The sequence below is a fragment of the Anomaloglossus baeobatrachus genome, chromosome 6 (assembly GCF_048569485.1).
Source record: "Anomaloglossus baeobatrachus isolate aAnoBae1 chromosome 6, aAnoBae1.hap1, whole genome shotgun sequence".
NCBI lineage: Eukaryota > Metazoa > Chordata > Amphibia > Anura > Aromobatidae > Anomaloglossus > Anomaloglossus baeobatrachus.
In genome coordinates, this window is record NC_134358.1 from 548,816,939 (window position 1) to 549,075,751 (window position 258,813).

At 46.6% G+C, this 258,813-nt stretch overlaps 1 protein-coding gene across 1 annotated transcript; it reads left to right on the forward strand.

Moving 5' to 3' along the window:
- The first annotated feature begins 11,171 nt into the window (after positions 1–11,171).
- VPS50 (VPS50 subunit of EARP/GARPII complex) lies at positions 11,172–215,075 on the forward strand. The gene is made up of 28 exons (XM_075315659.1): positions 11,172–11,314; positions 17,487–17,555; positions 31,785–31,907; positions 35,116–35,187; positions 42,511–42,564; positions 58,654–58,724; positions 68,003–68,120; positions 68,199–68,234; positions 70,486–70,568; positions 85,057–85,099; positions 95,745–95,843; positions 117,724–117,864; positions 126,347–126,479; positions 132,018–132,109; positions 132,675–132,769; positions 134,521–134,619; positions 140,891–140,981; positions 148,829–149,005; positions 151,384–151,502; positions 155,370–155,476; positions 162,520–162,641; positions 163,103–163,183; positions 168,047–168,195; positions 181,324–181,420; positions 190,035–190,193; positions 197,922–198,043; positions 209,402–209,591; positions 212,088–215,075. Exons 1-28 carry the CDS (start codon positions 11,282–11,284, stop codon positions 212,205–212,207), a joined length of 2,895 nt encoding a protein of 964 aa, XP_075171774.1. The 5' UTR covers positions 11,172–11,281; the 3' UTR covers positions 212,208–215,075.
- The last annotated feature ends 43,738 nt before the right edge of the window (positions 215,076–258,813 follow it).

A 258,813-nucleotide genomic window follows, 5' to 3' on the forward strand; every position in this document is an offset into this window, starting at 1 on the left:
CACAGACGTGTGTCCGTGTGGAGCACATGTGTCGCGGGCGGAGGAGGGGACACTGTGCTCTCCCACTGCTCGGGTCCGGCTGCTGATGGTGCCGCTGCTTGGTGGTGGCTTGAGCGGTGGGCCGGATCCCGGGGACTCGAGCGGCGTTCCTCGCCCGTGAGTGAAAAGGGGATTTTGATTGTGGGGGTTTTGGTTATTGTCTGTGACGCCACCCACGGTTGTGGTGATATTGGTGACACCACCGCTGTTCTAGACGGGGATCCCGGGAGCGGTGACAGGGAGCAGCCTTGTTGTTAGTTCTCCCCTCCGTGGGTAGGGGGTTAGTTGTCCCGGGGCCCGGTGATGGGGGTAGGGGTGGATGGCTGGCGGGTTACGGGGCCTGGCGAGGTGCAGGGTCGCAGGGGCAGTGCTGTGCCGCACGGCACGGTGGTACTCACTCAGCCCAATGATGAAGACACAGTTCTCAGTAAAACACTCGGCTGGATGGACGGGTCCCACAGACGGTGTTGTTTCTCCCGGCAGGTTGATGGTGACTGCCTTTCCCTGCACCTAAGTACGGTTGATGGTTCCGATGGGTTCCCACCGGTAACCCGCTCCCCAGCTTGGATATGGGCCGGAGGAGCCCCTCTTTGCCCGCAGGCGCTGGCCCTGAGAGACGGTTGCCTTGGCGGTGGCGGTGTCTCCCTCTGTTGGTTGGACTGTTACCTTCTGTCGGGACTTGACTGTTTGGAAACCCAGGAGGTCCCCTTCACTAACGGATTCGGCAAATTCACGGCGACTCCTAGCCTTGCCGGGGTCCGAAAAGCCCCTGCCAGATGGTGCTGGCTTCTCTTTGTGTACCGGTCCGGTACGGCCGGGCCACCGCCCGTCCACGGTCCTTACGGTAACTCGGATAGACCACTCCTGCAGACAGTCACCACCGTCTGCCAACCTTGCTGATCTGTCCGGGCCACACACTCGGACCAACTTCAGGCTGCTCAACTACTTTCCTCCTTCCACTTCAAACTCCACAACTAATCTTCCTGGTTTTCCCGCCTCCAGGACTGTGAACTCCTCGGTGGGCGGGACCAACCGCCTGACCCACCCCCTGGTGTGGACATCAGCCCCTGGAGGAAGGCAACAAGGGTTTTGTGTCTGACTTCGGTGTGCCTGCTGGGAGTGTGGGGTGTGCTGGTGTTGTGCTCTGTGGCCCCTGGCTTGTCCAGGGCGCTACACATGCATGTCTGTGTGCTCCACACGGTGACATTTCCGATGTTCTCCGGTAGTGTCCGTGTGACATGTAGCGGAGAAAACACTTGTCTTTGAATAAAAAGATTTTCTATACTCACTTGTCTCCAGTGCTGCTGTATTCGGCTCTGCTGTCACTTGCTTCTTGCCCCCGTTCATTATGCTCATGAATATTCACTGCACCATGGACCCAGAAGCAGCAGCAGTGCCGGAAACAGCAGCGCCAGAAACAGGTGAATATAGATGTCGCGGGCGGAGGAGGGGACGCTGCGCTCTCCCACTGCTCGGGTCCGGCTGCCGCTGCTGCTGCGGCCTCTGCTGCTCGGTGGCTCGAGCGATGGGCCGGATCCCGGGGACTCGAGCGGCGCTCCTCGCCCGTGAGTGAAAAGGGGATTGGTTTTGGGGATTTATTGTCCGTGACGCCACCCACGGTTGTGGTGATTGTGTGCACACCACCGCTGCTCTGTATGGGGATCCCGGGAGCGGTGACAGGGAGCAGCTTTGTTGTTAGTTCTCCCCTCCTTGGGTAGGGGGGTTGGTTGTCCCGGGGCCCGGTGATGGGGTAGGGATGGATGGCAGGCCGGGTGCGGGGCCTGGTGAGGTGCAGGGTCGCGGGGGCAGCGCTGTGCCTCACGGCACTGTGGTACTCACTCAGCCTGAGACGATGACACAGTTCTCGGTAAAACACACGGCTGGAAAGACGGTCCCCACGGACGGCTGCTGTTGCTTTTCCCCGGTAGTTAACGGTGACTGTCTCTTTCCCTGCACCTTGTGTATTGTTGGTAGCGATGGGTTCCCACCGGTAACCCGCTCCCCGACTTGGATATGGGCCGGGGGAGCCCCTCTTTGCCCGCAGGCGCTGGCCCTGAGAAACTGGTGCCTTGGTGGTGGCGGTGTCTCTCCTACGGTTGGACGGTTGCCTTCAATCGGGACTTAGTTGTTTGGAAACCCGGAGGTCCCCTTCACTGACAGATTTGGCAAATTCACGGCGACTCCTAGCCTTGCCGGGATCCGAAAGGCCCCTGCCAATGGTGCTGGCTTCTCCTTGTGTACCGGTCCGGCGGGCCACCACCCGTCCACGGTCCTTATGGCACCTCCGATAGGCCACTCCTGCAGATGGTCACCGCCGTCTGCTAAGCTTGCTGTCTCAGTCCGGGGCACACACCCGGACTAACTTCAGGCTCCTGTTTAACTACTTTTCCTCCTACTACTTCAACCTCCACAACTAATCTGCCAGTTTTCCCGCCTCCAGGACTGTGAACTCCTCGGTGGGCGGGACCAACCGCCTGGCCCATTCCCTGGTGTGAACATCAGCCCCTGGAGGAAGGCAACAAGGATTTCTGGTCTAGCTTAGATGTGACTAACCGGGGTGTAGGGTGTGGTGATGTCATTACCTGTGACCCCTGGCTTGCCCAGGGCGTCACATAGACGTTCCTGCTGTCCATGTGCTATCACAGATAGCGCATGGAGAACAAACTGACAACACACACTAAACACACACGGGCACACGCACACATTGATTTAGAATTGCAACAAATCAAGTGTATGAAAAGACGTTTCGGTCATATAATTGACCCTCATCAGTTCATGTGCTGCTGAAGGGAAACTGCCAAGACTATGTGGTGTGCAGGGCCGGACAAGTGGTGGTATCCATCACTATTGTGATGTACGCCTTAGGAATAATTTTCTTGGGAAATAATTCATGTTCTGGAACAATTTCAAGGGTGCCAACACTTTTAGTCATGACGATATCTATCTATCTATCTATCTATCTATCCCTCTATCTATCTATCTATCTATCTATCTATCTATGTATCCCTCTATCTATCTATCCCTCTATCTATCTATCTATCTATCTATCTATCTATCTATCTACCTATCTATCCCTCTATCCCTCTATCTATCTATCTATCTATCTATCTATATATCCCTCTATCTATATATCCCTCTATCTATCCCTCTATCTATCCCTCTATCTATATATCCCTCTATCTATCTATCTATCTATCTATCTATCTATCTATCCCTCTATCTATCTATCTATCTATCTATCTATATATCCCTCTATCTATATATCCCTCTATCTATCTATCTATCTATCCCTCTATCTATCTATCTATCTATATATCCCTCTATCTATATATCCCTCTATCTATCCCTCTATCTATCTATCCCTCTATCTATCTATCCCTCTATCTATCCCTCTATCTATCTATCTATCTATCCATCCATCCCTCTATCTATCTATCTATCTATCCCTCTATCCCTCTATCTATCCCTCTATCTATATATATCCCTCTATCTATCTATCCCTCTATCTATCTATCTATCTATATATCCCTCTATCTATCTATCCCTCTATATATCTATCCCTCTATCTATCCCTCTATCTATCTATCCCTCTATCTATCTATCCCTCTATCTATCCCTCTATCCATCTATCTATCTATCTATCTATCTATCTATCTATCTATCTATCTATCTATCTATCTATCTATCTATCCCTCTATCTATCTATCTATCTATCCCTCTATCTATCTATCTATCTATCTATCCCTCTATCTATCTATCTATCCCTCTATCTATCTATCTATCCCTCTATCTATCTATCTATCTATCCCTCTATCTATCTATCTATCTATCTTTCCTCTATCAATCTATCTATTATCTATCTATCTATCTATCCCTCTATCTATCCCTCTGTCTATCTATCTTTCCTCTATCAATCTATCTATCTATCTATCCCTCTATCTATCTATAGATCTATCTATCTATCTATCTATCCCTCTATCTATCTATCTATCTATCCCTCTATCTATCCCTCTATCTATCTATCCCTCTATCTATCTATCTATCCCTCTATCTATCTATAGATCTATCTATCTATCTATCCCTCTATCTATCTATCTATCTATCTATCTATCCCTCTATCTATCTATCTATCTATCTAATATATAAAGCTGAATGTGTGTGTGTGTGTGTGTGTGTGTGTATGTGTGTCCGGGATTGGCATCTGCACCGTCGCAGCTACAGCCACAAAATTTTGCACACTCACACTTCTGGACCCCGAGAGCGTCATAGGCTATGTTTCGAGGGGAAATTTGAACCCCGCTCTTTACAGTTATTCGCCAAAAAACCTGCCTCCATTAAAGCGAATGGAGCTGGGAGCCACAGTGCAGCCAGAACTTCAGAAGAATGCGCAGCCACGCCCTTATATGGAATGTTGGCGTGTCACAACGCAGCCAGGGAAAGAGGCAGACACAGACAGGGAAAGAGACAGACACAGACAGGGTAAGAGACAGACACAAAGAGACAGACACAGACAAAGAGACAGACTGACAGGGAAATAGACAGACAAAGAGACAGAGACAGACACAGGGAAACAGACAGACAGGGAAAGAAAGGGAAAGAGACAGACAGGGTAAGAGCCAGACAAAGACAGGTAAAGAGGACAGACACAGAAAGAGGGAAAAAGACAGACAGGGAAAGAGAGGGTAAGAGACAGACAGGGAAAGAGAGGGAAAGAGACAGACAGGGAAAGTGACAGAGATAGATAGACAGACAGGGAAAGAGATTGAGACAGTCAGAGAAAGAGACAGAGACAGTCAGAGACAGACAGGGAAAGAGACAGACAGACAAAGAGAGAGAGACAGAGAGATATATATAGAGGGGGAGACAGACAGAGAATGGGAGAGAAACAGAGAGACAGTTACTATCCCGGGCGTTAATACATTCGACTTATACATTATATCCCGGGAATGTTAATACATTCTATTTTGTTAACAGCAGTTATTAACCCGGGGGAAGCCGGGTAGCACAGCTAATATATATATATATATATATATATATATATATATATATATATATATTTATTTTATTTAATAATAATATTATCTAGTAGGTGTCCTCTGAGGTAATTTTTTCTTGCCAGGGTGACTCAAGGCCAAAAAAAGGAGGGAAAACACTGGTATAAAGGGAATATCTGTCTTTGTTGCCCGTAGCAACCAATCACAGTTCAGCTTTCATTTCATATTTTGCTCTTGAAAAATAAAAGCCGTGCTACGGTTTGCTGCTACTGGCAACGAATAGATATTGCTGCCACAATTATACATTAATTAAAAATATAGGGGATGTTTTATGAGATAAAATAAAATACAATTCATAATTATATGTCTTTAAAGGGAATCTGTCTTTGGTTGTTTGTCACCTAATCTGAGAACAGCATTACGTAGGAGCAGAGATCCTGATTCCAGCGATGTGTCACTTACTGGGCTGCTTAGTGCAGTTTTAGATAAAATCACCGTTTAATCAGCAGGAGATTATCATTACAGGACTACTTGGCGTGCTTGTCAGGTAGTCCAGTATATTCATAAGCTCTACAGCAGAGAAAACATTGATTTTATCAAAATGACAACAAACAGCTCAGTAAGTGACACATCGCTGGAATCAGGGTCTCTGTCTTTACATTGTGTTGCTCTCAGATGGGGGAGCAAAAACCTTTTGACAGATTCCCTTTAAGTGGCAACTAAATACAAAGATAAATGTTATAAATATGTAATAAGATGATTGTGTCCTCTCTCGTTATGAGATAAATGACTTCGGTGACTGATAATACCATAAACACGGGGATAATGGAGCAATGACGTCCTGTCCTTGTCGTCTATTCACTGACTCGATAAACAAGCTCAGGGCCTGAGGACAACACTGTGAATAATGAATGATGGCTGACGCAGGCAGCAGGGATATCTCTAGCGTGTGGGCGGCCATATTGCTTTCCAGAGGGAGTTAATGACTTCTGAAAGCTTCATATAATCCTTTTCTTTTTAAATATGCGACATTATCGGGTGCAATTTTTCCTTTCGGTGTTTAAAATTTTTGCTCCGTATCGATGTACCCGTATGAGGGCTTGAGTTGTCGTTTTGGACTGATATAATGCATATAGTGTTCTGAGAAACAAGCAAAAAAGGGCAAAAAAATAAATAAAAACTATTTTACCTTTTTTTTTGGTTATGTTTTTACGCCATTTCATTTATTTAGTTTTATTATTATTCAGAACTTTGAAAAACAAAGACATTTGGTTTGTGTAGCCATATTCTGAGGCTCATAGGTATTGTTGATGACACTGTGAAAGGGTTTTTTCTTGTCTTGCCAAGCTTTAGTAGTCAATGGTAGCATATTTGGGGGGGGGGGGAGAGTGGACTGGCCCTCAGGCCTTAGTTATCCCTACGGGGCCTTAATTATCCCCTTGTCAGAGTTACCTCTGAAGGTGAGGATGTCTGAGCCGCCTACCTGACCCTGCTCCTGACCAGCTCTGATCTTATACCCCCTCCCCCTATCCCAGTGGAGGGTCGGGACAGGAGTGTGATAAAACCAATAGAGATAAACAAACAGGGGAAACCAAAACTCTATCTCACAGCACATTCACACAAAGGTATAAGACAATAAGAGGTTAGGAGGAAAATAAGAGCAGGGAAGAAACAGCAAGACAATGGGAGAGCTCCACAACAACTCCAAGTACCATGCAATATAATCACCAGCAGGACTGAGACACAACAGCACACAGACTAACACAGCAATAACCTGTAGTCGGCATGGGAAGACAGATTCCACCATCTTAAATAGGCGGGGAGTACATGTGATAGGTTTCCAGCAACATGTGATCCCAGGGGTAACCAGAGATTAACTCTTGCTAGCCGGACCATGAATGAGCCTGCCTGTGTAACTTAAAAACACCACATTGTGGAGTGTCTGAATCTGTAGTGTGAACAGCGTCTGATACGGCGAGTTTTGAGCAAAACTCCGTGTGACAATAATTTTTGTCCATGTTTTCGCTATGTAATCTGAAAGCTGCATGATGTAGAGTCAAGAACCTTATTCCAGATATGCATCACTTACTGGGCTGCTTGCTGCAGTTTTTATAGAATCCCTGTTTTCTCTTGTGTAGATGTAGCAGTGTTCACAATGCTCACCTGTGTATAACTCCGCCCACACCGCTGATTGGCAGCTTTCGGTGTACACTGTCACTAAGTTGCCAATCAGTTGTGGAGGAGGGGTTGCACAGATTAGCCTGCAGGTGAGACCAAGTCTTGTAGTGATAATCTCCTGCTGATAAAACACTGATATATTGAAAGTAGAGCACCCAATCTGATATGTGACACATTGCTGGAATCAGGGTCTCTGTTCCTATATTATGCTAATTTCAGATTAAAGAGCAAAAATCTGCTGACAGATTCCCTTTAGGGGGTGAAAAATCATCTCACCTATAGTAGAATATAGAAAAGATCAAATGAAAAAATAAAATAAACAAGTTATTTTATGGTTAACCATTTTTATGGCTAAAAAGAGAAAAACACTGCGCATACACTACTCACAAACTGTTAGGCATATTTCTCTTTCAGGTGAAATTTATGTAAACCATAAGAAGTTACGCTACAGTGATATTTTATCATGACAGTCAGGCATTTATGTAGAAGCAGCAATGGGGATTCCTCATCTCAAACTATTTATTGAAACAAAAGCCAACACCAAAATGTCAGTGTCTCAATAACTTGTCAAGTGGCCTTCATCATCAATTATAGCTGACAACGCCTCCTGCTGGTCACAAATGGAGCTAATGTCTGCAGAGGTGGCATCCCACTCTTCTTAAAGGACTGCCCTCAGGTCATTGAGGTTCTGGGGTACAGAGTTACGGCCTCTATAGGGCGACTCAGCTGATTCCAGAGGTTTTCTATGGGGTTCAGGTCTGGAGACAGTGCAGCCGCTCCATCTGAGGTCCCTCAGTCCCCAGCAGCCATTCCCTAATGATGCAACCTCGATGAGCTGCAGCATTGTTCTCCATGAAGATGGCATTAGGCTGGTGTTGTTCATGCAGAGGCACAATGGCTGGATTAATGATGTTATTCCAGTAGTAGGGGCTGTCACTGTACCATCACACAGTGTAGGGCCGCTCTGTACTGACCAGACACACCGGCTCACACTGTAACACCACCACCAAAGGCTCGTCTGGTGACAGCAGTGGCTGATGATAGCGCTCTCCATGACGCCTTCAACATCGTTGGCGGACCTCATTTCCGCTCAGCGTGAATAGACTTTCATCAGTATTCAGCACTGGGGCCACTGGTCCCTCGTCCAGTGAAGCTGCCACCTGTGCCTGGTGGTGTGGTCAGGTACGTAGATGACGCCTGTGCCTAGTGATGAGGTCAGGTACCTTGCAGGTCATCTAGCACGCAGACCACGCTGATGTAAATGGTTTAGAATGGTCTGATGTGACATTTGGTGCCTCTCACCTCCCTTAAATGTGCCTGGATTTGTGTGACATTCATCATCCATGTCACAATTCCTATGTGCAGAACATTCTGTATTGTTCTGCTATCCTCTCCCACAGAGCTGGTATATATTTGCTTATGGTGCAGAGCGTTTTGCAGGATGAATGCTCTGCTGGTTGTTTCACAGCACTGGGTTTCACGCTGGTCCTGGGAGATGCTCTCGCAGATGCTTCTCGTTCCTGGTTTTTGCTATGCTTCATTAGGGAGCGTGTTCTCTCAGGACGCCGCCAGTCATACTTCCTGTTTACAGTTGTGCTGTTGGCTCCTGTGGTGCTCAGTGTTCAGATCTTGGTCTCTCAGACTATTGTTTACCCATCTCTGCCTATCCTCCCTTGTTTCTTTTGTTACTTTCCGGCTTCTGACCTCAGACTTTCTCCTGACCACATCCCTGCCTGCTCCCTGTATCTTGTACGTACTCTCCTGGAACCCTGACCTTCGGCTTGTATCCTGACCTCATCTCTGTCTGCCCCGTGTACTGTTGTGATCTCCTGGTTTATGATCTCGGCCTGCCTGATTACCTCTCCATCTACTGCATACAAGTAGTGTCTAGCGCCACCTAGTGGCAGTCATTATAATCCAGTTCTGAAAGGCATTGTTCACAATGAAGCGGTCATCAGTGTGGGATGTAGCCAAAGGACGTCCACTTCTCTGCCTTTCTGTGTGTCGCGGGCGGAGGAGGGGATGCTGCGCTCACCCACTGCTCGGGTCCGGCTGCTGCTACTGCTGCTCGGTGGTGGCTCAAGCGGTGGGCCGGATCCCGGGGACTCGAGTGGCATTCCTCGCCCGTGAGTGAAAGGGGGTGGTTTGGTTTAGGGATATTGTCCGTGATGCTAGCCACGGTTGTGGTGAGATTGGTGACACCACCGCTGCTCTGGACGGGGATCCCGGGAGCGATGACAGGGAGCAGCTTGGATGTTGTTTCTCCCCTCCGTGGATAGGGGGGTTGGTTGTCCCGGGGCCCGGTGAGGGAGGGATGGCAGGCGGGTTACGGGGCCTGGTGAGGTGCAGGGTCGCGGGGGCAGCGCTGTGCCGCATGGCACGGTGGTACTCACTCAGCCAGTAATTCACACGGAGTCTCTGGTCAAACAAACGGCTGGATGGACGGGTCCCACACACGGCTGCGGTGTTTCCCTTCCCGGCAGGTTGATGGTGACTGCCTTTCCCTGCACCTATGTTGTGTTTATAGTTCCAATGGCTTCCCACCGGTAACCCGCTCCCCAGCTTGGATGGATGCTGAGGGAGCCCCTTTTTGCCTACAGGCTCTGGCCCTGGGAACTGTAGCCTTGGTGGTGACTGTGTTTCCCTCTACGGTTTGAGCAGTTGCCTTCAATCGGGTCTTGACTGCTGGGAAACCCCGGAGGTTCCCTTCGCTAACGAATTTGACAAATTTCACGGCGACTCCTAGCCTTGTCGGGGTCCGTAAGCCCTGCCGGATGGTGCTGGCTTCTCTTTACTCTCCGATCCGGTACCGCCGGGCCACCGCCCGTCCACGGTCCATACGGTTCGCTCCAATCAGCCTCTCCTGCAGACGGTCACCACCGTCTGCCAACTTTGCTGTATCATCCGGGCCACACACCCGGACCTCTCTCAGTCTGCTCCTCTACCACTTCACTTCCTTCCACTTCAAACTCTAAAACTCAACTCCAACTAAAAACTGATCTGCTTTTCCCGCCTCCAGGACTGTGAACTCCTCGGTGGGCGGGACCAACCGCCTGGCTCCACCCCCTGGTGTGGACATCAGCCCCTGGAGGAAGGCAACAAGGATTTGTGTTTGGCTTCGGTGTGCCTAACCGGGGTGTGGGGTGTGTTGGTGTAGTACCTGTGATGACCTGGCTTGTCCAGGGCGCCACATGTGACTCTTCCAGTCTCTCTGTATCTCTGTACAACCAGCTGGTGACACTCTGTGACACCCTAAGCTCAGTGGCAACTTCCGTCTGAGAAAATCCTGCTTGAAGCATCACAATGGCGGTACTGCTGATCAATTGTTAGGGGTCGTCCTGGTTTCATGATGAGGAGGACGGTTTAATACCAATTCTAACTGAACCCCGAAAGGCAAATATCCCAAATGTTTTGAGTAGTGCATTTAGCATCGCCATGTTCATAGTATTCTAAACTTCATCACTATATTGTTATTTATCCTACAGGGATAGAAAAACAATGCGAGAATGTTTATATATATATATATATATATATATATATATATATATATATATATATATATAAAAAATTCATTATGTTTATTGCGAAGTTGGTTTTCTAATGCAATTTGGAAAAAAATAGAAATATTGCTGCGGCTTTAAGGGGTTAACTAAGATCTTCACATGCAGTGTGCAGTGTAATACATGACGCACAGAATCACACAATGGAGGAGTATACAATGTGTCACTCTTTCTTATCACTAATAACATCCTTCTCCAGCCCTTTTATTGATGTGATAAAAAATAAGTTTGTCCCCTGTCGCGACCCGTGTTACAAATTCGCAGCTGCCAAGTCGTGTGGACTGTTGGGAAATGTAGTTTTGTCGGTCTCACTGTACATAGCTTAATTTGAATGAATAGATGGTTTTGGACTACAATTCCCACAATGCAACGTTGCTGCTGTCAAACCGGCCGGACAGCTGTCACATGACCGACGGAAAACGGCTGCTCAGAAGGGACAATTTTAGACTGAATATTGGGGACCAGACAGGGTTGTGCGACCTAGAGAAGGGGGCGCGCCCGGCCTGAGACATGCAGAAGATTAAGAACCTCATGGCCCGTCAGGTGAGCGCAGACTCCGGGGTGTGCCGTGGAGGAGTATGGGGCTTCACCCTTCAGAGGCCTGTGTGTGGCTGCTGTATACTGTGGAGTGTTGTCACTTCTGCTGCCTACAGCCATGTGATAACGAATCATAGGAATCATACCCTGTCTTGTAAGAGGAGATGCAGTGTAAAGCAAGGAGGATGGCCAGAGCATCAGCCTTTAGTGCAGTGGCTCTGGATAACAATGTATCACGTCCCTGCCAGCATCATACACACCTCTGATCTGAGGTCTTCACATGGCTAGTGTTATGAGGGAAGGAGGGTGCTGGGAGGAACTGTTATGGGGCAGGTTTGTGTGATTGACACTATAATGGGGGACCTGTGTATGTGGTACTATAATGGGGGTGACGCTGTATCTGGCACTGTTACGGGGTGAAGCAGAGTACCAGGCCTCCTCTTTTTTGCTCTGCGCAGTCCTTCCACCCGGCCTGCTCTCTATTTGCTCTTCGCATTCCCCCCCGGCCCCCTCTCTTTTTGCTCTGCACAGTCCCCCCGGCCTCCTCTCTGTTTTTGCTCTGCGCGGTCCCCCCGGCCTCCTCTTTTTTTGCTTTGCGCGGTCCCCCCGGCCTCCTCTCTTTTTTGCTTTGCGCGGTCCCCCCGGCCTCCTCTCTTTTTTGGTCTGCGCGGTCCCCCCGGCCTCCTCTCTTTTTTGCTCTGCGCGGTCCCCCCGGCCTCCTCTTTTTTGCTCTGCGCGGTCCCCCCGGCCTCCTGTCTTTTGCTCTGCGCAGTCCCCCCGGCCTCCTGTCTTTTGCTCTGCGCAGTCCCCCCGGCCTCCTCTCTTTTTGCTCTGCGCAGTCCCCCCGGCCTCTTCTCTCTTTGCTCTGCGCAGTCCCCCCGGCCTCTTCTCTTTTTGCTCTGCGCAGTCCCCCCCGGCCTCCTCTCTATTTGCTCTGCGCAGTCCCCCCCGGCCTCCTCTCTATTTGCTCTGCGCAGTCCCCCCCGGCCTCCTCTCTATTTGCTCTGCGCAGTCCCCCCGGCCTCCTCTTTTTGCTCTGTGCAGTCCCCCCCGGCCTCCTCTCTTTTTGCTCTGCGCAGTCCCCCCCCCCCCCCGGCCTCCTCTCTTTTTGCTCTGTGCAGTCCCCCCCGGCCTGCTCTCTATTTGCTCTGCGCAGTCCCCCCCGGCCCCCTTTCTTTTTCGTTGATTTTCTTCCCTTCCCTCTTCATGGCTTGCATACTTTTCCAGGGCACAGAACTCCTTGGTCTTTGCTGCTGTGGACAATTTTCGACCAAGGATCGGTCTCCTGTGATTGTTCTCCTGGGGACGGCTCCTGAGTCTTAGGGGTACTTTGCACGTTGCGACATCGCTACTGTGATATCGTTAGGGTCAAATCGAAAGTGATGCACATCTGGCGCCGGTAACGACGTCGCAACGTGTAAAGCCTAGATGCGCCGATAAACGATCGCAAAAGCGTCGTAAATCGGTGATCTGTGTAGTGTCGGACATTTCCATAATGTCGCACCAATAGGAGATACGATGTTGTTCCTCGTTCCTGCGGCAGCACACATCGCTGTGTATGAAGCTGCAGGAGCGAGGAACATCTCCTTACCTGCGTCCACCGGCTATGCGGAAGGAAGGAGGTGAGCGGGATGTTTATATCCCGCTCATCTCCGCCCCTCTGCTTCTATTGGCCGCCTGCCGTGTGACGTCGCTGTGACGCCGCACGACACGCCCCCTTAGGAAAGAGGCGGGTGGCCGGCCAGAGCGACGTCGCAGGGCAGGTAAGTGCGTGTGAAGCTGCCGTAGCGATAATGTTCGCTACGGCAGCTATCACAAGATATCGCAGCTGCGACGCGGGCGGGGACTATCGCGCTCGGCATCGCTACAATCAGCTAGCAATGTCGCAGCTTGCAAAGTACCCCTTAGTTTTGGCACACAGATCATTAGAGAATCAGCGGTGGAGTATAAAGCGTTATGTCCGGGCTCCGCTCCATGTCCTGGACTAGATGGTCATCCTTCTGTTTGAGACACCTCAGCCATTTCCAGATAATTTCCGATCCTGGGTGTTGTGCACATTATGCAGATGCGGCTCCTGCAGACGAAAATTTGTCATTTCAGGCCGAGCTTCAGTTGCTGATATCAAACCTTTGGCATTCATGGAAAAATACATTTAAAGTGTCTGAATATGAATATTTCTATGGCCTCCGGACGTGTCAGAGGTGCGGATTGCCCTTGGTGTGCTGTGTGCATGGCCTACGTGTGTTCCCTGTGTGTTATCCGTGATAACACACGGAGAACGGGAACTTTCTGCTCACCTGTCCCTGGCGTCGCTGTCCATGGTGCTGATCTTCGGTCTGCAGTGAAGTGAATATGCAATGAGCATAATGAGCGGTGGTCGGCAGCAAGTGACAGCAGAGGCAGGAGAAGGGGAGTAATGTTTTGTTTTTTTTCTCGCAGACACATGTCTTTTCTCCGGTGCGTGTCACACGGAACACATCCGTGTGTGTTACCTGTGACACCCGTGATGCTGGAGAAAAACGGACATGTCGGCGTGAGAAACTCACGGGCACACTTAAGTACGGAACGGACACACGTTCCGTTTGAAAATACTTACGTGTGTCCAAAACATTAGGAATACATAGGTCTACGTGTGCCCGTGTCTCCGGTACGTGAGGAAACGGACCATACACGTACCGGAGGCACGTACGTGTGAAAAAGGCCTATGTTTTTACGTCCGCTCGGCGAGGACTCATTTGCGCAGGTTTCACTTATTACGGCCACGTGAGCCCTGTCCATAAAGAACAGAATAGAGAATCGGCTCCTACCATTAGTATGCAGAATGGAAAATGCTAAATTTAATTGCTAAAAAATGGTGCAAAAGTTGTCAAAGAGAAGTGATGGGACCGACATATCGTACACTGGAGCCTGGGAACACAAAGACTGAACTGCAGGAACGGGGAGAGGCGGCTCTGAGGCTTTTATTAATTTAGAGGTCTGGCTTGGGGTCTTTATTTGTTTAGAAGGTCTGATATGGTAACTGTAGTTACTTAGGGGGTCTGGGGTCTGTATTTGTTTAAGGGCTCTGGTCTGGAAGCTGTATTTGATTTAAGGGGATCATGTTCTGGCAGCTGTATTTGGTTTTAAGGGGGTCTGGTCAGGGGGCTGTATTTGGTTTAAAGAGGTCTGTACTTGGTTTAAAGGGGTCTGGTTTGGGGTCTGTATTTGGTTTAAGGGGGTCTGGTTTGGGGTCTGTATTTGGTTTAAGGGGGTCTGGTTTGGGGTCTGTATTTGGTTTAAGGGGGTCTGGTTTGGGGTCTGTATTTCGTCTAAGGGGGTCTGGTTTGGGGTCTGTATTTCGTCTAAGGGGGTCTGGTTTGGGGGTCTGTATTTCGTCTAAGGGGGTCTGGTTTGGGGGGTCTGTATTTCGTCTAAGGGGGTCTGGTTTGGGGTCTGTATTTCATCTAAGGGGGTCTGGTTTGGGGTCTGTATTTCGTCTAAGGGGGTCTGGTTTGGGGTCTGTATTTCGTCTAAGGGGGTCTGGTTTGGGGTCTGTATTTCGTCTAAGGGGGTCTGGTTTGGGGTCTGTATTTCGTCTAAGGGGGTCTGGTTTGGGGTCTGTATTTGGTTTTAAGGGAGTCTGATCTCAGGCTTTGTGAAATGAAGGGGCTCATGCACTATATTCAATGCCTCTGGTTGGGGGTGCTTTTTAATATACGCTGCTCAACTTAATATATTAGAGAACAAGATGTAAAATGAAAATACAAGAAAGTACAGTATTGGGAACTAGGCTGCACAATACAACTACCCCCCGGATGCAGTTGGCCCAAACTGTGGGAGCTTAGGTGGTCAATATTCTGGTTACTTTCTGTACAGGTTGCTATATCGCCCCTTCCTCAGTGTCCTGGGTGCGCTGCTCACCGATGCCAGGGGATTAAAGCAGAACAATTATACTTACTGCGTTTTCACCTGGCTGTCACACTGCTTTCGTGTCTGTTTATTAAATCTCATGAATATTCACTGCTTTCCTCACTCACCCTCTGTGTCGGCGCCTGTGATCGGTTGCCCTCACGCTAGTGTCTGATTCCCCAAAGTGGAGTGTACAAATAAACAATTGGAAAAAATGGTGTAGGGTTCCCGTATTATGATACCCAGTGCAGACAGCTAGACGCTGCAGCCCCCAGCTGTGTGCTTTATCTAGGCTGTGTATCAAAATACGGGGGACTCACGTGGCTTTTTTAAAATTATTTAAATAATTTAAAAACTAGCGTGCAATTTATTTATTTATTCCCCCCCTCAATTTTGATACCAAGCCGAGATAAAGCACACAGCTGGGGGCTGGTATTGTCACAGGGGAGGCCCATGGTTATTGGATCTTCCCTAGCCTAAAAATAGCAGCCCACAGCTGCTCAAGGTTTGATGCATGTATTAGTTGCGTTAATCCTAGTGCTTTACCTGGCTCATCTTGATTACCATGGAGCGGTGGCAATTGGTGTAAAATAAAGGGTTAATGTCATATGAGATTTGTCAAAAAATCAAAGCTGTCATCCAGCCTTAGGTTAGTGTTGGGTAGGAGTCTGAGACCTCCCTCCATTACTAATCGTTTAAGTAGAAAAAAATAAGCACAAAACAGAGAGAAACACCCCCTTTTTTTTTTTTTTTTTTTTTATTTATTTAAAAAAAACAACCTCTTTCTCCAATTTATTAACCCCCAAAACACCCCTGCATGTCTGACGTAATCCACACCACGAAGTCACACGACAATCCCGACTCTGCTACATCCTGAGGTCGCAGTGCGCAGTCACATTAGAAAATGTGACCTAGCACTGCACCGTCAGGAACACACTGATAAAGCCACAGCTGTGAGGGTGGTGACGTCAGTGAGTTCACCTGAGGTCACAACTGCCGGTTCCCAGAGCACCCCAGCTGTGACGTCAGGTGAACTCACTGAACTCAAATCCATCAATCTGGCATTAAGTTCAATGGTCCTGGATTACTGGATTATTGAGTTTAATGGTGACGGATTACCTGCTTAACCAGCGCCATTGAAGTCAATAACCTGGTAATCCGGCAGCCTTTAACTCCATGCCAGATTGCCGCAATGTGCACGTATTCTGGTAATCCAGGATAGACTTCAATGAGTTCACCTGAGGTCATAGCTGGGGTTCTCCTAGCATCTTGTTTTTGGTGCATTTTGTTTTGCCAGGATATGCAGATTTGGTCCAGAAATAACTGCAACCAAATATCCAACATGCACCTATAGACTAACCCGGTAATCCGGCAATGAGATCAGTGAGGTGACCGGATATTCACAGCTGGGGTTCCCATGGTACCTCAGCTATCACCTCAAGTGAACTCCTTGATCTCAATCCCTTATTAACAGAATTTGTATGCATTCCCGTAATTTGGCATGGAGTTCAATACTGCTGGATCATTGACTTCAATAATCAGGTAATCCGACACTTTTGAAGCCCATAATCTGGTGATACAGGACCTTTGACCGTTGAACTCCATGCCAGATCACCGGATTTGAGTTAATTGAGTTCACCTGAGGTCGCAGCTGGGGTACTGGCTGGGGAACTGACAGCTGTGACCTCAGGTGAACTCACTGACTACACTTCTCTCATAGTTCTGGCTCTGTCAGTATGTCCCACAGTGATTGGTCGCATTTTCTAATGTGACTGCGCACTGCGACCTCAGGATGCAGCAGAGACGGGATCGTCATGGTGCAGATTATGTCGGACCTGCAGGGTTTTTTAGGGGGTTAATAAATTGGAGAAAGAGGGTGTTGATTTTTTTTTTAACTATCTTTTTTCTCAGTTTGTATTTCTTTTTATGTACAAAATTAGTAATGGGAGGGGGGGATCACACAAACCCCTCCCCGATACTAATTTTGCCCATTATGACAGCAGTGATTTTTTTTTTGACAAATCACAGCTGTCATTAACCCCTTATATTACCACGATTGTCACCGCACCAGGGCAATCAGGATAAGCCTAGTAAGCACTAGGATTGGCGCATCTAATAGATCCATTAGCTGTGCAAATTCTGGGGTGGTTGGATTTTGAAAGTAAGTATACTAGCCTCATCAGGTCTAAAAGATCAATTTACTAATGTATGCTGTAACTGAACGGTATCTGTCTTAATAATAGCAGACCTACTTAACATACTAATGATTTGGGTTCTTCTCCTGTTTTAGGGTCTGAAGAGTCCCCAGGAAAGCGTCCACGATCTCAGTCCTGTTGAAAGCTTCCAGATTCCAGCAAAGGTGCGGTATTTCATCTGTGCTCGTTGCTTTCTTGTTTTATGCCCTCGTTATTTGATGAGAGCTGCACTCCGCATTAAAGAGGATCAGTCCCTTCTCTGCTAAAAGAGTTAATATTCTGCTGGAGCTTTTTTTTTTCTGTTTCAGTCCTTTCAGCATCAGGCAGTCCGTTTTTTGTTGTTCTTCTTCCTTCGCCGGCCCCATGCCAGCTCTGCCTGCCTTCGGGCTCATACCGCATAACGCAGCAATTTCGTCAGGACTATAAGTCTCGGAGACCAAATTGCGTTCCCCGGCTTTGGTCTTTTTTGCAGGCAGCGATAATTAGTATTTGTCACCCGGATGCCATCATTAGATACGCCGCAGCGCTCGGCTGCTCCGCACTAACCCCCCCCCCCCCCACCGCCCCCACCGCCCGCGGTAAATAAAGGGATTGTGGCGAACGTTAATTAATTGGACTAAAGCCGCCTTTCATTTATTTAATTATTTACTTTTTTCATTACCCTTAATGGGAATTTGATTAGTGCGAATCTCATCGCAAGTATTAGCCACACACGAAAAACAAACGCCGCCATTGTCTGGGATTGTCGCTGCTTTGTGCAGCGCTGCGTTATGGATAATATAGCTGAATTTCTTTGAAGTGACTGCAAATTTAATCTCCTCTCCCCCTTCAGGTACACGCTCGCTACGTCATCGTCCTCTCGCTTTGCGTTTCTTTTTCAGTTTTATTTATTTATTCAATTAATTTTTTTGTGGCTTCTTTGCTGTTGTTTTTCACTGTGGAACCTGTTCAAAGGGTCGTCCACAATTATAAAAGCAAGGAATTAAAAACCAAAACAAAACACGTCATCCAACATATTACAGCACATTTCAATTGCCAGAAACAACTACCATTCTGCTGGTGCAGTCACTGTGCACATACATTACATTACTGATCCTGAGTTACCTCCTGTATTATACTCCAGAGCTGCACTCGCTATTCTGCTGGTGCAGTCACTGTGTACATACATTACATTACTGATCCTGTACTGATCCTGAGTTACCTCCTGTATTATACTCCAGAGCGGCACTCACTATTCTGCTGGTGCAGTCACTGTATACATACATTACATTACTGATCCTGAGTTACCTCCTGTATTATACTCCAGAGCTGCACTCACTATTCTGCTGGTGCAGTCACTGTGTACATACATTACTGATCCTGAGTTACCTCCTGTATTATACTCCAGAGCGGCACTCACTATTCTGCTGGTGCAGTCACTGTGTACATACATTACATTACTGATCCTGTACTGATCCTGAGTTACCTCCTGTATTATACTCCAGAGCGGCACTCACTATTCTGCTGGTGCAGTCACTGTATACATACATTACATTACTGATCCTGAGTTACCTCCTGTATTATACTCCAGAGCTGCACTCACTATTCTGCTGGTGCAGTCACTGTGTACATACATTACATTACTTATCCTGTACTGATCCTGAGTTACCTCCTGTATTATACTCCAGAGCGGCACTCACTATTCTGCTGGTGCAGTCACTGTGTACATACATTACATTACTTATCCTGTACTGATCCTGAGTTTCATCCTGTATTATACTCCAGAGCTGCACTCACTATTCTGCTGGTGCAGTCACTGTGTACATACATTACATTACTGATCCTGTACTGATCCTGAGTTACCTCCTGTATTATACTCCAGAGCTGCACTCACTATTCTGCTGGTGCAGTCACTGTGTACATACATTACATTACTGATCCTGAGTTACCTCCTGTATTATCCTCCAGAGCTGCACTCACTATTCTGCTGGTGCAGTCACTGTGTACATACATTACATTACTGGTCCTGTACTAATCCTGAAGAGAAGAGAGAGAAGACAGGAGAGAAGAGAGGAGAAGAGAGATGAGGAGACAGCAGAAAGGAGAAGAGAGGAGAGAAAAGGAGAAAGCAGAGAGGAGAAGAGAGGAGACAGGAGAAGAGAGGAGAGAAGAGGAGACAGCAGAGAGGAGAGGAGAAGAGAGGAGGAGAAGAGAGAAGACAGGAGAAGAGAGGAGAGAAGAGGAGACAGACGAGAGGAGAGAGAAGACAAGAAAAGAGGAGAGAAAAGGAGAGAGAAGAGGAGAAGAGAGGAGAGAGAAGAGAGGAAAAAGAGAGGAGAAAGAAGACAGGAGAAGAGAGAAGACAGGAGAAGAGAGGAGAGAGAAGAGAGGAAAGAGAGAGGAGAGGAGACAGCAGAGAGAAGAGAGAGGAGAGAAGAAGAGAGAGAGGCAAAGAGATGGGAGAGGAGAGGGGAGAGGAGAGAGGGGGAGAAAAGAGAAGCGAGGAGAGAGATGAGAGAGAGAGAGAAACTGTTATCACTTCAGGCTGGTTTCTGGCCAAACAGGATCCTGTTTATCAGCATGCCACTGTTCACATGCGTTCACATGCGTTTGCGTGCTGTATAGTGAGGATCCAGCGCCTTGCAGTATTTGAACACAGCTCAAAAACGCTGAAAAACTGCAAGTCGCTGGATCCTCACTATAACGCACGCAAACGCAGGTGAACGCATGTTGATGCAAGTCCATTGCAAATGCATTGAAATAAAAACGGATTTGCACTGGATCCGTTTTTGCGTTAAAAAACGTAGTGTGAAAGCTACCTAATTCATTTTTAATTCCAGGATGGAGGGATGCTTTAAGTATGAGTTTTTGAAGACTATAACGTTTTATTTGTGCTTGCAATACATTGGTCTTTTTTTTAATTTTGCATATTTTATTTAATTTTGCGTATTTTTAGTGGTAATAATTTCTACAGGAGGGTAAAATCAAATAAACAAAAAATTGAGGCAAAAAAAGTCTCTATTAACATTTTATATTTTTTTAATAGCGGAAAGTACCACTAAAAGTTACATTCGGGTTCTGCTTACTTTTGTTTACAATTTAATCTTAGAAATTAATAGTGTTGGATCCTCGGGGGCGGGGCTAAAGCTGTAGTTTGATCTGTTGGTGATTTCTTTTTTTAATCTTTTTTTTTACATTTTTGTCATTTATATTGTTTTTATTTTAGGGTACATAAATGTGCGAGTTGAACACCCTCTCTGAATGGCAAGCTTATAACTCTGCAGGAAAAGTTCTAAAATAGAAGAAAAAAAAAAAGGTTCCTTTAGGGAAGAGAGGGGCACAGGTAGTCCAAGACAACAGGACCCCCCCAACCCCTCCCCACCCCCCAAAAAAAAAAAACCCAGCACTGGCTTACTACTGTCCTTGTACATAAAACAAAACAAGTATTAAAACTACAAAATAAATAAATAAAAAAAAAATAAATATATATATTTTTGTAGTTTTAATACTTGTTTTGTTTTATGTACTTTTATTTTATTTTATACATAATGTGTGTGTATATATAATATATATATATATACATATATATATATATATATATATATATATATATATATATATATATATATATATATATATATATATATATATATATATATATATATATATATATATACACACAGTGCCTACAAGTAGTATTCAACCCCCTGCAGATTTAGCAGGTTTGATAAGATGCAAATAAGTTAGAGCCTGCAAACTTCAAACAAGAGCAGGATTTATTAACAGATGCATAAATCTTACAAACCAACAAGTTATGTTGCTCAGTTAAATTTTAATAAATTTTCAACATAAAGGTGTGGGTCAATTATTATTCAACCCCTAGGTTTAATATTTTGTGGAATAACCCTTGTTTGCAATTACAGCTAATAATCGTCTTTTATAAGACCTGATCAGGCCGACACAGGTCTCTGGAGTTATCTTGGCCCACTCCTCCATGCAGATCTTCTCCAAGTTATCTAGGTTCTTTGGGTGTCTCATGTGGACTTTAATCTTGAGCTCTTTCCACAAGTTTTCAATTGGGTTAAGGTCAGGAGACTGACTAGGCCACTGCAACACCTTGATTTTTTTCCCTCTTGAACCAGGCCTTGGTTTTCTTGGCTGTGTGCTTTGGGTCATTGTCTTGTTGGAAGATGAAATGAGGACCCATCTTAAGATCCTTGATGGAGGAGCGGAGGTTCTTGGCCAAAATCTCCAGGTAGGCCGTGCTATCCATCTTCCCATGGATGCGGACCAGATGGCCAGGCCCCTTGGCTGAGAAACAGCCCCACAGCATGATGCTGCTACCACCATGCTTGACTGTAGGGATGGTATTCTTGGGGTCGTATGCAGTGCCATCCAGTCTCCAAACGTCACGTGTGTGGTTGGCACCAAAGATCTCGATCTTGGTCTCATCAGACCAGAGAACCTTGAACCAGTCTGTCTCAGAGTCCTCCAAGTGATCATGAGCAAACTGTAGACGAGCCTTGACATGACGCTTTGAAAGTAAAGGTACCGTACGGGCTCGTCTGGAACGGAGACCATTGCGGTGGAGTACGTTACTTATGGTATTGACTGAAACCAATGTCCCCACTGCCATGAGATCTTCCCGGAGCTCCTTCCTTGTTGTCCTTGGGTTAGCCTTGACTCTTCGGACAAGCCTGGCCTTGGCACGGGAGGAAACTTTCAAAGGCTGTCCAGGCCGTGGAAGGCTAACAGTAGTTCCATAAGCCTTCCACTTCCGGATGATGCTCCCAACAGTGGAGAGAGGTAGGCCCAACTCCTTGGAAAGGGTTTTGTACCCCTTGCCAGCCTTGTGACCCTCCACGATCTTGTCTCTGATGGCCTTGGAATGCTCCTTTGTCTTTCCCATGTTGACCAAGTATGAGTGCTGTTCACAAGTTTGGGGAGGGTCGTAATTAGTCAGAAAAGGCTGGAAAAAGAGATAATTAATCCAAACATGTGAAGCTCATTGTTCTTTGTGCCTGAAGTACTTCTTAATACTTTAGGGGAACCAAACAGAATTCTTGTGGTTTGAGGGGTTGAATAATAAATGACCCTCTGAATAAACTTTTCACAATTTAAAAAAAAAATAAAAAAGAAATAACATTCTTTTTTGCTGCATTTCACACTTCCAGGCTGATCTACAGTCCAAATGTCACAATGCCAAGTTAATTCCGAATGTGTAAACCTGCTAAATCTGCAGGGGGTTGAATACCACTTGTAGGCACTATGTGTATGTGTGTATATATATATATATATAATATATATATATATATATATATATATATATATATATATATATATATATATATATATATATATATATATATATATATATATATATATATATATATATATATAATAATTTTTGTAGTTTTAATACTTGTTTTGTTTTATCTACAAGGACTGTAGTAAGCCAGTGTGAGCTTTTTATTTTTTTTTATTTTTTGGGGGGGGGGTGTTCCTTGTTTTGGACAACCTGTGCCTCTCTCTTGCCTGGAGGAAGCTTCTTCTTTTTTTTTTTTTATTACTTTTTCCTGCACAGTTATAAGCTTGCTATTCAGAGAGGGTGTTCAACAACCCGCACATTTATGTACCCTAAAATAAAACCAATATAAATTACAAAAGTGTGAAAAAAAACAAACCCCAAAACCCTACAATTCACAATAAAGAAAAAGAAGGAATAAAAAAAGGAAAAAATATGTGTAGTCCTGGAGGCCAAAAAAGGCCATTTTTTTTTTTGATGTGTTAATACCATTCTGAAATAATGTAGCCAGTAAATTTGTAAATTTGAGTGTTTTTTTGGGGGGGGGATTAATCATTTTTCTTCTAGCCGTAGTCACTTTGGGACAGCAGGGGGCAGTGTTGCTCTGTGCATCTCTTTATCAGGATAAGCGCGGCTGTTGTGCAAATCCGCGGCAGCAGGTGAAATTCATCTCCGTTCCTCATATGAATTTTTTTTTTTATGCTTTTTAGTATTGACCCATTGACATCAGGAGACTTGTCTTCTGCCTCTAAGAGATCAATGTACTAAAGACCATGGGAATGCACAGACATCTTACCATTCTGAAAGGAAAAGCCTTCTGAGAAATGGACATACTAAAGCATGCAGCCATCTTAGGGTATGTGCGCACTAGGCGTTTTTTTCACGCTGCGTTTTTGTCTCAAAAAACGCACCCGCGGCTAAAACACGTGACAAACGCATGCGTTTTTACCGCGATTTGGTGCGTTTTTTGCTGCGTTTTTGCTCACTGCGTTTTTAATCAGTGCACAATGCGATTAAAGATTGTTGATGGAAAAAAAAAAAAAAAAGGTCTGATGTCATTTCCTTCTTCAAAATGTTCATTGTATGCAGGAGAGCAGACAGCAGCTGCAGAACTACAAGGCTCAGCATCCTCCATCCAGGACTGTATGCAGGAGTTTTTTGCCCAAAAAGAAAAAAAAAAATGACATGGGCTTTGCCATATTTTTGTATGCTAGCCAGGTACAGCAGGCAGGTACAGGCTGCCCCCAATCCCCAGCTGCCTATGTGTACCCGGCTGGGAATCAAAAATATAGGGAAGCCCTTTATTTTATTTTATTTTTTTATTTCATGAATTTCAAGAAATAATTAAAAAAAAAATGACATAGGCTTCGCCCAATTTTTGAGTCCAGCCAGGTACAACTAGGCAGCTGGGGATTGGAATCCGCAGTGCAGAGTGCCCAAACTTTCTGGGCACCCCCGCTGCGAATTGCAGTCCGCAGCCACCCCAGAAAATGGCGCTTTCATAGAAGCGCCATCTTCTGGCGCTGTATCCAACTCTTCCAGCTACCCTGGTGACGGTGGCTCGCTGGGTAATAATGGAGTTAGGGCTAGCTGTATATTATCAGCTGGCCCTAAGCCCGAAATTCATGGTGTCACGCCAATAGACATAGACATGGCCACCATGAATTTCTAGTAATGATACAAAAAAAAACCACAACGCACAGAAAAATATTTTTATTAGAAATAAAACACAACACAATTAGTGACTCCATCTTTATTGAAATAAAGAACCCCCCTCCTCCGCAGTAATCCTGGGTCAAGGGTCCCGCGCCGTCCAATCCGGATCCAATATCATCTGATCGGTTTGCTGGCAGGCATACCGATCAGATGATCTGTCAGGTTAAACTACGTGAATCACATGACACATCAGCTGATTGTATAAAAGCCGATTATACAATCAGCTGATGCATCAGTAGAAAAAAATAAATAAATAAATACTCACTTATGTGCTGATTACCGGCAGCTCCTGGAGCGATCGATCGGACGGGAGTCTGATCCTGTCCCATCGCTGCAGGAGCTGCCGGTAATCAGCTGATGAAGTCCCCTGACGGCAGGATCAGCTGATAGCCGGCCGGGCGCGAAAAAGCCGGCGACACCGCGAGAATTACGATCAGCTGATGCGTCAGGTGACTGCATCAGGTGATCCACCGCCAGGTCCTGCAAGCTTCGTACGTGCCCCGGGGAGACTGCACACAGCCAGAGCGGCGGTACCGAGACAGGAGCTGTGAGCGGGCATTGCATCGGGACCCTGCAGACAGGTGAGTATGACATTTTTTTTCTACTGTTCACTTTTGTTTTTGCCGCTGCCTCCACCTCCCGCCCAGACATGACGCCGCACGGGAGCGGACATGGCACCGGGCGGGTTGTGGACGCAGCGGTGACGGTACCGGGAGGATTCACGCTTCTGTGTTTACCAACAGAAGGAATCCTCTTCCTGTACATGCCACTTTAGTACCCACCCCTTGCGTTTATAGCTGCGTTTTTAGTCATAGAAACGCAGCTATGTGCGTTTTTCATTGCGTTGTTGAACATCTCATTGAACTCAATGGGTGAAAAACGCCGGAAAAACGCAGAAATAATTGACATGCTGCATTTTTGTGGTCACCACAAAAACGCAGCTACAAAAAAACGCTGTGTGCGGACAGCACTTATGAAAACCCATAGACATTGCTGGGGAAGCAATGTCACTGCGTTTTCAGCACAAAAACGCGGTAAAAAACGCCGCTAAAAACGCCTAGTGCGCACAAGGCCTTACTGTTCTGGACGGAGAAGCCTTCTCTCTCCAAAAACTGAACCTCGGCTCACAGGAGAATCATGCAAACATCTGATTGTTCAGGAAATAGACGTCTTCTGTTGCCAAAAGATGGACATATCAAGCATTCGACCATCTTACCGGTCAGGAAGGAGACCCCTTCTGTATCCAAGAGCTCAATGTACTTAAAACCATGGAGATGCACAGACATCTTACGGTTCAGGAAGGAGACACTTCTATTTACAAGACATCAATGAACTAATGACCATAGCTACGCACAGCCATCTTACCATTCTGGAATGAGAAGCCTTCTGCCTCCCATAGATGGTCCTACTAAAGCATGCAGCCATCTTACCGTTCAGGAAGGAGACGCCTTTAGTCTCCAAAAACTGAACACCATGATAGGAGGACACAACCATTTTGACGTAGAGCAAGGAGGTGCTCATGCTTTCCAATAGATGGATGAACCAAACCCCATCGACGCGAACAGCCATCGCCTGGTTCAAAAAGGAGACCTATTCTGTCCCATGAGATCAACATACTAAAAACACTGGTATATGCCCAGTAGGACATATGGAAAGGGTCATCCAAATCGGAGCACTCCTGTTCGGAGGAGGGAGGCAAACCCAAAACCTCCAGACCTGACTAGAAAATGTTTCTTTACCAGTTTCCAAATCTATCAAGAAATCAACTGCAGAAGACCTATTTTCTTCTGAGATCCATGATATTTACCCTCTCAAGGTCCTCACTTCTCCAGAGATTAAGGGCTTAGTGGTCACCATATTGGACGTTACACTCCAGTTTGATCCTGGTTCTTGATGGCCCTAAACCTCTCTGCCACATCAGGACACACTAATATTATACATGGCATGTGGCAGGTGGAGAACCCTGTTATCTATTGTACATTCAAGCCCCTGAGTTTCGCGTCATGCCTTCATGTAAATCAACCTGCTCAAACCACGGGCAGCATAAATCAGATTCCAGCTACACGGGTATCTATTGCCTCGAATGCTCCAGTGTTTTCAGAGAAAATATAGTTGGGAGAGTCGGGAGCCTCATGGACAAATCACATTTCTGACTATTGCGGCTCTTCCCACCTCTGCTTGAAGTGATCGGCAGGTCTCTCGTTATGGAAGAGACCTGTCAATCGTCTGCAGCAGCCCTGAGACCCAGAAGGACCCCACTGCTGACACTGAGACATAGAAAAGCTAGACTGCAGTTTGCCAAAATGTACGTGAGTAACCATAAACCTTCTGAGAAAGAATCTTATGGACAATGAGACCAAGATAGAACTTTTTGCTAAAGCACATTGTTCTACTATTTACCAAAAAACGGAATGAGGCCTAAAAAAGAAAAGAACACAAGACCTACAGTCAGATATGGTGGAGGTCAGAGATGTTTTGGGGATGTTTTGCTGCCTTTGGCACTGGGGGCCTTCACTGTGTGCAAGGCATCATGAAATCTGAAGATAACTAAATGATTTTGGATGGCAATGTAGTGCCCAGTGTCATAAAAGTGGGGTGTGTGTCCTAGGTCATAGGTCTTCGTGCAGGACAATGACTCCAAAAATACTTCAAGAAGCCCCAGAAATGGATGGAAACAAAGCGCTGGAGAGTCCTGAAGTGAGAACAATGAGTCCGGATCTAAACCCCATTGACACCTGTGGAGAGTTCTTAAAATTGCTGTTGGGAGAAGAGAAGACGCCTTCAGATATGAGAGACCTGGAGCAGATTATAAAGAAGAGTCCGAGATTCCAGGTGAGAGGAGGAAGAAGCTTGTGGACGGGTATAGGAGGCGACTGATTGCAGGTATTTATTCCAAAGGGTAAAGGGCGCGCAGCCAAATATTTAGTGGAGGGGGACAATGATTTTGTCCTTACCACTTTTGGAGTTTTGAGCAAAATTTTGTCCAATTTTCCTGTGCTGTTCTAATACACGCAAAGGAAATAAACATGTAAATAACAAAACGTGGAATTGTAGTAATTTTCTTGGAGAAATCCATCATTTTCTGGGGCGCTATCACTTTCGGCCATGACTGTGTGTATTTTTCTAGGCTGTATTGAATGTTTCTCCTGCGCAGATGAGGATGAAGCACAACACAGATCTTTATGCACAGACACGTTTTTCATTTATGGATGATTTGCGGCTCAGGCTCGGGCGCGGTGACCTCCGCTCTCTATGATTTCTATGGAGCAGCTTAGCGAGACGTTTCCTGCTCTTTATCTGTCCGTATTAGCGAGGCGGATGGTGTTTTTTGATGGAGCGGCAGAAAAGCGGTTCCTGGGAGTGGATCACTGGTTTATGGCTTTGAAAATCCACGCGGAGAAGTTCTCCAGAAGAGCTGACGCTTCTCGCTCCTGTGCGGGCGGAGATCGGGGGCTGAGTTTTTATGATTCAACTTTTCCCAAAATAAATGATCCCAGTGGTTAAGAACTGGATTTTCACGGCCGTTGCAGAGAAGGAGCACATCATTGTCTATGGGACTGTCAAGCCCAGCACACAAAAACGGAAAAAGATGATGTTATAGATCGTTCATTGCGCATAGTCTACCATTGTTCTCACCAGCTCATTTCCCACTATGTGCTGAAGAGAATAATGATCTTTTTTGGGCAAGCCAACAAATTATTTCACCTGACGAACAAGCTTTTTTTGCCCGTTCATCAGGTGATCGGCAACTGGCTTAGAATGCAAGATTATGGGGAAGGAACGTTCCTCATTCCCACTTTGTACTGCCAGGAATAATGATCATTTTCTGTAACCCAAAAGATCATTTCACCTGACGAACAAGCTTTTTTGCCCGTTCATCAGGTGATTGGGCAGCTGGTTTAGACTGCAAGACTATGGAGAAGGAACGTTCCTCGTTCCTCACTTCCCACTTTGTGCTGCCAGGAATAATGATGAATTTTCTGCAACCCAGAAGATCATTTCACCTGACGAACAAGCTTTTATTGCCCGTTCATCAGGTGATCGGCAGCTGGTTTAGAATGCAAGATTATGGGAAAGGAATGTTCCTCATTCCCACTTTGTGCTGCCAGGAATAATGATGAATTTTCTGCAACCCAAAAGATCATTTCACCTGACGAACAAGTCTTTTTTGCCTGTTCATTAGGTGTATATACTGCAAGTTTATGGTGAACGAACGTCCCTCATGCGGGATGGGTTGTTGATGCCCCTCATTGCCACAACCAATGCCACCTCCCTGGAACTGCGTAATTGCCAGACTTATAGGATTCCGGGCCCACGGCTGGTGGGTTGGCTGAATAATACCGCAGTAGGTGAGTGTAGGTATATAACGTTAGGATACAAAATGTCGTATAAGGATATGTACGCATGTTGCCGATTTGGTGCAGACATTTTCTGCACTTTTTGGCGGGAACATGACCCCAAAAATGGGTGCTTTTTTCTTAATGAAGTCAATGGGTGAAAGGGCTGAAAAACGCAGGAACGTAGCAGAAAATAAACCTGCAGATTAGGGCCACAATCTGCATCAAATCTGCATAAAAAAATACATTGTGTGCAAACAGGCTATGTGCACACGCTGCAGATTTGTGCAGAAATTTTCATGCGAGATCAAGATGCAGCATCGGATGAGTTCGGCATGGAGCGTAGGAAGAGTTTGGGATGGAGCGTCAGAAGAGTTTGGGAGGGAGGGTCAGAGCGTTTGGGAGGGAGCGCGGTGAAGAGCGTTTGGGAGGGAGCGCGGTGAAGAGCGTTTGGGAGGGAGCGCGGTGAAGAGCGTTTGGGAGGGAGCGCGGTGAAGAGCGTTTGGGAGGGAGCGCGGTGAAGAGCGTTTGGGAGGGAGCGCGGTGAAGAGCGTTTGGGAGGGAGCGCGGTGAAGAGCGTTTGGGAGGGAGCGCGGTGAAGAGCGTTTGGGAGGGAGCGCGGTGAAGAGCGTTTGGGAGGGAGCGCGGTGAAGAGCGTTTGGGAGGGAGCGCGGTGAAGAGCGTTTTGGGAGGGAGCGCGGTGAAGAGCATTTGGGAGGGAGCGCGGGGAAGAGCATTTGGGAGGGAGCGCGGGGAAGAGCGTTTGGGAGGGAGCGCGGGGAAGAGCGTTTGGGAGGGAGCGCGGGGAAGAGCGTTTGGGAGGGAGCGCGGGGAAGAGCGTTTGGGAGGGAGCGCGGGGAAGAGCGTTTGGGAGGGAGCGCGGGGAAGAGCGTTTGGGAGGGAGCGCGGGGAAGAGCGTTTGGGAGGGAGCGCGGTGAAGAGCGTTTGGGAGGGAGCGCGGGGAAGAGCGTTTGGGAGGGAGCGCGGGGAAGAGCGTTTGGGAGGGAGCGCGGTGAAGAGCGTTTGGGAGGGAGCGCGGGGAAGAGCGTTTTGGGAGGGAGCGCGGGGAAGAGCGTTTTGGTAGGGAGCGCGGGGAAGAGCGTTTTGGGACCGAGCGCGGGGAAGAGCGTTTTGGGACCGAGCTTGAAAATGTTAAATTCCATAGACTTTGCTGGTTTCAGGAGAGGCATGCATATTTTGATGCAAATTTAAAAAAAAAAAAATAAAAAAAAAATGCGTCAAAAACTGCAGCGTGTGCACTCAGCCTAAGGGAGCAGTCTCCTCCGGTATTCTCCCCCGGCTCGGGGAGATGTCAGTCTGTCTTGCCGCTCTATTAGCCGGCTGACAAAGAAATAAGATTGCAATCACACCAGCTCGCGCCCCTCTGAACATCGTCTCCTCCGTCTTCCCGGCCTCCGCTGCTCAATTAGTTGCCGTTCAGCTTCTGAAAGTGTTAAGGGCGCACATGAATCATTTGCTTCTTCACCTTCTGATTTTTTTTATGTATTTTCCCCATAAGCCACAGTCTGGAATTTTACATCATAATTTAGTCTGTCGCCAGGCAACGGCAGATGTGCGGCCCGGAGTCATCGTCTAACTATAAAAAATCATGATCATCATCCATCTGACTTCTAAAATCCTTCCATGTGATCGACAGCGACGGACACTGGAAACCGCCCTATGTATAGGTACATGGCATAAAATACTCTGTCCCATCGGGTCCAACCTATAGCCTTACATGTGGATCTAGAGGACTGCAACCCCCCCGGGGGTAGATGCCACCCACCCCATATTGGGGAGGGGGGGATATTTCCTATCTCTACATATGACAATCTGACTAGTTCTCTGAATCAACATCTCATCAAAATCTCTCACCCATAAACTGTAGTATTTTTTTCTACGTGGTCATCTGGGCCCTCTGAATTTTTTTGTGTGAATTGACCATTACAACAGTTTCATCGTAAGGGAGTTCGGGAGGGAGCGTCGTAAGGGAGTTCGGGAGGGAGCGTCGTAAGGGAGTTCGGGAGGGAGCGTCGTAAGGGAGTTCGGGAGGGAGCGTCGTAAGGGAGTTCGGGAGGGAACGTCGTAAGGGGGTTCGGGAGGAAACGTCGTAAGGGGGTTCGGGAGGAAACGTCGTAAGGGGGTTCGGGAGGGAACGTCGTAAGGGGGTTCGGGAGGGAGCGTCGTAAGGGAGTTCGGGAGGGAGCGTCGTAAGGGAGTTCGGGAGGGAGCGTCGTAAGGGAGTTCGGGAGGGAGCGTCGTAAGGGAGTTCGGGAGGGAGCGTCGTAAGGGAGTTCGGGAGGGAGCGTCGTAAGGGAGTTCGGGAGGGAGCGTCGTAAGGGAGTTCGGGAGGGAGCGTCGTAAGGGAGTTCGGGAGGGAGCGTCGTAAGGGAGTTTGGGAGGGAGCATCGTAAGGGAGTTCCATAGTCTCGCTGCTTCTACAACAAAAAAAAAATCATGATCGTTCTGCTCGTACTATAAAGAATCCGTAGTCTTATTAATTGATTGTACACTATAATGTCCATAGTCTCACTGCTCGTAAGGCAAAAAATGTAGTTTCATTGCTTGTACTGTGAATAATCCATAGTCTCACTGCTCGTACACAAAAGAATCCATACTCTTGCCACTTGGAGGCCGCGTAGCTGTCGGGCTGGGTGGGCCGAGACCGTGTAGCTGTCGGGCTAGGTGGGCCGAGTCCGCGTAGCTGTCGGGCCAGTTGGGCCGAGTCCACGTAGCGGGCGGGCTGGGTGGGCGGAGACTGCGTAGCGGGCAGGCTGGGTGGACGGAGACTGCGTAGCGGGCGGGCTGGGTGGGCGAAAATAATGTCCCCACATGGTGAGCGTCAGTCCAGGTCATTGTGGAATTGTTAAATATTAGGAATAATGGTTGGTGTATCGGAAGACGTAATTCCTGCAGACCCCGGGGGAGGGGGGATGTAGCTGCTCCTGGTGATCTATATGGCACCTCTGTAATAAGTGCCTTCCGGTATCCTCTCGGGACGCGCTATTTCTCACACTCCATGATTAGTATTTACTAGTATCTTTATATATTTACAGGAAGAGCAACGAGAGCCCCGGGAACAGGCGACCGATCCTCTGGCCGAGCAGGAGCTCATCAACAGCATCGAGGAGGTTTATTTTTCGAATGATTCTCTTGACATTATGAAGTATGAGCTGGAGGTTAGTAACCGAGTACCGAGGGTCATTAGAAGCTATATATCTATACACATGCATGTGCAGATTGCTGGGCATCTTCCTTAGAGGGAATCTGTCATCAGGTCTTTGCCTCCTAATTTTGGAGCATCATAATGTCAGAAATGTGATGTGTCACTTACTGGGCTGCTTAAGTCTAGTTTTTATAAAATCACAGTTTTATCAGCAGGAGATTATCATTAGAGAACTAGTAATGACATGTAGCTCCTCCACAACTACTTCTTCACCACTGATTGGCAGCTTTCTGACTATGCACAGTGTATACAGAAAGCTGTCAATCAATGGTGTGGGCGGAACTATACAGAGCTTAGTACTCAGAGAACTGCTAGAGCTCCAACAGATAAAACAAAGATTTTATCAAATCTACAGCAAGCAGCTCAGTAAGTGACACATCACTGGACTAAGAGTCTCTGCCGCTACATCAGGCTGTTCTCATAGCAGATTCACTGTAAGGATACAACAACTATAATACTGCCCCTGTGTACAAGAATATAACTACTATAATACTGCCCCTATGTATAAGAATATAACTACTATAATACTGCCCCTATATACAAGAATATAACTACTATAATACTGCCCCTATGTACAAGAATATAACTACTATAATACTGCCCCTATGTACAAGAATATAACTACTATAATACTGCCCCCTATGTACAAGAATATAACTACTATAATACTGCTCCCTATGTACAAGAATATAACTACTATAATACTGCCCCTATATACAAGAATATAACTACTATAATACTGCTCCTATATACAAGAATATAACTACTATAATACTGCTGCCTATGTACAAGAATATAACTACTATAATACTGCTGCCTATGTACAAGAATATAACTACTATAATACTGCTCCCTATGTACAAGAATATAACTACTATAATACTGCTCCTATGTACAAGAATATAACTACTATAATACTGCCCCTATATACAAGAATATAACTACTATAATATTGCTCCTATATACAAGAATATAACTACTATAATACTGCTCCCTATGTACAAGAATATAACTACTATAATACTGCTCCCTAGGTACAAGAATATAACTACTATAATACTGCCCCCTATGTACAAGAATATAACTACTATAATACTGCCCCCTATGTACAAGAATATAACTACTATAATACTGCCCCTAATGTACAAGAATATAACTACTATAATACTACTCTTATGTACAAGAATATAACTACTATAATACTGCCCCTATGTACAAGAATATAACTACTATAATACTGCCCCCTATGTACAAGAATATAACTACTATAATACTGCCCCCAATGTACAAGAATATAACTACTATAATACTGCCCCTAATGTACAAGAATATAACTACTATAATACTGCCCCTAATGTACAAGAATATAACTACTATAATACTACTCTTATGTACAAGAATATAACTACTATAATACTGCCCCCTACGTACAAGAATATAACTACTATAATACTGCTCCTATGTACAAGAATATAACTACTATAAAATTCAAAAAATGCCCTAAGGCAATTGGCAGCGCTTAACCAAAAACCTATATAGTCTCGCAGCTTGGTTCTAATGGTAGAGGAACCCCTTCACTCTACCAATTCATTTAAACACAAAGTAAAGGTTTTTTTAACCAAAAAAACGCAATAAACCAGCGCTAGATGGGTTTTTTCAATTTTATTGATATAAGACTTTTTCTATCCTTGTTTCAAGGCCAAATATTTAATAAGACACACACTGATTATTAACAGGTCCAAGGACCGCATAAAACACATATAAAAAACAGAGGAATAATGCTTATAAAATTAAATATAATATTATTCCTTTTATAAAACCACCATGCTCCAAGATGATACAATATTCACATTGAATTGGTTTGACTAGTTTAAACAAATTGCCCCGGCCGGTGGCACATGCTCTATTGCTTAAATATTTTTAACCGATGAATTAAGTGAAATACCAAACCACTCGGTTAGTTTGCACGCTTACTTTACACAATATAAGCATGCAGCGTTGTATTTACTCCCAGACCTTTGGAGAAAAACTAAAACATTTATCCACAATGACACCCCTGATCCACGGTGTAAGTCAGCAGAGTTTTTTAGCAGAATTTAGTCTGCGGTATTTGAACCGGCTTTTCTCCTCCGATTAAGCTGGAACCGCTGCGTATGGGGTTAATTGGTTAACCTCCCAGAGCAGACACTTTGGGAGCAGCGGCCGCGATTAATGCTGGTTCTAAGGGAGGTATATAGTCAGCCAGACCCCTCCTTCCAAAGGCTATATATCACTTCAGAATACCGCAATCAGCCGGTCCCATACACTCTCAAATATACTTGCAATAAAACCATGCAAAGTCGCTGAAACCATAAAGGCTGGCTGTAGATAATAAGACAGCGATAGTTACTCAGCCTCTCCGGCGGGCAGTCCAGACCGTATTCAGTGTAGACTGACTGGATCCACGTAGGGAAGAAGTTGTATAGCAGGTTAGCACCACACTAGGTTCCGATCCGTTTCCAGGCAATGTAATGCCGCTGGAGGTGCCAGTGTGTGCTGGTTGGAGACACCGAAGGAGTCGGCAGTAATCTCTCAATTTCTCCGGCAAACCGTCCGGACCGTGTCCAATAGGTACAGATGGATTCCACACGGGAGAGAGATAGCTTGTCAGGTTATCACCACACAGATGAGGTAGGCAAGAACAGAGTCCTGATCCGACGCGCGTTTCGGGGGCGTGTGTCGGCCCCCTTCCTCAAGGATTTTATGCGGTCCTTGGACCTGTTAATAATCAGTGTGTTTCTTATTAAATATTTGGCCTTGAAACAAGGATAGAAAAAGTCTTATATCAATAAAATTGAAAAAACCCATCTAGCGCTGGTTTATTGCGTTTTTTTGGTTAAAAAAACCTTTACTTTGTGTATAACTACTATAATACTGCCCCCTATGTACAAGAATATAACTACTATAATACTGCCCCTATGTACAAGAATATAACTACTATAATACTGCCCCTATGTACAAGAATATAACTACTATAATACTGCCCCTATGTACAAGAATATAACTACTATAATACTGTAATCCGCCTGTAGCACAGTGTTGGTGTAATGTATTTGGTATTCTCCGGGATGTTTCTGTGGCGCAGGATTATAATTGTGCTCTTGTTCCCCCCTCTTGTGTAGAAGTTGCCCCCAGTTCTCACGCTACATGAGATTGAGGAATACAGAGAGAAGCTGAAGAGACAGCAGGCTGCGGTGAGTACGGCACTTCCGCGTGCTGCGCGGCTCTTGGGTTAAGGCTGAGCTATTATTAGGCAGCGCTATAATCCTGCCAGGCTTTATACACCGGGGAGAGAAGATACCACAATATATGCAGCTTTATCAACGGAGCGCTGAGAGGGGGGAGCATCAAGAGGCACGCACTTGATAAAGCCCACTTGGCTTGGATATCCACCAATTTACATCTCAAACGAAACCACAATCCCGGAGCCCCGGAGCCGCTGCAGAGCGGGGAGCGCAGATACTTTCCAGTAATTTTATATAAAAAGAGAAACTAAGCTTTATATATAGAAAATCAAACCTCGAGCTTCTAAAAGCCACTTTACCATGTTCATTTCCTGCAGAGCGACTGCTCCGACCGAATTCTTAAAGAGAAACTTATTTTTTTTATATAGGTTCTTAGTCAATTTAATTATATTTTCCTTCTTTGCCCAGAAATTCTATAGTATTATATAGTCTGATACTCGTGCTCTCATACACATACAAGTATATGTGAGGCTCCGTCACACCTCCGAGTCCCGGAACGTGTGCTGGCCATTTTCACACGCATCGGGGACGTGTTCTCTTGCACACCTTCATGTCCTTGTGTCCCTGGGATTGACATGGAGACTAAGCTGGGTTTTTTTTGTTTGTTTTTTTTGTTTTCCACCACCATAGCTCAAATACGGACAGCACATGGATGGCATCCGAGGGACCGATACCAGAAAAGACACATGATACTGAAATGACTGCTTTATTTTAATGTGTAAAAGATGTACAGAGATAGATAGATAAAGGGATAGATATAGATAGATAGAGGGATAGATAGATAGATAGAGAGATAGATAGATAGATAGAGGGATAGATAGAGGGATAGATAGATAGAGGGATAGATAGATAGAGGGATAGATAGATATATAGATAAAGGGATAGATAGATAGATAGAGGGATAGATAGATAGATAGATAGAGGGATAGATAGATAGATAGATAGAGGGATAGATAGATAGATAGATAGAGGGATAGATAGATAGATAGAGGGATAGATAGATAGAGGGATAGATAGAGGGATAGATAGATAGAGGGATAGATAGATAGAGGGATAGATAGATAGAGGGATAGATAGATAGAGGGAGAGATAGATAGAGGGAGAGATAGATAGAGGGAGAGATAGATAGAGGGATAGATAGATAGAGGGATAGATAGATAGATAGAGGGATAGATAGATAGATAGATAGAGGGATAGATAGATAGATAGATAGAGGGATAGATAGATAGATAGATAGAGGGATAGATAGATAGAGGGATAGATAGAGGGATAGATAGATAGAGGGATAGATAGATAGAGGGAGAGATAGATAGAGGGAGAGATAGATAGAGGGATAGATAGATAGAGGGATAGATAGATAGAGGGATAGATAGATAGAGGGATAGATAGATAGAGGGATAGATAGATAGAGGGATAGATAGATAGATAGATAGAGGGATAGATAGATAGATAGATAGAGGGATAGATAGAGGGGTAGATAGATAGATAGATAGATAGAGGGATAGATAGATAGATAGATAGAGGGATAGATAGATAGAGGGATAGATAGATAGAGGGATAGATAGATAGAGGGATAGATAGATAGATAGAGGGATAGATAGATAGATAGAGGGATAGATAGATAGATAGATATAGATAGATAGAGGGATAGATAGATAGATAGAGAGATAGATAGAGGGATAGATAGATAGAGGGATAGATAGATAGAGGGATAGATAGATAGAGGGATAGATAGATAGAGGGATAGATAGAGGGATAGATAGAGAGAGGGATAGAGAGAGGGATAGAGAGAGGGATAGAGAGAGGGATAGAGAGAGGGATAGAGAGAGGGATAGAGAGAGGGATAGAGAGAGGGATAGAGAGAGGGATAGAGAGAGGGATAGAGAGAGGGATAGAGAGAGGGATAGATAGATAGAGGGATAGATAGAGGGATAGATAGAGGGATAGATAGAGGGATAGATAGAGGGATAGATAGAGGGATAGATAGATAGAGGGATAGATAGAGGGATAGATAGATAGAGGGATAGATAGATAGAGGGATAGATAGATAGAGGGATAGATAGAGAGATGGATAGATAGAGAGAGGGATAGATAGAGAGAGGGATAGATAGAGAGGGATAGATAGAGAGGGATAGATAGAGAGGGATAGATAGAGAGGGATAGATAGAGAGGGATAGATAGAGAGGGATAGATAGAGAGGGATAGAGGGATGGATGGATAGATAGATAGAGGGATGGATGGATTGATAGATAGAGGGATGGATGGATAGATAGATAGAGGGATGGATGGATAGAGGGATGGATGGATGGATAGAGGGATGGATGGATGGATAGAGGGATGGATGGATGGATAGAGGGAGGGAGGGATGGATAGATAGCTTTTCCAGCTATTTAGCATAATTAATATATAATTTAAGAAAAAAAATGACTTTGTTCCCCTCTATTTTTCGTAACCAGAACAGGTAAAGCAGCAGCTGTGGGCTGCAAGTCTCAGCTGCACAATATTGTTGTCCCCTTCACTTTAATATTCACTTAATATTCAGTTGCACTGGCTTTACCCTTTGGAATAAATCCCTGCAATCAGTCGCCTCCTATACCCGTCCACAAGCCTCTTCCTCTTCTCACCTGGAATCTCGGACTCTTCTTTATAATCTTGTCCAGATCTCTCCTAGTTGAAGGCGTCTTCTCTTCTCCCAGCAGCAATGTAAAGATCTCTCCACAGGTGTCACTGGGATTTAGATCTGGACTCATTGTTCTCACTTCAGAACTCTCCAGCGCTTTGTTTCCATCCATTTCTGGGGCTTCTTGAAGTGTTTGGGGTCATTATCCTGCTGGAAGACCCATGATCTAGGACACACACCCAGCTTTATGACACTGGGCACTACATTGCCATCCAAAATCATTTAGTAATCTTCAGATTTCATGATACCTTGCACACGGTGAATTTTGCTCAAAACTCCAAAAGTGATAAGGACAAAATTGTTGTCCCCTACACTTAATATTTGGTTGCACATTCTTTACCCTTTGGAATAAATACCTGCAATCAGTCGCCTCCTATACCCGTGTACAAGCTTCTTCCTCCTCTCACCTGGAATCTCGGACTCTTCTTTATAATCTTCTCCAGGTCTTTCATATCTGAAGGCGTCTTCTCTTCTCCCAACAGCAATTTTGAGATCTCTCCACAGGTGTCAATGGGATTTAGATCCGAACTCATTGCTGCCTCTTCAGAACTCTCCAGCGCTTTGTTTCCATCCATTTCTGGGGCTTCTTGAAGTGTTTGGGGTCATTGTCCTGCTGGAAGACCCATGACCTAGGAGACAAACCCAGAATCTGACACTGGGCACTACATTGCCACCCAAAATCCTTTGATAATCTTCAGATTTCATGATGCCTTGCACACAGTCAGGGCCCTCAGTGCCAGAGGCAGCAAAACAACCCCCAAAACATCTCTGACTTCCACCATGTCTGACTGTAGGTGCTGTGCTCTCTTCCTTCTAAGCCTCATTACATTTTCAGTAAACAGTAGAATGATGTGCTTTACCAAAAAGCTCTAGCTTGGTCTCATTGTCCACAAGATGCTTTCCCAGAAGGATTTTGGTTACTCAAGTACATTTTGACAAACTGCAGTCTAGCTTTTTTATGTCTTTGTGTCAGCAGTGGGGTCCCCTGGGTCTCCTCCATAGCGTTTCATTTCATTCAGATGTGGACAGATATTTCGCGCTGGCACTGATGGCCCCTGAACCTGTAGGATACCTTGAATGTCTTTGGAACCTGATTGGGGCTTATCCACCATCTCGACTATCCTGTATTACAACTTTTCATCACTTTTTCTCTACTGCTCGCAAAGCAGGGAGATTAGCTACAGTGCCATGGGTTGTAAATAGTGTTGATCGGGCCCGAACTTGAAAAGTCCGGATGCTGCATGATATGGATTCAGCTTTTTTCTTTTTTCTTTCTTTCTTTCTTTCTTTCTTTCTTTCTTTCTTTCTTTCTTTCTTTCTTTCTTTCTTTCTTTCTTTCTTTCTTTCTTTCTTTCTTTCTTTTTTAGAGTAAACTTCTAGATTATGTTACGCGCTGTGGACAAAGGAACATCAAGATCTCTGGAGATTGTTGATATTTTTCCATAAATTTGTATCTCAAGTCTTCAGACAGTTATCTTCTCTTTTCTCTATTCTCCATGCTTTGTGTGGCACACACAATGCAAAGATTGAGACAACTTCTCCCCTTTTTATCTGGTTTCAGGTGTGATTTTCATATTGCCCACACTTGTTACTTGCCAAAGGGGAGCCCAGTGTTGTTGTTTTTATTCCTAGTAAAATATATGGTAAATTAAACGATGGCATAAACAATAAAATACAACTCTACCCTGTTAAAAAAAAAAATGAGCTGACCGTGGCTGCCACCCCTCCCCATGTTCCCCAAAAATGAAATGGATCAAATTTGACCTTTTTAAGTGAATTTCCTGTAAAGCCCCTTTAATTATCGCTCCTTTCGACCATAGTGTATCTGCCTCCTTTTCCAGTGCTTGTACCTCTACTGATCTGGTTGCACTTTATGTATATAACCATGGTATGAATTAGTTATGACGGCTCCGGATGTTGGAATTCCCTCTAATTTGATGTGACACTTACATGATGTAAAGCTTTGAAGGCTTGAGAGACTGGATCAGAAAGCGGGGACGTCTCTTTAAGGGGCTTCATGTATAATGCAAAGCTGCCAATAAATGTAATTGTCTCTGTCGTGAGCATTTTTCTCTCTAAAATCCAGAAGAAAAAGCTTTCTTGGAAAAAAAAAAAAAGAAAAAAAAATTCCCCTCCCCCGCTTTTTCGAGCGCGCTCTGCTTTACTTCTAAATGAGCTTCTTGATTTCTGCCGAATAAATAACTTGCATCTATTACTTTTTCAGAATAGGACGAGACGTGCATGTAGATTTGGAAATTCGCTGCCAGGCTGTAACATTTTACTAAATTGAATTAGAATGTCATCTCAAGCTTGTACTTTCATATTTTTTCTACCAGGGGGTATCGATCATTATGTCGCCACTAACCTGGCATTTTGAACTATTTTATTTTTATTTATATTGTTTTTTGTTTTTTTTTTTTGTTGCTTCTACTGTCTTACAATGTTTCCCTAAATATTTCCATAGTTAATCCTTAAAGGGATTGTTCACTTTTTTCCAACTTGTATGTATTTGGGACTAAAACCTTTTTTTTACAATTGTGTTTCTTCAAAATTGTTCACCTTTTGGCTTTTACTGGGTCTTTCCTTCCTTTGATGTGGTCTGTGGTCATGGCAGCCACTAGGAATTTCAGGGCCCCATACTGACAACATTTTTGGACTTCCCAAGCTCTGCCTCCATCCCTCAAGCTTTGTGTGGACACCATCTGCTGACTGTGTGTATGTATGTGTGTGAGCGTATATATAATATATACACACATATACGGTCATGGCTGAAAATGTTGGTACCCTTGATATTGTTCCAGAAAATGACGTTTTTTTCCCCGGAAAATGTATACTATACACCCTTTACACTGCCCCTTTTCATAATATCTCTCCCACACTGCCCCTCTGTATAATATCCCACACACAGCTCCTGTGTATAATATCTCTCCACACACACTGCCCCTCTGTATAACACTCCCCACACACTGTCCCTCTGTATAATGTCCCCCACACACTGCCTCTCTGTATAATATCTTCCACACACACTGCTCCTCTGTATAATATACCCTTCACCCACTGCCTGTCTGTATAATATCCCCCACACACACTACCCTTCTTTATAATATCCCCCACACACTGCTTCTCTGTATAATATCCCCCACACACTGCTTCTCTGTATAATATTCCTCACACACACTAACCCTCTGTATCATTACCCCTCTCACACTGCCCTTCTGTATTATATCCCTCCACACACTGCCCCTCTGTACAATATCCTCCCCCATACACTGCCCCTCTGTACAGTATCCTCCCCCATACACTGCCCCTCTGTACAATATCCTCCTCCACACACTGCCCCTCTGTACAATATCCTACCCCACACACTGCCCCTCTGTACAATATCCTCCCCCATACACTGCCCCTCGGTATTATATCCTCCCCCACACTGCCCCTCTGTACAATATCCTTCCCCACACACACTGCCCCTCTGTACAATATCCTCCCCCACACACACTGCCCCTCTGTACAATATTTTCCCCCACACACACTGCCCCTCTGTACAATATCCACCCACACACACACTGCCCCTCTGTACAATATCCTCCCCCACACACACTGCCCCTCTGTACAATATCCTCCCCCACACACACTGCCCCTCTGTACAATATCCTCCCCCACACACACTGCCCCTCTGTAAAATATACTCCCCCACACACTGCCCCTCTGTAAATTAACCCCCCCACACACAATGCCCCTCTGTACAATATCCTCCCCCACACACTGCCCCTCTGTATAATATGCCCCCACACACTGCCCCTCTGTAACTTACACCCCCCCCACACACACTGCCCTTCTGTAAATTGCCCCCCCCATACACACACTGCCCCTCTGTATTATATCCCCCCAAACACTGCTCCTTCCAATACTGTGACCCATGCCTCCTTCTCTCCCGAGTAAATTTTAGGGCATGTAATCTTCAGCTCCTCCATAGAGTGCTTGCCATTTTCCACCTCTGCGCGGCTCTACATTACCCATAGCAGTGTGATGAGGTTGCTGAGTAAAGCTAAGTAATTGCCCCTTGACCTGGGGCGCCCTATTCACTGGGCTCCATACATCAGTAAGGGTAGTAAGGCCGTGATGGTAGCCTGGTCTATGGTTTTAAGTCCGAGAGATGTGCTCAGAATCTGTCCATCAGAATGACCTCTAGTACAGATTCTCAGATAAATCATTCTGCAGCGCGCAAAATGCAACACAGGCTATAGAAGGCACACTGCAAATTTTTGGAAATGTTGAATGAAGATGGCCACATGCAGGGCTTGGCTTTCTCCAGCAGTTCCATACACAACAAGCCACTCGATTCCAACAAGATCCAGCGATCGGATCCCCAATGATCAGCAAGTTAGGAATAACCCTTTCCTGCCTTCTTTAGTACTCCAAAATTGAAATTGTTTGAAGGCAGACACTTTGGATCTACCCTCCCATCTTTTTAAATACCGAAAAAAATCAGAAAAGAAAACGGTCGCTTGCGCTTTATTTTTATTTATTTTTTTTGTCATTTTTAACATTTATTTTTCAGGTTAAACGTTTCTAATTTGTCTTTCCTTTTGTAGGTTTCCAGAAAAGTCGCAGATCTGATTCTAGAAAAGCAGCCGTCTTATGTCAAGGTGAGACGTGACCCAAGTGCAAAATAATAATATATCTTGTTTTTTAGCTTTTTTTTTTCAGATTTGCAGCCTTATATTTTGTATTTTACAAGTGTTTTTTGCACTCTCCCTTATTAGCCCGCATGTGATCATTTCCCTCCTATTGTATATTAGGAAATTGTAGACCCCTTACTGTATACTAAGAAAGAGCTCATTACCATGACTGTTAATGGCGTCTTTAACCCTTTCTCACATCGCACTCTGGCAGGAACTGCAGCGGCAGTCATCCGTAACATATAGCGAACGACTCGCTACAATGGTCAGAATCGTAGGTAGCACCAATTCCGGCTATGAATTACGACCAAGCTCCATCTCTAAGCCCATAGGTGCCCCCACAACGTCATCGTTGTTTGCCAATGTTTTGATGTGGCAACACTGTGGCAGTATAATATGGACGACTAGGTACACTGCACTACTTGCTGTAAGTAGTGCAGTGCATTATGTTAAGTACCAATTTTATGTGCTAATGTTGGAATAAAAATATTGAGAAAAAAAATATATACAGTATAGTTACACATTTGGTATCGCCACATCCACATCTAGCTCTGGCAAAAATTAAGACACCACTGCAAAATTGGGGTTTTTTTTCTGATTTTTCTCTTTATATTTTTGAGTAAAATGTAAATTGTTCTTTTATTCTATAAACTACTGACGACGTCTCTAAATTTCCAAGCAAACAAATTTATATTTATTTTTTGAAAATGAGAAATGGTCAAAATAATAGAACAATGCACAGTGGTTTCATACCTCAAATAATGCAAAGAAAACAAGTTCATAATCATTTATAAACAACAATACTAATAATGTTTGACCTCAGGAAGATTCAGAAATCAATATTTTGTGGAATAACCATGATTATTAATCCAAGCTTTCATGCTTCTTGGCTGCTTTCCACCAGTCTGTCACACTGCTTTTGGGTGACCCTATGCCACTCCTAGTGCAAAAATGTAAGCAGTTCTTTCTTTGATGGCTGGTGACTATCAATCTTCCTCTTGATTACATTCCAGAGGTTTTCAATGGGGTTCAGGTCTGGAGATTGGGCTGGCCATGACAGGGTTTTGATGTGGTGGTCCTTCATCCACACATTGATTGACCAAGATGTGTGGCATGGCGCATTGTCCTGCTGGAAAAAACAGTCCTCAGAGTTGGGGAACATTGCCTGAGCAGAAGGAAGCAACTGTTTTTTTTTTTCCAGGGTAATCTTGTATGCGGCTTGATTTATATGTCCTTTGCAAAGTTTAATCGCATTCTGTGAAATGTGCCTCAGTGGTTAGCACTGCAGTCTTGTGGTGGATCAGTGGTAAGCACTGCAGTCTTGTGGTGGCTCAGTGGTTAGCACTGCAGTCTTGTGGTGGCTCAGTGGTTAGCACTGCAGTCTTGTGGTGGCTCAGTGGTTAGCACTGCAGTCTTGTGGTGGCTCAGTGGTTAGCACTGCAGTCTTGTGGTGGCTCAGTGGTTAGCACTGCAGTCTTGTGGTGGCTCAGTGGTTAGCACTGCAGTCTTGTGGTGGCTCAGTGGTTAGCACTGCAGTCTTGCAGCGCTGGGGTCCTGGGTTTAAAATCCCGCCAAGGACATCTGCAAGGAGTTTGTATGTTCTCCCCGTGTTTGCATGGGTTTCCTCCGGGTTCTCCGGTTTCCTCCCACACTTCAAATACATACTGATAGGGAAATTAGATTGTGAGCCCCAATGGGGACAGTGTTGCCAATGTACGTAAGGCTCTGTGGTATTAATAGTGCTATATAAATGAATAAATATTATTTTTTATTATTATTATTATTATTATTATTATTATTATTATTATTATTATTATTATTACCTACATTGAAACATAACGTTTTGGAGGTGGAAAAGCTCGAGAAAAAACAAAAATAAATCTGTTGTACCTTTTTTAAGGCTCAAACTAGTCCTAAAAGGGTTAATGGAATATTCGGCACATCCTCGCCCTTTCATTAGTATTTGCGGCTGTTTTCCGCCTTCATCTTTTTGTAATTCTAACAAACACAAAAACAACAACACATAAATATAATCTCCGTGCGGCGGCTCCGGCCCCGGTTAGCAGCTGCTGGACGTTGCGCGGAGCACGGATCGGTAAATTAGAGGTGGCTGGTTTCCAGTCGCCTCCGCGCTCTGTTCCTGTGATATCTGGGGTCATGCTTGGTTGAATCCCATCCATTCTTCCTTCCACAAATTGGCCTTTTATAAACCATTCGTTGACCTTCTACCTTTCCTGCAAATTATTTATTGTTTAGCAGATTAATGGAAGATTTTGGGGGACCATGAGCTGGTTTCCAGTAGTCGCTGTTATTTCGTTGTTTTTTTTTTTTTTTTTTAATGTTTGCTGTTGTTGACCTTGCATTGTTACTTTTTCCTTTCTTGTAATGTTTGTCTCCACATTTATGTATCTTTTAATAAAAAAAAAAGGTCCTTTTTATGGTGTTTTAAACAGGAGGGTACATTATTTCCTGAAACCAATGTGTCCTTGTATGAGATGTGTAGTATGATTTCGTACAATGCCTGGAGCTCTGACAGGTTCTCAGCGCGAAATTAGGGGTTGACAAAGATGACCGACCTCCTGAATCTGATGTGTGACATACTTCTATAGGAAGAGATCAGTGGCACCTATGGACTTTATATACTTTTTCAATTAAAGGGACAGGTCTCCTGTTACCTGAGGGTAACAAACAATGTAGGAAGAATAGTTTTGTATGATTTAATATTAGAATTTAGCACATGTTTAAAGGGGGCTTTACATGCAGCGATATCGCTAGCGAGCGTACCCGCCCCCGTCGTTTGTGCGTCACGGGCAAATCGCTGCCCGTGCCGCACAATATCGTTTGGAGCAGTCACACGGACTTACCTGCCTAGCGACATCGCTGTGACCGGCGAACCGCCTCCTTTCTAAGGGGGAGGTTTGTGCGGCGTCACTAAGCGGCCGCCCAATAGAAGCGGAGGGGCGGAGATGAGTGGCCGTAACATCCCGCCCACCTCCTTCCTCATTGCCGGTAAGCTGTAGTTTGTCATTCCTGAGGTGTCACACGTAGCGATGTGTGCCGCCACGGGAACGACAAACAACCTGCGAGATCAACAATCAACGATTTTATGAAAATTAACGACGTGTCAACTATGGACGATTTGGTGAGTATTTTTTGCTCGTTAACGCCGTTCGTTGGTGTCACACGCAACGACGTCGCTAACGATGCCGGATGTGCGTCACGGGATCCGTGACCCCGACGACATATTGTTAGATACATCATTGCGTGTAACGGGGCCTTTAGTGTGAAACTGACACATAGAGAAAGCCTATGACTGGGCAAGGAGAAGGCGGACTCACAGGCCTTCTCTATGATTGGGCAGGGAGATGTCGGATTCACAGGCTTTCTCTATGATTGGGCAGGGAGAAGGTGGACTCACAGGCTTTCTCTATGATTGGGCAGGGAGAAGGTGGACTCACAGGCTTTCTCTATGATTGGGCAGAGAGAAGGCAGGACTCACAGGCTTTCTCTATGATTGGGCAGGGAGAAGGCGCGCTCACAGGCTTTCTCTATGATTGGGCAGGGTGAAGGCAGGACTCACATGCTTTCTCTATGATTGGGCAGGGAGAAGGCAGGACTCACAGGCTTTCTCTACGACTGGGCAAGGAGAAGGCGGACTCACAGGCCTTCTCTATGATTGGGCAGGGAGATGTCGGATTCACAGGCTTTCTCTATGATTGGGCAGGGAGAAGGTGGACTCACAGGCTTTCTCTATGATTGGGCAGGGAGAAGGCAGGACTCACAGGCTTTCTTTATGATTGGGCAGGGAGAAGGTGGACTCACAGGCTTTCTCTATGATTGGGCACGGAGAAGGCAGGACTCGCAGGCTTTCTCTATGATTGGGCAGGGAGAAGGCAGGACTCACAGGCTTTCTCTATGATTGGGCAGGGAGAAGGCGGACTCACAGGCTTTCTCTATGATTGGGCAGAGAGAAGGCAGGACTCACAGGCTTTCTCTATGATTGGGCAGGGAGAAGGCGGACTCACAGGCTTTCTCTATGATTTGGCAGGGAGAAAGTGGACTCACAGGCTTTCTCTATGATTGGGTAGGGTGAAGGCAGACTCACAGGCTTTCTCTATGACTGGGCAAGGAGAAGGCAGGGCTCACAGGCTTTCTCTATGATTGGGCAGGGAGAAGGTGGACTCACAGGATTTCTCTATGATTGGGTAGGGTGAAGGCAGACTCACAGGCTTTCTCTATGATTGGGCAGGGAGAAGGCAGGACTCACAGGCTTTCTCTATGATTGGGCAGGGAGAAGGAGGACTCACAGGCTTTCTCTATGATTGGGCAGGGAGAAAGTGGACTCACAGGCTTTCTCTTTGATTGGGCAGGGAGAAGGTGGACTCACAGGCTTTCTCTATGATTGGGTAGGGTGAAGGCAGACTCACAGGCTTTCTGTATGATTGGGCAGGGAGAAGGCAGGACTCACAGGCTTTCTCTATGATTGGGCAGGGAGAAGGCAGGACTCACAGGCTTTCTCTATGATTGGGCAGGGAGAAGGCAGGACTCGCAGGCTTTCTCTATGATTGGGCAGGGAGAAGGTGGACTCACAGGCTTTCTCTATGATTGGGCAGGGAGAAGGCAGGACTCACAGGCTTTCTCTATGATTGGGCAGGGAGAAGGTGGACTCGCAGGCTTTCTCTATGATTGGGCAGCGAGAAGGCAGGACTCACAGGCTTTCTCTATGATTGGGCAGGGAGATGGCAGGACTCACAGGCTTTCTCTATGATTGGGCAGGGAGAAGGCGGACTCACAGGCTTTCTCTATGATTGGGCAGGGAGATGGCAGGACTCACAGGCTTTCTCTATGATTGGGCAGGGAGAAGGCGGACTCACAGGCTTTCTCTATGATTGGGCAGTGAGAAGCTGGGCTCACAGGCTTTCTCTATGATTGGGCAGGGAGAAGGTGGACTCACAGGCTTTCTAAATGATTAGACAGGGAGATGGAGGACTCACAGGCTTTCTCTTTGATTGGGCAGTAAGAAGGCGGACTCACAGGCTTACTCTATGATTGGAAAACCAAAAAACTGAGCTGTGACAAATGTTCAATAAACATGCAACATTACAAGCATGTGAATTGCAGCCTCAAGACTAGAAAAAAACCAAGGAGAAAATTGTAGAAAAAATACCCTGACTATAGATAAATAAATTGCAAGTGCTTAATAAACAGGGTACTTAGTATATACATTTTTGCAAAAAGGTAAGAAAAGCTGTCTCACCTCGTCACGGTGTACCCATCTGAGACAGTCCCTAACCTACTAAAGTTAAAAACATATTCTGTACCTGACAAGTGTCATGTCAAAACTTCAATATGGATGGTAAAGTGGTTAGCTGGGTCCCAGATTAAATACACAGCAAAAAGTGAGAAGCAGGTAATTGTTCAGCCTCAGTATCAGGAGGGCTGCACCCCCAACTTGCATTAGAGCAAGATAACAGACAAAAAAACCAAAAAACTGAGCTGTGACAAATGTTCAATAAACATGCAACATTACAAGCATGTGAATTGCAGCCTCAAGACTAGAAAAAAACCAAGGAGAAAATTGTAGAAAAACTCTATGATTGGGTAGGGTGAAGGCGGACTCACTGGCTTTCTCTATGATTGGGCACGGAGAAGGCAGGACTCACAGGCTTTCTATATGATTGGGCAAGGAGAAGGCAGGACTCACAGGCTTTCTCTATGATTGGGCAGGGAGAAAGTGGACTCACAGGCTTTTTCTATGATTGGGTAGGGTGAAAGCGGACTCACAGGCTTCCTGTATGTCTCAGCAGGGAGAAGGCAGGACTCACAGGCTTTCTCTATTAACGGGCAGGGAGAAGGCGGACACACAGGCGTTCTCTATGATTGGGCAGGGAGGAGGCAGGACTCACAGGCTTTCTCTATGATTGGGCAGGGAGATGGCAGGACTCACAGGCTTTCTCTATAATTAGGCAGAGAGAAGGCGGACACACAGGCTTTCTCTATGATTGGGCAGGGAGGAGGCGGCGGACACGTAGGCTTTCCTTGGAGTCCTGGAAGACAATAATTTTGTACATGAAAATACTGTATTGGATCTTGGAGATTTAAGAACTTCTCATCTCTCTCCAGAGCTTGACTCAGTTCAAGACAGCTCAGCTCTGCTGTACAAAGTCTTCCATGTCCTGGGGCTAGTTTCTTTGTGCTAAAAAAAGGAATTAACAACCGGAATCCATTTCTGTGCGGTGTTCTGTATGGGGCACGTTATAGAGGAAGCTAGTCTCCTACCACCAGCTCCAGAGAGAGCCTGCAGGGGGAATATAATCCCCAGAAATAACATTATTCCTCATATATACACACTGGACAGTCTAGTCTGAAAAGTTACTAGAAAGTAAAGTTAAGTTAACCTTTAAGTATTTACACTTTTTGAAATTAAAGTTTCAATGTTGAGTAAATTTAAGAACATTAATACATTTGTTGGGGCTAAAAATTGTAGAGCTCTGTATTAATTGTACTTTTATTCCATTAAAGGGAATCGGTCACCAGATTTTTCCCCTATAACATGCGGCCAGCAGTGAGCTCTTATATACTGCATTCTAGAATACTGCATATAAGAGCGAAGACCACTCTGTAGAACGTAAAAAAAACCTTTTATTATACTCCCCTAGGGGGGGAGGGGGGGCGGTCCGGTCCGGTGGGTGTCGCTGCTCTCCGGTCTTGCGCCTCCACTCTGCGGCGATCGCCATCCTCCTTCTACCCAGCCCAGTGTGGATAACGTCCAACGTCATCCATACAGGCCAGACATTGCTTTCCTGCGCATGCGCACTTTGATCTGACCAGCTGAAGGCTGACCAAAGTATTATAGTGCGCATGCGCGGGCGGTCTTTAACCTTTCCTTGCACTACAGTATTGCATTACAGTACTTTGATCTGCCCTTAGCTGGACAGATCAAAGTGCGCATGCGCAGGACCACAATTCCCAACCTATGTGGATGACATAGGACATGTTATCCACACTGGGCTGGGCAGAAGGAGGACGACCATCGCAGCAGAGAGGAGGCACTAGACCGGAGAGCAGCAACACCCATCGGACCGGACCGTTCCCCCCCCCCCCCCCCCCAGGTGAGCATTATAAAGGTGATTTTTATGTTATAAATAGCAGCATGGGCTCTTTTATATACAGTATGTTAGAATGCTGTATATAAGAGCCCGGTGGTGGTGGCCACAGCTTATAGGGGCCAAATCTGGTGACAGGTTCCCTTTAGACATTCTGTAGGACAAAACTTGGATCCATTGGTAGAATACTTGGCCATATGTGAATGTAGCTGATGTACCACCTCTATAATCATTCTCATTTATTTGCTCTAGTGGCCAATTTAAAGGGATTTTCCCATCTCCAAGATCCTGTCCCAATATGTAGTAGGTGTAATAATATTAACAATTAGCTCTAATTAGAAATGTAGTATAGTTCTCCGGATTAGCTACAGTATATACAGTACATCCGCAACTATGGGACCTACTTACCCTTAATTTGTGGTTTACTGACCCCTGTAAAAGGGGAGCCAAGGTGGACTGCAAGAGGTCGGGGAGGGTCTACTATAAGTACAAGTATGGCTTCCAGGGCTGATGCCAGCAACTAGATGAATCCTGTGCACACTTGATGTATTGAGCAGGCTCAGGAGCTGATCCCGCTCCATACAACAAGTGTGCTGGCTGTGTTATACTGCCTGCACCCGAAACTAAATGCCATCTCAACTATTAGAAGTTTAACCCCTCAAATACTGTTGTCAGCACCTGCCCACTCAACAGGAGTGCACGATACCATAGTATGGGGTCCATTATCTGACTTTTTAGAATGAGAGGTGCACCAAAAGCAGGTTTAAATGGTCACAAGAATATGGATTTAGATATTGTTTGTGGGTAAGTACAGGTACGCTTAAACCCGCAATAGCCTGTGGAGAAATTAATGTTCAAGTCACACCCAAAACTGAGGAGGATAAGAGCTGAAGTCTAATAGTTCGGGGTAGCGCAATCCAGAGAATGGGTGCAGCACAGGAGAAGTCCTAGATGGAAAATATATTATATTAATATATAATATAGAGCGACAACAGGGTTGGGGAATAGAGACGAGATCTATAGAAAAGCAGCATTTTGGCGACCACCCCGATGTACGAGGTAGAAAAATAGGGGGGTTCTACTCTCTTTTTAGAAGCGTTCAGTTACCCAGCAATTATTATTACTACAACTGCAAGTGAAGATCTAATGGCCGAGTGTGTGAGAGCGGCTCCAAAAATCTGAAGTGGGACTTGAGTTTTTACGAGTGTGCGCCCCCCGAGCGACTTATCACACAGAACCACTGGACGAAATAAAAGGCATTGTGCAAAAACAAATTGGTTTTTACAAATTGCTTTAAGCGTTGGAGATTGGCCGCAGATTGCTCCAATTTGTTTCCCCCTCGGAAAAATGATTAACGAGTGCATGGGTTATTTCCAAAATACACAGTGTCCAGTAGCTGCCAAACTCCTGTTTATGTGCACGGTCCTGTATATCATGTCTGTGCAAGCAACGGTGAAAAACAATTGCCCCCAAATATCCGTATATGTGCCCCTGACGCTCGGGATCTGAATGATTTACTGCAAGGGGTAAATCCCAAACTTCATCGACGGGGGAAGGGAAGTGACAATAGTTTGCTTGTCACGTGACGGTCATACCCCATCGAAGGCTCCAAATGTGAAAAAATTCCATCAATTCTTCATTTTAACCCCTTAATACTGCAATGTTTATTTATTTTTCCATCATTATTTTATTTTTTTAATTTCTGCAATTAGATAGCACCAGCTGCTGAGCTGAGTGATTGGCTGCAGCGGTGATTTAGCACGGTGGCTCAGTGGTTAGCACTGCAGTCTTGTGGTGGCTCAGTGGTTAGCACTGCAGTCTTGTGGTGGCTCAGTGGTTAGCACTGCAGTCTTGTGGTGGCTCAGTGGTTAGCACTGCAGTCTTGTGGTGGCTCAGTGGTTAGCACTGCAGTCTTGCAGTGCTGGGGTCCTGGGTTCAAATCCCACCAAGGACAACATCGGCAAGGAGTTTGTATGTTCTCCCCGTGTTTGCGTGGGTTTCCTCCGGGTTCTCCGGTTTCCTCCCACACTCCAAAGACATACAGATAGGGACTCTAGATTGTGAGCCCCAATGGGGACAGAGTTCCTGATGTATGTACAGCGCTGTGGAATTAATAGCGCTATATAAATGAATAAAATGATTACTATTATTATATTTATTTATTCTATATATGTATTTGTTATATTGACATGATGACACTGCTGAAAAATAAATCCTGGAGACAGGATTTGTGTGTGTGTGTGTGTGTGTGTGTGTATATATATAATATAGTACAGACCAAAAGTTTGGACACACCTTTTCATTCAAAGAGTTTTCTTTATTTTCATGTCTCTGACAATTGTAGAGTCACATTGAAGGCATCAAAACTATGAATGAACACATGTGGAATGAAATACTTAACAAAAAAGTGTGAAACAACTGAAAATATGTCTTATATTCTGGGTTCTTCACAGTAGCCACCTTTTGCTTTGATTACTGCTTTGCACACTCTTGGCATTCTCTTGATGAGCGTCAAGAGGTAGTCACCGGAAATGGTTTTTCAACAGTCTTGAAGGAGTTCCCAGAGATGCTTAGCACTTGTTGGCCCTTTTGCCTTCACTCTGCGGTCCAGCTCACCCCAAACCATCACGATTGGGTTCAGGTCTGGTGACTGTGGAGGCCAGGTCATCTGGCGTAGCACCCCATCACTCTCCTTCTTAGCCAAATAGCCCTTACACAGCCCGGAGGTGTGTTTGGGGTCATTGTCTAAACGCAAACCGGATGGAATAGCATGCCGCCGCAAGATGCTGTGGTAGCCATGCTGGTTCTGTATGCCTTCAATTTTGAATAAATCCCCAACAGTGTCACCAGCAAAGCACCCCCCACACCATCACACCTCCTCCTCCATGCGCGCGCGCGCGCACACACACACACACACACACACACATATAGAGAGAGTCAATAAAACCGTGCGTAATGTGCCCTTAAGCCCAAACTGACTCATGCAGGAGGGTAGACCTGGAGATCGGAGCAATATCCTTACAGCTCACAGACACAGAAACCTGCTCTAATGTGGACATGTTCTTGTCACATGGTGACTGTTAGTATAGCGGAGGACAGGGGCTTCTGTGCTGTCCCTGGCTATCCGTAACCTCAGGGTTACTCCTGATGATGGAGATGCCACAGTCCCGCTTCTGACTATGCTTTTGACCAGTACTACTCTGATACTCCCCTCCCACTAAAAGGGTAGGGCAGAAGTGTGATGGAAAACATATGAAGACAGGAAAAAAACAAAACTCTGACACACTGCGCACACACAGAAATAAACCATGAGAGACTTGGGAGTAAAGTAAGAACAGGAAGATAACAATAAAAAGGCAACAAGGGCAAGAAGTATCACACCAGATAGTCTGGATTACAACACCTCACCAGACCAGCTAAGATAAACTATAGCTGGCATAAGTAGAAGGATCCAGCCAGCATAAATAGGAGGTGACCAAATGTCATTGTGATCAAATGAGACTAACAAGCAGATTTAACTCTTGCCAACCTGCTTATAAATCACCACTCTGCAGGTTGATACCCGAATCCGCCTGCATTGATCACAGACACCAAAGATGTTATTGGGCAGTGTCCTAATCTGTAATCGGAACAGAACCCAACGCCGCCATGACAGTCAGTGAAGTTTGTGAAAAAAATCTCCATGTGACATTTCTTCTTTTTCCTACGTGTTGCTGCCTGCTTATGATTGGTCAGCTTCATACAGGGAGAAGAAGTACCCGCCCCCAAGTGAAAGCTCTCTGATAACACTCAAATTAACTCATTAGATTCCAAATACTTTTATTGCTAATAAAGCAATGGAGAGGCCAAAAAAAGCTCCACCCTACAGCCACTATTACATTGTGTGTCCAGTTCCACGTGAAAAATTTAGTGAGAAGTTTTTTTTTGTTTTTTTTTTAAATCCTGGTATCAGAAAGGAGGGAAAGGGGATATTCCAAATTGTCTGTGCAGAGGTGGCCGTACATACATTGCTCTCTTCCTTTATTTATTCATATGGGTATTCTGACCAGCTCTCCGCTGACACCGGTGCGTGACAGGGCCACGTTGTCGGAATAGATTGGTCCCATTTATGGAATCTCCATGGGATATTCACCGCCCCCGCTGCACTTGTAGCCTGATTTGCATATGGCTTCTCTGTTAAGATTTCTCCTAATTAGTTGATATGATCACCACAACAAAAGAACAATTTTTAATGGGGGCAACATAGCCATATCATTACGCGCATATATAAAAACTTGCTGACAGGCTCCCTTTTTAATCATAGTGACTCCATTCACTGTGAGCACAAAGGAAAGATCTGGAAAAGGTACAAATTTTCACTGTTTCTTAAAGGGGATGTTGGCTTTTTGCCCCCCCCCCCCTCCCCCCTCTTTCGTTATTTTGTTTTGGAGGATAAATTTTGCACCTTTTGCCTTTTTGTAACCCTCGTGCAGCACGGTGTATTGCTGGCTGCCGTATGAGTTAACGGAGAATCTGTCAGTGAGCTCCTTCTAATGGTAGAGTTTGTAACTCTTTTTTTTATAAGCTTCTGAACTCTTCTGCATCAAAGTTGAATCTGCACGAGGAGCAAAGAGCTTGTACAAGCTGAATGGTGCAAAAGGTTTAGACTCTAGAAACTTTAGACTCTAAACTTTAGAGCAATAAATATATTACTTATTTTGAAGCGACCAAAATGCGTTTATTTTTGCATTTTTTTTTTTTTTTTTACCCGAAACGTCCGTATCTGTCAACAGATCTGAATTCCGTGGCAGACATTACTCTGCTCTGATTAGTGCATTGCAAAGTGTAACTTGAGCACGCCATTTCCATTATCTGAGTGCACGGATTAACTTTGCCAGCTATTGATCAGCGCCATCGCTCCATTCCAGGGCGGCAATTAACTTAGTAAGTCAGCGAGGAGGTGAGGTGGATCTGCTGAGATCACACGACATTACAAGCCGCCCGGACCATAATGACCATTAATCTCCCATCTCTGCATGCCCTCGGCTCATTTTACAGACCGTGATATTAGCCGCAGTTGTTACAATACGCTTCTCCCCCCATCGGGACTCCATAACAAATCCTGTTACGTAAAGACAGATAGACTTGGGTCACTGCTGCTTAATAAAAATTTGGATGGCCAGTATAAACTTATTACTTGCCCACAAAGCTCTCCACCATCTGCCCTACATCTCCCTCATCACTGTATCCGTCCGCTAACACCCCCCTTTAATCCAAACCTCCCACTTCCGTCTCCAAGACTTCTCTCGTGCTGCACCAGTTCTCTGGAATGCTCTACCCCATACAGTCCTGTTAATTTCCAGTGTCCACAGGTTTAAGCGTGCCCTAAAAACACATCTCTTCAAAACTTGCCTACCACTGCACCTCACTAATATACACTACTCACAAAAAGTTAGGAATATTTGGCTTTCGGGTGAAATTTATGTGAAACGTAAAAAGTTCACGTTACAGTGATATTTTATCATGACAGTCGGGCATTTATGTAGAAGCAGCAATGGGGATTTCCTCATCGCAAATTATTGGAGCAAAAGCCAAATAACACCCCCCCCCCCCAAATGTCAGTGTCTCAGTAACTTGTCATGTGACCTTGAGCATCAATTACAGCTGACAACGTCGCCTCCTGCTGGTCACAAGTGGAATTACTGTCAGCGGAGGCCGGCATCCCACTCTTCTTGAAGGGCAGCCCTCAGATTATTGAGGTTCTGAGGTACAAAGTTACGGCCTCTATAGGGCGATTCAGCTGTTCCCATAGGTTTTCTATGTGGTTCAGGTCTGGAGAAAGTGCCAGCCTCTCCATTTGAGGTTCCCCAGTCTCCTGCAGCTGTTCCCTGATGATGAAACCTCGATGAGCTGGAGCATTGTCATCCATGGAGATGACATTAGGCCAGTGTTGTTCATGCAGAAGCACAATGACTGGATTAATGATGGTATTCCAGTAGTCGGGGCTGTCTCTGTACCATCACACAGTGTAGGGCCATTCTGTACTGACTAGACAGCGGCTCACACTGTAACACCACCACCAAAGGCTCGTCTGGTGACAGCAGTGCCTGATACATAGCGCTCTCCTTGATATCTCCAACATCATTGGCAGCCATCATTTCTGCTTAACATGAATCGACTTTAATCAATGACAAGCACTGGAGCCACTGGTTCCTCATCCAGTGTAGATGATGACGGTGGCTGGTGGTGTGTTCAGGTACATAGATGACGTCAGGGGGAAACCACAAGACAACGGGCAAACTCAACAACAACGCCACGCTCAAAGCCATACAATCACCAGCTGGACTGGGACACAACAACACAAAGACCGGTTTACCAAAAGCTATAGTCGGCATGAGAAGACGGGCTCCACCATCTTACTAAGGTGGAGAATAACTGTGATAGGTCTCCCACATTATGTGATCCAAGAGGTAACCAGCAGGCTAGCCGAGATTAACTCCTGCAAGTCCAATCAGTTATGAGCACACAGCTGGTTGATGCCTGAGTCTGTGCAACTCAGAAGCACCAGAGAAGACATAGTGTGGAGTGTCATTCTGCAGTGTGAACAGCATCAGATACCGCCATGACACTTGGCGAGTTTAGAGCCAAACACCGTGTGACACCCGAGTTGTGGGATCCCTCATGTGCTGCTGGACTCGACAGGCCACTATGACCACTTCTAGCGTCTGAACAGAAGATCTGCACCCATGGCAGCTCGTCTTTGACCTCAGCGCTGTCCTCCCACTTGTGGTTGCCTAGCCCCATTTCTCCTCCCCTTCTCTCGTACACATTTTTCAGATTCATCAGACATCGCATGGGCTTTCAAATGTTGGGGCTGATGTTTAGTCCCACCTCGTCCCTGGTTGGTGGCTCATTTGCCATGAGAAAAAAAGGATTTGGGCATGTAAAAGCTAATATGCCCAATCATTTTTTTTTCTGCTTTTGTTTTCCTTTTGGGCGAGAGTCAGAACACCCCCATACACTATAAATTGTGAGTCGGTTTTGCTGAAATGCGTGGGTTACGCTGATGTCTGAATCGATTCATAAGTCCCAGTCCATGGCTTTGTGAGTAATCTGTGGAAGTTGAGCGGGCTCCCTGAGAACTGCCTCCTACCTTGTGGCATCCGCATCTCCTCTATTGATGGCTCTACCTCATGACTGTGTGCCATGGCGGCAAATCAAATAAAGAGCGCGGCTGGCGTCAGGTGGGAGGCGGTATTAAGAGCCACTGATTACTGATGTGGCCGATGGACCGGGTGCTCCGAATCCATTCACACCAACACTAATATTTATCTAATGCCTATGACCACCTTAAAGGGGATGTCCAGCTTCTCTCAGCTCTGCATCGAGACCTCACAGGCACCGGAGACACTCTGTCCATTAGCTGCTTGGCAGGTTTCGCCCAGTATCATGTACGCCGCCCCGGTATGGTCCACATGTTCCACCTTCGTTAATACTATAGATGTCACTAGTGTCACGACCTGATGTAATCTCTGGGATCACAGCGTATTGTGGATCGTAGATCCGCTTTACTATCCGCTTGTCCTTTACTCTGAGTTGAAGCTTATTTTCTTCCACCCGGTACTGAAGGGGTGAAGGTTCATGTCTATCCTGCAGTGATCTACCAGGTAGTTATAACCTCAGGTGCAGCCACTGCCTTCTGCCTTAAGTATCCACTCCTCCCTATGATGGCTATAGCTCATATACTATGCCGAAGCGGTTTCTGCACCAAACCGTGCAATACCTTGTCACCGGATTTATAGGTCAGCTTCAGTCCTCCTTATGGAAACAGTGGTCATGGGTGCACGTAGACAAAGGAAGACAAAATCTCTGCAGAGAAAAGCTCCTTCAACATGAACAGCATAGGTTTGAGCTATAGCCAAACCAGTGTCCAGGAAGTAGAAAGCTACGGCATACACCATCCAGTATCCAAAGTGTCTCATTGAAGTACAAGGAGGTGCGAAACGGCCGTTGTCCATAGGGGGGCCTGCATCCGGCTCTCTCCCCGCTACTTTTAACCGCCCTTTATGACGAAATAATGCACTTTGGAATACTGGATGGTGTATGCCGTAGCTTTCTACTTCCTGGACACCGGTTTGGCTATAGCTCATACCTATGCTGTCCATGTTGAAGGAGCTTTTCTCTGAAGAGCTCTGGTGGTGTTTCAGTTGGTGTCTTTCCCCACCTGTTTGTCTTACCTACCTACTTGTCGTCTTATTGCAGTGGTCAGACTAGTCGGGGTGCGTTCAGGGCCAGCGAGGGCCTAGGCACATGATCGGCGACGGGGAGAAGAACCCGTACAGGGAATGTAGGGAACAGTCTCCGGTGAGTGTTAGGAGTTGACTCCCGCTCCCCTCTCCATAGCGCCAGGGCCCTCCATTGTATTGTTTCCCGGTGTACCCAGTGTGTTGCACCGCTCGTCGGGAGCCCCCCCCCCCTACATCTGGTGGGACCTCGGTTGTCTCTGCGTGACAACAGGTTCACGAAACTTGCCGATTGTGCACAAGTTCTGGAGGTGTCATGTGAGGGGGCATCGGATATCCCCCTTGGGGTTCTAAATTAGGACCTCTACTCTATAAACTCTTAACAACCCTTTTCTCGGAAACGCTCCGGCTTTTTGCCGTCCGTCCTTTTAATGTCCGTCCTTGAGAAATCCTTCTGTGGGCGACCGCTGTGATAATGGGTATTTGACTTCATACTCTGGCAGTTGTCTTTATGTCCGCCCTCCCCTCCAACATCAGATAAATGCCGCTTTTTAGTCTTTTTTTTACAACTTCCGAGAAGAATCTCGGCCTGAGGACGAGGAGACGGTAAATAGTTTTATTAGCGGCATAACTTCCCTCATTTATGTGGCGGCACATTTCATAAAAGCGATGTGTGATGCAGACTGATAACGCACAATGTGTGATCCTCGGCCTGCTTTGTTTTGCAGGAGTTGGAGCGTGTCACGTCTCTGCAGGCGAGTCTTCAGCTGGCGGCTGTGATCTGCACTAATGGACGGAGGTAACCACACCGGGACACCGGGACACCAGGACGCTGGCTGATACTTTTCTATTTGATTGTCATTTGGAAATAGAAAACAGAAATGATACCGAGAATTTTATTTTTTTGTTTACTAATATTGTTTTTGAAGGTTAATTGTAGCAAAAACGTTCTGTTCAAGACCTGTGCTTGTTGTCACTGGATGGATTGATGGCTTACACATTCGAGCCCTAAGCACCTGACATGACCTGGTGCTGATAAGGATAGGGTACTGTCATGGCCGCTGGACCAGGAGCCTGGCAATCGATCCACGCATCTCTAAATCACCTCTAATGGAGGGGATCAGGCACCATTTTAATCGGAAGGTCCAAAAAGATAAAGGTTATGAAGCCCCAATCTAGACCATCCTCCGCGACCTAAACAAGGCATCATTACAGATCTCATGACTTCTTAGGCTAGGTTCACATTTCCGTTGTTTTGCATCAGTCACATGCATTGCTTGACTCTTGTGACTGATGCGTTGCGGATTCCGTTGTAACACGAGAGTGAGAGAACGATCAGCTGATCGCTCTCATTAGCCGGCATCCGGGTGATCAGCTGATCGTTCACAATAGCCGGCTGCCGGCTTTTGAGAGCGATCCGATGACCTCTCGGCGGCCGGCTTATGAGAGCGATCAGATAATCTCCCGGCAGCTGGCTATTGTGAACGATCAGCTGATCGCTCTCATTAGCCGGCCGCCGGGAGATCATCTGATCGCTCACAGAAGCCGGCCGCCGGGTGATCAGCTGATCGCTCACAGAAGCCGGCCGCCGGGAGATCATCTGATCGCTCACAGAAGCCGGCCGCCGGGTGATCAGCTGATCGCTCTCATTAGCCGGCCGCCGGGAGATCATCTGATCGCTCACAGAAGCCGGCCGCCGGGTGATCAGCTGATCGCTCACAGAAGACGGCCGCCGGGTGATCAGCTGATCGTTCGGCCGCCGAGAGAGAGCATGCGCAGCAAAATCCTAAGGATTCCGCTGCTCAAAAAACGTTACACTCTGCGTTCCTGCTGCCTGACGGTAAGTCGTTCCACGACTGATCAGTCAGGCGGAGGACGCAACGCAAGGGCATCAGTCACAATCCGCCGCTCATACAAGTCTATGGTAAACAACATAATCCGCCAAACTGATTGCGTTGTTTATCAGAGCGGCGGATTGTGACTGATGCAAAACAACGGAAATGTGAACCTAGCCTTACTGATACTGAGCGGAGTATGAAGTCTGGGTTACTGTTCCTCCTCTATATGTTTGTCTTTAGGAGTAACTAATGCCTCCCTCTGTGTATGTATTGTTGCATAGTCTGTGCATCTTCTTTGTGTTTATCTTCAAGCATAGCCAGTGCCTCCTCTCTGTGTTTATCCTCCAGCATAGCCTGTGTCTCCTCCGTGTTCATCTTCCAGCATAGCCTGTGCCTCCTCTCTGTGTATATCTTCCAGCATAGCCTGTGCCTTCTCTCTGTGTATATCTTCCAGCATAGCCTGTGCCTTCTCTCTGTGTATATCTTCCAGCATAGCCTGTGCATCCTCTCTGTGTATATCTTCCAGCATAGCCTGTGCATCCTCTCTGTGTATATCTTCCAGCATAGCCAGTGCCTCCTTTCTGTGTATATCTTCCAGCATAGCCTGTGCATCTTCTCTGTTTTTATCTTCCAGCATAGCCTGTGCCTCTTCTGTGTATATCTTCCAGCATAGCCTGTGCCTCCTCTCTGTGTATATCTTCCAGCATAGCCTGTGCCTCTTCTGTGTATATCTTCCAGCATAGCCTGTGCCTCTTCTGTGTATATCTTCCAGCATAGCCTGTGCCTCCTCTCCTTGTTTATCTTCCAGCATAGCCTGTGCCTCCTCTCTGTGTATATCTTCCAGCATAGCCTGTGCCTCCTCTCCTTGTTTATCTTCCAGCATAGCCTGTGCCTCCTCTGTGTATATCTTCCAGCATAGCCTGTGCCTCCTCTGTGTATATCTTCCAGCATAGCCTGTGCCTCCTCTGTGTATATCTTCCAGCATAGCCTGTGCCTCCTCTCTGTGTATATCTTCCAGCACAGCCTGTGCCTCCTCTCCTTGTTTATTTTCCAGCATAGCCTGTGCCTCCTTTCCGTATATATCTTCCATCAAAGCCTGTGCCTCCTCTCTGTGTATATCTTCCAGCATAGCCTATGCCTCCTCTCTGTGTATATCTTCCAGCATAGCCTGTGCCTCCTCTCTGTGTATATCTTCCAGCATAGCCTGTGCCTCCTCTCCTTGTTTATCTTCCAGCATAGCCTGTGCCTCCTTTCCGTGTATATCTTCCATCAAAGCCTGTGCCTCCTCTCTGTGTATATCTTCCAGCATAGCCTGTGCCTCCTCTCTATTTATATCTTTCAGCATAGTCTGTGCCTCCTCTGTGTATATCTTCCCGCATAGCCTGTGCCTCCTCTCTGTGTATATCTTCCAGCATAGCCTGTGCCTCCTCTCTGTGTTTATCCTCCAGCATAGCCTGTGCCTCCTCTCAGCTTCACAATTTGTGGGTGTATATTTGTATACGAGGACGCTCGTGCCGTACAGTGACTCTCAGCTAAATGGCTCGGGTAACGAGTTCCGTTTCTCCCCGACGCCTGTTTCTTATTTTCGCTCCTGTTACTCGCTGTACTGTAGGCGCTGCCCCGGAGGTGTCATCCAGAACCTCTCCTGGCGGTAACGGTGACTGTAATTACAGCCGTGCTCTCCTCGTAGTGCTACAAATATATATTTCTTCTCACATTTCCTCAATTCCATTGTATTTTCCACCAAGAAATTCAATAAATTGTCACGTTCAGCTGAGCTGAAAATACCAGACGTCTCGGGAAGAAATTCCGCTCCTTAAAGAGAAGTTGTCTTGAAGACTGGCATTGATTCTCACTGAACTTGGTGCCAGATGTGAAGCCCCTTCTGCAGTGCCGGGCAGGAATAGGAAGCCCCCGCTGCAACTTTTTGATTTTTTTAATTTCCATCCCATTCTCAAAATCTCTGCTTTCTTTCATTCTGATTTATATTTAGAAGCTACTAATCCACTGTAAATTGCAAAGTTTTGCTAAAATAATGCAAATAATATATTTGTGTCCCGCCCCCGAGGAACACAAATCTCTTCTATCACAGAGGTTTTTCCATAATGTGTCACTTTCCGCACGCGGGTCCTGGCTGTATACCTTGCAGATTATTGCAACAGACTAAATCCTCGTGAATGAAAGACTGTGTGGCTGACCGCTCCCCCTCCCCAATATCCATGCACATGCAGCTTGGCCTAGTGTGCATATGTTTTCAGTAGGAAGAGGGGAATTAGCTGCTGCCAGACATGTACCGTATTTTTCGTTTTATAAGACGCACCAGATTATAAGACGCACCTCAAATTTAGAGATAAACAAAGGTAAAAATAAAAATGGGGTCCGTCTTATACTCCGGTGTTGTTGTCTTACCGGAGGGGGGCAGCAGTGGTGAAGCGGGGTCAGAGGTTGTGCTGGCAGCGGCGTCGGTGGCGTCAGCAGCGGCGGGGCAGTGGCGGCAGCAGGGGCGGCTGGTCAGTGGTGCAGCAGGCTGGTGCGGTGAGTGTCCCAGTCTGTCTGCAGTCCCAGTTCAAATGATGGCGCCTGGAGCAGCGCATGCGCAGATGGAGCTCTCATCCAAGAGCTCCATCTGCGCACGCGCTGACTCCCGGCGCCATAATTTTAAGCTGCAACCGCGGACATACTGGGACACCCACCGCACAGCCACCCACCCGCACGCCCAGAGTGACAGCCAGCAGGCCACCCACCCGCACAGAGAGGCAGCCGGCCTCCAGGACAGAGAGGCAGCCGGCCTCCAGGACAGAGAGGCAGCCGGCCTCCAGGACAGAGAGGCAGCCGGCCTCCAGGACAGAGAGGCAGCCGGCCTCCAGGACAGAGGGGCAGCCGGCCTCCAGGACAGAGGGGCAGCCGGCCTCCAGGACAGAGGGGCAGCCGGCCTCCAGGACAGAGGGGCAGCCGGCCTCCAGGACAGAGGGGCAGCCGGCCTCCAGGACAGAGGGGCAGCCGGCCTCCAGGACAGAGGGGCAGCCGGCCTCCAGGACAGAGGGGCAGCCGGCCTCCAGGACAGAGGGGCAGCCGGCCTCCAGGACAGAGGGGCAGCCGGCCTCCAGGACAGAGGGGCAGCCGGCCTCCAGGACAGAGGGGCAGCCGGCCTCCAGGACAGAGGGGCAGCCGGCCTCCAGGACAGTGGGGCAGCCAGCACCGACAGGCACCCAGACGCCCGAACGCACCCGGTCGCCGCACAGACAGACCCTTGTCCCCCCCGGGTAAGCTATATTCGGATTTTAAGACGCATCCCTTATTTTCCTCTCAAATTTTTGGGAGAAAAAGGGCGTCTTATAATCTGAAAATTACGGTATATTCATTAAGATCGAGGGATCAGGCATATTGGCGTTAATATTCCCAATCCTTTTTTTCACTGACATGTGCCTTAGAGGAGGACTGGGATACTGCCAAGCACATTAATTGGTAGGTCATTCCTCCTAAATTTGTGGGTTCAGATAACGTACAGCTCATGTCTACTGGTTTTCTGAAACTGAAGCAAGTGCAGGAGCGACAATCTGCCAAGGCCAAGAGCAGTGGATGCTGCCTGACGTGTACAGCCGGCATCCCGCTGCAGCAGGCAGAATCCGAGTAACTTCCAACCTTTTAGATGCCGCTATTAATAACAGTCGCAGCATCCAAGGAGGTTGACAGACAGAAGACCAGTTGGTTACAAACAACTGGATTTGCAGGGTGCCGATAGCTTTCCATGGTGGCTGGGATCTCCCAGAGGCATATGCTTAAAGAGAAGCGACCAGCAGGATTTTAATGTGTAAAGTAAAGCCAGTGCTATACTGGCACTAGGATGCTGGATCCAGGCATACCTTCCGTTCTGAGATTGGATGTTTTATTACTGTAACATGTGCAAGTAAAGTTCCAGCAATTCACTGCTGTTTGATTGACAGGTGCAACAGGAAGTGAATATGGAGGTCGGATCTTGCTATCGATTCCCGCCCCTGTATGCCTGCTTGACCTTCCTGCCTCTGCCACCGTCATAGACTTTAATTTCGGCGCCTGCTTATTAGCATTTATCATTATTGCAACAAACTCTTCACTAAGATGGTGTCTGAGACGGCACCTGCGCGTAGCGCTATCGCCAGCGCCATCTTTGTGAAGACTCTAGACTGATGGGTATGAGTTGCAAATGTGATGCATTCCCCTCGCATCCGCAGCTCCCATTGTGATCGCAGAAGCGCGCGCGCGCGATCACAACAGAAGTGGAGACCGCCCCTAAAATCAGCTCACTTGTCTCCTCTGATGCGTGCGGCTCGTCTTCTGGGTGCGGTCTGCGGTCATGTGTGGGGAGCTGATCTTGGGGGTTTGTGGTCTCCACTTCTCTTGTGACCGCGCACGCTCATACGGTCATAACGAGAGCAGAGGATGCGAGGGCGCATGCGCCACCCTCGCATCGCTCATCCATCAGTCCAATGAAGCAAGGGAGAGTCTTCACAAGGATTGCACCGCTGTAAATTGTATGCACCCCAAAATGATGTCAATACATTCTCCAACTCACTCCGCAGCTCAGAAATATAAAAAGTCGCAGCTCTTGAAAATGTGAAAAAATTAAAAAAATGTCATCATCCCGAAAGATTCAAATAGACCATTCCGGAAAGGGTTATTCCCAAACTTTTGAAAGTCTCATCTTTGCACTGGATAGGTGACATTTAGCAGATCCATCTGCCGGGATCCGACCACTGGGACCCCCTACTGATCCGGAGGAACGAGGATCTGAAGTGACCTGTTGGAATTGAGTGTTGGCTGCGCATGTACGTTCTGTAGGGAAAAGCCGATCAATCTCAGGCAGAATGAATGGAGTGGAGTCGTGCGTGTACAGTCACATCCAGACTAGACTTTACAGAGCCTTTATTTTTTTTTTTTTTTTTTTTGGATGGGGGCATCCAATCTGACTGATTTTCCAGGCGATGGCTTCTAAACTAGTTCCTTATCGATGTAATTTCTTTTTTTTCCCCTCCTCAGATCCCTAAATACTGCGAAAAAGGCTTTACGCAGGCCAGTCTGGGACTATATTTTTCAGATCCATCTGTGGGGATCCAATCACTGAGACCCCCACTGATCTAAGAAGCAAGGTTCTGAAGTAACCTACTGGATCTGAGTGGTTGGCCGCACATACGCAAAACCGCTTTGTTCCTTCTGTAGGGGAAAGCCGATCAGCCTTGGGCAGAGCGAATGGAGTGGAATCGTGCCTGTACGGTTACATTCAGACTAGTCTTTACAGAACCATTTCTTTTTTTTTTTTTTTTTTTTTTTAGGTCCAATTTGACTGATCCTTCACAAGATGGCTTCTAAACTAATTCCTCATCTATGTAACTTCTTTTTACCCCTCCTCCGATACCTAAATACTGCCAAAGAAGGCTTTATGTAGGCAAGACTGGGGCTATATTTTTAGGATCCGTCTGTGGGGATCCGACCACTGGTATCCCCACTGATCTGGAGGAATGAGGTTCTGATGTGACCTGTCGGATCTGATTGGTGACCACGCATGCGCAAAACCGCTTTGTTCATTTTGTAGGGGAACGCCTATCGGCCTTGGGCAGAACGAATGGAGCGTAGTCGTGCGTGTACGGTCACATCCAGACTAGACTTTACAGAGTCATTTCTTCTTTTTTTTTTTAACCCCACTGATCCAGAGTAAGGAGGTTCTGAAGTGACCTGTCGGATCTGAGTGGTGGCCGCGCATGCGCAAAACTGCTCGTTCTGTAGTGGGATCAGTCTCTGGCAGAATGAATGGAGTGGAGTCGTGCGTGTACAGTCACATTCAGACTAGATGTTACGAATGGAACAGAGTCGTGCGTGTACGGTCACATCCAGACTAGACTTTACAGAGCCATTTTTTTTAAAAAAAAAAATAAATTTGGGGGTGGGGGGGAGTTTCAATCTGACTGATTTTCCAGGTGATGGCTTCTAAACTAGTTCCTTAGCGATGTAATTTATTTTTTTTTCCCCTCCTCAGATCCCTAAATACTGCGAAAAAAGGCATTTTGCAGGCCAGTCTGGGACTATATTTTTCAGATCCATCTATGGGGATCCAATCACTGGGACCCCCACTGATCCAAGAAGCAAGGTTCTGAAGTAACCTGCTGGATCTGAGTGGTTGGCCGCACATGCGCAAAACTGCTTTGTTCCTTCTGTAAGGGAAAGCCAATCAGCCTCGGGCAGAGCGAATGGAGTGGAATCGTGCCTGAACGGTTACATTCAGACTAGTCTTTACGGAGCAATTTCTTTCTTTTTTTTCTTTTTTTTTTTAGGTCCAATCTGACTGATCCTTCACAAGATGGCTTCTAAACTAATTCCTCATCTATGTAACTTCTTCTTACCTTTCCTCAGATACCTAAATACTGCCAAAGAAGTCTTTACGTAGGAAAGACTGGGGCTATATTTTTCGGATCCATCTGTGGGGATCCAACCACTGGCATCCCCACTGATCTGGAGGAACGAGGTTCTGATGTGACCTGTCGGATCTGATTGGTGACCACGCATGCGCAAAACCGCTTTGTTCATTTTGTAGGGGAACGCCTATCAGCCTCGGGCAGAACGAATGGAGCATAGTCGTGCGTGTATGGTCATATCCTAGACTTTACAGAGCCTTTTTTTTTTTTTTTTTGGCTCCAATCTGACTCTCCAGGCGATGGCTTCTAAACTAGTTCCTCATCTATGTAACTTTTTTTTTTCCCTCGTAATATCCCTAAATCCAGCCCAAAAAGGCTTTACGCAGGCTATATTGTGTGGATCCATCTGTTGGGATCCGACGACTGGAAACCCCACTGATCCAGAGGAAGGAGGTTTTGAAGGGCCCTGTTGGATCTGAGTGGTGACCGCGCATGCGCAAAAGCGCTCGTTCTGTAGCGGGATCAGTCTTTGGCAGAATGAGTGGAGTGGAGTTGTGCATGTACAATCACATTCAGACTAGATGATACGAATGGAGCGGAGTCGTGCGTGTATGGTCACATACAGACTAGACTTTACAGAGCCATTTCTTTTTTTTTTTTCTTTTGGGGTCGAATCTGACTGATTCTCCAGACGATGGCTTCTAAACTAGATTCTCATCAATGTACCGTAACTTATTTTTTTCCCTAGTCAGATCCCTAAATACAGCCAAAAAAGGCTTTACACAGGCTATATTTTTTGGATCCATCTGTTGGGATCCGACCACTGGGAACCGCACTGATCTGGAGGAAGGCGGTTCCAAAGTGACTTGTCGGATCTGAGTGGTGGCCGCGCATGCGCAAAACTGCTCGTTCTGTAGCGTGATCAGTCTCTGGCAGAATGAATGGAGGGGAGTCGTGTGTGTACAGTCACATTCAGACTAGACTTTACAGAGCTATTTCTTTTTTTTTTGGGTCCACCCTGACTGATTCTCCAGGTGATAGCTTCTAAACTAGTTCCTCATCTATGTAACTTCTTCTTTTTTTTATTCCCTCGTCAGATCCCTTTATACAGCCAAAAAAGGCTTTACGCAGGCAATATTGTTTAGATGCATCTGTGGGGATTTGACCACTGGGACCCAAGTGACCTGTCGGATCTGAGTGGTGGCCGCGCATGCGCAAAACTGCTCGTTCTGTAGCGGGATCAGTCTCTGGCAGAATAAGTGGAGTGGAGTCTTTCGTGTACAGTCACATTCAGACTAGATGTTACGAATGGAGCAGAGCTGTCCGTGTACGGTCACAGCCAGACTAGACTTTACAGGGTCATTTCTTTTTTTTTTTTTTTTTTTTGGGTCCACTCTGATTGATTCTTCAGGTGATGGCTTCTAAACTAGTTCCTCATTGATGTAACTTCTTTTTTTTCCTCGTCAGATCCCTAAATACTGCCAAAGAAGGCTTAACGCAGGCTATATTTTTTGGATCCATCTGTGGGGATCCGGCCACTGGGAACCCCACTGATCCGGAGGAAGGAGGTCCTGAAGTGACCTGTCGGATCTGAGTGGTGGCCGCGCATGTGCAAAACTGCTCGTTCTGTAGCGGGATCAGTCTCTGGCAGAATGAATGGAGTGGAGTCGTGCGTGTACAGTCAAATTCAGACTAGACGCTACGAATGGAAAGGAGCTGTGCGTGTACGGTCACATCCAGACTAGACTTTACAGGGTCATTTCTTTTTTTTTGGGTCCACGCTGACTGATTCTCCAGGCAATGGCTTCTAAACTAGTTCCTCATCAATAGAACTTCTTTTTTTTCCTCCTCAGATCCCTAAATACTGCCAAAGAAGGCTTCACGGAGGCCAGCCTGGGGCTACTGGCCAACCAGAGGAAGCGGCAGCTATTGATCGGTCTCCTGAAGTCTCTGAGGACTATAAAAACACTGGTAAAGGCGACTCTGCCGTTTTTTATTATTTCCGCATTTATCGGCGGCTAATTAATCATCGCTTTCCACTTTTTCCAGCAAAGAACGGACGTCCGTCTCAGCGAAATGCTGGAGGTAGGTGTATTTTAACTTTATCCCGGATCTCATTTGCAACTCAATGGATGAGATTAATTAGTTCTGTCTGATGGCGCCGCGTCGACGAAATACAAATCACCATCCTGAGCGCTGACAGCAGCCGTAGAGGACACAAAGGTGCTCTCCCCGTGCAAGCAATTATTTACTGACACTGCAGATTGATGGCTGCTGCTTGTTTCTGTGTAACTTGCGTTCCGGAGTATATACTCACCTGATTTTAAGACGCACGTGTCACGAGGCGGGGACGAGCGCGTCACCTAAATTAAATCAGTCGTCTTTATATTCCAATTGTAGATATATGTTTTTTTTTTATTATTCAATTTTCTGTACATGATTATGGAGGCGGCCGTCATGTATAACCTTCTGTTAACGCATTCGGAGATGTGATTGTACAGCAGCCACAGGGTGGGAGACGTGGTGTGTGGGAGAGGGGGGTGGGTGCGCTCTGTGGGAGATGGGGTGGGTGCGATCTGTAGGAGATGGGGGTGGGTGCGCTCTGTGGGAGAGGGGGGTGGGTGCGATCTGTGGGAGAGGGGGGTGGGTGCGATCTGTGGGAGAGGGGGGTGGGTGCGATCTGTAGGAGATGGGGGTGGGTGCGCTCTGTGTGAGAGGGGGGTGGGTGCGATCTGTGGGAGAGGGGGGTGGGTGCGATCTGTGGGAGAGGGTGGTGGGTGCGATCTGTGGGAGAGGGTGGTGAGTGCGATCTGTGGGAGAGGGTGGTGAGTGCGATCTGTGGGAGAGGGTGGTGGGTGCGATCTGTGGGAGAGGGTGGTGGGTGCGATCTGTGGGAGAGGGTGGTGGGTGCGATCTGTGGGAGAGGGGGGTGGGTGCGATCTGTGGGAGAGGGTGGTGGGTGCGATCTGTGGGAGAGGGTGGTGGGTGCGATCTGTGGGAGAGGGTGGTGGGTGCGATCTGTGGGAGAGGGTGGTGGGTGCGATCTGTGGGAGAGGGTGGTGGGTGCGATCTGTGGGAGAGGGTGGTGGGTGCGATCTGTGGGAGAGGGTGGTGGGTGCGATCTGTGGGAGAGGGGGGTGGGTGCGATCTGTGGGAGAGGGGGGTGGGTGCGCTCTGTGGGAGAGGGGGGTGGGTGCGATCTGTGGGAGAGGGCGGTGGGTGCGATCTGTGGGAGAGGGGGATGGGTGGGATCTATGGGAGAGGGGGATGGGTGGGATCTATGGGAGGGGGGGTGGGTACGATCTGTGGTAGAGGATGGTGGGTGCGATCTGTGGGAGAGGGTCTTGGGTGGGATCTGTGGGAGAGGGGGGTGGGTGGGATCTGCGGGAGAGGGCGGCGGGCGCGCCCTGTGGGAGAGGGCTGCGGGAGAGGGGCTGCGGGAGAGGGGCGCGGGCGCGCTCTGCGGAAGAACATTGTGGCTTTCAAAATTTTTGAATCCGTATTTCAAAAGTTATTTTATTGCCAAAAATTCATTCATTTACATAAGAAAACTGCCCTTGTTGCCGGTGTTTTATTGAAAGCCCCCGTTCTGCTCCTCTCCCACGTCGCTGTACAGTTGTGCCGACCATGGAGACAACCTGCCGCTAGAATGTGGTGGCCCTGGCGCAGTGAGGACGCCGCGCGACTATCCTGCTCCATGATTGTGCACAGCAGCGGTGGTGGAGAGGAATGGCGCATCTTTAGTCTTTTATATATTGCGGGTTTTTTCTATGTAACCCTGAAAATCCCCTTTAAGTCCCCTGAAATACGTAAGATATTATTGATGTAATCCCCCGGATGCCCGGCACCAGCCTCTAATATTAGGGCAGCCGTACACGGCGCCTGTATTAATCACTTGATGCCGCACCTGGAAGTTATGGCTTCACATGATGGAACTGGAGATTTATGTCGGATTTTGCAGCTATATATATATATACATTTTTTTTTTTTTGTCTGCCGCTTTGATTAGTTTTTTCCCTCTCTCACGTCTCATCCGGCTTATCCGACCTCTGGAAGGGTCTGAGCAGATCCTTGCAGCGGAGCTGCCATTAAAGGGGTATTCCAGCCCTGAAGATGTCGCCTATTAACTGGATTCAATCCTGGGACCTTGAGGCTTGAATGGCGCATGCGCGACCTGCCACTGCTTTCATCTTCTCGTGCTCGTGGGTTTGCCGATTGGGGACATTGGTGATCAGTTGTGACTTATACAGTGGATTGGTGATCACTGTCTTTTGGCTGGAATACCCCTTTAAACCCACCTAATTTTTAATGCTGGTCCTATGTCATGTGTTCATAGGAAGAAGACTACCCCGGAGCCATCCAGCTGTGCCTGGAGTGTCAGAAGGCAGCGAGCACGTTCAAACACTACAGCTGTATAAGGTGCGTGTTATGGGGGGGCTCCGACTGGCTCCGATAATCTCATTGTACGGTAAGACATCATCGCAATGTGTAGCCTATCTATCCGTCCATCTATGTTTCCTCATGCGGCATATATATATAGAATTAGGTGATCTGTGTTTAGGGACAGTGTTATTATGTGGTTCTACCTCTTGTGTTCCTGCCCCCAAAGACGTCCATATATTGTGTGGCGCCAACGGGTTAAAGGGGTTGTCCGGCTAAAACAAGTAATCGCTTATCTAAGATGGGTGAGAACATATAGAGCAGCAAAAGTGCCACCACCACTGTGTGACAACATTGCGGGCGTGCCATGTGGCAACGTGCCAAGGGTGTGCCCTGTAGCAGAGCGTTGTGGGCGTGCTCTGTGGGGGAGGACCGAAATCATACCATGTAGGAGTGTGTTGCAGGTGTGCTCTGTGGGAAAGGGTCATGGTCGTGTTGTGTGAGCATTGCAGGCATGCACTGTGGAGGAGGACCACAGGAGTGCTCAATGGGGGGGGCTGCAGGTGTGCCGTGTGGGAGGGCATTGCAGGTATTCTCTGTGGGTGAGGGCCATGGGAGTGTCATATGGGAGAGTGTTGCAGATATACTCTGTGAGGGAAGGCTGCGGGTGTGCTCTGTGAGGGGAGGGCTGCTGTCATACCATTTAGGAGTATGTGGTGGGCAAGCTCTTTGGGGTAGGGCCATGGGCATGCTGTGTGGGAGAGCATTGTGAGCATGCTCTATGGGGGAGGGTTGCAGGAGTGCCGTGTGGGAGAGCATTATGGGCATGCTCTGTGGGGGAGGGCCTAAGGAGTGCCTTGTGGGAGAGCATTGTGGGCATGCTCTGTGGGGGGAGGGACATGGGCATGTTGTGTGGGAGAGCATTGTGGGCATGCTCTGTGGGGGAGGGCTGCGGGAATGGCGTGTGGGAGAGCATTGTGGGCATGCTCTGTGGGGGAGGGTTGTGGCAGTGCCATGTGGGAGAGCATTGTGGGCATGCTCTGTGGGGGAGGGCTGCGGGTGTGCCACGTGGGAGAGCATTGTGGGTATGCTCTGTGGGGGAGGGCTGCGGGTGTGCCACGTAGGAGAGCATTGTGGGCATGCTCTGTGGGGGAGGGCTGCGGGTTTGCCATGTGGGAGAGCATTGTGGGCATGCTCTGTAGGGAGAGCTGTGGAAGTGCCCTGTGGGAGAGCATTTTGGGCATGCTCTGTGGGGGGAGGGCTGAGGAAGTGCCGTGTGGGAGAGCATTATGGGCATGCTCTGTGGGGGAGGGCTGCGGGAGTGCCGTGTGGGAGAGCATTGTGGGCATGCTCTGTGGGGGAGGGACATGGGCATGTTGTGTGGGAGAGCATTGTGGGCATGCTCTGTGGGGGAGGGCTGTGGAAGTGCCATTCGGGAGAGCATTGTGGGCATGCTCTGTGGGGGAGAGCTGCCGGTGTGCCATGTGGGAGAGCATTGTGGGCCTGCTCTGTGGGGGAGGGCTGCGGGAATGTCGTGTGGGAGAGCATTGTGGGCATGCTCTGTGGGGGAGGGACATGGGCATGTTGTGTGGGAGAGCATTGTGGGCATGCTCTGTAGGGAGGGCTGCGGGAATGCCGTGTGGGAGAGCATTGTGGGCATGCTCTGTGGGGGAGGGCTGCGGGTGTTCCACGTGGGAGAGCATTGTGGGCATGCTCTGTGGGGGAGGGCTGCGGGTGTGCCATGTGGGAGAGCATTGTGGGCATGCTCTGTGGGGAGCGCTGAGGAAGTGCCCTCTGAGAGAGCATTGTGGGCATTCTCTGTGGGGGAGGGCTTAGGAAGTGCCGTGTGGGAGAGCATTGTGGGGATGCTCTGGTGGGGGAGGGCTGCGGGTTTGCCATGTGGGAGAGAATTGTTGTCATGCTCTGTGGGGGAGGGCTGGGGGCGAGCATTGTGGGCGAGCATTGTGGGCATGCTCTGTGGGGGAGGGCTGTAGAAGTGCCCTGTGGGAGAGCATTGTGGGCATGCTCTGTGGGGGAGGGACATGGGCATGTTGTGTGGGAGAGCATTGTGGGCATGCTCTGTGGGGGAGGGACATGGGCATGTTGTGTGGGAGAGCATTGTGGGCATGCTCTGTGGGGGAGGGACATGGGCATGTTGTGTGGGAGAGCATTGTGGGCATGCTCTTTGGGGGAGGGCCGCAGTCGTGCTTGTAACCAGAGCAGAGGTCAGTGTGCAGGGAGCTGGAAGCTGATGTGTTTTCTGTTTATGCTTTTTATATTCCCCTTTATAGTAATTTGTGACCAGTTGGATGTTTTATGTAGTGATACAAAGAGGCTGCAGAAGGGAAGTGGCTCAACATTTATAATGAAACCTTATTCTAGAGAATATTTATATGCCCAGAATACATGAATTTATGTAAAAATAAAATGCCGCTGAAGTTCATTTTTTTTTTTTTTTTTTATTCTCCGTTTTATCACTGATTTCTAGTTCTGCTCCTCTCCTGCATTGTATTAATGAGATATCCATAGAGCGCTCCTGCTCCTGGGGGCTGGCGTTCATTTATGTCATTACTTGGACCACCTGCGGTGCATTATGATGAGTTTGTCCGGCTCGCTTCACCACACTCCGACCCACCTGAGCTCCATCATCAGGTTTTTAAAAAAAAAATTGCCTGTTTTTTTACAAAATTGGCTTAAAACATCAATAGTTGTAACATTTTTGGGACATTTCTGGCAATTTTACTCCAGAATTCTGGCGAAAATTGCTTTCGTGAATCAAGCCCTAAGGGCTACAGTGGTTTGCGGAATTATTCACCCCCTTGCCATTTTTTATTGTTTTGCTATCACACGACCTTGAATTTCAATTACTTTTTTTTTTTTTAAGGTTTGCATCACATGATGCCACCACCATGTTTCACTGTGGGGATGGTGTTCTTGGAGTAATGAGTTGTGTTTTTCTGGTTCAAGACATAACCTTTTACTTCGTTGACCAAAAAGTTCAACTTTGATTTCATCTTGCCACAGCACCTTCCTCCATACATTTGGGGAGTCTCCCACATGGCTTTTGGCAAAATCAAAACGAGCCTTCCCATTTTTGGCTGTAAGTAAAGGCTTTTTTTTGGCCACTCTTGCATTAAGGCCGGATCTATGGAGTGTACGGCTAATTGTGATTGTATGGACAGATCCTCCAGTCTCTGGGAACTTTGAAGCTCCTTCAGGGTTACCTTTGGTCTCTGTGCTGCCTCTCTGATTAATGTCCTCCTTGCCCGGGCTGAGAGTTTTGGTAGACAACCCTCTCTTGGCAGGTTTGTTGTGATACCATGTTCTTTCCATTTGATGATAATGACGGTGCTCCGTGGGATCATCAGAGATAGGGATATTTTTTTATAAACGTCTCTCCACTTTGTCTCTGACTTGTTTGGAGGTCTCCTTGGTTTTCAGGATGTTGTTTGGAGGTCTCCTTGCTCTTCATGATGTTTATTGGAGATCTCTTTTGTTTTCATGGTGTTGTTTGGAGATCTCCTTAATCTTCATGGTGTTGTTTGGCGATCTCCTTGCTCTTCATGATGTTTATTGGAGATCTCTTTAGTTTTCATGGTGTTGTTTGGAGATCTACTTGGCTTCATGGTGTTGTCTGAAGATCTCCTTGGTCTTCATGGTGTTGTTTGGAGATCTCCTTGCTCTTCATGATGTTTATTGGAGATCTCTTTAGTTTTCATGGTGTTGTTTGGAGATCTACTTGGCTTCATGGTGTTGTCTGAAGATCTCCTTGGTCTTCATGGTGTTGTTTGGCGATCTCCTTGCTCTTCATGATGTTTATTGGAGATCTCTTTAGTTTTCATGGTGTTGTTTGGAGATCTTCTTGGTCTTCATGGTGTTGTTTGGAGATCTACTTGGTCTTCATGGTGTTGTTTGGAGATCTTCTTGGTCTTCTTAGTGTTGTTTGGAGATTTCCTTGGTATTCTTGGTGTTGCATGGACGTCTGCTTGGTCTTCATGGTGTTGTCTGGAGATTTCCTTGGTCTTCACGGTGTTTTTTGGAGATTTACTTGGCTTCATGGTGTTGTCTGAAGATCTCCTTGGTCTTCATGGTGTTTGGAGGTCTCCTTGGTCTCCATGGTGTTTGGTTAGTGGCCTTTCCGAAAAGGTGTGTATATACTGACAGACCCCAAGACACTTAGATTACACACAAGGGGACCTCCTTTCACTAAGCATGAGACTTAGGGTACTTTCACACTTGCGTTGAACGGTATCCGTTGCATTGCGTTGTGTAACGGATGCAACGGATGTGTTGCATATAGTGACACAACGGATGCAACGGATGCTGCAAAACAACGCAATTCGTTTTGATTTTTTTTTTTTTTTTTTTCCCGGTTTTACCAGCGGCAGACTATAGTGAACGATCAGCTGATCGTTCCCTGCAGCCGGCCGCCGGGTGATCAGCTGATCGCTCCCTGCAGCCGCCCGCCGGGTGATCAGCTGATCGCTCCCGCCCGCCGGGTGATCAGCTGATCGCTCCCGGCTGCCGGGTGATCAGCTGATCGCTCCCTGCAGCCGGCTGCCGGGTGATCAGCTGATCGCTCCCGGCCGCCGGGTGATCAGCTGATCGCTCCCTGCAGCCGGCCGCCGGGTGATCAGCTGATCGCTGTCACTTGCCGGCGCCCGGGCATGCCGGCGGGCGGGCGCTCAGCTGAGCGCTGTGACTTGCCGGCGGCCGGGCATGCTGGTGGCCGGTCATTCAGCTGAGCGCTGTCGCTTGCCGACGGCCGGGCGCTCAGCTGAACGTTCGGCCACCGCGAGCCAAAATAAAGTTTGATTTAAAAAAAAAAAAAAAAAAGAGCATGCGCAGTGAAATCCAGAGGATTCCGCTGCTCAAAATAACGTTACATGCTGCGTTCCTCCCGCTGGGCGGAAGCAACGGAGCGTCGCCCAGCGGAAGCAACGCAGCTCCTTTTGGTACAATCCGTCAACCATACAAGTCTATGGGAAACAGCGGAATCCGTTAACGGATTCCGCTGTTTCCCAAAAGGGCGGATTGTAACGGAAGGAAAATAACGCAAGTGTGAAAGTACCCTAATGAAGGTAATTGCTTGCACCAGAAATTTTTTAGGTTGCTTGATAGCAACAGGGGTGAATACATACGCACATGGCAATTTTTATTTATTTTATCCCTTAAATTTAATTTTTGGCTATATTTTTCTCGCTTCACTTCCCAACCTAGACTATATTCTGCTGATGCATCACACACAAATCGGATTACAAAAATACTTAAACACAGGTTACAATGTAACAAAATAGGTAAAACACCCAGGGAGGTGAATACTTTTGCAATGCACTGTATTCCCTGCAGGGTCATGTGCTCAGGTTATCCAGTAGTTTGGGCTCCCACACTCCCTTTAATTGTAACTTATTACTGGGAATTTATGTACTGAGCGCTATAGGCACCGAGCAGCGCTGCAGCCTAACGATCAATACGGCGTTATTACTGCCCGCCCCTGTACACTGCGCTCATATGTATAGTCATGTTCTATGTAATTGTATTGATTTTCAGGCGATCCACGCGGTCAGGTTATAATTTGTGGCACTGAAACATGTGGCGGTAAATTAAATCCAATCATGGAAACCTATTTAAGAGGCCTCTTGTGGCTCCGCTTACATCGCCCTGGATTTCCCGATCATCTTTATGGTTTATGCTTTCAGTAGTAAATATAGACACTATTGTTTTATGTGCTGGGAATGCAGAATAGTAGAAGGGTGCACAGGGCAGCATAAGACCTACCGAGAGTCTATGCGATGTCTGATGGATGAAGTATTATACTCCAGAGCTGCACTCACTATTCTGCTGGTGCAGTCACTGTGTACACACATTACATTACTGATCCTGTACTAATCCTGAGTTACATCCTGTATTATACTCCAGAGCTGCACTCACTATTCTGCTGGTGCAGTCACTGTGTACATACATTATATTACTGATCCTGTACTGATCCTGAGTTACATCCTGTATTATACCCCAGAGCTGCACTCACTATTCTGCTGGTGCAGTCACTGTGTACACACATTACATTACTGATCCTGTACTGATCCTTAGTTACCTCCTGTGTTATACTCCAGAGCTGCACTCACTATTCTGCTGGTGCAGTCACTGTGTACATACATTACATTACTGATCCTGTACTGATCCTGAGTTACCTCCTGTATTATACTCCAGAGCTGCACTCACTATTCTGCTGGTGCAGTCACTGTGTACATACATTACATTCCTGATCCTGTACTAATCCTGAGTTACCTCCTGTATTATACTCCAGAGCTGCACTCACTATTCTGCTGGTGCAGTCACTGTGTACATACATTACATTACTGATCCTGTACTGATCCTGAGTTACCTCCTGTATTATACTCCAGAGCTGCACTCACTATTCTGCTGGTGCAGTCACTGTGTACATACATTACATTCCTGATCCTGTACTAATCCTGAGTTACCTCCTGTATTATACTCCAGAGCTGCACTCACTATTCTGCTGGTGCAGTCACTGTGTACATACATTATATTACTGATCCTGTACTGATCCTGAGTTACCTCCTGTATTATTATACGCCAGAGCTGCACTCACTATTCTGCTGGTGCAGTCATTGTGTACATACATTACATTACTGATCCTGAGTTACATCCTGTATTATACTCCAGAGCTGCACTCACTATTCTGCTGGTGCAGTCACTGTGTACATACATTACATTACTGATCCTCAGTTACCTCCTGTATTATACTCCAGAGCTGCACTCACTATTCTGTTGGTCAGAAATCAGTGTATTGTGGAGTTAACCTTCTCTGGAAAAAGAACGCAACAGCATTATTGAAGTGGCTATTTGTATAAAACTGAAAAAGACCCTAACTAATTTCAAATCAGAAAACACATAGTAAATGAAAGTAACGTCCTGAGTTCCTCCCCTTGTTATGCAGATTACCTTTACAATCCTGTGTATATTGCCGCCCCCATGTATTAGGTGGAGTGTCGGTGCGCGCTGTGCTCCAGGTATATGTCTACATCCCCTAATCACCGTCTCACTATTTCTGTCACTTGACTTTTCTCTGATTTCCGTCCATCTTCTAATTACAGTTCCGCTTTTTTTTTTTTTTTTTCCTCTCGTTTTTACTTCTTGGCGTATTGTGCGTCTGGCCGGCCGCCATCTATTATCTATTGTGTTTTGCCAAATTTTTTTATTGACTTTTTTTTATTGGCACGTAAAACTTTTTTTTTTTATTATTATTATGTGGTATAATTTGTGTTCTCTTTAATCTTGGGATTAGTAGGATTACAGCTATATAAAATTTGCTTATTTTTTTTTTTACTGCTTTTTTTTTTTGCAAAACGGGGGAAAACATCTCTGTTGTCTAATTTTTTTCTTTATCAGATTGACTTTTTATTGGCACGTAAAACTTTTTTTTTTTCAGGAGGTGGTATTTTTATTTATTATTATTTTTTATTTTTGAAATATGTATTTTTAATTTTTACAATGTTTACTATGTGGTATAAGTTATGTGTCCTCTTAAATCTTGGAATTAGTAGGATTACAGTTATATAAAATGTGCGAATTTTTTTACTGCTTTTTTTCTCAGATCAGGAGAAAAAAAATGTTTTTCTGTTGTCTAATATTTTTTTTTTTTTTTTTTTTTTACCAAATTGACTTTTTATTGGCACATTTTTATAGGAGGTGGTATTTTTATTTTTTATTATTATTATGTTAAAGATTTTTCTATTTTTAATTTTTACAATGTTTACTTTGTGGTATCATTTATGTGTAATCTTTAATCTTGGGATTAGCAAGATTACGATAATATCCAAATTTGTGTATTTTTTTTCTGAATCTTTTGCAAAATGGGGGGGGGGGGGGAAATGTTTTTGTGTTGTCTAATATTTTATTTTCTTTTTTACCAGATAGACTTTTTATTGGCATGTAAAACTTTTTTTTTTTTAGGTGATATTTTTCTATATTTTTTATATATTTTTTTCCAATTGTTTTTATATTTTGTAATTTTTACAATCTTTACTATATTCTATAATTTGTGTTATGTTTAATCTTGGGATTAGCAGGATTATGGTAATATCCAAATTTGTGTATTTTTTACTGTTGTTTTTTTGCAAAATGGGGCAAAAAAATGTTTTGAGCCTTTTTTCCCGTTGGCAGAGTTGTGTGACGGCTTGTGTTTTTGGCAGAATGAGCAGCAGTTTTTAATTGCCACTTTTTGTTTATATAAGGTTTTTTTTTTGTTTTTGTTTTTCAGAGGCGTGTTACGAAAAAATCTGCAGTTATGACATTATTGTGTAATTTATTTTCTTGCTGTGATTATTTAAAGGGGTGGTTTGATCTTGGGCTGTTGCATGCCGCTCTGCTGGCTGCCGGCGCGAGGTGATTGTGCTCCTCTTCGGAGCAGCTGCATCATAGTGACACTGACGCAAACTGTGCGCTGATCCATTCTGCTGGCGGAGACTGATTTGCCTCTGCTGCATTGGAGGATTGCAGGGGGACTAAAGTTGGTCAGATTCACATTTGGAGTGGCGCTTACAATCTATTTTGGAAACCCTCTGTACACCGGCCACCTCTTATAGACTGCAGAAGCGGTTGGTCACTTAAGCAACAAGCTGTATAAGAGTAAAAATCCTTCTAATCTTGATGACGAAGAGATAATTCCAAAGTTGCCTATTTCTTTTTACAAGCACTTTGCAATGTTACAGTCACAGTTCTGATTTGCGGTGCATCTTTGGAGCTGTGATGTTCTGTTATGCTCTCCTGCGGAGCCGGTTTTTGCCTTTATGTCCGCACAGAGCATTTTGCCTTGATGCTCTGCAGTCTTGCACTCCTGTGGACGGGTGGCTTACCTGAATCGGGTCTTGTTATCTGATCTCGAACCTTGATTGTTATTGACTCTGCTCTACCTGCCCCTCTGGACTTTGTCATTGCCTTCTGGCTTTTGACCTCGGCCCTCCTCCTGACCTCCCACCTGCTTCTTGCATCCCATATTATAATTTTTCTTTAATTTCTTCATGCTTCAGTTATTTTGCTTCTTTTATTGCTTTCTCACTAACTGACAAGGCTAGGTGCTAGTAGGTGAGGGAGGAGCCAACTGCTGTGCAGGAGCCAACTGCTGTGCAGGAGCCAACTGCTGTGCAGGAGCCAACTGCTGTGCAGGAGCCAACTGCTGTGCAGGAGCCAACTGCTGTGCAGGAGCCAACTGCTGTGCAGGAGCCAACTGCTTGGGGAGAAGTAACTGTTGTGGGGGAGCCAACTACTGGGGTGGAGCCAACTACTGGGGAGGAGCCAACTGTTTGGGGGGGAGCCAACTGTTTGGGGGGAGCCAACTGTTTGGGGGGAGCCAACTGTTTGGGGGGAGCCAACTGTTTGGGGGGAGCCAACTGTTTGGGGGGGAGCCAACTGTTTGGGGGGAGCCAACTGTTTGGGGGGAGCCAACTGTTTGGGGGGAGCCAACTGTTTGGGGGGAGCCAACTGTTTGGGGGGAGCCAACTGTTTGGGGGGGAGCCAACTGTTTGGGGGGAGCCAACTGTTTGGGGGGAGCCAACTGTTTGGGGGGAGCCAACTGTTTGGGGGGAGCCAACTGTTTGGGGGGAGCCAACTGTTTGGGGGGAGCCAACTGTTTGGGGGGAGCCAACTGTTGGGGGGCAGCCAACTGTTGGGGAGGATCCAACTGCTGGGGAGGATCCAACTGTTAGGGGAGAGTCAACTACTTGGGGGGGAGGCAACTGTTGGGGAGGATCCAACTGTTGGGGAGGATCCAACTGCTGGGGAGGATCCAACTGTTAGGGGAGAGTCAACTACTTGGGGATGAGCCAACTGCTTGGGGGGGAGGCAACTGTTGGGGTGGGAGCCAATTGTTGGGGAGGATCCAACTGTTGGGGAGGATCCAACTGTTGGGGAGGATCCAACTGTTGGGGGGGGAAGCCAACTGTTGGGGGGGAGCCAACTGTTGGGGGGGGGGCAACTGTTGGGGGGGGGGATCCAACTGCTGGGGAGGATCCAACTGCTAGTGGAGGAGCCAACTGCTAGTGGAGGAGCCAACTGCTTGGGGAGGAGCCAACTGCTTGGGGAGGAGCCAACTGCTTGGGGAGGAGCCAACTGCTTGGGGGGGAGCCAACTGTTAGGGGGAGCCAACTGCCGAGATGGAGCCTACTGCCGTGGTGGAGCCTACTTCTGGGGGGGAGCCTACTGCTGGGGTGGAGCCAACTATGTTTGTTAAGATGTATTATTAGTGTCAGCCACCAGGTGGCAGCAAACTAACCCATGGTTCCTGTGTCCCCCAATGACGAGATTTTAGAGTGAGTACTCAGGTATCCAGAACTCGAACATGGACTTTTAAAAATAATAAGTTCATGCCTGAGTTCAGGTGCTGTTCAGCAGACAGCTGGGGGCTCCATAGGAATCAATGGGCGTTGTGGAACATTACTCCTTTTGATTACATTAGAACTTCCAGGATTTCTTTTTAATTAATACATTGCTGAATGAGGGAGTATGGAGGAGTCTTTACTTAAATAACCAATTTTTTTTTTTTTCTGTTTCTGGGCTTTTTAACTTTTTGCTTGACGAGATAAGAAATTACCCCGATTGCCACTGCACTAGGGCAATCGGGAATCTGGATTGGCACATGTAATGTGATGTGCCACTTCTGGGGTGCCTGCGGGCTGCCTTTTTTAGGCTTGGAAAGGGCCAATCACCATGTACCTTCCCAGCCTGATGTTACAAGCCCCCAGCTGTCTGCTTTACCTTTGCTGGTTATCAAAAATAGGAGAGACCCCATTATTTTTTTTTTTATTATTATTATTATTATTATTATTATTTATCCACATTTGTTTGTAGGGAAATTGTCCTGCTCTTACCCTCATTTGTTTCCTTTTGCAGCACGCTAGCCCTTATGCCGGAGTTCAACTTGTGTATAACTCGTGCGAGTCTAACATCGGTATCACCAGGTACGGCTGCACACTCTCCGACAGGAGCAGATTGGCTGCATGTATTTCCATGCAGCTGAGGCGCTTGTGTCAATAGTGTGTGGCCATGCCAAGTGATACCAATGTGAGACTCGCACGAGTCACACATAAGTGGAACTCCGGTCTTACTATGACCATTTTACAGCACCAAAGTTTGGGTTCCCATTGACTTATTTGGGGTTCAGCGTCTGTTGTCAAGTCCATGGCCTGAACCAATCTGATCAAAAGTCCTGGCGAACCTGAACTTCCAGGTGGGATTTATTCACATTCTTCCACAACATCTCATCAGAAGATGTTTCTTGTGGGGCACCTTGGTAATGTGACACTTTTTTATAGGCCATCCGTATGTTTTGCAACAATAAGGTTGTGAAGGTCTTGAGACAGCTCACTGGTTTTACCTATCATGAGATGTTTCTTGAGTAGCACCTTGGTAATGAGACACATTATTATAGGCTATTATTTGACCCAAATAATATTAATTTTCAATAACTGGCAGGATTGCTTTCTAATCACAGATTTCAGCTGGTGTCATGACTTTCCATGACTTTTCACCTCTCTTTCTTCATGGGTTCAATACATTTTCCCTGTGTCATTTCTCATTATTACACATAACTTAATTTATGTACATCTACAGATTGATTCCTCTGCCTGTGCGGATTGGGTGGGTTGCTACTGACATCTTTTAAGAAATTTATGTCAATAACACCTCTCTGTGTATATATATATATATATATATATATATATATATATATATATATATATATATAATTGCCTTATTCTGTCTGTCTGTCTGTCTGTCTTGCTCCAAAATTGTGTCCTTACGGTGACACAAAGCTGATTGGCCGCTTGGCTCGGCATGGCCCCGCCCCCCCGCACGGATTGGCCGCTCGCCTCGCCTTGGCTCCACCCCCCCCACGGATTGGTCGCTCGCCTCGGCCTGGCCCCGCCCTCCGCATGGATTGCCCGCTCGCCTCAGCCCTCCGCACGCATCGCCAGACATAACCTTGCGCTGCTGGGATCCTGACGGAGCCGGTGTACGCTGGTAACCATTATACACATCGGGTAACTAAGGTACCTTGGTTACCCGATGTGTATCATAGTTACCAGTGTACACCGGCTCAGTCACGATCCCAGCAGCGCCAGACATAACCTTGCGATGCTCTGATCGTGACGGAGCCGGTGAACGCTGGTAACCATTATACACATCGGGTAACTAAGGTCCCTTGGTTACCCGATGTGTATCATAGTTACCAGCGTACACCGGATCCCGGTACACATGTGCAGGGAGCCGGCATTATACTCCTCTCCCCCCAGGACTACTCCTCCTATTATAGTCCTCCTATTATACTCCTCTCTGAGTATAATAGGAGAACTATTATAGCATGGGGGATGGAGCACGATGGGGTGCACAGCATGGGGGATGTAGCACGATGGGGGGTGCGCAGCATGGGGGATGGAGCACGATGGGGAGTGCGCAGCATGGGGGACGGAGCACGATGGGGAGTGCGCAGCATGGGGGATGGAGCACGATGGGGGTGCGCAGCATGGGGGATGGAGCACGATGGGGGGTGCGCAGCATGGGGGATGGAGCACGATGGGGGGTGCGCAGCATTGGGGATGGAGCACGATGGGGGGTGCGCAGCATGGGGGATGGAGCACGATGGGGGGTGCGCAGCATGGGGGATGGAGCACGATGGGGGGTGCACAGCATGGGGGATGGAGCACGATGGGGAGTGCGCAGCATGGAGGATGGAGCACGATGGGGAGTGCGCAGCATGGGGGATGGAGCACGATGGGGAGTGCGCAGCATGGGGGATGGAGCACGATGGGGGGTGCACAGCATCGGGGATGGAGCACGATGGGGGGGTGCGCAGCATGGGGGATGGAGCACGATGGGGGGTGCGCAGCATGGGGGATGGAGCACGATGGGGGGTGCGCAGCATAGGGGATGGAGCACGATGGGGGTTGGGAAGCATGGGGGATGGAGCACGATGGGGGGTGCGCAGCATGGGGGATGGAGCACGATGGGGGGTGCGCAGCATAGGGGATGGAGCACGATGGGGGTTGGACAGCATGGGGGATGGAGCACGATGGGGGGTGCGCAGCATGGGGGATGGGGCACGATGGGGGGTGCACAGCATGGGGGATGGAGCACGATGGGAGGTGCACACCTCCCCCCAACACACACACACACAACACACCACACACACACTGGGAACCTCAAACACCGCCCTACACAGATACCCACACACACAGACAACGCCGCACACACACAACACCCAACACACAAACACCGCGGCATACATAAATATACGCACATACCGCACAACACACACATTGCACAAAACATACCTCCCCCCCAAAACACACCACACCCACACAAACCGCGCAACACACACACACACAACGCTCCACAAACAACGCAACACACGCAACACACATACAACACCGCTCTCACCCCCCGCCACACCCAGACAACACCCAGAACATGTACAGCGCCCCACACAAACACTTGGTAACTACACACAACAACATCTATATATATATATATATATATATATATAAACAAAAATCATACATGAACTACACAATACGTAAATTCTAGAATACCCGATGCGTAGAATCGGGCCACCTTCTAGTATATATACACACACATACAGGGTGGTCCAAAAGTAGGTGGACAGTATGTGTAATAGGGTTATCAAACATTGTGTAAAGTGAAACTGACTCAGTTGCCCTTAGCAACCAATCAGATTCCACTTTTCATTCTTCACAGACTCTTTGGAAAATGAAAGGTGGAATCTGATTGGTTGCTAAGGGCAACTGAGTTAGTTTCACTTTACACCATGCTTGACAACCCTATTATACATACTGTCCACCTACTTTTGGACCAACCTGTGTGTGTGTGTATGTGTGTGTGTGTGTATGTGTGTGTGTGTGTGTGTGTGTATATGTGTATATATGTACATGTTCGCAGTGCGTCCCTATGTTCTGCTGATGTCGGAGCAATGTAACTCTCCGCACAGTGAATACAGTGTTTCTATTATATGTCGCCCATTATTAGGGGCTTTGTCAGATTCTCGCCCTCTAATTGATGCCTTTCATGTTCACACTACTACTTATCTGCGTACCACATGTACGATGTGACAGAGACATTAGTTGTGACCCTCCGGTACTGTAATAATATATCTAATAAACCCGACACGCTCCCCCGTTATGTATTCACTCTGTTTTCTATGTCATGTGGTATTATTGCTGTAATTGGCTTTTTACAGATGTAGCAGAGCTGAATGAGACATATAACTGCCTAATGGCTTACTGAATTACGGGTGACTGGTCACAGAATAGGACGCCGGGCCGGCCGGGCTGGTGACGGGTTTTGTTGCATCAGTTAATGCAGAAATCAGAAATATATTTTCCACCGTGGCTAATGGTATAGGATTAGGATTATGTTTTTTATGTTTTTTCCTCCCCTATAGTTATAGATAATTGTCCAACTGTATTCAACATTTTTTTTCTTTATTTTGCAGTGAACTGAACTCAAAGCTGCAGGACACTTTAGAACAAATTGAGGTAAGTCGGCTATGAGCACCATTAAAAATGATAAAATAAAGTGTACAAGTTTATCTATAGCGAGAAAGTGGCACTGTGCCTGGCATCTAGATGAAAAGGATAGCCGTACTGTGCCTGGCATGTAGCTGAAAAGAACAGCGATACCGTGCCTGGCATGTTGCTGAAAAGGACAGCAATACTATGCCTGGCATGTTGCTGAAAGGGACAGTAGTACTGTGCCTGGCATCTAGATGAAAAGGATAGCCATACTTTGCCTGGCATGTAGCTGAATAGGACAGCGGTACTGTGCCTTGCATGTAGCTGAATAGGACAGCGGCACTGTGCCTGGCATGTAGCTGAATAGGACAGCGGCACTGTGCCTGGCATGTAGCTGAATAGGATAGCGGCACTGTGCCTGGCATGTAGCTGAAAAGGACAGCAGTACTGTGCCTGGCATGTTGTTGAAAAGAACAACGGTACTGTGCCTGGCATATAGCTGAAAAGGACAGCGGCACTGTGTACCTGGGATCTAACTAAAAAGAACAGCGGCACAGTGTACCTGGCATCTAGCAAAAAAGAACAGAGACACTGTGCCTGCCTGGCATCTAGCTGAAAAGGACAGTGGCATTGTGCCTGGCATCTAGCTGAGAAGGACAGCATGCCATGCTCCACCTAGATGTCTAAACTACGATTTCTGCAGTTACCACTAGAGGGAGCTGAGGAGCTGACTGCATACTTTTACCATTGAGTTCAGTATACAGGCTCCCTCTAGTGGCTGCCGCAGGAAATTAATGTTTTCTTTGAAATATGGATTGTGAGCTCTCTATATAAAGATATAAAGATGTATTCAGATGTTCCTCCGTACAGGGTTTTTAATATAGATGTAGAAAAAAAAAAAGTAGTTCCAAAAATATTGTAGATATGGAGATGGTGACATGGGCCCGCAGGTACATTACAAGCTTTAATCTTCCGGATCCTCTGTGCGTGGGACCATATTTTCCCCCTCGGTGATTTACTCTGTAATTACCCCCAGCACACGGTATACGTCACACGTGTCAGCGCCGCCCCTCTCGTCTGTGCGGACGGTGCGCTGTGATCGGCGGCTGATGGCTGCCGTCCCTTTTATCTGTAGATTATGGATGATTATTGCGCACATAATAGAAACAGGCTTTGATCGCGGTGATTTCCCGGAGGACGGACGATGAAGGGATTCACTTTACAGGGAAAATGAATAATTTATGAGCAGATTTCTGCGCATTTACAGAGCGCTGCTCTAATATCCGGAAGATATTCAGTATTCGCTCCACTCATAATGACTGCGCCAGTGCAGGAGCAGCGCGGTGTATATACTGTACCTGTATCTGCCCCTCCTCTGTATATAATGTGTACTCCTGCTCTGTATATACTCCTCTGCTCTGTATATACTCCTCTGCTCTGTATATACAGTACATGTATTCCCCCTGGCTCTGTATATACAGTATGTATATTCCCCCCTGGCTCTGTATATACAGTATGTGTATTCCCCCCTGGCTCTGTATATACAGTGTGTATCCCCCCTGGCTATGTATATACAGTATGTGTATTCCCCCCTGGCTCTGTATATACAGTACATGTATTCCTCCCTGGCTCTGTATATACAGTACATGTATTCCCCCCTGGCTCTGTATATACAGTACATGTATTCCTCCCTGGCTCTGTATATACAGTACATGTATTCCCCCTGGCTCTGTATATACAGTACATGTATTCCCCCCTGGCTCTGTATATACAGTACATGTATTCCTCCCTGGCTCTGTATATACAGTATGTATATTCCTCCCTGGCTCTGTATATACAGTACATGTATTCCTCCCTGGCTCTGTATATACAGTACGTGTATTCCTCTTTGGCTCTGTATATACAGTACATGTATTCCCCCTGGCTCTGTATATACAGTACATGTATTCCCCCCTGGCTCTGTATATACAGTACATGTATTCCTCCCTGGCTCTGTATATACAGTATGTATATTCCTCCCTGGCTCTGTATATACAGTACATGTATTCCTCCCTGGCTCTGTATATACAGTACGTGTATTCCTCTTTGGCTCTGTATATACAGTATGTATATTCCCCCCTGGCTCTGTATATACAGTATGTGTATTCCCCCCTGGCTCTGTATATACAGTACATGTATTCCTCCTGGCTCTGTATATACAGTATGTGTATTCCCCCTGGCTCTGTATATACAGTACATGTATTCCTCCCTGGCTCTGTATATACAGTACATATATTCCCCCCTGGCTCTGTATATACAGTACGTGTATTCCTCTTTGGCTCTGTATATACAGTATGTGTATTCCCCCTGGCTCTGTATATACAGTATGTATATTCCCCCCTGACTCTGTATATACTGTACATATGTTCCCCCCTGGCTCTGTATATACAGTATGTGTATTCCCCCCTGGCTCTGTATATACAGTACATGTATTCCTCCTGGCTCTGTATATACAGTATGTGTATTCCCCCTGGCTCTGTATATACAGTACATGTATTCCCCCCCTGGCTCTGTATATGCAGAATGTGTATTCCCCCCTGGCTCTGTGTATACAGTACATGTATTCCCCCTGGCTCTGTATATACAGAATGTGTATTCCCCCCTGGCTCTGTATATACAGTACATGTATTCCCCCTGGCTATGTATATACAGTACGTGTATTCCTCGCTGGCTCTGTATATACAGTACATGTATTCCCCCTGGCTATGTATATACAGTACGTGTATTCCTCGCTGGCTCTGTATATACAGTACATGTATTCCCCCTGGCTATGTATATACAGTACGTGTATTCCTCGCTGGCTCTGTATATACAGTACATGTATTCCCCCTGGCTCTGTATATACAGTACATGTATTCCCCCCTGGCTCTGTATATACAGTACGTGTATTCCTCGCTGGCTCTGTATATACAGTACATGTATTCCTCCCTGGCTCTGTATATATAGTACATGTATTCCCCCCTGGCTATGTATATACAGTACGTGTATTCCTCGCTGGCTCTGTATATACAGTACATGTATTCCCCCTGGCTATGTATATACAGTACATGTATTCCCCCTGGCTATGTATATACAGTACGTGTATTCCTCCCTGGCTCTGTATATACAGTACATGTATTCCCCCTGGCTCTGTATATACAGAATGTGTATTCCCCCCTGGCTCTGTATATACAGTACATGTATTCTCCCTGGCTATGTATATACAGTACGTGTATTCCTCCCTGGCTCTGTATATACAGTACATGTATTCCTCCCTGGCTCTGTATATACAGTATGTATATTCCTCCCTGGCTCTGTATATACAGTACATGTATTCCTCCCTGGCTCTGTATATACAGTACGTGTATTCCTCTTTGGCTCTGTATATACAGTATGTATATTCCCCCCTGGCTCTGTATATACAGTATGTGTATTCCCCCCTGGCTCTGTATATACAGTACATGTATTCCTCCTGGCTCTGTATATACAGTATGTGTATTCCCCCTGGCTCTGTATATACAGTACATGTATTCCTCCCTGGCTCTGTATATACAGTACATATATTCCCCCCTGGCTCTGTATATACAGTACATGTATTCCTCTTTGGCTCTGTATATACAGTATGTGTATTCCCCCTGGCTCTGTATATACAGTATGTATATTCCCCCCTGACTCTGTATATACTGTACATATGTTCCCCCCTGGCTCTGTATATACAGTATGTGTATTCCCCCCTGGCTCTGTATATACAGTACATGTATTCCTCCTGGCTCTGTATATACAGTATGTGTATTCCCCCTGGCTCTGTATATACAGTACATGTATTCCCCCCCTGGCTCTGTATATGCAGAATGTGTATTCCCCCCTGGCTCTGTATATACAGTACATGTATTCCCCCTGGCTATGTATATACAGTACGTGTATTCCTCGCTGGCTCTGTATATACAGTACATGTATTCCCCCTGGCTATGTATATACAGTACGTGTATTCCTCGCTGGCTCTGTATATACAGTACATGTATTCCCCCTGGCTATGTATATACAGTACGTGTATTCCTCGCTGGCTCTGTATATACAGTACATGTATTCCCCCTGGCTATGTATATACAGTACGTGTATTCCTCGCTGGCTCTGTATATACAGTACATGTATTCCCCCTGGCTATGTATATACAGTACGTGTATTCCCCCCTGGCTCTGTATATACAGTACATGTATTCCCCCCTGGCTCTGTATATACAGTACATGTATTCCCCCCTGGCTCTGTATATACAGTACGTGTATTCCTCGCTGGCTCTGTATATACAGTACATGTATTCCTCCCTGGCTCTGTATATATAGTACATGTATTCCCCCCTGGCTATGTATATACAGTACGTGTATTCCTCGCTGGCTCTGTATATACAGTACATGTATTCCCCCTGGCTATGTATATACAGTACATGTATTCCCCCTGGCTATGTATATACAGTACGTGTATTCCTCCCTGGCTCTGTATATACAGTACATGTATTCCCCCTGGCTCTGTATATACAGAATGTGTATTCCCCCCTGGCTCTGTATATACAGTACATGTATTCTCCCTGGCTATGTATATACAGTACGTGTATTCCTCCCTGGCTCTGTATATACAGTATGTGTATTCCCCCTGGCTCTGTATATACAGTATGTATATTCCCCCCTGGCTCTGTATATACAGTATGTATATTCCCCCCTGGCTCTGTATATACAGTACATGTATTCCCCCTGGCTCTGTATATACAGTATGTATATTCCCCCCTGGCTCTGTATATACAGTACATGTATTCCTCCCTGGCTCTGTATATACAGTACATGTATTCCCCCTGGCTCTGTATATACAGTACATGTATTCCCCCTGGCTCTGTATATACAGTATGTATATTCCCCCCTGGCTCTGTATATACAGTACATGTATTCCTCCCTGGCTCTGTATATACAGTACATGTATTCCCCCTGGCTCTGTATATACAGTACATGTATTCCCCCTGGCTCTGTATATACAGTACATGTATTCCTCCCTGGCTCTGTATATACAGTACATGTATTCCCCCTGGCTCTGTATATACAGTACATGTATTCCTCCTGACTCTGTATATACAGTATGTGTATTCCCCCTGGCTCTGTATATACAGTACGTGTATTCCTCCCTGGCTCTGTATATACAGTATGTGTATTCCCCCCTGGCTCTGTATATACAGTATGTGTATTCCCCCTGGCTCTGTATATACAGTACGTGTATTCCTCCCTGGCTCTGTATATACAGTATGTGTATTCCCCCCTGGCTCTGTATATACAGTATGTGTATTCCCCCCTGGCTCTGTATATACAGTACGTGTATTCCTCCCTGGCTCTGTATATACTGTACATATATTCCCCCCTGGCTCTGTATATACAGTACGTGTATTCCTCCCTGGCTCTGTATATACAGTATGTGTATTCCTCCCTGGCTCTGTATATACAGTATGTATATTCCCCCCTGGCTTTGTATATACAGTATGTATATTCCCCCCTGGCTCTGTATATACAGTATGTGTATTCCCACCTGGTTCTGTATATACAGTATGTGTATTCCCCCCTGGCTCTGTATATACAGTATGTGTATTCCCACCTGGTTCTGTATATACAGTATGTATATTCCCCCCTGGCTTTGTATATACAGTATGTATATTCCCCCCTGGCTCTGTATATACAGTATGTGTATTCCACCTGGTTCTGTATATACAGTATGTGTATTCCCCCCTGGCTCTGTATATACAGTATGTGTATTCCCACCTGGTTCTGTATATACAGTATGTGTATTCCCTCCCTGGCTTTGTATATACAGTATGTATATTCCCCCCTGGCTCTGTATATACAGTATGTGTATTCCACCTGGTTCTGTATATACAGTATGTGTATTCCCCCCTGGCTCTGTATATACAGTATGTGTATTCCCACCTGGTTCTGTATATACAGTATGTGTATTCCTCCTGACTCTGTATATACTGTATTTGTAGACCCCCTGGCTGTGTATATACAGTACATGTATTCCTCCTGGCTCTGTATATACTGTATTTGTAGACCCCCCTGGCTGTGTATATACACTGTTTATTCTCCTCTGCCTCTGTATATACAGTTCATTCCCTCCTGGCTCTGTATATACAGTACGTGTAATACCCTCTGGCTCTGTATATACAGTTCATTCCCCCCTGGCTCTGTATATCTGTATATTTCACTCAAGCTATCTGGATCCTAAGCTAACCGTGCGCTCCCTCAGTCTTGCCGGCGCAGCGCTTACAAGCACTATAGCTAGAGAGCACTTCTTAAGCTTTGTCCACCGCTGATACACTGCAGAGGTGGCCGGTAACCTAGGAAACGAGCAGTAAACAATACATACAATTATAAAATCTTTGATTTTTTTATAAGCAGTATATTGCTCTTTGCCGTTGTAAGTCCGATCCCGTATAATCCCAGCTCAGGCGTCGTCTGCCCATGCGAGTGATTGAAATTCCTCCCCGTCACTGGCAGCAGCATGAAGACTCGGGTAGCATATTCCTCGGTATGATGAAATAAGCATATCTGTATCCGCACACTCTCTTATCACGCCGCCCCCCCCCCCCCCCACATCTCAGGTATATCCTTATCTAATCCCAGTCTATTATCCGAGGATTTACTTTAAATATCGGCTCTTCTCCGCCGATGGCAGTGGCCGCAGTTCACTTTAACACACTGTACTGTATAATGTAGGTAATCATATTTCCAGCAAGGAGAAATTGAAAATCCACATCCTGAAGCGATTACTTGTTAGGAGGGGAACTGCTCGGATGTGTGTCGCGCGCTAAGCCGGCTGCCTGGGCTGGAGATTACTGGTATTTTCTCTCCTTTTGCCACTCATCTCTTATTATGCTACTTAAAGACAATTAAAGGGAGTTTCTACCCATTTTTATAATGGCAAGACATGGTCTTTGCCAGAAAAAGGCCACTGTATTGATAGGATATTGTCCCAGCTGGGCTAGAGCGGTGGAGAATTATAGAAAGGTAAGTAAGTTTACACTTGGAGTGGAAACCCACTAAAGAAAATCAGTCCAATCGTATGGATAGCTGACGTTACAGGCCTCCTAGTTATATTATCTGCATAATTTTGACCACTTAGAGGCGCTCTCACCAGATCAGAAGAGGACGGTTTTCCAATCTTATTTTATTCCTACTACTCCCCTGTATATTCAGATTTTTTCTGTTTTAAAATCCATCATATACTTCCAGAGATATCATCCTTTTTATTTAGTGCAAAATGTGTTTCTGTTTTCCAAGGAGGTGTGGCTCACAGACTAAAAAAAGCAGTTAAAAACACACCCCTGAGGATCTTGTTTTATTGCCACTTCTCCCCTGTATATTCAGGCTTTTGTTATTTTAAAATTCATCATATGGTTCCACAGAAAAAAATCCTTTTTTTTTTGTACAAAATTTGTTGCTCTTTTACAAGGCGGTGTGGCTCACGGACGATAAAACAAAGCAGTTTAAAGACACGCCCCTGAGGATCTTGTTTTATTCCTACTGCTTTCCTGTATATTGTTTTACTTTCTATTTTAAAATCCATCATATGGTTCCAGAGAAAAAAATCCATTATTTTAGTAAAAAATTTATTGGTCTTTTCAAGGGGACGTGGCTCACGGATTAATAAAACCAAAGCAGTTTAAAAACATGCCCCTGAAGATCTTGTTTTATTCGCACTGCGCCCCCTGTTTATTTGCACTTTTTTTTTCTATTTTAAAATGCATCCTTTTTTAGTGGAAAATGTAATGCTATTTTTTTTTTTTTATTTTATTTAAAAGGGCATGGCTCACAGACTAATAAAACAAAGCAGTTTAAAGACAAGCCCCTGAGGATCTTGTTTTATTTCTACAACTTCCCTGTATATTGAGATTTTTTCTATTTTGAAATCCATCATATAGTTCCAGCGATATCATTCTTTTTATTTAGTGCAAAATTTGTTGCTCTCTTCCAAGGAGGCGTGACGAACAGACTTAAAAAAAATGCAGTTAAAAACACACCCCTGAGGATCTTGTTTTATTCCCACTGCTCCCCTGTATATTTGCGCTTTTTTTTTCTATTTTAAACTCCATCCTTTTTTAGTGCAAAATTTGATGCTGGTTTTTTTTTTTTTTTAGGGACATGGCTCACAGACTTATAAAACAAAGCAGTTTAAAGACACACCCCTGAGGATCTTGTTTTATTTCCACAGCTCACAGACAAAAAACCCCAAAAAACCACACCCCTGAAGAGCCTTTCTTCTCACTGCTCCCCTGTATATTCACTTTTTTTCTATTTTAAAATCCATCATATGGTTCCAGAGAAATAATCCTTTTTATTTAGTAAAAATGTTTTTTTGCTCTTTTTCAAGGGGATGTGGCTCACGGATTAATAAAACAAAGCAGTGTAAAGACACGCCGCTGAGAATCTTGTTTTATTCCCAATACTCCCCTGTATATTTAGGGTTTTTTTATTTTATTTTAAAATCCATCCTTTTTCAGTGCAAAATTTCATGCTGTTTTTTTTTTAGGGGGCATGGCTCACAGACTAAAAAAAAACAAAGCCGTTTAAAGACACGCCCCTGAGGATCTTGTTTTATTCTTACTGCTCACTTGTGTATTTTTTTTTCCATTTTAAAATCCATCATATGGTTCAAGCAAAATGGTCCTTTTTAGTTAGTACAAAATGTGTTGTCCTTTTCCAAGGAGGCGTGGCTCATAAACTAAAATAACACAAGTTTAAAGACACGCCCCTGAGGATCTTGTTTTATTTCCACTGCTCCCCTGTATATTCAGTTTTTTTTTTCTATTTTAAAATTCATCATATGGTTCTAGCGAAGTTGTCCTTTTAATTTAGTGCAAAATTTTACGATCATTACCAAAAGGGTGTAGCTCAGAGTAATAAAAGAAAGCAGTTTAAAGACACGCCCCCAAAGAACTTGTCCAATCGGTAAGGAGGGGGCTTGGCTCACACAAAAAAGAAATGGCCATTTTTTTTTCTTTTTTTAAAAGGCTGCCCATTTTGTTGCCTCATGGCCTATGAATATCATAACGGTGATTTTTTGTTTTGGACCATCCTTTGAGGAGAAATTTGGATGGCAGTACTCATTGTTTATACTGTTCATAGATGTGTTGAATATTGACAATTTCAAGTCTAAGTTTATATCACCTCTCAGTTTACTTTGCAGCAGAATTTTGCAGATCACCCCCCCCTTTTTTTTTTTTTTTTTTTAGGGAAGCCATTCCCCCTCTTCAACAAGGCCACACCCCTTTGTCAGACAAGGTGGAGAAAATGTCTAAAACACATAAATAAGATAGTGAAAGTTTCCAATGAATGACAGCAAGCAGTGATCTTGAAAACTATCAAGAATTAATAAAGACTGGTATTTTGGAAGATATTTAAGCAATAAAATGGACACATATCAATAAACTTTGCACAAATAGTTGGCACACCTTCTTGGCTCTAAACTCGTTGAGTGTCATGACGGCATCAGACGGTGTTTAGACTACTGACACTTCTCACTATGCTTTCTCTAGTGCTTTTGAGTTGCACAGGCAGGCTCGGGCATTGACCAGCCGTGTGCTCATTAGTGATTGAACTAGCAGGAGTTAATCTCTGCTAACCTGCTGGCTAGCTTTTGGATCACATTTTGCTGGAGACCTATCACAGTAACTTCCCGTCTTTTTAAGATGGTGGCATTTGTCTTCCCATGTCGACTATAGCTTTTTTGCTAAACCATTTTGTGTGCCAGTAACTGGTGATTTAGTGTGTGTAGCTTGGTGTGTTGTGGAATTCCTCCTGTCATCCGGTTATTTCCTCCCTGCTCTTTGTTTTCCTCCTTATCATTTGTTGTCTGATATCTCTGTGTGAGCATGCTGTGTGATAGAGTTTTGGTTTCCCCTGTTTTTTTCTATCACTGTTAATGTTAATATACTTCTTTAACCCCGCATCTCCCTCAGGTATTAGATCAGGGCCTGTCAGGAGTAGGGTAAAGCTGGAGGCTCAGACATCCTCACCATCAGGAGTAACTCTGAGATGAGGGATAGCCAGGGCCAGTCTAGGAGCCCCGATCCCTTCTCTTCCCAATAGTGCCAGGCAAATATGATAATATTTGTAGTATACCTTATCTGAAAAATCTGCTTCTTCCTCCACTTATGAGCCACTTCTTCATCTACCCCCTTTTTCTTAAACTTCTTATCCAGTGCAAAATAGCTCAAATCATCAAGACAAGACTATTATATTTTATGGAGAGGGGAGAAGGAAAAGGTGAGAGAGGAGCAGAGGGGGAAAAAAGCAGAAAGAGACACAGATTATGCTGAGCCTTCTAAGATGGTTTTTTACATCATCCTAGAGCTACACTGCTCAGTGCTGCTGGATAGTTTCTTCTGTGACCATGGATTGAAGAGCAGGAATCCTTTGTTGTCTGTGTGCGCTGAGTATGTGAGAGATCATGGCTCGTCTTCACCCACTAGCTCAGAGACAACTGAAATTTAGAGTTGGCGCCCGCAGTGGGGGAAAAACAGTCATAATAAAAGATACATGTCTGAGGCAGCTGAGACCGGGCTTCATCGGTTATACATTTACTATTTAACTGGAATTTATTACATTTTTCTTTCCTACAGGAACAGTTAGATGTGGCCCTGTGTAAAATCTGCAAGAATTTTGATGTTTCTCACTATACAAAGGTGCAGCAGGCGTATCGGCTCCTGGGCAAAACACAGGTAAGGAGGCAGCGCGCTAACACTGGGAATTAATTCTGGAAATTACCCCCGGGCTCCGTGATTAAACCGGGAGGGGGCACAGCTGGAGAGTCCTATAAATCCTCAGTAAGATTATCCATGGGGTGGGGGGTTGGGGTGTTACTTCTCCATCCTATTCTGATGTGAACCGTACACGTCTGCCGCCGGCCACGTCTCCTGTGCTGTGGATACATTAACAGTAACATAAGGGGGCACTTGCTCACTGCACCGGCGGCGACTGTGGGCACAAATCCAACGCGGACTGTGAAATATGTCTGCAGACGGCAGATCACATTATTCTATTACACAGTGCTCCAGTGTTTATCACCTAAGAGCTTTTATTTAGTGACATGGTAAGAAGGGATATTAGTAAATATGTGTAGCCTCAAATGGTTATACATGGCACAACGTGTCTGCGGAATGGCGAACTCTCTATATACCTCATTCCTCTCCAGCTCACACTTACAGTATGTCATCTATTTTCTATTCATTTATCTCTTATCTATCTCATGTCTATTTATCTCTGTAACTATCTAGCTATTCTCTCCTTTTTTTCTTTCTCTCTCTCTCTGTATAGCTTTCTTTCTTTATCTTTTTCTCTTTCATTCCTTCTTTTTCTCTCTTTCTTTTTCTTTCTTTCTTAAGTCCCTTTTTCCCCTATTCTCTTCTTCCCTTCTTCCATCCTTCCTTTCGATCTTTCATTTTGTCTTTTCTTGTTTTTTTTTTTCCAGTTCTCCTTTTTTTCTTCCTTCTTTCTTCTTCTTTCATTTTCTTTTTTCGTTTTGTTTTTTTTTCCCTTTCTCTTCCTTCCTTGCTTCCTTTCTGTTTTTTCCTTCTTTTCTCTTTCTTCCTTCTTTTCTCTTTCTTCCTTCTTTTTCTCTTTCTTTCTTCTTTTTGCTTTGTTTCTTCCTTTCTTTCTTTTCGCTTCTTCCCTCCTCTCCTTCCTTCTGACCTCCCTTCCTTCCTTTTTTCCTTCTCTCCTCCCTTCCTTCCTTCTCTCCTCCCTTCCTTCTCTCCTCCCTTCCTTCTCTCCTCCTTCCTTCTCTCCTCCCTTCCTTCCTTCTCTCCTCCCTTCCTTCCTTCTCTCCTCCCTTCCTTCCTTCTCTCCTCCCTTCCTTCTCTCCTCCCTTCCTTCTCTCCTCCCTTCCTTCTTTCCTCCCTTCCTTCTCTCCTCCCTTCCTTATCTCCTCCCTCCCTTCTCTCCTCCCTCCCTTCTCTCCTCCCTCCCTTCTCTCCTCCCTTCCTTATCTCCTCCCTCCCTTCCTTATCTCCTCCCTCCCTTCCTTATCTCCTCCCTCCCTTCCTTCTCTCCTCCCTTCCTTCTCTCCTCCCTTCCTTCTCTCCTCCCTTCCTTCTCTCCTCCCTTCCTTCTCTCCTCCCTTCCTTCTCTCCTCCCTTCCTTCTCTCCTCCCTTCCTTCCTTATCTCCTCCCTCCCTTCCTTCTCTCCTCCCTTCCTTCCTTCTCTCCTCCCTTCCTTCTCTCCTCCCTTCCTTCTCTCCTCCCTTCCTTCTCTCCTCCCTTTCTTCTCTCTTCCCTTTCTTCTCTCCTCCCTTTCTTCTCTCCTCCCTTCCTTCTCTCCTTCCTTCTCTCCTTCCTTCCTTCCTTCTCTCCTCCCTCCCTTCCTTCTCTCCTCCCTTCCTTCTCTCCTCCCTTCCTTCTCTCCTCCCTTTCTTCTCTCCTTCCTTCCTTCTCTCCTCCCTTCCTTATCTCCTCCCTCCCTTCCTTCTCTCCTCCCTCCCTTCCTTCTCTCCTCCCTCCCTTCCTTCTCTCCTCCCTCCCTTCCTTCTCTCCTCCCTCCCTTCCTTCTCTCCTCCCTTCCTTCTCTCCTCCCTTCCTTCTCTCCTCCCTTCCTTCTCTCCTCCCTTCCTTCTCTACTCCCTCCCTTGCTTGCTTCTCTCCTTCCCTTGCTTCTCTCCTTCCCTTCCTTCTCTCCTCCTTCCCTTCCTTCTCTCCTCCTTCCCTTCCTTCTCTCCTCCTTCCCTTCCTTCTCTCCTCCCTCCCTTCCTTCTCTCCTCCCTCCCTTCCTTCTCTCCTCCCTCCCTTCCTTCTCTCCTCCCTCCTTTCCTTTTCTCCTCCCTTCCTTCTCTCCTCCCTTCCTTCTCTCCTCCCTTCCTTCTCTCATCCCTTCCTTCTCTACTCCCTCCCTTGCTTGCTTCTCTCCTCCTTCCCTTGCTTCTCTCCTCCTTCCCTTCCTTCTCTCCTCCTTCCCTTCCTTCTCTCCTCCTTCCCTTCCTTCTCTCCTCCTTCCCTTCCTTCTCTCCTCCCTCCCTTCCTTCTCTCCTCCCTCCCTTCCTTCTCTCCTCCCTCCTTTCCTTTCTCCCTCCCTTCCTTCTCTCCTCCCTTCCTTCTCTCCTCCCTTCTTTCTCTCCTCCCTTCCTTCTCTCCTCCCTTCCTTATCTCCTCCCTTCCTTCCTTCTTTCCTCCCTTCCTTCCTTCTCTCCTCCCTTCCTTCCTTCTCTCCTCCCTTCCTTCCTTCTCTCCTTCCTTCCTTCTCTCCTCGCTTCCTTCTCCCCTCCCTTCCTTCTCTCCTCCCTTCCTTCTCTCCTCCCTTCCTTCCTTCTCTCCTCGCTTCCTTCTCCCCTCCCTTCCTTCTCTCCTCCCTTCCTTCTCTCCTCCCTCCCTTCCTTCTCTCCTCCCTCCCTTCCTTCTCTCCTCCCTCTCTTCCTTCTCTCCTCCCTCCCTTCCTTCTCTCCTCCTTCCCTTCCTTCTCTCCTCCCTCCCTTCCTTCTCTCCTCCCTCCCTTCCTTTTCTCCTCCCTCCCTTCCTTCTCTCCTCCCTCCCTTCCGTCTCTCCTCCCTCCCTTCCGTCTCTCCTCCCTCCCTTCCGTCTCTCCTCCCTCCCTTCCTTCTCTCCTCCCTCCCTTCCTTCTCTCCTCCCTCCCTTCCTTCTCTCCTCCCTCCCTTCCTTCTCTCCTCCCTCCCTTCCTTCTCTCCTCCCTCCCTTCCTTCTCTCCTCCCTCCCTTCCTTCTCTCCTCCCTCCCTTCCTTCTCTCCTCCCTCCCTTCCTTCTCTCCTCCCTCCCTTCCTTCTCTCCTCCCTCCCTTCCTTCCTTCTCTCCTCCCTCCCTTCCTTCCTTCTCTCCTCCCTCCCTTCCTTCCTTCTCTCCTCCCTCCCTTCCTTCCTTCTCTCCTCCCTCCCTTCCTTCCTTCTCTCCTCCCTCCCTTCCTTCCTTCTCTCCTCCCTCCCTTCCTTCTCTCCTCCCCTCCCTCCCTTCCTTCTCTCCTCCCCTTCCTTCCTACCCTCTTCTCTTCTTTTCCCTCCTCCCTTCCTTCCCTCCTTTCTTACTTCCCACCTTCCTGCTCTCTTCCCTCCTTCTTGCTCTCTTCCCTCCTTCTTTTTTTCCTTCCTATATTTCTTTCTTTTCTTGTTTTTTCTTTTTGTTCTCTTTTTCTTCCTTTCCTCTTCTTTCTTTCTCTCTTCTTTTCTTTGTCTTCTTTCTTTTTCTTTTCCTTCCTGTCCTTTCCCTTTTTTTTTTCATTTCCTTTTCTTTCCTTTCCCTTTCATTTGCTCTCCTTTTCTTGGACCTGTCAGGACTGTTAGAACTGCTCGTGGTTCTAGGTGCATATTTCTGATCCCTGCCTAACCGTCCCTGTATCTAGCAGCATATATAAAGAGATCTTTAGAAAAAGTATTTCGAAGGATCCTTTATGATATGCTAATGAGGCCATGGACTAGTCACAAGGGCCTTAGTTCCTGCGCTCATTCCGCCCTCCTAGCATGGTAGCACACTCACAGTGGCATACTAACATGCTATTCAATGCCCATTGCCTAGAATCATCATCGGCAGTGATGCGCGTACCTGTGTCCGTTGTCACCGTTTCAGAACGTTGGGCTTAGGCTCAGTGCGCATCATCAGAAGTCCCGGCACTTCCGGTTATGCGCATTATGATGCTTCAGAGAGGTCTAGTGCGGATGACCGGAAGTGCTGGGACTTCTAATCTTGCGCACTGCCTGGGATCTGATGCAGTGACCACAGACACAAGTACGCGTGTCACCGCCAATGACGCTGGGCGTTGAGTAGCATGTTGGCACACCCCTGTGGGCGTGCTAACCTGCTAAGAGGGCGGACTAATCGGGAGATATAACGCCCTTGCAATTAGTCCCCTCGCTCATTTGCATATCATAAAGGATCTTTAGAAATACTTTTTCTAAAGATCTCTTTATTTATGCTAGTGTATACAGGGACGGTTAGGCACGGATTAGCAATATGTACCCAGAACTGTTCGTGGTGCTGGCTGCATATTGCACCTGACAGGTTCCTTTTAAGCTAGATAGATATAAATTAGATGACTGTGCTTCTGATTGCTAACACCTGACACCGATCCCCAGAAGCAGGCTCTGGAGAATTCCATCTTGAATCCTATTAGGAGACAATTTTGGATTCTGGCTATAATTCTTTACCACTTAACATTGTCCTCAGACACCTTAACCCTGCATGCATTTTCCGCAAATATGGAGCAATGGAGTGTACTGAAATCCACATAACTTGCTGAAGATACACTGTATACTAATAATTCTAGCAATCCTTTTTGCAAAATTGTAAAATTGTGAATAGAGGGAGAAGAGGGAGATGCAGCTGCAGTTTCTCTCTCTTTCTGTGAGGCTGCATCCTGAGAGAGGAGGGGACACATGTTATCGAATATTGAGATTATGGGGAGTTTGGGCAATGGGAAACTCCATCAAAAGGAGTAAAAACAGTAAAAAGTAAGAGACTGCTCACCCAGACATTTTATCATGAATTATGTAATGTCCAGTACATCGGCCGTACCCTCCGATGTGCTTCTGTGTGTAGCTACTTCTGCGGATGACGTGCAGGACAATTATGTTAGTGGATCTCTTAGGCGGTGCGTGGTTTAAAGCCTCTTTTATGAATAAAATGTTTTTAGTAAAGTACAAAGAAAAAAAATAATGAAAACTCATGTTAAGAAAAAAATATCCACTCAAGATTGTGGGGGATGATAATCAGAAGCTTAATAGCAGCCATTAAAGAGTTGCTATTAGAACGTCAAGTGGTCGGATGGATTTTTATTTTAGAAAACTGCAAGAAGTCATTCGGTTTATCAATGTTCAGTCATAACAAGTGTATATACACATCCTCTATATACTGCACCACACAGGAGACATCCTCTATATACTACACCACACAGGACACATCCTCTATATACTACACCACACAGGAGACATCCTCTATATACTGCACCACACAGGGCACATCCTCTATATACTACACCGCACAGGAAACATCCTCTATATACTGCACCACACAGGACACACCCTCTATATACTACACCGCACAGGACACCTCCTCTATATACTACACCGCACAGGACACCTCCTCTATATACTACACCGCACAGGACACATCCTCTATATACTACACCACACAGGACACATCCTCTATATACTACACCACACAGGACACATCCTCTATATACTACACCACACAGGACACATCCTCTATATACTGCACCACACAGGGCACATCCTCTATATACTACACCGCACAGGACACATCCTCTATATACTACACCACACAGGACACATCCTCTATATACTGCACCACACAGGGCACATCCTCTATATACTACACCACACAGGACACATCCTCTATATACTACACCACACAGGACACATCCTCTATATACTACACCACACAGGACACATCCTCTATATACTACACCACACAGGACACATCCTCTATATACTACACCACACAGGGCACATCCTCTATATACTACACCGCACAGGACACATCCTCTATATACTACACCACACAGGACACATCCTCTATATACTGCACCACACAGGACACACCCTCTATATACTACACCGCACAGGACACCTCCTCTATATACTACACCACACAGGACACATCCTCTATATACTACACCACACAGGACACATCCTCTATATACTACACCACACAGGACACCTCCTCTATATACTACACCACACAGGACACCTCCTCTATATACTACACCACACAGGACACATCCTCTATATACTACACCACACAGGACACATCCTCTATATACTACACCACACAGGACACCTCCTCTATACACTACACCACACAGGACACATCCTCTATATACTACACCACACAGGACACATCCTCTATATACTACACCACACAGGACACATCCTCTATATACTACACCACACAGGGCACATCCTCTATATACTACACCACACAGGACACATCCTCTATATACTACACCACACAGGACACCTCCTCTGTATACTACACCACACAGGACACATCCTCTATATACTACACCACACAGGACACATTCTCTATATACTACACCACACAGGACACATCCTCTATATACTACACCACACAGGATACCTCCTCTATATAATACACCACACAGGACACATCCTCTATATACTACACCACACAGGACACCTCCTCTATATACTACACCACACAGGACACACCCTCTATATACTACACCGCACAGGTCACCTCCTCTATATACTACACCACACAGGACACCTCTATATACTACACCACACAGGACACACTCTCTATATACTACACCACACAGGACACATCCTCTATATACTACACCACACAGGACACATCCTCTATATACTACACCACACAGGACACATCCTCTATATACTACACCACACAGGACACCTCCTCTATATACTACACCACACAGGAGACATCCTCTATATACTACACCACACAGGACACATCCTCTATATACTACACCACGCAGGACACCTCCTCTATATACTACACTACACAGGACACATCCTCTATATACTACACCACACAGGACACCTCCTCTATATACTACACCACACAGGACACCTCCTCTATATACTACACCACACAGGAGACATCCTCTATATACTACACCACACAGGAGACATCCTCTATATACTACACCACACAGGACACATCCTCTATATACTACACCACACAGGACACATCCTCTATATACTACACCACACAGGACACCTCAATATACTACACCACACAGGACACCTCCTCTATATACTACACTACACAGGACACATCCTCTATATACTACACCACACAGGACACATCCTCTATATACTGCACCACACAGGACACTTCCTCTATATACTACACCACACAGGACACATCCTCTATATACTGCACCACACAGGACACCTCCTCTATATACTACACCACACAGGACACATCCTCTATATACTACACCACACAGGACACACCCTCTATATACTACACCACACAGGACACACCCTCTATATACTACACCACACAGGACACATTCTCTATATACTACACCACACAGGACACACCCTCTATATACTACACCACACAGGATACATCCTCTGTATACTACACCACACAGGACACATCCACTATATACTACACCACACAGGAGACACCCTCTATATACTACACCACACAGGATACATTCTCTGTATACTACACCACACAGGACACATCCTCTATATACTACACCACACAGGACACATCCTCTATATACTGCACCACACAGGACACCTCCTCTATATACTGCACCACACAGGACACCTCCTCTATATACTACACCATACAGGACACACCCTCTATATACTACACCACACAGGATACATCCTCTGTATACTACACCACACAGGACACATCCTCTATATACTACACCACACAGGACACATCCTCTATATACTACACCACACAGGACACATCCTCTATATACTATACCACACAGGACACCTCCTCTATATACTACACCACACAGGACACCTCCTCTATATACTACACCACACAGGAGACATCCTCTATATACTACACCACACAGGACACATCCTCTATATACTACACCACACAGGACACCTCCTCTATATACTACACCACACAGGACACATCCTCTATATACTACACCACACAGGGCACATCCTCTATATACTACACCACACAGGACACATCCTCTATATACTACACCACACAGGAGACACCCTCTATATACTACACCACACAGGATACATCCTCTGTATACTACACCACACAGGACACATCCTCTATATACTACACCACACAGGACACATCCTCTATATACTGCACCACACAGGACACCTCCTCTATATACTGCACCACACAGGACACCTCCTCTATATACTACACCATACAGGACACATCATCTATATACTACACCACACAGGACACACCCTCTATATACTACACCACACAGGACAAATCCTCTATATACCACACCACACAGGACACATCCTCTATATACTACACCACACAGGACACATCCTCTATATACTACACCACACAGGACACACCCTCTATATACTACACCACACAGGAGACACCCTCTATATACTACACCACACAGGACACCTCCTCTATATACCACACCACACAGGACACCTCCTCTATATACTACACCACACAGGACACCTCCTCTATATACTACACCACACAGGACACCTCCTCTATATACTACACCACACAGGACACACCCTCTATATACTACACCACACAGGACACCTCCTCTATATACCACACCACACAGGACACATCCTCTATATACTACACCACACAGGACACATCCTCTATATACTACACCACACAGGACACCTCCTCTATATACTACACCACACAGGACACACCCTCTATATACTACACCACACAGGACACATCCTCTATATACTACACCACACAGGACACACCCTCTATATACTACACCACACAGGGCACATCCTCTATACCAGGGGTGGGCAATTCATTTTCCCATGGGGCCGCATGAGAAATTGGGATGGTTTTAGAGGGCCGGACTAATATAATTAACTCGGTTCTACATATATATATATACAAACACGCATATATACTGTGCATGTATAACATATATACATACACACAATGTATTCATACACACACAATCCCCATATACTACATCACTACACCCACCACATACTACACCTGTAATAAACTACACCTCTATATACTATACCACTATATACTACATCACTACACCCCTATATACACCTGTAATATGCTACATCACTATATACTACACCTGTAATTAACTGCAGCACATCACTATATACTACACCTGTGATAACCTACATCACTACACCCCTATATACTACATTTGTATTATACTACACCCCTATATACTACACCTGTATTATACTACACCACTACACCCCTATATACTACACCTGTATTATACTACACCACTACACCCCATATACACCTGTATTATACTACACCCCTATATACACCTGTATTATACTACACCACTACACCCCTATATACAACTGTATTATACTACACCACTACACCCCATATACACCTGTAATATACTACACCACTATATACACCTGTAATATACTACACCCCTATAGAACCTGTATTATACTACACCCCTATATACACCTGTATAATACAGGTGTATATAGGGGTGTAGTGGTGTAGTATAATACAGGTGTATATAGGGGTGTAGTGGTGTAGTATAATACAGGTGTATATAGGGGTGTAGTATATTACAGGTGTATATAGGGGTGTAGTGGTGTAGTATAATACAGGTGTATATAGGGGTGTAGTGGTGTAGTATAATACAGGTGTATATAGGGGTGTAGTATATTACAGGTGTATATAGGGGTGTAGTATTATACTACACTCCTATATACACCTGTATTATACTACACCACTACACCCCTATATACACCTGTAATATACTACACCACTACACCCCTATAAACACCTGTAATATGCTACACCCCTATATACACCTGTATTATACTACACCCCTATATACACCTGTATAATACAGGTGTATATAGGGGTGTAGTGGTGTAGTATAATACAGGTGTATATAGGGGTGTAGTATAATACAGGTGTATATAGGGGTTTAGTATAATACAGGTGTATATAGGGGTGTAGTATATTACAGGTGTATATAGGGGTGTAGTGGTGTAGTATAATACAGGTGGATATAGGGGTGTAGTATATTACAGGTGTATATAGGGGTGTAGTGGTGTAGTATAATACAGGTGTATATAGGGGTGTAGTATATTACAGGTGTATATAGGGGTGTAGTGGTGTAGTATAATACAGGTGTATATAGGGGTGTAGTATGTTACAGGTGTATATAGGGGTGTAGTGGTGTAGTATAATACAGGTGTATATAGGGGTGTAGTATGTTACAGGTGTATATAGGGGTGTAGTGGTGTAGTATAATACAGGTGTATATAGGGGTGTAGTATTATACTACACTCCTATATACACCTGTATTATACTACACCACTACACACCTATAAAACTACACCACTCCACCCCCCCATATACCACACCTGTAAAACTACATTCCCATATACTAAACCACTACACCCCAAATATTTGTCAAAAGTTACCCCTCTCCCCCAGCCCCCCGCCTGCCCGCCCCCATTGTCCCCGCAGGTTACTAGTAACCACTCACCTCTCTTCTTATTGTTCCTGTCCTCAGACACCTCCGTACGAGCCCCCCGCTGAGCTGCTTCTCCTTCACATGGCCAGGCTGCGCCGACGCTGTATTCCTAGGAGCCCCCGCCGCTGCCTCTCTCCATACGGCCCCGGCTGCTGCAGCTTCTCCTGCCGGGCGGGAACTTTTCAAATGACACACGCGCCGTACTGACGATATCAGGGCGCGCGTGTGTCACAGAGAAAAGTGTCGGGCAAGGAACAGAGGAGAGATTCCTGCGTTCCGCTGCCTGCACTGTGCGGAGCTTCAGGATCTGTCCTCTGTTTCCTGCCCGACACGCAGCGTGTGATGAGGGTCAGTGCCGGCTCCAGGTTTTTGTGGGCCCCGGGCGGAAGAGTCCCAGTGGGCCCCATCAACACGCAGACACACACATACGTACACATACATATACATATTTAAAGACAAACTCACAAAAATACATATAGAACTGACACATCTATACAGTCATATACACATTATACATGCCTACAGACACACAGCTCTGCTGCATACATACACACATAGCTCTGCTACATACATACACACATAGCTCTGCTACATACATACACACACAGCTCTGCTGCATACATACAGACACACATAGCTCTGCTACAGACACACATAGCTCTGCTACAGACACACATAGCTCTGCTACAGACACACATAGCTCTGCTACAGACACACATAGCTCTGCTACAGACACACATAGCTCTGCTACAGACACACATAGGTCTGCTACAGACACACATAGCTCTGCTACATACACACATAGCTCTGCTACATACATACACACATAGCTCTGCTACAGACATACAGAGATACATAGCTCTGCTCCAGACACACATAGCTCTGCTACATACACACATAGCTCTGCTACATACATACACACATAGCTCTGCTACATATATACATACATACACACATAGCTCTGCTACATACATACACACATAGCTCTGCTACATACATACACACATAGCTCTGCTACATACATACATACACACATAGCTCTGCTACATATATACATACATACACACATAGCTCTGCTACATACATACACACATAGCTCTGCTACATATATACATAGCTCTGCTACATACATACATACACATAGCTCTGCTACATATATACATACATACACACATAGCTCTGCTACATACATACACACATAGCTCTGCTACATACACACATAGCTCTGCTACATACATACATACACACATAGCTCTGCTAAATATATACATACATACACACATAGCTCTGCTACATACACACATAGCTCTGCTACATACATACACACATAGCTCTGCTACACACATACATACACACATAGCTCTGCTACATATATACATACATACACACATAGCTCTGCTACATACATACACACATAGCTCTGCTACATATATACATACATACACACATAGCTCTGCTACATACATACATACACACATAGCTCTGCTACATATATACATACATACACACATAGCTCTGCTACATACACACATAGCTCTGCTACATACATACATACACACATAGCTCTGCTACATATATACATACATACACACATAGCTCTGCTACATACACACATAGCTCTGCTACATACATACATACACACATAGCTCTGCTACATATATATACATACATACACACATAGCTCTGCTACATATATACATACATACACACATAGCTCTGCTACATACACACACAGCTCTGCTACATACATACACACATAGCTCTGCTACATATATACATACATACACACATAGCTCTACTACATACACACATAGCTCTGCTACATACATACATACACACATAGCTCTGCTACATATATACATACATACACACATAGCTCTGCTACATACACACATAGCTCTGCTACATACATACACACATAGCTCTGCTACATATATACATACATACACGCATAGCTCTGCTACATACACACATAGCTCTGCTACATACATACATACACACATAGCTCTGCTACATATATACATACATACACACATAGCTCTGCTACATACACACATAGCTCTGCTACATACATACATACACACATAGCAGGGCAGGGCATACACCTGGGGGGGGGGGAGAAGCCCATACAGCTCACCAGGGCCCATATATCGGGGGGTGGGGTGGGCACATACCACTCAGGTCACGGTGGAGAGGGGGCCCACACAGAGCCGGAAAGAAGCACTGTGCTGGGGGTCGCTGGCTGGCACTGCAACTCTCATCTGTGGGATGAGCAGGACGCCGGTCGGTAGCTCCACCCACAGATGAAGTTCAACCACCAGGAAGTCTGTGCTCCTTAAAGGGACGGCGCCGCAGATTCCTGCCGAGGACTGCGGTCCCCGGAACTCGGCCCGGGGGCAGCAGAACTAAGGCGAGTGGGCCCTGGCCAAGGGTCACCAGAACTGACGAGGCCGAGTGGGCCCCCCCGGCTCTCCAGGGCCCCGGCATTTGCCCGGGCACTGATGAGGGCAATCTGACCACGTGCCTGGAGCTCCGGACAACAGGTCAGATTGCCCTCATCAGTGACCGGCCAGCAAGGACGCCCTGAGCCAGGCGGGCCGGTCACAGAGAGTAGGCGGGCCGGATGTGGCCCGTGGGCCGCCCCTTGCCCAGGTCTGCTCTATACACTACACCACACAGGACACCTCCTCTATACACTACACCACACAGGACACATCCTCTATATACTACACCACACAGGACACACCCTCTATATACTACGCCACACAGGACACACCCTCTATATACTACGCCACACAGGACACACCCTCTATATACTACACCACACAGGACACATCCTCTATACACTACACCACACAGGACACCTCCTCTATACACTACACCACACAGGACACATCCTCTATATACTACACCACACAGGACACACCCTCTATATACTACGCCACACAGGACACACCCTCTATATACTACGCCACACAGGACACACCCTCTATATACTGCACCACACAGGACACATCCTCTATATACTACACAAACACAGGGCACATCCTCTATATACTACACCACACAGGACACACCCTCTATATACTACACCACACAGGACACACCCTCTATATACTACGCCACACAGGACACTTCCTCTATATACTACACCACACAGGACACATCCTCTATATACTACACCACACAGGACAAATCCTCTATATACTGCACCACACAGGACACCTCCTCTATATACTGCACCACACAGGACACATCCTCTATATACTACACCACACAGGACACCTCCTCTATATACTGGACCACACAGGACACATTCTCTATATACTACACCACACAGGACACATCCTCTATATACTACACCACACAGGACACCTCCTATATATACTGCACCACACAGGACACCTCCTCTATATACTGCACCACACAGGACACCTCCTCTATATACTGCACCACACAGGACACATCCTCTATATACTACACCACACAGGACACCTCCTCTATATACTACACCACACAGGACACATCCTCTATATACTACACCACACAGGACACCTCCTCTATATACTGCACCACACAGGACACCTCCTCTATATACTGCACCACACAGGACACCTCCTCTATATACTGCACCACACAGGACACATCCTCTATATACTACACCACACAGGACACCTCCTCTATATACTGCACCACACAGGACACATCCTCTATATACTGCACCACACAGGACACATCCTCTATATACTGCACCACACAGGACACCTCCTCTATATACTGGACCACACAGGACACATTCTCTATATACTACACCACACAGGGCACATCCTCTATATACTACACCACACAGGACACACCCTCTATATACTAGACCGCACAGGACACACCCTCTATATACTGCACCACACAGGACACATCCTCTATATACTACACCACACAGGACACACCCTCTATATACTAGACCGCACAGGACACACCCTCTATATACTGCACCACACAGGACACCTCCTCTATATACTGGACCACACAGGACACATTCTCTATATACTACACCACACAGGGCACATCCTCTATATACCACACCACACAGGACACACCCTCTATATACTACACCACACAGGACACATCCTCTATATACTGCACCACACAGGACACATCCTCTATATACTGCACCACACAGGACACATCCTCTATATACTGCACCACACAGGACACCTCCTCTATATACTGGACCACACAGGACACATTCTCTATATACTACACCACACAGGGCACATCCTCTATATATTACACCACACAGGACACACCCTCTATATACTAGACCGCACAGGACACACCCTCTATATACTGCACCACACAGGACACCTCCTCTATATACTACACCACACAGGACACACCCTCTATATACTAGACCGCACAGGACACACCCTCTATATACTGCACCACACAGGACACCTCCTCTATATACTGCACCACACAGGACACATCCTCTATATACTACACCACACAGGACACCTCCTCTATATACTGGACCACACAGGACACATTCTCTATATACTACACCACACAGGACACATCCTCTATATACTACACCACACAGGACACCTCCTATATATACTGCACCACACAGGACACCTCCTCTATATACTGCACCACACAGGACACATCCTCTATATACTACACCACACAGGACACCTCCTCTATATACTACACCACACAGGACACATCCTCTATATACTACACCACACAGGACACCTCCTCTATATACTGCACCACACAGGACACCTCCTCTATATACTGCACCACACAGGACACCTCCTCTATATACTGCACCACACAGGACACATCCTCTATATACTACACCACACAGGACACCTCCTCTATATACTGCACCACACAGGACACATCCTCTATATACTGCACCACACAGGACACATCCTCTATATACTGCACCACACAGGACACCTCCTCTATATACTGGACCACACAGGACACATTCTCTATATACTACACCACACAGGGCACATCCTCTATATACTACACCACACAGGACACACCCTCTATATACTAGACCGCACAGGACACACCCTCTATATACTGCACCACACAGGACACCTCCTCTATATACTACACCACACAGGACACACCCTCTATATACTAGACCGCACAGGACACACCCTCTATATACTGCACCACACAGGACACCTCCTCTATATACTGGACCACACAGGACACATTCTCTATATACTACACCACACAGGGCACATCCTCTATATACTACACCACACAGGACACCTCCTCTATATACTACACCACACAGGACACATCCTCTATATACTACACCACGCAGGACACATCCTCTATATACTGCACCACACAGGACACCTCCTCTATATACTACACCACACAGGACACCTCCTCTATATACTACACCACACAGGACACCTCCTCTATATACTACACCACACAGGGCACATCCTCTATATACTACACCACACAGGACACACCCTCTATATACTACACCACACAGGACACATCCTCTATATACTGCACCACACAGGACACCTCCTCTATATACTACACCACACAGGACACATCCTCTATATACTACACCACACAGGGCACATCCTCTATATACTACACCACACAGGACACACCCTCTATATACTACACCACACAGGACACCTCCTCTATATACTACACCACACAGGACACCTCCTCTATACACTACACCACACAGGACACATCCTCTATATACTACACCACACAGGGCACATCCTCTATATACTACACCACACAGGACACACCCTCTATATACTACACCACACAGGGCACATCCTCTATATACTACACCACACAGGACACACCCTCTATATACTAGACCGCACAGGACACATCCTCTATATACTACACCGCGCAGTCCCAAGAAAAGCACAGTGGACTGAGACGTTTCCTTTTACTCATATTCCTTTATGTCCTCGTTTAGGACTGACCTTCTCCCTGACAGCCCTTTTTTATAGCAGAACTTTTTCTCTTTCTTTATACATCGGTTGTCTGGTCATTTTGTTAAAATTTATGCACAAAGTAAACAAAGAAGATAAAGACTTCAGATATCTCGATTGGAAATCTTGAGAAGTCTGAGGCTGTAACTATTAATCTTAGGTCTTACCGCATTAATGTCTGTAGAAATAAAAAGGGTTTCAAGGCAACATGTCGTGAGAAATTCCTGCCAAAAACTAAAGGTTTGACTGTTCAGACTTCTACCTTGAGAAAATGAATACTTTTCTCATAGAAATCCGCCATTTAAGTTATATGCAAATTATCTAAAAGTGCATTGGGGCGTGTCATTAATCTCCGTCAGTGCCAGCCTTCTGCATTTGATTGACAGGTCCACCCCTCATACACTGATCACATGTACATGGGAAAAGAAGCAAGTTTACTATTGACTTGCTTTTTCTATCTATTGTCATTCTTCTACTGTGAGCTTTTATTTTGCATGCTCTCCTGCTTGCTCCCTTAGAGCCCGGCCAGACTGGAGAAGGATGAGGTAACACCTAACATTCAAGTTCATTGATTTCTATTCAGCAGTTAGTTGCTCATCTCGCCCTCTCTAGCGCTCCGCTCCTGGCAGGACACTTTTCATTCTTGTATAATTACAATAGAATGTACTAAGGAAGTTTTGAAATTGACTTGCTTGTTCTATAAGCAATCATTCTCCCGATGTGATAGCTTTTATCTTACATAGTGTACAGGTTGTTTCCATGGAGCTCAGCTCTGGCCGAGTTTAAACAGTAGTTACATTCTAGGGGAGGAGTTGCCTCCCAACATCCCAGTCAGCTTTATTCAACCTATACAGCAGTTTTTGGCAGGAATAGGAAGAAGAGTAATATATTTGACAAATTCTGGTATGAAAGAAATATTTTATGTATCCTTTGTTTTAATCCTTTAAGGGGTATTGTTATGTTACTAAATTGTTTTTGTTAGACTACATGAAAAGAAACAAATTTACTTTTGACTTGCTTTTTCTATTTGTTGTCATTCTTCTACTGTGAGAGCTTTTATTTTGCATGCTCTCCTGCTTGCTTCCATAGAGCTCGGCCAGACTGGAGCAGGAGGAGGAGGAGGAGGAGGAGTTGACTCCTAACATTCAAGTTCATTGATTTATATTCAACAGATAAGGCCCTGTCACACACGGAGATCAATCTGCAGCAGATCTGTGGTTGCAGTGAAATTGTGGACAATCAGTGCCAGGTTTGTGGCTGTGTACAAATGGAAATATGTCCATGATTTCACTGCAACCACAGATCTGCCAAAGATTTATGTCTGTGTGTGACAGGGCCTTTAGTTGCTTATCTTGCCCTCTCTATCGCTGCACTCTTGGCAGGACACTTATCATTCCTGTATAATTACAATAGAATTTAGAATGTACTAAGGAAGTTTTGAAATTGACTTGCTTTTTCTATAAGCTATCATTCTTCCGATGTGAGAGCTTTTGTCTTACCTAGTGTACAGGTTGTTGCTATGGAGATCAGCTCTGGCCGAGTTTAAACACTAGTTACATTTCAGGGGAGGAGTTGCATCCCAACATCCTAGTCAGCTCTATTAACCCATTTTTGGGAGGAAGAGGAAGACAAGTAATATATTTGACCAATTCTGCAATAAAAGGAATATTTTATTTTTTCTCTCTGTATTAAACTTTTAAGGGGTATTCCCATGTTACTAAATTTCTTTTGTTAGAGAGCATGAAAAGAAGCAAGTTTACTATGGACTTGCTTTTTCTATGTGTTATTTGCCTACTGTGAGAGCTTTTATTTTACTTGAGGTACTGCTTGTTTCCATAGAGCTCATCCAGGCTGGAGGAGGAGTTGACTCTTAACATCCAAGTTCATTGATTTCTATTCAGCAGTTAGTTGCTCTTCTCCCTCTCTCTGGCGCTCCGCTCTTAACAGAACTCTCATCATTCCTGCAGAATCACAGTAGAATGTAATAAGGAAGTTTTGAAATTGATTTGCTTTTTTTATGAGCTATCATTCTTCCGATGTGAGAGCTTTTGTCTTACATAGTGTACATGTTGTTTCTATGGAACTCGACTCTGGCGGAGTTTAAACTGTACTTACATTCCAGGGGAGGAGTTGCCTCCCAACCTCCTAATCAGCTCTATTCAGCCTATACAGCAGTATTTGAGAGCAACAGGAAGAGGAGTAATATATTTGACAAATTCTGGAATAAAAGGAATATTTTATTTCTTCTCTCTGTATTAATCTTTTAAGGGGTATTCTCATGTTACTAAATTGCTTTTGTTAGACAGAATGAAAATAAGCAAATTTACTATTGACTTGCTTTTTCTATCTGTGTTATTCTCCTACTGTGAGAGCTTTTATCTTACATGCCGCACTGCTTGTTTCTATAGAGCTCATCCAGGCTGGAGAACAAGGAGTTAACTCCTAGCATCCTAGTCAGCTCTCTCCAGTTCATTGATTTCTATACAGCAGTTAGTTGCTCATCCTCCTCTTCCTACCTCTCGGCTCCTGACAGGACACATCATTCCTGTACAATCACAATACTGCCCAAGCTTGCCAGCTTGACTTTTTTTTCTGGCTGGTTTATTAAAAAATCACAGAAAATGTATTTTACTGACACATTGGAAAACTAAAATATATGATTATAAGTGATCCATATCTACAGCCCACAATTCTGATATGAAGACATCAGTTGCTTTCACTGTAAAATGATATTTACAGTCAAAATAATCTGCGTTTTTTCAGCTTAAAAAAAATGGACGTCTTCTATTTTTTTTTTTTACGGACAGGGCAAAAAAGTGCATTATTTTCATGGACTATCCTGGAATTTCAAGACGGTTGTCAACTCAGCTCCTACCCCCTTCATCAGCAGTTATTCTAATCATGGCTCTTACTTTCCTGAACTGTGTGCTTGTTGAAGTCACTATATATAGATCTACATATAACAGTTTAGACTCGGAGCAAACACTGCCCGACCGTGAATGTGCAACAGCAGTGATTTCATGGACTATCCTGGAATTTCAAGACTGTAGTCAACTGAGCTCCTGCCCCCTGCACCAGTAGTTATCCAAATCATGGCTCTTACTTTCCTGACCTGTGTGCTTGTTGCAATCACCATATTTTTTCAAAAATATATAAAAATGTAGACTCAGTGCAAGCATTGACTGACCGTTAATGTACAACAGCAGAATGAAGCTCCTCAACTAACTTGAAACTGAAGGAGACTGTAAGGAGAGGGAAGATGTCTAAGTTGCTCAAGAGAACTTGAGAATACCCCTTTAATTAATCTGTTTTGAGTGAGGATCTGTCTAGTGGGCTGGCTGGGTGATGATTTTAGTTAAACTTTTAGAATGGATTGTATAGCCATTCTGATGTGGATTTTCAAAGCAAATACACCGGCCTCATCAGGTCATCTACTGTATATATTAATGTATGCAGTTTATCTTGGGTAATTTGCTGACAAATCCGCTTAAACTCACACTGAAAATTTGCAAAAAGCTTCATAATACTGTGACTGTAACGTATGAGAGAGAAATGTTATTAGGGTCTACCTAGCAACCCGAAACATCGACCGCCTGGTTTGTATGCCAACAACTAGTAAAGTATGCAAACCTGGTCTGAGGAGATAAGCAGATCTGAATTAGAAAGTTATCATCCACTTACTGTATTTTTCGTTTTATCAGACGCACCCCAAATTTAGCGGAGGAAAATGGTAAATAATTTTAATGTTAAAATGAGTCCTATAATCCTAGTGCGTCTTAACCCTAATACTCACCAAGGGGAGCGGCGGTGGTGGAGTGGCTCAGGAAGGTCACAGGAGGCAGAGTCGGGGATGCTGCGGGCTCAGAGGAGGGGGTGTTGCGGCTCAGGAGGGTCAGCGATTCTGCTCGCTCCAAGGAGTTGCGCCAGGCACCATTGATCTGACTGTGGGCTCCGTTGAATCCCCCGGATATAGTTTAACGGGTTGACTGTGGTGGAGCGGGGTCGTAGGAGGCCGGGTCACAGGACATGCTCGGGGGTGTCGCAGTAAGCGCTATTGATCTGACTGTGGGCTCTGTTGAATCCTCCGGATATGGATTAACGGGTTGATGGTGGTGGAGCGGGGTCATAGGAGGCAGAGTCACAGGGTGCCATTGATCTGCGGGCGGGCTGCGGGAGTATCACAGGACGGAGTGTCTCGGTGGCAGGTGCATTGAGCTGACTGTGGGCTCCATTGGATCGCCTGCGGTTGACAAGTTGGACTTCAAGAAAATGGCCACGGAGGCGGCGCGTGCACAGATTGGACTCCACTGCCATTTTCTTGTAATCCATTGCGTCAATCTGCGCACATGCCGCCTCCACGGCCATTTTCTTGAAGTTCATTGCGTGAACCACGGGCGATTCAATAGAGTTCAATCCACCCACCGCCAAGACACCCTGTCCTGTGACACCACTGCAGTCCGCTCGCAGATAATGGTGCCCGCCGTGACACCCCCTAGCATGTCCTGTGACCCTGTCTCTTATGGCACCGCTCCAGCACTGCGGCTCCGGTAAGCTATATCCATTTTGTAAGACGCACCCACCTATTGTACCATCACCCATCCCCTGTAGACTTTGAGCCCCCGCGGGCAGGGTCCTCTCTCCTCCTGTAGACTGTGAGCCCCCGCGGGCAGGGTCCTCTCTCCTCCTGTAGACTGTGAGCCCTCGCGGGCAGGGTCCTCTCTCCTCCTGTAGACTGTGAGCCCTCGCGGGCAGGGTTCTCTCTCCTCCTATAGACTGTGAGCCCTCGCGGGCAGGGTCCTCTCTCCTCCTGTAGACTGTGAGCCCTCGCGGGCAGGGTCCTCTCTCCTCCTATACCAGTCTGTTTTGTACTGTTAATGATTGTTGTACGTAACCCTCTTTCACTTGTAAAGCGCCGTGGAATAAATGGCGCTATAATAATAAATAATAATAATAATTTTATCCCCTTTTTTGAGGAGAAAAAAAGGGCATCTTACAATCCGGAAAAAACGGTAATCTCAAAATCTTTAAAGATTGCAGTTCGTACTCTGGTCATTCAAGCAGTCGGCTGAAGCTTGTTTTCTGCCACTCATTTATCAGCTTTGCTGTATAGACTGGTGCCGCATAAGCAGAGTCATCTCATTATGATTTAAAGGGTAAATGCCATCATGAAGTGTCATCACTTATCAAAAGGTTTCTGGGGGTCCAACAGTCGGGACCCCATCAATCTGAAGAGTGGAGCGAGTACAGCGTACGGTGGCTACCTCTGTGTTCTACCGGGGCATTTCTCAGCCCCTCGGAATCAGTGGGGTTCAATTTGCTTGTACCTTTATGACCCTTTAGTCTTTTGTCCTACCACAAAATTTGCGTAGATTAATTGTTGTAGATTACTTATGGTTTCTTTTGTCTCTTCAATGTTTCCTCCTCACCTTTTAGACGGCGATGGACCAGCTGCACATGCACTTCACTCAGGCAATCCACAACACTGTGTTCCAAGTCGTCTTGGGATACGTAGAACTGTGCGCAGGAAACTCGGATACAAAATTTCAGAAGCTGCCTTACAAGGACCTCTGTACAGTAAGTAACTGATAATACGTCATGTTCTTAATATGTGATACTGTTGTAGTTCTGAATCAAGAAATCAATGATGCGTCACGGACAAAGGCCAATGGGAAGCCGTTAGAAGGACTGGTCAAAGGAGCTGGTTTCTCTTTTATAGACGAATTCTGGGGGTTCTGGAATTAAAGAGGTCCATATAGGACCTGAGCTACTGCTGCTAAAGTTGTTGGGGCAAATTCCCAAGCTGCAGATTGTGTTGCAGATATTTTGCAAGTGAAAATCCGTTCCACCCTTCTAAAATGGGTTATTCAGATGAATGGAACGTTCTGCAACAAAATCTGCAGCTTTTGAACATATTTTAAGCAGTTCCATAATATACAGGTTTTGTATGGTCCTAGGAGTGCACGGAACGCAGCCCACAGATCCAAAAATCCAAACTAGAAAAGTCCAGCTACATTGCATTGCTTGCTTTTCGGTTTGCCCAACTGGTTTCCATTCTCCCCCGGCAGATATTGCGCTTTCTTTCACCTGAATTCTTTCTCCTATCTCAGCCATATTTCTCTCATTTGTTTCCTTGTTCTCGGAGTCCAATATTTCTTCTTTTTTCCCATTCACGTTCTCCTTTATCCGGATTTGCGTTGTGATCCTATTTTCCCATTGCGTTGTCCTCCTTTTCCCCCATTACGTCTTCTTTCTTTTTCCCCATTGCGTCGTCCTTCTTTTTCCCACATTCTTCGTCCTTCTTTTTCCCACATGTATCTTCTTTATTTTTTCCAATTGCGTCCTCTTTCTTTTTCCCCATTGCGTCGTCCTTCTTTTTCCCACGTGTCGCCCTTGTTTTTGCCAATTGCGTTTTCCTACGAAAAAAATTATGAAAAAGTCCTACGAAAAAAGATGACGCATGTAGAAAAAAAGGATGATGTAATGGGAAAAACCATTACATCATCCTTTTTTCCCCATTGCGTCATCCTTTTTCCCCCCATTATGTCGTCCTTTTTTCTCCCCATTGCGTCATCCTTTTTTTTTTTTCCCCCATTTTGTCGACCTTCTTTTCCTACATGCATTGTTTTTCTTTTTCCCCATTGTGTCGTCCTTCTTTTTTCCCCCCATTGTGTTGTTTTTCTTTTTCCACATCACATTGTTTTTCTTTTTCCCAATTTTGTTGTTTTTCCCTATTGTGTCATCATTCTGTTTCCCATTGCGTTGTCCTTCTTTTTCCTATTGCGTTGTCCTTCTTTTTCCCATTGCGTCGTCCTCCTGTTTCCCCTTGCGTCGTCCTCGTGTTTCCCATTGCGTCGTCCTCCTGTTTCCCATTGCGTCGTCCTCCTGTTTCCCATTGCATCGTCCTTCTGTTTCCCATTGCGTCGTCCTTCTGTTTCCCATTGCGTCGTCCTTCTGTTTCCCATTGCGTCGTCCTTCTGTTTCCCATTGCGTCGTCCTTCTTTTCCACATTGCGTCGTCCTTCTTTTCCTCATTACGTCATCCTTCTTTTTTCCCACACTCATTGTTCTTCTTTTTCCATATCGCATTATCTTTATTCTTCCCAATTTTGTTGTCGTTTTTTTCCCATTTCGTCATCCTTCTTTTCCCCATTGCCTCGTCCTTCTTTTCCACATTGCCTCTTCCTTCTTTTCCCATTTTGTCATCCTTCTTTTCCCCATTGCCTCCTCCTTCTTTTCCCCATTGCCTCGTCCTTCTTTTCCACATTGCCTCGTCCTTCTTTTCCACATTGCCTCTTCCTTCTTTTCCCATTTCGTCATCCTTCTTTTCCCCATTGCCTCTTCCTTCTTTTCCCCATTGCCTCGTCCTTCTTTTCCCCATTGCCTCGTCCTTCTTTTCCCCATTGCCTCTTCCTTCTTTTCCCCATTACGTTGTCCTTCTTTTCCCCATTGCCTCGTCCTTCTTTTCCCCATTGCCTCTTCCTTCTTTTCCCCATTACGTTGTCCCTCTTTTCCCCATTGCATCGTCCTTCTTTTCCCCATAGCGTCGTCCTTCTTTTCCCCATTGCGTCGTCCTTCTTCTTTTCCCCATTACGTCGTCCTTCTTCTTTTCCCCATTGCGTCGTCCTTCTTCTTTTCCCCATTGTGTCGTCCTTCTTCTTTTCCCCATTACGTCGTCCTTCTTCTTTTCCCCATTGCGTCGTCCTTCTTCTTTTCCCCATTACGTCGTCCTTCTTTTTTTCCCCATTGTGTCGTCCTTCTTCTTTTCCCCATTGCGTCGTCCTTCTTCTTTTCCCCATTGCGTCGTCCTTCTTCTTTTCCCCATTGCGTCGTCCTTCTTTTTTTTCCCCATTGCGTCGTCCTTCTTCTTTTCCCCATTGCGTCGTCCTTCTTCTTTTCCCCATTGCATCGTCCTTCTTCTTTTCCCCATTGCGTCGTCCTTCTTTTTCCCCATTGCGTAGTTTTTTCTCTCCATTCCATCTTCCTTCTTTTCCCCATTGCGTCGTCCTTCTTTTCCCCATTGCATCATCCTTCTTTTCCCCATTGCATCGTCCTTCTTTTTTCCCAATTGCGTCATTCTCTTTTTCCCCAATTGTGTTGTCCTTCCATTTCCCAATTTGGTTGTCCTTATGTTCTTTTTTTTTTTTATTGTTTTCTCTCCCGCTTTCTTCCTCCCACTTGTGTGCTCTTTGTCCGTTAATTGCCTGCTTTCCCACCATTGCCTTTCTTCTTCGCTCTTTCTTAGTCTTTCTGAGTTGCCGCCTGTTGCTTTGTCATTGTGTGTCGTCTCCACCTCTCCACATTCTCCTTCTTTCTTCTCTCCACTTTCACACTGTCCTGTTCTCTCCTGTTCTCTCTTTGACTTTTCCCGTCCGCTTTCTCACTCTCTATTGTCTCACATTACTGCCCGCCTATGGTGGGAGCACACTGGAGACCCTTCTCTCGGATCGCTCCTATAATAAGAGACCAGCCTCGGCACCTCCTTATCGCAGGACCCCGTCTGTCTTCTTAATATTCTCTCACTCTCTCCGGTGCATTGTAACGCTCCTGCATTATCTCCTCTACATTTACATTGGAGTCATTTGTCTTTGGAGGTCCGCTCACTTGTTAGACCCGGGGCACCTTGAAGGATTCATTACTAAACGGGCGTGCGCCGCTAAATACTTTTCCAGTCATTTTATTGGTCTAGCGGGATGGTAGATGTGTGGCGGTATTTGCCCACCAGCTACGCATTAATCATTAAAACTTTCCTCTGTTTCATGTGTCATAAATTTCAAAGCTGCTGAATAAATCTTGGAGGATTTGAATATTTCTAAATTTGCCGCCTCCGTACTTATTTTATTTATCTCACGAGTGTCACATCAGTTCCTAGATGATCGCCTCCACACTTATAATCTACCCATTAGTAGATATTGATTGTAGATGGGGGCTTTAGCTCCATGTGCACGGGTTGGCACTATTTAAATAATCTTCGTCGATCTCTCATTGTTACTCCCTCTAATTCTGCCCATTACCCGATACCAACTGTACTACCGCTACCCCCCAATGTACTCCTCAACATGGCCTCCCCTCAGGTGCTTTTGTTATTGCTGCCCCCGCCTCTGACGTTCTCATCAATCTTTCCTCGCTCCTCAGATGCTCAAGTCAAGGCTTCATTTTCCTCCTCTGCTTTTTTCAGTGCCGCATTCCCCTCTGACAATCTCCAACAGCGCTTGTAGACTCTACATCCCCGTAAGACAAGTTCATTAAGGCTTTCTCCCCTTCTGACAGGCTTGTCAGGGAACACTTCTCCTTAGTCATGCTTGTTGCAACTGACTTTAATGATGAGGTTTTCTCAGCTGCTTGCCCCTCCGATGCACTCTTTACTGCTACCTTCCCTTTCATTACCCTCTTTACAGATGCCTCTTCATCTGATGGGCTCTTCATGGTGGCCTTTTCCTTAAATATTGAGTGTCGTCTTATCTAGCTAAATTTCACGGCACTTGCCCCGTCCGATGCGGTCTTCTGGGTTGCATCCCCCTTCGATGTACTCTTCTGGGCTTCCTCCCTCTCGAATGTGGTCTTCTAGGCTGGTGCCTCTTCCGACACGCTCTTCTGGCCTGTTGCTCCCTTCAACGCACTCTTACGGGCTGCCGCCTTCTCTTCCAGACTGCCTAACCCTCAATGTCTCACTTCCGAGCTGCTGCTTTCTCTGTCACACTCTTCTAAGCTGCCTCCCTCTCTGACTCACTCTTCCTGGCTGGCTTTTCCCACTTGACGCGCCATTCTGGGCTTCCTCCCCCTCTGATGCGCATTTCTGGGCTGCCTCCCCTTCTGAGGCACTCTTCCAAGCTGCCGCCTACTCAGAGATGCTCTTCCTGGCTGCCTCCACACCCCCCCTCCCCAAGCGTGCTTTTCCGAGCTGTCTCCCCCTCCAACATGCTTCTCATGGCTGCTACGCCCTCTGACGTGCTCTTCCAGGCTGTCGCCTACTCAGACATGCTCTTCTGCACTGCTTCTCCCTTTGACATGTCCTTCTGGGTTGCTTCCCCCTCTGATGCACTTTTCTGGACTGCTGCTTCCTCTGACGTGCCCCTCTGGACTGCTTCCCTCCCCCCACAACCTCCGACACGCTCTTCTGGGTTGCCTCCCCTCTGAAGCATTTTTCCGGACTGCTGCTCCCTCCTAATTGCTCTTCTGGGCTACCGCCCCCTCCGACTCCCTCTTCCGGGCTGCCGCCCCCTCCGACTCGCTCTTCCGGGCTACCACCCCCTCCGACGCGCTCCTCCGGGCTACCACCCCCTCCAACGCGCTCCTCCGGGCTACCACCCCCTCCGACGCGCTCTTCCGGGCTACCACCCCCTCCGACGCGCTCTTCCGGGCTACCACCCCCTCCGACGCGCTCTTCCGGGCTACCACCCCCTCCGACGCGCTCTTCCGGGCTACCACCCCCTCCGACGCGCTCTTCCGGGCTACCACCCCCTCCGACGCGCTCTTCCGGGCTACCACCCCCTCCGACGCGCTCTTCCGGGCTACCACCCCCTCCGACGCGCTCTTCCGGGCTACCACCCCCTCCGACGCGCTCTTCCGGGCTACCACCCCCTCCGACGCGCTCTTCCGGGCTACCACCCCCTCCGACACGCTCTTCCGGGCTACCACCCCCTCCGACGCGCTCTTCCGGGCTACCACCCCCTCCGACGCGCTCTTCCGGGCTACCACCCCCTCCGACGCGCTCTTCCGGGCTACCACCCCCTCCGACGCGCTCTTCCGGGCTACCACCCCCTCCGACGCGCTCTTCCGGGCTACCACCCCCTCCGACGCGCTCTTCCGGGCTACCACCCCCTCCGACGCGCTCTTCCGGGCTACCACCCCCTCCGACGCGCTCTTCCGGGCTACCACCCCCTCCGACGCGCTCTTCCGGGCTACCACCCCCTCCGACGCGCTCTTCCGGGCTACCACCCCCTCCGACGCGCTCTTCCGGGCTACCACCCCCTCCGACACGCTCTTCCGGGCTACCACCCCCTCCGACGCGCTCTTCCGGGCTACCACCCCCTCCGACGCGCTCTTCCGGGCTACCACCCCCTCCGACGCGCTCTTCCGGGCTACCACCCCCTCCGACGCGCTCTTCCGGGCTACCACCCCCTCCAAAGCACTCTTCCAGCACGTTCTTTTGAACTGCTGCGCCCACTGACGCACTCTTCTAGGCTTCCGCCCCTTCCCAACGCACTCTTCCGGGTAGCTGCCCCCTTAAACGTGTTCTTCCAGGCTGTTATCTCTCCAACACATTGTTCTGGGCTTCCACCCCATCCGACTCGCTCTGCAGGGCTGCCACTTGCCTCCAATATGCTCTACCAGGTTGAATTTAGGTTTCAGAGACTTGCCGACACGGATGCAATGTAACAGATATACAGAAACAGCGCCACTGCCCCCCCTGTAGATGGTGCCAAGTATTACACCTCCGTTCCAATCAAGTGGAGCCGACCATTTTTTCCTAATCCTTTATAACCCTTCCAACAGACTGTGCTAGAGAACATGGCTGCTCGTAGAGAATATCGCTGAGATAGCGGATTTTTTATATATTCATATATTCCATTGTCTTGGGCAGTTTAATTACTCGATATTGATATTTTGAAGCTATACCGTCTATATATTGCTTTGAGTGCTATTGTTTGCATCCGTCCCATCTGTATTATGCTGCGTTATTTGCTGGAAGGATGATTAATAAAACATTTTTATGGTATATATCATTTAAATGTTAATTTTTTTTTATTATTATTGCTAGTCCAGAAATAGACATTAAAAAATAGCCTACCCCTGAAATCTTCCCGGAGGGTAAGGTAAAAGATGAAGAAAAAAAGCATACCGGTCCTTCTCAATTTAGCTTTTGAAATTAATGAATCAACATAATATATATTCCAGCAGACTTGGTGTAACAGGAATAATTAGCATATAAATATAACCAAAACTACTGTGGCATTCAGGGCTAGTTTGTGACTAGGATAGATGATTTTAGAGGGCATGTGTCGGATCCTGAAATAAAGGACATCACAAGATAGAGGGGGACGCGCCGAGTTCGGCGATATATAGTTTTCTATCATTTCATTTGGTGTTTCTATGCAAAAATAACTTTTTAGATGTGACCAAGGAAAGCTGTCAATCAATGCTTGTGGGCGGAGACAGCTGGACTCACAGGCTTTCACTGTGAGTCCTGGCAGTGTTTCAATGGCTTTTTATATGGAAATACTGAAGCAAATCATAGAAAACTATATATCCCCGGATTCAGTGTCTCTCCCTCTATCCTATGCCACTTTCAGATATAGGTGTATTTACGATGTGACCGGTCCCCTTTAAATTAGGGGTTTTAACAGAGAAGGTATAGTAGAAACTCTTGTGAATGCCCACACAGCCTCCCACCAGTAGATCACCAGAGAGGGTGCATAAAACCGAATGTGCTTTCCCCATAGATCTGTTAGGAGAAGAAATAGGCCTGTGCGCTGTCTTTAAATGATATGTAAATTAGCAGTACCATGTCATCAGTTCTTTATTTATTCCGCCCCCGTACCATCGCTGTTTATTTGATTGACAGCCTTCTCTGCTGCCTTTTAAGTTCATCCTGCACGGTAACCGATTCTGCATCCCTAGTGTTTTGGGTCGCAACGCCACTGCGCATGCCTTAAATTGCGCACCTTATCACGGCGCATGCGCTGGATTTTGCGGAATGTCTCAATAAATCGATAGCGCTACCTATGGGCCTCGGGCCTCATGAATTACAAATTGTGATGATCTAACAAATTGCTAAAACATCACTTTTTATTATTTATTTATACATTAAAACGTAAAAATTGCTGTCATTCTTTACATATGAGGATCATGTAAAAGTTAAAATCTCAGGTTTGATCCTTAATGATTGTCGCTCGTAGCATCATTGGTGCCTTAATTGATTGTTTGAAAGGTCAGCAGTCCTGAATGCCATCCTATTTAAGCCTAGAAAACTGATATAAGATATAAAACACCCAAAACACTAGAATTGTCCCCCAACTTGTTTCGCCACTACAGCGGCTTCATCCGGGGATAGGACATCACATCCCTTCATGAAACTGCTCTAGTAATTTTCAGCAGTTCTGAATGCCATCTTATTTATGCTTATTGCCTAGAAAACTGATGTAAAAGATAAAAAAAAACCTAAAAAACTAGCATTGTCCCCTACGTGTTTCGCCACTATAGCGGCTTCATCAGGGGATATGACATCACTTTCCTTAATTTAGCTGCTCTAGTGCTTTTCAGCAGTCCTGTGTCATCTTATTTATGCTTATTGCCTAGAAAACTTATATAAAACATAAGAAAACTAAACACTAGAATTGTTACCCTATGTGTTTCGCCACTACAGCGGCTTCATCATGGGATGTGACATCACATCTCTTGATGAAGCTGCTCTAGCAGTGCTTTTGTATCAGAAACTTTAAAGGGGTTGTCCACCTTTTATTTACTTTTGACTTTAATGCATATATTTAGGGCTAAAAATTATTTTTTACAATTGGTTTTCATTAAAAATGTTGCACCGTTTTGATTTATACAGTCTCTTGTTTCCATGCATATTCAATGTTGAAGTTTGTCTGTGCTCATACATCATCTGAGAGGAGCTTAAAAAACACAGATGAGAGGTGCAAACTAGTCTGGCAAACAGAATGAGCTCACTGATAGATCCTCAGTTTACCAGATCTGGAGCCAGCAATAGATAGATTTTTAGACCAAAATAAGTACAAGACACGCCCCCAAGGAGTTTGTGAGCCACGCCCCAGAGGAACTTGTGAGCCACATCCCCTTGCCCCTTGTGGGGAGACCAGAAAAATGAATAATTAATAAAAAGGCCCATATCTTTGGATTTACAAAAAACAAATAATGAAATACTCAGCAGCGGTAATAAAGCAAGACTAAAACCTATCCACTTTTGACTTGGTGGCAAGTTCTCTGTAAGTGTACAATGCATCAAGGCCTAATAGTTTGTAGCTGCTTAGGTTAGCCATTGTCGGGGAGGATTATCCAACACAATGGTGGATAATGTTTTCTTTGTGTCTTTGCAGCACATAACCTCAGATAGCTACATTCCTTGCCTAACGGACCTCTGCAAAGCACTCTGGGAAGTTATGTTGAGTTATTTTCGTACAATGGAGTGGCATGAAAAATTTGATCATGAGGAACCCCAAGCAGCGTCTGGTAAGTAACAGATTGTGTCTAAGTCTAGGGAGCAAAGGTCATATTTAAAGGGATAGACTCCTTTGCAGTTCAATTGCTGGCGATCTCACTGACAGCCTTGACATTGCAACCCTGCTGGTGATATAGGGTAATGCACAGTGACCAGAAAAATCAAGATCCAAACACCTACTGCATGCCTTGGAATCTTCCAAACTAAGCAACTCACATCTGCGAAATAGGAGATCAAGTGCTCTCAGTCGCTCTCTTCTCGGCCCTCACGCTCTATCTCAGCCCTCGCGCTCTCTCTCTCGGTCCTCGCGCTCTCTCTCTCGGTCCTCGCGCTCTCTCTCTCGGTCCTCGCGCTCTCTCTCTCGGCCCTCGCGCTCTCTCTCTCGGCCCTCGCGCTCTCTCTCTCGGCCCTCGCGCTCTCTCTCTCGGCACTCGCGCTCTCTCGTTCTGCCCTCGCGCTCTCGTTCTGCCCTCAAGCTCTCGTTCTGCCCTCGCGCTCTCTCGTTCTGCCCTCGCGCTCTCGTTCTGCCCTCGCGCTCTCTCGTTCTGCCCTCGCGCTCTCGTTCTGCCCTCGCGCTCTCGTTCTGCCCTCGCGCTCTCGTTCTGCCCTCGCGCTCTCGTTCTGCCCTCGCGCTCTCGTTCTGCCCTCGCGCTCTCGTTCTGCCCTCGCGCTCTCGTTCTGCCCTCGCGCTCTCGTTCTGCCCTCGCGCTCTCGTTCTGCCCTCGCGGTCTCGTTCTGCCCTCGCGCTCTCGTTCTGCCCTCGCGCTCTCGTTCTGCCCTCGCGCTCTGTCTCTTCCCTCTTTCCTTGTCTCTGGCGCTCTCTGCCTTCTTTCCTTGTCTCTGGCGCTCTCTGCCCTCTTTCCTTGTCTCTCGCTCTCTCTCTGCCCTCTCTCCTTGTCTCTCGCTCTCTCTCTGCCCTCTCTCCTTGTCTCTCGCTCTCTCTCTGCCCTCTCTCCTTGTCTCTGGCGCTCTCTCTGCCCTCTCTCCTTGTCTCTGGCGCTCTCTGCCCTCTCTCCTTGTCTCTGGCGCTCTCTGCCCTCTTTCCTTGTCTCTGGCGCTCTCTGCCCTCTTTCCTTGTCTCTGGCGCTCTCTGCCCTCTTTCCTTGTCTCTGGCGCTCTCTGCCCGCTTTCCTTGTCTCTGGCGCTCTCTGCCCTCTTTCCTTGTCTCTGGCGCTCTCTGCCCTCTTTCCTTGTCTCTGGCGCTCTCTGCCCTCTTTCCTTATCTCTGGCGCTCTCTGCCCTCTTTCCTTGTCTCTCGCTCTCTCTCTGCCCTCTCTCCTTGTCTCTCGCTCTCTCTGCCCTCGCTCCTTGTCTCTCGCTCTCTCTGCCCTCGCTCCTTCTATCACTCTGCCCTCGCTCCTTCTCTCTCTCTCTCTCTCTCTCTCTCTCCCCTCACTCCTTTTTTTCTCTCTCTCTCTCTGCCCTCGCTCCTTTTCTCTCTGCCCTCGCTCCTTCCCTCTCTCTCTGCCCTCGCTCCTTCCCTCTCTCTCTGCCCTCGCCCCTTCTCTCTCTGCCCTCGCTCCTTCCCTCTCTCTCTGCCCTCGCTCCTTCCCTCTCTCTCTGCCCTCGCTCCTTCTCTCTCTCTGCCCTCGCTCCTTCCCTCTCTCTCTGCCCTCGCTCCTTCCCTCTCTCTCTCTGCCCTTGCTCCTTCTATCGCTCTCTCTCTGCCCTCTCTCCCCTCTCTCCTTCTCTCTCTGCCCTCTCTCCTTCTCTCTCTGCCCTCTTCTTGTCCCTCTCTCTCTCTGCCCTCGCTCCTTCTATCGCTCTCTCTCTCTGCCCTCGCTCATTCTCTCTCTGCCCTCGCTCCTTCCCTCTCTCTCTGCCCTCGCTCCTTCCCTCTCTCTCTGCCCTCGCTCCTTCCCTCTCTCTCTGCCCTCGCTCCTTCTCTCTCTGCCCTCGCTCCTTCCCTCTCTCTCTGCCCTCGCTCCTTCCCTCTCTCTCTGCCCTCGCTCCTTCTCTCTCTCTGCCCTCGCTCCTTCTATCGCTCTCTCTCTGCCCTCGCTCCTTCTCTCTCCTTTCTTATCTCCATTGAGGATATTTTACGTGGTAGGAGACTTGTTGAAGAAGCAGAATAATGTTTGTCTTCTATCCGGAGATTGATTTTCAGCTTTTTGTGCCGGCCGTAGACACTAAATATAATCACTGCGCTCCTGAAGCTGCAGATCACTCTTTTATGGCATCAGGATGAAGTATCCGCAGGTTTCCTGCCGTTTTATAGGAGAGCGCATGGTGTGATGTGATGTGATCCGCTCCACTATTTCTCCCATGACGGAACGTTCTCACTGATGAGTCGGTAGATGACACATCCGATCCCGATGATTATATGGAGACGAGCAGCTCGACACAGACACCGCTTATCAGTAGCAGCCGGTCACCGATTACGTCTTTGACTAATGTGTAGTGTTCCCCAATCCATGTCTAATTAACAGCACTGTGCTCCTGAGCGGCATCATTATTACATGCACCTCAGCTGCTGCAGAACCTCAGAGGTTAGACAATTGGCTACAAGCTTAGAGGAAACCTTATACTCTTCCTAGAGCTCACTGATGTCATTTGCTTACCTCCTGAAGTGGTGACATCAAGCCTATAGCGCACATCACCGCTGCAGCCAATCACCGAGCGCAGTGGTTTTGCTAGTGCATGTAGCACGAGCCGCCGCGCCTTAAACCAACTGTCCGGATTGGTTGTTGGATGCCATTTTTGGTGTTTTTTGGTTGTTTTTTTTTCCAAAATATAGGGCAAACCACTTCCCTGCGTGTGAAATGATTTCCTCCTGGTTTGGTCTTTCGGCCCAGTCACCAGATTGCAGCACATGTGGGCACGGTTGGCGGCTCGGGAGACCTGCCCTCCGAGCGGATTATCATTAGCGGCTTTCTGTTAAGGGCACTCGAGGACGTGGCGGAGCCGCTCTGAAGGACCTGCAAGTTCTGATACATCCTCATTGACTTGCAGATGGCACCTCGGAGTTTATTCACTGTACGGTGGAGACAAGAGGTCGCGCGCTCCGCTCTCCTCACATTACCATCTTGTTTTCAAAGAATGTTAATCAGGAAGAGATTATGGCAGAAGTTAGAAATGATTCATTCAGCTGTAACTTCATCGTGGACGCTACCGTGGAAGAAAGTTTGGCCGTACTCCCGAAACGACACACTTTAAAAGTGAAGACTATGAAGGTCATGTCAAAGGGGTCAGATCAGCGGAGAGTCGCCATCTGCGAGCTACCCCAATCTCCAGAGCAGACTGGCCTGATTTTAGTGGAGGCATTTATTGCTGAGGTGTAATCTCTTTCAAGCAGAAAAGGGGGTTCTGTGATTGGTTTGTGGGCTTTTTTATGTATGTGGCATTTGTGTTTACACCAGACTGTGGACTAACCGGCAGCAGCGACTACACTACACTATGGACTGATGGGTGGCAGCGTTTACACGAGACTGTGGACTAACCGGCAGCAGCGACTACACTACACTATGGACTGATGGGTGGCAGCGTTTACACGAGACTGTGGACTAACCGGCAGCAGCGACTACACTACACTATGGACTGATGGGTGGCAGCGTTTACACGAGACTGTGGACTAACTGGCTGCAGTGTTCACACTAGACTATGCACTGATGGGTGGCAGTGTTTACACGAGACTGTGGACTAACTGGATGCAGCATTTACACTAGACTACACACTGATAGTCCACAGTCTCGTGTAAACGCTGCCACCTAACTGGGTGCAGCGTTCACACTAGACTATGGACTGATGGGTGGCAGCGTTTACACGAGACTGTGGACTAACTGGTTGCAGCATTCACACTAGACTATGCACTGATGGGTGGCAGCGTTTACACGAGACTGTGGACTAACTGGCTGCAGCGTTCACACTACACTATGGGCTGATGGGTGGCAGCGTTTACAGGAGACTGGGGACTTACTGGCAGCAGCGACTACACTAGACTATGCGCTGATGGGTGGCAGCGTTTACACGAGACTGTGGACTAATTGGATGCAGCATTTACACTGGACTACGCACTGATGGGTGGCAGCGTTTACACAAGACTGTGGACTAACTGGCTGCAGCGTTCACACTAGACTATGGACTGATGGGTGGCAGCATTTACACGAGACTGTGGACTAACTGGCTGCAGCGTTCACACTAGACTATGGACTGATGGGTGGCAGCATTTACACGAGACTGTGGACTAACTGGCTGCAGCGTTCACACTAGACTATGCACTGATGGGTGGCAGCGTTTACACGAGCCTGTGGACTAACTGACTGCAGCGTTCACACTAGACTATGGGCTGAGGGGTGGCAGCGTTTACAGGAGACTGTGGACTAACTGGCTGCAGCGTTCACACTAGACTATGGGCTGATGGGTGGCAGCGTTTACACGAGACTGTGGACTAACTGGCTGCAGCGTTCACACTAGACTATGCACTGATGGGTGGCAGCGTTTACACGAGCCTGTGGACTAACTGGCTGCAGCGTTCACACTAGACTATGGGCTGATGGGTGGCAGCGTTTACAGGAGACTGGGGACTTACTGGCAGCAGCGACTACACTAGACTATGCACTGATGGGTGGCAGCGTTTACACGAGACTGTGGACTAACTGGCTGCAGCGTTCACACTACACTATGGGCTGATGGGTGGCAGCGTTTACAGGAGACTGGGGACTTACTGGCAGCAGCGACTACACTAGACTATGCGCTGATGGGTGGCAGCGTTTACACGAGACTGTGGACTAATTGGATGCAGCATTTACACTGGACTACGCACTGATGGGTGGCAGCGTTTACAGGAGACTGTGGACTAACTGGCTGCAGCGTTCACACTAGACTATGGACTGGTGGGTGGCAGCGTTTACACGAGACTGTGGACTAACTGGCTGCAGCGTTTGCACTAGACTCTGGACTGACGGGCGGCAGCGTTTATACTAATCTTTGGACTGAGTGGCAGCTGCGTTTACACTAGACTGGACTATCTAGTGGAAGTGTTTGCACTAGACTGGGAACTGACAGACTGCAGCGATTACACTAGACTATGGACTGATGGGTGGAAGCATTTGCACTAGAGTCTGGACTGATGGGCTGCAGTGTTTGTACTATACTTTGGACTGATGGGCTACAGCGTTTACACTAGACTGTGGACTGAATAGTGGCAACATTTGCACTAGACTGTGGACTGAATAGTGGCAACATTTGCACTAGACTGTGGACTGATGAGCTGCAGCGTGTACACTAGACTATGAACTGACAGGTGGCAGCGGTTATACTAAACTTTGGACTGGTGGGCGGCAATGTTCACACTAGACTTTGGACTTACAGTTGGCAGCGTTTACAATAAACTATATTGATGGGCGGCAGTGTTAACATTAAACTCTGGACTGATGAGAGGTAGTTTTTACACTAGACTCTGGACTGATTGGTGGCAGCGTTTACACTAGACTGGACTGATGGGTGGCAGCGTTTACACTAGACTGTGGACTAACGAGCGTCAGCAATTAAACTAGATTGTGGACTGCCCCTTGAGCACGTTCCCATATTTTTATTTTCTTTGTCCCCAGATAGTAACAATGTATCCTCTACCGAAGAGAACAATTTTGATCGAAATTATATAAAAAAGAAGCTGGAGCACGGCCTGACCCGCATCTGGCAGGTAATTGTCCTCTGCTATTATTATTTCTTAACTCTTGAGAACAGACAAGAAGAAATCCCAAACAATAAAGATGAGTAAGCTCCTCGGGGGTGGTCCCATTCCTGGAATCTGCAGTGTGATTGGCTGTCATAGAAAGTGTATGATTTCCCTGCAGTGCCTCCGGAGGAGACAGGGGGTATTACATGTTCCATATTGGCATAATGAATGTGTTTGCTCCTGTCTCTTTGTAGCTACTTTTTTTCTCGTTGAACGAGTTTTAAAAATGCCTAATATTTGTAGCGTTTCCCTTTAACTGTTTTACTATAGACGCTCCCTTGAAATATCTGCGTGTTCTCGCACTCCGGTGAAAATCCTTGAACCGCCGCTCCTGATTTTGTCTCTCTCCTGTAGCATAGTCATCACGGTGACAATATCTGCACAATAGGAAGAGACACATTGTCAACATAAATGTCCTTACCCTTAGGAAGGAAACGCAAACATACTGCGCGTGCCGAGCGCACGGACGAAGAATAACGTCCACTCTGCTACATCACATTAATCTTTTATCTTACTTTTTTTTTCCCAGGACGTTCAGCTTAAAGTCAAAACGTATCTTCTCGGGACTGATATGTCCAACTTTAAATATGACGACTTCATTGTAGTACTGGATATAGTCAGCAGGTAGGTAGAAAGGGACAATTAAACGATCAGCGTCGTAGATTAAGCTGATATAAGAAATGTTGTAATATATCTTTATCAAGAAAATTGCTTTTCTCCACTTATGAGCCACCTCTATAACATCTAAAATTGACAGCTCACTGAAGGATCAGATTACAGCTGCCACTTGCCGTCTATGGAGAGCATTGTTTTTCTCCACTTATGAGCAACCTCTATAACATCTAAAATTGACATATCACTGAGGGATCAGATTACAGCTGCCACTTGCCGTCTATGGAGAGCATTGTTTTTCTCCACTTATGAGCCACCTCTATAACATCTAAAATTGACAGCTCACTGAGGGATCAGGTTACAGCTGCCACTTGCAGTCTATGGAGAGCATCGATTGTCTCCACTTATGAGCAACCTCTAAAACATCTAAAATTGAAAGCTCACTGAGGAATCAGATTACAGCTGCCACTTGCAATCCATGGACAGCAGGGGGGAGGAGAAGAGGGCAGCAGAGTTAAAGAAAGGCACTGACACACATGAGCCTATGCTGTTGCCTTTTTAGTAAGTGTTTTATCTCACCCCAGATCTGGAATTTGCATCCGTCCTGCTGTTTAATGTCCTACATGCCGCTGCAGTGATTGGGACTGTGGCAGCTGACTCCCAGGACAGGTGGCGGATACAGGAGTAGCCACCCACGTACAGGTGGGAGTGACTGGAGAAGGCTGGATAGGCAGCTACGGACAGGAATGGTGGGCACAGCCATGATAGACAGGTATAGGAAGGCAGGTACAGGAGACAGACACAGGGCAACAGGACAGGAGCTCATAGGAGACTCAAATAGGAGACTGACTAACTAGAGGCGTTGTGCAGGCACCTCCCCTAATAGGAGGGTGCCTTAAGAGGAGGGTCAGTGTGCGCTCGCGCGTCTTAGGTGCACTCCCAGTAACCCTGTGCGGCATGTACAGGGCCCGGAAGGGGAAGGAGGCAGCAGCACACATGATAACTGGGGGACGCGACCCGGCCAGACTAGTGAGTCTACAGAGACGCCGGCGCTACACGGACAAACATTTAACCATTAATATATCCTAGAAAACCAGCTATTAATACCTTATTTTACACTAGACCACCCAGTAACATATTAATATCCAATAATATAACCTAAATTGTCATATATTAACTGCTTATTTTACAATAGTCCACTGGGGAGCAAAATATTAATGCTGTAAATATATCCTCGAGTAACTTTTACCCTAAGTTACAAGGGAGCAAAATATACAATAAAATATCCACCTAACTTCTATCTATTTTTGGCCACCAAAGTTTGCCAACCACAAGCCTGCCAAAGAATATGAACGTACCTTATCCTCTACTTAAGACCACCAAGAAAGCAGACACTTCTCTAGACCACCAGGGCTAATGACCAGAACATCTACAGTAGTTTAGACCCTGAGGGAAGTTTTTATTTGTATTAAATATATTGGGAGTTTTTTTGTATTCTTATTTTTGCCAAACTCTCCTATCTAAGCCTACCAAGGAATATAAATGTACCTCATCCTCTACTTTAGACCACAAAGAAAGGAGACACTACTCTAGACCACCAGGGCTAATGACAAGAATGTCTACATTAGTTTAGACCATGAGGGAAGTTTTATTTTTTTATAAAATGTTTTTTTTTTGTTTACTTTATTGTCATAAGATAAAAGCGCCAATCCCATAGGTACATATTCTGGATGGCAAATGATTGTTCTCATGTCTCTCTTTAGGCTCATGCAGGTCGGGGAGGAGTTCTGTGGCAGCAAATCTGAGGTCCTGCAAGAATCCATTAGGAAACAGAGTATAAATTATTTTAAGAATTATCACAGGTAAGTGTTAGGGACACATAGGGCTCAATGAGATGATATTGTAGTATTCCACAAAGGAACAGATGCCAGTGGTGTAAAGCAGTCTACTTGGACCAAATGCATGGATTTACCACTGTTCCCCCTTATAAACTTTCTCTACACAGCAGCGCTCCTGTACACCTTGGTGTGCAGGGAACTGTAAGGTGATCCTATTCACTTAAAATAAACCTATCAGTTCTGGGGAAAAATGCAAGAAGTGACCGTAGATAAGGAGGACATGGCTGCTTCTAAAGGATCAATCTGCAGGAGAAGAACAGAACTGCTTCTAAAGGGTCAATCTGCAAGAGAAGAACAGAACTGCTTCTAAAGGGTCAATCTGCAAGAGAAGAACAGAACTGCTTCTAAAGGGTCAATCTGCAAGAGAAGAACAGAACTGTTTCTAAAGGGTCAATCTGCAGGAGAAGAACAGAACTGCTTCTAAAGGGTCAATCAGCAGGAGAGGAACATAACTGCTTCTAAAGGATCAATCTGCAAGAGAAGAACAGAACTGCTTCTAAAGGGTCAATCTGCAGGAGAAGAACAGAACTGCTTCTAAAGGATCAATCTGCAGGAGAAGAACAGAACTGCTTCTAAAGGATCAATCTGCAAGAGAAGAACAGAACTGCTTCTAAAGGGTCAATCTGCAGGAGAAGAACAGAACTGCTTCTAAAGGATCAATCTGCAGGAGAAGAACAGAACTGCTTCTAAAGGATCAATCTGCAAGAGAAGAACAGAACTGCTTCTAAAGAGTCAATCTGCAAGATTACATATTAGTTCTGAAAAAAAAATGCAAGATGTGACAGTAGATGAGCAGAACATAGAATCATAGAATGGTAGAGTTGGAATGGACCTCCTGGGTCATCTAGTCCAACCCCCTGCTCAAAGCAGGATTCACTAAATCATCCCAGACAGATGTCCGTCCAACCTCTTTTTAAAGACTTCCATGGAAAGAGAACTCACCACCTCTCGTGGGAGCCTGTTCCACTCATTGATCACCCTCACTGTCAAAAAGTTTTTTTCTAATATCTAATCTGTGTCTCTTCCCCATCAGTTTCATCCCATTGCTTCTAGTCTCTCCTTGTGAAAATGAGAATAAAACTGATCCCTCTACAGTGTGACAGCCTTTAAGATATTTGTAGACAGCTATAAGGTCTCCTCTCAGTCTTTTCTTTTGCAAGCTAAACAATCCTAAATCCTGTAACCGTTCTTCATAGGACATGGTTTGCAGTCCAGTCACCATGCTGGTCACTCTTCTCTGAACTTGCTCCAGTTTGTTGATGGCTGCTTCTAAATGGGCAATCTGCAGGAGAAGAACAGAACTGCTTGTAAAGAGTCAATCTACAAGATTACCTATTGGTACTGAAAAAAATGCAAGAAGTGACAGTAATGAGTAGAACATGGCTGCTTCTAAAGGGTCAATCTGCAGAAGAAGAACATAACTACTTCTAAAGGGTCAATCTGCAAGATGAGGACATAGCTGCTTCTAACAGGTTGTCTGAGCAAATTAAAACTTTGCCCAGTGTACTGGTTATGGGAAAAATAATAAACATATGCGCCTACCCTTAAAACAATACGCCTTAAAACACTCACCGTACAGACACTCACCTGGATCCAACTCAGGTCTTGCCATAGTTTGTGCAGAGAGAGGAAGCAGTGATGTCACTATTCGCCCAGACTATTGACGGCAGTGATCTTCTGCAGGGGATGAGTGACTTTAAGAAGCACGTCATCATATAACATCCAATGATGTGCTTCTCAAGTCACCTGACCACTGTAGGCCATCACAGACCACAGCGGACCAGTGGCTGATGGAACGATGACATCACTGCTTCCTGTCTCTCCACAGACTGTGGAATGGCCTGTTCTGGATCCAGGTGAATGCCAGTCAGTGGCCAAGTTTATTATTTACATATCTAATTCTCTGATCAAAGTTTTGCTTTGTTCTTCAGGAGGAGAACATAGCTGTTTCTAAAGGGTTAATCTGCAGAATAAGAATATAGCTGTTTCTAGAGGGTTAATTTGCTAATAGAAGGACTTAGCTGCTTGTAAATATTACCACATATATAAATACGTTCAGTGTGACCTAAAGAGACTCTCCTGGGATGTTTACATGCTGCACGCACACGGTTTTCCCCCACTCATTGGTATCTCCCAGTTGAGAAGCAGGAAGTCTCACAAAGCTGTGAAACTAGTGAGACAGTGAAGAGCCCAACGTCAGCCAATTTCATTTTCCTGTTACATATTTGGTGCTTTTATCACTAAGTTATGAAATGTTTTAGTTTTCCTAGTTTAGTTTATATATGGTCTTCTTTTACCTTTTGAAGTTTCACAGGGGATCATAGGTCCTCGTTAAAGGGAACTTGTCACCAAATTTGGCCCCTATAAGCTGTGGCCAGCACCAGTGAGCCCTTATATACAGCATTCTAGAATCTCTATATATAATTGCCTTATTCTGTCTGTCTGTCTGTCTGTCTTGCTCTAAAATTGTGTCCTTACAGTGACAACCGTCGGATTGGCCGCTGGGCTCGGCCTGGCCCCGCCCCCCACACGGATTGGCCGCTGGGCTTGGCCTGGCCCCGCCCCCCGCATGGATTGGCCGTTTGGACAGGCCACGCCCCCGCTCGCGGTGCCGCTAGGCCACACCCCTCACACGGTGCCGCTAGGCCACGCCCCTCACGATGTGTCGCTAGGCTACGCCCCTCACGCGGTACCGCCAAACCACGCCCCTCACACGATGCTGCTAGGCCACGCCCCTCACACTATGCCGCTAGGCCACGCCTCCACACTATGCTGCTAGGCCACACCCCCTCATGCGGTGCCGCTAGGCCGCGCCCCCTCATACTATGTCGCTAGGCCACGCCCCCTCACACTGTGCCGCTAGGCCACGCCCCTGGCACTATCACGCTAGGCCACGCCCCTCACACGATGGCACTAGGCCACGCCCCTCACTATGCCGCTAGGCCATGCCCCCTCACAATAGGCCGATAGGCCACACCCCTCAATATGCCATTAGGCCACGCCCCCTCACACTATGCAGCTACCCCACACTATGCAGCTAGGCCACGCCCCCTCACATTATGCAGCTAGGCCACATCCCCTCATTCTTTGCCGCTAGGCCACGCCCCTCACACTGTGCCGCTAGGCCATGCCCCCTCACACTGTGCTGCTAGGCCACGCCCCTCATACTATGCCGCTAGGCCACGCCCTCACACTATGCAGCTAAGCCACGCCCCCTCACTATCCCGCTAGGCCACGCCCCCTCACACGATGGTGCTAGGCCACGCCCCCTAACACTATGGCGCTAGGCCCCGCCCCTCACACTATGCCGCTAGGCCACGCCCCCTCACACTATGGCACTAGACCACGCCCCGCAGTATGCCGCTAGGCCACGCCCCCACTATGTCGCTAGGCCACGCCCCCCGCACACGTTGGGCACCTGTACACCTCCCCCCAGGACAACTCCTCCCTTTATACTCCTCCTATTATACTCCTTTCTGAGGGGTTTGCAGCATGGGAGATGGAGCATGATGGGGGGTGCAGCATGGGGGGTGGACCATGATGGGGGGTGCCCAGAATGGGGGGATGAAACACGATGGGGGGTTCGCAGCATGGGGGATGGAGCACGATGGGGGGTGCAGCATGGGGGATGGAGCACGATGGGGGGTGCAGCATGGGGGGATGGAGCACGATGGGGGGTGCAGCATGGGGGATGGAGCACGATGGGGGGTGCAGCATGGGGGATGGAGCACGATGGGGGGTGCAGCATGGGGGATGGAGCACGATGGGGGGTGCCCAGAATGGGGGGATGAAACACGATGGTGGGTGCGCAGCATGGGGGATGGAGCACGATGGGGGTGTGCAGCATGGGGGATGGAGCACGATGGGGGGTGCACACCTCCCCCCAAAACACACACACACATCGCCACACACGCACCGCAGAACACACCACACACACTGGGAACCACAAACACCCCCCTACACAGACACAAACACACACAGACAACACCGCACACACACAACACACAAACACCGCGGCACACACAAATATGCGCACATACCGCACAACACACACACATTGCACAAAACATACCACCCCCCAAAACACACACACGCACCCCACACCCACACAAACCGTGCAAGACACACAGCACCACACACACACACGCACATAAACTGCGCAACACACACAGACAACACTGCAGACACACAGTGCTCCACAAACAACGCAACACACACAACGAAATACACAAACAACACCGCTCTCGCCCCCCCCCACCCAGACAACACCCAGAACATGTACAGCGCCCTACACAAACACTGGCAACTAAACACAACAACATCTATATATATATATCTGTATATATAACAAAAATCATACATTAACTACACAATAAATTCTAGAATACCCGATGCGTAGAATCGGGCCACCTTCTAGTATTGTATATAAAAGCCCAGGCACTCTATAATGTAAAAAACACCTTTTATAATACTCACCTAGGGGGGCAGGTCAATCCGATGGGTGACGCTGCTCTCCGGTCTGGCACCTCTTCTCTGCAGTGATCGCGGTCCTCCTTCTACCCGGCCCAGTGTGGATGACATGTCCTATGGCCTGCGTGGATGACATAGGACGCATCATCCATAATGGGCTGGGAAGAAGAAGGGCGGCAATTACCGCAGAGAGGAGGCACCGGACCGGACCGCCCTCCTAGGCAAGTCTAATAAAAATGTTTTTTACATTCTACAGAGCGGCCTGGGCTCTTATATGCAGTATTCTAGAATGCAGTATATAAGAGCTCAGGGGGGGTGTCCATAATAGGGGCCAAATCTGGTGACATGTTCCCTTTTAATTAAGGCCCACTGCAATTCCTTGACAAGCTTAAAGGGATTTTCTATGATTGAAATAAAGGTTCTGCTTTCGTTTTTTCCTGTCACAATATCACGCTTGTCTATGGCAGCACATCTGTATTAAAATAAGCGTCTGTGCTGCAATACCAAACATATATATATATTATATAAAAAATTATTTTTTTGTTTTTTATTTTATACTTTCATTTATTTATCTATCTATACATATATAATATGTATAAATAATTTGTGTGTGTGTATATGTATATAATATATATATATATATATATATATATATATATATACACACACACACATATAATATAAAATATTAATAATATAAATATAAAACAATAAAAATATTTTTTCTATTATAAATAGTAAAAATATACAATTAAAACTATTTTTACATTATATATATATATAGTTTTAATTGTATATTTTTACTATTTATATATAATATAAAATAAATTTTTATTGTTGTATATTTTTTACTTTAGATATACATGCATAAATATAGAGTAAAAAAATATAAATAATATATATATATATATATATATATAATATATATCATATATTAAGAATATTGTTTGCTTCATATTTTTATTTTTTACATATAATTATTTTTTTTATTTCTGGTATATTCCTTACTATATATATATATATATATATATATATATATATATAAATATAGTATTATTTTATATAAACATAAAGGATGAAATATAAAAAAATATTTTTATATAATATATATAATTCTGGTCAATCTGTGTAATTTATTCAGTTTGTTACTCATTAAATCTATTAAAAATCATTTATTTCCCTTTTAATTAGAGATAATTGGCCATTTCTTATGAAGTGGCGCTTTTGGAAATCCGAGGCTCGTGATTTTACTTTTTTCTTTTTTTTGGCACCACCACTTTGAGCTCTGTGTGTGTGACCCACAGGAAAACCGTGTTAATGAGAGTCATTATGTGGCCAAATCCGAAATTATCCTCTTCCGACGTATCGCGGTGATTAGCGGCGCGGGCTTTGTATTTCCCTTCTCTTTTGTTATTCCAGCAGTCATTGGGGTTTCTGTAGCCTAAAACTGTATGCACAGGAGGAGGGGGCACACAGAGCCTCCCCGGGTGCCCGGTTTGGAAAGGTTAATGAGTTGTCATTTGCCAGGTGAAGTGCGCTCGCTGAATGTACAATCTCTGCGGTGCTTAACCCTCGCCGCGTCCCCTGAATCTCTCATTACGCTTTCCTAGCTATATCCATAGTAACAATAATTAATTCATGTTCTAAGACTTTATTCTCTCTCCCTTTATAAAGTTATAGAATGTTTTGTGTCTTTTATTATCTATTTTTTTAATCTTAATTTGTTTTTTATTTATTTATTAATTGATTTATTTATTTATTAAAGAACGCGCCTTGAAGAACTCCGAATGTTCCTTGAAAATGAGACCTGGGAACTTTGCCCGGTCAAGTCCAGCTTTAGCATATTACAGTTGCACGTGAGTACTTAAGCGTGATGGTTATGAAAAAATATTAACATTTATAATGCAAGGGTGTGAATACTTTTGCAATCCTGTTTTTTTTTTATTGCTCCAGTGCATCTGAAATGAAAAATTAAGCAACTGTGCAGCTAGTATCAATTAAAAACAACAAAGAAAAAAAAAAACAAAACAGGAAAAACCCCATCTACCGTTTTGGGTATACAGCTCCTATGTGGACCTATGTGTCTCTAAGGTGATAGATGACAATTGTCTATTTATTTATGACTGTGATACATCAGCTAATGTGAGACAGGCAGGGAATCCGCTCTATGTGTAGAAGGTTAAATCAGAAATGCTATATTAAAGGGCTGTTCTGATGATTGGTCTTCAGGAGCTCACCGCTCCCTGCCTCCCGGATTCGAGCTTTCCAGGGTACAGTGCACTCATGAATGATTGACAGCTCGGACAAGCAGTGTAGTCCAAACTGTGCGATTTCTTGTGCTGCAAGCAGACGCAGTTTTGTAAAGCAGTGAGACAGTAGCTGGTCACATTATGCTATCCGTCCAGCTGCAGGAGAGCGCTTACAAGCTCTATAGCGAAGAGCTTGCAAGCGCCGTGATCCTTGCATAACAAACTATCCAATTCTGTAGTTTTTAGTTTCATAATTATTTTCTGCTTATTGATCAGCTTCAGAGCAGTGCTTACAAGCTCTATAGCACAGAGCTTCCAAGTGCTGTGTTTCTTGCCTAAGAAACCGACCAATTCTATAGTTTTTGCTACTATAGTTAATTCTATTATTTTCTGCTTATTGATAAGCTGCAGAGCAGTTCTTACAAACTCTACAGCAGTGAACTTGCAGGCACCATGTCCTTTGCCTCAAAAACCGGCCATTTCTGAAGTCAGTCAGTAGTTGTTGGTTTCTTAGACAAGGAACACAGCGCTTGAATGCTCTGTGCTATGGAGCTGTAAAGTTTGTAAGCACTGCTCTGAAGCTGGGCAATAAGCAGAACAATTTTAGAATTAATTATAGAACTGGACAGCTTGTAAGCGCCTCTGAAGCTGGGCGGTAAGCAGAATATTATTGAGCTAATTATAGAACTGGATAGCTTGTAAGTGCTGCTCTGAAGCTGGACAACAAGCAAAATATTATACAATTAACTATAAAACTGTAGAATTTGTAAGTGCTCCTCTGAAGCTGGGCAATAAGGAGAAAATTATAGAACTAATTATAGAATTGGAGAGCTTGTAAGCACTGCTCTGAATCTGGGCATTAAATAGTAAATTATAGAACTAATTAAACTGGAGTGCTTGTAAGCGCTGCTCTGAAGCTGGGCAATACATAGAAAATTATAGAACTAATTATAGAAGTGGAGATCTTGTAAATGCTCCTATGAATCTGGGCAATAAGCCGACTATTATATATCCAATTATAGAACTGGAGAGCTTGTAAGTGCTGTTCTGAAGTTGGGCAACAAACAGGAAATTCGAGAATAAGTTATAGGACTAAAAGCAACAGTTTGGTTTCTTAGGCAAGGAACACGGCGCTTGCATTTCTTTTCCATAAATCTTGTAAGCGCTGCTCTAAAGGTGGGCATCAATCAGTTATTGAATAAAACCCCCATCTATTGAGAGCGAAAAGGGTTTTTAATAAGGGGTGAATTGCGAAGTTGCTCATTTTTACAAGTCCTTTGGAATTTTACCTGTGTAAGATACATATTGACAGATTTCTATATTTTCTCCACCATGATTTTAAAGATACTTTAACTCAAAGGAATACATATCATCAACAAACAAACGGAATCAGAGTATATTGTATCAAAAGTTTTATTTTGCAAAAAAATTTTTTTAAAAAACATTTATTACTCCAAATCACTAAAAACATCACAATATCAAGAAAAACATCACCAGAAAAAACACAAACTAAGGGGGTCTTTGACCCAAAAAAAAGATGTTGTGTAAGATGTTGCATAAACCCCTTTGACGTAGGAAAAAAAAATATATTTTGCTGTTATGGTAACAGACTACAAACAATCCCTGTGTAGTCTGATCCTACAGTCGTGTGTTTACGTCTGCCTATATCCACTATATAAGTCTAATTATCCACTATATCCACTATATAAGTCTATATATCCACTATATGCATTATATGTCTATATATCCACTATATAAGTCTATATAAGCACTATACAAGTCTATATATCCACTATATGCATTATATTATTATTATTATTATTATTATTATTATTTATTTATACAGCACCATTAGTTCCATGGTGCTGTACATGAGAAGGGGGTTACATACAGAATACATACACAAGTTACAGTAGACAGACTAGTACAGAGGGAAGAGGGCCCTACCCTTGCGGGCTTACATTCTATAGGATTATGGGGAGGAGACAATAGGTGGGGTGTAGGTCAGGCGGCAGCTCCGCACGGTGGTCGGGCGGCAGCTCCGCACGGTGGTCGGGCGGCAGCTCCGCACGGTGGTCGGGCGACAGCTCCGCACGGTGGTCGGGCGGCAGCTCCGCACGGTGGTTGGGCGGCAGCTCCGCACGGTGGTCGGGCGGCAGCTCCGCACGGTGGTTGGGTGACAGCTCCGCACGGTGGTCGGGCGGCAGCTCCGCACGGTGGTTGGGCGGCAGCTCCGCACGGTGGTCGGGCGGCAGCTCCGCACGGTGGTCGGGCGGCAGCGAGTTCATTGTAGATTGTAGGCATTTCTGAACAGGTGCGTTTTCTATATTATATGTCTATATATCCACTATATAAGTCTATATATCCACTATAGAAGTCTACATATCCACTGTATAAGTCTATATATCCACTATATCCACTATATAAGTCTTTATATCCACTATAGAAGTCTATATATCCACTATATAAGTCTATATATCCACTATATGCATTATATGGCTATATATCCACTATATCCTCTATATAAGTCTATATATCCACTATATAAGTCTATATATCCACTATATAAGTCTATGTATCCACTATAGAAGTCTATGTATCCACTATAGAAGTCTATATATCCACTATATAAGTTTATATATCTATATATATATATATATATATATATATATATGTCCACAATATCCACTATATGAGTCTATGTATCCACTATAGAAGTCTATGTATCCACTATAGAAGTCTATGTATCCACTATAGAAGGCTATATATCCACTATATAAGTTTATATATATATATATATATATATATATACACTATAGAAGTCTATGTATCTACTATAGAAGTATATGTATCCACTATAGAAGTCTATGTATCCACTATAGAAGTGTATATATTCACTATAGAAGTCTATGTATCCACTATAAGTGACTTTTCTATGCGGGTCCATTCATTGCTCATCCCTTTTTGAGATCCGCTCTACCCCCGATCTCCTGTAAATCGCAGTCCATGATCTTGTGATTGGCAGGTGGATAATTGCTACAGCATTAAAATAGTTAATTATTCTGGAAAACACATTACCAGTCCGGGTGACGCATAACGAGGTCCCGTCTGCTCGTCTTCTCGCTCCCACCCAGGACACTGACTTTTTTTTTTATTTTTATAGAATATTAACAACTAATGGCCGCATTGGACTCCTGACACAGTGACGGCTGCTGTAATGATTTCTGCTCCATATTTTACATGTCTCTGATTTAACAAGTAAAGGAAATTAGAATGAGGGACTGTGGTGATGGCGGCAATTTCCCTGTCACCTCGTACCGGCTGCAAAGCAACGGCTTCATGTTATAATAAGCGTCATTCAGCCACTCACTGCAAAGCATGTAACTAACATAATGGCCAGAAATTGTTATGTTAATGTTAATTGTTGCTTAATTGTTATAGAAATTACAGGAGAAAACGGCTTGGAAGACTAATATAATTCTGCCTCTATGCAGAAGAATATAACTACTATCATACTGCCGCTTATATACAGGAATATAAATACTATAATACTGCTCCTATGTACAAGAATATAACTGCTATAATACTGCCCCCTATGTACAAGAATATAACTACTATAATACTGCTCCTATGTACAAGAATATAACTACTATGATACTGCTCCTATGTACAAGAATATAACTACTATAATACTGCCCCTATGTACAAGAATATAACTACTATAATACTGCCCCCTATGTTCAAGAATATAACTACTATAATACTGCTCCTATGTACAAGAATATAACTACTATAATACTGCTCCTATGTTCAAGAATATAACTACTATAATACTGCCCCTATGTACAAGAATATAACTGCTATAATACTGCCCCCTATGTTCAAGAATATAACTACTATAATACTGCTCCTATGTACAAGAATATAACTACTATAATACTGCTCCTATGTACAAGAATATAACTACTATAATACTGCTCCTATGTTCAAGAATATAACTACTATAATACTGCTCCTATGTACAAGAATATAACTACTATAATACTGCTCCTATGTACAAGAATATAACTACTATAATACTGCTCCTATGTACAAGAATATAACTACTATAATACTGCTCCTATGTACAAGAATATAACTACTATAATACTGCCCCCTATGTACAAGAATATAACTACTATAATACTGCTCCTATGTACAAGAATATAACTACTATGATACTGCTCCTATGTACAAGAATATAACTACTATAATACTGCTCCTATGTACAAGAATATAACTACTATAATACTGCCCCCTATGTACAAGAATATAACTACTATAATACTGCTCCTATGTACAAGAATATAACTACTATGATACTGCTCCTATGTACAAGAATATAACTACTATAATACTGCCCCCTATGTTCAAGAATATAACTACTATAATACTGCTCCTATGTACAAGAATATAACTACTATAATACTGCTCCTATGTACAAGAATATAACTACTATAACACTGCCCTCTATGTACAAGAATATAACTACTATGATACTGCTCCTATGTACAAGAATATAACTACTATAATACTGCTCCTATGTACAAGAATATAACTACTATAATACTGCCCTCTATATACAAGAATATAACTACTATAATACTGCCCCCTATGTACAAGAATATAACTACTATAATACTGCCCCTATGTACAAGAATATAACTACTATAATATTGCTCCCTATATACAAGAATATAACTACTATGATACTGCTCCTATGTACAAGAATATAACTACTATGATACTGCTCCTATGTACAAGAATATAACTACTATAATATTGCCCCTATGTACAAAAATATAACTACTATAATACTGCCCCCTATATACAAGAATATAACTACTATAATACTGCCCCCTATATACAAGAATATAACTACTATAATACTGCCCCCTATGTACAAGAATATAGCTACTATAATACTGCCCCCTATGTACAAGAATATAGCTACTATAATACTGCCCCCTTCACTCTTCAGCCTTACGTGGCTATACTCTAATACTTTATCTTATTTAGGTGCTTCTTTAAAATTGCTTTTTAAAGCTCATATTACCAAATTATCCATATAAGATGTTGTGTACATTTTGTACTTATATTACTGATCTAAAGGGACCTCACTGCACTCTGGTTTTTATTTTCTACTGGGCAGAGTTGTAATCATGTCTGCAGTGAGCGCCCTCTAGTGGTAGTTCAGGACCAAACTATCTGTTTTTGTCATATTTTTTTTTTTTATTTCATCCTTTTAATCCTCATAAAATACCTCCAGCATCTTTTATTATAATTCTACACAGTGCTAATCCTCTGTTATTCCTCCTGGCAATGTAGTAACCCTAGAACGCATACCTGGGGCCTCGTAGGCCTGCTAGGTCACTTGTTTCCTATGGTAGATTTCTATGGTTGCACTTTCTAGGGTTAATGAATGGGCATCTCGATCAAGTCCTCCATAAGGCCCTGTGCGCACTAGGCGTTTTTACCCGCGGTTTTGCTGCAGAAATTTCTTGAGAAATGTTTGTAATCTTTCTGCAGACATTTCCCAGCAAAACCTTTGGGAAAAAAAATAGCTGTGCGCACGCTGCGTTTTTTTCTTAAGAAAATTCTTTCTGATGATTTTCTTGAGAAAATTTCTTGAGAAAATGTGCGTGTCACTTCTTTTCCGCAGGTACCTGTTGTATTTCACACCATTCACTGTAATGTAATCGCGAAATACCGCGGGTATACCGCAGGTAGAAAATGATGTGCGGTATACCCCAGGTATAGCCACGATTTACCTGCGGTAATGCTCATCGCTGCCTGCGGTTTTGCAGGAAGCAATGTCATTATGACAGAAGAGGAAGCGGAGCAGAGTAAGCACAGACGTCACACTCCCTGGACGCCGCACAGAAGCACTTCCGTGTGACCTCCAGGTGCCCGTGCAGTCTGTGTCCCGCTCCAGCCCCGCGGCTGCTCGCCCTGCAGTGTGTCAGTGTCTGCCCGCAGTATCGGCAGCTTGCCACGCTGCAGCGCAGGCAGACACTGACACACAGCAGTGCGTGCAGCCGCGGGGATGCCGAGCGCTGCTGTCAGGAAGTGAGATGAGATCATTACCTGCTGTGACGATCTCCTGCCGTCACCGCTGTCACTGCCGTCTATGCCCGCGGCCCGAGTCTGTCACTAGCGGTGACGTCACCGGCTCTCGCGATACTGCGCTGATGGCAGGACTACAGGAGATCATCACAGCAGGTAATGATCTCATCTATCCTCCTGACAGCAGCGCTCGTCATCCCCTGCAGTGACCTGGGCTATTGATGTTAGCTCAGGTCACTGCATTGCTCTCCCAGCCAATGGGGAACATTCTGTTCTTCATTGACTGGAACAGTGACTATGGTATGGATCGCCGTGGGACCCCCCTCCTTATTGGATTACGCTGGACCCGGATTTGATTGTTCTTGTCAATAAATTGGTAAAAGAGGGAATGTGGGGAGTGTTTTTTCAAATAAAACTTTTTTTGTTGTCTATTTTTTATTTCTTACTGACTGGGTTGGTGATGTCGGGTATCTGATAGACGCGTGACATCACTAACCCCAGAGCTTGATGCCAGGTGACATTACACATTTGGCATCAACCCCATATATTACCCCGTTTGCCACCACACCAGGGCAACAGGATGAGTTGGGGCGAAGCGCCAGGATTGGCACGTCTAATGGATGCGCCACTTCTGGGGCGGCTGCAGCCTGCTATTTTTAGGCTGGGGAGTGTCCAATAACAGTGGACCTCCCTAGTCTGAGAATATTAGACCCCAGCTGTCCGCTTTACCTTGGCTGGTGATCCAATTTGGGGGTGGACCCCACGTTTTTTGTTTTAAATTATTTATTTAATTTAAAATAACAGCGTGGGGTGCCCTCTGTTTTGGATTACCAGCCAAGGTGAAGCTGCCAGCTGTGGTCTGCAGGCTGCAGCTGTCTGCTTTACCCTAGCTGGCTACAAAAGATGGGGGGACCTCACGTCATTTTTTTTTTTTATTATTTATTTTTGGGCTAAATACAAGGCTAGGCACACTTTAGTGCCACATGAAAGTCACTAAAGGGTGCCAGCTTAGAATATGTAGGGGGGTGGGACATTATATAGGTCTTTCTTATCTATCTATCTATTCATCTATCCATCTTTCCCTCTATCCATTATCTGTCTATCTATCAATTATCTATCTATTATCTATATTATTTATTGCAGTTCAGCATAAAAAAACCGCAGGGACCAACCTGCGGAAAAAACGTGGCAAAAACACATGCGTTTTTCCCGCGGTTTTGGTGCGTTTTTTTATTGCAGGTGCGGTAATCTTCAACTCCCAGAAGTTTCTCAAGAAATTTTCTTGAGAAAAATCACTTTTCTAGTGCGCATATAGCCTAACACTTTTCTTTTTTTCTCTCCTCCCCCAGGAATTTAAGTGTTTGGGGCAGTCTCGCTCTCCGTCCATGTCTCCCAGTAAGCAGGCCACCTCCGCGGACCCCTCAGCCGTCTCGCTGTTTGAGCAGTACACCAGCGGGGGGAATCCTTTTGAGATACAATCTGTTCTGAAAGACGAGGAAACGGAGGATGTTCTGGCAGCAAACGGGGTAAGATGTCTCTGAGGGACACTGATTGCATTGGGGATGCTCTGGGGGGTGGATTTGGCAGAGCGGTGGTCTGCTCACAGTTCTGGTGGTCTCACATTGTTAATGATATCTTATGTATGGCCGTTGAACTCCGGCACCAGAGCTACATGTGGCTTTATCCCTCTCACCAAAGTTAGTCTGATCTGGGCATCCACCTCCATTAGCCCAATATTGCCCCAGTAAGAACATTACACAGGGTTTCATCAAGTGTCACCGGAATGTCTTTATATCTAATTATTCACCCATGTGAGAAAGATGAAGAGAATCGGATGCCTCCTACTTATACCATCCAGTACGGAACTAAGACCCAAAACACTGACGCTGGAAGAATTGATTTCCCATTTTTAGTTTTCTTACAAATGAGGGGTCCTCAGTGCACCCTTGGTGTGGGCAGTGGCTGAGTGCACCTGCCTGCCACTTTATCAATATACAGATTGATGAGATGGTTGGTTGGGATGGATGGAGGAGATGGATAGATGGAGGAGATGGATGGAGGAGATGGATGGAGGAGATGGATGGAGGAGATGGATGGAGGAGATGGATGGAGGAGATGGATGGAGGAGATGGATGGAGGAGATGGATGGAGGAGATGGATGGAGGAGATGGATGGAGGAGATGGATGGAGGAGATGGATGGAGGAGATGGATGGAGGAGATGGATGGAGGAGATGGATGGAGGAGATGGATGGAGGAGATGGATGGAGGAGATGGATGGAGGAGATGGATGGAGGAGATGGATGGAGGAGATGGATGGAGGAGATGGATGGAGGAGATGGATGGAGGAGATGGATGGAGGAGATGGATGGAGGAGATGGATGGAGGAGATGGATGGAGGAGATGGATGGAGGAGATGGATGGATGGAGGAGATGGATGGGATGGATGGAGGAGATGGATGGCTGGAGGAGATGGATGGATGGAGGGGATGGCTGGAGGAGATGGATGGCTGGAGGAGATGGATGGCTGGAGGAGATGGATGGCTGGAGGAGATGGATGGATGGAGGAGATGGATGGAGGAGATGGATGGGATGGATGGAGGAGATGGATGGATGGAGGAGATGGATGGATGGAGGAGATGGATGGATGGAGGAGATGGATGGATGGAGGAGATGGATGGATGGAGGAGATGGATGGATGGAGGAGATGGATGGATGGAGGAGATGGATGGATGGAGGAGATGGATGGATAGAGGAGATGGATGGATGGCTGGAGGAGATGGATGGCTGGAGGAGATGGATGGCTGGAGGAGATGGATGGATGGAAGAGATGGATGGATGGCTGGAGGAGATGGATGGATGGAGGGGATGGCTGGAGGAGATGGATGGATGGAGGAGATGGAGGAGATGGATGGATGGAGGAGATGGATGGATGGAGGAGATGGATGGATGGCTGGAGGAGATGGATGGATGGAGGGGATGGCTGGAGGAGATGGATGGATGGAGGAGATGGATGGATGGGATGGATGGATGGGATGGATGGAGGAGATGGATGGATGGAGATGGATGGATGGAGATGGATGGATGGAGATGGTTGGATGGAGGAGACGGACGGACGGACGGAGGAGATGGATGGAAGGGACGGGCGGAGGAGATGGACTGACGGATGGAAGGGACGGACGAATAGATGGACAGATGGATGGAGGAGATGTATGGACGGACAGATGGAAGGGACGGACAGACAGATGGAAGGGACGGACGGAGGAGATGGACGGACGGAAGGGACGGACGGAAGGGACGGACGGAGGAGATGGACGGACGGACAGACGGAAGGGACGGATGGAGGAGATGGACTGACGGAAGGGACTGACGGAAGGGACGGACGGACGGGCGGAGGAGATGGACGGACGGAGGGACGGATGGGAGGGACGGATGGAAGGGACAGACGGAGGAGATGGACGGACGGATGGAAGGAACGGACAGATAGATGGACAGATGGATGGAGGAGATGGATGGATGCACAGATATGACAGACAATAGATACAGTAGCTATATGAACTATAGAGATTTGTGATTGATAGATATGAGATTTTTCTCTCCTCTGTAGAACAGGAGAACACTATACATCATCTCCCCGTGTACAGAGACATCGGAAGCGCTCGTCCTTTTATTTTGTTCTTTTCCTCGTCACCCGTCGACTGCAGATTGTATAAATCAATTTGTCTCGGCGTCTGCCGCAGAGCTCAGCATGGGGGGCACATTACAGAAGTGATAATTGCGGTGTCAGGACCGTGGAGAGGGCGGTTATGTCTTTTTTCAGACGCAGTTGTAAACAATTGTGTTTTTCCTGCGGGTAAATAAGCCCCGCAGACATGATTAAAACAGCCGTGACTTCTTCCTACACAGTATGAATCCGACGAGCTGGAGAAAAGCGCTTATCAGGAGTACGACAGCGACAGCGACGTCCCGGAGGAACTAAAGAGGGATTATGTCGATGAGCAGACTGGAGATGTACCTTCAAAAAGGTGACAGCACCCCATAATGTGTGACGAAGGAGGCGTCACCAGAGGAAGCCAAATCTCCCAACAACCTACTTATAGGAAAGCTTAGGATATCTCTACCGGGAATGTGTCATCAGAAAATGATCTATTTCTTATATCCGGTTTCTGTTACATATATTCTTTTTCTTTACATTTTTCATATTAGGATAAATTATTAAAAAACAAAATTAGTAAGCTAGCAGTTTCCACACTGGCCACTGTGGCTTTTTTACATTCGTACTTTCTGTCCTTTCAGGAAGAGTTTTCAGCAGACTCCTTTGCACCTTTGACTTTCAGGCTCCATCTTTCACCTTCCATTACAGCTCTGACCGTGAGACGACTTTCATTTTATAGACAATCATCTGGCTATCTCATACATAAATATGACTTGCAGCTATGTAGCATATGATTAGTTATGCAGATTATTGGCATTGTTACTGTTTTGCTTCTGGTGGTGGAAAGATCTTTTTCTTCCTGTATACCACAAAGTACAACCTGTTCTCACATTCCCTAATAGCTCAGTGTGTTATTAGATTGATTCCCAAGCGAAAGGTTACTGGTTCCCAAGAAAAGAAAAACAGCATCGTCCATCTAGTTGATAGTGGTCTTTCTTAGCCAAGAAAATTGCCAAGCTCCATCATGTGAGGCCATGACAGATAGAAGAATATGAAATAAAGTCTGTCCATTCATTCAAAAGCCAAGAGTTTTGACGTCCAGTAAAATATCGGAGTCAGCAAGTCGCTCATCACAAGGTCTATCAGTTCTGGTGACACCCGGCAGTGGAGGCGGCTCGTCTGCTTCATAATAGAGATCACAGACGTCCACACAAGCATCGGCAACGCACGTTACACAAGTCTAGAATGGTGGCTCGAAAAAAGGTGAAGAAGCCTCAACTTTAATATCGTCATAAGAAGTGTTGGATCAAAATGGCAACAAAGTACGAAAAGTGGAAGATTGGAAATAGGTGATTTGGAGCGATGAGAAGAAAGTCAATAGACGGCTCTGATGGGGCAAATGGGGCTGGAAGAAGCAAGGGAAAAAGGAGCTAACGGGTCGAGAAATTGAAGGAACTGTCAAGTTCAGTGGAGGACGCCTGATGATATGGGCGTGTTTCATAGTCAAAGGCGTTGGATACTTGACCAGGAGTGATGGTGGTGCCAATGCTGAGCTATATGTGAGGATCCTACAAGACGAGTTACTTCATACACTCGAGTACTATGGGTATGAAAAGCACGACCGTGTTCCAGCAGGACAATGACCCGGAGCATACGGAGAGATTGGTGAAGATGTGGTTGAATGATAACTAAGTAGAGGAGCTGGATTGTCCCCACAGTCCCCAGACCTCAACCCAATCTAACACTTGTGGGTAGAGGTGAAGAAAAAGCTGGATTTACAAAATAATAAAAATCAAAATATGGATTTTTAGGAGCAATACAGTAACAATGCAGTGACAAGATAAGAATCTGTATAACTAATGATAACCTAAATAATTGCAAGTCAGATTTAGGTATGATATTGCCAAGATGATTGTCTATAAAATCAAGGTCGTCTCATGCTCAAAGCTATAGTGGATGGTGAGATATGGAGCCTGAAAGTTAAAACATCAAATCATTGTTACCCTTTTGCTTATCAGTGTGTTAGGGATATTTGGCTTTTGGGTGAAACTTATGGAAAACTGTTCATGCTACAGTGACATTGTGTCATGAAAGTAGGGAATTTAAGTAGAAGCAGCAATGGTGATTCCTCATCTCAAACAATTTATTGAAACAAAACCCAACACCAGCGCTGAGTATACTCTCCAAAATGTCAGTGTTTCAATAACTTGCATTTGACTTTGAGCATCAATTACAGCTGACACCTACACCTCCTGCTGGTCACAAGTGGAATTATTGTCTGCGGACGCCAGCATCCTACTCTTCTTGAAGGACGGCTCTCAGGTCATTGAGGTTCTGGGGTATAGAGTTTCGGCCTCTACAAGGCGACTCGGCTGATTCCAAAGGTTTTCTATGGGATTCAGGTCTGGAGAAAGTGCAGCCGCTCCATTTGAGGTCCCCAATCTCCAGCAGTCGTTCCCTAATGATGTGACCTCGATAAACTAGAGCATTGTCCTCCATGAAGATGAAATTAGGCCGGTGTTGTTCATGCAAAGGCACAATGGCTGGATTAATGATGTTATTCCAGTAGTCTGGGCTGTCACTGTACCATCACACAGTGTAGGGTTGTTCTGTACTAACTAAACACTTCGGCCCACACTGTAACACCACCACCAATGGCTCGTCTGTTGACATAAGTGGCTGATGCATAGTGCTCTCCTTGACGTCTCTAACATTGTTGGCGGCCATCATTTCTGCTTAGCGTGAATCGATTTTTCATCAGTAACCAGCACTGAGACCACTGCTCCCTCATCCAGCTTTGATGACACCTGAGCCTGGTGGTGTGGTCAGGTCTTCTTGCAGGTCGTCTAGCACACATACCACACTGATATAAATAGTTTAGAATGGTCTGACGTGACACTTGGTGCCTCTCACCTCCCTTAAATGTGCCTGGAGTTGTGTGGCATCTATTATCCGGTTCTGCAGGGAATTGTTCACAGTGAAGAGGTTATCAGTGTGGGATGTGGCCAGAGGACGTCCACTTCTCTGCCTTCTGTGACTCTTCCAGTCTCTCTGTGTCTATGTATAGCCTGCTGGTGACACTCTAAGCTCAGTGGTCACTTCCGCCTGAGAACATCCTGCTTGAAGCCTCACAATGGCGCGGTACTTCTCATCAATTCTTAGGTGTGCTCTTGGTCTCATGATGCCAAAATGTGAACAGTGTGAGGAGGAGGATGTTTAATACCGAAATTAATTGGGTGATTCATGGATCAAACACCTGTTATGAATTTTGCCATTGGGCTCCTTGTTACAGAACAGCAAGTTGTGCAAAAAGTCCTGAAACATTGAACAGTTGGACGTGAGCATCCAAAAGATCAGAGAAGGTCACATTAAGGTACCCGAAAAAGGTTAGAGGGCATTATAGGGTCATCTTGAAATTTCACCCGAAAGTCAAATATCCCAAACATTTTCTGTGTGTGTGTGTGTGTGTGTGTGTGTGTGTGTGTGTGTGTGTATATACAGGGTGGTCCAAAAGTAGGTGGACACTGTGTAATAGGGTTATGAAGGGGTAGATTTATCAAACATGGTGTAAAGTGAAACCGACTCAGTTGCCCTTAGCAACCAATCAGATTCCACTTTTCATTCTTCACAGACTCTTTGGAAAATGAAAGGAGGAACCTGATTGGTTGCTAAGGGCATAAGGGCAACTGAGTCAGTTTCACTTTACACCATGTTATTATTTTCTGTCCACCTACGTTTGGACCACCCCGTGTTTATATAATATATATATATATATATATATATATATATATATATATATATATATATATATATATATATATATATATATAATTATGCAAAAGCCTGAATTAAACAATTATATTTACCAGTGATTGGACCACCAGTGATCAAACCAATAAGTTATTCCCTATCCCATGGCTAGAGAGTAATGTGCCTTTTGGGGCCTTTAAAATAATATTATTGCCTCCTTAGAAGAATAGCGCCACCCTTGTTTCCAGGTTGTATGCGGCATTGCAGCTCTGCTCTATTAACATGAATGGTGTAGCGCTGCAGTACCAAACTTGACCTGAAGCAAGGGTGGCGCTGTTTTTAAATGCAGTCAACCACTCTAATGATCTGCTTATTGCAATTTTGGACCAGAAGACCCCTTGCTCAGGTCCTGATGACTTGTAGGGACATTTATCGCCGTTGCTGATCGTCTTGAGCTTTTTCTAACCGCAGTCTTGTCTTAATGAAGTGTTTCTAGAGAGACCCTGAGGAGTCGGAAGAGATCGGATTACAGCCTGAACAAGGTGAACGCGCCCATCCTGACCAACACCACGCTGAATGTAATCCGGCTCGTGGGTAAGTCGCCGCCGGTGATTTTTTTCCTGCGCCGCTCCCTATTAGATTATGTCCCGCGTCCGTTATCTGACGCCTGCTGTCACCTTCGTAATTAAATTAGAAAATTGAAATTACTCTTCCGTCCTTATGTAAGAGACCGCGCACACCGCCATCGTAATTAATTGTTTTTCTGATGTGCTGTCATTTAATTAGCGTGGTGTCTGCTTCATCAGATAAGTCTCAGTATGCAGCGCCCGCGTCACTCCCCGTAGTGTAACACCACTCTCTATTGAATCCCATTCATTGCAGCTGCCATAAAGCAAGGTCCTCTCGCACAGCAAACAATACAGTAAGGAAAGTGACATCCCTTTTAATGGGGCTTGTTACAAATGCCCTTAATGAGTTAAATATCACCCTTTCAACCCCTTCCCGATGCTGCTTTTTAACCATTTAAATGCCAAAACTGTCAATCTCTGGACAGCGCCATTTTAACGGACAGGTTGGTGATACAGGCATGCACTGGCTCCCATTGGCTGCCACTATTACGCGATCGCGAAATGCTGATGGAGTGTCATGGCAGATGAATGCCTGATGAACCCCGCCACTACTATCTTTCTTTCTTATAAGGCACAAATGGGCAAAAAATAATCCCTCATTTAGTTCCATCACCCAAAAAAAAAGTTACTGGCCTTTGACAATGTTACCCAAGTTTCTATTTTTTTTTATTTTTATTTTTTCTTGTAATTTACCAAATTTCTCGGGTATTTCATTGGGGGACACAGAAACCATGGATAATATGCTGCTACCTAGACGCTGATGCTAAGAATGTATTTTAGAAAAAAATGTTGGCTTCTCCCCAACTGCCTCTCCCCAACTGTCTACATCTGGCCTGCCAACTCTCAACTACTCAGCATAGCGTAGTGTCCCTTTGGAATCTCACACCAGGTTTTGCCTATGGTTTCTTACTTGGGCATTACTGTAATTAGTTTTCCCATTCCTGGGACTGTTTTACGTTGTGCCATGGTTTCTGTGCCCCCCCCAATGAAGCACCAGAGAAAAGAGGATTTCTGGTACTCACTGTAAAATTTCGGAGCCTTTATTGGGACACAGCATCCTCCCTTGCATGGGTGATTTTTGTTTTGCTCTTCCTATTCCTTCTGCTCTTATTGAATAGCTGGGTGACAGCAGGCCAGGTGAAGGCTGGTTTGGATGCCCCGCACAGTATGGTGATGAGTGCCGAGCTGTCTGTTGGACCTCTCTGGACCATGCTCGGTATCTGATCTGTCCTTTCAACCGCCAGCCCTTTGCCTCTGATGTGGATGACCTCCCTTGTGTCTTCCACATAACAGAAGTCTCGAACATGCGCAGAGGATCACAGCTTAGATGGGGGCATTACGCACCGCGCATTCACCCGTCTTCTGATTCCACATATTCAGAGGCCGTGTGGATGACGTAGATGTCACCCACATCAATTAGAGGCTGAAGAGCCATATTAGCAGGAACAGAGGGGACGTCCATCAGGTTTCCGATCACCATATTGCGCAAGCGCATTTTACACTTTTTTTTTTTATTTGCAAGGAATCAGGTGTGCTGTGATCCGAGTAATAAGTATTGTGGGGGTATGAGCATGGCCTACAACGCACAAACTGGCCAGCTGTCCCTGGGTTATAGGGCTATACAATAGCCGTCCCAGTGCAGAAGGGCTATATGAGAGCTGTCCCTGGGTGGTAGGGCTATATGAGAGCTGTCCCTGGGTGGAAGGGCTATACGAGAGCTGTCCCTAGATAGTGAGGCTATACGAGAGCTGTCCCTGGGTAGTAGGGCTGTATGAGAGCTGTCCCTGGGTATTAGGGCTATATGAGAGCTGTCCTTGGATAGTGAGGCTATACAAGAGCTGTCCCTGGGTATTAGGGCTATATGACAGCTGTCCCTGTGTATTAGGGCTATATGATAGCTGTACCTGGGTATTAGGGCTATATGAGAGCTGTCCCTGGGTATTAGGGCTATATGACAGCTGTTCCTGGGTATTAGGGCTATATGACAGCTGTCCCTGGGTATTCGGGCTATATGAGAGCTGTCCCAGGGTATTAGGGCTATATGAGAGCTGTCCCTGGGTATTAGGGCTATATGAGAGCTGTCCCTGGGTATTAGGGCTATATGAGAGCTGTCCCTGGGTATTAGGGCTATATGAGAGCTGTCCCTGGGTATTAGGGCTATACGAGAGCTTTCCCTGGGTATTAGGGCTTTATGAGAGCTGTATCTGGGTATTAGGGCTATATGAGAGCTGTCCCTGGGTAGTAGGGATATATGAGAGCTGTCCCTGGGTATTAGGGCTATATGACAGCTGTCCCTGGGTATTCGGGCTATATGACAGCTGTCCCTGGGTATTCGGGCTATATGACAGCTGTCCCTGGGTATTCGGGCTATATGACAGCTGTCCCTGGGTATTCGGGCTATATGAGAGCTGTCCCTGGGTATTCGGGCTATATGAGAGCTGTCCCTGTGTATTAGGGCTATATGAGAGCTGTCCCTGGGTATTCGGGCTATATGAGAGCTGTCCCTGGGTAGTAAGGCTAAGAGCACTCTCCCGGTCCTCAGATTCCAAGATGGACTGCTCCCTAACGGCTGCATCTGCTCTAAATCAAACATGGCAGCTGCTCTCTTTGCTTTTGCCGGCCACTATGCCATGTACTGGCTGCCTCCGCGCTGATGGAAAGGTTCAAACATGGGACCTGCTACAATTTTGTTTCTGGTGTCCTTCGGCAGCTCTTTGGTCTTCACCATAGTAGAGTTTGGAGTGTGACTGAGGTTGTGGACAGGTGCCTGTTATACTGATAACAAATTCAAACCGAGGCCATTACTACAGGTAATGAGTGGAGGACAGAGGAGCCTCTTAAAGAAGAGCCAGAAATCTTGCATGTTTTTAGGTGACCAAATACTTATGCTCCACCATAATTTGCAAAAAACAATCAGACGCGGTGATTTTCTGGATTTGTTTTCTCATTTTGTCTCTCATAGTTTTGGTCACCTATGATGCCAATTACAGGCAAATCTCATCTTTATAAGGGGGAGAACTTGCACAATTGGGGGCTGACCAAATACTTTTTTTTCCCACTTTATGTTCCCCATCCTAGTATATATGTCTCCTTCCTGGGCCCATTCTGGTATATATAGTGTGTCCACCCATATCCTGTCCACCGCCATTAACTTGGAACGGCAGCAGCTATAGGCAAAGAAGTGGTGTCTAGGTATAGTAAAGTAGCCATGCTCTACGCAGTGAAACCACCTATAGTGCCACCTGGTGGAAAACAACAGAGTTAGCATTTTTATCTCAAAAACGGAACGAGATAGAGATAAAAAGTGAGTTACAAAGTTGTAGGGCATCATCAATTCAATACGAATCGACACCTTGCATACAGAAATGCTATGAATAGAACGTGTAAAACTCACAAGGCTGCGGACGTGAAGCGATACCTCATGGAGACCTTCCTACAAGTCATGGGGTATGGTGGCTGTGTGCAGTGGCCTCCGCTCACCTGACCTGACCCCATTGGACTTCTTTCTGTGAGGTCACATCAAACAGCAGGTGTATGCGACCCCTCCACCAACATTGCAGGACCTACGATGACGTATCACAAATGCTTGTGCAAACGTTTCACCTACCATATTGCACAACGAGCAGCAAGATACAGTATGCTGTGCAGAGTCCAGATGTGCATTGCAGCTGACGGGGGACACTTTGACCATCAAAGTTAAATGAGCGCCATATGCGTGACCAGCATTCAGTGTTTTGGGGGGGGTCATGGTTTCATAGCATAGCATTTCTGTATGCAAAGTGTTGATTCATATTGAATTGATGATGCCCTACAACTTTGTAATTCACTTTTTTTCTCTATCTTGTTCCGTTTTCGAGATAAAAATGCTAAGTCCGTTGTTTGCCACCAGGTGGCGCTATAGGTGGTTTCATTGCATAGCACATGGCTACTTTACTATACCTAGACACCACTTCTATGCCTATAGTTGCCGCCGTTCTCAAGTTAATGGCGGTGGACAGACTGTATATGTCTCCCGTACTGGTGGATATGTCACTATTCTAGTATATATGATTCTTCCTGGGCCCATTCTGGTATATATGTCTCCTTCCTGGGCCCATTCTGGTATATATGTCTCCTTCCTTGGCCCATTCTGGTATATATGTCTCCTTCCTGGGCCCATTCTGTTATATATGTCTCCTTCCTGGGCCCATTCTGGTATATATGTATCCTTCCTGGGCCCATTCTGGTATATATGTCACCTTCCTGGGCCCATTCTGTTATATATGTCTTCTTCCTGGGCCCATTCTGGTTTATATGTCACCTTCCTGGGCCCATTCTGGTATATATGTCACCTTCCTGCCTGCCTAGGCCCATTCTGGTATATATGTGTCCCCGTCCTGGTGGATATGTCACTATTCTGGTATATATGATTCTTCCTGGGCCCATTCTGGTATATATGTCTCCTTCCTGGGCCCATTCTGGTATATATGTCTCCTTCCTTGGCCCATTCTGGTATATATGTCTCCTTCCTGGGCCCATTCTGTTATATATGTCTCCTTCCTGGGCCCATTCTGGTATATATGTATCCTTCCTGGGCCCATTCTGGTATATATGTCACCTTCCTGGGCCCATTCTGTTATATATGTCTCCTTCCTGGGCCCATTCTGGTATATATGTCTTCTTCCTGGGCCCATTCTGGTTTATATGTCACCTTCCTGGGCCCATTCTGGTATATATGTCACCTTCCTGCCTGCCTAGGCCCATTCTGGTATATATGTGTCCCCGTCCTGGTGGATATGTCACTATTCTGGTATATATGATTCTTCCTGGGCCCATTCTGGTATATATGTCTCCTTCCTGGGCCCATTCTGGTATATATGTCTCCTTCCAGGGCCCATTCTGGTATATATGTCTGCTTCCTGGGCCCATTCTGGTATATATGTCTCCTTCCTGGGCCCATTCTGGTATATATGTGTCTTCATCCTGGTGGATATGTCACTATTCTGGTATATATGTCTCCTTCCTGGGCCCATTCTGGTTTATATGTCACCTTCCTGGGCCCATTCTGGTATATATGTCACCTTCCTGCCTGCCTAGGCCCATTCTGGTATATATGTGTCCCCGTCCTGGTGGATATGTCACTATTCTGGTATATATGATTCTTCCTGGGCCCATTCTGGTATATATGTCTCCTTCCTGGGCCCATTCTGGTATATATGTCTCCTTCCTGGGCCCATTCTGGTATATATGTCACCTTCCTGGGCCCCTTCTGGTATATATGTCTCCTTCCAGGGCCCATTCTGGTATATATGTCTGCTTCCTGGGCCCATTCTGGTATATATGTCTCCTTCCTGGGCCCATTCTGGTATATATGTCACCTTCCTGCCTGGGCCCATTCTGGTATATATGTGTCCCCATCCTGGTGGATATGTCACTATTCTGGTATATATGTCTCCTTCCTGGGCCCATTCTGGTATATATGTCTCCTTCCTGGGCCCATTCTGGTATATATGTCTCCTTCCTGGGCCCATTCTGGTATATATGTCACCTTCCTGGGCCCATTCTGGTATATATGTCTCCTTCCAGGGCCCATTCTGGTATATATGTCTCCTTCCTGGGCCCATTCTGGTATATATGTCTCCTTCCTGGGCCCATTCTGGTATATATGTCACCTTCCTGCCTGGGCCCATTCTGGTATATATGTGTCCCTATCCTGGTGGATATGTCACTATTCTGGTATATATGATTCTTCCTGGGCCCATTCTGGTATATATGTCTTCTTCCTGGGCCCATTCTGGTATATATGTCTCCTTCCTGGGCCCATTCTGGTATATATGTCACCTTCCTGGGCCCATTCTGGTATATATGTCTCCTTCCTGGGCCAATTCTTGTATATATGTCACCTTCCTGCCTGGGCCCATTCTGGTATATATGTGTCCCCGTCCTGGTGGATATGTCACTATTCTGGTATATATGATTCTTCCTGGGCCCATTCTGGTATATATGTCTCCTTCCTGGGCCCATTCTGGTATATATGTCACCTTCCTGCCTGGGCCCATTCTGGTATATATGTCTCCTTCCTTGGCCCATTCTGGTATATATGTCACCTTCCTGCCTGGGCCCATTCTGGTATATATGTGTCCCCGTCCTGGTGGATATGTCACTATTCTGGTATATATGATTCTTCCTGATATGTATAGTCCCCTATGCTGTCTCCAACTCATGACAAGCCCAAAAACATTCTCCTCCTCTTCCCCAGCTCCCACGTTGCACGGTGTCCTCCTCTGTGGTTGGCAGCTCACATCACACGTCATGATCATGCGCCCCCAGTCATGGTCTAGCCAACGTCAGCTGCCGTGCCACTATTGGGTGTCTGTGCTGCCATGTATTTCAGCTGGATGTGCCTCTTTGGACGCACATCCAAATGAAGTAGGCGCTGGGGTCGGCGGCCCCCTCCACCTCCGGAACTGGTCGCGGTCACGTGTGACGGGCCATATTTAGCCCTCGGGCCTTGAGTCTGACACCCCTGTTCTATATGTTGGTATTATTTATTTTTAGTATTGTGCTTGTTCTATGCTTTATGATAATTTTTCGCCATTGTGAATCATATTAAACCTTTGCAGGAGATTAGCAGACATTGTTTTCTCTCTCCACGGCTGTAAGTACTATTACACTGATTAAATTAATCTTGACGGCAGATTATGAGGATGTCACATATAGAAAGTAATTAGCAATAATCAGTGATTAATTTTCTGCATCTATAAATATATCCGCTCGTGGAGACGGGAGCCTCCGGCAGCAGTCATCTAATATATATTTAAAGGGGACATTACATAGCTGATATATTCTATGTAAGTAATGGGGGTGATCTAGGATTAGATATGGCTGGTGCATGGGTTGTGTCTTGTCTGCAGTCAGATGATGCGGAGGTGCAGTTCCAGATCCATCCTGTAGGCAGGGGGGGCGCTGTTTCCAGATACATTTGTACCATATGTCTCATCAATGATATATTTTATTCTTTTTGCCCAGGAAAATACCTGCAGATGATGACCATACTGAAGCCGATCGCCTTTGACGTCATTCACTGCATGTCGCAGCTTTTCGATTACTACCTTTATGCCGTATACACGTTTTTCGGGAGAAATGATGCCGTAAGTAGAAGAGGTCGAGTCTTCCCGGTCATAGTAATTCCTTGTTACAGGTGCAGGGAATATTGGTGCTCATGGATCAGGCAAGTTTGTTACAGTGTAACACTGTGAATGGGGCGCAATGGGACCCAAATCCCCCCCTCTTCTTCCAATCTATGTTTTGGGTCAAGGGCCACCCTCACATCACTGAAAAGGAGGATGGAGTCCTTTAAAGTACTGATGTTGGAGGCGTTATAGCCAGAGGGGCCTTGGCCATGGATTTCCGGGACTGTGCCCCCTAGAAATCTGTACGAAAGTGGTAGAAGGGGCTCTCATGCTTAGGGATATCTATCGGGTTCACTTGACCTCATTTGCTTGCGGTCCTTGTCATCTAAAGGACCCCCTAAAATAAATTGTTCCACCTCATTGACGTCCTGTTCCACCTCTGTCGATCACATCACTGATATTTTGTCTTTTCCCCGCAGTACGAATCCACCGGACTTGGTCTAAGCAGCAGCCGACTCCGGACCACGCTGAACAGGATTCAGGAAAGTCTTATTGATATGGTGAGAGCGGAGTCCATGTAATGTTCGGATTATCCATGTCTTTGTTTTTAAAAGCCTCCTGCATATAGCACTGGTCTCGGAGGACTCCTGCCCAGTGTGCCAACCGCGGGTCCCTCCTGCCCAGTGTGCCGACCGCGGGTCCCTCCTGCCCAGTGTGCCGACCGCGGGTCCCTCTTGCCCAGTGTGCCGACCGCGGGTCCCTCTTGCCCAGTGTGCCGACCGCGGGTCCCTCCTGCCCAGTGTGCCGACCGCGGGTCCCTCCTGCCCAGTGTGCCGACCGCGGGTCCCTCCTGCCCAGTGTGCCGACCGCGGGTCCCTCTTGCCCAGTGTGCCGACCGCGGGTCCCTCTTGCCCAGTGTGCCGACCGCGGGTCCCTCTTGCCCAGTGTGCCGACCGCGGGTCCCTCCTGCCCAGTGTGCCGGCCGCGGGCCCCTCCTGCACAGTGTGCCAGCTGCGGGCCACTCCTGCCCAGTGTGCCGACCGCGGGTCCCTCTTGCCCAGTGTGCCGACCGCGGGTCCCTCTTGCCCAGTGTGCCGACCGCGGGTCCCTCCTGCCCAGTGTGCCGGCCGCGGGCCCCTCCTGCACAGTGTGCCAGCTGCGGGCCACTCCTGCACAGTGTGCAGACCACGGGTCCCTCCTGCACAGTGTGCAGACCACGGGTCCCTCCTGCACAGTGTGCCAGCCGCGGGTCCCTCCTGCACAGTGTGCCAGCCGCGGGTCCCTCCTGCCCAGTGTGCCGACCGCGGGTCCCTCCTGCACAGTGTGCCGGCCGCTGGTCCCTCCTGCACAGTGTGCCGGCCGCTGGTCCCTCCTGCACAGTGTGCCTGCCGCTGGTCCCTCCTGCACAGTGTGCCGGCCGCTGGTCCCTCCTGCACAGTGTGCCGGCCGCTGGTCCCTCCTGCACAGTGTGCCTGCCGCGGGTCCCTCCTGCACAGTGTGCCTGCCGCGGGTCCCTCCTGCACAGTGTGCCGGCCGCGGGCCCCTCCTGCCCAGTGTGCCGGCCGCGGGCCCCTCCTGCCCAGTGTGCCGACCGCGGGCCCCTCCTGTGCAGTAGAGTTTTAAAGACCGGAAAGAAGTAAGTGCAGGATAGAAGCTGTGCTAACATAATGAGGAAGTAAGTGCAGGATAGAAGCGGTGCTAATATGATGACAGCAGCAACATGGAAATAGACAGAAGTCAGATCCAACCTATATGTCTGTGTAAGACACTCCCCAACAGAAAAATCTGAAACTTGATTACTTGGCAAATCTGAAAAGGAATGAAGATTGTAAACTTAAACAATCAAAGATAACCACTAACATGTAAAAAAAAAACAAACACACTGTTTTTCTATAAGTCAAAAGGGCCCATAAACTTTAAATAATTCATCAGCAGGTTTTTGCTATGTAATCTGAGAGCAGCATGATGTAGGGGCAGAGACCCAAATTCCAGTGTTGTCATTTGCACCGTGCCGGCTGCGGACGACACCTGCACAGGGTGGTGGCCGCGGAAAAAACCTGCACAGAAAGGTGGCTGCGGACGAAACCTGCACAGGGTGGTGGCCGCGGACGAAACCTGCACAGGGTGGTGGCCACGGACGAAACCTGCACAGGGTGGTGGCCACGGACGAAACCTGCACATGGTGGTGGCCGCGGACGAAACCTGCACAGGGTGATGGCCGCGGACGAAACCTGCACAGGGTGGTGACCGCAGACGAAACCTGCACAGGGTGGTGGCCGCGGACGAAACCTGCACAGGGTGGTGGCCGCGGACGAAACCTGCACAGGGTGGTGGCCATGGACGAAACCTGCACAGGGTGGTGGCCACGGACGAAACCTGCACAGGGTGGTGGCCGCGGACGAAACCTGCACAGGGTGGTGGCCGCGGACGAAACCTGCACAGGGTGGTGGCCGCGGACGAAACCTGCACAGAAAGGTGGCTGCGGACGAAACCTGCACAGGGTGGTGGTTGCGGACGAAACCTGCACAGGGTAGTGGCTGTGGACGAAACCTGCACAGGGTAGTGACCGCGGACGAAACCTGCACAGGGTGGTGGCCGCAGACAAAACCTGCACAGAGTGGTGGCCGCGGATGAAACCTTCACAGGGTTGTGGCCGCGGATGAAACCTGCACAGGGTGGTGGCCACGGATGAAACCTGCACAGGGTGGCGGCCGTGGATGAAACCTGCACATGGTGGCGGCCACGGATGAAACCTCAACAGGGTGGTGGCCGCGGATGAAACCTGCACAGGGTGGCGGCCGCGGATGAAACCTGCACAGGGTGGTGGCCGCGGATGACTCCTGCACAGGGTGGTGGCCGCGGATGACTCCTGCACAGGGTGGTGGCCGCGGATGAAACCTGCACAGGGTGGTGGCCGCGGACGAAACCTGCACAGGGTGGTGGCCGCGGATGAAACCTGCACAGGGTGGTGGCTGCGGATGACTCCTGCACAGGGTGGTGGCCGCGGATGAAACCTGCACAGGGTGGTGGCTGCGGATGACTCCTGCACAGGGTGGTGGCCGCGGATGAAACCTGCACAGGGTGGTGGCTGCGGATGACTCCTGCACAGGGTGGTGGCCGCGGATGACTCTTGCACAGGGTGGTGGCCGCGGATGAAACCTGCACAGGGTGGTGGCCGCGGATGACTTGTCAATTTATTAATCAACTTCCAAGAGGAATATCAGTGGAATGGTGTAACACAAATCCTGGAAAAGGTGGAACAAATGTGTAATTTTTAGTGGAAGGTCACATATTTATTACACAGGGCGTCCAGAGAGAGTAGACTGATCCTCTTTAACCCTTTCTTAACAAGTGATGTGCATGTAACGCGTAGGGTGCGGGTGTATGGATGTGCACTATTGGATAAACGCACAGAACATACTCCGTATTTGTCTCACTGTGAGATTGTGCAGAGATCGAGCTCCTTTTCAATATTGTTATTTGTTGATGGTTTGTTCGGTGTTTGATCAGGAGGTGGTTACAGCACAATCATCGCTCACATGTGGAGGGCACTTGGGGAAGACGCGGGTCAGGCACTGCGCTTTGTCTTCTCGGTGGAGAAGTGGCTCTCATAGATCTCTTGCTCTTACTGCAATCAGCCTCGTCTCCATCATCACCTCCTTCTGCGACTTACACTGAATATGAATTAATGACTGAAAATTATATTGTAGTAAAAAAGTCAAAAAGTGATGGAAAATATCCCAATCCTTTTCGTATTTCCGAGTCTGGCACTTTGGACTGCATCGGTGGCTGCATGATGTCAATACAGTTTGATATTGTGGTAGAGCAGGGAGCCATGGCCACTACTATAAGTCCTTGCAAGGAGCCATGGCTACTGGTATTCATCCTTATAGAAACAAAATTCCAGAAAACCATATTCAAGGAAATCCCGGGGGTCTTAAGTGTCTGAGGGCCACACGGGTAGCACAAACTCATGATTATGCATTAACAAAGAGGGCAAGCAAGTTTTTAAAGTGCAAAAAATACATATTTATTGAGGATGAGGGTGACAAAACTTGTAGGCGTTAGTAAAAAGATAAAACCTAGACCAATCCAGGGGCTACATATATGTAGGAGGAGTCATGGGGCACCGAGAAACAACATTCCTATCGAAACGTACGTCGGGCGGCCTGGGGATCACGACCATGGACCACCAGTGTGCACTTTGCACTTTGTTATTCGGACATTTCCAGCATCTAAGGGTATGACTCCTGCTCTTGCAGGACCTACAGAATATGAGTGAAAGACTCTGGAGCTTCTAAGGCACATAACCCTGTCATGCCTCAAACTGCTGTTTGATATTGTGTGATCTACATGGTCCTAGTCATTGGTTATTGTTATCATTATAATGTTATCTACTAGTATCATTTGTGGCTTTTATGCTATTTAAGCCTTACATGTCTCATATTTTGTAGATATTCATCTGACATTGCCACATATGAGATAGTGACATGCTCTCTTACAGAATACTTGACTGTGTATACCTATCTGATTGTCCCAATGATTGTGATCTAGTATTTTACATATATGTAGCCCCTGGATTGGTCTAGGTTTTATCTTTTTACTAACGCCTACAAGTTTTGTCACCCGCAACCTCAATAAATTTGTATTTTTTGCACTTTAAAAACTCGCTTGTCCTCTTTGTTAATGGTATCCGTCCTTGCAGAGAGCCATGGCCACAACTATCCGTCCTTGCAGAGAGCCATGGCCACAACTATCCGTCCTTGCAGGGAGCCATGGCCACAACTATCCGTCCTTGCAGGGAGCTATGGCCACAACTATCCGTCCTTGCAGGGAGCGATGGCCACAACTATCCGTCCTTGCAGGAGTGCAAGAGAGCACTCAGGAGGCATTACTTTTGGGTTCTTGCCTTGCCCTGGGAGCTGGTAACACACACTACACCTCTTACCACAAGATAAATCCTCTCCTCTGCCCGTTCCCCTCACAGTGTACAACTTCACAGACACAATGAAAAGAGCTGCAGCTTCATCTCCCTCCTCCCCACATTTTACTACGCTTTGTAGTTTCTAAACTTTTTAGGGGGTGTGGAGAAAATGTGAGGCGACATACTGCTGGAAGGCAATGAAGAAATTTGATTCCCTTAATAAAACATTAGGTGTTGCTAAATATGGCAGATCACGAGACTAGAGAAGAGCGGCCCTGCAGATGTAGGCCTCTACACCGTGGACAACTGCTCTAAGGTGCATTCCAATAGAGGTAAATCTCTGTTCTTATTGAATGTCAGCAAGCAGAGATCTTGAATTTCAGGAGGAATTGATATAGAAGGTATTTTGTAGTCTTCTGTGTGTTCATCTGAAGGTGCAGATTCCAGAGGAGCGCTGTAATGAGCGGCTCATGATACACACCGTCATGTTTGATTGTAGGAAGTGGCCAGTGAGAATGTGGGATCTCTCGCCCCAGGAGAGGAAAGAAAGGAGAAGGTCCCAAGTCCACACCTGAGCCAGATGGTGGTTCTGACGGAGAGTAACACCCTGTACGGGCTCGCCCAGAGGGTCGTGGCTACCGAGTCCCTGTGAGTATATATGTGTATGGTCTATTTTTTTTCTCTCCCTCTCTCTTTTTCTCTCTTTCTCTTTCTCTTTTTTTCGCTCTTTCGCTCTCTCTCCTCTCTCTTGCTCTCTCACTCTCTCTCCTCTCTCGCTCTCTCTCCTCTCTCGCTCTCTCTCCTCCCTCGCTTTCTCTCCTCTCTCTCCTCCCTCGCTTTCTCTCCTCTCTCTCCTCTCTCGCTCTCTCCTCTCTCCTCTCTCTCCTATCTCGCTCTCTCTCATCTCTCGCTTTCTCTCCTCTCTCGTTCTCTCTCTCATTCTCTCTCGTTCTCTCTCTCATTCTCTCTCGTTTTTGCTCTCTCGTTCTCTCTCTCTCGTTCTCTCTTGCTCTCTCCTCTCTTGCTCTCTCTCCTCTCTTGCTCTCTCTCCTCTCTTGCTCTCTCTCCTCTCTCGCTCTCCCTCCTCTCTCTCTCCTCTCCCGCTCTCTCTCCTCTCCCGCTCTCTCCTCTCTCGCTCTCTCTCGCTCTCTCTCCTCTCTCTCCTTTCTCATTCTCTCTCTTGCTCTCTCTCGCTCTCCTCTCTCTCGTTCTCGCTCTCGCTCTCTCCTCTCGCTCTCTCCTCTCGCTCTCTCGCGCTCTCTCTCTCGCTCGCTCTCTGTCTCTCATTCTCTCCTCCCTCTCTCTCCTCCCGCTCTCTCTCCTGTCTCTCGTTTTCTCTCTCGTTCTCTCTCTCTCTCTTTCTCTCCTCCCTCTCGTTCTCTCTCTCTCTCTCATTCTCTCTCTCTCGTTCTCTCTCTCTGTCTCTCGTTCTCTCTCTCTCTTCTCTCTCTCTCTCGTTCTCTCTCTCTCTCTCGTTCTCTCTCTCTCGTTCTCTCTCTCTCGTTCTCGCTCTCTCGTTCTCGCTCTCTCTCGTGTTCTCTCTCTCTCGTGTTCTCTCTCTCTCGTTCTCTCTCTCTCGTTCTCGCTTTCTCGTTCTGGCTCTCTCGTTCTCGCTCTCTTGTTCTCGTTCTCTCTCTCTCGTTCTCTCTCGCTCTCTCTCGCTTTCGTTCTCGCTCTCTCGTTCTCTCTCTCTCGTTCTCTCTCGCTCTCTCTCGTTCTCTCTCGCTTTCGTTCTCTCTCTCGCTCTCTGTCTCTCATTCTCTCTCTGTCTCTCTCGCTCTCTCTCTCTCATTCTCTCCCCTCTCTCGTTCTCTCTCCTCTCTCTCGTTCTCGCTCTCTCGTTCTCGCTCTCTCGTTCTCGCTCTCTCGTTCTCGCTCTCTCGTTCTCGCTCTCTCGTTCTCTCTCTCTCGTTCTCGCTCTTGTTCTCGCTCTCGTTCTCACTCTCGTTCTCGCTCTCGCTCTCTCGCTCTGTCTCTCATTCTCTCCTCTCTCCTCCCGCTCTTTCTCTCTCCTTTCTCTCGTTCTCTCTCTCTCGTTCTCTCTCCTCTCACTCGTTCTCTCTCTCGTTCTCCTCTCTCTCGTTCTCTCTCTCGTTCTCTCTCTCTCGTTCTCTCTCTCGTTCTCTCTCTCTCGTTCTCCTCTCTCTCGTTCTCCTCTCTCTCGTTCTCCTCTCTCTCGTTCTCTCTCTCTCTCGTTCTCTCTCTCGTTCTCTCTCTCGTTCTCTCGCACTCGCTCTCTCGCTTGCTTTCTCGCGCGCTTGCTCTCGAGCTCGCTCTTGAGCTCACTCTCACGGTCACTCTCTCTCGCTCTCTCGCGCTCTGTCGCGCTCGTTCTCGCTCGCTCTCTCTCGCTCGCTCTCTCTTGCTCTCTCGCTTTCTCTCGCTCTCTCATTTTTTAATCAGCACACTAAAGCCTGATGAGGCTGGTATACTTACTATGAAAATATGAAAATCCATGTCAAAATGGCTGTACGATCCTTTTTGAAAGTATACACCCAGTCTGTACTTGTGTACCTCCTCCCTGCTGCTGAATCTTTGCTCACCTAGCATAATTGACAGACCCCTGTCTGTACTCCCTGCTGCTGAATCTCTATTCACCATACCTAATTATCATCTCTCCTCTGCTGCTGATGAGTCTTTACCCACCAAGCCTGATTGACAGATCCTCAGTGTCCCTCTTCCCTGCTACTGCTGAAATCTTGCACTCATCAGTATAAGCTGCAGCTGTAATTCAGGTTGGATGAGTGGGGGGTGCATGCACTTGTGCTCATGAGCCCCCATGCTGCTGAATGTCTGCCTAGCCTGCCTTATCCGCTCCTCAGTGTTCCACCTCCCTGCTGGAGCTGAGTTTCTACTCAGCGAGCCTGATTGATAGCTCCTCAGTGTCTCTCCTCCCTGCTGATGCTGAATTACTGTCCACCTAGCCTGACAGCTCCTCAGTGCCCATCCACCCTACTGCTGCCAAGACTTTACTCACCAAGCCTGATTATCAGATCCTCAGTGTCCCTCTTCCCTGCTACTGCTGAAATCTCGCACTCATCAGTATAAGCTGCAGCTGTAATTCAGGTTGGATGAGTGGGGGGTGCATGCACTTATGCTCATGAGTGCTCACATTCTGCTCATTTTAATATTGGTATTTTACAGCCATTCTGACATGGGCCTTAAAAAGGTTTTCCAGAAATAGCAACACATGGCTGCTTTGTTTCAGAAACTGCCTCACCCCTGACAAAGTTGTGTATGGTATGGCACATCAGCTCCATTCACTCTACTTGGACAGAGTTGCAATACCAGACTCACCCTGTGGCCGCCCAATGAGTTAACTGAGTATCCATCAGTGAGCTCTTTCCAGCAGTACAGCAATTTTTTTCTGAGCTCCTGTAAGTTGAACGTGCAGGGAAAAAATAAAGCCTGCAAATGCCAAAATGGTGCAAAATTTTCAATGAAACCAAATTGTAAAAATGTGTTTTAGCCTCAAATACATAGATTTAGGGCAAAAAAAAATGTTCCCAAAGGTGCACAGCTCTTATTTTTAATTCTGCCCCATAAAGTTAGAATAGTGTGGAATTAAAGCACATGACCGAGCACCGAAAATGTGTGACACCTGGTTATAATCGGGTTAAAGGGAAGGTCTCGCATTTTTTTATTAATAATAGTGATTATGGAATCAAATATTTTTAATACAAAATTAAACTTACTGTTTATTTAGTTTTTATTTAATTATATCTTTACTGAAGCACTGTTGGCGGCCATCTTGGATTTGCTGTGTGTAACGACAGTTACCTCCTTTATGGCAACGCCCAGGGCATTGGGTCTGATAGACGGACTCCGACCCTATTCTTTAAAACAAAGACAGCATCTGCTGTGAATGGACGCGCCCCCTGGGCTGTCCACGTCACAGCAGAGGGAGGAGATCGGCATCATCTTTGTGGAGCTCACAGCGTATGCTGTCTGCTCCACTTTCCCTGTCATCCGCCGGGATGGATGGGGTGAGTACCGGCGCCGGGCAATGGTGATTGCACCGTAACTGATCCTGGCACCCCCCCCCGCACTCTGCCGCGCAACCCACTCCGCTCATTTCGGGCCTCCGCTGCTCGTACTGTGATTGCTGACAGGACAGGCTGCCGGAGGCGTAGGTCTGAGGTGAGTGCATGCAGCTGGAAGCGGTGAGTGCGGCATGACATCAGTAGTGCAGTGCCGCTCAGGCGGCAGATGACCCCCTCCTCGTCGCATGTCACCTCGGACCTCCGATCCTGGCCGGCAGCACAGTATATTGGGGCACGGGATACAGTCAGCGAGGCATAGGTCAACAGCCAGCAAGGCAGAGGGCCGCAGCCAGCGAGGCATAGGTCAGCAGCCAGCGAGGCATAGGTCAGTAGCCAGCAAGGCAGAGGGCCGCAGCCAGCAAGGCAGAGGGCCGCAGCCAACAAGGCAGAGGGCCGCAGCCAGCAAGGCAGAGGGCAACAGCCAGCGGGGCATAGGGCAACAGCCAGCGGGGCATAGGGCAACAGCCAGCGGGGCATAGGGCAACAGCCAGCGGGGCATAGGGCAACAGCCAGCGGGGCATAGGGCAACAGCCAGCGGGGCATAGGGCAACAGCCAACGGGGCATAGGGAAACTGCCAGCGGGGCATTGGGATACAGTGTGACGCTGGATACAGTGGAGCACTATGCAGCTGGCCTTAGTGACACTTTAGACATATTAGGATCACTTTGCTGTCACCAACAAAATGGCTTCGCACTATGATCCTAAACTTCATCTACCCTTATCATTATGGAAACCCCCAGATTGGGAGGGGGAGCTGTGACATCACACACAGGAGAGCAGATTCTGCCCACTTTTACTGCAGCTGTAATGTGAGTTAGTTCTATAGTAGGATTTCTGTAGGATTTCAGCAGCTTCTCCCTCTAGTGTTTGAGTGGAAAATATCAAAGTTTAATTTTTTTTATTTTTTTTTTATATTTTTCCCAATTGAAAACAAATAATTGTATTTAAACATAATATTAAAACCTTAAACATATTAAATATTAAAACTTTACATTTTTCAGTTATTGAAAAAAATTTTTTTTTTACGGCACCTTCCCTTTAAAGGACTCTGCTGTTCCTTTATGATCTTTTCCTCTTTTTTTGCCCTTTTTTTTCTTGATATATTTCTTTTCTTACTGCTTCCCTCGCTCCCTCTCGCTTCTCTTCAGATTCCTGGCATCTGGTAAACTTTATTCTGGCGCCAGGATGAGTTGGCTTATAATGAAATTTCATAAGCCGCCAGATGAGCAGATTTGGCGGATTTCTATGTTAAAAATATCCCCGTGTTTATCTATTTTGGGTTATAAAAAGTAAACATTTGTCAGCAATGATGTGATTTAAGACCCCCCCCATAATTCAGCACTGCATCTGTACATACGGCTGTGCTGCTACATCCATTACACAGGTTTGTCATAGGCTCCAAATATTGGATTGGGGTTAAAATCTCAGATTCCCGGCCATTGGGGCCAATTTCTATAGGGTCTGTGTGATTGTGTTTGCATAGTTAACACACACCTCTAAGATCGTCTGAAAATCAATTGCTATCACTGTAAATTCACAAGTCATTTCTTTCTTTCTTCGGCGCTCCATTGGGAGACCCAGACGATTGGGTGTATAGCTACTGCCTCCGGAGGCCACACAAAGCATTACACTAAAAAGTGTAAGGCCCCTCCCCTTCTGGCTATACACCCCCCGTGGGATCACGGGATGCTCAGTTTTCAAGCTTTGTGCGAAGGAGGTCAGACATCCACGCATAGCTCCACGGTTTAGTCAGCAGTAGCTGCTGACTATATCGGATGGAAGAAAAGAGGGCCCATATAGGGTCCCCAGCATGCTCCCTTCTCACCCCACTTGCGGTTTGTAAGGTTGAGGTACCCATTGCGGGTACGGAGGCTGGAGCCCACATGCTGCTTTCCTTCCCCATCCCCCTGAGGGGCTCTGTGGAAGTGGGATCTTACCGGCCCCCAAACCCTGAGGCCGGGCTCCATCCACAGACCCAGAGACCCTGCTGGAGGAGCTGAGTACCGTCAGGGACAAGGCCCTGCAACATTCAGGTACTCTGTGTCCCCGCACAGACAGGCCACGCACACTCCAGACTTGCTGGGTGTGTTAGTGCGCCGGGGGCAGTAGCGCTGCGCGCTCGGGTTAGAGTCACTGCAGCTTAGCTGAGTGATTTTATGTGTTGGGAACTACCGCGCCGGCCGCTCCGGGAGCGGCGGCGCGGCTGGGACTTGTAGTGCGCCAGGGACTCGCGCTGACCGCGCTTTTACGGCGGCAGCGCTCATAAATCTAGTCCCCGGCTTTTGCGGCCTAGCTCTGCTTCGTTCCCGCCCCCACCCTGTCAATCAGGGAAAGGGAGAGACGCTGTTCTATAGTCAGCGCCGAGGGCTGGAGTCTTATTTACATACTCCAGCCCTCTCACTGGGCACAGTGGGGACGCAAGTTTCCCGCTCTTGGTCTCAACACGCCCAGGGCCCGCCCCTCTCCACAGGACGCCGGCAGCAATTCCTGCATGCAGTCTGGCTGGAGAACGGACACAGGCTCTGGGGGACTCAGACAAGGGGCTCTGGCGACCACACACCCGCGTTTATGCGGGCGGTAAGCTGCACATAAGTGCTGGCCCCACTAGTGCCACAGTGTTATTTGGTGCACTTTTTCCCTGTACCATATATATTTATATTGCACTGTACAGTCGCTTCTTGGCTTATACCCTATATTGCTCTGAGGAGACAACAACATGTCATCCGCAAAACGCAAGGGTGCCAAGGCACAGGCGGTATGCACTGCTTGTGCCGCATGTGGGGCTAATCTACCGGCAGGTTCCAATGACCCCCATTGTGTGCAATGTTCAATCCCTGTGCCACTTCGGCAGCCAGAGTCTATGGTAGTAGTGGCCCAGGCAGAGACGCCTGTGAACCCTGCCCCGGTGACGGGGACAGAATTTGCAGTTTTTGCTGATAAGATGTCTGTGACTATGACAAAAATCCTGGAGACCTTGCAGTCCAGGCCAGTTACTCAGACCATGGACACTGCTGTGTCTATGCTCCCCGGTCCCCCTCAGTTGGAACTAATCCGTACTTCAAGGGGGTCCCAGGCATCACAGGCTGAAGACTCTGACTCGGATGACAGTCCCAGGCAGCCTAAGCGGGCTCGCTGGGAAAGACCCTCGACGTCATCACACTGGTCAGGGTCTCAGCGAGAAGAGGCTCTGTATGAGGAGACAGAGGTGGGTGATCAGGAATCTAATCCTGACACCGCTCTCAATCTAGATACCCCTGATGGTGACGCTATGGTAAATGACCTTATAGCGGCCATCAATAGACTGTTGGATATTTCTCCCCCAGCCCCTTCAGCAGAGGAGGCAGCTGCACAGCAGGAGAAGTTCCATTTCCGGTATCCCAAGCGTAAATTGAGTACTTTTCTGGACCACTCTGACTTCAGAGAATCAGTCCAGAAACATCATGCTTATCCAGACAAGCGTTTCTCCAAACGTCTTAAGGATACACGTTATCCCTTTCCCCCTGACGTGGTCAAACGCTGGACCCAGTGTCCAAAGGTGGATCCCCCAATATCCAGGCTTGCGGCTAGATCCATAGTTGCAGTGGAGGATGGGGCTTCACTTAAAGATGCCAATGACAGACAGATGGACCTTTGGTTGAAATCTGTCTATGAAGCTATCGGCGCGTCGTTTGCTCCAGCATTCGCGGCCGTGTGGGCACTCCAAGCTATTTCAGCTGGTCTGGCACAGGTGGACTCTATCATACGTCCAGCAGTGCCGCGAGTGGCGTCCTTAACTACGCAAATGTCTGCGTTTGCGACCTACGCTATCAATGCGGTACTGGACTCTACGAGCCGTACCTCAATGGCGTCCGCCAACTCTGTGGTTTTGCGCAGAGCCTTGTGGTTAAAGGAATGGAAAGCAGATTCTGCTTCCAAGAAATGTTTAACCAGCTTGCCACTATCTGGAGACAGACTGTTTGGTGAGCAATTGGCTGAAATCATTAAACAGTCCAAGGGTAAGGACTCCTCCTTACCCCAGCCCAGATCAAGCAAACCTCAACAGAGGAAGTGGCAGTCGAGGTTTCGGTCCTTTCGAGGCTCGGGCAAGCCCCAATTCTCCTCGTCCAAAGGGACTCAGAAGGAGCAAAGGAGCTCAGATGCCTGGCGGGCTCACTCACGCCCCAAGAAAGCAACCGGAGGAACCGCTTCCAAGCCGGCTGCCTCATGACTTTCGGCCTCCTCTCTCCGCATCCTCGGTCGGTGGCAGGCTCTCCCGCTTTTGCGACATTTGGCTGCCACAGGTCAAGGACCGGTGGGTAACAGACATTTTGTCTCACGGGTACAGGATAGAGTTCAGTTCTCGTCCTCCGCCTCGGTTCTTCAGAACTTCCCCACATCCCGACCGAGCAGATGCCCTTCTGCAGGCGGTGGGCTCTCTAAGAGCAGAAGGAGTGGTGATCCCCGTTCCTCTTCAGGAACAAGGGCAAGGTTTTTACTCCAATCTCTTTGTGGTGCCAAAAAAGGACGGCTCATTCCGTCCTGTTCTGGACCTAAAACTGCTCAACAAGCATGTGAACGCCAGGCGGTTCCGGATGGAATCCCTCCGCTCCGTCATTGCCTCAATGTCTCAAGGAGATTTCCTTGCATCGATAGACATCAAAGATGCTTATCTCCATGTGCCGATTGCTACAGAGCACCAACGCTTTCTACGTTTCGTGATAGGAGACGACCATCTTCAATTCGTAGCTCTGCCATTTGGTCTGGCGACAGCCCCACGGGTTTTCACCAAGGTCATGGCGGCAGTGGTAGCAATCTTGCACTCTCAGGGACACTCGGTGATCCCTTACTTAGACGATCTGCTTGTAAAAGCACCCTCTCAAGAGGCATGCCAACTCAGCCTGAATGTTGTGCTGGAGACTCTCCAGACTTTCGGGTGGATCATCAACTTTTCAAAGTCCAATCTGTCACCGACCCAATCACTAACGTATCTTGGCATGGAGTTTCATACTCTCTCAGCGATAGTGAAGCTTCCGCTGGACAAGCAGCGGTCACTACAGACAGGGGTGCAGTCTCTCCTTCAAGGTCAGTCGCACCCCTTAAGGCGCCTCATGCACTTCCTAGGGAAGATGGTGGCAGCAATGGAGGCAGTCCCGTTTGCGCAGTTTCATCTGCGCCCACTTCAGTGGGACATTCTCCGCCAATGGGACGGAAAGTCAACATCCCTGGACAGGGAAGTCTCCCTTTCCCAGACGGCCAAGGACTCTCTGCAATGGTGGCTTCTTCCCACGTCATTATCACAGGGAAGATCCTTCCTACCCCCATCCTGGGCAGTAGTCACGACAGACGCGAGTCTGTCAGGGTGGGGAGCAGTTTTTCTCCACCACAGGGCTCAGGGTACGTGGACTCAGCAGGAGTCCACCCTTCAGATCAATGTTCTGGAAATCAGGGCAGTGTATCTGGCCCTACTAGCCTTCCAGCAGTGGCTGGAAGGAAAGCAGATCCGAATTCAGTCGGACAACTCCACAGCGGTGGCATACATCAACCACCAAGGAGGGACACGCAGTCGGCAAGCCTTCCAGGAAGTCCGGCGGATTCTGATGTGGGTGGAGGACAGAGCATCCACCATATCCGCGGTTCACATCCCGGGCGTGGAAAACTGGGAAGCAGACTTCCTCAGTCGCCAGGGTATGGACGCAGGGGAGTGGTCCCTTCACCCGGACGTGTTTCAGGAAATCTGTTGCCGCTGGGGGGTGCCGGACGTCGACTTAATGGCGTCTCGGCACAACAACAAGGTCCCAACCTTCATGGCGCGGTCTCGCGATCAAAGTGCTCTGGCGGTAGACGCCTTGGTGCAAGATTGGTCGCAGTTCCGGCTCCCTTATGTGTTTCCACCTCTGGCACTCTTGCCCAGAGTGCTACGCAAGATCAGATCCGATTGCAGCCGCGTCATACTCGTCGCTCCAGACTGGCCGAGGAGGTCGTGGTACCCGGATCTGTGGCATCTCACGGTCGGCCAACCGTGGGCACTACCAGACCGACCAGACTTACTGTCCCAAGGGCCGTTTTTCCATCGGAATTCTGCAGCCCTGAACCTGACTGTGTGGCCATTGAGTCCTGGATCCTAGCGTCTTCAGGATTATCCCAAGGGGTCGTTGCCACCATGAGACAGGCTAGGAAGCCCACGTCTGCTAAGATCTACCACAGAACGTGGAAGGTATTCTTATCCTGGTGCTCTGCTCAGGGAGTGTCTCCCTGGCCATTTGCATTGCCTACTTTTCTTTCTTTCCTGCAATCTGGGTTAGAAAAAGGTTTGTCGCTCGGCTCCCTTAAAGGGCAAGTCTCGGCGCTATCCGTCTTTTTTCAGAAGCGTCTAGCACGACTTTCTAAGGTGCGCACGTTCCTGCAGGGGGTTTGTCATATCGTACCCCCGTACAAGCGGCCGTTAGATCCATGGGATCTGAACAGGGTACTAGTTGCCCTCCAGAAGCCGCCCTTCGAGCCTCTGAGGGATGTTTCACTTTCTCGACTATCACAGAAAGTGGCTTTTCTGGTAGCGATCACATCTCTTCGGAGAGTGTCTGAGCTAGCAGCGCTGTCATCCAAGGCTCCCTTCCTGGTCTTCCACCAGGACAAGGTAGTGCTGCGCCCCATTCAGGAGTTTCTCCCTAAGGTGGTATCCTCTTTTCATCTAAATCAGGATATCTCCTTGCCTTCCTTTTGTCCTCATGCAGTTCATCGGTATGAGAAGGATTTACATTTGTTAGATCTGGTGAGAGCACTCAGAATCTACATTTCCCGCACGGCGCCCCTGCGCCGCTCCGATGCACTCTTTGTCCTTGTCGCTGGTAAGCGCAAAGGGTCGCAGGCTTCCAAAGCCACCCTGGCTCGATGGATCAAAGAACCAATTCTTGAAGCCTACCGTTCTGCTGGGCTTCCGGTTCCTTCAGGGCTAAAGGCCCACTCAACCAGAGCCGTGGGTGCGTCCTGGGCATTACGACACCAGGCTACGGCTCAACAGGTGTGCCAGGCAGCTACCTGGTCGAGTCTGCACACTTTCACCAAACATTATCAGGTGCATACCTATGCTTCGGCGGACGCCAGCCTAGGTAGAAGAGTCCTGCAGGCGGCAGTTGCCTCCCCATAGGGGAGGGCTGTCTTGCAGCTCTAACATGAGGTATTTCTTTACCCACCCAGGGACTGCTTTTGGACGTCCCAATCGTCTGGGTCTCCCAATGGAGCGCCGAAGAAGAAGGGAATTTTGTTACTTACCGTAAATTCCTTTTCTTCTAGCTCCTATTGGGAGACCCAGCACCCGCCCTGTTGTCCTTCGGGATTTTTGGGTTTTTTTGGATACACATGTTGTTCATGTTGAACGGTTTTCAGTTCTCCGATGTTACTTCGGAGTGAATTTGTTTAAACCAGTTATTGGCTTTCCTCCTTCTTGCTTTAGCACTAAAACTGAGCATCCCGTGATCCCACGGGGGGTGTATAGCCAGAAGGGGAGGGGCCTTACACTTTTTAGTGTAATGCTTTGTGTGGCCTCCGGAGGCAGTAGCTATACACCCAATCGTCTGGGTCTCCCAATAGGAGCTAGAAGAAAAGGAATTTACGGTAAGTAACAAAATTCCCTTCTTCCTTCTTTCTCTCTTTCCTCTGTCTGTCTCTTTCCCTTCTGTATCTTTCCTCGTCTTCTCTCTTTCCTCGCCTTGACTCTTTCCTCACCTTGTCTCTTTCCTCGCCTTGTCTCTTTCCTCGCCTTGTCTCTTTCCTCGCCTTGTCTCTTTCCTCGCCTTGTCTCTTTCCTCGCCTTGTCTCTTTCCTCGCCTTGTCTCTTTCCTCGCCTTGTCTCTTTCCTCGCCTTGTCTCTTTCCTCGCCTTGTCTCTTTCCTCGCCTTGTCTCTTTCCTCGCCTTGTCTCTTTCCTCGCCTTGTCTCTTTCCTCGCCCTCGCTTTCCTCGCCCTCGCTTTCCTCGCCCTCGCTTTCCTCGCCCTCTCTCTTTCCTCGCCCTCTCTCTTTCCTCGCCCTTTCTCTTTCCTCGCCCTTTCTCTTTCCTCGCCCTTTCTCTTTCCTCGCCCTTTCTCTTTCCTCGCCCTTTCTCTTTCCTCGCCCTTTCTCGTTCCTCACCCTTTCTCGTTCCTCGCCCTTTCTCTTTGCTCGCCCCCTCTCTCTTTGCTCGCCCCCTCTCTCTTTGCTCGCCCCCTCTCTCTTTGCTCGCCCCCTCTCTCTTTGCTCGCCCCCTCTCTCTTTGCTCGCCCTCTCTCTTTCCTCGCGCCCTTCCTCTTTCCTCGTCTTTTCTCTTTCCTCGCCCTTTCACTTTCCTCGCCCCCTTTCTCTTTCCTCGCCCCCTCTCTCGCTTTCCTCGCCCCCTCTCTCGCTTTCCTCGCCCCCTCTCTCGCTTTCCTCTCCCCCTCTCTCGCTTTCTTCGCCCCCTTTCTCGCTTTCCTCGTCCCCTCTCTCGCTTTCCTCGCCCCCTCTCTCGCTTTCCTCGCCCCCTCGCTCTGTTTCCTCGCCCCCCTCGCTCTGTTTCCTCGCCCCCCTCGCTCTCGGTTTCCTCGCCCCCCTCGCTCTGTTTCCTTGCCCTCCTCGCTCTCGGTTTCCTCGTCCCCCTCGCTCTGTTTCCTCGCCCTCCTCGCTCTCTGTTTCCTCGCCCCCTCACTTTCCTCTTCTTATTCTTTTTCCTCTCCTTATTCTCTTTCCCTTTTCCTCTTGTTCCTGTCTTTCTTCTCCTTCCATTTTTCCCTGTCCTCTTCTTCTTCCTCTCGTTTCCTCCTCTCACTTTCCTCCTTCTTTTGTCTTTCTCTAGCCTCTCCCCCTTCTCTCTATTCTCTCTTCTCACTTTCTTTTTCTTCTCTATTTCTTTTTTCCTCTTTATTTTTCTCATTCTCTTTTTTTTTTTTCTCACTTTTTTTCTGTCTCCTCTCTCTGTCATTCTGTCTTTCTCGATCCCTGTCTTCTCTCTCTCATTTTATGTCTCTTGCTCTCTTTCTCGTTCTTTCTCTCATGCGTTTTTTCTCCTTCCCTTTCTTGTTCTTCCTCCACACCCTATCATTTGTTTTCTTTATTGTCCCTTTCTCATTCTTTCTCTCCTTTCTCATTCTCTGTCTTTCTCGCTCCCATTCTCGTTTTGTCTCTCATCATTCGTTTTCTTTCTCGCTCCCTCTCTCCCTCTTTGTGTGTATCTTCCTCGGACAGTTAGCACTTATTATTCATTGCACTGTGTGCGTTGTTTCTTCCCCACCATTCTGTTGCCCTTAGTCCTATTTGATCTGAAGACCCCACTGCTACCAGGCTTCAATGTTAAACTCCTCCACACTTTGCTACTCATTATTTTTCTCCTGCCTTTTTTTTTTTACATTTACCATGGTCTAATGAGACAAAAAAAAATCACTTAAACTTTTTTTTTTTTGCATTAATCAAACAGTAGAAAATCCCCGTCCCCACTAATAGAGCGCGCTGGTGGCAGCGCCGCGCTGGGGGATTGCTTTCTGATACAGGCCCGGTAGCTATGTACGTAATGGAAGAGATTATGACTAACACAGAGGAATCCTTTAGGAGGAAAAAACCTGCTGCCGGCAGCAAGAAAACCGCAAGAAACAGAGCTCAGAACATAAAATCCATCTTTATACAGACATCCGAACATCCGGTGTTAAAAGCAATTAATCCTTTTAATGATTTGATGCCGCTGCCTGGTTTTAGCCAAATATATGACGCCTGCGCCCACCGAATCTAAACTCTCAGATTCTTCCTTTTCAGGGTTTTTTTGGCTGAACAGTTCGAGTTTCTGCAAAATCATCTGGACTCGGTGATGCCGGCAGCGAAGAAGCCTTTCCTGCAGCAGTTTTACTCACAGGTCAGTGCACTAAGTAACCACTCCAGTAAATATTTCCCCCCCCCCCGACCCGTCTTATAGAATTATCCACATCACCCGACAAAGCGTAAGTGACTGCAAAAGGCCCCGAAATGCCACATCGGAGGCGGGCACTCAGCTTCATCCAGGTGCTCAATGGGTGAAGACGGCAGAGATTTTCCCCTTTAGTAATGTCAGACATAAAGTGTATTCATTATCGGTGTCATCCAGAGAACGCCCGTACAAATGGTTCTGGATAGACCGTACCCCTAGATCGGTGACTGTCAGAGAGTCACTTCTTTAACCAAGTGTGTCCCCCTTTAAATAGTGTTGGTTAGAGAGTCTGCCCACTCCATGTCGGCCAAAGGGTGTCCCCATAAACAGTGTCAGGCATAGTGTAGTCATTATGTCACAATATGGCGCACAACGCAACACAGGGCGACACTTTAATGACGGTGGGCCCTAGCACTAGCGAGAGGTAGATGGACACCTCCTCTACTTACCTGCCGCTGTACCCTGCACTTTTAGCCAGTCCCTATACAGGTTTTTTACCTGTCGCTAAGCAGGAACCTGAAGCCCTGAGTGACCCTACAATGGTCCTGGCTAGTGAGTGGGCAGGTAAGGGATTCTAGCCCCACTGCTCCACTAAAACAACACACAAGGGAAAGACAGACAGACAGGGGGAAACATACCAACAGACTGCTGCATTCAGCACCAAAACTACAGTCTACACAGCAACTTGCAGAGAGGGCTCCACCAGCTCCTTCCACCTCCAGGCCAAGTATCCAAATGAGATCAGAGAATAACCGGCCCCCTCTGCTGGTTGCAGAGGGTATAAATAGGGACTGGAAGTGGTCCAAACCAGAAACCACCTGGTACGGTAATGAGACTGCTTTCTGTCAAGGAATACTGACATTAACCCTCTCCTCCCCAAAGGACATGAAACTACATTTAACTACAGGGGTGAGTATAGCAATGGCTTTCTAGCCCCAAAAAGGACACAAGTCTCAATTACAAAGAGACAGCCGAGACACATTAACTGTATCCTCCAGTAATGACCATTAGAGAGCGACAGGTCAGATAAGTGTCATCATTAACTGTGTCGTTGAGAAAAAAAATGCCTTATAAACAGTGTTGATCAGGAAATATCCCCAAAACCAGTGTCAGACAGAAAGTGTCCCCGTAAACACCGTTAGCCAGAGGATAGCCCTATTAGCAGTGTCAGCCAGGGAGTTCGCTGACAAGCAGTGAAGGCATTTTCTCCTGTAAACAGACAAATTAAAAATCCTTAAACAGAATCAGTCAGACTGTGCCCATATTATCAGTGTCAGGTAGTGAGTGCCCCTTTTACCAGTGTTCATCCACAGAGTGCTCCCATTAACAGTGATAGAGATCTATTAACCACATCAACCAAATAGCTCCACCATAAACTGTTTCGGATGCGGAGGGTACCCGGTGTGCGGTGTCGGCAGTGTAGTGTATACAGGAGAGCAGACAGCAGCTGCAGAACTACAAGGCTCAGCATCTTCCATCCAGGACTGTATGCTGGAGGGAGAGGCAGGGGGAGCAGAACTGCAAGGCTCAGCATGCTGCATCCAGTATTGTATGCTGGAGGGAGAGGCAGGGGGAGCAGAACTGCAAGGCTCAGCATACTTCATCCACTAGTGTACGCAGGAGAGCAGACAGCAGCTGCAGAACTACAAGGCTCAGCATGCTGCATGCAGGACTGTATGCAGGAGAGAGAGGCAGGGGGAGCAGAACTACAAGGCTCAGCATACTTCATCCACTAGTGTATGCAGGAGAGAAGACAGCAGCTGCAGAACTACAAGGCTCAGCATCCTCCATTCAGGACTGTATGCTGGAGGGAAAGGCAGGGGGAGCAGAACTACAAGGCTCAGCATACTTCATCCACTAGTGTATGCAGGAGAGCAGACAGCAGCTGCAGAACTACAAGGCGCAGCATGCTCCATCCAGTATTGTATGCTGGAGGGAAAGGCAGGGGGAGCAGAACTACAAGGCTCAGCATACTTCATCCACTAGTGTATGCAGGAGAGCAGACAGCAGCTGCAGAACTACAAGGCTCAGCATCCTCCATCCAGTATTGTATGCTGGAGGGAAAGGCAGGGGGAGCAGAACTGCAAGGCTCAGCATACTTCATCCACTAGTGTATGCAGGAGAGCAGACAGCAGCTGCAGAACTACAAGGCCTCAGCATGCTGCATCCATGACTGTATGCTGCAGGGAAAGGCAGGGGGAACAGAGCTACAAGGCTCAGCTTACTTCATCCACTAGTGTATGCAGGAGAGCAGACAGCAGCTGCAGAACTACAAGGCTCAGCATCCTCCATCCAGTATTGTATGCTGGAGGGAAAGGCAGGGGGAGCAGAACTGCAAGGCTCAGCATACTTCATCCACTAGTGTATGCAGGAGAGCAGACAGCAGCTGCAGAACTACAAGGCTCAGCATGCCCCATTCACTAGTGTGTCAAGAATTGACCGACCAAGTCCTGTACCTCACTAGTCTATCCTTTTTCAGTGATTCTCAGTTCACCCTTTACAATACTGTTTGTATTTCTTTGTCGCTCCATTGGGAGACCCAGACAATTGGGTGTATAGCTATGCCTCCGGAGGCCACACAAAGTATTACACTAAAAGTGTAAAGCCCCTCCCCTTCTGCCTATACACCCCCCGTGCTCACGGGCTCCTCAGTTTTTATGCTTTGTGCGAAGGAGGCAGACATCCACGCATAGCTCCACAGCTTGGTCGGCAGCAGCTGCTGACCAGGTCGGATGGAAGAAAAGAGGGCCCATAACAGGGCCCCCAGCATGCTCCCTTCTCACCCCACTTTGTCGGCGGTGTTGTTAAGGTTGAGGTACCCATTGCGGGTACACAGGCAGGAGCCACATGCTGTTTTCCTTCCCCATCCCTTAGGGCTCTGGGTGAAGTGGGATCCAGGATCGGTCTCTAGGCACTGGGACCGTGCTCCCTCCGCAGCCCCTGGGAATCTGCAGGATAGGAGCTGAGTATCGTCAGGGACAAGGCCCTGCTACTATGAGGTACTCTGTGTCCCCGTGGGGACCGCGCATGGAGCGCTGGTGCCAGACACATTACAGCACTGCTGGGTGTGTTAGTGCGCCGGACATGGAGCGCTTGTGCCAGACACTTTCCAGCACGGCTGGGTGTGTTAGTGCGCCGGACATGCAGCGCCTGTGCCAGACACTTTCCAGCACTGCTGGGTGTGTTAGTGCGCCGGACATGAAGCGCTTGTGCCAGAGACTTTCCAGCACGGCTGGGTGTGTTAGTGCGCCGGACATGGAGCGCTTGTGCCAGACACTTTCCAGCACTGCTGGGTGTGTTTGTGCGCCGGGGGACTACCGCGCGGCCGCGCTTATTGCCGGCCGCGCTTCTAACTTTAGTCCCCGGCTTCTGCGGCCTAGTGTCGTTTATTCCCGCACACAAGCCTGCCAGTCAGGGAAGGGGCGGGACGCTGCACGGATCGTCAGCGGAGGGCTGGAGCATACATTAGTATCCTCCTCCCCCCTCACTCAGTACAGTGGGGCACTGGATTCCCGCACTTTTCTTGGGCACGCCCACGATCTCCTCCTCCCCACAGAACGCCGGCAGCCATTCCTGTCAGCGATTCAGACGCTGGAGAGGAGAGACAACACAGGGAGACCCAGGCAGGGAATCCGGTGACCACACAACTGCTTTGAGCGGTCGGTAAGCAGCACCTATGGTGCTGGCCCCACTGAGTACCGAAGTGTGTATATATATATATATAGGCTTTTAGGCTATACATTGCACTGTACGGTCGCTCTGTTGATTTTTGGCTATATACCCTCCTGGTTGTTCTCAGAGGAGACAACATGTCATCTGCAAAAAGCAAGGGTGCCAAAGCACAGGCGTACTTTGCAACTTGTACCTCATGTACAGCTGTACTACCGGCAGGTTCCACTGACCCTCATTGTGTGCAATGCTCGGCCCCTGTGGCACTTACTCAGCCGGAGCCTCTGCGACTGGTGGCCCAGGTGGATCCACCTGCTACCACTGTCCAGGTGACAGGGACGGAGTTTGCAGCCTTTGCTGACAAACTGTCTGAGACTATGGATAAATGGTCTGCTAAAATACTGGAAGCATTGCAGTCCAGACCGGTGATTCAGGCCCCGGGCTCTATCCAATCCTTGACCCCTGGTCCCCCTCAATTGGAACAGCAAAGTGCCCCTGGGGTATCCCATAGGTCCCAGGGTGAGGTCTCTGACACGGACCGCAGTCCCAGGCCGACCAAGCGGGGTCGCTGGGAAATTCCCTCCACCTCATCACACTGTTCAGGGTCCCAGCAGGGGGACTCTCTGGAGGATGAAGCGGAGGTATCAGATCAGGATTCTGATCCTGAAGCCGCTCTCAACCTAGATACGCCTGAAGGTGACGCAGTAGTGAATGACCTTATAGCGACCATCAATCAGGTGTTGGATATTTCTCCCCCAGCTCCTACAATTGAGGAGTCTGCTTCTCAGGAGAAATTCCGTTTCAGGTTTCCAAAGCGTACATTAAATATGTTTCTGGATCACTCTGACTTCAGAGAGGCAATCCAGAAAAACCGAGACTGTCCAGACAAGCGTTTTTCCAAGCGTCTTAAGGACACACGTTATCCCTTCCCCCCGAGGTTGTCAAGGGCTGGACTCAGTGTCCTAAGGTTGGATCCTCCAATCTCCACTCTGCGAGCCGTACGGCGGTGGCATCCGCCAACTCGGTGGTACTCCGCAGGGCCATGTGGCTACGTGAATGGAAGGCAGACTCTGCTTCCAAAAAGTTCTTAACCGGTTTGCCATTGGCTGGCGACCGCTTGTTTGGTGAGCGATTGGATGAAATTATTAAACAATCCAAGGGAAAGGATTCATCCTTACCCCAGTCCAAACCAAACAGACCTCAACCACGGAAGGTACAATCGAGGTTTCGGTCCTTTCGGACCGCGGGCAGATCTCACTTTTTTGCTCGTCCAAAAGGCCTCAGAAAGATCAGAGGAACTCCGATGCATGGCGGTCTAAGTCACGTCCTAAGAAGACCGCCGGAGGAACCGCTCCCAAAGCGGCCTCCGCATGACTTTCGGCCTCCTCAAACCGCATCCTCGGTCGGTGGCAGGCTCTCCCGCTTTTGCGACGCCTGGCTGCCACAAGTAAAAGACCGATGGGTGAGAGACATTCTATCTCACGGTTACAGGATAGAGTTCAACTCTCGTCCTCCGACTCGTTTCTTCAGAACATCTCCACCCCCCGACAGAGCCGAGGCTCTTATGCAGGCGGTGGGCACCCTGAAGGAGGAAGGAGTGGTGATCCCGGTTCCTCTTCAGCAACGGGGTCACGGTTTTTACTCCAACTTGTTCGTGGTGCCAAAAAAGGACGGATCCTTCCGTCCCGTTCTGGACCTAAAGCTGCTCAACAAGCATGTGAAAACCAGGCGGTTCCGGATGGAATCGCTCCGCTCCGTCATCGCCTCAATGTCCCAAATAGATTTCCTGGCATCAATAGACATCAAAGATGCTTATCTCCACGTACCGATTGCACCAGAGCATCAGCGCTTCCTGCGCTTCGCCATAGGGGACGAACACCTTCAGTTCGTGGCACTACCTTTTGGCCTGGCAACAGCCCCACGGGTCTTCACCAAGGTCATGGCAACAGTGGTGGCAATCCTACACTCTCAGGGACACTCGGTGATCCCTTACTTAGACGATCTACTTGTCAAGGCACCCTCTCAAGGGGCATGCCAACACAGCCTGAACATTGCTCTGGAAACTCTCCAGAGTTTCGGGTGGATCATCAATTTTCCAAAGTCAAATCTGACACCTGCCCAATCACTGACATATCTTGGCATGGAGTTTCATACTCTCTCAGCGATAGTGAAGCTTCCGCTGAACAAACAGCGTTCACTACAGACAGGGGTGCAATCTCTCCTTCATGGTCAGTCACACCCCCTGAGGCGCCTCATGCACTTCCTAGGGAAGATGGTGGCAGCAATGGAGGCAGTTCCTTTTGCGCAGTTTCATCTGCGCCCACTTCAATGGGACATTCTCCGCAAATGGGACAGGAAGTCGACGTCCCTCGACAGGAACGTCTCCCTTTCTCGGGCAGCCAAAGCTTCCCTTCAGTGGTGGCTTCTTCCCACTTCTCTGTCGGAGGGGAAATCCTTCCTGCCCCCATCCTGGGCTGTGGTCACGACGGACGCGAGCCTGTCAGGGTGGGGAGCGGTCTTTCTCCACCACAGGGCTCAGGGGACTTGGACTCAGACAGAGTCCTCCCTTCAGATCAATGTTCTGGAGATAAGGGCAGTGTATCTTGCCCTAAAAGCGTTCCAGCCGTGGCTGGAAGGCAAACAGATCTGAATTCAGTCGGACAACTCCACAGCGGTGGCATACATCAACCACCAAGGCGGGACACGCAGTCGGCAAGCCTTCCAGGAAGTTCGGCGGATTCTGCTGTGGGTGGAAGCCACAGCCTCGACCATATCCGCAGTTCACATCCCGGGCGTAGAAAACTGGGAAGCAGACTTTCTCAGTCGCCAGGGCATGGATGCAGGGGAATGGTCCCTTCACCCGGACGTGTTTCAGGAGATCTGTTGCCGCTGGGGCATGCCGGATGTCGACCTAATGGCGTCCCGGCACAACAACAAGGTCCCGACGTTCATGGCACGGTCTCAAGATCACAGAGCTCTGGCGGCAGACGCCTTAGTTCAGGATTGGTCGCAGTTTCAACTCCCTTATGTGTTTCCTCCTCTGGCACTGTTGCCCAGAGTGTTACGCAAGATCAGGGCCGACTGCCGCCGCGCCATCCTCGTCGCTCCAGACTGGCCGAGGAGGTCGTGGTACCCGGATCTGTGGCATCTCACGGTCGGCCAACCGTGGGTACTACCAGACCGACCAGACTTGCTGTCTCAAGGGCCGTTTTTCCATCTGAATTCTGCGGCCCTGAACCTGACTGTGTGGCCATTGAGTCCTGGATCCTAGCGTCTTCAGGATTATCTCAAGAGGTCATTGCCACCATGAGACAGGCTAGGAAACCAACGTCCGCCAAGATCTACCACAGGACGTGGAAAATATTCCTGTCGTGGTGCTCTGCTCAGGGTGTTTCTCCCTGGCCGTTTACCGTGCCCACTTTTCTGTCCTTCCTTCAATCCGGATTAGAAAAGGGTTTGTCACTAGGCTCCCTTAAGGGACAAGTCTCTGCGCTCTCTGTCTTTTTTCAGAAGCGCCTAGCCAGACTTCCACAGGTTCGCACGTTCCTGCAGGGGGTTTGTCACATCGTACCTCCTTACAAGCGTCCGTTAGAACCCTGGGATCTGAACAGGGTGCTGATTGTTCTTCAGAAACCACCGTTCGAGCCAATGAGGGATATCTCTCTCTCACGCCTTTCGCAGAAAGTGGTTTTCCTAGTAGCAGTCACTTCGCTTCGGAGAGTGTCTGAGCTAGCAGCGCTGTCATGCAAAGCCCCCTTCCTGGTGTTTCACCAGGACAAGGTGGTGCTGCGTCCGGTTCCGGAATTTCTCCCTAAGGTGGTATCCCCCTTTCATCTCAATCAGGATATCTCCTTACCCTCTTTTTGTCCTCATCCAGTTCACCAATGTGAAAAGGATTTACACTTGTTAGATCTGGTGAGAGCACTCAGATTCTACATTTCTCGTACGGCGCCCCTGCGCCGCTCGGATGCACTCTTTGTCCTTGTCGCTGGCCAGCGTAAAGGGACACAAGCTTCCAAGTCAACCCTGGCTCGGTGGATCAAGGAACCAATTCTCGAGGCTTATCGTTCCTCCGGGCTTCCAGTTCCCTCAGGGCTGAAGGCCCATTCTACCAGGGCCGTGGGTGCGTCCTGGGCTTTGCGGCACCAGGCTACGGCTCAGCAGGTGTGTCAGGCGGCTACCTGGTCGAGCCTGCACACTTTCACGAAACACTATCAGGTGCATACCTATGCTTCGGCAGATGCCAGCCTAGGTAGGCGAGTCCTTCAGGCGGCGGTTGCCCACCTGTAGGACGGAGCCGGTTACGGCTCTATTATGAGGTATTATTTACCCACCCAGGGACTGCTTTTGGACGTCCCAATTGTCTGGGTCTCCCAATAAGGAGCGACAAAGAAGAAGGGAATTTTGTTTACTTACCGTAAATTCCTTTTCTTCTAGCTCCAATTGGGAGACCCAGCACCCGCCCCTGTTTTTGTATACACATGTTGTTCATGTTGAATGGTTTCAGTTCTCCGATATTCCTTCGGATTGAAGTTACTTTAAACCAATTATAATTTTTTCCTCCTTCTTGCTTTTGCACCAAAACTGAGGAGCCCGTGAGGCACGGGGGGTGTATAGGCAGAAGGGGAGGGGCTTTACACTTTTAGTGTAATACTTTGTGTGGCCTCCGGAGGCATAGCTATACACCCAATTGTCTGGGTCTCCCAATTGGAGCTAGAAGAAAAGGAATTTACGGTAAGTAAACAAAATTCCCTTCTTTTCCTACATAGTCGCTTTAAAAAGATTGTATATAACAAAAAACAGCGCCACCCCTGACCTCAGCTCATATGCGGTATTACAGCTGGAATCTATTTTCCTCCTATTTAACATTTCTGTCTATTTGCTTTTTCTATAGACCGTGTCCACCGCCAGTGAACTCCGCAAGCCGATTTACTGGATCGTTGCCGCAAAGGCCATAGATTACGAGCAGCTGCTGCTGCTTATGGTGAATGTGAAATGGGACGTGAAGGAAATCATGTCTCAGCACAACGTGTATGTGGATGCCTTACTAAAGGTACGTGGTGTCCTGCCGTCGGTCGCGGCACGTACCTGGTGTGTACGGCGCATGCGTCTTACTGTCCACTACCACCATTGTCCTGCTGCCATGTGGAGGCGACAGACCACCGACCTCCTCTTAGGACCATGTGGGTCATTATTCATCATCTAGTAAATATATGACCATGAGTCGTCACAGAAATTTTTCATTGAGACCTGGCACTTGCGATCATTCAATCACTTATACTGTATATAGAGATATTGCAGTTCTTCTATGGAGCTCAGTAAATAGTTTACCTTCATTAGAGGGCCTAAATAGCAGAGAATGACAGCAGCATTTAAGTGGTTAAACTACCGTAATTGCAGAAAGCTCCGATCACTGTAGTTACAGGCAGATGTCGGCTACGTGACACAGCCAGCATCTGCCTCTTATGAAGAAGAAGCCACTTCTGAGCTACATATATTCCTTATCAAACTGTTCCAAAAATGAATACGATAGGTTATTAAGGGGTTAAAGAGGACCTGTCACTTGTCAAAATTCTGTCTTTCTTCGGCGCTCCATTGGGAGACCCAGACGATTGGGTGTATAGCTACTGCCTCCGGAGGCCACACAAAGCATTACACTAAAAAGTGTAAGGCCCCTCCCCTTCTGGCTATACACCCCCAGTGGGATCACTGGCTCACCAGTTTTCTGCTTTGTGCGAAGGAGGTCAGACATCCACGCATAGCTCCACTGTTTTTAGTCAGCAGCAGCTGCTGACTATGTTGGATGGAAGAAAAGTGGGCCCATATGGGGCCCCCAGCATGCTCCCTTTTCACCCCACTTTTGTCGGGTGTTTGTTAAGGTTGAGGTATCCATTGCGGGTACGGAGGCTGGAGCCCACATGCTGTTTTCCTTCCCCATCCCCCCTCAGGGCTCTGGGTGAAGTGGGATCTTACAGGTCTCCAGGCACTGAGACCGGGCTCCATCCACAGACCCAGAGAACCTGCTGGATATGGAGCTGAGTATCGTCAGGGACAGGGCCCTGCTACATTAAGGTACTCTGTGTCCCCGTACACATCGCGCACACACACACACCAGCATTGCTGGGAGTGCTAGTGCGCCGGGGACAACAGCGCGGAGCGCTCGTGCTATTATTCACGGCAGCTTGCTGTGTGAATTTATGTATTGGGAACTGCCGCGCCGGGCCGCTGCTAGGTGTTTTTTACACTGTGGCGCGGCTGGGACTTGTGGTGCGCCGGGGACTCCGCGCTGGCCGTGCACATAGGACGGCCGCGCTTATTACTCGAGTCCCCGGCTTTGCGGCCTAGTTTTCGTTTCGTTCCCGCCCCCAGCCCTGCCAGTCAGGGGAGAGGCGGGACGCTGTACAGAAAGTCAGCGCCGAGGGCTGGAGTCTGCTTTGCATTCTCCAGCCCCCTTCACTGGACACAGTGGGACGCCAGTTTCCCGCTCTTGCCTGGGGCACGCCCACGGGCCGCCCCTCGTCACACGAGCTGGAGAAGGACGCCGGCAGCCATTCCTGCAGTCCGAGCTGGCAGCCAGTCACAGGACTCTGGCGACCACACACCCGCCTATAGGCGGGCGGTAAGCAGCACCTGAAGTGCTGACCCCACTAAATACCGTTGTGTCCATTTGTATTTTATGCTTACACTGCACTGTAGGTCGCTATTTTTGGCTATATGCCCTCTTAGATGGCGAGACAACAGCAGCAAAAAAGCAAGGGTGCTAAAAGCACAGGCTTTCTATGCTGCTTGTATTGCATGTGCTGAAGTGTTCATTTGTACTTATGCTTGTATGCTATACATTGCACTGTACGGTCGCTATTCTTGGCTATATTCTCCTAGAATGGCTAGACTACAGCAGCAAAAAAGCAAAGGTGCTAAGGCACAGTTTTTCTAGGCTGCTTGTATTGCATGTGCTGAAGTGCTCATTTGTACTTATGCTTGTATGCTATACATTGCACTGTACGGTCGCTATTCTTGGCGATATTCTCCTAGATGACTAGTCTACAGCAGCAAAAAAGCAAGGGTGCCAAGGCACAGGCTTTCTAAGCTGCTCATATTGCATGTGCTGAAGTGTTCATTTGTACTTATGCTTGTATGCTATACATTGCACTGTACGGTCGCTATTCTTGGCTATATGCTCCTAGATGGCTAGACTGCAGCAGCAAAAAAGCAAAGGTGCTAAGGCACAGGCTTTCTAAGCTGCTCATATTGCATGTGCGGAAGTGCTCATTTGTACTTTATGCTTGTATGCTATACATTGCACTGTGCGGTCGCTATTCTCGGCTATATGCTCCTAGATGGCTAGACTACAGCAGCAAAAAAGCAACACAGGCTTTCTATGCTGCTTTTACTGCATGTGATACTGTTCCACCGGCAGGTTCCACTGACCCCCGTTGTGTGCAATGCTCCCCTGTAGCACTTGGTCAGCCGGGGTCTCTACTAGAGGTGGCCAAAGGAACCACCTGTGAACCCTGTCCAGGGACAGGGACGGTGTTGCAGTTTCGGCTGATAGATTGTCATGGGATAGTGACTTGCAGTCCAGACAGGCCATGGGCAATCTTGATTAATGCTCCCTGGCCACCCTCATTTGGAACAAAATCAGTGCTCCGGGGGGGTCCCAGGCATTCCAGGGTGAAGGCTCTGACACGGACGACAGTCCCAGACAGCCTAAGCTAGCTCGCTGGGTGCGGCACTCGGCCTCATCACTAGTCAGGGTCACAGCAGAGGACTCTCTGTATGATGAGGCAGACGTAGCTGATCAGGACTTTGATCCTGACACCGCTCTCAATCCGGATACACCGGATGGTGACGCCATGGTGACTGATCTTATAGCGTCCAGCAATGGCATGTTGGATATCTCTCCCCCAGCTCCTTCAGTGGAGGAGTCAGCTTCCCAGCAGGAGAAATCCCATTTCAGTATCTCAAGCGTACATTGAGTACTTTTCTGGCCACGCTGACTTCAGAGAAGCAGTGCAGAATCACCACGCTTACCAGATAAGCGTTTCTCCAAATGTATTAAGGATACATGTTATCCCTTTCCCCCTGACGTGGTCAGGCGCTGGACCCAGGGTCCAAAGGTGGATCCCCCAATCTCCAGGCTTGCGGCTAGATCCATAGTTGCAGTGGAGATGGGACTTCACTTAAAGATGCCATTGACAGACAGATGGACCTCTGGTTGGAATCTGTCTATGAAGCTATCGGTGTGTCGGTTGCTCCGGCATTCGCAGCCGTATGGGCACTCTAAGCTATGTCAGCTGGTCTTGCGCAGCTGGTCTCGAGCACAGGTACATCTGTGCCGCAGGTAGCGTCCTTATCCTCGCAATGTCTGCATTGCGACTTACCCTATTAATGCTGTCCGAGAGAGACAGTCGAGGTTTCGGTCCTTCCCAGGCTCGGGCAGGTCCAAATTGTCCTAGTCCAAAAGGGCTCAAAAGGCTCAGAGGGGCTCAGATTCCAGGCGGGCTCAATCACGCCCAAGGAAGGCAGCCAGAGGAACCGCTTCCAAGGCGGTCTCCTCATGACTTTAAGCTCTCTCTCTCCGCATCCGCGGTTGGTGGCAGACTCTCTCGCCTTGGCGACATTTAGCTGCCACAGGTCACAGACCGGTGGGTGAGAGACATTGTGTCTCACGTGTACAGGATAGAGTTCTGTTCTCGGCCTCCGGCTCGATTCTTCAGAACTTCCCCACCTACCCACCGAGCCGATGCTCTTCTGCAGGCAGAAGCAGTGGTAATTCCTGTTCCTCTTCAGGAACAAGACACGGTTTTTCCTCCAATCTGATTGTGGGGGACCTAAAACTGCTCAACAAGCACGTGAAGGCCAGGCGGTTCCGGATGGCATCCCTCCGCTCCGTCATTGCCTCAATGTCTCAAGGAGATTTCCTAGCATCAATAGACACAGGATGCTTATCTCCACGTGCCGATTGCTCCAGAGCACCAACGTTTGCTACGTTTCGTTATTGAAGACGAGCATCTTCAGTTCGTAACCCTGCCCTTCGGTCTGGCGACAGCCCTACGGGTTTTCACCAAGTTCAGGGCAGCAGTGGAAGCAGTCCTGCACTCTCAGGGTCACTCGGTGATCCTCCCTTGGACGGTCGACTGGTCAGGGCACCCTCTCAAGAGGCATGCCAACACAGCCTGAGCGTAGCGCTGGAGACTCTCCAGAGTTTCGGGTGGATCAAGGTTAAATCTGACACCGACCCAATCGCTGACATATCTGGGCATGGAGTGTCACGCTCCCTCAGCGATAGTGAAGCTTCCGCTGGACACGTTCACTACAGACGGGGGTGCAGTCTCTCCTTCATGGCCAGTCACACCCCTTAACACGACTCATGCAGAGGCAGTCACTTTCGCGCAGTTTCATCTGCGTCCACTCCAATGTGGCATTCTTTGCCAATGGGATGGGAAGTCGACGTCCCTAGAAGGAACGTCCCCCTTCTCAGACGGTCAAGGACTCTCCTCAGAGGAGTCCATCCTTCAAATCAATGTGCTGGAAATCTGAGCAGTGTATCTTGCCCTGCAAGCCTTCCAGCCGTGGCTGGAAAGCACACACATCCGAATTCAGTCGGACAACTCCACAGCGGTGGCATACATCTACCACCAAGGCGGAACACGCAGTCGGCAAGCCTCCCAGGAAGTCCGGCGGAGTCTGATGGGGGTGGAAGACAGAGCATCCACCATATCCGCAGTTCACATCCCGGGCGCAGAAAACTGGGAAGCAGACTTCCTCAGTTGCCAGGGTATGGACGCAGGGGATATCTTCACCCGGACGGTTTTCAGGAAATCTGTCAACGCTGGGGGATGCTGAACGTCGACCTAATAGCGTCTCGGCACAACAACAAGGTTCCGATTTTCATGGCGCGGTATCACGATCAAAGAGCTCTGGCGGCAGACGCCTTAGTTCAGGTTTGGTCGCAGTTCCAGCTACCTATGTGTTTCCCCCTCTGACACTGCTGCCCAGAGGGCTACGCAACATCAGGTCCGTTTGCCGCCGCGCCATCCTCATCGCCACAGACTGGCCGAGGAGGTCGTAGTCCCCGGATCTGTGGCATCTCACGGTCTGCCAACCGTGGGCACTACCAGCCCGGCCAGACTTACTGTCCCAAGGGCCGTTTTTTCCATCTGAATTCTACGGCCCTGAACCTGACGGTATGGCCTTTGAGTCCTGAATCCTAGCGTCTTCAGGATTATCTCAGGACGTCATTGCCACCATGAGACAGACTAGAAAACCGACGTCTGCCAAGATCTACCACAGGATGTGGAGGATATTCTTCTCTTAATGCTCTGCTCAGGGAGTGTCTCCCTGCCCATTTGCATTCCCTACTTTTCCTTCCTTCCTGCAATCTGGTTTGGAAAAAGGTTGTCACTCGGCTCCCTCAAAGGACAAGTCTCAGCGCTATCTGTATTCTTCAGAAGCGCCTAGCACCACTTCCTCAGGTACACACGTTCCTGCAGGAGGTTTGTCACATTGTCCCTCTGTACAAACGGCCGTTGGACCCATGGGATCTGAACAGGGTACTAATTGCTCTCCAGAAGCCGCCCTTCGAGCCTCTGAGAGATGTTTCACTCTCTCGACTTTCCCAGAAAGAGGCCTTTCTGGTAGCGGTCACGTCTCTTAGGAGAGTGTCCGAGCTAGCAGCGCTGTCATCCAAAAGCTTCCTTCCTGGTGTTTCACCAAGGCAAGGCAGTGCTGCGCCCGATTCCGGAGTTCTCCCTAAGGTGGTATCCCCCTTTCATCTCAATCAGGATATCTCCTTACCTTCCTTTTGCCTCATCCATTTCATTGATATGAAATGGATTTGCATTTGTTGGATCTGGTGAGAGCACTCAGAATCTACATTTCCCGCACGGCGCCTCTGCGCCGCTCGGATGCACTCTCTGTGCTTGTCGCTAATCAGCGTAAAGAGTCGCAGGCTTCCAAATCCACCCTGGCTCGATGGATCAAGGAACCAATTCTTGAAGCCTACTGTTCTGCTGGGCTTCCGGTTCCATCAGGGCTGAAAGCCCATTTTACCAGAGCCGTGGGTGCGCCCTAGGCATTACGGCACCAGGCTACGGCTCAGCAGGTGTGCCAGGCAGCTACCTGGTCGAGTCTGCACACTTTCACCAAGCATTGTCAGGTGCATACCTACGCTTAGGCGGATGCCAGCTTAGGTAGAAGAGTCCTGCAGGCGGCGGTTGCCTCCCCGTAGGGGAGGGCTGTCTTGCAGCTCTAACATGAGGTATTTCTTTACCCACCCAGGGACAGCTTTTGGACGTCCCAATCGTCTGGGTCTCCCAATGGAGCGCCGAAGAAGAAGGGAATTTTGTTACTTACCGTAAATTCCTTTTCTTCTAGCTCCTATTGGGAGACCCAGCACCCGCCCTGTTGTCCTTCGGGATTTTTGGTTGTTTTTCGGGTACACATGTTGTTCATGTTGAATGGTTTTCAGTTCTCCGATGTTACTTCGGAGTGAATTTGTTTAAACCAGTTATTGGCTTTCCTCCTTCTTGCTTTTGCACTAAAACTGGTGAGCCAGTGATCCCACTGGGGGTGTATAGCCAGAAGGGGAGGGGCCTTACACTTTTTAGTGTAATGCTTTGTGTGGCCTCCGGAGGCAGTAGCTATACACCCAATCGTCTGGGTCTCCCAATAGGAGCTAGAAGAAAAGGAATTTACGGTAAGTAACAAAATTCCCTTCTTTTTCTCCCCCTGGTGTAAATGCCCCTTTTCTCCTGAATTCGGCAAAGTTTCTCTTATGTTCCTACTCCACTCCGTTCCTGAGATATGGCCCTTTCTTCCCTGCTTATAAATTTAGTCTTGTTAGTCAAGTGGGCTGGATCATCAACTACTATTTGTGGGCGTCATCTTGAGGACCGCACCCTGTTGGCTAACAAGGCTAGATTTGTATACAGATACAGAAGGCCATATCTCAGGAACGGAGAGGCGTAGGAACAAAATGAAAATATCTCCGGATTCAGGAGAATAGCGACATTTACACTGGGTAAAAAAAAATTACATATTTATGGTCAGTGACTGGTCCTGTTTAAGCAGTGATACTGTGCTGACCTCTTAAAGGGGTTGTCCAGGATGTAAAAAAAAATATTTCCTTATGTTGAAAGTTTTATAAAATAAAAAAAAGGGCTTCCTGTCCTTCTCTTGTTGACAATGCTACTGTGATCACATGCTTTATATTCATGTGGACACTGCAGTCAATCCCTGGTATCATCTCTGTGGCCTGTGATTGGCTGCAGCAGTCACATAGATGTACAGCACATGATCACTGCTGTAAAGTAACCAGAGGGTGTCTGGGAATGCTGGAGTGGCAAGACCGATTGTCTGAAGCTTCCAATCAGTGTCAATCCACCTTGCTGCAGTGATCACATGCCTTACATCCATGTGACCGCTGCTGCCAATCACTAGGCTCATTTTGATATCATCACTTTGACCATTGATTGGCTGCAGTTGTCAGTACACGAACGCAAGGTGGAAGCGACTTAAGTGGTGAGGGCGCTAAAACTATCGGCGTCTGCTGAGATGTTTTCGAGGTTCTAAGGGTATACTTAAAGGGATATATGTAAAGGGGAAGATGCGACAATCCCTTTAAAGTGACAGCGACTCATATTGATGGCTGATAATGTACTTCAACCCCTGTCCTGGGGCTATGTACAGTAAATAAAAGCCGCACTTACAATATCTAAAGTATTATATTACATCGCAGAGATCCTTGTGATAGAAAAATTCTGACTTTAATCTGTTGCAGGAATTTGAGCAGTTTAATAAGAAGTTGTCGGATCTCTCGAAACACGTCCGTATTCCTCTCCCGGTCTCCAACATCCTGTGGGAACACTGCATCCGACTCGCCAACAGGACGCTGGTGGAGGGGTAAATGTTATTATTAAACAGGCGCCACATTACAAATGACTCCACGGGTAACTGACTGCAGAGTGAGCTAACTGAGAATTCATAAGTGAGCTCCTTCTGATGGAAGACTTTAGATCTCCTTTACCTGTAATTTTTTTTCTGAGCTCTTATCAGCTGATTGCCATCACTGCATATGTATTCATTGCTTAGTTCTGTCTGCGCTCAGCTCCCCCTAGTGGCGGCTGCAGGCAATTAGAACATACTCATTGAGCTTTTGGGTATTTTAGATTTTTTAATGAGAAAATTGGACCCAATGAACAATTTTGCTTCTCATTACATAAAGTGAAATATTAGATATAATTTATTTCCATTTTTCGGTATAATAGATGGCCTTGTATTTTAAGTGTGCACTGGGCTGTATCAGATATCTCATGCTGGTGATCTCTCTGGTGTAAGACCCCCACCAATCTCACACTCATGACCTATTTGGTGAAGGTCCAGGGTGTCAGACCCCCACCAGTCTCATACTGATAACCTGTCCAGTGAAAGTCTCGGGTGTCAGACCGACCCCCCCCCTCCCCCCCCACAATTTCATAATAATAACCAAGTCGATGAGGGTCCCAAGTGTCAGTTCTTCACCAGTCTCATATTGATGACCTATCTGGTGAGGGTCCCAATTGTCGAACCCCCAACAATTACATACTTATGAGCTATCTGGTGAAGGTCGTGGGTGTGAGACCCCAACTAATCTCACACTAATGACCTATTCAATGAGGGTCGTGGATGTCAGACCTTCATTGATCTCATACTGATGACCTATATGGTGAGGCCCCCAAGTGTCAGATCCCCACCAATCTTGTATTTATGACTTTTCTGATGGATGAGCGTCCCAAGTGTCAGACTCCCACCAATTTCCTACTTATGACCTATCTGGCAAGGATCCCAAGTACCAGACCCTTACCAATCTCATAATGATGACCTATCTGGTGAGGGTCCCAAGTGTCAGACGCCAACCAATCTCATGAGGGTTCCAAGTGTCAGACCCCCATAAATCTCACACTGATGACCTGTGGCATAATTAGTTAGATGGGGCCCCCTTTCCACATCCCCCTTAGAGTACAGGATAATTATGCTGAGCCTTGCCTCTTTCATCAGCACCCAGCTTTCCATGTTCTGATATCCATCTTGTCCTCAGCACCCAGCTTTGCATGTTCTGATGTTCCCATTTTGTCATAAGCACCCAGATTCCTAATATTCTGCTATACATCTTTCTCTCAGCACCCAGCTTGCCCTTGATATCCGAGCATGGGAAAGTTGGGTGTTGAGGGGAAAATGTATAACAAAACACGGGAAAGTTGATTGCTGAGAGAAAGATTAAAAGCAGAGCATGGGAAAGCTGGGTGCTGAGGTCAAGGAGGATATCAGAATATAGGAAAGCTGGGTGCTGAGAGATGTCAGCGCATGGGGAAGCTGGGTGTTGTTAAAGCTGTATAGCAGAGCATGGGAAAGCTGGGTGCTGAGGTCAAGGAGGATATCAGAATATAGGAAAGCTGGGTGCTGAGAGATGTCAGCGCATGGGAAAGCTGGGTGCTGTTAAAGCTGTATAGCAGAGCTGGGAAAGCTGGGTGCTGAGGTCAAGGAGGATATCAGAATATAGGAAAGCTGGGTGCTGAGAGATGTCAGCGCATGGGGAAGCTGGGTGTTGTTAAAGCTGTATAGCAGAGCATGGGAAAGCTGGGTGCTGAGGTCAAGGAGGATATCAGAATATAGGAAAGCTGGGTGCTGAGAGATGTCAGCGCATGGGAAAGCTGGGTGCTGTGTTAAAGCTGTATAGCAGAGCTGGGAAAGCTGGGTGCTGAGGACAAGGTGGATATCAGAATATAGGAAAGCTGGGTGCTGAGAGATGTCAGCGCATGGGAAAGCTGGGTGCTGTTAAAGCTGTATAGCAGAGCATGGGGAAGCTGGGTGCTGTTAAAGCTGTATAGCAGAGCATGGGAAAGCTGGGTGCTGAGGTCAAGGAGGATATTAGAATATAGGAAAGCTGGGTGCTGAGAGATGTCAGCGCATGGGAAAGCTGGGTGCTGTTAAAGCTGTATAGCAGAGCTGGGAAAGCTGGGTGCTGAGGACAAGGTGGATATCAGAATATAGGAAAGCTGGGTGCTGAGAGATGTCAGCGCATGGGAAAGCTGGGTGCTGTTAAAGCTGTATAGCAGAGCATGGGAAAGCTGGGTGCTGAGGACAAGATGGATATCACAATATAGGAAAGCTTAGTACTCAGAGATATCAGCACGGGAAAGCTGGGTGCTGAGTTAAAGATGCCACACTTGTCCAGTGAGGGTCTCTTGTGTCAGACCCCCAACAATTTCATAGATCATCAGTTGCTAAAAGGTTTATCCAGGAATTGAGACCCCTGAATCTAGCATAGGCTCCCATGTGCATTTCACACACAGGCTGTAAGTAAGAATAATTAAAACAAAAAAAGAAAAATGAATAATAAGTGTAAAAGTGAATAAAATAATTGGATAAGAAAAACAAATAAAAAGCAATTTTATTTGAATAAAATCAGATTTTAGGTTTATAAGGCGTAAAAAATCTACACGGGATCTAATAAATCTCCTTGGTGGTTACAGGTCGTAAAAAAACAAACAAAAAAATAAAACCTCAATTTAAGTCAAAATTTTGTATTTGGCTGGAAAAATAAATACAACAATAACATTAAATACAACAAAAACATTTGGCTTAAAAAACCTTTAATAATTCAAATGCTGAATATTTTGTACCCACAAAAAACATGACAGCTTGAAATCCATAACGTCAGTGAAGAAATAGACTGGTTGCGTCTCCTGCATGCGGTGAGGCAAGAAGGGAGAAATATGCTGTGACCTGAAGGTTAAAAAAAATAAATCCTGTCTGTAAGGGGTAATTGTGTGATTAGGGTGAATTATCCACCATCGGAGGACTCTAGGGAGATTGTACCATGTTCCCTTCATCCAGGACAATTGGCTAAAGTACAAAGGAAACTCGAATATCGAAGCCTTTGCTTCTGAGTGATGACTTGTCGGTGCTGTATGCCCAGGTGTGCACAGTATTTAGGGGTTCGTTCTGCATATTTATGGCCAATAATATTTTGAAGTAACCTCCCTACTGGAGACAGAAAAGTATCTTTCTTCGGCGCTCCATTGGGAGACCCAGACGATTGGGTGTATAGCTACTGCCTTCCGGAGGCCACACAAAGTATTACACTAAAAAGTGTAAGGCCCCTCCCCTTCTGCATATACACACCCCGTGGGATCATGGGCTGCTTCAGTTTTATGCTTTGTGCGAAGGAGGTCAGACATCCACGCATAGCTCCACTGTTTTTTAGTCAGCAGCAGCTGCTGACTATGTCGGTTGGAAGAAAAGTGGGCCCATATGGGGCCCCCAGCATGCTCCCTTCTCACCCCACTTTTGTCGGCGGTGTTTGTTAAGGTTGAGGTACCCATTGCGGGTACGGAGGCTGGAGCCCACATGCTGTTTTCCTTCCCCATCCCCCCTCAGGGCTCTGGGTGAAGTGGGATCTTACCGGTCTCCAGGCACTGAGACCGGGCTCCATCCACAGACCCGGAGAACCTGCTGGATATGGAGCTGGGTATCGTCAGGGCAGGGCCCTGCTACATTAAGGTACTCTGTGTCCCCGTACACATCGCGCACACACACACCAGCATTGCTGGGAGTGCTAGTGCGCCGGGGACAACAGCGCGGAGCGCTTGTGCTATTATTCACTGCAGCTTAGCTGAGTGAATTTATGTGTTAGAAACTGCCGCGCCGGCCGCTGCGGGGTGTTTTACACTGTGGCGCGGCTGGGACTTGTGGTGCGCCGGGGACTTCCGCGCTGGCCGTGCACATAGGACGGCCGCGCTTATTACTCGAGTCCCCGGCTTTGCGGCCTAGTTTTCGCTTCGTTCCCGCCCCCAGCCCTGCCAGTCAGGGGAGGGGCGGGACGCTGTACAGAAAGTCAGCGCCGAGAGCTGGAGTCTGCTTTGCATTCTCCAGCCCCCTTCACTGGACACAGTGGGACGCCAGTTTCCCGCTCTTGTCTGGGGCACGCCCACGGCCCGCCCCTCTTCACAAGACGCCGGCAGCCATTCCTGCACGCAGTCTGGGCTGGAGAAGGGAGACAAGCTCTGGGCAACCAGTCACAGGATTCGGGCGACCACACACCCGCTCTTGTGCGGGCGGTAAGCAGCACCTGAAGTGCTGACCCCACTAATGCCATTTGTACTTTATGCCTAGATGGCTAGACTACAGCAGCAAAAAGCAAGGGTGCTAGGGCACAGGCTTTCTAGGCTGCTTGTATTGCATGTGCTGAAGTGTTCATTTGTACTTTATGCTGGTATGCTATACACTGCACTGTACGGTCGCTATTCTTGGCTATATACTCCTAGATGGCTAGACAACAGCAGCAAAAAAGCAAGGGTGCTGAGGCACAGGCTTTCTATGCTGCTTGTACTGCATGTGCTGAAGTGTTCATTTGTACTTTCTGCTTGTATGCTATACATTGCACTGTACGGTCGCTATTCTTGGCAATATACTTCTAAATGGCTAGACAACAGCAGCAAAAAAGCAAGGGTGCCAAGGCACAGGCTTTCTATGCTGCTTGTACTGCACGTGATACTGTTCCACACGGCAGGTTCCACTGTCCCCATTGTGTGCAATGCTCCCCTGTAGCACTTGGTCAGCCGGGGTCTCTGCTAAAGGTGGCCAAAGGAACCACCTGTGAGCCCTGTCCAGGGACAGGGACGGAGTTGCAGTTTCGGCTGATAGATTGTCTGTGACTGTGACTAACAGCAGTCCAGACGGACCGTGGGCAATGTTGATACAATGCTCCATGGCCACCCTCATTTGGAACAAATCAGTGCTCCGGGGGGGTCCCATGCATCCCAGGGCGCAGGCTCTGACACGGACGACAGTCCCAGACAGCCTAAGCGAGCTCGCTGGGAGCGGCACTCGGCTTCATCACTGGTTAGGGTCCCAGCAGGACTCTCTGTATGATGAGGCAGACGTAGCTGATCAGGACTCTGATCCTGAGACCGCTCTCAATCCGGATACACCGGATGGTGACGCCATAGTGAATGATCTTCTAGCGTCCATCAATGGAATGTTGGATATTTCTCCCTCAGCTCCTCCGGTGGAGGAGTCAGCTTCACAGCAGGAGAAATCCCTTTTCAGTATCTCAAGCGTATATTGAGTACTTTTCTGGCCACTCTGACTTCAGAGAAGCAATCCGGAAACACCACACTTATCCAGATAAGCGTTCTCCAATCGTATTAAGGATACACGTTATCCTTTTTTCTCCCTGACGTGGTCAAGCGCTGGACCCAGTGTCCAAAGGTGGATCCCCCAATCTCCAGGCTTGCGGCTAGATCCATAGTTGCAGTGGAAGATGGGACTTCACTTAAAGATGCCATTGACAGACAGATGGTCCTCTGGTTGAATTCTGTCTATGAAGCTATCGGCGTGTCGGTTGCTCCGGCATTCGCAGCCGTATGGGCATTCCAAGCTATTTCAGCTGGCCTTGCGCACGTGGACACTGTCACATGTACATCTGTGCCGCAGATGGCGTCCTTAACCTCGCAATGTCTGCATTGCGACTTACGCTATTAATGCTGTCCTGCACTCTACGAGCCGTACGTCAGTGGCGTCCGCCAACTCCGTGGTTTTACGCAGAGCCTTGTGGTTGAGAGAATGGAAAGCAGATTCTGCTTCCAAAAAAGTGATTAACCAGTTTGCCATTATCTGGTGACAGACTGTTTGGTGAGCGATTGGATGAAATCATTAAACAGTCCAAGGGTAAGGACTCTTCCTTACACCAGCCCAGATCAAACGACACCCAACAGAGGAAGGGACAGTCGAGGTTTCGGTCCTTCCCAGGCTCGGGCAGGTCCCAATTGTCCTCGTCCAAAAGGACTCAAAAGGCTCAGAAAGGCGCAGATTCCTGGCGGGCTCAATCACGCCCAAGGAAGGCAGCCGGAGGAACCGCTACCAAGGCGGTTTCCTCATGACGTTCAGCCCTCTCTCTCCGCATCCGCGGTCGGTGGCAGACTCTCCCGCTTTGGCGACATTTAGCTGCCACAGGTCAAAGACCGGTGGGTGAGAGTCATTTTGTCTCACGTGTACAGGATAGAGTTCTGTTCTCGTCCTCCAACTAGATCTTCAGAACTTCCTCACCTCCCGACCGAGCCGATGCTCTTCTGCAGCAGAAAGAGTGGTAATCCCTGTTCCTCCTCAGGAACAAGATACGGTTTTTACTCCTATCTGGTTGTGGTACCAAAAAACGACGGCTCTTTCCGTTCCGTTTTGGACCTAAAACTGCTCAACAAGCACGTGAAAACCAGGCGGTTCCGGATGGAATCCCTCCGCTCCGTCATTGCCTCAATGTCTCAAGGAGATTTCCTAGCGTCAATAGACATCAGGATGCTTATCTCCACGTACCGATTGCTCCAGAGCACCGGTGTTGGCTACGATTCGTTATTGAAGACGAGCATCTTCAGTTCGTAGCCCTGCCCTTCGGTCTGGCAACAGCCCCACGGCTTTTCACCAAGTTCATGGCAGCAGTGGGAGCAGTCCTGCACTCTCAGGGTCACTCTGTGATCCCTTACTTGGACGATCTACTTGTCAAGGCACCCTCTCAAGAGGCATGCCAACACAGCCTGAACGTGGCGCTGGAGACTCTCCAGAGTTTCGGGTGGATCATAAACTTTTCAAAGTTAAATCTGTCACAGACCCAATCGCTGACATATCTTGGCATGGAGCTTCACACTCTCTCAGCGATAGTGCAGCTCCCGCTGGACATACAGCGTTCACTACAGACGGGGGTGCAGTCTCTCCTTCAAGGCCAGTCACACCCCTTAAGACGCCTCATGCAGAGGCAGTCCCTTTCGCGCAGTTTCATCTGCGTCCACTTCTATAGGACATTCTTTGCCAATGGGATGGGAAGTCGACGTCCCTAGACAGGAACGTACCCCTTTCTCAGACGGGCAAGGACTCTCTTCAGAGGAGTCCACCCTTCAGATCAATGTTCTGGAAATCTGGGCAGGGTATCTTGCCCTGCAAGCCTTTCAGCAGAGGCTGGAAGGCAAACAGATCCGGATTCAGTCGAACAACTTCGCAGCGGTGGCATACATCAACCACCAAGGCGGAACACGCAGTCGGCAAGCCTCCCAGGAAGTCCGGCGGATTCTGATGTGGGTGGAAGACAGAGCATACACCATATCCGCAGTTCACATCCCGGGCGTAGAAAACTGGGAAGAAGACTTCCTCAGTCGCCAGGGCATGGACGCAGGGGAATGGTCTCTGCACCCGGACGGGTTTCAAGAACTCTGTAGCCGCTGGGGGAGGCCGGACGTCGACCTAATGGCGTCTCGGCACAACAACAAGTGCCGATTTTCATGGCGCGGTCTCACGATCAAAGAGCTCTGGCGGCAGGCGCCTTAGTTCAGGATTGGTCGCAGTTCCAGCTACCCTATGTGTTTCCCCCTCTGGCACTGTTGCCCAGAGGGCTACGCAAGATCAGCTCCGATTGCCGCCGCGCCATCCTCGTCGCCCCAGACTGGCCGAGGAGGTCGTGTTACCCGCATCTGTGGCATCTCACGGTCGGCCAACCGTGGGCACTACCAGACCGGCCAGACTTACTGTCCCAAGGGCCGTTTTTTCCATCTGAATTCTACGGCCCTGAACCTGACTGTGTGGCCATTGAGTCCTGGATCCTAGCGTCTTCAGGATTATCTCAAGACGTCATTGCCACCATGAGACGGGCTAGGAAGCCGACGTCTGCCAAGATCTGCCACAAGACGTGGAAGATATTCTTATCTTAGTGCTCTGCTCAGGGACTGTCTCCCTGGACATTTGCATTGCCTACTTTTCCTTCCTTCCTGCAATCTGGTTTGGGAAAAGGTTTGTCGCTCGGCTCCCTTAACGGACGAGTCCCAGCGCTGTCTGTATTCTTTCAGAAGCGCATAGTACGACTTCCTCAGGTACGCACGTTCCTGCAGGGGGTTTGTCACATTGTCCCTCCGTACAAGGGGCCGTTAGACCCATGGGATCTGAACAGGGTACTAATTGCTCTCCAGGAGCCGCCCTTTGAGCCTCTGAGGGATGTTTCACTTTCTCGACTTTCACAGAAAGTGGCCTTTTTGGTAGCGGTCACGTCTCTTCAGAGAGTGTCCGAGCTAGCAGCGCGGTCATCCAAAGCTCCCTTCCTGGTGTTTCACCAAGACAAGGTAGTGCTGCGCCTGATTCCGGGGTTTCTCCCTAAGGTGGTATCCCCCTTTCAGCTCAGTCAGGATATCTCCTTACCTTCCTTTTGTCCTCATCCAGTTCATCGATATGAATTGGATTTGCATTTGTTGGATCTGATGAGAGCGCTCAGTATCCTCATTTCCCGCACGGCGCCCCTGCGCCGCTCGGATGCACTCTTTGTACTTGTCGCTGGTCAGCGCAAAGGGTCGCAGGCTTCCAAATCCACCCTGGCTCGATGGATCAAGGAACCAATTCTTGAAGCCTACCGTTCTGCTGGGCTTCCGGTTCCATCAGGGCTGAAGGCCCATTCTACCAGAGCCGTGGGTGCGTCCTGGGCATTTCGGCACCAGGCTACGGCTCAGCAGGTGTGCCAGGCGGCTACCTGGGCGAGTCTGCACACCTTCACCAAGCGTTATCAGGTGCATGCCTACGCTTAGGCGGATGCCAGCCTAAGTAGAAGAGTCCTGCAGGCGGCGGTTGCCTCCATGTAGGGAAGGGCTGTTTTTACAGTCCAAACTTGAGGTATTAATTTACCCACCCAGGGACTGCTTTTGGACGTCCCAATCGTCTGGGTCTCCCAATGGAGCGCCGAAGAAGAAGGGAATTTTGTTACTTACCGTAAATTCCTTTTCTTCTAGCTCCAATTGGGAGACCCAGCACCCGCCCCTGTTCCTTCGGGATTTTTGGTTGTTCGGGTACACATGTTGTTCATGTTGAATGGTTTCAGTTCTCCGATGTTCCTTCGGATTGAATTGTTTAACCAGTTATTGGCTTTCCTCCTTCTTGCTTTTGCACTAAAACTGAAGCAGCCCGTGATCCCACGGGGGGTGTATATGCAGAAGGGGAGGGGCCTTACACTTTTTAGTGTAATACTTTGTGTGGCCTCCGGAGGCAGTAGCTATACACCCAATCGTCTGGGTCTCCCAATTGGAGCTAGAAGAAAAGGAATTTACGGTAAGTAACAAAATTCCCTTCATTAGTCGCGTATGGTCACACTACCTGCTGAACTCTACTCAGATCAATGTTCTTTTCCACCTGCTTCCAAGGTGGCCACTGTGGATGTGCCGCACACCTCCTCTGCTCAGATCATAGTATTGTTCCTTCTGCTTCTAAAGTGTCCTCCGATAGGTCGCGCACTTCTTCTGCTCAGATCGTCCATCCGTTCCTCCTGTTTCTAAGGTGACCACCATGGATGGGCCACACACCTCTGCTTAGATTGTCGTTACGTTCCTCCTCCTGCTTCTATGGTGATCGCCTTGGATGGGCTGCACACCTCCCCTGCTCAGATGGTTATTCCTTTCCTTCTGCTTCTAAGGTGTCCTCCAATGATAGGTTGTGCACTTCCTCTGCTCAGATCATCCTTCCATTCCTCCTGCTTTTAAGATGACCACCATGGATGGGACACACACCTCTGCTTAGATCGTCATTCCGTTCCTCCTGCTTCTATGGTGATCTCCTTGGATGGGCTGCACACCTCCCCTGCTCAGATCGTCGTTCTGTTCTTCCTGCTTCTATGGTGTCCGCCGTGGATGGGCCGCACGCCTCCTCTTCTTAGATCAAAGTTCCGTTAGTTCTGGTTCTAAGATGACCACCATGGATGGGCCGCGTACCTCTGCAGGGATTGACGTTCTGTTCCTCCTGCTTCTAAGGTGTCCGCTGATAATGGGCTGCACAACTCCTCTGCTCAGATCAACGTTTTGTTCCTACTGCTTCTAAGATGACCTCGTGGATGGGCCTCACACCTCCTCTGCTCGGGTTGTTGTTCCGTTCCTCCTGCTTTTAAGGAATCCGCCGCTGATGGGCTGTGCACTTCTGCTCAGATCAACGTCTCGTTCCTTCTGCTTTAATTTGACCACCATGGATGTGCCGCACACCTCCTCTGCTCAGATCAAGGTTCTGTTCCTTTTGCCTTTAAGGTTAACGACGTGGATAAGGACGCACACCCTCTCTGTTCAGATTGTCGTTTCGTTTCTCCTGCTTCTAAGGTATCCTCTGTGTATGGGCCACTCACCTCTGCTCAGATAAACGTTCTGTTCCTCTTCTGAGGTGACCGTCGTGGACGTGACGCACACCTCCACTCAGATATACATTTTATTTCTTCTGCTTCTAAGGTGGCCGCCACGGATGGTAGGCATACCTCTGCTCAAATCAACGTTCTGTTCCTCCTGCTTTCAAGGTGGCCACTGTGGATGGATCGCACACCTTCTCTACTTACATCGACGTTTCATTCCTCCTCCTTCCAAGGTGGCTGCCATGGATGGGCCGCACACCTCTTCTGCTCAGATCTACATTTTATTTCTCCTACTTCTAAGTTGGCTGCTGCGAATGAGCTGCCAACGTCCTCTGCTCATATTGTCATTCTGCTCCTCCTAGTTGCAAGACGGTCGCAGCGATTTGCCTTGTGTAGTGGTAGGTCTGATCCACATCAGGGAGAGGCTAAGGAAGCGAGGTTTGGACCTGCCACTGCACAGCGTATACCACTTTGGCAACCACCTTGGAACCCGAAATTGGAACAACAATCTGAGCAAAGGAGTCAGCAGGATGGGGGTGTATGGAGCTCGTCCAGTGAGGTGACCATACGTGGCAAATGGATAGTCACTTTTCAGTCCCGGAGAGAAGGGTCTATTTAACCATTCACATGACCATGGGCGAAAATTACTGACTAGTTGGGGATGGAACAAGCAGTTGTCAGTATCTATTCCCATTTATACCTCATCCACCCAATGGTTTTTTATTTCTGCTGATTGGATTTGGACCAGCGGTTACGTCTGCGTAGTGCCAGTCATAGCTCCGATCTAACGTGCAAGGTACAGCTTGTGGAGCACCAACCATACCCAAAATTGAAAGAGTTAACCATTTTGAATCACTACTAGTGATGAGCAAGCACTACGATTCTTTAATGCTCAGTGCTCGGAACGAGCAGTCGGACGCTCAGACCGGCTCAACCTGATTTTAATGGACGTCAATGGAGAACTTAAGCATTTTTCCCAGAAGATCTTACGGAGAAATGGTCAAGTTACCGGAGATGATTTCCAAACACCCATAAGGAGCGATAGTGTCCAGTTGCTTGTCTTAATCTGCTCTTTATTTCTTTCTTGCTAGTTATGCCAATGTGAAGAAGTGCAGCAACGAGGGCCGAGCGCTGATGCAACTGGACTTCCAGCAATTCCTGATGAAGCTGGAGAAGCTGACTGACATCCGTCCAATTCCAGATAAGGAATTCGTAGAGACCTACATCAAAGCCTATTACCTGACGGAGAACGACATGGAGCGCTGGATCAAGGAGCACAGGGTGAGCGTTCTCTGATTCCTAGAATGGGACATTCACCTTGGTTTTGAGTCTTCATTTTGCAAAATCACTTAATGCAGGTGGATCCACTTTTCGGGATGTAATTCATTAATCACGTCCTTTAATGGCTCCGTGAGAATACCACTCTTTTCACAACATTGGTCAATGTGTAATGCTAATTTTCAAGAGAAATAAAGAGGAAATCATTAGCAAGCAGCCACCTTAAAGGTGTTCTACAAAAATGTAATAAAATTGCCTCCAGCACATTGTTCAACCGGCAGCTCTTCCTAGATGGCTGAAGAAACACCGCTCCCGAGACCTGTATCTCAACTTAGGGCGGCTTTGCACGTTGCGACATCGCACGTGCGATGTCGGTGGGGTCAAATCGAAAGTGACGCACATCCGGGGTCACTTTCGACATCGTACTGTGTAAATGCTAGATGATACGATGAACGAGCGCAAAAACGTCGTTATCGTATCATCGTTGCATTCACCGACATTTCCATAATGCCGGTGCCGCGACAGGTATGATGTTGTTCCTCGTTCCTGTGGCAGCACACATCGCTGTGTATGAAGCCGCAGGAGCGTGGAACATCTCCTTACCTGCCGCCGGCGGCTATGCGGAAGGAAGGAGGTGGGCGGGATGTTTACATCCTGCTCATCTCCGCCCCTCCGCCGCTATTGGCCGTCTGCCGTGTGACGTCGCTATGACGCCGCACGACCCGCCCCCTTAGGAAGGAGGCGGGTCGCCGGCCAGAGCGACGGTCGCAGGGCAGGTGAGTGTATGTGAAGCTGGCGTAGCGATAATTTTCTCTATGCCAGCTATCACCATGATATCGTACCTGCGACGGGGGCGGGGACTATCGCGTGCAACATCGCAGCATCGGCTTGCGATGTCGCAACGTGCAAAGCCCGCCTTAGAGAGGAGGTGTATTGAATGTACACATATTAGAGCTGCCAGAGAAGGGCTGTAAAAGGAGGAGAAAAAATCTTCTCTTCAGCTGACTGAGCATGGAGGTGTTATTCGGGGTTCTCACTAGGTGTCAAAGCGGCGTCGGACTCCATTCACACTGCAGAGTCTGACAGGTAATCTGATGTCTCTTAGTTGTTCTGCCAGAGCCGGGCGTCGGCTGTTTTATGTTCACTGCTCTTCAATCTAGCAGGAGTTAGGGTATGTGCGCATGTTGCTTTTTACCTGCTTTTTACCTGCTTTTTTGCTGCTTTTTCTTCTGCGCTGTTTAATGCCAAAATGGATGTGTTCTTCTATTCAAGCAAAGTCTATGGGAATTTGGGTTTCTTGTTCACACTATGTTGTTCAAAATGCTGCCTTTTTGAGGCAGAACTTTGGTCAAAAACTCAGCTTTTCAAAGAAGCAACATGTCAATTGTTTTTGCCATTTGGGTTTTGCACTGCAAAGCTGAGTTTTTGACCAAAGTTCTGCCACAAAAAGGCAGCATTTTGAACAACATAGTGTGAACAAGAAACCCAAATTCCCATAGACTTTGCTTGAATAGAAGAACACATCCATTTTGGCATTAAACAGCGCAGAAGAAAAAGCAGCAAAAAAGCAGGTAAAAAGCAGGTAAAAAGCAACGTGCGCACATACCCTAAAACCCTGCTGGCTTGTAAATTGCTGCTAGGAGCTCATGATCACTCACAGCCGTCTCCACCCTTTATAAGGTGCTGGTTCCAGTTCCTCATTGCCGGTTATAGCTCCAGCTTTGCTCCAGCAATTCCAGTCTTCGCGTGCGATCCAGTTACTGGTGATCTGTGGTATCATCTTGTGGTTTTGGAAATATCCCTGTTGTCAGTTTATTTCCTCCCTTTTATTTCTTCCTTTGCACGTTTTGTCTCTCCCCTTTTTGTCTGATTTGCAGTGTGTATGTGTTTTGGTTCTTCCATGTCTACGTTATTTGTGGGGTTTGTTACTTCGATCCCGTCCTTCTCCAGGTGTGGGATAGAGGGGGGGTACGGACATGAGTTAAGGTAACGCTGGTGGTTCGGATCTGGTTACCATCGAGCGTATCTCTGGGATAAAGGTACAGCGCATGGTCCCCAGTCTGAGGGCCAGTCAAGGCGCCCTTGCTTCAGTTACCCATCGCTCCCGTGACTTGAGAGCCGAGGTTGTAGAAAAATAAAATTGCTCACAGGAATCCGAGGAAAACAATTATTTCTACTGTCACACCCCTACTGATATATGTTCTTATGATACAGCTCCTCTGTCAGTTGAGGCACAGGTTTCGGGAGCAGTGTTACGTCAGATTGCTGCCCATCCTGAAACATGATTAGGACAGGCTGCTGTTTGAGTTATGTGACAGGGGCTATTTTAATACTTTCTTTTGTAGTTTTTTTAAGTTGTCAGACCCCAGTAAAAGTAAAAGGATATGATCAGAAAAGAGAAAATGCTAATTCTTTTTAAAAATGGCGATTAAGAGCAAAAAAACGTTCAAAGGTTAAATTTTTTAATCTTTGTCTTTTTTCTCTTTTTTTTTGCGGTAGGAATATTCCACCAAGCAGCTAACAAACCTGGTGAACGTCTGCCTTGGATCCCACATAAATAAAAAAGCCAGACAAAAGCTCCTGGCAGCCATCGACGACTTGGACCGGCCAAAAAGATAATTCCCAAGGAGCGCTCCAGACCTCACTGATATGGTAGAAGTGCCCTCGCTGGATAATAATAAATATATAGAATCACGCGTAACATATTCTCTTATGTCTCGCCATCACATTATATTTTATTTGTACAGGTTTATAAGGAACGAGTTCTTATTTCCAAAGGTTTGGATCTCATCCAGGGGGAATTCTATCGATAAATTGTTTTTGCTACCTTGAAATTATCGAAAACGTAAATTTATTTAAAGGGACAGTACCATTTGGTCAGATTAACGTTTTTTTGATTTCCTAATAGTTTCTTAATGTTTAAATATCCTTACACCACTTAGCATCGCCCCATTCAAAGTAAAAAAAACGGTATTATTGAGTCGCTTGTGAGCCAGTCTAAAGCTCTGAAAAGGGTGATGTGACATACACTCCACTGCTGAACGGGATCACGTGATACAGCTTCAGCACTGACAACGACGCTTATTTAGGGAAAATCGCGCAATTTGTCCCATTGCTGAGCACTTATATACAGACTATGCCTCCATATTGTCAACTATTCCATTTACTTCTAGTGATATTACTTACATTCCGCAAAAACATAGACCTCATGGTCATTTATTTACCTTTTATGTAGGTACAAGTCCATGATTATGTTGGCAGCTGTCCATATAAGCGTTAAGCCCCATTTACATAGCCAGTAATCAGCAAATGAGCGTTTAAAAGAATGGCTCCGCCCAGGAAGAAAAGCCATGCCCAGAAAGAATCCCCCCACCCCCAAAAAGAATGTCCCCTCCCAGGAGGAATGTTCATCCTTCCCCAAGAGGAATGTTCACCACCCAGGAGGAATGTTCCTCCCCTCCCCCCAGAAGGATTTTTCCCCCTTCCAACAGTAGGAATATTCCCCCAGCCCCTCGGGAGGAATTCCCCCCTCCCCCCAGGAGGAGTGTTTCTCCCCAACCAGGGGGGAAGGTTCCCCCACCAGGAGGAAGGTTTCTTTCCCCCCCTTCCAGGAGGAATGTTTCTCTACCCCCCCTCCTCACCCAGGAGGAATGTCTCCCCCCTTCCTACAGGTCTCACTCCCCCAGGAGGAATGTTCACCTCCACAGGAGGAATGTTTCCCCCTCCCCCCAGGAGTAATGCTTCCCCCCTCCCAGGAGGAATGTTTCTCCACCTCCCACCCCTCCCTCAGGAGGAATGTCTCCCCCCTTCCTACAGGTCTCACTCCCCCAGGAGGAATGTTCACCCCTCACTTCCACAAGAGGAAGGTTTCCCCCTCCCCCCAGGAGGAATAGTTCCCATCTACCCCAGGAGTAATGCTTCCCCCCTCCCAGGAGGAATGTTTCCCCCCCCTCCCCCCAGGAGGAATGTTTCTCCCCCTCCCCCTAGGAGGAATGCCCCCCCCTCCCCCCAGAGGAATGTTTCTCCCCCTTCCCCCAGGAGGAATGCCCCCCCTCCCCCCCAGGAGGAATTTTCTCCCCTCCCAACTCTAGGAATATTCCCCCCCCCCCCCCAGGAAGAGTGTTTCTCCCCAACCAGGGGGAAGGTTCCCCCACCAGGAGGAAGGTTTCTTTCCCCCCCCAGGAGGAATGTTTCTCCACCCCCCCTCTCCAAGGAGGAATGTCTCCCCCCTTCCTACAGGTCTCACTCCCCCAGGAGGAATGTTCACCCCCTCACCTCCACAGGAGGAATGTTTCCCCCTCCCCCCCAGGAGGAATGCTTCCCATCTCCCCAGGAGTAATGCTTCCCCTCCCCCCAGGAGGAATGCCCCCCCCCCTCCCCCAAGAGGAATGTTCCCTCTCCCTTCCCCCCAGCCCCAGGAGGAATGCCCCCCCCCACCCTCCCCCCAGGAGGAATGTTCCACCCCCCCTCCACTCAGAAGGAATGTTCTGCCTCCCCCTGATGAATTTTTCCCACCAGGAGGATTGTTCTCCTTCCTCCGGAGGAATGTTCCCCCACCCCATCAGGAGGAATGGTCCCGACCAGGAAGAGCGCTCATTCTTAATCATCACCCGGTGTAAACATGCCACAGAGCAGCTGACGATCGTCAAAATGCTCATTCATTGGCAGATCGTTTATGCCTGCATAAAGATAATCATTTTTGGCAGCACACCGCTCTGTGTAAAGAGAGGATTTACTGCAAACAACATGTATGCTGTAAATGGATAATAACATTCTTTCTGCCCCCATCAGTCTGTATCGGGCCAGTTAACGAGCACCATTCAAGTTGCATATAAGACTCATTGATGGACCTAAATCAGCCAATGTAAATGGGCCTTTAATTATGTAAGAGAAAACTGACCAATAAACTAAGCTAATTGGTGTTGCCACACCCAGTGAATGTCCCCGCCCATGAAGAGTAAAGGTAACACCACCGCTTAGACTCTTCACTCTTTCTTTGGGAGAATGACCTGTAGGGTGACTATATCATACAGTATTCAGTATCCCTATAAAAATCTATACGTTTCAGCCAGTGATTTTCGCTATTCCACTGAAGGTTCCCGCCCATGAGGAGTCACGTTCACCCCTCTGCTTGAAATCTTCGCTTTTACTATTTATTTCTTTGCCAGGATGACTGTAGAGTTAACGATTTTACTGTACCTTTTATGAAATCTGTATATTCTGGGCACTGATTTTCTTTGTCTCGCTTCAATATTAATATGTAAATCTGAATATTTTGGAATATTAATTTCTTAGGCAAAATCGTTTTCTCTTTTTGTCTGTCAGAGGAGAGGGGTTTTTTTTAATTTAATTGCTTCGTGTTCAGCTCTTGGATTGTAGTGCCGGCTGCTTTTTGTATCGCTTTCCACCGTAAATGAAGTTGTCAAATCTAAATTAAGAGATTAATGGAAACCGTGGCTGTGAAATAAAACACTAATGACGAACCTACCATGAAGCTTGCGCTTGTTTAAATAGGGGGCAGAGGTCGGTGAGTGGAGTTAAGAAGTCGGCGAAGATGATCAATCGTTGCCCCTTCTGCTGCTTATAAGCATAAAAATCATATGTATCAAATTTCGGTTCACTTTTTGTGGCTGAGTAGTCAAGGGATAGGAAACTGGTTTATTTCAAGGGTGTGCACACTTTTGCAACCATTTTCTGTCCATATTTATTAAAACTATATAATTATAAAAAATAAATCTGGAAAATTCCTATCATGTCTTCTTCAATTGGGCTGCAATACCCACTACTGCCTGTGGATACGAGTGGCGCTCTTAAGGGGAATAAACCGGCCATAGTTTACCAAGTTCAGCAAGCCACCAGCTAGTCATTTAAGGGGTTATTCAAATAACAAAAAAAATTCACGATGACTTTGGGATAGCGGGGAATCGGGGCTCATAAGCTGTCCCTCAAGCTAGGGGACCCAATGCTATCCCTAACCTCAGAGATACTCCTAATGGTGGAGAGGCCTGAGTCTCCCTAGTGGCCCTACTCCTGACCAGTCCTGATCTAGTTGACCCTCTTCCTTTCCTCAGGGAGGGATGGGACAAGATTGTGATGAAACCACAGATAAAGGCAGGCAAGGGAAAAACAATTGTAGGTTGAAAGGAAAACCAGCTCACCTGTATAGGAACAGCTCCTTACTCAGAAGCATGGATAGCAACGTCTGAAACGCGTTGCATTTCAATTATTGCTCTTACCCTCTGGATCTATGTTTTGTAATTTTGGATTTTAAAGTTTTGGAATAAAAATAATTTTATGCACGTGGAAGCTGTAGATTTCTTTACCTAGTTCCTGCAAGGGAAAACCAAAACTCCTCCTGGCTCTCAGTACACAGAGCTAAAGACAATAAGAGGTTCAGGAGGGAAGAAGAGAACAATTGGGGTAAACTACACAACTGCACCAAGCAGCACAACTTTCGTCAGAGAGTCTGGAACACCACACTTCACGGACCGACATAGAATAAACTATAGCTGGCATGGGTTGAAGGATTCCACCAGCATAAATAGGATGGGAGCAGATAAGATAGGTCTTCCCACAACATGTGATCAAAGGAGCAATAAAATTAACTCTTTCTAGCAGCCTGCCTATGAATCAGCATGCAGCAGATCGTCACCCAAGTTTGCCTGTGTCGATCCCAGACACCAGAGAAACCATCGGGAGGAGTGTCAGAATCTGCAATCTTAACAGAGTCAAATTCCGCCATGACACATTTAGCTCCTGTCCATAGGATAGGTCATATAAGATGTGTTTCACCATTGGGATTCTTACTGAGAATCACATCAGGAGCACCGGTAGTGCGCATGCGCGATCACTGCTTCCATTGACTGTGGTTGCGCATGCGCACTAAGGGCAGCTTTGCACACTATGACATCGCAGGTGCGATGTCGGTGGGGTCAAATCGAAAGTGACGCACATCCGGCGTCACTTGCGATGTCGTAGTGTGTAAAACCTTTTTGATACGATGAACGAGCGCAAAAGCGTCGTTATCGTATCATCGGTGTAGGGTCCGACATTTCCATAATGCCGGTGCAGCAGCAGGTAAAATGTTGTTCCTCGTTCCTGCGGCAGAATACATCGCTGTGTGTGACACCGCAGGAGCGAGGAACATCTGCTACCTGCCTCCCGGCTGCAATGCGGAAGGAAGGAGGTGGGCGGGATGTTTACATCCTGCTCATCTCCGCCTCTCCGCCGCTATTGGCCGCCTGCCGTGTGACGTCGCTATGACGCCGCACGACCCGCCCCCTTAGGAAGGAGGCGGGTCGCCGGCCAGAGCGACGGTCGCAGGACAGGTAAGTGCATGTGAAGCTGCCGTGGCGATAATGTCGCTACGCCAGCTATCACAAGATATCGTACCTGCGACAGGGGCGGGGACTATCGCGCTCGGCATCGCAGCATCGGCTTGCGATGTCGCAACGTGCAAACCCCGCCTAAAGCTCCATTCTCATTGGGGACACATTATTCCCTTTTTTATATTTGGTGGACGCCTCATCAGTTTGGAGGAGAGATCTTTGTATTAGGACCCATATACATAAATCAGTAGACTTTTTTTTCTTTTTTTATTTTATTTTATAAAAAACATTTGCAAAGTATTTTTTTTTTTTTTGTTTTGCAATGGATTGGAACAATTTACCAAGTAGCTGTAAAGATGGAACTTCCCTTTAAAATCTCAAAAAAAAAAAAAAAATGTCATTTTGGAAAAAAATGTTTACCTAAACAGATGGGCTCCATCTATAACAATTGCGGGGAAGCTGTTACACGGGGAATAATCTGTTTACTGGCAGTTTTCATTTGGATGAAGGACAATAGCGGAGAATGGTCAGAGTCTGGAATTACCTGTGCAGAACGTGTGTAATCAAAGTGACAGCGCGGCAGCCCGGCAGCATATTGAGAGAAGTGCCGCCATTATGCAGCCAGCCAGACTTTGCTGCTTTTATACCTCGCCTGCTGGTGTCCTGTCACTATGAATACACGCCGTGCATGGTTAGTCCCAAACGCTCATCACTCGTTATTTTGGCATTATTTGTAACCTGTTTGTAATTGATCTCGATGTTAAAGGGATTCTCTGCTCCAAAATAAAAGAACTAAAACGAATACCCTTGGTGTGACGGTGCTTGGTTCTGTCCCCAAATTTTGCCTCCCTTGACATTGCTGGCTTGCTTAAAGTGAACAGTGTCCGCAGAGAAAGCTCAATGTAAGAGTGCTGGAGCCTCCGTCCGTCCCTTTTATCTTTTCTTTTATGACCTGCAATTGCAGGAAAGCAGACCTAGAGAGAAAGAAATAGACAGCTGTGTGAGTGGGTGCATGTGTGACGACATGGACTCTGTCAGTGCCTAGCATGGGTTAAGTTTCTTAAAATTCAGCCAGACATGATGATAGTTTTTTTTTTATAAATGGGGGATAAGCCCCTCATTGTTTCTACAAGACTCTTGGGAGTCTAGTGTTAAAGTTCTTTTTGACTGTAATTGCCTTGGCCAGTGAAGGTCAGACACCCAGACAAATTAATTATGTAAACTTCCCATTGGATTACTATGTGAATTGCTAGATGCGATGGAACTTAGCTGTCTCTTCCTCGTCTCTGCCAGAGACCATTACTACTGGGGATATTTTGTATACGGCTTGAAATCTAGCCAATAAGAGCCCAGTCTTATCCACCAATTGTGAAGACCCCAATGGTCTGGATGGAGAGCTCCGGGGTATAAGAAGGAGGACTGTCCATTGCCCGGGGAGACTCTTGCTACATGATACCAATCTAGGACCTGCGGATCCGATTGCCAAGCCATAACCAAACCTGTATTATAATACTACATGGACTTCAGCATCGAATGCAAGGATTCGGCTGAGATATCAAGGACTACCTAAGGAAGGAATCCAGCTTGGGACAATCCAGTCACCTGACTACAGGCTTTGCGGTCCTCAGACAGCTTCGTAAATCTAGCGTTATTCCATTCTTGGTGGGTGCCCGCCGAAAGCGGGGTGCTGCTGGTTTCGCGTAAGTAGCCCTGGTTATATGTCATATACTGGTAATTGTTTGGGGATCCAATAAAGTCTTAATATTGTGATTCCCTCACCCTGTGTTGTCTGAGTAGTGTTCCGCCCACGGTTAAGGAGATCGGCGGTCAGTTGGGATGAGCCCTGGGCCATGCTGTCTTTATAAAGGCGGCCGGGCCAGCGGACGAGAGCACCCACTGACCCCCGTGTCTCCACAGCATGCTCTGGTTCCTTTAGGCCCTGTGCCCATGCTGCGGATTTGTTGCGGATTTTGCCACCTTTTTTTCACGGATTTGCCGCAGATTTCCTCAAAATCCGCAGTACAGCGAGTCACCAGCCATTTGTATGGCATTTTTCAAGTCTTGTGCCAATGCTGAGGGTTTTTTTCCGCTGCGGAAATAGTGCGGATTTCCCTGCGGAAAATCTGCAGCATGTCAATTATTCATGCGGATTTTGCCAATGCAAGTCAATGTGAGGTCAAAAATCTACAACAAATCCGCAGGTCTGTTCCCACAGGATGGTTTTCCTGCATTTTTGGTGCATATGTACAATTGTAAAAATCTGCACCAAAAAAGCTCCAAAAACGCACCAAGGTTTTGGTGCGATTTTCTGGGAGATAATCCAGATTTTGCTGCAGAAAAATCCGCACGATCTTTTCTCCATGGGCACATAGCCTTAGGGTATCTTCCCACGTTGCAGGTTTCAGGGGCAGGTTTTCTTCACCAAAAATTGCATCTCTTGGCAGGAAAGCGCTGCAGAAAAAACATGCATTTTTAGCTCGGTTTTGCACTTTTTGATTCCTTTATCGGTGTGTTTTGGGGGTTTTTTTGCATTGTGATAGGAACAATGCTGGAAAAAAGCTCAGAACAACGAACGTATCAATTGTTTGGTGCAGTTTTTTCTGCACCAAAATCTGTAAGGAAAAAAATTTGCTGCAACGTGTGCATCCGGGATGCGTTTAATTAAAATTTGCAAGAAAAAAAATGCAAAAAAAAAAAAAAGTGCGTGTGCACACAGCCTTATACAATTTTTTGTGGATTTGGAGTAGGTTCGCTCTAAAAAGCTACAAAAAAAAGTTATAAATAATAAGGAACATAATCATTTCTATGTAAAATGGACTTGCTGTGCATTTGCTTAGGTTTTTAATGTCTTTTCAGGTTTCCAAAAATACAAAAGGGGTTAAAAGAAGCGGGACCATTCTACCGGCATTTTCCGAGGCTTAATTATTTATACTTTAAAATACAAGTCTAGGAAAAGGCTAAAAAGTTGCAAGTGGTTTCTCACCATTTTTTCTTAAAGGGAACCTGTCACCAGATTTGGCCCCTGTAACCTGCGGCCACCACCAGTAAATCCCTATAAACAGCATTCTAGAATACTGTATATAAGAGCCCAGACCGGTCTGTATAACATAAAAAAGAGCCTTTATTATACTCACCTAGGGGGCGTTCGGGTCCGATAGAGGTCGCTGCTCTCCAATCCGACGCCTCCTCTCTTCCTTCCATCGCCGTCATCCTTCCCTGCTCCACATGGACAATGCGTCCTACATCATCCACAGAGAGCCCACCCTTGCACTCCTGCGCACGCGCACTTCCTTTCGTCCTGCTGAGGGCAGAGGAAATTACTGTAATGTGCAGGTGCGGGGAAAGGTCTAAGACCGCCTGCGCATGCGCACTACAATACTTTTTTCTGCCCTCGGCAGGACAAAAAGTGCGCATGCACAGGAGCACAATGGTGGGCTCTGTGTGGATGTTGTAGGACACATCACCCACACAGAGTTGGGAAGGGGAACGGCGATGGAAGAAACAGAGGAGGCGCCGGACCTAGACGAGTGACGCCCATCGGACCCGACCGCCCCGCACATGAGAATAATAAAAGCTATTTTTTACGTTACGATGTATACAAGGGCTCACTGGTGGTGGCCGCAAGCTTATAGGGGACAAATCTGGGGACAGGTTCAGTTTTAAAAAATCACTAGCGTCTTCTTCATTGTTTTAATGTCATTAAGAAAACAACCAGAAAAAGACGTGGGAAAAAATGCTAAAGAAAACAGGAAAATAACAAAACACCCAGGTTCCATCCAAAAAACGCTAAAAAAAAAAAAAGATGCTTCAGGTTTGCAAAACTTTGCAGAAAAAGAGCAATTTGTGAAGCATCCTCTGGGTGAAAAACTGACAGTTTTGGCCACCTGAAGAAGATTGGCCACCTGAAGTAACAATCCTATCAAGGCTGCATTTATCCCGGTTGCTTCTGCACCTTTTTCTACCACACTTTTTCCTTCCACTCAACTTTCCATTAATATGCTTGGATACAGCACTCTGTGAACAGCAAGCTTATTTAGCAATGACCTTTTGTGGCTTACCCTCCTTGTGGAGTGTGTCAGTGACTGCCTTCTGGACATATGTCAAGTCAGCAGTCTTCCCCATGATTGTGCAGCCTGAGCTTTCTTTTTACACAGCACACCCTCTGTGGCCGGGGTGTAGAGCCGTGCACTGAGCCACGTCAGTTGTGCACCAAGCACCCTAATTAGCATATTGTGTTAGAGGATTGTTCATAAAACCAAAGGACTTCTAAAAATCCATTTTATCAAATATGCTAATTAGGCTGTTCCTTGCACACTGGTTTTCTATCATGCTGAGATTTGTAGCTGTTAATCTCATCTGCGGCCATGCCCTTCCGCTATATAAACTCTCTGCTCACTCTCTCCTATGCCGACTATAGCTCATTCTATAACTGACCACTTTTGAAGAAGAAGCTGAGGTGTCGTTTCTGTTGCAGCTGAAAAGTTGCCTCCTGGAGTAGCTGTGGATTGCTATTTGTCGTGTTTTTACCCTGTTTTTTCTTACTTTCATCATGTTATTTTATTGTAGTGAGGAGACTAGCGTCTCGCTGACCTTCACATTAGTCAGAGTGAGTTTAGGACCTAGGCAACTCATGGGGGATGGACCCATCTAGGGAGTTAGGTGAGTGTTAGGAGGTGACCCCGCTCCCCTCTCCGTAGTGTCAAAGCCATCCTTTCTACAGTTTCCCTGGTGTTCCCTTTGTGTTGCGTCGCCCTCCAGTAGTCCTCTTGTTCCCGGCATGACAAAACGCAACATGTGAACATTGCCTAAAGATGATTTTCAGCAAACAGAGAGACAGATTGATAAAGTGGGACCATCTCTGTTGCCGATTATGGGGGTCCCATGTGCCACCATGTGAATGGAGAATTTAATGTGCATCCATACAATTCCATTTTGTTGTGTTTTTTTGGTTTTTGACTTCCACATTGAACTAAATTTAAAAAAACACAAAAATACAAGACCCCCCCCCAAATTAATCAACGTTCCGCACATTTCAAAAACTTGCCCCACTGATCTATTTTTACGTGGAAAATTTCCACACTACGTTAAAGAAAATTGTTTGCTTTGCTGCAGCTGATATTCTGCAAATTTTCTAAAAATCAAACGTTCTTTTAACAAGCTCTGCATAGATCAAAAGTGCAGTTAAATATATGAAATAATGTATCTTATTAGAGAAATCTGCTTTTTTCTCCACTTATGAGCCACCTCTTCCTGCCTCCTGCTCTCATCATTTACTCTGAGCTACAATAACTCTCCATCTTGAGTAAAACAACACAGACTGCCAGCTCACTGAAGGATCAGATTACAGCTGCCCATTGAAGTCTATGAAGAGTGAACGAGACTGAGGCAAAGTGAAACAGGAGGAAGTAATTCTGCTGCTTTTTAGTGAGTGTTTATAACATGACAGTGCTGGATTCACAGCTACACTGCTCAGTACTGCTGTATAATGTCCTCCATGCTGCTGTATAATGTCCTCCATGCTGCTGCTGTTACTGAATATGTGCTACATAGAAACAGGAGAGCAGGAATCCCTCATGTCTGTGTGCACTCTCTATGGGAAACATAATAGAAGCTAGCGTTTTGCGTTGCACTTGTTGGGTATCATGGCGGCGTCAGACTCTGTTCACACTGCAGAGTCCGACAAACTGCCTGGGATTGTTTAGTTGCACAGCCTGTCATTGGCGTCGGCTGATTCTGGTTTCACTGCTCTCCAGTACAGCGGGAGTTAATTTCCGCTGGCCTGTGATCATCTGCTGGGAGCTCAGGCTGTTGATCACCATCTCCAGCCTTTATAAGGTTCTGGATTCTAGGGTTGTTTGCCGGATATAGCTTCTGCTTCCCCGGTTCCTGTGTTGTGGTTTTGCGTAGTGTGTGAGTTCTCCAGTTGTGTGTTTATTCTCTACCCCTTTTTGCTTTACTCCCCAGTTCACATACTGTCCCTCCTTCATGTTTAAATGCAGTGTGTGCGGGTTCTCGTTTACCCTTGTCTGTGTCTATTTGTGGAGTTTTTGTTACTGGGCTTCCAACCCGCTTCCAGAGTGGAGTGAGTACTATCAGGGCTTGTACAAGAGATAGGGTCACGCTGGGGGCTCGAACCTGGCTACCATCAAGCCTACCTTCGAGGTAAGGGACAGTGCAGCTGCCCCAGTCTTAGGGTGCAGCCTAGGAGCCCCTTTTCCAATTAGTACATACCCCTTGACACAAGCTCAGAGACAGAAGGGAAACCTAGTGAACAATAAAGGATACAAGTGATATAAAGGTCTTATTCCTCATTCACATACAACTATATATTATATATATATATTATATATATATAATCACATAAATTACAAGAACGCTTCAAATCTCCCAGATTTCATTAGACAACAATAAAGTATTGTATCGACGTTGCAGTTATTTAGCAGCGGGTGACTGAATATAAACATTCTATACATTTATTCTGCTGCCATCAGATAGAATTTGTCAGGACCTAATTACATCAGCTATCAGCCAATTACCTGACGCACGGCAGATATGATACAGGAATTTGCATTGAGTTCATGAAAAATGTTTCTGTTCTCCGCGCAGTCGTTTCCCCTTTATCAGTGATAACCTGCAGCCTGAATAGACAGGGATGAGTAATTGCTGCCCATTGGGGGATCTCTGTGAAGTCCGGAGCGCAGGATGGATCAAAGAATGCAATAAAGATGGTGAAAGTCTAATCAGGAGGTGACTCCGAGACTCAGCATAAAGCGCAAACCTACAACAATAAAATATATTATCAGCTTATAATTAAGAGCCTTACCATTCCACAGACACCATATTATAGTATATATATACATGCAAACGTTTGGGCCCCCCTAGCCAAAATTAAAGTTAATGTGAACAGTTAAACAAATTGAAGATTAATTAATCCTTTAAAAGCTTAAAGTTAAAGATGAAACATTTCCTTTGTATTTTAGGCAACAAAAAAAAATTAAATTCATCTTTTACATTTTAAAAATTACAAAAAGGAAAATGGTCCGATGCCAAAGTTTTGGCACCCTCGGAGATTTTTGTGCTCAGATAACTTTGACCAAGGTTTCGGACCGTAATTAGCCTGTTAGGGTGATGGCTTGTTCACTATCATCGTTAGGAAAGGCCGGGTGATGTAAATGTCACAGATTTATAAAAACCCAGCCGCCTCTAACGTGCCCAAAAACAACAGTCATGGTTTTTTTCTAAGCAGCTGCCTAGCACTCTGAAAATGGTGGAGGCTCACAAAGCAGGAGAAGGTTGTAAGAAGATAGCAAAGTGGTTTACAAGTTGTCCTTTACTCAGTTCGAAATGAAATTAAAAAATGGCAGTTACCAGGAACAGTGGAAGGTCTGGAAGACCAAGCAAAATTTCTGTAAGCTGCTTGTAGGATTTCTAGAGATGCAAATCAGAACCCCTGCATGTCTGCAAAAGACCTTCAGTAACATTTAGCAGACTCTGGAGTTGTGGTATATTGTTCTATTGTTCAGAGACACCTGCACATATTTGGCCTTCATGGAAGAGTCATCAAAAGAAAACTTCCCCTGCGTCCGCACCATAAAATTTAGCGTCAGAAGTCTGCAAAAGGACATCTAAGCAAGCCGGATACTTTTTGAAACAAGTCCTGTGGAACAATGAGGTTAAAATAGATCTCTTTGGCCACAATGATGAAAGGTATGTGTGGAGGAAAAAGTGCTCAAAATTTCAGGAAAAAATAGCTCGTCAACCATTAAGCATCGGGGTGGATCAATCATGCTTTGGGGTTGTGTTGCAGCCAATGGCACGGGGAACATTTCACGGGTGAAGGGAAGAATAGATTCAATGAAATATCAACACAATCTTGATGCAAACATAACAGCATCTGTAAAAAAGCTGAAGGTGAAGAGGGGAGAAAAGAAGATGGCTTCTACAAATGGGAGCAGTATTATAGTAGTTATATTCTTGTACATAGGAGCAGTATTATAGTAGTTATATTCTTGTACATAGGGGGCAGTATTATAGTAGTTATATTCTTGTACATAGGAGCAGTATTATAGTAGTTATATTCTTGTACATACGGGCAGTATTATAGTAGTTATATTCTTGTACATAGGAGCAGTATTATAGTAGTTATATTCTTATACATACGGGCAGTATTATAGTAGTTATATTCTTGTACATAGGAGCAGTATTATAGTAGTTATATTCTTGTACATACGGGCAGTATTATAGTAGTTATATTCTTGTACATAGGGGCAGTATTATAGTAGTTATATTCATGTACATAGGAGGCAGTATTATAGTAGTTATATTCATGTACATAGGGGGCAGTATTATAGTAGTTACTGTATATTCTTGTACATAGGGGGCAGTATTATAGTAGTTATATTCTTGTACATAGTGGCGGTATTATAGTAGATATATTCTTGTATATTGGAGCAGTATTATAGTAGTTATATTCTTGTACATAGGGGAAGTATTATAGTAGTTATAGTCTTGTACATGGGGGCAGTATTATAGTAGTTATATTCTTGTACATAGGAGCAGTATTATAGTAGTTATGTTCTTGTACATAGGAGCAGTATTATAGTAGTTATATTCTTGTACATAGGAGCAGTATTATAGTAGTTATATTCTTGTACATAGGGGGCAGTATTATAGTAGTTATATTCTTGTACATAGGGGACAGTATTATAGTAGTTATATTCTTGTACATAGGGGGCAGTATTATAGTAGTTATATTCTTGTACATAGGGGTCAGTATTATAGTAGTGATATTCTTGTACATAGGGAGCAGTATTATAGTAGTTATATTCTTGTACATAGGAGCAGTATTATAGTAGTTATATTCTTGTACATAGGGAGCAGTATTATAGTAGTTATATTCTTGTACATAGGAACAGTATTATAGTAGTTATATTCTTGTACATAGGGGCAGTATTATAGTAGTTATATTCTTGTACATAGGGGCAGTATTATAGTAGTTATATTCTTGTACATAGGGGCAGTATTATAGTAGTTATATTCTTGTACATAGGGAGCAGTATTATAGTAGTTATATTCTTGTACATAGGAGCAGTATTATAGTAGTTATATTCTTGTACATAGGGGCAGTATTATAGTAGTTATATTCTTGTACATAGGGGACAGTGTCATAGTAGTTATATTCTTGCAGGAATAAAAACAACATTGATGTTAAAACAAGTTTTAAATTTTATGTCCATTAAAAATTAATTATGCAAACTGTGTTCCTAAATAACATTAGTACTAAATAATAGTAATAATGTAATAAATATTTTTGTTGTTACGGCAGCTTGTTCCTCTAAACCTCTGATCTCAAGCCCTTGAATCATGATTTATTGGAACGGCTAAATCAAGTATCTCTTTTTATTAAACCTCCGCGCTCATCTTGTGACTGAATAGATGAAAATATTCGCAATCATATTTATGTGGCATCAAACTTAGTATATACAGTTAGGTCCAGAAATATTTGGACAGTGACACAATTTTGGCGAGTTGGGCTCTGCATGCCACCACATTGGATTTGAAATGAAACCTCTACAACAGAATTCAAGTGCAGATTGTAACGTTTAATTTGAAGGTTTGAACAAAAATATCTGATAGAAATTGTAGGAATTGTCACATTTCTTTACAAACACTCCACATTTTAGGAGGTCAAAAGTAATTGGACAAATAAACCAAACCCAAACAAAATATTTTTATTTTCAATATTTTGTTGCGAATCCTTTGGAGGCAATCACTGCCTTAAGTCTGGAACCCATGGACATCACCAAACGCTGGGTTTCCTCCTTCTTAATGCTTTGCCAGGCCTTTACAGCCGCAGCCTTCAGGTCTTGCTTGTTTGTGGGTCTTTCCGTCTTAAGTCTGGATTTGAGCAAGTGAAATGCATGCTCAATTGGGTTAAGATCTGGTGATTGACTTGGCCATTGCAGAATGTTCCACTTTTTTGCACTCATGAACTCCTGGGTAGCTTTGGCTGTATGCTTGGGGTCATTGTCCATCTGTACTATGAAGCGCCGTCCGATCAACTTTGCGGCATTTGGCTGAATCTGGGCTGAAAGTATATCTCAGTACACTTCAGAATTCATCCGGCTACTCTTGTCTGCTGTTATGTCATCAATAAACACAAGTGACCCAGTGCCATTGAAAGCCATGCATGCCCATGCCATCACGTTGCCTCCACCATGTTTTACAGAGGATGTGGTGTGCCTTGGATCATGTGCCGTTCCCTTTCTTCTCCAAACTTTTTTCTTCCCATCATTCTGGTACAGGTTGATCTTTGTCTCATCTGTCCATAGAATACTTTTCCAGAACTGAGCTGGCTTCATGAGGTGTTTTTCAGCAAATTTAACTCTGGCCTGTCTATTTTTGGAATTGATGAATGGTTTGCATCTAGATGTGAACCCTTTGTATTTACTTTCATGGAGTCTTCTCTTTACTGTTGACTTAGAGACAGATACACCTACTTCACTGAGAGTGTTCTGGACTTCAGTTGATGTTGTGAACGTGTTCTTCTTCACCAAAGAAAGTATGTGGCGATCATCCACCACTGTTGTCATCCGTGGACGCCCAGGCCTTTTTGAGTTCCCAAGCTCACCAGTCAATTCCTTTTTTCTCAGAATGTACCCGACTGTTGATTTTGCTACTCCCAGCATGTCTGCTATTTCTCTGATGGATTTTTTCTTTTTTTTCAGCCTCAGGATGTTCTGCTTCACCTCAATTGAGAGTTCCTTAGACCGCATGTTGTCTGGTCACAGCAACAACTTCCAAATGCAAAACCACACACCTGTAATCAACCCCAGACCTTTTAACTACTTCATTGATTACAGGTTAACGAGGCAGATGCCTTCAGAGTTAATTGCAGCCCTTAGAGTCCCTTGTCCAATTACTTTTGGTCCCTTGAAAAAGAGGAGGCTATGCATTACAGAGCTATGATTCCTAAACCCTTTCTCCGATTTCTGATGTGAAAACTCTCATATTGCAGCTGGGAGTGTGCACTTTCAGCCCATATTATATATATAATTGTATTTCTGAACATGTTTTTGTAAACAGCTAAAATAACAAAACTTGTGTCACTGTCCAAATATTTCTGGACCTAACTGTATACTAATTATTTGGTATGAGGTCACATATGGACATGCGTTAGGCAGTGCAGTATATATAGTAATTGGAATCTAAGCTATAGAGACAGAGGATTGACACAGTGTATAGCGGTGTAGTTTTGATGTGGAGGAGAGAAGACGACTAATAGGTCCGGGTAGAATCATCTTAAAATAGCATTGTAGGAACTTGACAGAAGAACGCAGCTCTCCTGTCCTCCTGACCATCAAGACCAAGACACTTAAGTCTTTTAAATTGTTTCAGATCTGCAGCAGATTTGCTTCACTTATTCTGTGACATCTAATTTTGAAGGCCTCAGTCTTCCCGTAAGTAAAAATACAGGGTTAGAAGACTTTTCTACGTTACTTGACACTTTGATGGTATTACGTCTTTGAACACAGAACAAACTTTCTTAGTCTTCAAGAATCTGGATTTTTATTTTTAACTTCACATTTCTGATATTGGAAAATTAGCGAAGATCAAACAAATGTTTTCCATGAATTTAGTCCTTTTTTGTGATCATGGTCTCCAACATTTGTTGGTCCAATGGCCAAGTTTCTATACTGAACCTAGGGCCGCAAAAAAATGAAAAGGACTATATACATGAATACATCACCAGAACCACCATTAGTACATTAATAAATAATAAGAACCAAGTTTTGAGCATTTTGAGGAGGATTTAGAAAGTTTCTGCTCCCCAAAAAATCAGTGTAAACACACACTAACTTACACAGTTTTTAGATCAGAAACTCGACAAGTCGTCCTTATAATTTTAAATCTCTAGTTTTGAGGAATTTTAAGTTTTAACATAGCCATGAAGCTTGTTATGGATTGCTACAGGTGTACAAGATCAGAACCACCGTCTACAAATGAGGGCAGTACCAGAAACACCATCAGTACAGGAATGCAGCCTTAGAACCACCATCAACACATGATTACAGAACCACTATCAGTGTATGAATGCAGCACTAGAACCACCATCAGTACATGAATGCAGCGCTACAACCACCATCAGTACACGAATGAAGTACCAGAACCACGGTCATCACATGAATATAGCGCCAGAACTACTCAGTACAAGAACACCGCATCAGAACCACCATCGGTACATGAATGCAGCCTCAGTACCGCTGTCAGTGCATGAATGCGGCCTCAGAACCACCAGCGAGACATGAATGTGGCAATAGAACCACCTGAGAATTACTCGGTACATTAACACAGCATCAGAACCACGATCCGTACATGAATGCAGCCTCATTTCCACTGTCAGTGCATGAATGCGGCCTCAGAATCACTGTCAGTGCAGGAATGTGGCCTCAGAACCACCAGCAAAACATGAATGAAGCACCAGAACCACCATCAGTACATGAATGTAGTACCAGAACCACTGTCAGTACATGAATGCCGCATCAGTACATATAAACACCACCAAGCTTAGTACAGAGATCACTTGCAATGTCAGATCAGTCCCATATACAGTACAGACCAAAAGTTTGGACACGCCTCATTCAAAGTGTTTTCTTTATTTTCAGGACTCTGAAAATTGTAGATTCACATTGAAGGCATCAAAACTATGAATTAAAACATGTGGAATGAAATACTTAAAAAAGTGTGAAACAACTGAAAATATGTCTTATATTCTAGGTTCTTCAAAGTAGCCGCCTTTTGCTTTGATTACTGGTTTGCACACTCTTGGCATTCTCTTGATGAGCTTCAAGAGGTAGTCACCGGAAATGGTTTTCCAAAAGTCTTGAAGGAGTTCCCAGAGATGCTTAGCACTTGTTGGCCCTTTTGCCTTCACTCTGTGGTCCTGCTCACCCCAAACCATCTCGATTGGGTTCAGGTCTGGTGACTGTGGAGGCCAGGTCATCTGGCGTAGCATCCCATCACTCTCCTTCTTAGTCAAATAGCCCTTACACAGCCTGGAGGTGTGTTTGGGGTCATTGTCCTGTTGAAAAATAAATGATGGTCCAACTAAACGCAAACCGGATGGAATAGCACGCTGCTGCCAGATGCTGTGGTAGCCATGCTGGTTCAGTATGCCTTCAATTTTGAATAAAACCCCATTAGTGTCACCAGCAAAGCACCCCCACACCATCACACCTCCTCCACCATGCTTCACGGTGGGAACCAGGCATGTAGAGTCCATCCGTTCACCTTTTCTACAAAGACACGGAGGTTGGATCCAAAGATCTCAAATTTGGACTCATCAGACCAAAGCACAGATTTCCACTGGTCTAATGTCCATTCCTTGTGTTCTTTAGCCCAAACAAGTCTCTTCTGCTTGTTGCCTGTCCTTAGCAGTGGTTTCCTAGCAGCTATTTTACCATGAAGGCTGCTGCACAAAGTGTCCTCTTAACAGTTGTTCTAGAGAGGAGAAGGTGTGTCCAAACTTTTGGTCTGTACTGTACAATTGTATCACATGAACCTACAATTCCCAGTATGTCCTTAACAATGGTAAGGAGATGCTGGGAGTTTTTGCTATGAGCCATCATCAGACTGCTGACCATACAAGAACCACAGTACTGATGAGAAGTACTGAGTATCGCAAATAAACTTTTACCTCCAGGTACCTTCCTTATAGATGACAACCTCTCTGGTTGGATTTGTTCCCATCCCATTTGTCTCCATGTAGTACAGATGCCATGATGAGATTTCATGCCCATAGTTCGTCTCTGCAGATTTCACTCTTCTCTGTCTTTACCATTTAGCATTATCCAACATAGTATTCTTAAGAATAAAAGTATCATTATTCTGCCCAGCAAATAAAAATAGCCCCATGCTGTACCCCTGAATTAACAATTTCCTCTCACTGTGGTTCCTGCACAAAATTTCCCTCCACACTGCCCCTATTCATAATTCCATAATATCCCCTACGCTGCCCCTCTCCATAATATTCCCCCTACACTAACCCTGTCCATGATATTCCCCCCTACACTGCCCCTCTCTACAATATTCCCCTACGCTGCCCCTCTCCACAATATTACCCTACACTAACCCTCTCCATAATATTCATCCCACACTGCCCCTCTCCATAAAATTCCCCCTCACACTGCCCCTCTCCATAATATTCCCCCTCACACTGCCCCTCTCTGTTGCTGGTCATGTTCCTAAAAAACAAGCCCAAAGCTTTATACTTCCTCCTCCAAGCTGTACAGCGGGCAAAATGCAGTCAGGCTGTCACGAGTGTCTCCCGTCCTTAGGAGACTCGTGACAGCTCTGGGATGTGAGCTTCACATGAACTGGTGATACTCTTGATTTTTTTTTTTTTCCAAAACGTTTTTTATTGATTTTTCAAATTTGTAAAAACATAACAAGTATCATTGCAAAAGAAGAACATTCGTCTGACAAAATGTGACATAGAGGTGGGTGATACCCCAATTTGGAGTTCCATGTTGCTGTTCGATTTAAGATAGTATACAGTAACATTAAACCAAAACAGAGGTAATGATATATAATATAACATATGTAATACAATTCGTTAAATCTCTGTGTCGTCCCGGAATGATTTCAATTTTGCTAGCGTGTCTTGGTATTCCCAACCGTCTCGTCTCCCCCTCCCGCCAGAGCCCCCTCCTAGGTGATTCTCAGTTTACCCAGGCTGTCCTGGATATCGCTCAGGATATACCACTCCGAGTGAACAAAAGGTGCCATCAGGTTAATTATTTCTCCCTGTGTGAATTGGCTTTCAATAAAATGTCTCCATCTCACAAAAAACTTGGCTGTCAACCCATCTTTATCCCTCTCCGCTTCTAGTTTTTCCCACTTCAGAAGGTTGTGTAGTTCGCCCACAACCTCCTTTATGGATGGGCCCTCCCTTTGAATCCAGTGTTTTAAGATGCAACGCTTAGCTATCATGGCTATGTCATGCATTATTGCGTATTTCCTCTTTTCCTGCGTGCTCGGTCCTCCTCCTACTCCTCCCTCAAAGGAGTGGAAAATCCACACCATTAAGTCTAGTTTGCTGAAAATTCCCCATGTTGACTGGGCAAATAGTCTGACTTGGTTCCAGAACCTAGCGATTGTCTCACATTCCCATAGCCCATGCAGCATATCCGTTTTCTCTTTTTGACACTTAGGACACCACCTATCCCTACCTGGTATGTTGAAACCTATAATGGCCCTATGTAGAATTCTGAATTGAGTGTCTCTCCATCTCTCATTGGTAATATGTTTCCGCACTTGTACCCATCCTCTCAGTATATCATCCACCACTTCTTCCCTTCCCAATTGTTTCCCCCACGCTTTTAAAGTCCGACTATCCTCCCGTGAGATAAGCACCCCCCTTAGCGATCGATAAATTTTAGAGACATTTATACTTGTTACATCACATTCCAGTAACTCATCAATCGAACTTCTGTTCAGCTCTCTTCCAACCACACCCAGGTCTCCTATTATTCCATGTTTCAATTGTTCATACTGGATGACATGTGAGCTATTAAGGTTGTTCTTATCCAACACTTCCCGACCTGTCATCCACCTCCTGTCCTCCACATTCATAACATCTATCATTCTCCTGACTCCCCTCTCTTTCCATCTAGTAAATAGCTTGTTTTCTCGTCCCAGGGGAAAATTTGGGAATGCCCAGGGGTTCAAGTACTTGGACACTTTCCATGAGAGCCCCAGTTTTTTCCTTACCGACTTCCATGTTAGCATGGTGTCTCGGAATATAATTGAGTTCCTTATGTGCCCTTCAACCCTGGATAGTGGGGAGTGCAGAATGGACGTCAGATCCCACGGTGACGCATATTTAGTTTCCATCGCATGATCTGAGTGCCTACTCGTTCCTCTCACCCAATCAATTACATGCCTCATGATACATACAAGATTATACCCTTGGACATCTGGAAAGTTTAGACCTCCCTCCTCTGCTGACTTCATCAGCGTACGCAGCTTTATTCTGGGTTTCCTTCCCCTCCACAGAAATTCTGTATACGCGGAGTTGAGCTTATTCACATCCTTTAGTTTTAGCAATAGCGGGATTGTCTGGAAGGGATACAGCAGCCTAGGAAAGCTCATCATTTTTATCAGGTGACATCTTGCCAGTAATGGAAGTGGCAGACCTTTCCATCCCTTTAATTGAACTATAATTTTCCTGATTAGCGGTCCATAATTCAAGTTATAGATTGTTTCCACCGATCTTCCTATATGCACTCCCAGGTATTTAATTGAAGATTGTGCTATAGGAATTCCACATAGACAGCCATCCCTTATTTGTCCCCCCATTGTCCCATGATGCCCCTTTAGGAACATGATCTCGCATTTTTTTTTGTTCAGTTTGAAACCGGAGAATGAGCCAAATTTTTCAATCAAGGCAAGAGTCTGTGGCAAATCCGCACCGGGGTCCCCCATATAAAGTATGATGTCATCAGCAAAAAGCACTGTCTTTACTTCTGAACCCCTTATCTTGATTCCTTTAAAGCTATTTTGTCCCTGTAGTATTCTTGACAACGGCTCGATTGCCAGGTTGAATAAAAGAGGAGATAATGGGCAGCCCTGTCTTGTTCCCTTCATCAAAGGGAACACGTCTGATAGAAAGCCCGGAGTGTGAACCCTAGCTCCCGAGTTGGCATAAAGGTTTCTAATGTAAAGTCTCATCTTGCCTACAATCCCTATGGCCTCCATTACCCTGTCTAACCACCCCCAATTTACATTATCAAACGCTTTTTCTGCGTCAAGTGTAACTAGGGCAGGTCTAGCCCCTCCCTCAGTGAGACCCAGTCTAACCGCGTCTACCACTAGAATTGTCTTTCGGATATTGGTAACGGCATTTCTCCCCTTAATAAACCCCACCTGGTGATTCGTAATGATCCTAGGTAAGATCTCGGCCAGTCTATTAGCCATGATCTTGGACATAATTTTTAAATCCTGATTTATGAGCGATATAGGTCTATAACTAGAGGGATCATCCAGGTCCTTGGTTCCCTTGGGGAGTAATTTAATATATGCTATGTTGGAATTTTTGGGTATTTCCGCCCCTCCCAGGAAAGCATTAAAGACTGAGGTTAGATCCGGCGAGATCAGATCCTTCAGAGCCTTATAGAATTCACTATTGAAACCGTCAGGTCCCGGTGCCTTGTTGGTGTTAAGCTCCCCAATTGTTCTCGTCACCTCCTCTACTGTGATATCTGCACTCAAATCTTCCTCCGTCAAGCTAGGCATTTGGGCTTGTCTTAGCCACTCTGCCTCATCAGTCATGTCGTTATTCCCTGACCCATATAGTTTTCTATAGTAATCTCCCAACAGTTAATTAATGTCCTTAGGATCCGTAGTCACCTCTCCCCCCTTTGTTTTCAGTTTAGAGATCACTGTCATCTTTCTGCTGCCCCTTGCCAGATTGGCCAACATCCTTCCCGCCTTGTTGCCAAACCTATGTAAGTCAACCTCCTTGTGCGACCAGAATAGTTGTTTCTTTTTTTTTGGCCCATTCGTCAAATCCCTCTTTTGCCTCCAGCCATCTGCCTTTTGTCATGGGAGATCTATTTGTCACATAATTTGTATATGCTACCCGTACTGCTTCACTATGGAAATTATAATTCTCATTGGTTTTCCGTTTGATCATGGCTGCGTACCCCACCAGACGGCCCCTTAGGACCGCTTTTGCCGTTTCCCAAAATATCACTGGGGACTCTCTATGTTCCTTATTGTCCTCTGCGAATTCTCCCCACCACTCCTGTAGCACCTTATGGAAATTATCTTGCCTGAGAAGGAACGATGGGAATCTCCATATGATATCTGTACCTCTCCTGAATTTCTCTCTAATGTCCAATCTCACCGGACTATGATCAGAGATCACCATATTCTCTATCACACAATCTTGCGTTCCACTCAGTAAGTCTTGCGAGATCCAGAACTGATCAATACGTGACCAGCTATCATGAGGGTGAGAGAAGTGTGTATACTCTCTGTCATGTGGGTGAGTTAGTCTCCAGATGTCCTTCAGTCCTACGTCTTCTAATGTTATATCCCTATTGTCTAAACTCCTGCCCACATTAGCTGTCCCCTCCTCGCCCCTCCTCCTATCTTCAGCTGAGTCTGGGACGGTGTTAAAATCGCCTCCCACTATAATGTTAGCCTCCCCATCTGCTAATATGGTGGCCTTTATGTCATCATGAAATGTGATTTGTTGTGAATTTGGGCCATAGACATTATAAATACTGAGTTTACCCGCTGGACTAACGATTGTTAAGTGCTGCCACCTTCCATGGTCGTCTGCCTCATGTGCCACTACCTCATGACTGAATTGTTTATTTATTAGGATCATAGTGCCCGCTTTTCTACCTTGTGCCGCTGCCCCGTAAACGGTGCCCACCCAATGTTTCTTCATGCGGAAAAAGTCCTCCCCCCCCAAGTGGGTTTCCTGTAATAAGGCAATGTCTGTCTTTAGTCTTTTCAGATGTCTCAATATCATTGCTCGTTTGTTAGGTGATCTCAGCCCTTTAACATTCCACGTAGTTATCTGTATCATGTTTACCTGTGTATTCTGCTTTTACTACTCCCTCCCCTATGGGCCCCTGCATCAAGGAAGACGAGATGTTCGACACTAGAATCACAGTTGGTACCACAAAATCGACACTCCCTTTCCCCACCTTGCAAATATAACAAATACAACAAAAAGCATGTAACTGTAAAACATATTTTCCCTTCCGAGAAATCCACGGCGCTTCCCGCCACGTTGGTGAGCTCCCCTATTCCTAGCCAAAATATGTAGCTCCCTAATCACCCCCCAAAAAATATATGTTCTATCCCCGGACTAACTTGAATAAGCCTTTGAAAATTATGCAAAAATTAGCACAGTATGTCAAAACCTCAGCAAGATTCTCCAGTCCTACTTATCTCTGACTCCAGGTAGCCATCAGTCCGCCCAGAACAGGCCCACTTCATTTGAATTTGGATGATGTTCCTGGACAAAGGAGAAAAAGAAAAAAAGACCAAGGGGAGAGAAGATGGAGAAAGAAAGAAGAAGAACAAAAAAAAAAAAAAAAAAAAAAAGAGAGGGGGGGGAAGAGGACCCAGACTTTGGGATGTTTTCCTCTCTTTTCTCCCTTCCCCCTCCTCCTCTCACCTCCCCAACCCTCTCTCCGTAATGCATCCTCCTCAACGCCTCTCCCTGTTTGGGAAGAGAAAAAAAAAAAAAAAAAAAAAAACAGGCAAAAAAAGGAAAAACAATGAGCGAGTTCCAGTTCAGGTATCATGGTTTCTCTCCAAGGGTTGGTTCCTGTGTTCCAGGCGAGAATTATGCTGTCGACCCGGGCTTGGCCTCCTTTCCTCCCTGGTCTCGACTTGCTTTTGTCCCCCAAGACGTCCCACATCTCTTCCTGAGCTTGTGGGGGATCCTCTTCTATTATTCCCTTCTCCACTAGCTCCTTTTTCTTGCCTTTCTGACCTAGTCTTGTTGAGCTCTGCCATGAGAATGTTTTCTGCTTCTTTGTAGTCCTTGTAGTATACAAACGAGCCATTGGGGTTTCTAACTTTCAGTGTAGCAGGGTATAATAGCTGGCACTTTACTTTTTTGTTGTACAGAAATGAGCAAATTTTGGTAAATTCTTTTCTCCTTCTGGATACTTCCGCTGAATAATCCCCAAAAATTAGCAGTCTGTTGCCTTGATATTGTAGTGGACGCTTTCGTTCTCTAAAGGCCCTCAATATTTCCTCCTTATGCTTATAATCAAGGTACTTGACAATCACCTGTCTGGCTCTTATCGGGGTATTCTTGTTTGAGTTTTGGCCCTCTCCCTTATTCGCCTCCTGGTGTCTCAGTGGACCCACTCTGTGGGCTCTTTCAACTCTGAATTTCGCCTTTATGCCCAGGGCCTGCGGTAGCTCCAACTCGCATATATTATCCAACTGTCCAATCGACACAGACTCTGGCAACCCGACTATACGTAGGTTGTTTCGTCTCGATCTGTTTTCCAAATCGTCCGCTTTATCCTTCAAGTATTCATTAGATTTTGCTAGAGCTGCTATTTGTGCTTGCATAGCCAGTATTGTCTCCTCGGAGTCAGATATTCTCTGCTCTGATTCTGCCAGTCTAGAGGCATGGGCATTTATCTGTTTTTGCATATTAGCTAATGATGTTTGTATGGCTGCCTCAATAGCCACTTTAACCTCTTTTGACAAGTGTGCTGTCACTTCTTCAGCCAGTTTTTTATAGTCCACATTAAGCTTTTGTGTGTACTTGTCTTGGCCTGCAGGTGGTGCTGTTTTCTTAGTTCTCTTTGTCTGGACTGGGCCACCACCTCCATCCCCCAATAACTTGCAGGCTTGTGATGTTGGTGTAGTAGGCTGCTTTTTGTTTCCTTTGGAAGGGGTACTATGAATTCTTGCATTTGACTTCCTGTGAGTCTGAGTGGGATTAATCTCCCTGTGCTGTTTGTCAGTTTCATCCTCCAACACTGCTGTGTCTCTGAGCTGCCCTGCTTTGCCTGCATCCTCTCTCCCCTCTGCCTCCATATCCTCTTCATCCTCCCATTGCGATCCACCGTCATCAGTCCCCTGCATCCACTTCTCTCCTGCTGTGTCCTCCTGTGACTCCTCGCTCATATCTTCCTTATCTCCTGTCTCCTCGCTCATATCTCCCTTATCTCTCCCCTTCCAGCTCTGTGTTTGCTTTTCTGTGTCTCGCGCCATGCGTTCAGGCTCCTCCCCCATCAGGCTGGGCGCCATTATCTTATCTTCTCCCCTGTCCATATCAAAGCTTCTCCAGGCTGCCTCACCGCTCCCAGCACTTCTCAGGAGGTACCGTTCCATAGCTGTCTGCTTTAGGTAACCTCCTGTGCTGCTCTCTGTTTGGTGGCTCGTCCGGGGGGGTCTGTTTTTAGTCGGTTTCTGTGAGGGGTGGCAGGAGCTTCTCCTCTAAGCTTCCACCTCAGCCAGGACAGGAACCGGAAGTCATCGTTTTGAGCATTTTGAGGAGGATTTAGAAAGTTTCTGCTCCCCAAAAAATCAGTGTAAACACACACTAACTTACACAGTTTTTAGATCAGAAACTCGACAAGTCGTCCTTATAATTTTAAATCTCTAGTTTTGAGGATTTTTAAGTTTTAACATAGCCATGAAGCTTGTTATGGATTGCTACAGGTGTACAAGATCAGAACCACCGTCTACAAATGAGGGCAGTACCAGAAACACCATAAGTACAGGAATGCAGCCTTAGAACCACCATCAACACATGATTACAGAACCACTATCAGTGTATGAATGCAGCACTAGAACCACCATCAGTACATGAATGCAGCGCTACAACCACCATCAGTACACGAATGAAGTACCAGAACCACGGTCATCACATGAATATAGCGCCAGAACTACTCAGTACAAGAACACCGCATCAGAACCACCATCGGTACATGAATGCAGCCTCAGTACCGCTGTCAGTGCATGAATGCGGCCTCAGAACCACCAGCGAGACATGAATGTAGCAATAGAACCACCTGAGAATTACTCGGTACATGAACACAGCATCAGAACCACGATCCGTACATGAATGCAGCCTCAGTTCCACTGTCAGTGCATGAATGCGGCCTCAGAATCACTGTCAGTGCAGGAATGTGGCCTCAGAACCACCAGCAAAACATGAATGAAGCACCAGAACCACCATCAGTACATGAATGTAGTACCAGAACCACTGTCAGTACATGAATGCCGCATCAGTACATATAAACACCACCAAGCTTAGTACAGAGATCACTTGCAATGTCAGATCAGTCCCATATACAGTACAGACCAAAAGTTTGGACACGCCTCATTCAAAGTGTTTTCTTTATTTTCAGGACTCTGAAAATTGTAGATTCACATTGAAGGCATCAAAACTATGAATTAAAACATGTGGAATGAAATACTTAAAAAAGTGTGAAACAACTGAAAATATGTCTTATATTCTAGGTTCTTCAAAGTAGCCGCCTTTTGCTTTGATTACTGGTTTGCACACTCTTGGCATTCTCTTGATGAGCTTCAAGAGGTAGTCACCGGAAATGGTTTTCCAAAAGTCTTGAAGGAGTTCCCAGAGATGCTTAGCACTTGTTGGCCCTTTTGCCTTCACTCTGTGGTCCAGCTCACCCCAAACCATCTCGATTGGGTTCAGGTCTGGTGACTGTGGAGGCCAGGTCATCTGGCGTAGCATCCCATCACTCTCCTTCTTAGTCAAATAGCCCTTACACAGCCTGGAGGTGTGTTTGGGGTCATTGTCCTGTTGAAAAATAAATGATGGTCCAACTAAACGCAAACCGGATGGAATAGCATGCTGCTGCAAGATGCTGTGGTAGCCATGCTGGTTCAGTATGCCTTCAATTTTGAATAAATCCCCAACAGTGTCACCAGCAAAGCACCCCCACACCATCACACCTCCTCCACCATGCTTCACGGTGGGAACCAGGCATGTAGAGTCCATCCGTTCACCTTTTCTACAAAGACACGGAGGTTGGATCCAAAGATCTCAAATTTGGACTCATCAGACCAAAGCACAGATTTCCACTGGTCTAATGTCCATTCCTTGTGTTCTTTAGCCCAAACAAGTCTCTTCTGCTTGTTGCCTGTCCTTAGCAGTGGTTTCCTAGCAGCTATTTTACCATGAAGGCTGCTGCACAAAGTGTCCTCTTAACAGTTGTTCTAGAGAGGAGAAGGTGTGTCCAAACTTTTGGTCTGTACTGTACAATTGTATCACATGAACCTACAATTCCCAGTATGTCCTTAACAATGGTAAGGAGATGCTGGGAGTTTTTGCTATGAGCCATCATCAGACTGCTGACCATACAAGAACCACAGTACTGATGAGAAGTACTGAGTATCGCAAATAAACTTTTACCTCCAGGTACCTTCCTTATAGATGACAACCTCTCTGGTTGGATTTGTTCCCATCCCATTTGTCTCCATGTAGTACAGATGCCATGATGAGATTTCATGCCCATAGTTCGTCTCTGCAGATTTCACTCTTCTCTGTCTTTACCATTTAGCATTATCCAACATAGTATTCTTAAGAATAAAAGTATCATTATTCTGCCCAGCAAATAAAAATAGCCCCATGCTGTACCCCTGAATTAACAATTTCCTCTCACTGTGGTTCCTGCACAAAATTTCCCTCCACACTGCCCCTATTCATAATTCCATAATATCCCCTACGCTGCCCCTCTCCATAATATTCCCCCTACACTAACCCTGTCCATGATATTCCCCCCTACACTGCCCCTCTCAACAATATTCCCCTACGCTGCCCCTCTCCACAATATTACCCTACACTAACCCTCTCCATAATATTCATCCCACACTGCCCCTCTCCATAAAATTCCCCCTCACACTGCCCCTCTCCATAATATTCCCCCTCACACTGCCCCTCTCTGTTGCTGGTCATGTTCCTAAAAAACAAGCCCAAAGCTTTATACTTCCTCCTCCAAGCTGTACAGCGGGCAAAATGCAGTCAGGCTGTCACGAGTGTCTCCCGTCCTTAGGAGACTCGTGACAGCTCTGGGATGTGAGCTTCACATGAACTGGTGATACTCTTGATTTTAAATGTATTTGCTTTCTGTTGGTGCAAGAAGGGATAATGACACTATGTTTGCTGGTAGTTCCTGGTTAGTTCATCTCAGCTGCAGCCGGTTTGTGACCACTCCCCTTCCCTTTAAATAGTCTCATGATCCTTCAGATGAGGCCTTTAATAGATTCATTCTGTACTGACCATCTTGGAGGAAGGAAGTTTCTAGTATCTGCTGGAGTTCTGCCCCTATGTACAAGAATATAACTACTATAATACTGCCCCTATGTACAAGAATATAAATACTATAATACTGCTCCTATGTACAAGAATATAACTACTATAATACTGCCCCCTATGTACAAGAATATAAATACTATAATACTGCCCCTATGTACAAGAATATAACTACTACAATACTGCCGACTATGTACAAGAATATAACTACTATAATACTGCCCCTATGTACAAGAATATAAATACTATAATACTGCCCCTATGTACAAGAATATAACTACTATAATACTGCCCCTATGTACAAGAATATAACTACTATAATACTGCCCCCTATGTACAAGAATATAACTACTATAATACCGCCGACTATGTACAAGAATATAACTACTATAATACTGCTCCTATGTACAAGAATATAACTACTATAATACTGCCCCCTATGTACAAGAATATAACTACTATAATACTGCCCCTATGTACAAGAATATAACTACTATAATACTGCCCCCTATGTACAAGAATATAACTACTATAATACTGCCCCCTATGTACAAGAATATAACTACTATAATACTGCCCCTATGTACAAGAATATAACTACTATAATACTGCCCCCTATGTACAAGAATATAACTACTATAATACTGCCCCCTATGTACAAGAATATAACTACTATAATACTGCCCCTATGTACAAGAATATAACTACTATAATACTGCCCCTATGTACAAGAATATAACTACTATAATACTGCCCCTATGTACAAGAATATAACTACTATAATACTGCCCCCTATGTACAAGAATATAACTACTATAATACTGCCCCCTATGTGCAAGAATATAACTACTATAATACGGTACTGCTCCTATGTACAAGAATACAGTATATATCTGCACGTTTGATATTGTCATCGCACTGACCTGGAGAATTGTGTTCCTGGATTATTTTAACAAAACAAAAAATGCTGTAAAACAAAACCCAAGAAAGATTGACAGTATTTATTAATTTATTCCCTGCAGGTTTATATTGCACTGCAGGGAGGGGTGACATTGTAATTTTCCCATCAGCCAGCAGCAAAGCTAGGATCGGCCCTGAACCCGTCCAATGACTTATGGACGGGGATCAGCTTAAGCCGGTGGCTTCTATTCCCAGCCCGAGCGGAGTGACTCATGCAGTGTGACAATGGCATCCGACAGTTCGGGAATGTGTTCTGCAGCGCATGATGCTGAGCACGGAAATCCAATACAATGTTTACTATTTAGCTGTTTGCATCTTGTGTCATCTTATTAAATGGGTGAAATTACAAAGTTTTTGTAAAAACAAGTAATTTTTCACTTTATCTCTTCTCCAAGATAGCAAAGTTTACTAGGAAACTCAGAGGTGAAAGGTTTATTGTACTAACAGAAAATGTGCAATCCGCAATTAAACAAAATTTGACAGGTGCAAAAGTTTTAGCACCCTTATCAATTTCTTGATTTGAACACTCCTAACTACTTTTTACTGACTTACTGAAGCACTAAATTGGTTTTATAACCTCATTGAGCTTTGACCTTCATAGGCAGGTGTATCCAATCATGAGAAAAGGTATTTAAGGTGGCCACTTGCAAGTTGTTCTCCTATTTGAATCTCCTATGAAGAGTGTCATCATGGGCTCCTCAAAACAACTCTCAAATGATCTGAAAACAAAGATTATACATCATAGTTGTTCAGGGGAAGGTACAAAAAGTTGTCTCAGAGATTTAAACTGTCTGTTTCCACTGTGAGGAACATAGTAAGGAAATGGAAGAACACAGGTACAGTTCTTGTTAAGCCCAGAAGTGGCAGGCCAAGAAAAATATCAGAAAGGCAGAGAAGAAGAATGGTGAGAACAGTCAAGGACAATCCACAGACCACCTCCAAAGACCTGCAGCATCATCTTGCTGCAGATGGTGTCAATGTGCATCAGTCAACAATACAGCACACGTTGCACAAGGAGAAGCTGTATGGGAGAGTGATGTGAAAGAAGCCGTTTCTGCAAGCAGACCACAAACAGAGTCGCCTGAGGTATGCAAAAGCACATTTGGACAAGCCAGTTACATTTTGGAAGAAGGTCCTGTGGACTGATGAAACAAAGATTGAGTTGTTTGGTCATACAAAAAGGCGTTATGCATGGAGGCAAAAAAACACGGCATTCCAAGAAAAGCACTTGCTACCCACAGTAAAATTTGGTGGAGGTTCCATCATGCTTTGGGGCTGTGTGGCCAATGCCGGCACCGGGAATCTTGTTAAAGTTGAGGGTCGCATGGATTCAACTCAGTATCAGCAGATTCTTGACAATAATGTGCAAGAATCAGTGAGGAAGTTGAAGTTACGCAGGGGATGGATATTTCAGCAAGACAATGATCCAAAACACCGCTCCAAATCTACTCAGGCATTCATGCGAGGAACAATTACAATGTTCTGAAATGGCCATCCCAGTCCCCAGACCTGAATATCATTGAAAATCTGTGGGATGATTTGAAGCGGCTGTCCATGCTCGGCGACCATCAAACCTAACTGAACTGGAATTGTTTTGTAAACAGGAATGGTCAAATCTACCTTCATCCAGGATCCAGGAACTCATTAAAAGCTACAGGAAGTGGGGGGCGGAGCTAGCCGATGGCACACTGAGACGCTGTAAGAAGGAGCTCCCACATACCAGCGGTGAATTCTCACACTTCAAAGGCTCTCACCGGGTCCAGGATCAGTAATGGCACGCAGGAGAGGACGGGCGACGAGTGTACAGACTCCAGAGGGGGAAGGTACAGATATCACCCGCTTTTTCGGGACCTCAGCCTCCCAGCCTGACACCTCTGCTCTCTCCAACATGGCGCTGGCAGACACTGAGGCAGGAGATAAGGCTCAGCAAACATGCAGTGGAGCGACCTCACTGCCTCCTCACATAACAGCAGCCAGCTCAGCCATAAACATAGATAAGGCACAGCAGGACACCACAGAAGGGAGTGTTGAAAACCCCCTGTCCCAGCCACAAAAGCGACTGAACTGCAGGCAGAGCAGGGCCCCAGCTCTGTGATACAGCAGACCCCAGCAGCCATGGGAAGCAGATCTGTGACACCCGGAGAGGAGCCTGTAATACCACAACAACAGCACACATCACCTAAAGAACAAAGACCCCCTACCTCCAACACCTCCACCCGCAGAAACAAGGGAGAGAAGAATAAATCAGACCAGACACAGGAGCAAGAAGAAGATTGGGATTGGAAAGCACATATCAGATCAATTCCAACCAGGCAGGAAATGGACTCTTTGCTGGGGAAATTGAGGGAATCCCATAAGCAGGACATGGCTGCTATACAATCAGAGATCAAACAAATTGGCCAGCGTGTAGCAGCTACAGAAGAGGTGCAGGAACAGGTATTTTCCCATATAGAATCACATCAACAAGTCCTATCAGAGCACACGGCCCAGATACAGGACATTCTGACCCACTTAGACCATATTGAAAACCGACATCGCCGTAATAATTTAAGGATTAGAGGCCTCACAGAAGCAGTGGCACCACCACAGCTGGATGAATGGGCACAAAAATTCTTTACCCGTCTCCTCCAACGCGACCCAGAACAACGCATAGAACTGGACCGCATCCACAGATCCCTAGGCCCCAAATCTCCTGATCCGGCCAGACCAAGAGATGTGATATGTCGGGTCCACTTCTATAAAGAAAAGGAGGCCATACTACAAAGATGCCGAGAGAAAGGAGCGGGTACATATAAAGGGACACCTCTGATTGTCCTACCAGACCTAGCACGGAGGACACTGCAACTACGCAAGGCCTTAAGACCACTACTCCAATCCCTCAAAGATAAGGATGTTCCATATCGCTGGGGATATCTGTTCCAACTCAAAGCAAAGAAAAATGGGAAGTCGGCGGTCTTCCGGTCCTTGGGAGACCTCCCCAACTTCTTAGGGACTTTTGAACTGCCTATGATCAGCCTGCCAGATTGGCCAACCCTGGGAGGCCCTGCACCCTTACCACCAAGAGCGCACTGGCAACAAGTCCAGAACAGAAGGGGTGGAGGATCCCCCCATGATATACACCACTAAATATCGCTGACCATCCAAAGAAAAGGACAAAAACTTCTTGGACAACCAGGAGGCGAGATATAAATTGATTGTATTGGACTGCTTACATGTTCATAGAGCGTCATGTATCAGTATCTTCTCTCCTCACGCTTACTTTCCTACTCCCCCCCCTTTTTTTTTTTTTTCTTCTCTTTCCTTCTCTCTCTCTCTCCCTACTCCCCTCCACTCGCCCCCTCTCCCCTCCCCTTATACCTCTTCCTTCGTATCATTCCCACCTTGCGTCTTCCTCTTCACACACCTTCTATGAGCGCACTACTTCCTACAAACTAACTCTACTCAACCCATCTTCCCTCCCCAGCACACATACTTACGAAGGACACATGCCCTACACTAATTTCTACCCCCTTCCTCTCCTCCCCTCTTAGACATGCTCTCTACATACACCCCTCCATACGCCTCCTACACTCCGTCCTCCCACTTCCCTCCACGTCCTCCCCCCTGGTCCTTTGCCCTACACCACTTCATTTTTTTTTTTTTATTGTCTCACTCAATCTGTTGCTCACCCCTCCCCCCTCTCCTTTCCTCATTCCTCCCCCTTTCATTCTTTACATCTGGATCTGATACTGAGCTCTGGTTTAATGGCATTTTATATTGAGTTGATAGCCTCGTGTTCTTCTCCCGATGTGCGATCCATACCCAAAACACACCAAGTAATTGGGGGTGTGGGGGAGGGGAATGGAAAAGTGATTAATCACTACTAGACTGTATACGTTGATTGTTATTCATATTACTTGTGGGCGTTCGCCGCGGAGGGGAGTTCCTGAAAGACCGTAGGCTTTCCCGCACCTCTATTAGGGACGTGGCAGAGTGCCACATTAGACAATAGTCTACCAGTAGATACCTAAGATCAGTAGGCACCCTAGTCCTACTTAGCTTATCTAATTTTACCTTTCACCACTATCTTATCTCTGCTCTTTCTCTTCTCCCCTTGGTTTTCCCTATACCCTGCCTACCCTTTTCTGTGATGTCTCACCTCACCTTTTGCACTTACAATACTAAAGGCTTAAATAAACCCGAAAAGAGAAGTCAAATCCTATATCGCCTGCACAGGAAGGGAGTTAAAATAGCCCTATTTCAAGAGACACACTTCATAGCCTCCAACACTCCCAACTGTAAAACCAAGAATTACCCGACATGGTTCCATGGCCCACACCCCAACAAGAAGGCATGTGGGGTTTCCATTGCTTTTCACAAGACATTCCAGCCAACAGTTCTAGACACGCTCACTAGCCCGGAGGGATGCTGGCTATTTCTTAAAATATCTTTCCTGAATAATACTTATACAATTGCTAACATCTATTTCCCAAATCAGGACCAGGTATCCTTTGGAGTGGAGACTCTGGAGAAGCTGGCAGAGTTTGCGGGTGGCACCTGTATCATCTTGGGAGGAGACTTCAACCTTGTGCTGGATCCAGCCATGGATTCGTCCTCTGGTAGGTCTGCAATCCCCTTCTCGGCACTACGCAGATTAAAACGAGAACTAACATCCCTTAAACTAGTCGATCTTTGGAGGGTCTTAAATCCTGGAGTCAGAGACTACAGTTTTCATTCCACAGTTCATAATAGCTACACCAGACTAGACCACATTTTCATATCCCACGACCTACTAGACAAATCCCCGGGTTGTTCAATGGATGTTTTTCTCTGGTCGGACCACGCACCAGTATATGGGGAAATTGGGGTGAGAGATATGGGGGGGTGGGACACACATGGAGACTGAACGACAACCTGCTCAAGAATGAGCAGTGCCTGGAGGATATTCATAAAACCATTGCAAACTTCAAAATAGATCATATGGCAGATCCCACACCCCCCCAGGGGGGTCTGCATATCCCATGGATCCAGAATTAAAAAAGAAAGTGCAAGGGAACTAAAAGAACTGTTAGCACAACTAGGCCATAAAGAAACGATAAACAAAAACCAAATCCAGTGACACCATTAAAACGGAAATTTCTACTATCTGCCACCAAATATTATCTATCCTTGACCGAAAATCACTGTGTATCAGAGATAAATTTCGTAGGAATATCTTTGAGTTTGGAGATAAAAGTGGACGATTGTTAGCCAGGACCCTTCACCCCAGACAGGCACAAACCCCAATACTCGCGTTAAACTCACAGACAGGTACCCAGATACATTCCACCCCTGACATATTAGAAGAATTCAGAAACTACTATACAAAACTTTATAACATCCCATCCCCACATGCCCCATCACCTGATGCGAGACATCGCGACATTTGGGAATACTTAAACAAATATGCCCCAGACCCCCTTGAAGATGCGGTAGCTGAAGACATAGACGAGGATTTCTCAGACACAGAGCTAAGCAATGCCATTAAAACCCTTAAAGTGGGTAAAAGCCCTGGTCCTGATGGGTTCACCCCCCGGTTTTACAAAATATGTGGAGGGGCCTGCAGCCCTATAATGCTGAAAGCCTTCAATTCCATAACCAACACATGCCAGTTCCCTAAACAGACAATCCAAGCCCAAATAACTGTAATCCCCAAGCCTGGCAGGGACCCACTGACCTGCTCTAATTACAGACCTATCTCACTAATAAATGTGGATATTAAATTGTACTCTAAAATGATAGCCCTGAGACTAGGCCCCCTCATACCCAAACTAATCCACAAAGACCAGGTGGGATTTGTCCCAGGGAGGGAGGCACGGGATAACACTATTAGAACCCTGTCCCTAGTGGCCCAGGCACGTCAGCGTCAAATCCCAATGTGCCTCTTGACAGTAGATGCCGAAAAGGCATTTGACAGAGTCAATTGGTTTTTTTAGAAGCCACGATGCAGGCAATCGGCGTCCGTTCGCGCTTACTACAATGGATAAAAGCATTATATCACGAACCAACGGCACAAGTGGGCGTGAACGGACGCCTGTCAGCTCCATTTAATATTAGAAACGGTACCAGACAGGGATGACCCCTATCGCCATACCTATACATCCTGGTAATGGAATCCCTAGCAAATGCACTCAGGGAAAACCCTTCGATAAAAGGGATACAGATAGGACAAACATCTCATAAATTAGCACTATTTGCGGACGATCTCTTGATATATGTGACACAGCCGAAGACTAGTTTGCCCAACATACTGCAGGAGTTTGAGATCTTTGGCAGACTCTCCAATTTTAAAGTAAACTTACAAAAAACAGAGATCTTAAATGTATCGCTACATCCGTAGAAGAGAATACTCTCAAACCCGCCTTCCCCTTTAAGTGGGCCAGCAATTACATTAAATATCTGGGGATCAGGGTTTCTCCCAACCACCAAGATCTATATAATTACAATTTCCCAGACCTTTTAAAAAATATCCACAAAGACCTCATAGCATGGCATAACCTCCCCATTTCCTGGTTCGGCAGGGTCAATACAATTAAAATGGATGTCCTACCTAAAATACTATACCTGTTTCAAACTATCCCACTGAACCTAGGAGAAAATGTCTTCCTCAAGTTAAAGAAGATGATCAGCAATTTTATATGGCGTGGCACCAAACCCCGACTGAAATACTCAATGCTGATTAAATCTCGCTGGGACGGAGGGGCGGGGCTCCCGGATCTTAAAGCTTATCACGCAGCAGCGGTGGGTGGTTGCATATTGGATCTCCTGCACAGTAAAGACAGAAAATTGTGGGTGGAGATTGAATGTGACCTATGCCCGAATATGGCACACGGAATCTTCTGGTTGTCATCTAGAACTAACCTTGGGACCCTGGGAGTTTCCCCGATCCTCTTGTCCCTGGCTACAGCGTGGAGGACAGCCAATAGACGATATAGATTGACAGGAGAACCGGGTCCTATGACGCCTCTGGTGGGCAACCCCGCGTTTCAATGCTGGTTTCACGAACCTCATCCCAGACTGATTTCAACGCCAATGGGAAGGATTCCACGAGTTAAAGACGTAATTACCCAACAGGGATGCAAACCACTGATATCCCTGCTTGGAGACCGGCCACGGGAACCAGGCTACTGGTTCCAATATCTACAACTACGTAGTCTCATAGATTCTCTGGCTCCGGGATCTGAGATACATAAGGATCTGACTCCATTTGAAAAACTATGCTTCCTTAGAGAAACACCCCCTCACATAGTCTCAATAATCTACAACATAGCAGTGCCCGAGGGGGGTGGAGGAGACGACTTGCCTGACTACGTTAGACATTGGCAAACAGAATTGTGCCAGACTTTTCCCAAGGCACAATGGTGTAAGTCATTTAACCTAACACATAAATCCACCATTTCTTGTAGAATGCAGGAACTCAATTATAAAATCCTCTCACGGTGGTATAGGACACCCGCCAGACTACATAAAATGTTCCCAGAGGTATCTGACGCCTGTTGGAGGTGCAAGACCTCAGTGGGCACAATGCTACATATCTGGTGGACCTGCCCAGAGATACAGGGTCTTTGGAAAGATGTCTTTGCTCTCTATAACCATTTACATCACACGGAAGTGACACCCTCACCGGAAGTGGCCCTCTTATCAATGTATACAGGGGCAGTCTCCAAGGCGAAGAAAGGCTTGCTCTCGTACTTTATGATTTCAATGAGGCAAATCATACCGAGGCATTGGAGATCCCCCTGTACATTGAGGAGAGCAGACTGGGTAGAGGCTATGGATGGCCTGCGGCGTCTGGAGGAGTTGAGAGCGTTTGACGAAGGGAAAGACTCCTTGTGTTTCTCGGTTTGGTACCCGTGGCTTCAGTATAGAGAAACACAGCAATTCCAAACCTGGTTACTCACAGGCGCTCTATCACAATAAATATTCAAGAAGCTGGGATGGGCTCCCGGACACAGAAGTTGGGCGGCATCACAATACAGACCTTCTCCTCCTCCCCCCCCATTTCCTCATGTCTTCCCCTCCTTCCCTTTTTCTCTACCTATCTTTCTCTCCCTCTCTCTATATCTCTTTCTCACCTAATTGATATACATAGGGTCATGTTTTCATACCTATTGAACCAGACTATACAGAAGGAAGTTGCCTTTAACACTTTACACGGAATAAATATAAAGATAGAAGATTATTACATGTTAAAATTAAGATGTTCTATAGGATGTTATACAGATTTTACCTTCCACATGATTTGCGATACATTTCATAGTACCATACGTTTTACGAGACTTCAAGACATAGGTTATTTTATAATCTTCATATGCTGTAACATTGGGTAACATGAAAGACCCTTATACATTTCTTATCTTCTGTTATATAAAAACTTTTGAAATAATAAAGAAATATTAAACGAAAAGCTACAGGAAGCGACTAGAGGCTGTTATTTTTGCAAAAGGAGGATCTACAAAATATTAATGTCACTTTTATGTTGAGGTGCCTATACTTTTGCACCTGTCAAATTTTGTTTAAATGCAGATTGCACATTTTCTGTTAGTACAATAAACCTCATTTCAATCCAGAAATATTACTGAGTCCATCAGTTATTAGATATATATGAAACTGAAATAGATGTAGCAAAAACCCATATTGTTATAAAGAAAAAAGGTTAACATTAATAGGGGTGCCCAAACTTTTTCATATGACTGTAGCTGGATCTGGTGCTCCTCCAAAGCTGCCTCCACTTGAAGAATTGGAGAGAGCTTGGGTGTTGTCCCAAGTTGTCAATCATCAGGAGCGCAACACTCCCTGGCACGCAGGAACCCCAGGTGTAGGAGAGCTGTGCACTCCTGAGGTTAGGATCCTCCGAAAACTACTTTTAATAGGTTCATTCACATGGCAGGATATGTTTATTATTTTGGACCCATAACTTTTAATCCTACCTAGTTTCTGTGCTTAAGTTTTCTTTATGTTTTCTCTATCCCTGCTGCCCAAAAACATCCCCCCAGCATGATGCTGCTCCCACCATGTTTCACTGTGGAGATGGTGTTCTTTGGGTGACGAGCTGCTTCACCAACATAGACTATTTACTGCTGATGCATCACACCCAAAATGAATTACAAAAATATTTAAACACCGGTTGTAATGTAACAAAATAGGTAAAAAGCCAAGGAGAGAGGGGTGGTGAATACTTTTGCAAGGCACTGTAGCTGGGGAAATAAACACCAGTCCCATGTCCTGGTAGACAATACCTGGCACTATAACAGGTATCAAATTAGACTTGTCCTAGAGAAGAAAAAATAATTCAAGGACCTGCAGTTGGGAAAACGTTATGTGCTTGTCCGTTTTTGGGCAGCTGTTTTCTCTCGCTTGTAGTTTATGCAGTGGGGTAACGGAGGCTTCATAGCAAAGATCAAATTAGACTGCTTGTTACAGTGCTGAATTTTCCTAATCAGGACAAAGAGACCCATGTTTATTTTGTGTTTTGTATTGTAGATGGAGTTGGCAATCTTATATTAGTCTCCCTAGATGCCACAGATGTTATTGACTGCACCATCTAAGGGGTTACATTTGACAACCATTGTTGATAAAGGTGTCTAGCTCCTTACCTGTACCATAACTCCACAGTACATGAACGGACTAGCTGTACCACCGTGCGTAAAAGAGTTAATTGATTGAATAGGATCCATTGGCAACCAGTTATATATTAATGAGGTACTTAGCTTTAATTTCAAGGGGAACCTGTCATTAAATATCCCATCCTTAAACGGTCACCCCACTGTTATACTGGGGTGTATGAGCTTTCTAAGGATATCACTCTCTGAAGTGAACCTTTAAACATCACAGTGATCATAAAGTTATAAAGTAGCCACCGCAAACTGTAAACAGTAGAGGGTCATGTAGTCCTGGTATTACAGGCCATCTCCAGCAGCATCTGGCACATAAGCACTGGCTCCAGCATCATCTGTACTCCGCATGTGTAGAAGGGTGGCAGAGCCCCCTGCAATGTAAAATGTACGGTTATGTAAAGTGTATTAGCTAGATAAGCTTTAGATTAAGACATATAGACTTTAACAGAGATAGCAGAGTGGGGAATGTTAAGTAGTATGAAGTGAGAGGTAAAGATTTGGGATGTAAAGTATAGGAACGTTATGTAGATGGACTTTGTAATTAAAAGAAACGTGAATGTTAGGTCAACTGGGGGTGGAACTAGTGTTGAGCACAGTGAGAGACTTCCTGGTTACAAGAATGAGAGCAGTTGTTAAGGTTCTGCCTAGCAGGAGAAGGGCCTAGATGCTGGGGTCGGTCCTTACAGCCACAGGATGATGGGGAGGAGGCAATAGGTAGGGTGGGTGTCGTAGCTCCAGTGGTGATGAGGTCGGCAGCTCAGGTGGTGGAAAGGTGACAGGTCTGGTTGGGGTGAGAAAGCAGCTCTGGGGATGGTGAGGCGGCAGCTCTGGTGGTGATGAGGAAGCAGCTCTGGGGATGGTGAGGCAACAACTCCAGTGGTGGTTAGGCTGCAGCTCCAGTGCTGGTAATGTCGACAGCTCCGGTGGTGGTGAGGAAGCAGCTCTGGAGATGGTGAGGTGACAGCTCCAGTGGTGGTTAGACTGCAGCTCCAGTGCTGGTAATGTCGACAGCTCCGGTGGTGGTGAGAAAGCAGCTCTGGAGATGGTGAGGCGACAGCTCCAGTGGTGGTTAGACTACAGCTCTGGTGGTGGTGAGGCAGCAGCTCCAATGGTGGTGAGGTGGCAGCTCCAGTGTTGGTGAGGTGGCAGCTCCAGTGTTGGTGAGGAGGCAGCTTCAGTGGTTCTAATGTGGCAGCAGGGTCATAGCAGGCTCTAAGCCTCCTTGAACAGATGAGTTTTCAAGTTCTGTTGGTATGTTCCGAATGTGGAAGATAATTAGACGTGTTGGGGCACAGAATTCAAGATAATGGGGGATACTTGGGAGAAGTCATGGAGACAACTGGGTGGGAAATGTATGTGGGTGAAGAGAGATGGAGGTCTGGAAAGGACTGGAGATTACGTGTTAGATGACATTAGCAAATTAGGAAATATATGTAGGTGACAGATTAGGATGCATTTATAGGTCAATGTTAGTAGTTTAAACTGTATCGGTTGGGAAAGAGGGAAACAATGAGGAGATTTGCAGAGGTGAGAAGAGGAGTAGTGAGCAGAGAGGTGGATTTGTCTGGCATCAGAGTTAAAGGGGGTGTTACATGCAGCGATATTGCTGGTGAAAGCACCCGCCCCCGTCGTTTGTGCGTCACAGGCAAATCGCTGCCCGTGGCGCACAAAATCATTATGAGCCGTCACACGGACTTACCTGCCTAGTGACGTCACTGTTGACAGCGAACCGCCTCCTTTCTAAGGGGGCGATTTGTGCGGCGTCACTAAGCGGCCGCCCAATAGAAGCGAAGGGGCGGAGATGAGCGGCCGTAACATCCCGCCCACCCCCTTCCTTCCTCATTGCCGACGGCCGCAGGTAAGCTGTAGTTCGTCGTTCCCAGGGTGTCACACGTAGCGATGTGTGCTGCCTCAGGAACGACGAACAACCTGCGTCCTCAACAATCAACGATTTTTTGAAAATGAACGACGTATCAACGATAAGGTGAGTATTTTTGATCGTTAACGGCCGTTCGTTGGTGTCACACGCAACGACGCCGCTAATGATGCCGGATATGCGTCACGGGATCCGTGACCCCGGCGATATATTGTTAGATACGTCGTTGCGTGTAACGGGGCCTTAAGGATAGACTGGAGAGGTGCGAGAGTATTAGCTGGAAGGCCACAAAGGGCAATGTTGCAGTAGTCAAGGTGGAAGATGAGAGGGCATACACTAACCTTTTGGTAGATTTATGTTTGAGGAAGGGACAGATTCTGGAAATATTTTTGGGTTGGAGGTAGCAAGAGATGATAGAGTCGCCGGTTCCTCCGAGGCAGTGGACTTCCAGTACAGGGGAAGGCATGATGCCATTTATTGTAATAGGTAGATCAGGTGAGGGAGCTAACGGAGATGGAACGATGATCAGTTTGGATCTACCCACAATAAGTTGTAGGGAGGCTCTTGACTCTCTTGACTTTTTACAGGTAGCACTGACTCCCTTTTTTATTTAACCTATTATCACACTCTTTATAATACTTTGGTAGCAGTTTTAGGATGGTAAATTCAATGACAAGTTTCCTTACGATGTGTTTGGCCACTTTTAAAGTGGTCGTTTAGATTTAGAAGAAAAATGTGCAGTCTGTCTGCAATAAACCCCCCCCCCCACTGCATTAGTATTATGCAAATGAGGCTTGAAGTGCTCTGCGTGGGACGGATCACATTCACTGCTTCAGCTCTCCGCACCATCTTCAGCCTCACTCCGCTACCCGTTAGGTGATTAACATGCTGCATCACTGCTATTGGTTAATTATCTAGTGAAGGGCGGAGTTAGATTGAGAAGAGCTCCATCCCACGAAGAGCACTTTCAGCCTCATTTGCATATTACTGTTAAATTGATTTTCTCAGCACACGGAAGCAGTTTTGTTTAATAAAGGTATGGACTCGCTCGTGGTTCTCATAACCTACAGTCATGTAATCAATTTGGGGGTGTTGAATGAACTGACACATTGTCTTAAAGATTTTGAATTCCCATTAATGAAGCTCAATACCTTATTCTAACATGCTGGAAAAATCTTCAAGTTAAGCTGCAATTCACATCACATCCACCGGGTGGCCACATGCAGATATATAGAAGAAATCTCTCCTGACCGAGTATCACAAAATCATGTTTTGAAAAAAAAAACAAAACAAAAAATAATCTGGTTGTTTTACGCAAATCATCTGTGGACATATTGAGCCAAAATATAAGGTATGGAAAGACCCATCTGAATATCAGAGCACCAAAAAAATGCCTATGCTCAAGTGCTTTAATGAGTGAGGTCATTTTTACAGGTGCTAGAATATCATACTATGGTGCTGTTATATACAGTGGTTTCACAAAACAACCTGTATACATTACTATGTAAAGTAGATTCCTTCAGATTGATGAGGCTGGTATATTTATATGGATAATCAATGACAGAATGGCAGTGTAATCCTATATGAAAGTTTAAATCTCTACCTAGCCAGATTGACAGCACCTCACTGTCCCTCCTCTCTATGGCTGATGAATCACCACTCACCTAGCCTGAATGGTAGCTTCCTACGTGTCCCTCCTCCCTGCTGATGCTGAATATCTACCAACCTATCTAGAATGACATGTCTTCAGTGTCCCTCCTCCCTGCTGGTGATGAATCTCCACCCATCTAGTCTGAATGACAGCTCCTCACTGTCCCTCCTCCCACTGAATCTCCACCCACCTAGCCTGAATGACAGCTCCTCACTGTCCCTCCTCCCACTGAATCTCCACCCACCTAGCCTGAATGACAGCTCCTCACTGTCCCTCCTCCCGCTGAATCTCCACCCACCTAGCCTGAATGACAGCTCCTCACTGTCCCTCCTCCCGCTGAATCTCCACCCACCTAGCCTGAATGACAGCTCCTCACTGTCCCTCCTCCCACTGAATCTCCACCCACCTAGCCTGAATGACAGCTCCTCACTGTCCCTCCTCCCACTGAATCTCCACCCACGTAGACTGAATGACAGCTCCTCACTGTCCCTCCTCCCGCTGAATCTCCACCCACGTAGACTGAATGACAGCTCCTCACTGTCCCTCCTCCCGCTGAATCTCCACCCACGTAACTGAATGACAGCTCCTCAGTGTCCCTTCTCCCTGCTGATGTATATCTACCCACCTAGCCTGAATGACAGCTCCTCACTGTCCCTCCTCCCGCTGAATCTCCACCCACCTAGCCTGAATGACAGCTCCTCACTGTCCCTCCTCCCGCTGAATCTCCACCCACGTAACTGAATGACAGCTCCTCAGTGTCCCTTCTCCCTGCTGATGTATATCTACCCACCTAGCTAGATTGACAGCTCCTCAGTCTGCCGCCTCCTACCTGCTGCTGCTGAATCTCCACCCACCTATCCAGATTGACAGCTCCTAAGTGTCCCTCCTCCCTGCTGCTGCTTAGATCTCCCGCTGCTCAGTACAATCTGCAGGTATCAGGCCAAATGGGTGATGACTGAATACATTTGGGCGTAGGAGCATCCTCACTGTTTAGCTGAACTCATAAAATACTAGTCCTAAAGTTGAGAAAGGGATTTTCAAAGTAAGTTCTCTAGCCTCCTCAGGTCTAAGAGATCTATTTAATAATATATTCACTTTGTATTGTGAAATTGCATGACAGTCACTTTAAATGGGTCCTATAATATACACAACTGCAATAATATAACAGCATCTACATACCACCAGAATATGTAATAGTGCCCATAATAACAGCAACATAGCCACTCTATACATTACAGCACCCAAAGAGAATTTAATAAAGCCCCTGTACACACTGCAGCGTCTCTGCGTATATTACAGCACCAACATACTGTTTAGAAAGATGCATTTATGAGAAAGGAGGAGGCATTTGCAGTTTGGTAGTGCAGGCATGTACAATCACGGCGGAGGGACCGGTGGTCATCGTGACCTGCTCCTGAGAGCTGCATTGTAATCTGTAATGTCCCTGTAACAGCCCAGAATGAGGGACTCCGCGGGGAATAGATTCCCTCCAAATCACACAATGAGCCATCATCTCTCTCCGCTGCCGGCAGGTAAACTATAAACCTGGCGCCTTGTAATATATTTGACTATTTATGTAGAAGAGGATCCCTAATAATAATAATAATGGTGTCATCTGTGCATAAAGTGGCTTTTTCCAGCTGAAAAATAAGATTTCTAGGATACACATACCGGTAGATAAAGCTGAAAAGCGAATTTCCACCCCAAAAATTCCATTCTGAGCGATGGTTTTCTGATACAGAGCTCCAAATCCTCTGCTGATCATAAACAGGGCAGGCTCGGGTTTGTGTGGCCCTTTGGGTGATAGAGTCCCAGTGAGTCCTTATTTGCTTTTGATTTCTCCTTTTCATATTTCAACATTTTTTTTAATTTTTCGATCAATAGTGTTGCATGAGAGGTTTTTTTTTTTGTTTTGTTTTTTTTTGGGAGTTTTAGTGACTCTTTTTATTCCATTTATTTGCCTTCACTCTATGGGATCAATCTTCTATGCCGTACAAACATGACAGAAATGGGGGTTTCAAGTAGTCACATCTTTGGCTGCCATAACAATGCCATCAGGATCCCACATTTACGGTGATATAGAAGGGTTAATAGTTTCTATATTTCTTGATTTTAAATATTTTATTGTTCCATTAGTATATCTGGTGTAGCTTCATAGCCATTATGGAGCCTTCGGAATGAGAAACAAGCTCAAGGATTATTATTGTCTGCTAAATGTTCTTCTTATCTCATATGCATGACTCTACATTTTTGTTTTTCTCAAACTTAAAGGTCATATGATCAACTTGTAAAGTCCAGCTAGAAGCCTTTTTTTGCAATATCACATTGATCTGTAAATGGTATAAATAATCTGTACCTTGGCTAAATAAACAGAAAACTGATCATGCTCACATGAATGCAGGTCTTTTCTCCGAGCGCTCGATCTTAATTAGGCCTGAAGAGGCCTAATTCAGAGGACCTCACTGGTGATCCCATAAGCTGACTTTTGAAACAGAACAGCTATAACAACGGTATTGCTCCGGTGGCACACCATCTCCCATTTCAAACCCCTTAAATGCCTTTGCCCTAGTTGACTGCAGCATCTAAGGGGTTAAATTCAACTGGCTCCGTTCCCAGTAGCTAAACTCCAATATCGGCTGTAAATCGCAGCTCCTAAACCCACCCCATACAAATACTGTATGGGGAATGTCACCAATTGAAACTTGTCTCTTTCTAGGGTTTGCCGAGTGATGCCATTTTTTTTACGGTATTTACCATACTGAGCAAATAATGTTATAATTTGGAAGATCTGACTTTTACAGACTCCACAATACCAATTATGCTTATCTTTTATTTACAGTATGGGATAGGGGGAAGAGATTTGCACTTTTTTAGTATATTGATCACATTTTTATACCTTTTTTTTAACATTTTCTTTAATTTCTCTAAGAGACTTAAACTTGGGAGGGTTGCGCATACTTGGTCAATTGTACAATATATTACTATGCAATATTGTAACTACTCTAACAGTCTCGTTTAAAGACCTGGCATTAGCAAACAGGGAAGGCTGTCAATAGGGCTCTCAAAACAACTAGCTCTGACAACTTACACGGCAAGGTTGTGATTAACTGTGGCATCTAAGTAGTTAAACTTCGGTGATCTGAGCTCAGATTGCTGGAGGTAGAGACAAGTACCAACAATATAACGCAGCCAATACCTGCTATTGCTACTGGGGCATTAACATGGGGTTAATGATAATGAGATGCCTCTGCTCATTTTGACAAAGTCTACACAGTAAAGTCTAAAAGTGATCTGCAGAAATCAGGAGGTGTCAGGGTGAAAATTGCAGTATATACTGAAATATTTTTATATGGATAGCTGCCCCCAGAAAAAAATCACCAAAATACAATTTTCCTAATGATATAATACCTTTAAAATAAAAGGCAAATCCTATGTAGGATACGGAAATTCCTATAAACCATTCTGCTCCGTTCACAATCGTCATGGTTTCAATTCAAAGCAAATCCGCATTGATTACTATATACATAATGTATCAGCTTAGCAGCTAATGAATATTTATACTGTTCCAAAGGTTATAATTCAGTGAGAGGCGGCACTTTAATTTAAGATAATACTGATGCCAGCATAACATTGGCATCTAAGGGGTTAACCTTCAGTGATCTGAGCTCTGATTGCTACAGGTAGAGACAATTACCAGTTGTATAACACAACCAGCACCTGATATTGCTACAGCAGCATTAACAGGGAGTTAATGATAATGAGATGCCACTGCTTATTCTGACAAAGTCTACACAGTAAAGTTTAAAAGGGAAATGTAGAAATCAGAAGGTGTCAGGTTATTGAATTTTCTCAAGTGGTCAGTGTGAAAATGTCAGTGTATATACTGAAATATTTTTATATGGATAGCTGCCCCCAGAAAAAAATCACCAAAATACAATT

Excerpts from the sequence above, each read along its gene's own strand:
- VPS50 (XM_075315659.1), top strand. The coding sequence starts at position 11,282 with ATGCAGAAGATTAAGAACCTCATGGCCCGTCAG. Across the intron at positions 117,865-126,346 it reads CTTACAAGGACCTCTGTACA|CACATAACCTCAGATAGCTA; the intron begins GTAAGTAACTGA and ends GTGTCTTTGCAG. Across the intron at positions 198,044-209,401 it reads AACAGGACGCTGGTGGAGGG|TTATGCCAATGTGAAGAAGT; the intron begins GTAAATGTTATT and ends CTTTCTTGCTAG.